The sequence below is a fragment of the Rousettus aegyptiacus genome, unplaced genomic scaffold (genome assembly GCF_014176215.1).
Source record: "Rousettus aegyptiacus isolate mRouAeg1 unplaced genomic scaffold, mRouAeg1.p scaffold_m13_p_12, whole genome shotgun sequence".
Classification (NCBI taxonomy): Eukaryota; Metazoa; Chordata; class Mammalia; order Chiroptera; family Pteropodidae; genus Rousettus; species Rousettus aegyptiacus.
In genome coordinates, this window is record NW_023416287.1 from 87,943,368 (window position 1) to 88,231,725 (window position 288,358).

The window sequence follows — 288,358 nt, forward strand, 5'->3', positions numbered from 1 at the left end:
CCAGAAAATTACACACTTGGATCCAGAAAGGTTACGCAGCTTGACAAAATTCACGCTGTTATTTAGGTAAAAGTGGGCTAATTCAGACTCAGACCTGCGAGGCTCAAGCAGGTGCACTGTGGGAACAGCTATTATCACTAGGGTTTTAGGGACATACCTGTTGCGACCATTAGCCATCGAGGCGCACGTAGAAGCCTGTGAGTTAACTAACAGCGATGCTTACGTGCTTCAGGAGTTAATGTGAAGCTGTGCTATTTTCATAAATATCTGCATCGACTGAGCCTGTATTAATTTTACAAAAATCAGATCTTAATGCCATGTCTTTACTGTAGGACACAGCTGTGTTCTTGCAATATCCATGTGACTAAAAAAAGGTTAAAATAGTTATCAAAATATTGCCAGGTATAATTTCTAGGATATTGCAGCTTCTGTAGTAGACTTATATATAGCATTTTAAGATATAGTTTAAAAGGACACTATCCAGATTAGCCAATATGCAACCTTATACGCTCTTCTCCCATGTATCCTACGATTTACAGTTATTGTTAACTAAATCAGTATTTTAACACATCTGCTTAATGCCAATGGACACAAATATTAAACCCCTTTGATGGGTATACTGCGTCCATGTGCATTTTTATAAGGTGCTCATGCAAACTGCAAAGTTGTTTATGACGTTTTTGTCCACGATAGAACCTTCTGTGTCCCCAAAACATCCTATTTTTTTTTCTAACCTGTTTTCCACGGATTGCTTCATCTGTTGTTTATCATACTTTCATTTTTTGACCAAATATTACATTGCATTCTTTTTAAATTCAAGGAAAAATCCTTAATGGAATAATTTATAAAAATTTTTCTAACTATTCTTTCAATTTTTATGTTAATATCATAGGAATATAAATGTTCTCTCAACTCACTTTTTTATTTTACTTGCAAGTTTTCACCCTTTTAAAATTTTCTTTTGTTTAGTATTTTTGCTCTTCCCTAAAGAAATAATGATGATTTCCTCAGTTTATGTTTGCTCATCTACTTTTAATATCTTCCCAAATTGTATTTCAAATCTGATTTTCTCAGGCTGTTGTAAAGGGATGACATCTGTATTGTCAAAATAATGGTACTGGTGAAACAGCTCTTTCATTACATGGTATGGATGTTTATATTTCAAAGCACGGAGAGAAAATCTAGTAGTTGTTCGACGACTCCAACTTTAGCTCACAATTATTCACAATATTTGATTTAAATATATAAGGCCAATTTAGATCAGCTCACTTTCACATGCTATTAATAAAAAATGAACATATAGATCAATTTTTAGGACACTGCATTCACGACTTTCATTCTGTTCAAATTATAAATTTTGCTACAATGATTTGAATAGAATAAAGATCTCTCTTAAAATTTTGATTAAAATTAAAGTGTTTTATCTTATTATCTTATATTACCATAAAGCTTTATGTCCAGCAGCTTAGCACTTCCCTTCTTAATGTATGATAAAAGTAACTACTGCGCCTAATTTCATATTCTATAATAAAAAAAACACACTGGAGAATACGTTATATCCTAAGCTCTTGATAAAAAAAGAAATGGTGAGAATTTTATCATTTTTTATCCTATGCATAGTAAGAGTCAGTGTAGTTGATCGTAATATTTAGAATGAATATTAATTCAACTTCGAATCTAATACTCCTTTCAATTACCTCTATCATTTTTAGTAGCAATAAAAATTTACTTTTTTTCACAATTTCTACCATTTTTATAAAGTTTAATTTAATGAGGAATAAATATTGATATATATTTTGTAATCTTATTGTGACATGATAAAGATGTATTTTGGTCATACTTGAAAACAATTTATGAAAAATTCCTAAACATGTTTTATGTCCCTTTTCTACACAAAGCTGTAATATCAAAAATAACGCAGATTTATATGAAAACTGATTAACATATGACAATTATCCATCTAAATTTGAAATCATTTTTAAAGTATGGTCGTGACGAAATTTTAAAATGTCAATTTGAAATGAATCACATATCCTAGTAAGAAATTTGCTTATTCATGTAAACTAAAAGTTTTTTCAGGTTTTATGTAATTACCCAGATTCCCCTAGGTGTTGAAATTTATCTCTATAGAATAAGGAGCTTATCGCACATAAAAAATCTTTACTCTTAATTGCTAACTTTGATAAATGCAGAAATGAAATAATACTAAGATACTGTAGGTTTAGTGCCTTTCTCACATTAAATATTCACAAATTTTGAGAGTTTGTATTAAACGATATGAAAAGAAATGCTGGAAGCCTCCGTCAGGGACATGCTCACGCTGGCTTGCCCCGGCTGCCGAGAGCTGATGTTCGGTCCCCCGCCCCTGTGTGCACGCAGTGACATGCAGGCAGGCCGAAATGACCATGGGGTATTTACTCCAAGGAAATCGGAAAATACTGTGTACTGGTCTTTTTCTTTTTTCTTTTCCCAGAGAGTTGAAGCACGCAACTCTTTTAACAGGAGACTACCAGTTTGCCTCCAAACACATTAACATTTGTAAAATTTTAATTAAAAAAGCCCTGATTATTAGGCTGCGTAGCAGAACCAAACATGCACGCTAACCTCTTAAAGCGAGGCCCCAGTTCATTCAGGTAATCGTAATTTTCATCCCGATCAGACAGTGCTGAGCCGATGGAGCTCAGGGATCCAGCCAACGACCCAGTCCCCTCAAAAGCGTAGGTCTGGAGAGAGTCAAAGGGAGGGGCGCAAGGGTCCGTGTTGGCTTCTTCGAGCTTTTCCAGAATGAATTTCCTGAAAACGGCGCTGTCGGGGCCCACCTGCAGGGACTGGCGGTACAGGCTCCGCACCTGGGCCGCGCGTTTCCGAGACCTGGGCTCCCGCAGGACGGCGCCGCTCCTCAGCGTCCCCATGTCAAAGGCCTCCGTGTCTGCCTCGCCTCCCCCCTCCTCGTCGTATCTGAAGACATTTTCCCCGAAATCTTCGCCTTTCTCAGGAAATAGGGTCTGCTTTCTTTGCTGTTTCAGAAGCAGGATCAGAAAAATAAACCCTGACGAAGAAAGCATATCAGAATATTAACACATCAATATATAATGTAATAATATAATATAATATAATATAATAATATAATATAATATAACATGATATAAATATAATGTAATACAATATATAATGTATTACTAAATAGTATGTTATTTCTAATAAACTTTACAATTCTTGTTCTTGTTATAAGCTCAAAACACAAGCTGGGATTTTATGATTTTAAGACAAAGATGTATTTTCTGCTGAAAGTTTACAAAGGGGTTTGCAGAATGACATAGAGAAATATGTAACAATCATTCTGGTTTGTGATTTAGGGTAGAAAAACAAAAATATAGTGAAATGTTTTTGATGATCAATTTAAAACTTAAAATTTTATTTTTTTCTTATATATTGGAAATAGAACAAAGCGGAATAAGGGAACGTTTTCCAACCTATATGCATTCGTCGATTTAGTAATTAATGATACAAGTTAATAAAAGCTAAGCATAATGGACCAGTCTGATAGTCCCCACTGAGGGAAATCCTGTGTCATAATTATTTCCAAAGTTAATATTTATAAACTACACAGCGTGTGCCAGGCATTTTTCTAAAAGCTTCACATGTACTCATTGATTTCATTGTTACGATGCCCACATATTATTATTATTCCTTATTAAAGATGGAGAAACTGAAGGACAGAGGTGTTAAATCACACGCCCAGAGCCACACGGCGAGGAAACGGGAAGCCACCGTTCGAAACTTAGACAGTTGGTCCAGAATCCGCACTCTGGGACAACACGTTATTTTCTGAAATTCTAAGGTGTTAAGTTTTTAAATCACAGCATTGGTATTTCCACACTCAGTCTTTATCAACAAGATAATGTTAACATCAAGTAGAAGAAGGACAATTGCAGAACACTTTATTTTTGCTTTAAAGTGTACATGAGCGTGTGTGTGCGCATGTGTGTCAAGGGCAGTTAACTCTTACTCAACTGTGGATCTTAAGTGGCTGTTCAAAATTTCATACATAGGACTCAAACTAAACTTGGGCAATATCATTAATATTATCGGAAAGATAAATATATTAGGCAATATTTTATATAAAATTTACAATTAAGACATTGAAAAGTGCTCTGGAATTAAATAAAATCATCATGTTTAAATTCAGTACTGTACTTTAAAAGTCATCTGAGATATGTGGTTGAAATGGAAAGGCATCTAATAAATAATTCCTAAATCTATGAACTGGAGAGAACACACATGAAATTTTCAAAGGAAACTACTGAATATTGGCTGCCTCATTCCGCCACCCCAAATGTTCTGTGTCCCTTTGCTGTGGCTGCTCGTGATCTGCTTGCAGGCTTTGAGGGCTTGGTTAGGTCTAAGCCCGTGAGTAACTGCGTACTTGCCCTACCCTCAACACTACACTGTTTGAACTGCTTCTTGATCCTGGTATCTACTAACTATGAATCTCTAAATTCAGTTTTCTCATCAAAGATTATTAAAAATCACTTCAAAACCTGAAGCGAGGTAGAAAAGAATGGTCACGCTGGGTGGTCACAGAGGAATGCACGGGTTTTGAAGCTTTGGGAAAGACGGGGAGAGTGAAGGTGGGGGCAGGCGAAGTCGGGAAACGAACTGCACGCCGGTCTCAGCAGTGAGTTGGGATCCCAGAAGCAACGGCTGATACAGTCGCTCTCAGCACTGAATCAAGTTGGGTCAGTTTTAATACAAAGCTATGAGGTGAGCAAGAGAAGGTTTAGATGATAGGTACTGGTAGATTAAAGGAAAGAAAAGGGTCATGCTAGGTGGATCATCTGTCACCCCGTAAACCCAACTAACTACATGAAACACTTGGGGTTCATTTGCCTCATCTGTAAAATGAGTAGACCTTATCTTGTGAAAATGATAACAACGATAATAAACAGACAAAAAATACCGGAGTTAATTGACTGAGATTTCTTTTGTGTTTACAACTCTGAAGAAGTAAAACTTTCTTTGACATTCCTGCATGCTAATATTTACTCTTTTTAATGCTCCAAAAGCCCTAGTGAGTTGCAGGGTAAGGCTGAACAGCGATGTGCTATAAAACCTCAGCACATCACTTACTAGCTGCATGGCCCTTTGTAAAGCACATAACTCGGAGTTTCACAGGTGATAATAGTTACTATTTCATGAGGTTATTGTAAGGATCATACTGCATAACAGAGAAAAGCACTTAAGGCACTCTCCTGGAGTGTAATAAGCCCTCAACATAAGTGTGCCATTCTTATTACTAATTTTTATATAACTATATGTTGTAATAAATGTGTAAAAACGCTCCTAAACATGTGTACACACACACTCATATAATCATAACATTCAAGGATCATTGATTTTTAGCTTGAAATGCGTAAATGCATATTCACTATTTTTAAAATATACTCAATTTGAGAATTGTAATGCATTCAAAAGAGCAATTAAACACACACACACACACACACACACACACACACACAAAGCCACCTTATACCGCTGTAATGGAATTCACTGTTTTCTATATTTATCGTTATTTTCAATAAGTGAAGATGTGTTCCGTTCGGCACTACTTACCCAATATGATCACAATGCACATCAGCACCGCGATGATGACCTTCGTCCTGAGCCCCATGGAAAGCATAAACCCCTCGCTGCTGCAGGTCCGTGCACTGCTGCTGTCACCACAGTCGCAGACGTGGATGGTGAGGGTGTTGGTACTTGTAAGCGATGGGATCCCATTGTCGGCAATTAAGATGGATACGTAGAGGACAGGCTCTTCTTGAAGGCTAAAACCATTTCTATTAGTCAAAATTACAGCTGTGTTATCTAAAACGAAAATCCATGTGCATCATTTTTTTCGACCATATGAAATAAATTCATACCAGGCATTTGTACTAGAGGCAATAGTATAGAGATATCTACATAACTTTTTTCAGTACAATTTCTTATGCCTCAAATCTGTATTTTCTTTTTCTTTTTTCTTTTTTTTTGTTTCCATTCCCCAAAATACTTTCTGTAGAAATCAGACGAACTTGAGAAGAAACAAACTATAAAATGCAAACGAATGGAAATCTTTTGAAATGTATGCCTATTTATTTTTCCAAATCATCTTTTTAAAACAAATTCTCCACCTTGTTCTTAAAGTCTATAAAACTCTTTTAATTTAAGTTACTAGACAGATTTAAGAGGGATGAGAGTTTATTTTTATATTTTTTAACATATAGTCTATTTAGGACCATAAACACTAAACCAAATCAATTATTTTCTTTGCTTTAATATATTTATTTTGCCTCAGTACCTTATTTTTATATGAATATGAATAAAACTAATCCACATCTTATTTCTTATATTGATATTTCAGTTTTTATCATGAGTTTATCTGATTTCCCTTCACTGGGGAATTTGACAGGGAGAAAGGGGACATGACATGTCTGTGTGTCTTCTCCCAACAAAGAATGTCCTCCGGGAGGTATTAGGTTACAGATGCTTGAGTAATGGACCCAGTGGTGATTCATATCTTTGGAACATAAAGAAAATTAAAAACTGAAATCCACATGATGATAAAAATAATTTACTGAAGTAAAAGAAAAAAGAAGAGTGGCTTTCTGTAAAGCTAAATTCACTTCTATGTGGAAGGAAAAGAAATTCTATCTCCCCATAAGAAATTTTTTGGAACATTTTGTCCTTAGGTTGATATAATCATTAATTTTGAAGGGAGAAAAAAGAATAATATTAAAGCAATTTCATATATTTATACCCATAATGAATGATTCCACATATCTTGAAATCAATCCAGGTTACGTGACTACAACTTAGGGATATATCTTTTTCTTCCCCATAGATTGAAGTCTGAGTTACATGACATAAAAGGAACCATTATTATCAGAACTACAATTATATCTGCAAGGTCATTCAGACTTCACAAGGACTTCTAGCCATTGATTACTTGAAAAAGTGCTTCTAACTTTAACAAATCCTATACAAAATGGGGCTGGTCTTTTCAGTTCTTGAGTTTGGTTTTTGTTTCTCAGTTTCATTTCCACTTCTTGCTCTATATCTCCACATTATTATGTTGCAGGAACAGTATCAAAAGCAATGCTATAAGTTCCCTTAAAATCAACCGCGGTACTCGGATAACGGCTCAAAGTAAATGGAGTTACCTTGATTGTCTGTGATTGTAAAACTAGAGTTCTTTGAGTCTTCCACAGATAAATTAAAGTCAAAATGGTGATCTTCTATGGAGTCATCTCTGTCCACTGCACTGATGGTCTGAATTATCTAGAAAAAAATATAGAAAATGTTTTTTTTTTTGATTTAGGAAAATGATCACTTTTATTATTATTATTATTATTATTATTATTATTATTATATTCTTCTTATTATTTTTTATGGTTAAAATTGCTTCACCAAAACCTTTATGGACATTGCAGAGGATAACTATTAAAATTGATGGAGATATTAACATAGTTTCTCAGATTAGAAATATCTTTACTTGCTCCTTTCAAAAGAATGCTTTAACATTACATAATAATGTTTTGTGGGTAGACCAGATGGTTTCCATAAGCTAAGTTCGTCAGAAGTTCTCAGGACACTGTTGCTGTATATCAAGACTCCCTCCCATCCTTCCTAATTGTCTCTCTTCCTTATTTCCTTCTTCCTTCCTTACCTGAATGCCAGACATAATGATTTACTGAAATTGTATATTTCCTGCTTATAACTGGAGAAAAGTTATTGTCTTACTGAAGTCTTTGCTTAAGTAGAGAGTTTTCAAATTTAAGGAAACAATACATTGAAAGCTTAGGGGCAATGTACATAATTTCCTTTGAATCATAAAGATTATAGGAAAAATATTCCACATCGAAGAAGTTCCTTTATCTCAAATCATAAAAAAGCAAAGTAATTCAGTTATAAACAAATTAGTTCTCAATTAATTCTCTTCTTTCAAGATAGGAATGTGTCAGTCAAGTAGTTCATTATCATCAAAAAAGAGATATGCTGTCAAGACCTCACAGTGAGATGGTGATTAATTCTGGAAATTAAAGTAAATTGATTATACAAGTTATTGTTATGAATTTTCTAGAATTAAAGAGCTTTTAACAATGTGTCAAACAAAAATTATACTTAGTTGCAAGATGACGTACCTAAAATTTATGTTATACTTCAAAGAACAGCTCTCTCTCTATGTGCATAAAGAGCCCATGGAACTCATGCAGTTTACACATTATTTCTCCATATCCATTTATCTTTATCTTTATAACATATTCCTAATTAAATTATAGTCATATAGCATTAATTAAATAAACTAATGAGAAAAATATATTTTCATTCAATCCATGCCAACAATAGTAAGAGAGTACAGTCCCAGTATAACGATTTTCTTCTCATTACCTCAAAATTTTGTAGCCAGGGTGAGGGCAGGGGCTTACAAGTTTGATATTCTGAGTCCTGGCTTCACCACTTACTAGTTTTCTAAGCTTAAAAAGTGGAGATACTAATACTCAACTTTTAGGATTGTGTTCATTGCCAAAGGGCTTGTTGACACTCAGTATGGGTCTGCTGTGTGTTCTCTTCATGAAAATATAGTCACGATCAGTTTTCAAGGGATGATGTCCTGACTATTGTTAGTAATCTCATTAAAGGTATAATTGTTCTATTAAAATTAAAAGCAAATTGCAACAATTCATCTTTGTTTGCTGGTGTACACAGTCTTGATTTTTCAGACAAGGGATAGTTTTATACCTGACTTTCTGTTTTAAACACATGCATCTGACTAAATGTTGAAAACGTCTCCCTTTCACTATGAAGGCTTAGGAACACTAGAGTGTGACTTTATATATATTTTTAAATATGTTTAATTAACCAAACGATTCTATATATGTACATAGGTAAATTGAGAGTTTCAACACTTTGTCCCCTTTTCAATGAGCATTTGCCACTTACATTTGTTTTGTAAATTGCGTTTCCATATGTTTAATTGGATTCCACCACTTTACAAAACTAGGCAGTTACTGACATAGTAGAATCAGTTAATTATTTTACTGAAGTACAAAGGGAAGAAATATAGTCATTTCAATCAATTTCTTTGCACTATGGCTTTTTTTCTAAAAAAAAAGAAAAAAAAGAGGCCCAGGGCCAGCTTACTAAAATGTCCTTCTCAGATTAATCGTCCTGATTAAAAAATATAAGTCTATATTCATTTCTTCACAAACTATAGTTATGGCCTTTATTAAATGCACATTTCTTTTTTTTGATAGCTTGTCAATGAAGCAAATGTTACATCCTGATTTGGAGCAAACAACACATTTGAATTTGTTTCCCAACCTAAATACCAGATATCAATGAAATAATTTTTAATAAGGTTCTCAACTATAAATTGAATAATAAACTAGAAATCAATATATAGGTGTTGAGTATTAATTGACTTAAAGTATCAATTGCTTGAAATGCGCTTAATAAACAATTTCCTTCAATACAAAAATGTTAAAGAGAGAGTGGGAGTTGTAGTAAACAAATATGTGAAAGGATTTTTGTAAAATCTCACCTAAATTGCTTGCTTATCTAGTTATTCTAGGTATTTGCACCTTGCATCAAGATGTAGATGCAAATTCTCTCTCCCACTGTCAAAAAATCATTGTCCACAAATATGAACAAGATCATCACTGTTTATACCACTGCACTGAGAAAATGATTCCACATTAGACCTGTTTTGACAAAATAAATTTATGATTCAAAACATTGTTGAATAGCTGTCTGAAATGTCAAAGTACTAGTTAATAAAATAATAGCATTAGAGCTAACAACAATAACAACAACAAATCTAACCTATGGTCTGTTTTCTTTCTTTGTTTAGCACATTATTAGGAGAAAAATGTTGAGAAGCTCATAATATTCTAATGTTTTGATCCTGGAATAAAGGCAGAGATACTCTATGTTTCCTAAAAAAACCTTTTTATAAAATTATATTACATGTATTTAAATGCCATAGATATTGTAATGTTTTCTCATTAACTGTACAAATCTACCTGCATGCAGTTAAAAATTATACATTCTTAGATTTTTATCTCAATATAAATATATATATCTTGATTTTCTTTTGTTAAATTTAAAAAATATGGCTAATAGAAAATCATGTCATCATATATAAATAAAAAAGATTAAATTATAAAAATATCTGATTAATATCTGATGATACCAAATGTATCCATTTAACAAACATCTTATCGGCATTAGAATATGCAAAGCCATCTCATGACCCTGGTGTCCAATGATGCCTGGGGCCAACAGCGGCTCTGTCATCACTGTTTACATTCTAGCGAGGCAGAGGGACAAGCAGAATTGTGAACTTAGAGTGTCGAGAAGGTATATCGTACCTAAAGCACAGAACCGAAGCATGTCATAAATTACGGTCAGAAGAACACGTGTCAGAAGGGCACGCGTGTTCTTCTGACCGCTGCCTCTCCACTATGTACGCCTAACGTACATAACGACTGCAATAAACTGTGGGGGTCGGGGGACTCGACATCTAAACTGAGACGAAAAGATGATACGCAGGGGTGAGCCGTGACTGACTGCATCACCGCTGTTCCAGGCGTATCACAGAGTTCACACTGCGTACTGAGGGCCACTCGCAAGTGCTAAATTGGAAAAGACATGAGCATTTTATTTTTATTTAGGATTTATTTAGGGTTGTGATGATCCCAAATCAGTAGGAAAGAGCCACATTTGAGAATGCTCATTCTGGAAACACTCAGTGTGGATCCGCAAATAGACAACCTACTTAGCAAGTTGTTTCCATGATCCAGGGAGCAACTGGTTAGCAATCAACACTCCCTGATGTAATATACAAAAAGACAACAACACAGTTACAGGCTCTAAATTATTTTAAATGAAAATTAAATTTATATGAAAATTACCAAAGTGTTTACATAAACTGAAGATGGTACAGCGTGATTCCAAAGGGAGATACAGCTTCGTGGGTCCCAAAGTTTCCTAAGGGTTTGCCAATATAATCGAAATAAGGTCTTTTTTTTACCATTTCCAAGAGGGCACACATGTTCTTCTGACCACTGCCTCTCCGCTAAAATCTGAATGTCATGGAAAGTGTCTACAGGCCCACAGACTTACCTAAAAAAAGACCACTGATCAACAACAATGGGGCACCCCTTCACATCAGCTGTGAGACTGGATAATGGAAAGTTTGATTTTACAGAAACATCCCTTAGCAGGGCTAAGCTTCTCTCCAGAAGAGATGTTAGGTTCCTGCTGTCTTGGAAAGAGTTAGGATAGAGTAAGATCGACATATTACATAGGTATTTAGGAGCTAGAATCAACAGAGCTTAATAACTGGTTAGATATGGAGAATGAAAGACTAGAATGAATTCAGGCTGATGTCCACATGTCTGTCTTGCACAACTTGGTGAGTTACAGTAATTTTGCTGAGGATACTGAAAAAAAAGGGAAGGCTTCGAAGCAAATTTGGTGTAACCATGGGACATGTGAGTAAAAATTTTCTCTAGTTAGCTGGACATATAACCTAAAATAAAGAAATGGCATAAAGGTCTATGAACTTTGAGACATAGAGGAGGATGAAAGCGGAAAGAGTGAGTTCGAAAAAGTAACAAGGACAAGGAAAGTGAGAAGCAAACCAGATTACAATGTGGGCTCGAGAGACATTTTGGCAAGAGGATATTTTTACACAGAGACGATGCAAATGTCTTTACATTAGCCCAAATATTGGTATGAAAGAATCTAAAAATCACTGATATTACACTTCAATTCTGGAAAAAGGTATTTGGCATTAGTCAAGAAAGTAGAAATTATTAAGTTGAAAAATGATACATATTTCTACCAAACAGGAAAGGCAAATTGCTGTAATGTCAGCTCATTTATTATATCCATATTTTGCAAACCACTGAAAACTTCTCTCCCTCTTCTCTTCCTGCCCCATCATTTATACATTAAGAACAAAAACTGAAACCTCTGTTTACACGCAGAAGTCATTAAGAACATGTCTGGTTTCCTCTAGAATAAAATGCAACTATTCTGGCATTTCGATTTTCTATAATGAAAGTATTGTCTAACCAAAGCAAATACATTCTTCACTTGTTATTTTGCCCAGCTATTTGAGCCTGTGGGAAATTAGACAACAATAATCTTTACGGTATGAAAAAATATGTAAAATATTTCCTTAATGATTTTTAATTTATTACATGTGAAAAATCATAATATCTTGAATGTATTGTTTCAAATAAACATGGAGAAATAATTCCATCTGTTTCTTTTTTACGTTTAATTGTGGTAATAGCACTTAACAGGAGACCTATGCTCTTAAATTTTTAAGAGTAAGATTCAGCATTGCTGTGTGTGAGCACAAAGCTATAGCAACTGGTCTCTATACTCGTCTTACTTGACGGAAATGTTATTCCTGTCGAATTAGCAACCCCATTTTTATTATGTTTTAAATGTGGCTTCAAGGAAATTCTAGATTTTATCAATTTATTTGGCAGCATTGTACTAGTCTTATCTTCTTAAGTAAATTTCATTTTTTTCAGTAACTTTATTTCATATGTATTTTCTATATTATTGTACTGACCTAAGCTTCAGAACACCATGAAACGATAGTGTAAAAAATTTTCTTTCTCATTATTGTTTTAAAGTTAAGATACCACATCTTTTAGCATCAAGACTTTACAATGGATTTATGTATTACTTATACCATTTATTTATTGTCTGTTCCAACTTGTTTTATATGTAACCCGGAATTTAAGTTTAATTTTGTCAAAGGGCTTTAATTTTGTCAAAGTTCATGCGTATCTATATATTATTTGTATATCAATGTGTCAAAAATAGTAATAGCTTTTAAAATACTTTAAAATGTTTTCTAAACTAAACATACTTTTTTGGGGTTATCAACTTTTAATACCTTCAGAAATTGCTTTTAATTACAATTTACATATGAGGTTTATTGTCATATGCTGAATAACTTTTTTCTGTTTGAGTTTATGTGTGCAGGTGTTTAATTTTGTCATTTTTTTCCAGGAGTCATTTGAAAAAGAATAATGTCACTTTGCTCTACAGTTCTTATCTAAGAATTTAGTAAAGATAAAATACTAGTACATAAGCAAATAGATAGAATTGCCCTGTTAAAAGTGACCTTGTGATAGTATAGTTATAAGTAGTGTGATGCATACAAGTCATTCATGAGGGGCCCATTCCCTTGTGAAGAGATTCCGAATGATCTGTAATACGTCTGTGTACACTTGACACTGCGCAGAAACAACCCTGCCAATGTGTGTCGACACATTATTTTTCAAAAGAAATTTAAGTTATATAGAACTCACGACAAAAAAAGCATGTAATTAATATAGTTAATAAAATTTATTTTTATCACTTCAATATGGGAGGACTACATAGCAAAAGTTATTATATGTAATACACGGCATTGTTTAGATGTCAGCAATATATCATGAGTTCTTACCTGCCCAGAGCCTGCATTTTCACAAACGTAAGTCTCATAATAGTCAGAGAACTCAGGAGCGTGCTCATTGATATCGAGAACTTGTACATACACAGGAACTGAAGAAATTTGCTGTGCATTGTCTGTAAATTGAATAAACAGAATAAAAATTAAGAATGTTAGTGCTTTCGAGGGGGAGGGTGGGTCATAAAAACTGCGTAGAGGCTATACGATATATTTTATTTTACTTGAATAAAAGCAATCTGAGGACAGGATCTCTGTATAATTATTTTATTTATCAACAATACATCCTAGAAAAAAGATGTTCTCCACACATTCCGCTCAACCAATATTTATCAATTGCCTTGTACCTGATATAGAGCAGAGGAGCTGAAGAGGAAAAAAGATAAAGTAAATCATTAGGTACACAACACTTTTCTAAATCTAGGAACTGTTGAATGTATTTGCATTAATTCATCTAACTCTGATGAAGATGTGTATTATTATCCTCCCCAACTTTACTGATAAAAACACTAACAAACGATTTAGTTTAATAAATTATGGTTAAATGATTTGCCTGAGGTCACAGCTAAAATAGAAAAGGCGGTCAAGATGCCAGCAGTAAGCATTCTTAATGACAGCATTATTCAGTGTAGTTTTTAAAAACAAAAATGGAATTGGAATAACGATCTAAATACATTTTAAAATAAAATAGTTATACCAAACTCTAAGTGAAGTTTAGAGAGAGAGAGAGAAAGAGAGAGAGATTTGGGAGGATTTTCTTAAGCAGACAAAGAAATACAGAAACCATGAAGGAAAGGGAAGAAGACATGGTTAAATACATTTTTTAAATGGCAAAACAATATGTAAAAAAAGCCAAAACAACAAACAAAAGTGATCTATAAAAATGTTTGCATTGCAAGATGAAATATTAACACAATTTTAATTTCAAATCCTGAAAATTGATATGAAAACACAATTCAATGGAAATATTCACAAACTAGAAATTCACAGATGAGAAAATTCAAATAATTCATACCAGGTCTTCTTAACCTCACTGATATTTTGGATGAGATAAGTCCTTGTTTTGGGGGGTTGTCTGAAGATTGTAGGGTGTGTAGCAGTGTACTTGGCCACTACTAACTAAATACCAGAAGCAATCTTCACTCTAGCTGTGAGAATTAAAACTGTCCTCAGACATTGTCAGGTGTCCTAGGAGGCAAAACTGCCCACAACTGAGACAAACTGCTCTATCATATTCACAAAGGCTGTAGTTCACTGGAAATGAGAATGAAGATTTAGTCCATGTGATTTGTGTAACACAAAAAACAGAGCCAGAGATGGCGGAGTGCTAAAAAAAGAATGGGGACGTAAATCCTTCCTAGAACCTAATGTGGCAAAAGATGGTAAAAATTAAATTACACATATCTTTGACCCAGTAATTAGCTTGGGAAATTTATGCTTTGGTCCAAGGCACCAGTATGTAAGAATATGCGATTTAACTTCTTTATTCCAGAATTATCTGCATCACATCCAAATAACTGGAAATGACCCAAATGTGTATCAAAAGAGAATTGGGAAAATAAATTACAACCATACTATGAAATTTTGCGTGCTTATTAAAAATGGATGAGTCAATGTAACAGATGTATTAATATCATGAGCTTTAAAAATAGATTTTAATCTTGGTTCTCAGTTTGAGAAAAATGCTTAAGGACTGTTTGTCTCAGTTGGTTCTCTGCAAAATGGAAATGATACTGGTAATTACACTATAGAACTGTTATAAAGATTAAATGAATTAATAATACATATAAAATATTTAGAAGATTACTTAACATATAAATAGGCAATAAATATTAAATACTATTATTTTATTTACTACTAACAAGAGGTCATATGCATGGTATTTTGTGAAATGATAAAAAAGCAAAAGGCGGCATAATATAGTCCATATTTGTATATTATTTTAAATCTGTAATTTTTTTATTTAACAACACTGTGGAAAAGGTATATACAATTAATGGTTAGAAAAAGGGGGTTCATTTGTTTCTCTTAACATTTCCATTTAGAATCTCTGTCCTCTTTTGTTTATGAAATGGCTTTACATTTCCAGCTGTAATTTTTAAGGGCGAGGACTTTTTTTTAAAGTGGTTTAATTCTCTCTTAAAAACAAGGGAACAGACATTTCCTCCTTCCTCTTTGAACATTTGTAAGATTTTTCTCTGTTTCTTTAAAATGTATGCAGACCTTTTCAAAGTTAAATGAACCTCTTGCCAACGTTACAGCTTAGGTTTGTCCTTCTCAAGTACTGGGCACCAACTCTGAAAAGTAATCATTAAGGAAGACAACATTCCTTTCTTCCAGTTTTGGGGGAAGGTAGGACAAGCTTTAGCAAAGGCCTCGCTTGACCCCAAGCTGCAAAACTATCTCTTGCCCTAAAGGTATGAAAAGCTTAGTTTTTATTTGGATAAAGCCAATTAGCAAATGCAGATGATCATTCCAACTACTCGGTGAATTTAAGATGAACTATGGGTGACAGATACATGGTTAAGCCCTCCCACTTGAAGGCTAGTAAATGTTTATCTTGAGAAAACTCATGGGATAGGTTGTATCTGCCTGGCTCTATGAAAGAGTGAGATTTCCTTTTGTCTTGGCAATATCTTAGTGGATTTCCTGTAATTCACATCAGATTTTGGTTAAATGTTTTTCAATTACAAAATTGTTTTCTCTCATTTCACTGTTAGAGAGAGGTTTTCTGGGCTGAGGTGAAATTTTCCTCGTAACTATTTTTTTCTAGTAAATAACTGTTACGATTATGATAGAAATTGCAATTTTCATTTAATTAAAAATTAAAATTGCCAGCTTTAATAGACAAAAAAAAAATCCATGGTCTTTAGGAAATATATAAACCATTAATTATTTTGAGATTCTTCTTTATTATGTTATATTTAGGATAAAATAGATAAATAAAACATTAATATATGAAAAGATACTCCTAGAGATTTCAAGATGAAATGATTCGAAATTTAATGCTCATTTTTTTAATGGTTAAACATATTTCACCACAGAACAACTTTTGTTTAGATAGTAAAGTGGAAAAAGTAATTCAGGTACATGTAAGTTTAAGAAAAATTAGTAAGAAATTCATTTAAAGTTTTTTTTTTAATCTTTTTTGCTGAAAAATCTGTTTAAAATTAAGTTCAGATTAAACCTTTGCCATGACTATATAAAACATACATATGTCTTCACAGCTTTATTTTAGAGAACTTAGTTTTATTCACTTAGCTGGCATGCTGATAAATAGTTTGTTGCTTAATATGGGAAGTTTTCCAGGAAAAAGATTAAGCAAAGTAACTTCATTTGCTGAAAAAACAAATGTTACAATGGAACATCTCTTTCCTATAATCAGCGTAACTGTTTCCTTGCAAGCTCCTAGGTAATTGACTCTAGTTATTTACCAAGTATCTTTCACCATTTTATTTGAGGCTGTTTTCCACTATTCAGGTGGTTTGTTTATATTACTACTGAGACTTAAATAGTCTAACAATTATTTTTGCTATTGATAACACAGTAATGAGAATTTGGGACCTAAAGATATTTTCTCCAAAATTATTCTAAAATGAGTTTAATTATGAGCACTGAAAAATTCAGAGAGGAAAAATGCATGAAAATTGGATACTCAGTGTTACAAAAGTTCTTTCTAACCAGTTTTCCTTACAACTTTTTTTTTAAATGCATCTTCAAAGATAAATTAAATAAACATTAACTTTGCGGGTTTCTGAAAGTATTTATCTATTGTATTTTAGAATTGCATTTTGCATCCTGTAATTTTTCAGCTATATGATAAAAATAATAATGGGAACGTGAGAGATGATTTGAATGGAGACATATTAAAATAGAGCCAGAGTTCCATTTCAGAGTATCTAGCAGGCATGCTTTGTTTTTTTTAAATCTTCCAAACTGGACCAAACCACTGATATTCTAAGAAATCAATAAGGATACGAATATGCTGTTGCTAAGGACTGATGAAATTAGACTTTGCCTATGACCAAATTGCTAACCAATGAAGTACAAATCTAGTTGTACCTCATCTAGCACCTTATCTTCTTCCTCCCTCTTTCCCATGTAACACCCAGAGCCTCTCTCCTGTGAGGGGTTGGAGGAGAATGGGGGAGGGGGATACTATTTGGGTTTATGCCTGAATCTGTATTCCAGAATTGCAGTTCCTTCAATCCTAAACAAACACTATTAGATCAATTATTGGAGCTTGGGTTTTCAGGTTGACAGGGAAAACAAATCTCTCTTTCTCTAAAAGTACATTTTTATTCTAAGAAAACTGATTTTATATCACCAGGAGCATATCACTGTGAATTGTATAATTCCTGTATGTAGTAACATTCCTAATTACTTATTTCTAAAACAGTGATTAACTTCTAAGTATTAAATTCTATATAAAATAAATATATTCACATATTTATATTTAGTTTGCATTTTGCAGGCATTTACATTTTTTTTTTACTATTTTGAATCTTCTTGTACTTATAAATTGTTTAATACAATATCTTATAATTCACAAACTTTTAAATAAATGTACACACACACACACACACACACACACACACACACACACAAACCCCTTAATACTGTGAAGGCTGTTGATCAGATGACAAGCAGCACCGTTGAAAGCTAAAGTCTCGTCTGATTACTTGTGTTGGGCTGGTCACGAAATATTTGTATGCCTTTTTTGAACAAAATATACTATGACGTAATTACAATATTTACTACATTATGTAATTTTTATTGAATATATGTAAATATACATTCATACATTGAATTAGTAATTTTTATGGACAGCAGCTATGTTACAACACAAATATCAAGTGACTTTTTTTGTTTCATTTGTGATGCTACAATTTATATGCACTATATTTAGAAATAGGCAACAATATAAATGTTTCGATTTTTTTCTAGAGATCTTCATGACATCCCTCTAATAAAAGTAATCAGGTAATTAATGGGATAAGATATAATTAAATTATCTTGCAAACTTTATATACCATTTTATTCATTTGTAATAGATTAGTGTTTGGTGTTTCAGAATACACATAATAAATTTTCAAGATTCACCTTTCTAATAACTTATATTTTAGTATTCCTTATTTAACAAAATTAAGTGATACATTCTTACAAAAAATCCCCTGTATAAATAAGATAAGCTTACAGGGAATAATTCTATAAATTTATTAAAACATGCTCTTTTAAATGGCGAAAACTATTTTATAGAGAAATGCATTTTTATAAAGATGTCCAGTCTTCCCTTGAACTGCTTTGAATTATTTTTCTCAAGGGTTTTGCAAACAGTGACATTATAAATAATCTTTTCTCAGAAATACCCAATAAATAAAAGCTTCTCGATTTTTAGAATAAACTTCTTTATGTTTTGGACACCAAACGACTTGGCATTTCTCCTACTGCAGCAGACAGTCATCCCTTAGAACATCTGCTTCCCAACCTTTTCTAAGTTAACCGGAAAGTTCAAAACCCAGACGTGATCCTCTTGCTGTGTTTCCATAGAGTTATTCAATACATGACAAAAAAAAATATGCAAGAGATGCTTTATAGTCCTCCAAATCACTGGCCGACTGCTCAGTCAAGTGAGGAGTAAGATATTCAAAATCGATCCAGGAAAATAAACAAGATTATTGAAAATCCATGCAAAACCGAGTTATAAAAGAATGCATTCTATAACATTTCATATTTAAAATTTTAATCTGAATTAAATTTTAATTTATTTAATTATTTAATTTAATATAATCTACTATATTAAATCCATCCCTGACTAAAGAAGGGAATGATTCGACAATCTTATATATTGTTATATCTATTCCTTTGAACTTGAATTGGTACGATTGATTTAACACCTGATTAACTGACTGGAAAATCTGAAGACACTATCCAAGTGCTAAATTGGAATATTTTTATCTTACAATCTGAAAATGAAATCTGCCTATCTCTGAAAAATAACTGGCTTGGTCACTATTGATTATTGAAGGTGTGACTATCAGCACAGGTGATGTCATGATTTTAATTTGAAACTATATTCGTTTTGTGATGTACAGATTTCTAATAAATATTTGTTTGAATCCTTCATATTATTTCCCATAATTTCATTGAAAATGATATCATTTTTAAAAGCCTAAGTTTTAAAAAGTTGCCTTAAAGTGCCACCTTGTCCCTAAAGTCCAGGAGTGTTGTTAATATTTTATCCTGCAAGCAGCACGAACACAGGCATGTTCGACTTTGAGAACAGTCAGTGCCCTGTGAACTGAGTCTAACCCGATCACGGTTAAACAATACAATAGTACTAATTGGTTTTAAATTAATTTAAATTAAATTTTTAAATTCTGACTCAATAGTTTTACTAGTATTTATATAGTGGTAAAAAAAAAAAACGTGTAACATTGATTAAAAAGTTCTCAAAATTAGAAATTTTGTTCTAAGGAAAAGAGTCCTATGAAATAATTGTAATTTCTTTCTGCCCATAGCTATTTTTTAAGGACGGATATGTTTTTTGAAATGTACATAAGACTTTTTTTTCATTAAACTCATAACTTCAAAAGAAACTCATATATGATATTACTTAGTTTGAAAACAGCTTGTCAAATTTATATTTAATTGTTATAAATTTATATGAAAATGTATCCATAAAACTATTATAAAGACATGTAACTAAATAATAATGTTTTAGAATTTCAGAAAATTTTTTGTTTTTTTTGTGTGTTTTTCCATGATTCATTTCTTGCATTAAAATCATATATCGTCATAACGCAAAATTAAAGGTATTTTGTGGCAAATATATTAATAAGCTGTGATAAGAGTGAACGGATATTGTTAGTTTAAAATAACAAAGTACACATGTATGAATTGACATACAAAATATCATTTAACTCTAATTCCAATAACAGTTTAAGCTAGCTTTTGTCCCTATATTCAGCGATTATTGAATGGCTTAAAAATTATGGCAAACCAGCATGTTGTTCTCAAACAGGGACTTACATTTTTCTGTGGCTGTAATACTTAGGTTGTACCAAGCAGTGCTCTCTCGATCAAGAGGGGTCGTTGTGACGATTGTGCCATTGTCATCGATAAGGAACACTCTGCTTCCGGTAATAGAATACCTGTACCAAAAAGAGTATGCCTTAATTTTATTTTTCTATGTATAACAGAGATACATAACAGCCTTTTGAAACAATGAGATAAATTGTTAAATGCATAATCCATATAGCAAATTTAATGCTGAACTATTTTCAAAAAGGTCCATTCATATATTTAAAAGTCAACTCAGTGGAAATAGAAAAAAAAAACTAAAATAGCCTCAGATTTAAATTGCTGTATTCTAAATCTAAACACATGCCATTCATTCTTATTCCCAAGAGAGAATTTTAGTAAGTGAATAACATGGCTAAAAAAATATGGCAAAATGTCATTTGTAAAATGAAGAGAAATGCATATGGCAGGGGGTAAAAACTAATGCTTGAAAACCTTTTTTTTTTTTTTCCATTTGAAGCAACATAAAACATATCAGCCTGGACTGCTCTGAGTCTCCTGCACCACATAGTCGTTTGCTAAATCTGTGCATCGTATTATCATTTCTTGATTACCGATATATGAGAATTTTTATTTGTTTAAAGGAAACAATTTGATGCTATTTAGTAAAGCATATATATGCATGTATGTATTTATTTACATACATGCATATACATATATAACGTACATATATATACATTATGCATGTATGTATTTATTTACATACATGCATATGCATGTATGTATTTGCATGTATGTATTTATTTACATACATGCATATACATATATAACGTACATATATATACATTACACACACACACACACACATCTCCAAAGTAAGGACAGTAGATCAAATGTGCTATTCGATCATACATGGAATAAAGCCAGATAATAAAATTCTGTCATGCTAAAGCCTGAGAAATGATCTCCAACTCTGCAGTGAAAGAAGCCTTTGAAGTACTCAGTATGTCTTATTTGCTTGCAAATGATTAATAATAAAAATTGAAGAAGAGTAATAACTAGGGTTCCGTGATGGTTCTCATTGCATAAATATTCCGGAAGACTGAGAGGAGACATCAGTGGGTTCTGCATAATCATGTGGCAAAAGATGAGAAAATTTTAAACTTGAATTGACAGGTCTCTAAAAATATCAATAATTTGTAGCTTGACGTTCCAAGGACAATTAAAATAGAAATCACAGAGGATTAAGCTTTCTATAAGCTTTCTAGAAATTGTTTTTACTCTTATTATTTTTAAAATTGCTTTATAAGCAATTTACTTACATATCCACAAATGGTCACATTTCCTACCTGAGAATTGTCGACACAATGAAACAGTAGTTTAACAGTTAATATTTTGTATTAAACATCTAGAACATCCAGTTTCTATAATACACTCTTCCAAATAAAATCAATCAAAAGTAAGAGATTATTTCCAAATAAAAGTTTCTTTAAATACAATCTGAGTCAGCAGTAACATTTTAAATAATAGTCATTATATACCGTTTAAGAAAGAAAAGATATTTGCAATATATTTTAGAAAGAGCTTGTACTAAAAAGCTTAAACTGTGACATTTTCACGCTTAGAAGTTTAATCTTCTAATCTTTGGTTCGTTTCAAGTTTCTCTTTATGGACTCTTCATTCCCCTAAAAATGCTGAATGAATAAAATGTGACTGTGTAATGTTTTCTCTTGCTAACAGCACTTGCCATAATGATGTAAACAATTGTTTCTTCCATATATGCTCTCCATATATCTTCATGTCTTGCTCTTAATGCTCGTATTACTACAAAAGCATTATTCCCACTTCATGGGAGAAGAAACTGAGACACATAAAAGCCAAATCTAGATACATTTAATTTTGTTTTCATGGTACATTTTGAAATTTGCTAAATCAAACTATACTACATGAGAGAAAAAAATTGCAATCCCAATATATAGAAAGCAATCTTATTCAAAAGGCACTTCTAAATGAAAGGATGCCCAGAAAAGGCATAGAAGGATATTCTTTTGATAGGAACTCATGACCTATTTTTAAATGTAACTAATTTTAGAAGATGAAAATTGTTACTGAGAATATTTTTGGTAGAAAATAAGGTAAGTGGTCCTATAAAACACACATAGCCTCTGTTACTATTTGGGTGTGGCTCAGTTGTCTCATATATACATAATATTTTTACTCATAGTAAATATACAACTCTAATAATTTTTTTAAAGCATGCCATTTTTTATTGATGTTCATAGGCATTGCTGTCAATCATTCATCATTCATTGTCTTATTTATAAATCTACAATTTGATATTGAACTGTTTCCAACACAATATAATTTATAATTATATTGTAAATGATAATATAATAAACAGCTTAATCACTAAAATATTTTAAAATACTATATATTCTTTAGTATTCTAAGAGGTTAATAGATATGCTACTTTAAAAATCTAAACAATTTATTTATTGGGTTATAATTATGTATATATTAGATATGCACTTACACTTATCACTAAAAAGGAACTATATCTATACATTTGGAGGCACTGTATTATGATGAAGAATTACAGTGGAAAAGTGGGAGCTTCCTTCTGTCTCAAAAATTTAAAGAAGCTCCTGCTTTGTACCTGCAGGCTGTCCCAGAGCACAGCAGAGCCGGTATCTTAAAAAATACATGGAAGTTTGTGTAATCCTCTGGACGGTGAAGTGTGGACGACAGATGATTAAAGGAACATGTAACGGATTTTGTTTTTACGTCTAACCAGACTTACAACTTGAATATTTTTTAAAAAGATAAAAATATAGTGTACAAATACAACAGACTCATTTAATAGTGGAAAATATTATTCAACAGTATTTCAGAAATTTATTTCTAACCAATTGGATCTATTTTATTTTTACTGCTTTAAGTGGTGTCCCACAAAAAGCTTTCTCAAATTTTGAATATCATTTTTCTGAAAGAATATTTAAGTGAAGCACATTGTGATCAGCTTCCTTTCTTCTCTGACTTGGCTTCAAGAGTCTCCTTTATCCCTTACCTCCTCAGCCCAAGTCATAGAGGTGGCCACACTGAATCTCACCTGGTGATTGTCTAGTTCTTGCAGGTTTGCAATTGCTTATTTCAATGCTTTTTTAACCAACAGTGAGGCTGCCTATTTTAACTAGTCTAAATTGTTGCCAATTTGGTAAGTAGCATATAAAGAAATACAGATATATCGTAGTTACATCTGCATGAAATTTCGTACGCAAGCTAATTCATTCATTCATTACTGCAAAACTGGCCTTCCTGACATACATACAGGATAGGAGATCTCCTCTGGTCTGGATCTGTGGCCGAGACCACGCCCACCCACGAGCCCTGCGGCTGTCCTTCCAAGATGTCAAATATGTAATCCGGACGCAGGAAGACTGGAGGCTCATCAGCATCTTCCACCTGGACTCGAATCAAAGTGGTGGAAGCTTCAGCGTGATACCCCATGAGCTGTTCATCAACATTGCGGTTTTTTACTTTTGCTCGAATGCGATAGTGGTTCTGGTGTTCAAAATCCACTTTCTACAAAGAAAAACAGTTGTGCACAGAAGAAATGGCTTCAGTAAGCCAAGGCATTATTTAGAAAAAGAAAGTTCTCGCTGTTAAGCCCAGTTTCAGTTGCAAATCCTGATGTGTATTTTGTTGTTTACATCGATTACTAACTAGTCTATGTTTTGGAATAATAATTATATTTTTTATTTAGGTTTAAAACTATACTTTTCTGGGAATAAATATCTTATGGAATGGAGAATTTATTTATTGTCATTTAAGATCCTTTCAAAATATCCGTCCTCTATTCGAATCTTAAAAAAAGAAACAAACCTGTTCTACGTACAATTTAAGAACCTCTGTAATAACAAACTCTCATCTCTAAATGCCTTGTCTCCTTAAACTATAAATCACAGGTTCTCACTTTAATGACTTAAGGAAGCAAAAACTAACTGGTCACATAAAATATTTGCATGCATTTCTGATTCGCTTCTGCATTATTCTGCAGAGCAAATAATTTTAACACGTTTACCTTTTTTAATATAACCGTTCCTTCTTGGGTCTCATTGTTAGTAATGATGTCAAATGTCTGTGAGGCATCTTCAATGCTGTAATCCATTTCTGCGTTCTCTCCTATGTCATTGTCATACGCCTTGATTTTTCCTACCGAAGTACCAGTGGGTGCGGATTCAGAAATGGTCATACGATACAAACCTTAAAAAAAAAATCGAGATACTTTGCATAAATAATCAACTTAAGAATCGACCAATTATAGCATCCTTTATTTGTGGATTGTAGGAAAACCCACACCCACCCTTTCCGCCAGTTACTTGTTCTAAATCTCTCCTCTGTCTCTCTGTCTGTCTGTCTCTCTCTCTCTCCACACACACACACACACACACACACACACACACACACACAGTGATGTATATATACCGTCTGTGTGTGTGTATACACCCTTTATTTTTACAATCTGGACATTTCCCTGATAACCTATTTAAGCATCTACAATTGTCTCTTAAATATATCTTAAGAAGTCCTATCACCAGTAAATATAATTTCCAAATTTCTGTTCATATAAATAGCTCTCAATATTCATGGATTTATTTTTTATTGTGCACTTCTAAAATCCCAACTTAAATTTGATAAAAAAGAGTTCTTCGATTTTACTCAAAGATTCTGATAACTAAAATTACCAATAAATGTAAGTGGGAATTAAAGATGGGAGAAACCGAAAGCCAGAGGGCTAGTGAAGAAGAGAGATGGGATCCAGGGCTCGACATCAGAAATTCACCAGTGGAAGGCAGGGGACTGAAGTAAAGTGGCCGCTGAGACAGAAGAAAGAGCAGATGAGAAAGGCACGTTGCTTCAAGGAGGGATTGATCTCTCAAATCCTGCTGGGAAACCAAACTAGATTAGCTCTGAGATTTGGCTGGGTTCAGTTGCATAAAATTGACTAGATCGATTTAATCAAATAGTGTCGATGGAGCCTGATTGGAGTAGATACCACAGAGTTTAAGGACAGTAATTGAGGACAAGAGTGTTGACGCTGGTACAAATATTTTCTTTGAAGGGGAAGAAAAATAAAAGGAAGCATGATTAGTTGAATGTAGAAGCGAAGAATGTGTTTATTTCCTTTCGTTTTTCAGAAACGTGCGAATGCTATTAGTACTGAACCAGTAGAGAGGAAGACAGAACGCAACGGAAGGGGAGGACCGTCTGAGCGACGCCACTGATTGAGAGGCCAGAGCACACTGTGCACGACAGAGGAGGTGTGAATATTTAAACTGAGAAGAGGGTGATGGGATTTCGATAAGGCAAAGCAGGTTGGGCAGAGTGGGGAGGTCAGCGTGCTTCTGTTCTGTAAGAACAGTCAACACATATGGTTTCATGTGATTATGGAGTGGGAAGGGAAGAGGAAAATCCCTATCGCCTTCAGAATAAGGTAACTTTATGGTGTCAGAATCATGTCCACCCACATTCAGATTTGACCAAAGCTGGTCATACTACCATCGTACTTGAGGATTCTGGGTAACAGGGTTTTTTAAAAGATTATCTCAGTTTGTTAAAAACTGATAAATATATATATCTATATTTAAATCTAAGAAAGGCAGCAAATGTTTCGAGGGCATTCTGTCCCAGCAAGTTTCTCTGGGAGTTCTCCACCTTCTTGTCTTCAGCTTGCTATTCTACCTTCATCTGAATAAAACGCAGACTAGATTTAGTCGAACTGATACACTATTTTTCCATGTTTATTATATGCCAATTATTTTATGCAGTCCTGGGCATTTCAGTTTTAATTAGACATTATCTTCTTGTCTTTAGGGCAAACTAGTGTTGTAGACAGCCATTTACAGAATACGTTTCATAACTCGGAGACCGAAGTCACAGGCTGCCGCCCTGTTGCCTCGATGCCACCCCGAGAGGAGCTGTTTCCTAATCCATAAAGAAAGATGTCGCTCGGAGGGTACAAACTTGCAGTAGGTAAGACGAGTGAGTTCTAGAAATCGAATGTACAGCACAGTGACTACAGTAAATAATACCATTTTCTAGAATGGAAATTTGCTAAAAGAGTAGATCTCAGATGCTCTCACCACACACACACACGCACACACACGTGTGCACGCATGCACGCGGTAACTGTGAAGAGATGGATGTGTTAATTAGTTTGACTACAATAATGATTTCACTCTGTATACGTATATCAACACGTCCTGCTGTACAAATCAAATATGTACAATTTTTATTAAGAGAAACACGGTAGCCACATTTTTAAACTAGCAAAATTTAAAATTGGATGATAGCACAGAAATAAAAATTCAGATTTCTAATATTTTTCAAAAAGTCAGATCTGATAGCACTGAATCAGAAACAAAGTGACTAAACTGAGTGGCGTCTGCATTATTCAGGAGTGTGAGTGTGTGTGTGTGTGTGTGTGTGTGTGTGTGTGTGTATGTGTGTGTTTGATCTACTTCTTTGCTCCATACTCATCAAATTTTCCTTCTATCATGCTAATTGCTAGTGATTTCTGGAAATGCCTGCAAATGTGTTTCTGCAGCCAAGAAAGAATCCCCTGAACAGAAACTCCTTAGACAAAAATCCCTTCTAGGAATTTCCTGAACCACACTGTGTGATTTCACCTGAAGTTACTATTTAAATGTTCAGAGCAGGTGTGACCTCCCTTTGATACAAACATAGAAAATGAGATATATTCCTTTTAAATCATTACCTGTAGCAGGTAGATGAATGGTTCCCCATGATATCTGTGTCCTATGACCCCAGAGCTCATGAGTATGTTACCTAACCTGGCAAAAGGGAATTCCAGTTGCAGATGGGATCGAGATTGCTAATCAGCCAATCCAGAAGTGTGGAGATGTCTCGGTGTATCCAAGTGGGCCCATCTAATCCCACGTGTCCTTAACAGTGGGGAAAGGGGCAAAAGTGTGGGTCAGAGAGATGGCAGCGAGAGAAGGCTCTGAGATCCTTTGCTGCCTCCGAGATGAGGGGGCTACGCACGAAGACCAGAAAGGGGCCTCCGGGAGCTCACCATGTCCTCCAGTTAACAGCCATCAAGGAACCAGAGAGCTTAATCCTACAAACACAAAGAACCAAATTCTGCCCACACTCAAATCCAAGGAACCAGATTCTCCCCTAGAGCCCAGAGAAAAGCATGCAGCCCTGCAGACACGCCTTGCTGGTCTCACTCAAGGCCGGCTGAGGCTGGCACCTGACATCTCTAAGATAATAACTTTATGTTAAGGCAGGAAAGTTTGTGGTGCTTTGTTACAGAAGCAATTGAAAAAATAACACATTAATTACTTTCGTATTTGACTTTTCACACTGATGAAAATAATCACACCTTAGAATGACTGAAAGATTTATTTTCTATAATTTTAGTGCTGTTACAGTGCTTTTAGAATGTGAATTCTAACATCTGCATATATTTGAAATACAATAAGAATTCAAAATGCTTTCTACTTACTTTCTTTAAATATGGGTTTGTTGTCATTAATGTCAGAAAGTTTAATTAACACACTGGTTGTTCCAGACAGCGCTCCAGGCAGGCCGACCATGTCTTTGGCTTGAATAATTACCCAATACTCATCTTGGAGCTCTCTATCCATTACAGAAGATATTCTTATGACTCCTTTAAAAAGGTGATAAACTTTAATTATTTTTTCATTATTCGCCATGGCATGTTCCTAATTAATGTCTTAAAAATTCAACCATATAAACTTTCTTTTGACAAATTTCAAACCAATATAAGGACACTGATCTGGAGAAAAACAATATAATAATAATAAATTAAACAACAACTCTGCCTAGCATTTAGTGTGTTATCACAACATTAAGAACACTAGTAGGCCCTTAATAACATACCATGTTAAGATAACTCAGAGGTAGAGAAGAGGAATGTCTTATTTTTACCTCAATATTAGTGTGCTACAGGTAATGTTTCCGCTTGGAAGAAGTTAGTTTATTATAAGTAAATGCCTAAGTTACAATACCAAATTTACGCAAAATATATTGTCTTCCTATGATGTCTATTTTGTCTATTTTCAGTCACAATGGAGAAACAAGGGTTGGTTGTTAACTTAGTTCTTTATAATCTAATAATGAAATAAATATATACACAGACAGTCAAACTGTCCATTCCTCAGATACCCAACTTTCTATCCTCCTCCTCTGTGCATTTCCACACTGGCCTCTGGTTAAAGAGCCTCAATGCTCTCAAATCTCAGGAATTTCTCATATATTCTTCCCATGACCTTGAATGCTCTTCCACTGTCTTCTCGTTGGCCACAGGCTCAGCTCTGCATGTCGGCATATGGCTGCATAATACCAAGTAGTCCTCACTTTCTTTCTCTTACTGGACCTTGTTTGTTTCACTTAATATGTTGACAAACTGAGTGCATGTATTTATTAATTTTCACATGCTTCATATGTATTTGTAGTTCCAAGAGAGAAAGGTCCATGTATTTTGTTTGTTTGTTATTTTTTTAAAGGTTGCAATGTCATATCGCTCTAAACCCAGGATGCTGTAAAATGCCTGTACCACATACGACACTTCTCAGTCAAGATTGTGTGAGAGAATTAAAACCTCATGTCTTAGCGAATCTGCTGCATGTATTAAAGCAGTTTTCGTGCTGTGCATTCAGAATGATAAAAGCTGGGTACCATCCTGGGGAGAACCAAGAATACAGTAACTGGAGTCACATTTTTCAGCATCTGATTCTCTCAAGAAACCCTGACTGAGAACGGCTGAGACATTTAATATTTGCTAAATGAATGAATCAATAAGAATTGTTTAAAGGTCCAACAAAATGCTCTAATTCTTTTAAGCTTTACACGTCACCAAGATGGAAATAATAATCTGCCTGATACACAGGCATAGAATTTTCCTTCTTTTGACACTTGCCACATTCTTGATGGTTGGTTATGTACTTAAGTAGGTTTTCTTTTTCCATCTTTAGAGTCTATGGCTCTTAAAGGCAAGATTTATATGGGCTCCATCTTCGTTTTGAACATGGCAATCACTATTTGTAAAATGAATTAGTGTAATATTATTCTTATGCATCCGATTGACATATTTAAAAGAAGAAAAAAATGTTTCTCTTATTTATTTTATAAAGTATTCAATTGACTCATGGAAATTGGGGAAGTCAGTTTAGAAAGATCAATTTTTTCTTTATCTAAAAAGTACGTAAAACACAGAACTTCATGTTTTGAAGGCGAAGGCCTCTTATTAGTGCCTAAAGTGAGCCCTAAATCCATGCCCTAGCTCAGTGATTCTGCCTGGATTTGCAGGTGTGTCTCCTTGTGGTTTCAGTTAGCATCTCCATGATGATTAATGAGGTGAGCATTTTTAACATTTGCAGGCTTTTCATATGCCAACTTTCACTCAGTTGCTTCGAAATGTCTTTTCTCCTTATATTTTTAATTGGGTCGTCTCTTTCCAATTGATTCGCAAGAACTGTTACATATTTTTTTGTGTCTCATACACAGACCATTTGTGGTATGGGTGTGTAAAAGTCAATCTCTCAAACTTAGAAAAATCATCTAAAAGACTAAGAAGAATTAAATGTTTAAAATTAAAACCCATTTATTTATTTTTATAACACCGGGTCTGCTGTACAAAATATTTGTAAGCTGAGAATTTTTGCTCTTACGTTTGCCTACTTAGAATCATGTTGAATTGCACTTTGTTCCATTCAGAAATACCTGTTGTTGGTTCGATGGAGAAATATGGTTGGCCTTGTAGTAAGTTGTACAGGAGACGAGCGTTATTGCCACTTGAAGGATCATCAGCATCACTTGCTGTCACCTGGATGACTAATGTTCCTGAAGATAAAATATATAGTTACAAGAAATTACGAGTGTGGTCCTTCTCAACAATGAATTCAGTTCTGTAAAGCATTCTTTCTTTACCAAGTAAGATGATGTACAATGGAAGACCAGTCCATCTCGTTCTGAATTATAAAACTAACTACATAATATCTCTCTGTATAGACAAGAGAATATAACCTCATACAAAATAGCTCTAATCCCCATAGACAATTTAGAATTTTAAACATGTAGGTCTATGATATAATGAAATGTAACCTATTAAACGATCCATTATAATGTGTAGTTGCCAAGTGGGCATAAATATTTTGCCTGCTTAATTCCCTTCTATGAAATAGCCACTATTCAAGAAATTTTTTAAGTGCAAAGCAAAATCTACTAGATATTGATAAGGTAAGCATTCTCATTAAAATTCAGTAAGAATCAATAAAAATAGGAAAAATATGTACTTATACATTAAAAGTTAATGCTCAAATTAAACTATTTCTTAAAGTATGTAGCTTTTAAATTATCTTTATGCAATGTAGCCTTACAGGTCTTGCGGAAAGCCTGCATTTATTGGAACACGACATTCTGTTTCCTTAAGAATAGCAACATGAGTGACAAAATCAGGTACCATGTGTGATTTTCTTTACAACTAGCATCATGAGTTTTTCATTACAATCAAATTTTATAAAGTGAGACACTAAGATAGAGAGACATTTGGGTCTTCGGTAATAAAAATGTTGAAATTGTACCATGACCCTTAACTGTACCTATGTGCTGTTTTGTCTTACCATTTTTATGTTAGTTATTTAACACTTGTTTTATACTGTGCAACCACTCAAAACACCACCACTCGAAATGTAGACACATTAGTTTCAAGTGTTTTAAGACACATTCCGACCATCTGTGATGACGTAGATGGACCTTAACAGCATTATGCTAAGTCAGATAAGTTCAATACTATATATATATACATACACGCACACACACATACACATACACACACACACATATGTGTGTGTATATGTGTGTGTGTGTGTATAGTATTGATTTCAAAATGATTCATTTAATTTAGTATGTAGTTTATTTTCATTTTTATTTATTTTTTTAAAACTTACTGGGGTAACTTTGGTTAATAAAATTACATAGGTTTCAAGTGTACAATTCGAATATCCATCATATATATATATATATATATATATATATATATATATAGTGCTGCATGCTCACCCCCCAAAGTCGAATCTCCTCTGTCCTTATATGTTTGACCCCGTTTACCCTTATCTACCTCCTCCTCTTCCTTTTCTCACTAGCAAAGGAAATCATCAAGAAAAAAAATGGTATGTAATTTTTTTTTTGTTTTAAATTAAGTAGTAAAAATATTAACAGGCTCTTCTTAGAATTAAGATATAAATTGTCTAATAAGAATGCTATTTTTACAGGTCATTTTAGTACAAGTAAACTTTGATTAATCTGAAATGAATTTATTGAGAAGATGCTGAGTTGTATAATGGTCAAATACAAAAGCAGCACAAATTAAATGACATTATTTTGACCTACAGTCTGAATCTGTGATTTTGGTAACAACAAAAACAGATTTAAGATATTAGATAATCTAGTAAAAATATAATTTTCGAAAATCAAATTCATGATGGAACTAATGGTCTAATCAGTTAGTATATCTGCTTATTCCTCACACTGATAACTTATTAGTACAAGGGCTATTATTCATTCACAGGTATTGATTATCCTACTCATCACCTGAAATATCTAAAGTATTCTTCAAATATTTGTGGTTTTCTGTCCACAACCACCTGAAAATTAAGTCATCCTTATTATTCTTTGGTTATAGTTTTGACACCTCTGCTTTTAATAATATGAGAATTTAAGTCAAATAAATCAAACTGTGTTTAAGAAAGTAAAAAATAATATATTCAAAGAAGGTACATAGTGTAATCCATAACAACCTTCATCGCTTTCAATTCATGTATGCAAAAGAATGTTTCATAGAATCTAATTTTCGTATTTGATGTATTTGAAGAAAGATTTTAATTTTTCTGAGAAGCCTCTGCTATATGCTAATATTTGTTACAATCCATAAAATAAAAAACTGAAATATTCTAAATCTGTATGTATTTTACATAAATTGAATTTAATCTCTTTTTTTATAATGGCTCTATATATTTGACATATGACATATTTGTTCCATATTGAAGATAAATAGGTTTAAAGCGAAATTTCTTTTTTTTCCAGCTTTTTAATAATTGGCATGTAACAGTATGTAAGTTCAAGGTGCACAACGTGATGATTGATACACATATATACTGGGAAATTATAACAGCAATAATGTTAGTTAGCAGCTCCAACATCGCACATAATTACAATTTTATTTATTTATATTTTTGGTAAGAATGGTTAGAATTTATTCTCATCAACTTCCAGGTGTATAATAAAGTACTATTAAAAGTATGCTATATGTTACATCTCTAGCATCATTTCTATCTGTTGTCTTCCTTGGAAAAATGCTTGTTCAGGCAGGTCCTCTTACCATTTTTAATTTAATTATATTTTATTTTGTTTATTTGGTTATTGAGTTGTATAAGATCCTTCTACAGTTTGGTTATTAACGCCTTAACTGATAGATGCTTTGGAAATATTTTCTCTCATTTTGTAAGCTGACAAATTTTCTCTTCATTTTGTCAATTGTTTCTTTTGCTGTGCAAAAGATTTTTCAATATTATGTAGCCTAATGTATTTATTTTTGTTTTTTTAATTCTGTTTTGGGGTCATGCCTAAATAATCACTGCCAACACCAACGTCAAGGAAATTTTTCCTTACGTTTTCTTCTAGTAGTTTTACAATTTCAGGTCTTATTTTTAGTCTTGAATTCATCTCAGGTTAATTTCTGTGAGTAGCGCAAGATAGGGGTCCAATTTTATTCTTTTGCATGTGAATATCCAGTTTTCTCAATACCATTAATTGAAAAAAAAAATTATCTTCCCTATTGAGTATTCTTGGCTCCAGATTATCACTCTGGCTAGGACTTCCAGTACCACATTGACTAAAAGTTGTTAGAGTGGGCATCCTTGTCATTCTGATTGAGAAGCTTTTAGCATTTCACAGATGAGTATGATGTTGGCTGTGGGTTTCTCATCTATGGCCTTTATTATGTTCAACTTTGTTACTTCTATATCTGATTTGCCAAGAGCTTTCATGAAAGAATGCTGAATTTTGTCAAGTTTTTTTTTCTGTAACTGTTGAGAGAATCAGATGACCTTTATCCTTTATTCTATTTAAGTGGTGTATCATGTTTGATTTGCTTATGTCAAAACATTCTTGCAGCCCAGGTATAAATCTCACTTGATCATGATGTATGACCCTTTTACTGTGTTGTTGAACTAGGGTTCCTAGAATTTTGTTTAGAATTTTTGCATCTATATTCATTATGGATAATAACCTGTAGTTTTCTTGTGATGACGTCATTTGGTTTGATGTCAGGGAGGGTAACACTGCCTTCATAGCATGAGTCTGAGTGTTCCAACCTCTTCAAATTTTTGGAAAAGTTTGAAAAGTATTGGTATTGATTCTTCTTTAAATGGTTGGTAGAATTCACCAGTAAAGCCATCTGGTTCTGGACTTTGGTTTGTTGTGAAGTGTTTCTTTTTTATTACTGATGCAATCTCCTTACTAGTAGTCATCTGTCTGCTCAGATATTCTATTTCTTCATGATTCATTCTTGGTAGGTTTTATATTTCTAGAAATTTAGGTATGTTTAGGTATGTTTCTAGAAATTGTACACTGAGAAATTTCAGAATTAGGAAATACTCTTTAGTGGCTGCCTGCAGCTCTTTGGGTCACTATGGGTCTCAACCCCATGGTGTCTCCATCAATATTTTCTCTTCATTTCCCAAACCAATCTAATCACTTTGGTAGTATTTTTATCCATCCACACACTCATTTGTTTACTTAATCATTCCAAACCTCAGATACTATGTGATTCCTGGCCTACTAGATCTTATATTTCTGTGCGGAAGAAAGATAATAACTTAGCAAATCCAGACTGACAAATGGGAAAACATAATGTTTATCTCAATTCCACTTGATAGTTCTGGCTTGAAAGTAACTGCATTTCAAATATAAACGTCCTCAGTAACAGCCCATTACTTGTAAATAAATAGTATTTGTTAAACAAACAACAAGTAGTTTGTAGTTTTCTTGGATTTCTCTTTCTTGGATTTATCATTAAATGTAGACTCCTTTTAGTAGTCTATGAAATTCGAAATTCTAAGTTCAAAGTTCAGGTTCCAATGTAATTGGTAGCGGACTCCAATACAATGCAAATATATTTAAGGAAGACAACAGAGAATAAAACACACTGGTTGCCTTTTAAAAAATAAAATAGGTGGGTAGGGAATTCAGAAGTAAAATTAACACTCAAGAACCTATTAAATGGCAATGGATGTAGAAAGAAGATGAATAATTAAAGATATATTCAGGCGAAAGAATCCACATTATTTATTAATTAAATATTGAGATTGAGGGGAAGAGAGAAAATCATATATAATATTAATTGGTTTCTTCAAAGCAAAGTTAGTAACTGTAAGAATGTTTCAGAGGGAAACCACCTACAAAATGGGCAGTGACAGGGATATTCCGTGATTTCCGTATTAGGTAACATTTGTAAGCAGTTGACCGTCATTCTGCTGACCCCTTCTTCTCACTGACAGGTGTAAAAAGTGCTCATTGATTTTAATATGATTCCACACACAGCCTGACCCCTGAGGTGCTTCCGCAGGATGTACTAAATTACACAGACTGACTGGGTTAATATGTACAGCTACCTCTAACGGCAAAGCATAAAGACATCGGTGGGAGCCAAATATGTCATAGACCAATGATTTGGGATCCTTACCAAATTAATCACAGTTGGTGTCATGCTATACTTGGTGCCGTGATACCAATGCCATATTATACACACTACAGTCTCCTCGCGGGTTTGCAAAATGGTTGTTTTGTACCTCTTCTGCTCCAGCTAAAATCCCAGCCCTCTGCTCTCAGTTACTGCCTTTGACTCATAAACCACTGATAAGATGGAAACGACCACTTATTAACTGGTTTATTGTCAACCCATGTGCTGTCCTACCTGAACAGTCCCCTCTACTACTGCCCTGGACTCGATGGCTCTTTCTCTTAGGAACAGCTTTCCAGCAGTTACAGCTCTTTTATTTTGCTTCAAAGATACACGTTTGGATCATTTCCTACAGTATATAACTGCCCTATTAAATTCCCCATCTTAATAAATGATTGAACAATGATTTAAAAAAAAGTCTCCTTTACCTTCATCTCCCTCTACTGAGTGCCTTGCATCTCTATTTTCTCCCCGTAGCATAACATCTTTTAAACCTGGCTAAATTAATTGTCACCTCCTCTTCTTCCATTCATGCAATAGGATAATCTCCAACATACCGCAGTTAGACAGATTCGGCCAAATCGCTGGGGACCCTCGGCTTGCTAAACCGAAAGTCGCTGCTCAGTTTTGACTTTATGCCACCTCAAGCCGTCTCTCCTCTGTGCCCTTCTCTGCTTCCTACATCACCGGCCTACCCCATTCATGCTAATTCGCCAGCCGAGCCCATTTGGTCACCATGCAGGCTTGTCCTTTCTCTACCCTCATTCTCCAGTAAGGAGATGTCATCCACTGCCATGTCCACATGCTTACTATGTGCCAATAACTCCCACATTCATAATGCAACCCTCATCACCCTGCCAGGGGAGTATGTTTCCAGAACATGACATGACGGGCCTCTTTGTATCATTCCCTTCAAATACCACCTCCTAAAATGTTCCCACTTCCCCGAGTCAATTAATCATTATCATACTCTACCATCATTGATACTTTCATGACGTACAGTATCAAATATTACCTTATTTATTAATATAGTTATTTATCATTTGTGTGTTATAACTAAAACGTAAGTTCCATTCTAGAGATTACCTCATATATAACCTTTACAACTGAACCTCTAGTTTCAAAGAAAAGTTCCTAGAACATGTTAGATTCATAATATATGCTTGCTGAAAAAACAGAATGAGGAAGAGAGAAGGAGAAGAAATGGTTCATTGCCTAGCCACACAGAACAATATTAAAGTGTCCCTACATCTAATAATAATTGGTTTTAATATATATTACACAGCTAATTGTTTATGCTGTAAAAACCTATGTTCTGAAGATATGTAGAAAGAGGTCTTTAAACCGCTATCTAGAATGTTAAAAACAAAGTATTGGGAAAATACACAATGAAATATAGATTTTTAGATTCACATGCCAATGAATCACAAGTTTTGGTAAAATAGTTTTTAAGCAGAAGGCAAAATTTTAAGTGATCGTTATCAAATCACATTTATCACATGTAAGTAAATTTTATTAATTAAATTTTGCTACATATTGTTATCAAAATTTTATGACTCGGTGACTGCGTGGACAAATTTTGCATAGACCTACCGTAATTTCCTCTCTCCTGGGAAGATATTTCTGATTCCTAAGGCTGTCAACTCTTATCTTATGGAAAATATTCTCTTCTACATGTATTATATTTAAAATTCTTATAAAAGTAACATTGGGTTTGAAAAAAAACAGTAAAATGTATATAGCTAAACAGAGATATTTAATCAATTTATTTTGTTTTATCTTCATGTTCTATGGTTTTGATGCATAGAGTAGTTTTGTCTTATAAATTGGCTTTTTCTATTTTTACATACATATCTTATGTGCTTTTTTTAGAATAGAAAAGTATACTTTGTCTTCAAAAATAAATTCTTATATCGAAGACATTAGTACGCAAATAAGCTAAAAAATTTTATGGATCACTCAAATTAACATGTTTATCCTTTTCTCTATTGCTTTGAAGACTGAGTATATTTTAATGAGACAAATAATATATTAATATACACTACCATTATTTACAAAATCATAATAATAGTTTAATTTTTCCAAAATTTTACTTAACCTGTTTGTAGAAGTAAAATGCAGAACTTTAAATAATTCACTTAATATGCTCAAAATCTGAAATCTGTTTTCATTGTTCACAGATGTTTGAAGTAAGTTAATATGCAATACCTTCTGGCGACATCTCTGGTACAACGGCCTCATAAGGTCCATCCAGGAATTTTGGTTCATTGTCATTGACATCCGAAACCCTGATGACAAACTCGGACTCAGGTTCCACGGCCTTTCCGGTAGCGGTGTCTATCACCTGGGCTCTTAGAGTATAGAGGGATCGTTCCTCTCTATCAAGCTTCTGTATGGCATAGATGTCACCTGTTCTTTCATCAATGACAAAAACACTTCCGGCTCCAGCTCCCAAAAGCTTGTACTGGAAAGAGGTGTTTCCATTGTCTATATCGGATCTCAGCTAAAGGTGCAAAGGGGGACGATTTAGTTTCCAAACATGTCAAAATGGACAAGTCGATTTCGATAATTTTATTTTCATGTCTGTTTCTCATTCCCCAAGTTAATAATTTCATATCATCCCCTGTTATATTAAATACAGTATCATAATAACTTTAAGATTAAAATCTATACTGGGTATATTCTATTCAATTCTCAAATATACCTTTTCTTCTTGTGCTCTCATTATTTTTATTTTTTAAAAGCAAAGTAAATCTGTTCATCATTCAGAGTGTTGATGTAATTTTGAATTTTATATATATAAAAACAAGGGTTATTATGATAAAAGTAACATTGGTTATATGTTCTTTTCCATATTTAAGTTATTTTTACATAAAGTGAGGGAGCATGCCATAAGTTCCACAGTATCCTTGATTAATCACTTACAAATACGCCCTTCTTCAAAGTAAGGGCTTCTCCAAAAATTTGCAAAGTTAACCAAGAAATACAATCTTAAATTCATAACTTTTCTGATAGTTCAAGGTAAAATGTGTTATTCTAGATTAGTTAATAAATTGCTTTTTGTGATTGGGGAGAATATCTGAATTTATCTATAAACAACCAATTTTAATAATGTGTTGAATATCACTTCAATGCAATAAAAGAAACAAATTGGGATTAATAATAAAAAAAGATGATAAGAGCTATAGCTCCTTTAATTTGCTAATCTTTCATTACTCTTAAAATAAAAAGTCTCTATGACCTAATGATAAGAAATTAAGGAAAACAAATATCCTCTCAAATAAACATGTCAAATGAAAACAAAGTATGGCTTGTGGTTTTCAAATAACATTTCAATGTTGTAAAATTTGTCTCAATAATAAAATGAAGATAGGTCAAATTTAGTAATGAATATGTGTATTTCAAGTGTATTCACAGTGTAATTTTTATAGATCAGTGAGCTTGATCTTTTTAAGAACTCAGATTCAAGTTAAAAAAAGCAATATATATATATATATATTTGAATATCTGCTTCTTAATGACTCAAAATAAATAAGTTATACACATTTCAATTTCATGGATTCTAGTATTATAAAATTTCCTCTATTTCTATTCAAAACTATTCTCTTAATTAAGCAGTTATTATCAATTTGGCAAATCGATGTGACTTTAAATTTTTACCTAATCGTGATTGACAAACTCAACCTCTTTTAACAAATAAGTCAAGAAGAAATTTATCTTGGACACATCTGTTACTCTTTAATTTAACTAGCTATTTAAAGACAAGCACCTAAACATTCATCATTGCTCTCTTTTAAAACAGTTATCTCTATGTTCTTTGAGCCTAAAGAGGTTGTTTAGAGGGAAAATATCTAGTCAAGTATTTTCAGAAATATTTTTACAGAATGAGAAAATATGCAAAGCTATGTGAATGGAAGAAATGGGAGATTTGTGTAGTGAGCAGAAAAACAAAACTAGAAAATGTGAGTTATCCAGGAAGGTAGTCCCCATACTGATTGCACTGACGCGCTTCCCTGCAGAGCCTCATACACCAGAAGTCGCCAGCCCATGTTAGCCTTTCACCCGATCCAGTGATGGAAGAGCACACGGTGCTCTGTGAAGCCCACTGTCCATGTGGCTTAGAGACTCAGTTATGTAGCAGACACTTAACTATGGATCTCGTTTATGGCATTCTGCCCGTGATTCACCTGCCGTCATCTTAGGAAATGAAAAAGGATGAAAACTATTACAGCAGGCACTCACACACACATGCACATACACACACGTGCATACACATGCATGCGTACACACACACACACACACACACACACACACACACACACACACACACTTTTGAAATGTTTGCCTGAGATCCTCCTCTAAGCCTTCAGCTGAATGTACTCATATCCATTTGGATGATGGGAGAGACGCATGCCTATGGAATCAGAACATCAGGCTAACACTGCAGTCCTCCCATAAGGGCTAGAAAAAGGAGTAATGAATTTTGCGTGCGTCACCCTTTGGGCCCAATTAAATATTAGTGTCAGTTAATTAACAGTGAAACTTAGTTCAGTTCATTCGTCTAGAGAAAGCTTTAAAGAAAAGGACATGCTATTATAATTACCTCCATTTAAAGAAAATCAAATAATAATAAAAACCAAAAATGTAAATAGAAAATAGTCTTTCACATTAAGGAAATTTTCTTAAAATATATTCTTATAAAAAAGTGAAAATAATTATTCTTTATACTTCGACTTCACTAATCAAATGAAATGTGTAGGTTCTTGAAACTGCCTAACTGTAAAATGATTTGGTATTAATCTGCTTCATTAAAAATTAATGAGGGGTAAATCAACACCTACTTAGCATAACAGAAAATGAAGCTAACTACTGTTAGTTACGTTATTCTCAGTGTGGTTGCTTTGATCCATTACCAAAAAAAACACTGTCAAATTTCCATATGTCTGTAACGAGGGCGGCATTTTTATATGGGGGACTAAAGTGAAATTTGAAAACAAGGGCTGTCCCTCCTCCTCAAGCTTTTGTGGCTATTTCCGGTGCCTGTGAATCCGAAACAAGTAATTTTGCTGGTATCTGAAGCTTTCTAATGGGTTTCCTGGGAAAACGTAGAATTCATCAAATACCACAACTTCCTCAACTCATTCATTTAGATTTATACAACATTATTTCCTGCAACATTTTCAGAAAATCAGTACCTGGCCAATGTGATGACTACTCTTATTCATTTCCTCTGGTACAAAAAACTGATTCCACACCCAGCCACGCCTCACTCTCGAATGAGACCCCGTTGGGTGCTTAACTTCCTCTGTTTTAGGGTTTTCTATTGCTCTGAAGCAAGGCCATAGGAGAGGAATTCCCAGCATAAAAGGTAGCAATGAGGAACCATTCATTCTTCTCTTTGGATTCTGGCTGATACTCTTCAGAGGAAACGGTGTGCTGCAAACAGAAATCCTAGGTTCCTTTATAATCTATTTAAACTCTTAAGCGTCTTTCATATTCCTAAAGAAAGAGAAACAAAACAAAATTTGACATTTTAAAATATTTTCTCACGTAATTGTTAAAAGAAATGATGCGATTTTTGCATCTATACAAATGAAAGAGAAATATACATTTATCTTTCAGTTAAGCCAGTTAATTGTATTTTGTAGTTTTGCAATAATTTGAATGAAATACTTATAAATTTCTGCCGAGGCGCTGTCCATTTTAATCTGTAGTCAAATCTGTCTGAAGGTGGAAGCTGCTCTGACGATCTCCATGACTGATAACTGACATTGGAATACATTTTTTTAATCCACTTACTTCTTCCATTTTATCTCAGTAAAACAACAACAGCAGCAACAACAACAGAACCCTCCCATTAAAGCAACAGTCAGTCCAGGAGGAGAAAATGTGATATTTCATGTCATTTTAAATAAATGTTTTTTCATACAATTTTCTAAACTATTGTTTTATGTAGTATTAAATAAACAAATGACAATTCAACTCTCACTTAAATGACTGGTAATTCTCACCCTTATATGTCATTGAATAGCTCTGCACTTTTCCACGCCTATCTAGTGCCTCCATAGAACCAAAATGGATTTGTTTGTTCGAGAATCACTAAGAAAAACAATTTTGTCAGATCTACAACGGAATTCAACTCCATAAGCAACAGGAAAGCTATAGTGTCCCTATTTCTGTTAGTAGTTTTCTCTATGATCTTGTTTTGAATCCTCACATATTTTGAATGTTCCCTGAGAGATGTTTTAGGCCTTCGACTCCCAATTGCAAGAGTGTTAAAGCGCACGTTGTCAGAAATGGGGGTTGTACTGTCTTTCACGCTTCTTTCCAGCGGACGCATCCTTTGTGCAAGTATACTTGATGACGGGCAGGGAGAAATTCGGCTGAGGTGAAAATTAAAGACAAATTTCATACATAATGTTGAATATCTGAAATTCTAATATGCCTGTTTAGAAATTGTTAAATATGCATTTTTGATACTTAGTGCATAACAACATCATTTGGAAAAAGTGCAGTTTCCTTTATAAAAAATATTTTGTATAAATTTGGGAAACTATCACTAACAGTGACAAGTACACTTACAGTGTTGTGCAAATAACATTCTTGTTAAATTTATATTATGATATTTACATACATCTAGAAATAGATAAAGTTGTATAAGAAACTATATTCCATTACTCAACTTCAAAACTATCATGGCTTGGACAATCTTGTTTCATCCATGTACATACCCAATTTATGATATTAAAACAATTTTCACATGTCATAACACTTGAACCATTCAATAACAGACACACACACACACACACACACACACACCTACTGAGGCACAGATATTACATATCTGTGTATATGTATCCTTCTAAAAATAAAAATTGAATAGAAAAAATTAAGAATAAATCTTTAATGTAATCAAATATCCAACTAGTGTTCAATTTAAAAACATTTAAACATCTTTGATTCAGAATTCCCCTATATCCAAACGATGCAGGTTGTTAATACATTCCTTAAGTCTCATTTGGTCCATAGGTTTTATCACTCTAAACTTAACTTTTCCTTTTGGTTCACGTATTGGACAAACGAGGTTATTTATCCTATAGAGTTTCCTGCATTATGTATTTTGCTAACTGTATCCCATAGTGTAATTTAATATGTTTCTTTATTTCCTATTAATTATTAGAGTCTTGCTTAGATGCAATTTTAAATGGTTTTCAGAAATCCTCACAGTTAGTGTTCTCTGCTTCCTATTCTATGATATCTGGATGCATAAAATACCTAGTTTTTCACATTTTGTTTTTAGTGTTAAAGTCGTTTTTGTTTCTAAGATTCATTAGTAGATTCATATATTGTCAGTGGATCATGTATTATGTATTTCCTATTCACCCTTTCCTTTAAAAGTTTACTAGTTACTGATGATCACTGATGATCACAAGTTGACTATTTCAGTGACCACATGGTAAAATGCAACAAAGAAATAGAATCTCAAAAATAACAGAATAAAACTCTTGCAATTGAAAATATAATACCTGACATTAAAAACAAAATGACAGTATGGTTTTGTCAAAAGACTGAATGCCGCAAAAGAAAATATATTGGCTTTAAGGATTGTTTAAGATAAATTACCCCAATTAAAGTACAGAGATAAAATAATGCAGCAAAAATATTTTAAAAATAAAGAGAATTTCAGTAAATGTGGGATAATCTCAAGTGGTAAAATAAATGTATAATTGGAGTCCAAAAATAAAGGAAGAGAGAGAGATTGGGTTAAAAAATTATACTAATGGCCAATAGTTTTTCAGATTTGCAGAACAGAATCACACCCCAAAAAACACAAAAACAAAAATCTAAGCATGTAATTGTGAGATTACTAAAAACAAATATAAACAGAAAATATTAAGATTTCATCAGAGGAAAGGAAATAATAAAACTATCCAATAAATGTTCCTTAGAAATAATGTAAGACTGAAGGCAATAAAGTTCTGAAAGAAAAACTTTTAACCTACAACTATATATCCTTCAAAGTAAAGTAGGAAAACTAACAGTGTAACTGCACTATAAGGATATTAAGGAGAAATCTTCATAACAAATGGCATGTGAATCTATATAAGTAATAAAATAAGATGAAAAATGAAATATATAAGTAAATTTGAAAGGCTATTCTTGCACTTTATTAATATATTTTTTAAATTCACTGTTTATGCACTAATAACAATGTTATAAGAAGTAGAAGTAAAATTCATGATGATAATGACACAAATAATGAGATGTGAAAATAAAACTATCTGGTAGTCAACTTCTTGTAAAGTGATATAGCAGTAATTCAAGTAGACTGCTGTGACAAGAAAGCTATTGATGCACACAACGACATCTCAACATAATTATGCTGAAAGAAGCCTGATAAAAAAAAAATTCACATTATATGTTTCCATTTATATATAAGTCCAGGAAATTTAAACTTATCAGAGTGACAGAAAGCCAATGCGTGGTTGAGAGAGAATGGAAATGAGGAAGGAAGAGAACGAAAGGATTAGCCAGGGTCATGAGGGAACTTGTAGAGATAACGGCTATGTTCGTTCTTTTTATGTAATTATTTTTATTTATTATTTTTATTTTTATGATGGCTATGTTCATTATCTTGATTGAGATGATGGCCTCACAGAAGTATAAACGTGTTTAATGTATAAACTAACATCTATTTTTTATTCCCTTGTACATGAAGAAATTTTCAAATTTGTTCACTGGGAGGCAAATGTAAACCAGATTAATTGGAAAAATTACATAAAAAAGTAAGTTCAAATTAGGGTACTATATGATATCAATTATAGAAGTGTTTCCAAATTATAAGATGATGCCCTATGAGACTACTGTCCATAAATAGATTTTATAGTATAAGTCTGGGGAAAGAAAAGTGACATGCAAAATTTTATCATGATAATTACTGTGATGGTAGGGAGAGAAAATGGTTTAAATATGGAAGTTTAGAATCATCTGTCACATTTTTCTCCCTTTAAAATAATCTAAAGTGTATCTGTCAAACAATAATACTCATTAAATCTGGGTGCTTTTTCTATTATATGCTATATTTTTCAAGTTAAGTGATTGAAAATATTTCACAATCAAGTTTAAGATTAGAAGTTCAGATATCATTTTATAATCTTAAATCATAATAAAATGGATATGAGTACTCTTTTATTTGAAGTTTTTTTATATAAAAATACAAGAATAAAATGATAACAGTAAGTATATCTGAATGATGAAATATTGTGGCTTTGTTTATATTATTCTACATTCTAAATTTTCTACAATGGTCTTATATTTCAGGGTGAGAGAAAAGATTTCAAATAATGGCCTACTTGTGATTGAAGACTGTTGGCAGCTGTCAGCAGTGTCTGACTAAGGACTACTCAGGTCTGTGCCCAGGCTAATAAGGAAAAATGCTATCAATTAGTATTCTCAAATGATCTCTAGAGAAACAAGTAGTGATATCTTTGTCCTACATTTACAATTCTAGTTATATTTTCTAATTAGGTGAATAAAAACCTGTATATTATTTAAATATGGGAGAAAAAAGCATGCTAATACTATTCAATGTTAGTGTATTTAGATTTAATCTCATCGCCAGTATGTGGGCATAGTTATAAATATGTATTAAATAAAATGGAAAGTACAGTATATTTCAAAATACATTATGTATAATATAAAATGTCATTGATATTAACGCACTACACAACATCATTACATTAATATCTGAGTAACACTATTTTCGTAAGCACCAACATATTATGTCCAAGCAGAATCATATCACTTTAGTTTTAAAAAGTGTATTTCACCTAACATATTAAAGTCCCATATGAAAGAATTTATAATAAGAAATTTTAAGTGACACGCTCAAATAGTTAATTACTGCGAAGACAGGACTGGAAACCTAATCTTAAGAGCAGAGCATGTACCCTATACATGGAGCATTACTCAACAGAAGATGCATAAGTATCTAACATCACACATGACATCTGCTACCGATAGTTCCTTTTATTTCAAGTGAATAAAGACCTGCAAATTGTATTTTAATGTTTGAATCAGTCTTGAAACTATACATAAGAAAATGCTTTGTTTTATTTCCTTTTAGGACATCTTCCACCACCACTCCAGCTCTATTCTAAAGATTCATGAGGTCAAAAAGAAAAAAAAAGAATAAGTCAGAATGATGGATTTGAATTTGGTGGTTGTGTCGGGGAAGATAAAAGTTGAAGCTAGGGAAATGTGGATGGGATAAATATAGACACAGAATCCTATTTGTGATCTCTTAAGAATCAAAGGAAACTTGGCAGCCTCATAGAGAGTAACACTATCCATAAAGACTTTTAAATGGCTTTCTCAGAACCGCTAATAGGTAATGTGGAAAGAAATGTGAGTGGATATAGCTTGCATAACGTATATAAGTGAGAAGGAAACATTATTTCTGGACTAAAGTTGTAAATAACCCTGGGCCAAGATGGAGAATAAATCTGTCCCATTTACGAGCTCTTATTAACATATGGTGCATTTTTACTGTCAGGAATAACAGTCGTGTGCTACAGATAAAGCAATCTAAAGGTGAAGTTCCTGTTTGGAGCCTTCTCTGGCATGACAGCCTTCTCCGTTCACTATTTGCATACTGTCCTAGGGTCTGGAGCAACAAGTGCCCTTCCAGTCCTGGCTGGCTAATGTGAACTCTATTTTTGAGCAGTGAGGAAGGCAGTGGTTAATGAGCAGCGCACCCGGAGTGCTAAGCATTAACAAGATTGAGCCTGAGCGTGAAAAATATGCTCGAATGAGAAGAGACGGATTGCAGCTGATGAAATACACACTGGCAAGATCTCATTGTTAAAAATCCGGTATCTCTTTCCCCTTTTCTACAAGCTACCAAAACATGACTTGGCCTGATTATTTCAAGGCTAAATCTTCATATGCCTCTGGACCGAAGATTTGCCTAAAAGTTCTTTTAAACTATATTCCTAATTATATGTTGTCAATCTGTCTAAAACTTAACTATGTCTTTGCCGTTTTGTAAGCTGTCCATAGGCTATTACACTTATTTTTCTATGTGATTACAGTCAAACCTGAAAAATACATATTTTTTGAAATCCCTTTTTCGCTGAATGGTCTTTTAAAAATATGTAACATGAACAAACAAAGCAATATTTTATTTCTAATTATGTTAATATCTAAATTATCCTAATATCTAAATTACATTAATACCACTTACATTATTGAAGGAGTTCAACACATGTGTATTTGTCTATATTTTTATTTTCATTGTGTAATTTAAAAACATTGAAAATTCCCTGAATATGCTATATTGATCTATAATTCCATATAGAGCAGTAGCATAGATGATTGGTGGCAGGTTATAGACTATATTTTCAGGTCTATTTTTTTATGTTATAGATACTTCCTCAGCATTTGTTTTAAAGAAGGTACTTTATCTTGTGTGAATCTGTTTACAAGGATCTCTACTCAAACACAGAAGCAAGGCTATCGATAAACTGAAAAATGTTAGGTGTTTGAACTGTTTCAACTGAAATATCTTAGGGAATCTGTATTACCTATTGTCTTACTTTCCATCTCTTTATCTACCTTTATATTTAATTTATATTATTTTTATTTTACCATTTGTTGCAATACCATGCTAGTTTTCAATGAAACTATTTAAATCTTCTATGCTGTGCTTAAAAGCATCAGCGATTGCAGGACATCGAAATGGTGGTTCCCCCATCGACCACTCTGAATCCAGGACAGTTCATTGTCCACTTGAAGGTGAGGGTGCATCACAACACTCAAGACTAATTGTCATCCTCAAAAGGGTAACATGAGTAAGAAAATCAATGAATAATATGGAAACAGAATTTACAAAATTTTATGGCCAAATGGATTTCGAGAGAGACTGAGTGCATAGGGCGTGTCAAAGGTAGATTTGGAAATAGTAAGGCTAAGGAACTTGCAAGAACTATAGGCGAGAATTCTAAGTGGGCTGTTTTGTCATTCCAGACTCAGAGAGAACTGTGATTGTCATCAGAACATCTTTCATTTCACCCTAATACTAAGAAAAGTTTAGCTTTAATTCTGTAGGATTTCATAAACATTCCCTAAACTCTGGATGATTGATTAGTAAGCAGACATGGATGTGACTGGGCTATGAAATAAGAGAGTGAAAAAAAATCTAAAATCTTTCGGTCATTGTGGTAGACACACTATTGTTTACCAATATTTCTCTTACAATTGGGCAGATTTATGTGACTGGTTTTGCTAATGAAATATAAGTAAAAATGTCTATCATTTCAGAACTGAAAGACTTAAGAATAATTCTTTTGTCTTATCTCCCCCTTCTTTGGCAGCCAGATGCTGAAGTTGTGAGATGGTGAAGTGTCAGTCAAGCTTGGGTCGCTGAGCAACTGCGTGGAGCTGAGCACTGCACCCCCATTGCCTCTCGGTGGTCTGAGGTTGCTGCGAATGCGGTAGTTACTTGATTACAAAGCCTAGCACCCTCCTAAAATCACCAGTTGTATTCCTGGCACCAAAATAGGTACTTCATGTATTCTCATGTTAATGTTCCTTGTTTTTCAATTAGATATTAATTATTAACCTCCCTTTAAAAAGAGAAGAAACAAGATCAAAGCGAGCTTATAGAAACTAATGAGAGAAAAGGAGTCACAAAGGCCAGCTATAGATAAGATAAAGACTTGTCAGAGTAACAGGATAGATCAAAATGCCTGACCTGAAAGAATATAGGAAGCTGAATAGGGTCAGAGTTGGGAAGAAATATGACGGGCCCAGGGACAAGAACATTTGCATATTAATTTCAAAAACATGATTTCAGACAGCAGCCCAAGTGAAGCCAATTCCAAGTTAAGATATTAAGGGTAGTTAAATAGGCTACAAATCTCCATAGCCTGCATAATTCAGTTAATTTCTTCACACACACACACAAAATGACAACATTGCTTCATATTTTTACAATAGTTTACATTAAATTTCATATAAATGATTTTGTTAAATACACATTCTATAAAATGACAAAGCATTTTAACAGAAAATTTGTGTTGTCTTAAAATCATCAAATGAGTATATGTGTATATATGTATATATATGAAATTTGTCCATAGACAACTACGTAAACACTTATGCATATATATATATATATATATGTATGTGTGTATGCAAAGGTATTTGCTTATTTATTATTAACCAATACATTTGGTATCAAATCCTGATATACCTATAGAACTGGTATATTCTATAGACATTACATGAAAAAGTAAATAAGCAAACAGAAACCAGTACCTTACAGAGCCCCTAAGAAAGTCCACTGAACATGGCTTCTTTATTTTTCATCTAACCCTAAAAGAAATGAGTTATATTTTGCTTTACTAGTTCAAGAGTAATTGTAAGCTCCATCAAGAAATATTTGCTTAATGACAAACAACAATCCGTATTCTTTCCTGCTTATTGTTTTTAGTGTTTTAATTATATTTCATGTTTGTCTCTGAATTTGGTAGTATTCTCACTTTATTAAAAGAGTCATAGACTCTTTACTAGAGGATTTTAAGAAGAAAATAGACGGCAAAATCAAAATCCAACTTAAAGGCAGAAAAATGGTGTCATTTTTCTTTCTTATGATTTATGTATAACTCGTTCATTTCCATAGGAATGACATTTCTAAATTTTGCACTTAGAGAAAATTACCTAGGTTATTTTAAGTCATAACTGATGTGCCAAAATTATTTCCACTTTAATATACTATCGTGCGAATTTCCAAAGTTCATTTATCATGTAAAGTCTTAGAATGAAGGAACGGAAAAAATGTGGATGTACCGATCCTGTATGCGGATAAGTCACTGTCCTATAATAACGGTTCAAATTTTTATATTATTGAGGTAACGCTGGTTTGCAAAATGATGTAAGTTTCAGTTGAGCGGCATCGTAGTTCAACGTCTGTATATAAAACATCATGCTCACCACCAAAAGCCTAGTTTCCGTCCATCGCCATACGATTGACCCCCTTTATCCCTTTCACCCTACCCCCCACCCTTCCCCTATACCAGTCTGTTGTCTGCCTCTGAGTTTGTTTTGGCTTAACTTGGTATGTCAGAGTAGAGTCTCTAAAACTTGTTATGTTTTGCTTAAATATTAAGACATTCTTTGCTGATTCTGAATGTCTTTTATTGAGTAATAAATACAACAAATTTCTGACAGAACATGTCTGATCTACTAAATCTAAAACAGTTTGGAAAGTGAGACAAGAATTCTCTCACTGGATCGTAGGAGAATCTTCAAGAGCGCATGCGCCAACTCAAAAAGAAATTGATTTGTTGTAATGTATGAAAAGGCAAGTTTTAAAACATTTTAACTGGGTTTTCTCAAGTGAGTGGTGATGCGAGTTGGTAACAAACTAACTTTTTAAAAAAAGTGTCAAACCTCTTTCTGGTCATTTCGGTAACTACAGCTCATGTCTCAAATCTGTGAGCTGTCAGCAACAATCTAAAGAAAGGTATGTGAAAAACCGTGCGTCCTTTTAAATTGTGTAAAACGCATGATGCTCAATAATATGTTAAACAATACTCTATAACACGTGAACTATAACAATATTTAAGTGGTTCATGATAAAAGCATACATGGAAAAATTCAGTATCAATTTATTAATAGTTATAGATTCTCATTTATTAAGTTATAAGTAAATATATTATGACAAATATCTAAAAGAATATTAACAATTCTTCAAAATTCACTGGGAAGCATTTGTGCACTTCATTTTAAAGCATCTTTTATTTATGATTATTTAATTGAATTAATTTTTTTAAAAAAACTATTATAGAGATAAGTACTTTGAAATCATTCTAAAGGGAAAAACAAACAAAACAAAAAATATAAGTAGATAATATATGCTTTAAGACTTCTATAAATTATGTATAAATGTGTATGTGTGAGAGGGAGACAGAATATGAGATTATGCATAAAATGTAAATATTTCATTGTCAGAAGGACTTACTAAAATTGAGAGGGTAAGATGCAGATATAATTTCAATGATGATCTGTTATAAAGACTTGGTAAAGTAGAAAACACATATAAAGAATAAGAGATCAGATAACTTCTAGATTTCATAAGCTGGTTATTTTTAAAATTGAATAATTCTATACTTAATTCTGTACTATTTATTTCTTTTTGGAAATACTTTTTATTTGCAAATTTAGGTAAGTAGAAATATTGATGTTATTTTGAAATTTAAATATTTTCTTTATTTAAATCTTTTTCCAATTTATTTTTAATTATAGTTGACATACACTATTATATTAGTAAGTTTCTATGATATTACTGACTATATTCCCTATGCTGTGTATTACATCCCTATGATTTGTTTTATAACTGGAAATTTGTACTTCTTAATCCCTTTTAGCTTTTTAAAATAAAAAATTTTTAACTATGTATATCTGCATACTTCTCATGCATAAACATCTAAAGTATTTAGAATTTTTAATAATATATGAACAAATATTATTTTATTACATTATTTGATATTGTAAATACATCAAAGTATATTCTTAAATTTATAAATATTTTATTAATGTCTTCTCTACAGATACATTAATTCAGAAACTACATTCTTAAAGCTAAAGTAAAAATTTATATAATCTAAAGAAAACATTTGCTGTTTGATTTAGATATTTTTGTTATTAACATCTTCATATGTGCATTTTATTATTTTTTACATGCCACAGATTTACTGAATTCCTTTGGCAAAATTATATTGAAGTATTTCATTAAAATTAGTAAACCCATTTAAATTATTTGTGACAAATTTAAATTGGAATAATATTAAATGTGTTTCACATTTTGTATTTTCTTACCTTACACTTGTACGCCTTTCATAATTGCTAAATTAGCCTTTTTATTACATGTAACGGATATAACATATTCCAGATTAACGTGTGGACATGTTTGAATATATACGTTCGTATTCATTATAAGCTCAATAGTTTCATTAATCTTATTATTATAAAGTTCTTAGTTACTTAAACTTTTTTGTTTTAAGAGTTTTTCAATGTCAATACAAAGTTTGATAGCCAAAAGAGGAAGAAAATAAAATAGTTACATGTCAACTTTGATTACAGATTATCTTTCAAAGGAACATTTAGTTTTATTCAGATATGTGGAAAGCTCCACACTAAATATTATTGACTAAAAAATAGATGATTTACTATATTAAAATATTTACTTTCTATATAAATATTTTTCTCATATCTTTAAGGCTAACGACTTTATTGTCCATAGTACCTGATAGCGCAGAGGTAAATGCATAATAAATTTAAAAAAAACATAATTCTGGAGAAAGATGCAGTAGTGATGCATTCCTCTGAAGAAACTTAACATTTCGAATGTTCTAGGTATGAGCAATTTTTATTTTCCTCAAACTGAATTGTAGAGATGGCAAATTATTCTCACAAATACTTGTTTTAGAGAAAGTTCAATATACATGTTATAGTTATAAAACTTTTAGGATTTTTTTTTTGTCCCAATAAAGCACAAACTAGTAAAGAGCTTTTCAAGTACTTTTTGGCACTCTATTCATTAAAAGATAATTTATCTAATTCCACATATGCCTGATTATCACGATCTTACCTTTGTATCTTCAACTTCTAGGAGTTCTGTGGAAGTCGAAATTCAAAAATTGTGTCAAACACGTGAGGAATCGTGGGGGAGATGGTTCTTATATTCTCCACCAGCTTCTTATCAAACCTCCATGAGCCACATAGCTGAGTTGCAGACGCTTGTGCTTTCAGCACCAGGACGCTCAGTATGTCGCTGCTCACTGCATGCTATTTTGGGTTCTCTGAGTAAAGCCACGAACACTGAGCCTTTTGTGCAGAATATCATAAGGGCACGCTCATGTCCGCTCATAGTCTGGGCTTAAAATGCAGACAGCTCTAGCAAGAAGCAGGCACAGATTATCTTGTTTTTCATTTTGTTTTGTTTCTTTTTCTTTTTTCCTTTTGTTTTTTATCCTTTTTCTAACAACAAGCAAGAAGAAATTAAAGTACTTATTGGCTGGAGGTGATAAGGGGGAATTCAACTTTTGTACGAAAATTCTGCAGGTGGAAAGGACATGGCCTCTGCTTGGGGATTAGCTGAAGGAACAAATGATCAATTTAAAGCAGATACAAAAGTTACTAAAAAGAGAAGAGCTTCTTCCACTGTGTGTCCATGCCTTCTGGCTGCTTTTTAATTCAGTCTTTCTGCTCAGGAGTCAAGTAAACTACAGAAAGAGGACAATTTCTCAGTTTTAATCCTCTTCTTTTCCTGGGTTTACTTACTACCTAACTATATTCACGTTATTAAATTTATAATTACATTTTGTTATAGTTATTGTTATTTATTGTGAAATACATAATATTAAGTTCTAAGTTTTTTTCCTCAAACTATTTTTAGTTAAAAATAAATTTTAAACCAAATCAGAGAGATGTTGAAAATAATGCCTTGTCTTTTTCAGACATATTTCATTTGTTATATTTTGTATATATGTTATTTTCAATCATAAGAAATCCTGGCATAAATAGTTGTGCAAGCAAACATGTTGGTCCCTTGGAGGCATATATTTGCATGTTTGAGAGCGAAAGTGTGCTCATGAACTAGAAAGTATTGTGGCAGGTTCACGGCGACTTGTTTTGCAGGAAAAAAAAGGGAAAGCTTCGGTTATTCGTTGTATAGTACATATGGAATGACTGTACTGTGACATAAATTATACACACATCATCTAAATAATACTTACAACATTTCTTCCAGATAGTTTGTTGGCCCCCACTTAACATTTGAGTAAACATGAAACAAACAGAAGAGTAGTTTTTGAATAGTCAGAGGTTTTTTTAATGCCAAAACCTATATTGTGCTCACTTATAACACACTCCCTCTTTTCTGAAGAGAATTTATAATCTTTAAAAGAAACATTTCTTTTAAATGTTTCTTTGATCAACATGATCAACAATTTGAGTAGTTTTACAATACCCACCATCTGCAAAGTAATAAAACCAGTGTATAAGCACTTTACGTCCTTCCTTCCCTCTCGATTCCTCTCTATGTCATTCCCAAGAGATTTGTGAGCATCCTCCGTTTTCCAGGTAACTGTCTCTGTGCCGGAGGTACACGCACGGACACTACAGATAAAAGCCCCTATCTCGATGGCACGCGTGTTCTAGCGAACAAAGGCAGTGAATAGCCAAGATAAGTTAGTGAAATATATAGTATACCAGATCGACGAAAGTGCTGAGTAGAAATATAAAGGTTAGTTAGTATTGTCATGGGGTAGAGGATACAAAATTTTACACAGAATGGGCAGCAGAGGCTCGACTGGGAAGGAGGCAGTGAGTGAGGGCATGAATGAGATGAGGGTGTGTGCTCCGAAGCTATCTAGCCAAAGAACAGCTCCGATCACATAAAACTGTTGGCCTAAATGTTCAAGCACCATCAAGGAGTCCACTAAGATGGAAGTGTAGAAAGTTGGGAGATGAGATGTGTGTGCCTGTGTGTGCTCATGCGTGCACATGCTCACTTGAGCACATGGCGGCAGATTTTAGAAGGCCTTGCTGGCAATTTCAGGTTATCTGGCTTTGAAAGAGAGTGAGATGGAGAGCTATTGGGAGCTTTCAACAAAAGTAGATGTGAACTAACTTATGTTATAAAGAACCCATCTAATTTGTGTCTTGAGATTAGAATGTCAGCGACCATGATGGAAAAACGGGGAAAACATAAGATCTATTGCAAAAATCAGCATCCATCTTCTTGATCTCAGAAACCTTACGAAGCAGGTATTGATTGGTCAGGCAATTAGGGTTGCAAAAAAACCCACGAGCTTTTCATTATAGATATGCTCAAGCAGAGTTTCATGGAAATCAAGGAAGAAAAGCATGGCAGGGTCATAAGACGTCTAGTGATGTCTGTGGTGGGAGTTCGTAGTTTTCACTTTTCTCCAGAAGTGATGTGGCTAACCTCTGCCTGTCTGTTCCTTTTCCACTTAATGCTAAATCGTGTCATTATCTTCCCCTTTCTGTGTATGGCTTATCTTTCCCTCAGAGGGTTTGCTTATGTATGATGATCTTATTTATGGCTGATTGTTACACCTACAGATTCTTAGTCACAGAATTCCAATGTCTAATAAATGCTTATTCTCTTCTTATTTTCCTGTTAAAACTTCTAAGGGGACAAAGTAGTCTATGTACATCAGCAATGATTCTACATTCAGTACCTTTCGGATTCCGTCTCTTATCCAATTTCTTGCAGCAGAGGGAGTAGAGGGTGCTGCATGCAGTGAATGGTAACTCCCCAGGGGACCCCTCCCAGCAGCAGTGGGATAAAGGATGCTGAAACCCTTTTAAGTGATTGTCAGACATCATGAAATTGTCAGACATCATGATATATGTTGGTTGCTATTATTTTCATCCTCATGTAAGACACGGGGGGAACTAAAACTCAGAGAATGTTGTACAGTTAGGATGTTTTGCAGCCAGATTTTAAGTTTCTGTCAATCCGATGCCAAAAGTGATACAGTTTCCACTCTATCATGCTGTCTTATTTTTAGGAGTGCAAGTGAATGTACAACATTCATTTATTCATAGACTGTTTATTGAGAGTCGCTATGTGTGATGCACCATGTTATAAGTAGATAGAAACAAACAAATACAAAAAAAAATCCCACTCTGGCCTTTCCCTACAAGAATCAAGCCATCTATAAGTTAAAGGGCCCTGCATTTTTTATTCTCTAGTGAATGCTATAATATATTTATCACAGGGTACTACAAGAACACAGGAGGATGGGGCATAATCTACCGATGACTTGCAGATGGGAAAGGTTCCCCAGAGAGAAGGTGCTCACACTGTTTGATGGACAGCACATCTGCTTACATTTAGAAAGGTGACCTTATGTGCGATGCCATGGCAGAGAAGGGCATCTCAACGGAATGCCTAAAAATTGGTACACTTGGATTTTCATATGGATGTGGAGAAATGTTAGGAATTAAGCATGAAAATATATGCAGAATGAGAACATGGAGGTGCTTGATTTAGTCCTGATTACGGTGATGTCTTTGGGGAAAGGATAATTTGACTAGATCTGAATTTTAGAAAAGTGATTTTGACAGCAGTAAGAAAATGACATCCAAGAGCAGAGGACGGATATCCAGGTATACGTCTATTACGGGAATTCTCAGACAAAATGGATAAAACACAAGATGGAATAAGACAGTGGTAAAGAAGATGAAAATGATATTTATTATTTAGATGTTTATTAGACCCTTCGAGATTTGCTAACTGTAGGCAAATAAGAGGAGAGGAAGAATATTTTTCCGCTGGTTTTTAGATCCGCTAATTGAGAGAAGAGTGACCAAAGGAACTGGAACGGAGTGGGACTGTTGGGAGTAATGTGTTTCGAGTATGGAGAGAGAAGAAGATAAAACAGAAGAGACAGGGAGAAAAGGGAATGATGCTTTAGGCGATGATGTCATAGGCTTTTTAATAAATATGGGAATATTTGAAAATACAACAACACTGAATCTTCTAATCTGGGAAAATGGTACATTCTCCACTTATTTGTACTTCTTTATAATCTATACTAGCCACGTTGTGTAATTTGGTCTTGACTACACTTTATTAAATTTATCTATAATGGTTACGAAGTTCTGACGTCATAGCTTGGAACCTTGCTAAAGTCATGTATTTGGTATAATAAAGAGAGTTTTATTTTTTTCCTTTCAAATCTTTGAAGATGTTATTTCCTTTTCATACCTTATTGCGCTGGGTCAGACGTAGAACACAAATAACGTGGAATACAAATTTTGAGAGTAGAGTTCTTGCCATGTTACTAAGGGGAAAACACTCAGTTTCATGAGAAAGTTGAAAATTTTCCTTTCAATTCCTAGCGTGCTGGGAGTTTTTCCCATGAATGGATGGTGCAGGTTGTCAGATGCTTTTCCTGTACGCACTGAGATTATCAAATGCTTTTCCCCCTTTATTCTTTTAATATAATCAGTTAGATTGATTTTTCAATGTAAAATCAATTTGCAGGCCTATGGAAAACCATATTTGTTCATTATAAATTAAGGCTTTTTTTTTTTTTTATACTGAGAGATTTAGTTTGGTAATATTTTGTTAAGAAATTATGTCTATGTTAATACCACGTGGTTTTTCTTCTCTTGTTAACTATTTTTCATGCTTTGCTATCAAAGTAATGCTGATCTTATCTGATTATTCCTTCTCTATTTTTGTGAGAGTTGATGCCATTTATTCTTAAGTTTTTGATAAAAATCACCAGTCACTTAATGACTGTAAAGGTGTAAGGGTTTTTTTTTTGGGGGGGGGGGCGGTATAAATTTTGAATTAAGAATTAACTTCTGTGAGTAGATATGAAATGATTCATAGTTTGTTTCTTTTTGATTGAATAATTTGTATACTTTTAGGAATCCAACAAGTTAATTTACATTATCAAATTTATTGGCATGCGGTTTTTCATAATATGTTCTTATTATCCACTTACTACCTATAGAATCTCTAATGACATCTTTTTTGTTCCCTAATACTAATATGAATTAAGTTTTTTCCTTTCTTTTCTCCTAAAAATCAGCTGACCACAGCAGGATACATTTCCCATCGAACCCCACTGGTCATTACTCCCTGGCTGGCTTACTTCCCCTGAAGAATATCTGTTAATCTTTGCTTATTCCTTCTTACTCTTTTTTGTTCCTTTTAAAGCTCCCCCCCCCCCCCAATTTGATTTTGAGACAGGGGCATATTCCTGAAATCGGAGCCTTATCCCTACTACGAAAGTCTTACTGCTGAATAAAGTCTCTCCTAGTATAAGTTTTGACTGGTTTTTAATTTGATAACATAAATCTTAGTGGTATCCTATTTGGCATAAGAATTTGAGCATATCATCTGGCTCAAGCTTTGTCCAATAGGCAGATGCCACTGGTTCTCTTTCTAACTTCTGTTTTGAGCATTTCCTTAGATTTTAATATAAACTCCCTCATCAAGCTCAGCCAATGCTTTGTATCTTCTCTTCTTTCAAAGAGAACAAAAACCTTCCTCCTCTCTGCCCCCCCCCCTCTCAGAATAAATCCATCCATTTTTTTGTATTAACCCTCCCTGGAACACTTGTATCTTTATCATGAACTACAAATGTAGAATACAGGAAGTGGAGAGGATACGTTGATTTAAGAGAGTATCTCCAGGTCTTTCAAATAAGGATAGAATATTTGGATACAGGAAAAGATACCATGCTACTTGCTGTAAGTCACTGCAAATGTTGGTTTAAAAAAAGTGAAGGAAAAAACAAAAAACAAACATTGACGCCCTTAAAGTTTAAATCTAAAACTAAGTACAAGAAAAACATAAAACACTTTTTTCCCTAATAACTTTGAAATTAAAATGCTCAATATTCTTGTAAATACAAAAGAAATAAAATCCACCCCCCGAAGAAGAAATAGTTCTCTCTCTTAGAATTTCTTCTAATTCACATTAAGAAAGCAATCAAAATTTTAAGAAATTGAAAAATTTCTGTATAATTCTATAATGATAGATGTATGTAATTATACATTTGTCCAAACCCATAGAACGCCTAACACCAAATGAACCTTGACATAAATTACGGCTTTTGGTGATATGTGTTAATGTAGGTTCATCAGCTGTAACAAATGTACTATGGGCAAGATATTCACAATGAGAAAGGTTATCCATGAGTAGGAGTAGGAGGTACATGGGAAATCTTGGTACCAGTTTTGCTGTGAACCTAAAACTGCTCTATTTAAAAAAAAAAAAGTCATGGAAATTTTATCAAATCATATTTAGAAATGTTGCAAGATGCTAGGAAAAAATGTCACTGTTATTATCCTTCCAAATCTATTCTAATAAAATGCAAGGCTTCTAGGACATGAATTTTTACATGTCATAAAATTTTGTATTGAGGAAAAAACAGGAAAATCATTTGGCCTTTGGCTGTATTTTTATATCTGCATTCTGTCATATACATTTTCAAAGAAAAAAGTTTGTATGATTGAGAAAGAAATGATAAATATCATGACAACCAAAAACAAACAAAAAACTATTGTAAGTATATTTTGAATTAAAATGTAAAAAGAGAACATATGTTAACATAACACTTTTCAATATGGCAATAGCAAATATTTATATTCATAATAATTTTCTCTGCCCAAAACTTACTTCCTCTGAACTGATTTGTTCATTTTACAATTTATATAACCGACCTTATATTTGTTTTTATGATTGATTGAGGACAGATGGAGGAACTCTATGTTCACTTTACCTCAAGTTACATTTTTAAGTTCTTGCATTATTCACACATAATACAATTTGGCATAATAATATCAAAAGAAATGAAAAATGAATAAAATGTAAAAATGTAAATCACAGAATAAACTCTTACAGATATGTATGCTAACCTCTCAACTCTTGCTTTCTTAGTGGAGATGAATGTTGTCTGCAAGGATGCCTAGCCCCACGGATCCATCCCCTAAGGGTAATAATGAAAGCTTTTATCCGAGGCACCAGAGGGTTATTGTTAGGATATCTCACAGAATCAAACTCCCTCTTCTCACCAATCCTGATCTGTTTATAAATGTTTCAAAATTTCCAATTTACAACACGGTTGAGACACTCTACAAGAAACAGTAATGAAATAGATTTTAGTAGTCGGTTTATCAATAAATAACTCAATGCAAAGTTCAAATACACTGATGTTGCAGGTTCTATTTTATATGTGTGGCAAATGTTTTTTCTTTTCTTTCCTTACTTGGGAGTCATGGGTTTCTCCTGCTCCAGGGAGAACATTTATGTACAGATCAGAAACGTTTTCTGTACCAGTAGTAAACATTCACATTTGGACCCTGGTTTGCATGTCGATGGACACGTCTATGCCTAGCGATTTACCAAAGCATTTCTCCCCAACACACCATGATGCGTGGTTCCTATGTGCACACATTGCCATTGAGGCACTCCACCTGAGCATATCGTGTGAGTCACGACACAGGAGGCCCCTTCCATAATCCATCAAGCCTTCAGATGAGGACACAGCCCCAGCTGGCACCTTGATCGAAGCCTCGTGAGAGGTCCTCAAGGAGCACTCCCACGGACATGTGAGAAGAGAGATGGGGGTATTTTTAGCCACCAATTTTTGATGGCAATAAAGATAACTAAGATAATGGAACCCTGTCTCCTGCTTTATCAAGTGACCATATAAAACATTACATTTAATACACGGAAACAGCTGCACTTATGTCACATAGGGATGTATGATCTACACTGCTACTAAACCACGTAAGGTCGATCTGTGAAAAAAATGAGCTTCCTAATTTATTTCAAATGTATCCCTACTCTCTTGACTTTTGAAACCTTTAGTTAACCTTATATGTGTCAGCAGCCCTATATATTATTTTTATTCTAAATACTTATTAAGACCATATTTTTAATGTAAGTTTTTCCCTTCTGGAGGTACTCTGTCTTTTGGGGTCTTGTCGCGCGATGAGTTAGAGCGGCACTGCTCGCAGGAGACGACAGTGAGCTCCAAAGGAGTCTGTGTTCAAGGCTGGCCCCTAAGAGCAGCCAAAAGTGTTTTTGAGGCAGGATTGTATCTTAAAAATTGTTCATAACTTCAGATTTTTGTAGTGCTTCTCAAAATACTGTTAAGAAAAAAATAAAACAACACAGAGTGGGATTAGGGTTTAGGTCCTAAAGGAAAATGTCACTAAGTGCAATGGAGGGTATTTTAATTTAAACATGTAAGTTTATACTTGTAGAAGTTAAAATTTAAAACTTTCACATGATAATGTGTAATGCAAACCTTCGAACACACCTATCTGAGATAACTTACCAAAGGACCTTTCTGTCGTCAGGACACTGATTAAGAGTTGACAAATTAGCACTTTCTGCAAGAAATATTTCATAGAAATCATTTTTGGTAATTCTGTGAAAGTTGGTAACATAACAAATTGTTTCAGGGAACCTCATAATCATTTCTCCTTTTAATAGTTCTCTTTAAGATACTTTCTTCTTTAAAAAAAAAAAAAAAAGCAAGCCATTTACCACTGCCATGTTTGTGATGGAAGAGGGTCAGTGATAGTTTTCAGATACAGAAGGTTGCCCATCGAGTAGCTAAAGCAGTTAAAGGACCTCCACGATATCTTCATGTCTTTTTTGATGACAGAGCTCATACAAGTAGCTTTTTTGTCTATTTAAAGAGTAAGCCACTATGTAGCACTACAGCTGAAGAACTGACTAATGGTAGGTTACCTACCGTAGGCATGGAAAACCATGAAAATAGATTTCACTGTGGCTCTTCCACATTTAAGATATGTAATTACGGGCAACTCATTGTCTTTGCTATCTATGTCAGATGGATACGCCCGTCATGACTGCTTATGTAGGTAACATAAAGTTGTTGCAGGCACCTTGCTTGTGCTTAGAAATTGTCACTGTTTCCTGTGTTGGAAGCAAATATGTCGCTTGCTAATACCAGAAAGATTAGATGGTGCTGCAAATGGACTCAAACCAATACACTTTGAAGCTTGGTGAGAGGAGGAAGATGGGTCACGCGGCCCACTCATTCCCCAGACCGCCGCGAAGGCCGGGGACGGGTTCAGGGTGAAGTGTCCTCCCCTCGCTCCACTGCACCACCGGCAGCGGGGAAGAGGGTATCCCAGACATCCGTGAGGCCTGGAAATTCCTCCGCCCCCTATTTTTCTCCCACCACCCTGACGGCCTCAGCACCGCTACCCACCTGGGGGTCACTGGGTCCGGTCCAGGCTGCTATTTACCCCTGTTTATCATGTAAGAAGCTCAGGCTCCTGGATCATCCTGCCACATGACTTGACCACCACAGAGCTGTACCCATCCACTGTCCTTCCCGGAATAGTCAACCAATGGCAGAATTCCTTCTGACAAGGTTTATAAGCATTTTACCTGGTCTCTTGTAATCAAACTTAGCTCTCCCTGAGCACGCTGCTTCGCAAGCAGCCTTTCAAGTGTCTCTTCCTCTGTCACACCTCTAGAAGTGACAGCCTCATGTGGAGTTGAACCTCGGTCTCAGCTATCTCATGCATAAGCCTTCTTGAATCAATCATCTACAGAACCTGCTCACTTTTCCCCTCATATTTTGAAAATGTTAACTTATTATACTGCTGCTTTCTCCAACAAGACTTCCCAGGCTTCTCCAAGAAGCTCTTGTCATAATTCTTAATGTCTACATAGATGATCACGGTACTTTGAAATCTGCTCCGCGAATGGTCTTCTCGATGGCATGAAGCCTTTCACCATTCTCTGGAATTTGCCATCGTCAATAACTGTTACCTATTTAAAATCTTATTTTGAAACATTACCCAACCTTCATGGCATGAAGCCTTTCACCATTCTCTGGAATTTGCCATCGTCAATAACTGTTACCTATTTAAAATCTTATTTTGAAACATTACCCAACCTTCATTTTATTTTTCCATCTCGCAACTCTCCAGTACCTAATTCTGACAATCGTTGACCAAAGAGGGATCTATGATTCCTTTAAACATGCTATTTCCCCTCATCTGCTACACTCTGGCTTGCTCACGCCACTGCAGCCCTCTTGCTGGTCATCCCAAAGGTCAGCACTCTGCTACCTTAGGGCATTTGAATTTGCTCTTTCATCTCCTTAGAGTGCTTTTCCCCTTTAAAGCCACATAGCAACTTGGAAAGACAGGTTCACATTCAAGCAAACTCAATTATACAGTAATGCAGAAAAAGGGACTATGCTAGAAAAGCGAGGAGAAAATCACCTATTCAGTTGTTGGGCAGTGACAGATGGGACTGGACAGTTTTAGAAGTAGATGCCGTATTCGGAAGGCACTGAGTTTCTGGGCTAACAGGAGTCTTGTAAGGGTCAATGTGCCTATATCCTCCCAGCAAAACTCGTGTACTGAATGTCATTCATGTCCTTCAATTTTACCATACTAATACATGAAACATCTCATGTTGGTTTTGATAGCAATATCTAACGGGCTGTTTGTGGCCACCTCTGGAGTGTGGCTTCTTTTTAGAATGTTTTAGATACTCCCTAAGCATGTCTGAAGCATAGATTTCTGAAGTGGTATTTCAAAATTTAACTAAACAACATTGGAGTGTTGATTAAAGAAACTAACATACACTTAGATCACACCGTGTATACTGTAGCATTTTATAGAGATGAACCAATCATTTCGATCTATGCCAGTTTTATTTGGAATCAACGGTAGCCAATGAGAAGTCTAAAAAAGTGTCACCTATCAGATGTTTACTGAGAATATACATAATTTGTTGGTTTATATCTTCCAAGAAGCAGATAGCAAGATGGGATTAGATGTGCACGTGTTAATTGCGGGAAGTATCTGGGAATGATGGATGTCAGAAGTAGCCAAGGAGAGCTGTCAGACCACAATGCAAGCTTGATGCCTGTGAAGGGAGGAGGGAAGGAAGGAGGCCTGGGTAGGAGAGACTATGACTGCAGCACCATTCCGGTAAAGTTTTGGTTTAGCTCATGGTGGGCCTCTGACATAAAATAGCCCGGTAAGGGAGTCTGACAGAAAAGAGCTTGTGCTAACGGTGTTATAGTTCAAAGTCTATCCTGACACCTTACAAAGCCAAAACGCAAAGTGTCAGAGTTTTGAGTAAGGAAAGGTTTATTGATCAAGTTGGTGCCAACTGAGAAGATGGGAGCCCTAGTGGTACCTGAAATCCATCTAAGGAAAGTACAGAGTTCAGGCTTCTTTCATGTCAAGGGAAGGGGAGAGGGCAGAGGCAAGAGGTGACTAATCACTGTAGACATCTGGGAACCAGTGCAAGTCTGAGGAAGATTGTGCTAGTTGATGTGAGTCTTGTCACGTTTCCTACAGATTGTTGAGAAACACTGCATACTTCCTTTATCTTCTCAAGCCACAAGCAGAATTCCTCTAATATTTAGTGCATTTATATGTAAGACTAAGCACAAACTATTAGCCTGAAGGCCATGGATGTAGAAAAAGTTTGAACAAGATGGAGTCAGAAGGACCGAGCTTTTCACCGTTACAGTAGCTGTACCATGGCCAGTCACTGGCTGCAAGCATCGTTGGGGCATCATGAACACGATACCAATATGGTGGTGAATTCAGACTCCTGAGAGCTAGCAGTGGGGACGGCAGTCACCTATGTTTACCATAGCAAGAAATCCTATGGGAGAACCTCATGGTCGCTACAGTGATTATACATGCTTAAGAGTCTGCACAAAGGTTTTGTTTGTTTGTTTGTTTTTTTACTTATTACTTTTTGTCTTATCAGAAATGCATAGAAACTTATAAAGTAAATATTAAATATTGAGTATTATTTCCTGGTAGATTTTGTAATATCATGTCATTTACTTGATCATCCATCATTTGACTTATATAAGCAGCACAGACCGAAAAAGAATCATCAGAATGTATTCTCATCATTGTCTGTCTTACACATATCTTTACCTCAAACTCTGCCAGGAGGATGGGACATCCTGAAATTATTGTCTTGGCTCCCTGTTCCTGCCGATCGTCAATTCACATCGAAAACTCTGGCGAATTGATTGAGGTCACATTCCTTTTCTGCTGAAGCAAAGGGGGAGCAAGCAGTAAACTCTCTCCACTTAAGCACGCTTAGGGCTAAAACAAGATGTATAAGCTATGAATGTGTCTTTTTTTAAAGGAGAATTTTACTTTAAAGGAGACTAAAACGTAGACATGATAAACTTGAAGAATCTCAAAAGGTTGGGATCTCCCTTGAACCTCAGGAAGACAAGCACTTAAATTTTCCTAAATTCTCAATCCTATGCTTCCGTTTCTGATCCAGCTAGTCCATTTTCAAGGTTTTGCCTATGCCGCGATTGTGCATTTCTTATAATTTCATTAGATAGTAAGTATTGTCAAAGTTCTCTCTCTCCGGTCAATGGTACTTTTATTAACTAACTCTTCAAATTGAAATGATTATAGTGCACTTCACAAAGGTATACAAAACAAAGTTTCTGTATATGAGAATAAACATCTTCTTTTATTAGTCTGGGTGCTTGTGCTTGAACTCCACAACTAAATAAAAGGCATTAGACTTAGTTGGATGGCACAAAGAATTAAATTGCTCTAATGGCATCCAAAATATTCAATAGAGTATCAAAAACATGAAGGCTTATAAGACACGATAAAGGCGGTTCTGTATAACAAGAACACGTCTCGTTTGCAGTTAGTTGTCTACCTGAGCTATGCCAACTCAAAACTGCAGAATAATACAACACAATGTACTCGGAGGCTTTATAACACTCTGGGGTTGGTTTCAAGTATTTTTATATTAAGATTACATCTGATGTAAATAGTCAAGATTAAAAGTAAAATTATTCTCCAGAAAATTATTTCAGTGGTGTGGATGAAAAAATATTGGGTGTTTATTTTATGCAAAAGCTGAAATTTCAGGTATAAATCCATTCATGAGTGAATGTATCTAATGTTATTGAATCACAACCTCATTTACAGGTAACCATTACAAACACATAGTAAATCAAAGGGCAATTGAAGAGTTTTAATGTTAAATATCTGGCCAATTAAATTTATTTGGCATATGATTTTATTGGAGAAACATAACATTATCTTAATTAAAGAGCTGGTAGTCTCTTGATAAACTACATTTAACTTCACTGCTGAAAACTGTTTTGATCTTCGTAAATTTTCGCTTTTGCTAAATATTATTTAAAAAAATCAATTTAGTTCCTAGGAAGCAACTTACTTTTGGAGACTGATTTATGTCCAAGCACTTCCTTTATTTTCTTTCTACTTCAAAACATTTGATAGCAAATCCCAAGAGAATTTTTATGTTAACAAAATCTGTAGCAAAAGTGTCTCTAACCTAAACCAATGAAGTTTTCTCACCCATTACACCGATAAATACAAGGAAGCTAATTTTTTGTACTATGCTCTCTTGGTAGGTATTTCTGCAACATGATAACCATGGCATCACTGGTTGATTCTCCATGGGAAAAAGACTTACGTGGGAAAGGCAGTAGGTTTCTGTGATTTAAAGCAACATTGTCACTAGGAGAAAAAGTATGCAAATTGTGTTTCTTCAACATTTTCGCAGAGTTGCTCCATCATACAAGGGATTGTGGTTGCTGATTTATACTCGAGTTCATAGTACACTCTGTTGTGTCTTTTTGTAATAAAAATTTCCCTTCCCAATGGCTGTATTTTCCTTAATAGAACTACCAAAGAATGAGTCCTATGTGAATAGTTTATTCTACATGTAATAACAATTAAAGAGGTATGTCTGGATAAAAAGTTATTTATTATTAGACTATGACTAATGCTTAAATTAATAAAATGGAAAATAGTGCTGAATAAAAATATGTGATTTCCTCTGTGTTTTGAGCAATGTTCAATAAATGGTTATATCTACCAGGATAGACTAAATCAGGTTGTAGTTTAAAAAAAAATACTGTAAAACTTTAGTGGCTTACAAACAAATGATTCTTTCTTCTAAAACTGCATTTTATGGAGGTTAGCTGGGACTCTGCTCTGCATATACTTTCTCCAGAACTCAAGTGATCAGGGTAGGTTCTTTATTGAATTGCTGCCTGTTGTCAGGGTCGCCTGAAGAAAGACTGATGGCTTGTGTACTGGTTCTTTAATTTTACAAGTGTACCTGACAAATGTCACTTCTGCTCACATTTTATGGGTCTTCAATGGAGCAGCGCAGTGAAATCATATTAGCTTCTCAAAAGGAGAGCCAGCAATATTGGAGGGACAGTCCCGATGATACCACGGGCTGTCTACCTGTGCTCCACACACGAGGTCCTCATTCCTCTAGGGAACAATGCAGAATGCTCACATAGCCACTGTGTTCTGGCCCAAATCCCAGGAACGCTAGTGACATCTATTTTCTTATCTTTTTTTTTTTTTTTTAATTTTCATGTCCAGATAGAAGTTCTCTTGGTCCAGAGACATACATATTTGAAAGACAACTTTTCTCAAAACTCAAACAATGTGTGATGGAAAAATAGGTAGAGAACTCACAATAAATTCTGCACTTGGAAAGGCCACTGAGCGCATGGGGCAGTCACAGGTAGCAGCCACTCCGAACGCCCTCCTGCGAGCATCGCCAGGTCCCTTACAGTGGATGTCGGAAACGCACCAGGGTTAAGCCTAACCCTGCACCCCGGGGGTGCCCTGATCAATGTTTCTCTGCAGATGTTGGTGTTGTATTCTGGTAGTTTCTTTTTGTTCACTATTCTCCCTGATCACGGCTACATCGGGCTGGAGACGATATCTTTATGGAGGTTGTTCAGCTTTCTCAGCTCATTCTCTGCCTCTAGTCACCTGGACCAAAGGGGCATCTTGTCTTAAATGGTCACAGTTTGTGTTGGTTCAGGAGTGGCTGTGACGGATATTCTGGCATTACAACTCGCTCAAGAAACGAGTTGGCCTCATGTTTATTTGATTCCAATCAGGTCCACATGCCAAAAGGGACACTCGTGTTTCTTAATCTTTCTTAAATCTACTTCCTGAATTTGCTGTGTATCTTATATCCTCATTCCCACCCCAACCATGATGCGGTTTGTGGTAGGCAGAATTCTAAAAAGAGATTTTTTTTTTTTAGACAAAGATTAAAATTGAATGCATATGAAAACAGTTGCATTGGGTGACATCAATAACCTTATCTAAATGGGCACTGAAGCATTGACTGTCTATTACCAGACGCCAATACAATACTCTGAAGATTAGTTAGATATTTCAAAAGGTAGCCAAAAGATGTAAATTTTCACAAACCAGAAAGGCTGAATTGCTGACCTTATTTCTTTTTGTTAATATTGTCATAATTATTGTTTCGGGTTGTATAAAAAAATAAGTTTCTGGTATAGAATTTTCTTTAGTTAGTTATTTGAACTTAAACCAGTGATTTACAGTTTTGGATTTTACTATTTTATCTTTAACATTATTGCCACATATTATAATAAAAATTGGAAAGGTAGAAAAATTTTTATCATGTTTTTCACACAGAACTATAATATAGTTGTAAATTAAGCCAGATGCTAAATCTGTAATATCACATACCTTAACACATGAAAATAAGCACGGTAAAAATATAGATCATACGAAACATATTTACTTACATATGTTTTCACCATTTGTTTATTTTTAATATGTTGTTTTAAATTGATTAAATTGTGAGATTAAGGTTGGCAGTTAATATTATTTGGCTCTCTGAAACTTCCTATCTAGATGCTTTCCAATAATTAAATAAGAACCACAAATTTGTTTAAAAGATTAAGACTGCTCTCTAAAAAAAAAAAATTCAAAGATAAATTTTTTAAAATACTGAGAAAATATCCTAAGAAATACAATTGACTTATAGTAATGGCATAATATCAGATGAAATAGGTAGAGACGTGCACTCTACCTCTTCAAAATTCAGCGAAAGATTGTATAAGCTAATACAGCTTACTTCTGTATTAATCGATTATCAGAATGCGCCTGTGAAATTATAAGGTACTAGAATTTTTATTTTATAGATGTAGTTAAACTAAAAATTAAATTTCTATAATTGAGATAGAACAAGTCCCATTATTCATTTTTCTTTAGGTGTTTTCCATAGTTATTGTTATTCAAGGATTTGTTCCTTTTCAACTAAGTATTTAATTTACTGGCATATGGTTTCTCATAATATTTCTTCAGTATAAAAGCCTAAGATAAGATGTACTTCGGAAGGCTAAGATAAATTCACAAATTAATGGACATCAAATGCATTCATTAAACTGTAAATTCCATGTAAATAGTAGTTATCTTAGTGACTTGGTATCATATATCTAACTGATTAGAAACTAAGAATTATTCTTTCTAAGACAGGATTCTGAACCTTGCACAATTGACATTTGGGCCTGGATACTTCTCTACTGTGGGGATTGTCCTGGGCCTTGTCACATGCTTAGCAGCATCTCTGGCTGCCACCCCAGATGCTAGGAGTACTTGCAGGCCAAGACTGACATTTCCGATGTGAGGAGCAGTGTAATTGCAAAGTCACACACATTAATTCTGAGCAGGAAGTGTGAGCAAGAATCTTACTACTTAATCTCTAGGGAATTTTTGACCTTTCGATCTCTAGGTGCATTTACGACCCTAGCAAGAATCACACTGACTCCTTGGGACACCTTAACGCAAATATGCCATTACAAACTCTCTTTACTGAGCTTACACCAGATCTATGTTTAAGCCAACAAGGACCTCCTAAGTTCTCATGTTGCAATATATTAAGGTTTCTAATGCATACGCTATTTAGACTCAGACCAGTAGAGAATCTTAACAGTCCTATGGGAATAGCAGGAAACATGTTATTATTAGGCCTGAAAGCCCAAGTGATAAGTAGTCATCACATCTTTCGCTATCAAAGTATAATAGTCTACTACAGTGCAAAAACTTTCTTAGCCAATGTTCTTTGTTCTTTCTCCTTTTTTAATTATCACAATTTAATAGAAGCACGTTTTATGAAGTTATCATCTAAGTGAGGGCTAATTGACACAACTTATAGAAGACTGTGATAAATACACTGATCATGACGGTATGTTCACAGCGTTTCTTTGCATCCTTCCGCTATTACAGCGGCTTAGCGGTGACGGCTCATTTTCAGTGGTGTAAAACGGATGGATTCAATGTGACCTTCCCCTACACCATGTGTTCGGGAAACACGATACGCTCTGGGGAATTAATGACATATCATCACCATTACCATAGAAAACACATCAGTGCTGTAATTTGTACAAACCATAAACTGGGTGTGGGAAGAATACTGAAATTAAATTGACATTGAGTGAAAGTTAAAATCACAGTCCCCCTCACGGATGCCCATGTGCCTTCCTTCATTTTAATAAGGCATAAGAAAAGAATGTTCTGCTTGATACATGTTTGGTATTTATGGACCATCTAAACAAAATAGACAACCGTTGCAGAAAACTCATTGAGGGTGGTCTTACTAACATTTCATAACTTATATTCAATGATGCACATGTAGAACTTTCCATGTTAGAAGAAACCAAACTAATATACTATGTCAACTCACTGGATGCCACTTGTTTGTACATTTTGTCGGGGACAATGTAAATAAGCTGCATGTTTTTTGTTTGTTTATTTTTTAAAATTCTATCAGTACTAGAAGCTTGGAGGATCGGATACTGTAAATGTATTCACAAATAGATATTAGTTATATGTAAAGAGCATATTCAGTTACTATTACTTGATTTTGTATTTCTACTTAATTTTACTTTGAAATGCAATTGAGGGATAATACTGCTGCTAAGATCTCTCCTAAGAAAACACAGGCAATACTTACTTCAGTCTAATGTAACACTGGCTATGACAGAGTAGCGTGTAACATGTTCATGCTCTTCTGGTGACCATGCTAGAAACTAGATAAATACGTCGACTAAAAATTAATGTGATGGGAGGCATCTAGGACTTGAAGGATGAAGACTCTTGGGAGGAGCTCAGCTCACTGAGGTGAGCCCAGCAGTCTGCACACTTCTTTTTCCTCGGAGAATTTTCTAATACTCGGCACAGGGAGAGAGAGTCTGGAAAGTCAGTGAGATGATGATTTCCATGGAAAAACGTAACCAGTGGGACCCTAAGTAATCTCTTACAAACTGTAGCAATAAACTCTGGTGTTCATGGATTCCAAGACAAGGAGGGCTTGAAAAGACAAGACCATGGAGAGGAGAGAGGTTCAGATAATTGATCTTGGCATCTGACATCCTTGCAACATTTCAAATACCTAAGTTGTGTAGAGAGAAAAACTAAGAAGCGGGCAGAAAAGGAAATGAGAATCAATGGAGAAGTGTTGTTAATGTCACGGTACTGAAAAAATAGCATTCGAATCCAGCATCTTCTAGGGAGTAATCATTATTCTAGAGTCTCAGTCGAAACTCTGAAAGGGCTTTTATTTTGGAGTGAATGCACATCAGAGGCATATTTAGAAATACGAAAACTGCACACTAGCCTGAAATAAATTCAAACCCTGAGTAGATTGAGAAGCTTTGTTCGGGTTCTGGACCCAGTTCCAACATGTGTGAGTTGTGGGGCAGGAAGGTGGTATCCAAACACCACCACCAAGAAATGCTTGGGGAGACCATCTAGGTGTCCTATGATCCAACTCAATTCTGAAGCTATCACCCCAGAGAGATGGCAGACCCCACGTTAGGGTAGGTCCCACAAGATTACTCTGCAGTTCAGATGTCAGTCATAAGTCCACATCATCACCTGGGCTTCTGACCTACCAGCTGCAAGCTGGAGGATCCCATGACCTCTTCCCATAGACTTCAAATGCCAGTCTCAACTCCAGGCTGTCACCCATACTTCTGGCCGGTTTCCAAGACACCTTCTTCGGGTCTGATTAATTTTCTAGAGTGGCTCACAGAACCCAGGCAAACGGTGAGCGTTGATTTACCAGTGCATCATAAAAGGGTAGGATTCAGGAACAGCCAGATGGGAGAGACGCAAGGCACCGGGAAAGGGCACGGAGCTTGTGTGCCCTCTCTGAACACACTGCTCTTCCAGACGTCCGTGCAGTCACCAACCCAGAAGCTCCGAGAGCCCCGCGCCTTTGGGGGTTTATGGAGCTTTGTTATATAGGCACAACTGATGAAATCATCGGCCACTGGTGACCGAACTCAATCTCCAGCCCCTCTCCCCTTTCTGGAGGGCAGAGGTGACGGGGTGGGGGAGGGGGGGGCTAAAAGTTCCAATTCCATGACAGGGTTGGCTCCACTGGAAACCAGCCCCCATCCCTTAGGTGTAGTCCAAAAGTCGCCTTATTAACATGACGAAGGACAACTCTATATCTCTCACCACTTAGAAAATCCCAAAGGGATTTAGGTGCTCAGTGCCAGAAAGGAAGCAAAAATTTAATATATACTCCTTATTGTAAATCACAGTGCCACAGTTCCCCCACTCTAGTTCCCCGCCTGTCACATCTACCCCGAAGGAAGATAACTACATCCAAATGCTTTACAAATTTCCATATAAGTCTGGCATTTAATAGAATATTCTGTAAATACATAATAGACATTTTTAAAAAAAGACAATAGAAACGAACCCAGAATTAACCTGTGCATCGATCAGAAACAGACTTAAAAATTGTATTAATAAATTGAGTAAAATATGACAAGCAGAATTTCATCAAAAAGTTGGAATATATATATTAAAAAAGAATCAATTAGTGAGACATTATGTAATGGAAAAATACCATAATTGAAATTGAGAACTTAGATACGCGAAAATGAATTCGTCACCGCGGAAGGAAATGATCAAAGAGTGAGAAAATAAACCAGAGGAAAACAGCTTCAAGCACAGACAGCAAACAGGGTGGGAAAAACACAAAAAGCAGGTGTGGAATATGACGGTCAGGATGAAAAAAATTGGTCGTGAATTTAAATGGACTCTCAGAAAGGGAGGAGAGAAAAACATTATCTTTTGGCGAGGATGCCTGCGTGGCATAAGTAACGAACCCTCACAGAGACGCTTTAAAAAAAAAAATGAAGTGTTTTCTCCATCTGTGTTTTTGTTTTTAAGGAAGGATAATCTGTATTAGTCAGGGTTCTCTGAAGATGCAGAACTTGAACTTTATCTATGTCTATATCTATATAGATAAATTGATATCAATCTATCATCTATTTGTCTACCTATCTATCTATTGATGTTTATTATGTGACTATGGAAGCTGAGAAGTCCCATAATCTGCCTTCTGTAAACTGGAGACTCAGGAAAGCCATTGGTGTAATGACATTCTGACTCCAAGGGCCTGGGAACTAGAGGATACAATGGTATAAATCCCAGTGCACAGGCAGGAAAACAATATCCCAGTTCAAGAGACAGAGAGTAAAAGGGATCAATCTCTACGTCCACCTTTTGTTCTATTTGGCCCCTCGACCAATTGGATCCTGCCTACCATATAGGGAGGACAATCTCCTACACTGAGTCAACAGATTCAAATGCTAATCTCTTCCAGAAACACAACCCGTTGACACACCTAGAAATACTACGTAATCTGGGCACCCCATGGTACAGACAAATTAATGCACAGAATTAACCATCTCTCAAGGGTTCGCTCTTTTGTTTGCATTTTAAGACAACTTCTTTTTTAAGCTTTTGATCTCTTAACTGTGGGCTCACTTAATTTCCTAGCATCAACTCAAATCTCTTCATGTTATTGCTTTTTTTTTTAGTTTGCTGTCTATTTATTATCTATGACTTAAAAAAAGTCTATTGCATAGCTTGAAATGGTAAACTTACATGTTCAGTGTGAGATGCACTGAACTTCAGTTTACATCACAATTACAGGAGAATGTATACAAAAACGCTACTGCATATACCTAAAATATATATATATATATATATATATATATATATATATATATATATATATATTAGGCTCCAGTAACCATGATAAAATAAATGGTGAGTATTTTGTCAAAGAAACTAGAAAACTGCTCTCTGCATCCAATCTTTTTTTCAATAATACTTCTTTAATACCTAAACTTAGCAGGAAACATTTATCTTAGAGCAATTATCTTTCTAGTGTCTCATAAATTAAAAATATTAAAAGATTCTCAATACTTAAGCTCGTTTAATTAGATGAAATTAAAAATCCTATATAAGAGATTTATGTGTCTACTAATCTGCTAAAAAAAATTACATGACAAAAAGTTTAGAAAAATAACACTTTAATATAAGATTAGATAAGTTAATTATGGCGTGTTAATTTTGACATAACTGGGTGGTTTGCAAACTATTTTTGTAAATTTTAATTGTTTTGTTTTCAATGCATCCATCTGTAGGGTTTCAGAACAAGTCTTCCACAATGTGCCACTTCGGCATGTGAGTCATTTTGAGCTGAAGGCAACCGAGACCCTGGAGATGCAGGAGAAGTTTGCACCTCTCCCTTACAGGATTTAAATTAGGGGCCTGGCCCATAGGAAGAGTTATCACCAGAAATTACTTTTTATGACCTATCTGCACAGCAGGACAAACTTTTAATTATTGAACACCTGCTCTTCTTATCATCCTGCAAATGACCTTCCTCCTCTCTGAAGTCCCAGGGCACCTTTCCTAGCTCAGGTTGTCACATACACCTCATTTTCCCTGTCTCTGAACCTCTGATGTATGTGAACTCTCTAGCGCTCTCATGTACGTGGGGTCCCCGCATGTATATATGTGTTAAATTTGGTTATTTTCTCTTGTTAATCTCTCTCCCATCAATTTAATTATTAGACCAGCTGAAAGAATCATGAGGCGAGAGGATAGTTTCTTCCTCTCAATGCATCCAATGGAATGTTCTGTACTGCCATTTAAGTAAAATCATTATTGTGGGTTTAAAAATATGAATTGATCCAGCTGAAGGACCTGCACAAAAAGGAAAATATTTTAAAATTTAAATGTATGTGTAGTTTTCCAAAACTTTATTTTTTAATCTAAATCATTAGGCTCATATATAAATTAAAAATATGCTTTTTGTTCATAATATAAATTCTGCTTTATCCAAACTCATGGAGATAAATTTGAAGAATGTAAGTAAAAGCTTTTCTAAGATACAGGTCATATCCTTTAATTTCTCTCTCTCACTACCATCTGTACTCAGAAACAAATTAATAAGGGAAGGAACCATGGAGAAACATGAAGATTCTTCCAGAAATGTTCAAACATAATCATAACAGATAGAAATACATTCTAGTCCCCTCAGATATCAATAGGCAAGTTATTCTTAAATGAGAAAACATTGATTTCAATTCTGTTACAGGTAACACAATATCCCAAATACATACATACATACATACATACATACATACATAATGTACATACATACATACATACATTTATCATCAGAACTGACCTGGTTTCCCGTAGGACTTTTTCCAGGTTGGATTTTAGGGTACAATTACACAATGCAACAAAAGCCCTGACACCAGTTATCCATCAGGGTCAGTGCCTGAGACAGTTTTCGTGGTGTTTTGTCTTTTTTTTAATATGCTGTATGGAACACATACACACACACACACACACATATACGCACACACACATATACATATAAAATTCATAATTAAAACTTTCTGAAGAGACTCTTGATAACTTTAGAAAAATTAAGAGTGGTACTAAGTTCTAAAGTTGATGATGACAATTTAAAACTGGCAGTCTGCATGTTTTAGATTTGATTTGTGACAATAGCTTTAGAAATCAATTTTTTCCTCTCTCCCTCCTCTTCCCAGCAACCTGACCTTTCACCTTGATAGTCATCAACTTCCGAGGCAGCAGAAGACAGGAGCCCGACCTGACTAGTGGTCACATGTGGGGACTTCTGGCAGGCTACAGATAACATCTTAGCCCAAATTACTTTTCAGCTCCTGAGCCTCTGGCTACTTTCTCATGAGACAGGACACAGGGACTCTGGACAGACCCCAGGGCTGTCCTCAAGACCAGAGGAAATGGTGCATGGCCCTCACCTCACCTCCGACCAGTCAGCGTCCAGCACGACCCCGAACCCCTAACCCACGGGGTCTTGTGGTTCTGCCCTGCAGAATCTGTAACTTAACTTACACGCCATTGGGGAGTTGGCTTTTTTTGGACATGAGCAAACCCTCACTCCAGGTTGGCCAGTCTCATAATAAACTACTTTATTTCTTCACTGCAAACTTCTGTTCATGCATTTCTTTCAGCCAGTGCGCTCAGACAGACAGACTCAAATACTGGAGTTTGATAATTAATTCAAAGTGAAACCTCCAGCCTCCACTGAGTTCGCACTACAGAAGGAAGATACTCCAGAGTCCTCTTCACAGCCCAGGAAGACCCTGGAGGTCCGCCCTGCCCAATCTACAACCCCAATTCCCACCAAGCGTCCTCGCGCTTGACTCATCACTCGGCCACTCCTTCCTCTTCGCTACTCCTCGAATGAGCCAAGCATCTTTCTGCCTCAGCGTTTGTGGTTTTAAACCTTTGGGATGTTTTTTTTTTTTTTCCCTCTGGATATTCACACAGTTTAATCTCTCAGCTGTCCCAAGTCTTTCCTCAAAGACGAGCTGTCTGATTATCACGGTTGCTATAGGAGCAGGAGACACATAAAACAAAATGTTATGAAGCTGTCCCCTCCATATAAAGTGTTTGATAATGGAATTGTAAATTGGTACCATTTTGTGGAGTAATTCGTCAATTTCTGTCACACACACAAAGTAATTTTTGCTATAAGCAAACACGTGTTCACAATTTTCCTTGCAGCATTGTTTGTGTTAGAAGAAAAACCTGGAAACAAACTTAGTATCCACAAATTAAACCATGGATGGAATACAAAATATTGGACTATTTGGCAGGACTGTGGATATAACAATTTTTTTTTTGCAATGTACAGAATGAGGAATTATCTGCTGCCCCACATAATATATTGAATATCCCAACAGGATACATATGTTTGCAATTTTTGAGTCTTGAACCTTGCTCCTTTTTGCATATAAACACAAGTACATTTTTGCATAATTTCAAACACACTGAGAATACGTGTACTCCAGAAATCCCAATCCTGTGGGAAACTGAGGGAAGATGGTAAGTTATTCTATGTAGAACCTTTTTTTTTTGACATTTTTCCAACAATGTTAATGATGACGATGCTGCACATTTTGTTATTGCAAAAATAACGGTTATTTCTGTCTGAATTTGGAGCCAGTATTCACACTGAGGTTAAGTTCTAGTACGGGATGATTATATGTCTCTTAATGTGGTCATATCTTGAAATTCATATTATTTTATTATAATTAATTTGCATTTCTCCTTATAGTAATTACTATCGGGACACTTTGTTGGCTAATTTAAGTGGGTTTTTTATTACATGTTTTGATAGACTACTATATCAATATATTTTGTTTCAGGATACAAAACGGTATTGGAAAACTTTCGTTTAAATGGTTGAACATCACAGAGAGGAGAACTATTTCTCTTATACGTTGTTGCTCAAATGTCAATGTTTAGCTGTTGGACAAAGAACATCAGCATCATCCGGGATCTTGCGAGAAATACATAATTAAAGGCACACCCCAGATCTGCCCACTCAGAGTCTGTACTTTCATATCTGTAGTTCATTCACAGTCACATTGGTATTTGAGAAGCACTATTTTAATCCATTTGCCTCCTTTTCCACTGCTAATAGTTTAGTCCTTTATATTTTATTAAGTGTTCTGCAAGAGTTTAAGTACTTCCTACTCATGCCCCTCTTCAATCCACTCTTCAAGAAGTAGGAAAAAAATTCTCTTTTTAAAAGAAAAACAACCTAATTTGTCTGATCTCTTCAATGGAGGCCTAGTCCTCGTAGGAAAACTCTCACCCCCGTAACTGTGCACAACCCTTCCTCTTACAAAGAGGCTCTGTGTGGTCCAGTGCCAGCACGCCTCAGCCAGCTCTTCAGGGACAAACCTGAACTGCTGTGAAAAATGACGCTGAGGTTTTTCTGTTCACCCGTGTTCCACGCTGTGTCTTATTTCACAGTCTTTGCAAGAATTATTCCCCTCATTTCAAAAGCTCCTTTCCATCCAAATTTCCTTAATTTTGCTAGGTCTTATCTTCCTTCAAATATGAACTCGAATACATTATCTTCAAGAAAAAACTTTCTTTAAACATTATTATTTGTTATTTGACATTTTTATTTTAAAAGTGGATATGCTTCTAAATTTTGCTGAGAAACCGCATACACTAATGGATACTCTCTAGATCACGCATGATGATAAAACTGTCACCACCACCTCTGCAGCCAGTCATTTGGGAAGACAAACCACCTTAGCAGCGATTGGCCCAGAGGTCAGAATTTCATCAGTGACTGACGGCTGGCATAATATTTGCCCCTGCTTCCAACCAGAGAAAGCCAAACATGTTTTCCCAACCAATCAAAGGGAACGTTCTGCTTCTACTTAGTCCACCTACAGCCCCACCGTCTTCCGATCAGAGCACACCTAGAGCCTTCCCTTTGTTCTATAGTAAAGCGTATCCACAACCCTGCCTGCTTTTGAGTCTCTGCCAAAGGCGAGTAATGGTGGTTGACTTCTTTGCTGTGGCAAGTGCTGACTGAAGAGCTTTTATTTTCTCATTTGGATTAATTTTTGTTTATTTCCACATTATGAACTTAATAATTTAAATATGATTTCTTTATCCTGAATGAAATTCATACGATGTGGTAAAAATAACAATAAACGGGTTACAGGGAGATTCTATTATTCTCTGTGTTTTTCTCTTAAAACTAAGAACTCTTAGTCAAAACTTAGATGACCTGTCCTTAAGTACCAGATAAATTTTGGTGTACATGACCAGAGCACAGATACACTAACATACTCTTATATTAAGAGCATTTAAGAATTATAAAAAGTATCTTTTGCTTTCAACCTTTCAGCATTTTTAAAGTCTGTCCAACTTTTAAAATATTTTGCTTTGTTTATATGGCTGGTTTGCTTAATACTAATAGACACAAGACTATTTCTAACCTGGGGGCAGTCATTTCCAGAAAATTAATTTCAAAATAGCATGCTATTGCACTATATTTGTGTGCAAGTCATATTCATAGAAAACTGTATCCCAGTACATTTGACAGAGTGAAATAATGCAATTATGGAATGCAATAGAAGCAGTAGAAAGAAAAAGATATGGTTTTAGATGGGATTTGAAATGGCAGCTTCAGTAATGCAGAAAGATAGAGAAAGCCTGTTCCAGATGTTAGCGCTGCTGCAGAGAAGATGGGGGGTGATAATTCTGCGTGAAGGAACATGGAAAGATAAATGAATTCCGTGTATTTTGGACACATCAATTTTGATTTTGCGATTTCAAGCTATGAGCTTAAAGTTGTGGAGAAAAAGCACCTTGATATATCTGAAAATATAGCTTGATTTGGAATTAGAGTCAACTTTTATTGAAAACCTACTAAGTGCTAGATAGAAAACTCGAGCTTTAGGTGCTGGAGGCCCCCGTCTAAAGTTATGGGGGGAAAAGCTCTGGATGAATGCAAGCTCACGGTGCCGGGGTGCACAGCGCCAGATACAGCTGCGTTGATCTAAAGGTGAATTTTATTTCCAGATTTGGGAAAAGAACATATTTCTAATTATAAGCATAATATATATTGACTATAAACATTTACCTTAAACAGAAAAATATGGGATTCCCCCCGTATTTGCAGGGCGCACATTCCAAGAGCCCCAGTGGACACCTGCAAAATGTAAATTATACGAACATACCTATGCTAAAGTTTAATTTATAAATTAGGCACAGTGAGAGATAAACAATAACTAATAATAATATGACAACATGCTGTAATAAGTCGTGTGAATGGGGTCTCTCTCTCTACAAGTATCTTGTTGTACTGTACTCACCCGTCTCGTGGTGACGTGAGATGGCACAGTGCCTGCAAGATGACAGGAGGTGAGGTGACTGTCGTGGGCGTTGTGACATCGTGTTAGGCTACTGTCGACCTGCTGGGAAGAGGTCAGAAGGAGGGTGAAAACTAGCACGAATTCCTGTTTCCTTGTGCACAGTCTCACAGAGAGAAGATGTCTTCTTAGCATAGGGTTTCTTTACTTTCCTCACTGAGAACTTCCACCTTTTCACTTAGAGGAAGCACGTGAGGGCTTCCCCTTGGCATATCCCCACTGCCAGCATCGCTAACCTTGCGCTTTGGGGTCATTATTCAGTAAAATCAGGGTGACTGCAACACAAGTACCGTGATACTGAGACACTTCACCTGACGGCCCACGGCTCCACTGGGACCACGGGCGGGGGCCATGCACACAGTGGACGAGGGAGCGAATCACACCGTGGCGGGGCAGGCAGCGCGAGACCCATCATGCCACCAAGAACGGTGCGCAATTTAGAAAGTATGTATTGCTTATTTCTGGACTTTTCCATTTAATATTTTCAGACTGGTTGACTGAGGGTAATTGTAGTTGCGGAAGGCAAGATTTCAGATAAGGGGGGATTACAATATGACGGATACAGTGCTAACAGCCCACAGTCCCAGCACACATACTTTTAATATTTTTATAAAGACTCCCAGATTTTGCCTAAACATTTACATACCTAATATACATATGACATTCTCCTTTTCAAGTAACCTTAATAATTTCCCATCATTTCAGCTTAAATCGAATTTCACACCTTTCATAGGGGATCCTGACTGTCCCAGTATTTTCTCTAATTCCTCTGAATCACCATGGAAATTAATCCCTTTAGCTCTTACAGGAGGACTTATATAGTGATAACTAATCTTTGTAAAACAATCTCTTTAATTAGCACAGGATACCTAGAAGTCTGGCCTTATATTTTATATTTGTTTACTTTTATTTAATGCAAGCATTCAGCATAATTTCTTGTATAGAAATATACTATTCCAGATCTCTTTTGCTTCTGTCTGAAAGCCAACTAGGATAAGGTCAAGTAATCTGTCCATAAAGGAAGGACAGAGGTAAAGGTAGCTTTATTTTGGAAATGGAAGTTAGAATTCTATTTTGACTCTGTTTCTGGGGACCTAGGCCCCATTTTCTTTTGTTCATGTCAATTGTTATGCACATAGGTGTTTGAGAGAGTGAGCAAATCCTGCCACAAACAACCTTCATGTTAATCTTACGATGTCATTGTAAGAAAGTTAAAATGAATTCTTTTCAGGGAACTCAAGCCAGAAAATCCAGAAAAAAGAAAGCAACTCTTATATACCCACTCCTGAATGGACTTCGGTGATGACGGCCGGGGAGGTATTATTAGCCTACCCCATACCGTGTGTCTTATTTTGTACTCATAGGTATAGGTCTATGATTTGCATCTTCCAACAAAACCATGCATTTGTTTTAGAGTCAAAATGTTGCCAAAATGCAATACTGAATTATTTCTTGAAAACAAATAAATACCTTATCCAAGTTTTCCATACAATTATTATTAGAAAAATGTTAATAGATTATCATAACTCTTCATATGAAAATAACACATTAGCACTAAGCCTTCTGAGACAGAAGGGAAAGCTTTACTCCATGCTAGTAACTTCCTCCATCCTTTGCTGCCGTGAAAGAAATTTCCGGACATATGTTAGTTTAAGAGAAAGTCCTCAAATCATAAAAACACTTCTGAGAAAAAAGTTAAAGACAGAAGTAAAACATTCAAGGGCAATGAGAAACAAGGCTTTAAAAAGAAGTATTACTTAAAAAAAAATTTTTAATGTTAAGTGTAAGTCACCTGGGGAAAAATTTTCCTACTATAAATAAAAATATTTTCATTATCCACTGATTATATGTAAGTTTTCCTTATGACATTTAAAATTGTAAATTAGTTGATAATAAATTGCATTATCTCAATCTCACCTACAAATAAAATGTCCCTTTCTATAAAACTACTATTGCTATAGGAATGAAACAAATAATTTTCAAAAGTTTTCTTAAGTTTTGTCATCAGTTATATAATTGGCACTAACAAATTCTGTGAGAAGGGTGGCATGGTTATTAATATTCTCATTTCTCATATGAGGAATCCTTCACCAGAAATTTCAAGTAACGTGTTCGAGAGCATATGCTTAGTGGTTTTTATAGCTGAATCCAGAACCCAAAGCTTGCGGCTTATTTTACTACTCAAGGTTTTGTGTACAAGCAGTTAATTTCAATCACATCATTTACCTGTACCAATGCCTTCTGCTATGTACATTACTAATAAAAGAGAATTCCTGACTCAGACTACTAGACATATAATCTGGTGTATTTTTCAATTTAAATGAGTGATTAGATTTCTGGAAATATTCTAATCTTTTTTTTAGATTCCAAGAACCAATGGTTGCTTTTTCGGGGCTTAACCAGAGGAAGCTGGAGTGGAAGCAGCCGCTGTGTTTTTGTCGGTGTCGTATAGATGTAATTTCACACATTGGCCATTTTTACTGCTCAGGGTCCATTTTGGTCTCTGTTTTTTTCAGTCACCTGAGAGGAAAGGACTATTCAGCACACGGGGATGTGAAACCATGGTTAATATTTTTAATGCAAAGTTTTCATTTCATGATTGCTATTTGAGCTAAATGATACCTGGAGAGTAATGCAGGCAATAAATAAACGTACATTTTTCTAAATGAAGGACCTTCTGCGTCTCCCAAATGCTTCGTTAGCATAATGACCTTATGTCGTTTTAAACCTTACCCAAGTTACTAGCAGATTAAGTTACCATTTTTAGTACCCGTGTGAACCTATGCATCGCATTATGTTTATGCCAGCCCTAAAGATCCATGGCTTCTCTCCAAACGTATTTATTAATTTCTAATAAATTCGTTACATTGAGTCAGTTCTTTCCCGCTGGTTCTCTTGTTCCCAGCAGAAGGGAATGTTAACAGAAAGGAAACATGAGTAAAATAGTAATAGCACATCCAATACATTCTTTTCAGAAAAGCAAACATTAAGGATCACTAGAAGTTGGTTTATTTGCTGCAGTTAGAGAAACACGAGCCAGTAAGGCTGCTGATGGGGAGAGGACGATGACGGTGATTCTCACCTGAGAGTAAAGTCAAACGATGGCTCTGAAATGCCGGGCGCGCAAGCACCGGTTTCACGATCAATAGCCGGTATCGGCGATGCCTGAAAACGCGGGATGGGGTATGGTCAGTCTCCTGTGTGCGGCGGGATTTGAAATGAAAGATGGCGTGTGACTGAGCCGAAGAGTAAGAGTCCAAAAGGGAGCCTGTGAGGATACACCCCAGGGTGACTTTATTCCAGCTCATGTCCCCTTATTGCTAGAATGATTAAAAGTATTTGCATGGAGAAAGCTCTGTCTACTATTAAATTTGAAGGAGTATTATAGTTGCTCTCCCCCAGTTGCATTCTAAAGAGGCCATGTGGCCTCTGGGTGAGGACATTTAAATGTACTTCATTAAATGTGCCTTAAGGGGCATCAAGAAATGGTGTAACGCTGTGTAATTATTAATAAGTAATTGTATACATCACATTTACAGCCTGTAAATAAAGGTTACAAAAGTAATAGTAGAAATCCAGCTAACAGTCTGAGATTGCTAACCTAACGCACTGAGATGCAACAATATATTTTCCATAAAATTGATGAGAGCGCGTCCTCTAGCCCAGCTACTTTCTCAAATAATAACAGAGTGGATATTTACAAAATAGGGAATTTTAGTTCAGTTTTACAGACGAGAAGATGTGTTCCAAAGAGTTTAAGAAAGGTGCCCGGGGCAGGGGAGAACTTGCTGCGGTGAGACCTGTTTTTGTTTCTCTCTCTGGGCTGCTGGGGCCTGTCACCTCTCCATGCCGCCCTGCACAAGAGTCAGCTTGTGACAAAAACAGTGCTGACCAAACTAAAGAAGGTACCGCTGGAAACACTGGGGGCCCCTGGGTAAGCAAGAGAATGACGACGTATATATCACCCCTGTGTAGAATTAGGGATGTCAACACGATCATTGGGTTACCAGAGGCTTTTAGTGACTTACTATAGCTTATTTTTCAAATAAGCTATTTAAAAAAAAAATCATAACTAGAACAAATTACTATTTGAAAAAAAATCATATTAGAAAATTGTGTAAACCCTCAAGAAAAACTAAGATATACTTGAACTTCTGACATTTTTGATGGGGAAAGAGGAGAAAAACAGAAACTGTGATTAGGTTAATTCTAAGGAAGCGTTCAGGGCCAGCACATTATACAGAGAGAGTAGCCTTTGAATAAGCCTCGTAGTTTCTACTCAGCTCGGTTCTACCCTTCCCAGTATATAATTATAATTTTTAAAATAATTTTAGATCTTTATCTGAATTTTCAAATTTTATTAAATGCTTCTTGGATAACGAAGTTGATAAACAGAATAAGCAGTTAATTTCTTTTTTACTATCATTTCCTATTTTTTCTGAGAACAAAATGCATTATTTTTCCCTCGGTAAAAGATGGTATTTCTATACTCCAACTGAACCTTTACGAAAGAAAACAGAGGCGCCTGTTATGGGGACACTACTCAGAAACAGAAATCTCATTTTTATACCAAGAACACAACCACGTGAAAATATTTGGAATATAAAGTTCATTACGAACAGAAAGTGAGTTGCATGGAGCTCTGTGAACCGGTAGGAAATGAGTGAGCAAAAACGAGGTTTAAGCGCTGAGATATGTAAATCCTGTGCCAGGTGACTGACCTTATCACGGGTTTGTACTCTTATCAACGACAGCAGGCATCTGACTATATTCATTTGATTTACTCTGCGGAGCCTTTTTCAGATTCAAACCTATTTCGCCAAGACAAATGGAGTGAGAAATGCAATAAATTCAACATGCATTATAAAAGCAAGGAAACGTTAGCCCTATAGTTACTGAAAAATCAAAGGCAAAGGAAAACAAAACCTCAGACCCATTCTTCATCTTTACTGAGAGGCGACGCCAGGGCCCCAGCTGGGGAGAAAGCGATCTCGGAGGAGTAGCAGTCATGACGTGGGGGGCCATCTGTGCACGTGGATGGAGGTCACGGGCCCTTCTCTTCCCTCCTTCCTCTTTCCACCTCCCCCAGTTCCCAACAAAAAAAAGACAGCTTAGATAACGGTGGCAGATGCCACCTTCCAGGACAGCACTGGGCAGCCATCTCTTGTCCGCTGTGATGGCTTCCACAGGTGGGGACTTGCTTGCCCCACTTTGCTCAGTCTGGTTTTGAATATTTGATTTTCACAGACGACGAAAAAGGGCAAGAGCTGTGGAACTCAACACAAGGTCAGAATGGCGATCTGCTTGGCCGGTCCGACTTGTTTTCATACTCTGACATCTGGCGCCCATTACCAGAACAAATTAGAGCAAATCCACGCAGCGTCTGACGGGGAGGACTTTCTGTCGTCACATTGCACTGGCTGCCGTGAGGACACAGAAACTCAGGCTCAAAACAAGGCAGCCATAGAATTAGATTTGCGACACTTGCTTTGCAGACTTAAAGCGTAGCCTGTGGTAAGTGTAATTAAGGAGAAGATGTATTCTATCACACAGCCGCAATTATATTGATGAGTTTCCGCTAAATTTTCATCTTATTATAATATGAAACATAATTACATAATCAAGTTTTTGTTTGTTTTGTTTTGTTTATCAAGGAAGAAGACAATCAGTCATCAGAAATATTATAAAACCCAACAATTTAACTCATGCTTTTTGAATGCTACAGTGCATTTTGCAGCTCATTCATAAAATTCATCATTCAATATATCTTTCTCCTATGTAATTATTCCCATTTTTTTAATCACACATATTGGCTGTCTGCCCAATGTACTCCTTGGATTTTTCATGCCTAAAAATCTCACTGGAAGTAGTTCAACTCTTTTAATATTCGTTTTTCCTCTTTAATAATATTTATCATCCTTTACAAAATTCTTGTTTATTCAAAAAACCCTAACTCTTGCTGCAATTAGGAAAGAAGCAAGAAACACTGTTCAAACAGAATACAGAAGTTAAATTTCTAGGCAACTCATTCAATGGCCAGGCCAGGTTTTCATCTGAAATCTTGTGATATTAAATATACAGTTCTGAGACACTAAATGGTAGCTTAAGATGGAGTACTGTCTCATAAAGTGATTTTGTGATTTATTTTTAAAAAGTTTAAAGTAAAATATATTTTTAGTCATTGAGTATCTATTTCAATTATATTTTAAACTGTAAAAATAGGTTTTACTCTAATCAGTGAATAGAATGAAATGCATTCTCAGAACTTCAGTTTTTGTTACTAATTTTTTATATGAAACATATATATATGCATATATGTAGATATACATATGCATAGATATACATATACTTGTATATAAGCACCTATATAATATTCCTCATTTATTATCACAATTTCCACTTCTTTTCTACAGTTTTCTTCTTCTCTTTCTTCCTTCTTCCATATCAAATTGTTATTATTTATATAAACTTTTGACAGAATTATTTCATATTTGTATTTTATATAAGGTGAGAATTCATTAAATATTAAATGACAAATTATCTGTCTTGTCGACTGAAATACAAGGATTACCTATGCTTATTTAGTACAAACTCCATGGTCTATCTGGGGGCTATTTACATAGTTTTTAAATTTGCAAGGAGAAATTTCAATACTGACACTATACCTATACCTAAGTGAGAGCCTCGTGACATAAGAGGCAGAAAAAATTTGGTGAGGGCTGAATGTTTTACCAACTTTTGTTCATTAATTTTTAAAATTTTACTTCCCTATATATACTTTCCATGTAGCATGGCTGACATTTTAGCTTAATGGAGAAGCACGATGAACAGTCCGGATGCCACAGTCACTGTGGGTCGCTCAGGCAGTGGTGTTAGGGAGCTCTGCGATGAGCCCACAGATTCAGGAGCTGATGCTTCGACTGCTCTGCATTGTTTCCCAAGAGCCTACTTGTTTCTGGCAGATTTAAAGGATCATTCTGTCTCTTTTTGTTGTTCGTATCTGTCTATGAAATGCTTGACTAGTTGGGTATAAGATAGCAGGAAGATGGAAAATTCATGTTTCTTTACATAATCTACAAAGACAATGAAAATTTACTGTTCCAGAATAAGAAATATACACAGTATTTTGGAAAAAAATATATTTTAAATTGGAAAAGTTATCAGATAGTTCCAATATTTTTCCAAATATTTCATGTTTTCTCATGTGAAGTTTAGATTATTTCATCCAGTTAAAACAATTTAATTAAATTTTAGCTAAATTTATTGTAGGATTTATTAACGTAGTAAGTAAATGTTAAAATCCCTATATTGAGACCAATCTTTGAGGAAAAAAATGTGACTAATTTATATTTTGTTATTCTACTATTTAACTGCATACCACATTTGATCATCGTGTATTATATTTTAATATATTACTGGATTTGACTCGCTAAAATGTATCACTTTCAAGACCTACTATATATAACAGGAATTTTGAAAGTATTTAAAAGTATTTTTAAGGCCTATGCTTTTTTTGGTAGTATGTATCAAATCTATCATTTGTCTAATTACAACCAAACATCAAAACGCTGTGTATTGAATAACCCTTCGTTATCTTAATAATTTCACTCTACCCTTTCTTGTTATAGTGAGTTTTTCTATGTAATAATGTGTTACAGGGCCACTTTGTCCCAACATTCCATCTGTCTTTTCCTTCCTAGTAGCAGATGGTTTTAATTAAAGTTCCATTACAATTTTCATTTTGGAATGTTGATAAATCTCTACCAGTCTGAACACAGGGGAAAAAATGACTAGACAGTCAAAGGAAAGTTATTTATGAAAACACAAAAAATATGGAGCCCGTTGTTGGGTAGCAATCCATACAACTTACAAATTGGTATAATTTGATTTATTATAATCAATTTTCAACTATGCTTAAATCATATGTAGCACCGAATGTGAACACAGTATGACAAGATGCAGTGTGGGAGTTAGGTTTTTTTTTTAAGGGGAAAACTGTTTTGACTCTTTAATATCTTTAATCTGTCTTTTACTTTCCCTGCTACAGCATATACCAGATATTTCCATCACTTTCATGTGACTTATGATGGTTGAGAAGTGATACTATTTAGTATTAAGGTAGACTTAGGCTAACATAATTGAATAAATAAAATTTTGGACCTGAATTAAACTGACATTATTATCCTTTTCCAAGTGTGATGTCGCCTATAAACACAAAGAATAAAAATAACTACATATACTTTCTACTTGCTAACATGCAAACTATAATGACTTAATCTCTATTTACATATGGATCCATGTTTAATCTCTATTTTGCTATGTATCTGAGGTATATGTCTATATATCAAATATAGACACAAGCATATAACTCGTTATAAAAATATAGCTATTCTTCAAATTAATACATTTAATATAAACACACAGGGAGACACAACATACGGCCCACTGGGCGAAATGACAATCCTGATTGTTTTCATAGAGAGAATGCCAGATTTCAGTCAAACCAAGCCTTTGGCAAATCTCATTGCTTTTATTTATATTTTATGAAAGATATTCATTATAAAATGTTAAGGTCTAGCTTCCAAATATCTTAAGGTTAATTAAAAACGAGTAAAGCATTTGTTTTTCTTCTTAAAAAGGAAGAGTGACCTAAAGTAGAGTTAGCACCATATTAAAATCTATTATATTTGTGTTTGATTTAGTGTGTAGATAAAATTATTTTTTTTTGTTAAATTATTACAGACACTAACTAGATGCTTTAACTGTCTTCTACAAATTCTGTAGAATATGAGCATAGTATTTTGGACAATTCATTAAAATGCTCTTTTTCATTTTATTGATTATACTTCCTGAAACATACCAGACAGGCTCCAATAAAAGAGCTGTGAATGAGTGAACAAATAGTGGCTGATTTAAAGATGCACATTTTGCTACAACATTTTTGTATCTCATAAAAATATATCCAGACTTATACATCACCTTCCTAAGTGGTGTGAACAGCATTTATATGAGTGAATCAGCTAATGTCCCAAATTCTAGGTGTTGGCGTAACATGACTCTTAAAGTACACTAGATTTGGAAGTTTACTATGCCATATGAATCATAACAAAGGACATACATTTCTTTTGCAGGTATAATTATCAATTTTTAAAAACGTGTGTCAAAATGGAAAAATATATTGATTTGTTTCATTAACTTTATGGAAGAGCTCATAATTGTTACATATGAAAATAAGTCTATTCTTTGACCAACTAAAAGGGTTTATCTGATAGGTGAAGAATTCCCCCAAATATGCCTCTCTTCAGTGGGGCAAGATGTGTTGGACTGTAGCCACTGGTACACAAAGTTCTTTTTAACATTCTGACAATTCTGGTAGGATCACTGTGGCTCCGTCCAACAGTCTCACCAAAGTAGTTAGATCTGTAATTATATTAATTCCGAGCAAAAGTCAATTTACCTTGTCATCCCTTTGAAAGAAAAAAAAGGAACTTTTGGTCAAGCTCTGTTTTCTCCTTCGATATCCTGTGTGCAAACAAATTTTTAAAAAGTAAAAGAATAGAAAATACTAATAGTATATTTAACACATAGCAAATGGTGTGCGTGTGGCAGGCTGAGAAAAGCAAATGGCTTATTTATTAGCTTTTGTGTGTCACAGAAATCTAGGCTATGAGAGTAGGCAAAACTGATTTTAATGCCTAAAATACTTCTTAGTATTCTCCATAGCTAACACAGAAAATACTTAGTGAATGAATGAGTTAACAGATGGCTGGTCAATCGTATATCTGAGGTCCCTAAACGCACACTGAACAACTTTTAGAGCGGCAAGTGTGGTGGGTGGAGAGTTGTGACACGCCGAAACAGGGTGTGACGTACAACGCGTGCACTGGGGTACTGAAGACGGAACGAATATTTCTCACGTGAATGTGAACCGCTGCGGGGAGCGTTCGAAGCTCCCCTGGGAGATCTTCAACTTAATACCCTTTCATCCAGGGATCTCATTATTGTTAACAAGCTGAAGAGAAATATCACTGAGAGCCATAAGGAAAGACAGGATTCAGGGTTAACATGGAGACGATGGAAGATAATAGAAGAGATTTTTGTTTGAGAAAGAAGATTTCTGTAATACAATAAAGAACAATATATTATCAAGTCAGTGGGATTATTTAAAAAAAGTTTATGCAGATTTAAAATTCCACATTAAGGATATTGTTATTTCTGCTGCTAAATATATCCCTAAAAGAAAACAAAACAAAACAAACTCTCAGACTGAAAACTGAGAAGTAAAAACCACTGGGCAACAGAGTCAGGCAGCTTTTCAGGAGGTTGCATGTTCTGCCGCCTGCTTAGGCACCCAACGATGACATCCTCGCCACCCTGCAGCGTGGTTTGGCCCATCATTTCCATTTCTTTGGGGGGCTCTTTGGGCACTGCCTTCCTTACTAGAGTGTTTCTCTACTGTTACCGAAGACTCTCGGCATACTTCAGGCTCCAGGAAAATTTTATGTCTTTCAGGCGCAGTAGCAATTTCAATAAATGAAAAAAAAAAAAAAAAAGTAATTCAATAATTGCCTCTCAGCTGGCATGGACCACTTTACCTGGAAATTTTCTGGTCAAAAATCCTAAATATCTCTGCTGAGTCTTAAACTCCAATCTATATTAGGATGAGTTGCAAATGCATCACAATCCTTGTATTTGTGTAAATGACAGAGCCCAAAGGCGTTGATTAGTGACCAAGGTTTGTGATTCGAATTGGTAAAGATTTTGCTAACCTTGGTTCAGTCATCTATTCAAATGGAGACGCAGCCGAGAAATCAAAAGAAGCCTCAACTTGAGGGCAGTGATAGAAGACTTAGGAAAGATCACCAAGCACATCAAGGCGTCATTAGAGACCAAGAGTAAGACCATCAACACCCTTGCATTCCAGTTACTGTGTACGGATACACGTTTGACAGTGAAATAGTCTGATAGGAAAAAAATCGATTCATCCAAGTATGGTGCTGGAGGAGGGCTCTGTGGACGCCCTGGACCACGGGAAAGATGATCAAGTGAGACATGGAGCAAATTAAGCCTGGAACATCCCTGGAGGCAAAATGACAACACTGAAGCTGTCCTACTTCGGGAGCATCATGACAAGGCAGGGCTCTCTGGAAAAGACAGTAACGCTGGGGAAACGGGAGGCAGCAGGAAAAGAGGAAGGCCGGATGCGAGATGGACTGGCTCCGGGAAGGCAGCCGCCGGCAGGAGTCTGAAGGAGCCAGCGGGGCTGCTGAGGGAGGACGGGACATTGCGGGGTCACTCATTCCGGGGGTCAAGTCACCAGGAGCCGGAGCCAACCAGGTGGCATGTCACACACACAGTGCTGTTTGTTATTAGGCCACAAAGCTTATGGGGAAAAATGCAACTGGAGTGGAAAACGTGAAACTTTCAAAACTTAAAGAAAAATTTATACCACGACACTACCCAAACCCCAAACTGGTATGTGGGGAAGGAACCTGGACTTCACTAAGGTGACGGCAAATGCTCGAGCAGACACTAAAACTAAACAAAGCCATAGCGTGGAAAAGCAGGTGACACTTTTCTGAGAGCGCTGAGACAAGACAAAGGAATTAAAGCTCTAATGAAGGTAGAAATCCGAAGGCAGCACACACCAGACCCACGAGGCTTGGGCGCCCGATTCTGGGAGGGAGTTCATTTGCAGGTACTTGTGTTATTTATCATAAAAAGGTTCTAAATGTGCTTTTGCGGCCTGTAGTTTCTGTTTGGCTCAATGCTAGAATTCTATTGGCCCAATGCTAATTCGGTAGGGAAAAATCACTTGAAATCAATATGCTTCATTGGTATTCTTATGTAATTCCCATTTTTACCAGTCACATGTAAATTAATTGAATTTGTACCAATCTGACACTAGTAATCTAATAAATGCAGACTATTACGGTGAAAACCTTTATTTTTTTGTCTTTTCTGATGGGCTCCACATTGTTAAGCACGTTCTTTTTAATTTTCAGTCCCGTCTCACTCCTTTAAATACCACTGCAAACTTTCATCGCTTTCCTGCTTCTCCAATTACAACTTTTTATCCAGGCCTCTCTGTTTATAAATAATAAAATAGTAATAATAAGGATAACAAACTGCATCAATAATTGAACACCACTGACGTATTTTCCCTCAGATTTTTATCAGATCTGAGAACTTGAAGACAAAATGTTAGTTTATTACATTCTGAGCCTTACATGGTCACGGACACATAAGTTAGTCTATAATTTTTTTCCTGAATAAACACAATGGATGAGTGGATGTGAGATGCTCAGTATTTAAAACTAGAGGATACAGCTTCAGGGCATACATCGGAAAGAGACAATTGTGAAGTGTGAGATTCATGATAAATTTAGAAAGCAAGATGAAGGGACTAACATTTGTTAAGCATTTAGTACACATTGAACGATCTAGTTTGCAAAATTTTCCAATCAGGGAGTATCATATTATTTCTAAGCTATTCGAAAAGTATTATTTATCTTTTCCATATCACATCCAGCTTTAAATAATTAATTGGAATGATGCTGCTGCATATCCAATTATGTTAAATGATTTCTGTGAGGTATTCAGTACACACATGAGAACGATTGTGATTTAGTAGTCTTTGTTGACACTGAATTATTTCCTGAAGTGGGGGTACTGTGCACCCTAGAGAATAAATGCTTTAATTTGTCTCTAAATGAGCAAGTATGAGTTTTCCTCAACAGGATCTTGTCAAAATACTGTTTCTTTGTTCTTTTCTTTTCTTTTTTTTAATATTACAGACTTGTTTTTCCTTACTGGAGATCTGCCTTATGTTTCTTATTTATAAACAATACTATTTGGCAAACAATTCAAAGTGCACTATACAGAGTAGTGACAGATATTAAGGTCTACTGATGCCACTTATAATTCTGCTAAAGAATAATTTATATGTTTATATTATTCTGTTACAAAATTATTCACATGTAAGACATACTTTAAAAACTATCAATGATGCATTAGCCATTTATGCATATGAAAATGATGGTTAGGTCAAATTTGTAACATGTATCCCTCTGCAATAAATTTTGACTTTATTTCTGAGTGGTAACTCATAAACTTTCTAAACGAATTGCTGAATTTCTGTTAGTCAAGTGAAAGATGTGTGTAGGTTTTGTTTTAGTTTCTTTGCTTGTTTTCTTCTTGCATTAGGATTTTTTTTTTCCTTTCTTTTTTTTTTTTAGAATGCATCACTAAACTTACTTTACAGGCTTGAGAGGCAAAAATCTATGATGAGAACAGAAGTGAAGGTGTCCAATTTTGGTAGGTTAGGCTATGCCAAGTCCTTCATTTTCCAATTTGCCACCCTTTCCTCCCTTATTCTTCCCAAACTCACTAGTTTTAAATTACTGTGGATCACTTTGCTTTATCTTGCCTCCCGGAGAGGGCTGACTTCTTAGTAAGATGCTGAATCAATATCATTGTCATAGGTCTCAAAATAAAAGCAACACTGAAGTATAAATTTAAGTGCAGTAAAAGAAAGATCAATTACTGAAAATGAAAAAGAGACACCTGTTATCTCTTCTATGGCTTCCTGAAACAGTAATATCTGTTTAAAGGCTCACATTTTCTTTCTTTTCTTAGCCAAGATGTATTTTATAAATGACTTATTTTTCAAAAGATATTTAAAATATAAAGTTTCAATTCACATTTGTATTCTTTTATATTTGCTGTCCTCAAATAAATATTAAGCAAAATAATTTTGCTACCATATTTAATTACGCATATTAACAATCTGTGTTGATTTTTATTTCTGCCAACTCCAATTTATCCTGCATCTCTCTGGTTTTGATAGATGTTGTTCACACCTTTTGATTTCCAGTAACAAACCAGTTTTTAATTTCCATACATTTCACCTCTCCACTGACAGTCTTTTATAAGCGTTATCCAAATAACTGTGCATTACCTTTTGAATCTTGAATAGCAAACACATTAAAAACCATAGATAGGATTCAGATGTTTTCATCCTCAAAGATGGTACCATCAGTAATATTCTTTTGTTCCTCATAGAGTTACTGCAGTGATGCCTGTATATCTTAAACACTAAGAGAGGATCCCACATCCCTCTGGCCGAGCGACCCCGGTTTAATATCCCAAGCTGATAAACACACGGTTAAAGGTCAAACTTTCCCAATTACTTATCAGATGGCTATGACATCGCCTAAAATGTCTGCATATTTTTCAAATTAAATTTGGGGCTTAACTGAAGTGATGCCTTAAAATGCATTCTAAATTGGCAGCTCCTTTAATACTTCTGTAAAGTAGTATTTTGCATAACTGATACAAAATGAAATTTTATATGGGGTATTTTCTGTTTATTTGAATTATTTCCCCAATATTTTAAGTAATGTGATTTTTACATTAAATTAAAATCATTTAGACTAAATTCATCAGATATTTTTCGAGTATAAAACTCATGGTCAGTATTAAACTAGGTATAAGGTAGGGTTAAAAACAAATGAAACGTAAAGGTGAGAAAGTTCCTATTGCTAATGTAATGTGTCAATTATACATCAATTAAAAATAAAGTTCCTATGGGTTGGAAGCAAGCAGAGAAGACACAGACAAATACAATATATAAAAAAGGTTGAAAACTGAAGGGCGAAAGTAGACATCACTACTTTTAGAAAGCAAGAATATATACCTTCCTTGCAGAATTTGAGGAAAAATGACAAATGCATATATATATATATATACATATATATATATATACACGAATAATGATACATATATATATGAATAATGCATTTATTCTTAAAATTTTGTAATTTTTTAAGGAATTCTCTCTGGTAATTGGCCTTGGTAACACCTAACTTAATAATAAAGACAAAATTTCTTTGAAAAGGAAAATTATCAATATACTAGAACTGGCTACCATGTTTCTCCAGCCTCCAAGACTGATTTGTTGCTTTTTCTATTAAACATTATCTATAGTCATATCTGTAATTCTACATTTCAATATGTATGCTTAAATTTATTACTGTATCTATCCCAATGTCTTTATATTCACACTTATATCTATAAACTTATATACACATTATTGTTTCCTTAATTAAAACACTTTATTGTGTTTAGCTTCACACAATCAATGCCTAAAAGATTTGTCCCTAGCATCTGATAAGTAATGAATGAACTATTAAATATGAAGTGATAATCATACTTCACTCATTTCAATGCATGTTCTACAGACACAAAGCAGTAAGGGAAATTCTACTTTTCTGTGAAATTAGAATACTTAAATGTATTCATCTGATAAAGAGATATGTAATAAAGATTTTTTTTTTGATAGTTTAAACTCATACTATATGAAACGCAACAATAAAAGTTGTTATCAGCTAACAATGACCTCGAATTAAAAAGAGATGTCCATCCTTTTACAAAACCAATGATTTTATACATTTCCACATAAAGGCTTTACAATTGATGTCCTATGTAATACGAAAATTGGGAGGGACAAATAAAACTTGGTTATAAATAAAAGTAAAAACAAGTATCTGTCATTTTTAAGGAGAGTTATTATTTTTTTAAAGCTCTGCATCTGCAGCTCCATTCAAAAGTGTATTGGGAAAGATACAGCCAGGTATTAAAATATTTTTCAGACTTTCCGGGATGAAAATGTCCTGGTTATCTGAGAGAAAAGCTGTGCTGTGTTTACCTTACACATGATTCACATTAAATAGAAGCCACACACGATTTACGTATGGTCCACTTTTGTCCTCATCGGGCCTTGTTTAGTACAAGTGAAAAATTAGTTAAAGGAAGCCAATTTTAAAGCCTGGAAAACATTATTAGGAAAAAAAAATAAAGAAAACATGCTTTTATCTGAAGGAAACAGCACCTCACTGGGGGATTCAGGACTGTGAAAAATCATCTCTTAACGGGATAGTATAGTATTCTTGCAGGCTTGAAAGAGCTTCTGGCCTTTCCAGGAATTTCAAAGATTGCTGGTATTTAGCAGATAGAAGGTTGTTTCATTTGCAGTTAAAGCTAAGAAACACTTCGGTGCTTTCACCAATTTCAGACCATAAAGTTCTATGATATATAGTATGAATTTAATAGATTCTAAATTCCTGACTCTGTTCCAAGGAGATGACCAAGCACTATCTTAGTGCCTCCTATTATCAAGTGTATATAAGTTCCTCTTAGCTTTATAGAGAGTTAACACAATTCTCTCTTACTCAGCACGGAGTGTGGGCTTGCTCTAGTAATTAACTCTTAGTTGGAAAGGAGATTAAGTTGGTTCAAGGCCTATGGGAGAAGGTATTCAAACATGTTTATTCTTCTCAGAAAATGTGTCTCTATAAAACATTTTCATCACCTTTGGCAGCCAGTGATTATAAAATTAGATTGCCTTGAAACTCATTGCTGAGAGTTGTGCTTGGGCTTGTCACTGTTAACTCTTGTAGTACCCCCATATTTTTAACAGCAGTCATGTTCATATCGCTAAATGCCCTGGTTTTAGTGACAAATTATATATTTTGCCTACTTTAAATCCATCTACCAATGACTAGTTGGTGTGAATTTACCAATAATGAGTCTGCAGAGGAAGCAGAGTAGTAGTGTGAGTCACTGTAGAAAAGTAGAGGTGGGTTTTATTAAGGACTAAACATTTTATTTTTACATGTAGTTTCTCTAAATATTCATGAGAAAAAGCAGCAAGGAACAGATGTTTCATGCCCAACTCTAACGCCCAACTCTAATTTATTCTCTTTTTATGTGTTGGTTTTCCGTTGTACAGTTTGGCTTTGTTTTCTTGCCACATAGTTGTCCATATTGTTAACTATCATCCTTTGTACTTTTGTAAATTTCAGAGTGACGGTGCATCTTTTATTTCTGATTTTAGTAATTTGAGTTCCCGTTTGTGTTTTCTTGGTCAGTCTACCTAAGGGCTGTCAATTTGTTGATTTTTCAATAATTTAACTTTTGGTTTACTTTCTCTATTGTTTTTCTATGATTTGTTTCTTTTATTTCTCCTCTAATCGTCATTATTCTTTCTTCTGCTTTCTTTGATTTTAGTTTTCTCTTCTTTTACTATTTTCTCAAATTAGAAAGCTGTTATTGGTTTGATATCTTTCTTCCCTATGATAACTATTTTGAACATAATGTTTAGAGCTATAAATTTCTCTCAAGGCAAACTCCCTTTATGCCATATGCTTTGGTATGTTATGTTTTAATGTCCATTTGCTTCAACATTTTTTCTTACTTTTTTCATGGTTTCTTCTTTGATGCACTGGGAATTAGATGTGTTTAATATCTACATATATGTGAATTTCCCAAATATTTTTCTTTATTGATTATTTATTTTCATTTTGGTCAGTGAATATATTTTGCAGAATTCAAAGTTTTAAGTTTGTTCATATTTCTTTGAAGTTCTAGCATACGGTCCATATCGGAGAATGCTCGATTGGCCTTTGTGAAGAATGATTATTTTGCTGTTGTTGGGTGGTGAATTCTATAGATATCTTTTAGGTCTTCTTGGCTGAAGGTGTTGTCAAAACTTTTATTTCCTTGTTAATCTCCCGTCATGTTGTCTTATTCATCATGGAAAGCGGTGTACTGATATTTCCCACGATGATTATTGAATTGTCCACTTCTTCAGTTCATTCAGTTTTTATTCCTTGCATTTTGGCTACATGTGTGTTTATGACCGTTGCAACTTCTTGATGGATTGACACACATTTCTCATTATATGTGGGGTTGGTGGAAAAATGGAAAGGCAATCTTTTCAACTACACTTGACTGACATAGAGCTTCGGTAGCATGGGGCTGGGAGGATGAGAAAAGCAGGAAGCCTGTCCTTATAAAGTGAAACACAGTCTCGGAGTGAAAGATGGGAGAAGGCTGAGTCCCCATATTCTTGGCTGCACCTGCTCCAAGCAGAGTGCTGAGGCAAAGCGGGAAATCCTCCCTGTATCCCATGCATCCACTATTATAATATCATACAAATTAGTTTCACTGTAAAAAAAATTCTCTTTGCTCCACCTAGTCATTCCTTCCCTCCCACAACATCTGGCAAACACTGATCTTTTTACTTTCTATAGTTTTTGTCTTTTCCAGAACGTCATATAGTTGAAATCATACAGTATGCAGCCTTCTCAAATCAGCTTCTTTCATTTGGTAATATGCATTTAAGCTTCCTCCATGTTTTTCTTACCCTGTAACATTTTTAATTCTTTCTTCTGCATAACAAGAAATGAAGATTATTCCAAATATGCATTTAAATCTGAGAAGTCAAAACATATTTTTTACAGGATGTTTTCTCTGTTTTGAAAAATAGTCCCTATATACTGTAGTTTAGCAAGATTTCCCACAGTTAATTATGCTTGTGCTTCCAACCATTAGAAACCTCAGACTTTTATTGGATTCACAGAATCCACATCATTCAGTCAGATTTTGGGAAAATTATAGCACATTCCTCTCTCAGCAATGCTGAAGTTACTTCTAAGTGTTTAAGGAATTAGTAACACTTTTCAACCACTGAAGCCATCCAGGACTATACAGACAGTAAATTGCAAATGTTTTAAAGTAATAATTATTTATATGTATACACACACACACACACACACACACACATAAAATCTGACCTATATTATACACTAATGAAGTTTATTCTGTATTATAGTGATCTTAATAATGACCCGAATACAAAAACAGTGAATTTCTTTACGAGAAAGAAGAAATCGTATTATATCAAATCAACTGTTAAAATAAAAATTATACCAATTACTTATCTGTCATGTCTTTCAAGATACTAAATAATACTGCTTCTCTATTAAAAATAAGTTTTCTTCTTTTGCATCTATTATTTTTCTGATAATGCCCTTTTTAGTTTTAAATAGTAAATATGCATCATAATTATCTTGATGGACCACTGATAAGCCTCAAGCATGGTGATAAAATGAGAAGTTAAAATTGCCACTTCTCCTCTCTTTTTTCTTACCAAGAACATTCAGAAAACACCTGATTGCTATAAAAAGCTGACACGACATTAATATCCTTCCTATTGCAAAGTTTGAAAATCTTACCAATTACCCAGGACCCATGCAATGGATACCTACTACCTTAATGGTAGGACATTTTTTTATTTCTATTTAGTCCTTTCTGTTTTTATTTCCTGAATGTGAATTTGGAGTAATTAATTACAAGTTCTTCCTGAGCTAACAACAATCTCTAGGATTAAAAAATAAAACGATCTAAAATAACTAAGCCATGTCACAATATTATTTTACTGCAGCTTGATATTTTTTTCCTGTCATTATGATGAAGACCAGTCTATTTTATGTACAAAAAACTATAATGACATTCAGACAACCAATTATTCTACATTCTTCGCATTTCTGCTCTCGATGGTCTTTGTTTTGTTTTGTTTTGTTTTGTTTTAACAAGGATGTCTTTTCCAATGTTGTATAGCCTACTCTTTGAACATCTAAAAATGTCTTTGCAAGTTTTCATATCAGTGAAATAAGAGACAGTTATGAAATGCCAATTATACACATTGGGATGATTTACATATTGCTAAAAACAAGACTTTAAACTTTCAATAGTATACAAATAACTCTCTCTTTTTTTCTTCCCAAACGTACTGTCACGTGAGCTGTAAGGTGAGGAATAATGTTCTTGATTTTCCTAATTGAGAACGGATAAACAGGAAATACAGTCTCCCGACTCAGATTCCACAGAATAGTCCAAGTGATAGACATAGGAACGAACAATTACGACAACGAGATAACTGAAGTAGGAGTAGCTACAGCACGCCATGCAAACATAAAAGAAGCACCTCAATATTCCTAAGGAAGGAAGGAAGTGACTGCTTCAAAGTGGAAGTTCTAGTTGAGTAGTTGTGAATCCTTTGTGGAACATTTCCAGGAAACTAGCCACTTCAAATGGAGACTGAAAAATAAGTGCTCTCAATCAAAGACAAAAAAAAAAAATCAGTTTTATAAGAAGGCGTATACTAAATCAGAATGTCAGAAAACAGTGTTTATAAATGCTTCAATTTGCTGCAGAAGTTAGTTGTTTCACAGTATGATCCAGGCAGGACTGGAAAAATAAGCAGTCTCTACTCATAACTCCTGAAAAATCATTCTTACACCCAATCTGAAAAAAAAAAAAAATCAACTTATGAACCCCTCGTTGTCATAGATAGAGGCTTCAGGCTATAAAAGAGATAGGAAATGCTGACCATGAATCTTGAACTGGGTTATGAAGGCGTAAGTTTGACATGGTGAGAGATGATATGAGAACCAACCGGGAGTAAATGAGCGAGGCGGCTGTGCCCAGAATCGGGGCGCGAAGGTGAGCTGCATGGCGTCATGTAAGAAGGTGCAGACGCGGGGCTGGTAGTAGGGTGAGGAGAGTGAGAATCGAAGGCGATTCGAAAGGAATGGTAGCGCTCATAGTACACACACAGGCACACGCAAATGAAAGAACCTAAAAATCTAGACGACCCAATAAACGAGACTTTAAACTTTCAATATGAAGTTCTAGGAAAGTTTACTTCCATTAAATATTTCCTTCCATCTTTCTATGCTTTAAAACAATTGCTCAAACGGGATTATTTTTCTGGGTATGCCCCCTGGTCTGTTTTACTTCTTTTCTAAAAAGCAGCTATATCTATGGTACTTATTGGCCTGATTGTCCGCCAGCTACAGCAGGAGAGCCTGGCCACTTGTTGCCAGGTGGTGTTTTCTCTGATGGTTCATGGTTCCATATGGACCTGGATGTGGAACTGATTGTCACTGGTTGGTGTCACTGTCAGCCTATTGTTAAATATTTTTAATATCTCTCCTGTCTCTAAAGGACATTAAACCATGTTAATAATACTATTCGACTTGTTTCATTTAAAATGTTAACAACTGACTTTCTCCCTTTTACAGCATCTACACTCAGTTCTCCAGCCATTTCAGTGACAGAGTAGATCCTTTAAAAAAACCGATGCTTGGGAGTATTCACTTTTGTTTCTTTGTTATAGCTTACAAGAGGGGTACTAAAAAATATAGAACCAACATTTTTCAGATAAGGAAAAATTCACTATGTCATAATTAAAGCCATAAATGCTTAGGCGGAACAATAAATCTATTGATAATAATACATGCAGGCATGTACACATGTAGTCAGAAACACACACACACATATAATAAAATAATTTTGTTTTTTAATTTTTTTCTTTCATCATTTAAACAATTATGGCTTAAAATTTCTTTATATTTTTTACTCTCTAATGTAAGGGGCCTATGTTATTTTTACATGCAATTATAAGGAAGATTTTATTGTTTTTACTTATTACATCAGCTAATATATGATCTGTTAAAAGCTGCCAAGCATACACATATGTTTACACTGTATGAAGTTTGATGTATATTCATCGAACTTGACGATATCCTCCAAACTTAGGCAAAAATTCTACATTATAAAATTAAGTTCTAGATTATAAATTATAATTGTATGTTATTCAATATAGTTAGTATTTGAATTATAATAAAGTGTTATTCATGAGGAAGAAATATGCTATTTCTTTCTCTTTGTATAGAAAATTATATACAATTTTTATAATACCTGACCTTAAAAGAAAAAAAAAAGGATAAATCTATTTTCTCTCTTTATTTTAAAAACAAAATTGCAAAATTCCAAAGGAAGATGACCACAGTCAAATTAGATAAACTAATGACTTGAACTTCATCTACTTAAAACTTAAAAAAAATCATTTAATATTTTTTATCACAATATGTTCTGAACTCTACTTTTGAAGCCATTCAATTTATATGTGTCAGTAAATAACTTTCTCAAAGCAAGTTACAGTTATTTGAAAATAACCCTTCTCCTACAAAGTTCTCCTTTTATTCCTGCTAAGGGCAATTACATCAAAGTAAGGTCTTTGTTGTTTAAGAATGCAAGTGCCTTAGCTACTTAGTCAGCCAGTGTGATCAAAATTTCCATGTCATGAAGTCAGTTAGTCATTTAGAATTATAACAGCACATCTAAATCACGAATATTGGATAAACATGCAGTTGAGAGAAGGAAACTATAATTTGCCCTGATTATCTAACTCTCTCTCTCTTTAATACCCTCAGAACTAATCAAAACTTATATACTTTCAAAAATTCCTGCTCATCTCTGTTGATCCAAGCCCCAAATCATCAACTCTTCAACACCAGTGTAAATTATGATTTTTATCAGCCAATATCCCAGGACACTGCTCTACAGAAGGGTCTTTAGAGTGGAAGTTGCGTATGTCTAGCATTTCTCTGACAATATAGATTCCGGATGGGAGAGATAACTTTCAATGGAAGTCAATCCCAGGAAGATCTAGGTATTAAAATTAGCAGACAAAACCGAGAGTAACATTTTTATGTTTAAATAGTTAAAAATATATATATGGTTTTGGGACAGATGTAGAATTTCAGCAGAGTAAAAAAAATCCCACCAGAACAAACAGACATACTAAAACTGAAATTTACCCTGTATGAACTTTAAAATTCACTGAAAGGGCTTAAGATCAGTCAGAGTATGCCAAAAATTAGGCTCAGTGAACTTCAATATAGAACAATAGAAAATGGTTTGATTTTCAGAAAAAAAAAAAGAGAAAAATAAAAAACTAAAAATAAAAATGAGGAGAGCCTCAGTGAACACTGAAACAATACAAATGGAGGTCCAGGGGGGAAAAAAATGGGGCAAAATTTTTTAAAAGAATGACTAAAAATTCCCCAGATTTGATGAAAACCACAAACTTTCCAACCAAATCTGAAGATAAATAGAAAATAAATTCTCTTAAGAATGTAACAGTAAAACTACTAAAAACCAAAAATAAAGGGGAAAACATCCTTAAATTGGTCAGAGAAAAATGATAGATCACATATAAGAGAAGCATGAGACAAACTACCTCTGACTTCTCATCAGAAATAAAAAAGATCGGAATAGAAGACGATCGAAATATATCTGTAAAGTTCTGGAAAAAAAAGAACACTATCCAGAAGAAATACTATTTAAAAGTAAGAAAAATCCCATTTTAAGATAAAAAATGAGAAGCTTTTTTACCAACAGACCCATACTTCGAGAAACACTAAAACACTGTCTTTAGCAGGAGGTATATTGATCTCAGAAAGAAACTCAGATTGATAGCAAGGAATAAAGAACATCAGAAATGGCAAATACATAGGAAAATATTTTGTAAATATACATTTTTTTCTTCATTTATTTAAATGATATGTACTTGTTTAAATATTATCACTCTATATCACAGTGGTTATGGTATAGTACACTGTATATGTACCCACACATGGTGGGAGAATAGTAACTAGTCTGTTTCAAGTTTATTTATTTTATATAAAATAGTATAGTAGAAACTTCAAGTACACTGTGATAAGTTAAAAACGTATAATACAATCTCCAGAGCAATCACTTAAAAAGTTAATGCAGTCATCTCTAAAAGTCAATAGAAAATTCAATTTGTGAAAATTAAAATGAAATGTTAAATTTAATTCAAATCACAAATTTCTAAAAAAATGATTTGCCCCTACGAGGACTTCTAATCCATTAAGCTGAGCAATTATTTCCTGCCCATCTCCTCCCTCATATTTCCACATTTTTCCATTTTCATGTAGGATTCCAAAGCTTCTAAAATTAATCATTCATTCGCACACATCTTCGACTCCTTTCTCCCTCTCTCTCTTATTTACCTTGAAAGGTTCCTATGTTTGAGTAGGTCAAGGTGGAATGGTAACCATTTTGATTTTTCTCACTATAAATTTATCACTATGACTTCTCAGTATGGGTGCAACAAGCTTCCTAATTCTCTTCGGTTAAAACACTCTCCCATTTTAAAGAAAAAGGATTGTTTCAACTGTTTGCCTCTTTACAGCTCCATCATAGCCTCCTCTTTTCATAGTCATAGAGGATGTCCTTGATTTATCTTTTCCACTAGAGAAAAAGAGCAACCAAAAGGAACGGTTCATCTCGCCAATGGCTCATCTTAAAGGTTCATTAAATTTCCCACTGTCTGGATCCATAAATGCACCTTATTCTTTGTCTTTCTTTTTCTGTATCTATAATGCCAAGCACTCTACTTTTGCAATAAACCTCCAACAATTCTCATTCTATATATATATATATATATATATATATATATATCCAGAAATTAGCCACAATTTTTTCTCTGTTATTTAAGTGAGAACATTCACATTAACATCCGAAGACGCTGCAGTACAATATCATTTACAAATCTTCCCTGACCCCACACATCCCTCCATATACTGCTCGGTTCTGCCCTCTTTACGTCGGAGTGTCCTGGCAGAGCTGCGTTTACTCTCTGCGCACTGTCTTATCCCTCTCTCTGCTGGATGAAATCCAGTCCCTTGTCTCTTTCTCCTACCCTCACCCGCCGCCACTCCCGGCTCCGCCAGTGCCTTCCACGTTGCTACATGCAATGGGCAGTCGGCTGTTTTTGTCTCGTTTGATCTGTCAGCAGAATCTGAGGAAGGTGGAATCTCCACTTTTTGTTTGCTTTTTATTTGACTCTCCATTTTCCCTGATCACTCTTTCTCACACTTCCTAGATTCCTAGATTGCTAGATTCTCTTCCACGTAAATTTATTTCTAAATGTAAACGTCAGCACCTGACGAGTACTTAGACCACCTAGTGTATTTCTCCGAGGGTAAGCACCTTTTAATAACTTAAACAAATTAAATAAACAAGTAGCCAGTGTTTTGAGTTTTAAAAAGATCAAGAGCAAATTGAAATGTTATTTTATTTGAGATCTCATAAGCTTATTTGAATATAGAATTGTACATCCTTTTAGCAGGATATGGAACGAATAGGTGAAATCTCTAAGTCTGAGGGACTAAACCCTTCAACATTTCTATAATGATAAGAAAAAGTAATAATCCTACCATAGGTAAGATTATGGAAATAAAACGAATACAATAAGAAATGTTTCAAATAGAATTATATAAAGATTGTACCTGCGTGAGTAATTTTTCTGAGTCCAATAAATGTCTATGTGGATTTATGTGTGCTTTATAGAAAGAGAAACAGTAGAGAGGAGGAGCTATTTAATTGTGGGAACCAGATTCATAATTTCTCCTCATATCTAAATGTATCTTCTGTATCTCCGAAATGTCAGTAAAGTAGAAAAGAAATTATATTTTTATAAATCCCTGATGTTTTACAGTGAACATCAGGGAATTTCATTTACCTCTATATCACAACACCTTTTAAAATTTTCACTAGTCATCATATAAAATTATTAACACACTGTTTGGTTTCTTTTCAGTATTTTTTTTAATATTGCAAAGTCTTTGTTTTAATAAAACTTTAACATCAGTACTGAGAGTCAATTTTTATATGTATGAAAGGATTACGTGCTCAAAAATGAGGTATGTTTAAAATCTAAGAAGACTAAACTTAGTCCGGCTTTAGAATGTAGAATGGCTTCTTACTGCCTGTCTGTGCAATCTGGACTGTGTTCACGTTTTCTGAGACGCTCCCCAGTTTAGATTCACTCTACTCTGCCTTGCCCTGCCCCGTCTGCTGCTTCCATCAGACACGGTTTCTGAGCCTCCTCACAGGCCATGTGCCAGTTCAGTTTCACAATGTGTAAAAACAGAGAGAGTGAGGGACCCTCCAGTTGAGTGGTCAAAGGCCAGAGCGATGAAAGCAACTGAGGTCAGAAACGGAATTAAAGGGAACAGAATTGGAAACAATGGTGGAAGACAGGAAAATGAGGAAGAATTTGTTAAATGTAAAAGAAAAAAATAGTTTGTTTTTTTTTTTTCCCTTTGAATGACATGTTTGGTGTAATTAATCCTTTGGAACGATCTGTTTAATTTTTGTATTCAGCAAATAGTAGTCATATTCTAAACAAGTACTGTATCGTATGTGAGATATAAAACTGAAAGTAACAAACGAACAAGACAAACAATCAGAGACTCATGGACACGAAAATGGTTTAGTGGTTACCAGAGGTCAGGTGGGGACACGGGTAGATAAGGGTAAAGGGGTCAAATACATGGTGACGGAAGGAAATCTAACTTTGGGTGGCGAGCACACAATGCAATACAGAGATGACTAATTATTGAATTACACACTTGACTCCTATATAATTTGATTAACCAATGGCACCCCAATACATTTAATTAAAAAAGGAATAATTTCAATTGTAAATTATTTTCTTTCTCAGGCTGAGTCAGTAGATATACTTCTCCCTGTCTCTCCCCAAGATGGTCTGAAACAGAGATTTGTGAGTGAGGGAAGAGGTGAGGGAGAGAGCTGACTCCAATCACACTGTCTTCAGGAGACTTTAGTGAGAAAAACATAAACCCATTTATCTTAAACTGAGCTGTAAATGCGCAGGGTGGCAGACATTTCATCTGAGGCAGGATAAATGTTTGCTCCATTAAACAAGGTTTAAAGTAAAATGGGAGACAAATAAATTTGTGTTTATATTATGCTCAAAGTCATATTTGTTCAAAATCAAAAAGAGTTGTGTTCGTTGGCTTTACTAAGTGTCTTTCTTTCAATCTGCCTAATATATCAAATATTAGCATCAGTCAGAGCCCTTTCTGAATTGCAACCCGAGAAAGATCGCTGCCTGCCAACTGCCTTACAGTTTTATGCATCTTAATGGTGACGAAAGTCAATGCTTCAGCTGGCATGGAGGTGGGCTTTCCCTGGTCTCTGGAAGAGCTGGAATTTCAGTTTAAAAGGAAGGTATGCATGGGGGAAAATGGAAAACCATGTTCTGAGGCCTCTAGGAAGTACGGGAGCAGTGGGGAGTGAATCTAGGAGGCTTCGTACTCTCCTATCTCTGAATAGGAGACTATTCTGTCTCTAAATTGAAAAGTGAAATAGAACTTGGAAAGCATTATATATCTGCTACATCCATAATAAATTAGCACAACTAATTAGAAAATGTTAGCTAAGTATTTGCTATATCAATCATTAATTCTCTTCTTATACCATTACTTATTTATTTTCTTCTCAGCGTCAGATTATATTGTCAATAGCTGTTCAGAATCTTTATAAGGGAGCCATCTTTTCCATTGTCATTTTATTAAAAAACACTTTATTTTAACAATACGACAGTATCTTTACTGAAATCCCCCCTTCTCCCTCAAAAAAAATTACCATGTGAGGTATGCAATGTCTTATAGAAAAGATTTTAAACTCACTACAATTGCGTATACATTTTTTTCCAGAATGAATGAGTTCGACGACATTAAAAACCAGGTGAGAAATAAGCACAATTTCAGAAGGCAGAGAACAGAGTAAATGCCCGTACTTCTTGTGAATGAATCTCTGTTTATATCACAGGCAGTCAATTTCAGCATGTACTATCCTGAAGTTTACAAGCTGGACAGAAGACTGAGAAACAAGATCGAGCTATGTGGTATAATTGTTAACTGCTGGGAATCAATAGGAAGAGAGAGCTCATGCTGGCCCATCTCAATCAGAAGTGGAGCGAAGACGCAGCAGGAGTTGTGCCAACAGTCGGCTGCTTTGCAAGCACAGCACAAGCAGCAGCGCGTTCATCGAGGCTCAGAGGTCTGCCCTTTTGAGTAGCTGTTTGTCATCGAACTTGAGGGGTTTCCTGTAGAATGTTTCTTATTGCAGGGCAGAGCTATTGTAGATTTTGGAAATATTGTTTAGAAATACCGGCAAAAACTTAAACTTGAGAGGATCTTCTGAAAAACCAGAGGATCCTCTTATTTCATTGCAAATATAGTTAGTTCAAGCTTTTTTAGGGTACCTGATACATGATAGGTATTGGGTTTGGTGTTAAAATAGCAAAAATGAATGAAACTCGTCTTTGTTCTCAAATAGCTTATTTTCCTAAAGAAAGAAATTCAGGCCAATGAACATTTCGACGTATTTTGGTAAGTGGCACAATTGGCACATACAGTGTCTTGTGGGAAGAACAGAGAGACCTACTATGTGTCACCAATAAGAGAGCTTTGAGGGTCAACCCAGTGTAATGTCTTGCTACATGAGTAGGTTTAGGGAAGGTGCATGTTTTAAGTCATAATAACAAAATTCAGCATTGCTATGGCAAACACATTCAAAAAAATAACTGGGGGGAGGGAGGGTGGGCAGTTGGAGCCCTCGTCAAAGTGTGATAACCTTACGTGATGGGTCTGGAGGTTCCTGGCGCCCAGGCCCTGGTCTGGTTCCTGGACGGCGGTGGCAGACCCTGAGCCACTGTTGGGCAGAGCAGACAGCTACCAACCGAAGGCGCCCGGCAAAGATAGATTACCTAGTGTCCACTAATCAATCAACTTTAGCCTGGTATCTATTACAGGGTGGCGGTTCATAGGCGGAACAAAGTAACACAGATGCCCTTAGGACTCAGTTCACAGCGGGCGCTCGGGAGCCTTGTCTCGAGCACTTCCCGCACACCTGGGTAGCTGCTGCTCCAGCTCCTGCGCCCGGGGATGGGACGTGCCAAGATAACCACGCAGGCACGCAGGGCATGTCACACGTGTCTGAAAAGATATCCAGGGCGAGGGCATGACGAATGAGGCGGGGCGCGGGGGCTCCTTCCCCCTAGGACATGCGCTATTCTTTTCTATTTTTTTTAGTTTTATTCCCTCACCTACTTATCTCTTTGTCTTTTCTTTCCTACTGGATTTGAGCTCCTAGAAGTCAAGGTTCTCTTCTAACCAGTCTGTCTTTTCCTAGAACGAGCAGGTGACGGCGGGACCTGATCTGGAAAATGACAGGCTAAGGCTTCTGTGCCTGATGGAAGTGAAATCCTGGTCACAATGTGACCAGTGCTTTGACATTGCAGGTACATGGGGCGCTCACACATGCAGCACATGGGCTGTGACCACGCGTAGAAGCAACAGGTGTCCACTGTTCCGTCACATTCACACACGCAGCACAGAACCAGAAACTCCGAAGCACATACGTAAACAATAACCGAGGAAAAGCAACAAGACAAAACATTAAAAAGTTAAATTTGGTCTGAATTATAGATTTTTGATCCTCTCAGCAGATGTAAATACCTATACATAGAATGATACAAATTTATACCTGCAAACTGGTGAAAAGTACTAGCTCGAAGTCTAACATGGTTCAGATCCATGCTTTGCCTCTGCTAGCCATGATCTCAAGCCACTTACTTAATCAAAGCCTCACTCATGTCGCCTTCCAACTAGAGATGATAATATCGCTGAGCACACATCCTCACGCAAGTTGAGATTTAACAAATCTCGACTCAGTGTGTGTACGCGTCTTTGGGTTTGTGTATATTGCTCTAAGTGTATTAGAGGGAAAGAGAAAAGGTGATATATGTAGCCAGAAGAATAAAAAGATAACACTAAAATTCAGGAAATATAATGACAATGGAGAAAATCAAAATGAAATTCACCTTGAAAAATGTATAGCGAGCTTTACAAGAATCACAGAATTTATGGTGCCTAGGAAACCAAGAATCATCTGATTTTTCAACCAAGATTGGGGCGACTCAAAACACCACCAAAGTATACTCAGAATTAAACATTCTTGGAGGGAGAAGGAGCTCAGACATTTCCTAGTGTGGATGTCAGGACTCATCTGAAGGGTCCCGTAATGGAAGTAGCTGAAAGGCCACCTACTTGAAGGTATCCTAAAGACAAGGGAGAGGTCTGGTCCCTACGCCCGGGCAGGGATTGAATACAGAAAGTAATGAGTATGGTATGAAAGTACGTGGGCTGAGCAATGAGATTATTAGTCTCTAGTGATTCTTGCCTATGACGACCTTAAGATATACCTCTAACTGAGCTTATAATGAAAGCCCTTCTGTGTTTTTATTATATTCAAGTTTATTTTTCTGTAGCAAGTGTTTTTCACACCTATTTTCTTGAAGGATGTGAATACTATTTGACAGAGAACAACTAATGAACATGAAGTTGGTGTTGACATCTTTATAAATGGACCTGAGTTTCTAAATATAAGATTGTTATCATAAATATTATGTTCAAAGAATGTCCAAACTGGATGTACCTTAAATATTTATCACATTCAAAAATTCAAAGGGTAGCTGATATATGTGAACAGTAGAATTCTGTCTTCAGCTTCACAAATGTTTTAGTGAGTAGTATTCACTTTCCTATGTGTAGTCCTACAATATGATTACTTATGATATTCTCCTCCCAACCAACTCATCAATCTGTATACTTTTTGAGCAAAATCTTAAATTGGGGAAAGGCACGGCACCTGGGTTATTCTTGGATCAGCCTTTCTTAACTCTTTTCTTTATTCCTAGTCTACTTATCTGTCCTCTTTAGGGTCTCTGATCATATCTGATAAAAAAAAAAACAAAAAACAACAAAAAAAAAAACTACTGTCTTAAGAATATAATTTAGATTTCACCTCTGTTTCCTCTTAGCAACATTGAAACAAGAAAAACAGAGACATATCTCTGTTTATCTCATAGTTTATTGTTTTAGACATCTCTTACTATTTTGATTGCAATTTGGACTGTTTATAATATAGATCACTTCAAATCAATGTCACTCCACAGAGTTACTTGAAAACTTTATAATATTTTTTACAAACTGGAAGCTCAGGGACCATAAGTTTAACTCCATCTATTTATAGACAAAAAAAAAAAAAAAAAAAAGGAGGTTGATGGAGGTTATGCAATTTGCCCACTCGTTAGTTGTCATAAGAACATGGAATGAGACCTATACTTTCCGAGTTAATTTATCAATCAGTCAGTAGGTATATAAATGGATAATGTACCAAATTATTTTAGTTTCTTATTTTATTCTCTATGTGATTTGCGTTTTTCTACTTCAGATGCAAATTCATGTTGACTCTTTTCTCCTATATTTGAAACCAGATGTTTGGCACTGATTTAGAGGAGAACAGCAAGGACAACTAATAAGGATGGAGAAGAAAATAAAAGCTATTAGCTAGAAGTGAAAAATGTACAGCTCAGGGATTCCTGAGAACCCTCCCGCTGGTACCTGCCCCTGGTGGATTCTTCCTGCTTCCGCTACATCATTGCCCAGCCATCCGTTTGGCTATATCACTCTCCATAAACCAGCACAGTCATAAATATTTTTCTCTTTGAAATTTTTTCCAATCTATATATTTACATTTTGGACTAATAGAAAAAAAGTAACTATGAAACATGCCCATGAGCAAAGTGGTGATGTTTTCAGGAACATTTTCTTATCATTCCACTCATGATGTATTTTGTTTTTCTCTCTTATGATGAACTCTTCCCTTATTTTGGAATGTTCCTTGGAAAATGATTCATATCCCAAGGCTATGACCAGAGAATATAAAGGCAAATTTGTTTCCAAATGCCATTTTTGTGATCTAAATGTTTTATGTTTCCAAATCAGCGACTTGGGAACACTGGGGCCATTCAGGTCCCGTTCTCGACAGCCGGCGTCCTCAAAGGCTACACTGTGCCCTGCTTTTATGAATGACTTGCCTCGTAGCACTGCTCTCACTGAACTCATAATCTGTAGTCATGTTGTCCACACTGCAGTATCATTCTACTGAATTCTCGTAACAAAAAACAAAACACCATTTTTCTTGCCTGCTCATACAGTAATTAGTAACTTTAACTTAAATAAGAGTCAATATTCCTTACAGAATGACATAACACAAAAGCCAGATTGAGCATATGACTTAAATCCATAACATGTGAAATCTGGACCACTTGATAGGATTCTGATTTCTCAGAAAGGTTGTTATATTTTTACCATTCAACAGTGGTAGGAATCAATTTCATCTTATTGTGAAACATAAAGTTAAATAGGATAATTATAAATTATTTTTCTAAAATAGATAGTTCTCTAGTTGTTATATATGATGACTAAGAGTTCAAAGCTTATCTTTATAACACCCTTGAGCCAGTAAGATAAGACTATCATGTCCGTGAAAGAAAGGCTCAAATTTAATAAAAAGTATGCTTCTTAAACTTAGGGAATCAAGCAGGTTAATTAAAAAAAAAATAGCTATTAATACTGGTATGTATAGTCTTTAGCTACAACGGAATAATAGAGCAAGAGAGAGAGATGTATATTTTAGAGGGGAAAAAAATAGGAATGGAAGTAGTATTTGTCCTGACTACAAACTTTTCAAACATTCCTAATATGGGACCCTGAACTGAGAACAGCGTTGTACTTTGACTAAACAATTTAGCCAAAGAAAGACAACAGAAATAAGCATTCGTTTCTTCACTATCTTATTGTGTTTGCTTTGTACACATTTATTCTGTTTCTCCTGGAAGTGGAACAGGCGTTGGGCTGCCGGTAGGAAGCCTGCGCTTGCCCAGAGAGTCCGTCGGTACTCTGCAACAAGTCTGGGTCCCACGGTATGTCATGTGTCATGTCATATTGCTGTTGATTCAATCTGCCCAGTACAAATTGTGAACAAAAGTATTAAAAGGAACACAAAACTTGCTTCCATTGCAGTTTCACAGACCTAAATTTCAATCTCTATCCACCTTTTCACAAGCTATGTAGCTGATATTTAAGAAACATGTTTATCTTATTCTCTTATTATTAAAATAAGAATACAGCATTCTACATCAAAAGGTGTTTACAACAATAGAAATGACATGCAATATTGACTAACACAATAATAAAAACATTTACTTTTCTTCCATTTTGTAGAAGTGATTCTATAGAGTATGCCTACTTACTGTTGCATTAATGTAGGATTCTATAAATAACAGATTTATTGATTTTTAATATATTTAGCATAGTATTAGGGTTGTAGTTACCTTATGACTCTATAGATGAGTTAAGTATTTCCAAAGTGATCTAACTATCATCTAGAGAATTATGTAGCTGCTGAAAAAAATCAGTTCTCTGTATCTTTAAAAATTGGCTCACCCAGGCATACTTTTATTTAGTTTTAAAGATAATAATCATTCTTCTAAGGGGCTAAGAAACATACTAAAACAAAACTTGGCAAAACAACACCTAGATATGAATATGTTTAGATGGCATTGAAAATCAGACACTGCCACTAAACATATGTTGAAGATTATCACAGATGAAAGATTTCACGAGGTCTTTCATTTGTACATTTGTTGCTTGCATGTCAAAACAAAGCCACAATTCTATTGTTTGTATACAATCTGGGATGCAGTAAATGCTTTGGAAGTAGAAGCATAATAAATCCATTTAACTTGTACAACATCTAAATGTCTGTGTTTTCCACTTTTATACTGATTCAGAAGCCTCTATTAACATTTCTGAAATCTGAGAAAACAAAACAATAAGCCATTTCATTTTTTTACTCTCTATAAATGTCATTACTCATGAATGTCAAGATTAACTCACTTTGAGTGTTATGCGATTGAACATGTCATATATCACTGACATCACAAAATAATAGCATGAGTCACATTTGTAGATGACTAAGCAAACCTTTCTTACGCATGGAACTCTCAGATAGAACAAAGATAAAGCTATTTACCTTTTTTGGCAAGAGTATGCTATGAAAAGTGATATAAAGCATCTTTAACGAAATGGTACATTGAAATTATAATGTCACATCCTTTTGTTTCTTGCTTCTCTACTGAATAAAGACACTGAGAAATTACATGCAGCACAGCACATCATATATTCCTTGTATCTTAAGTATGTGTGTTCGACCATATTTGTCAAGAAACGATCGAAAAACCTATAGCAGATATAGTGTCTTCGGATGGAAATTTATAAAGCATAATTTAAAATATAGAGGTAGAAAATATTTTATTTTTCAGTGATCTAAATATGAATAGTCATTAAAATTTACTTGAAACAAACTGAAAACAATATCTCATTCTTTTTATTATGGACAGAATTATGTTCTCTCAAAAATTCATGTATTGAAATTCTGATCTTGGATGCCACTGTATTTGAAGAGAGGGCCTTTGAAGAAGTAATTAAAGTTAAATAAAGTCTTAAGAGTGGGACTCTAATGTAGTGGGACTTATGTACTTATAAGAGAGATACCTATGTCTTTTTCTACACACGCACACACACACACACACACGCGAGAAAGGCCACATGAGGACACAGCAAGGTAACCATACACAGAACAAAGACAGAGGTCCTGGGAAAAGCGAAACTGCCAATGCCCCGATCTGGGACTTCCTGCCTCCACAACTAAGTAAATTACTGTGGTTAAAAACCAGTCTGTGGCATTTTGTTTTTAGCAGTCCTAGCAAATGGATACACTATTGAATTCTTTTCAATATTTAAGAATTTTAGCTGGGATTAACCCCTGAACTTATTTTGAAAAATCTTTATTCATTGGGATTATAACTACTGATTTATAAATAAAACAGGAGTCAGAATTCTGTGTGAAAATAAGTTCATGTTAGCTTAATTAATGCCACTGGATTAGCACCATTTATTGAATGCCAAGTATTTTTCAGGAATTGTAATGAACTCTAGAAATTCAAAGATTAATTAAGCACGATGCCTGTCCTCAAGTCGCTTATGGTCTAAAGGAGGAAACTGACATTATTTTTGCCTAATGCTGCAGCCAGGAATCAGGGCTGGGAACCAAAGCTTGAATCTCAGCTTTATTCACATGTGACGTTGAGAAATGTCATATGATCTGGTGGACAACCTACATTAGCCCCCTCCTCCCAGACTACAGAATCCTAACAAACCCATCCTAAGAGGAAAAGGAGAAACGTGTCGCACGGGAACAGTCTTCTTTGCCAGAAGCACCGGACACCTCACCAATGAACACTATTATTCCTCGATAATATTACTTCCAGATACTTCCCATGCCCACCCAATATACCAGTCATTATCCGAAAAAACACAGCTTGCAATCCCAGTTGATTTCTCCTAACCGAAGTCAAGTTTGTTGTTAATTTTATTACTCACTCTTTGTATTCTAGCAATTGTGTGTGTGTGTGTGGGGGGGGAGGTGGTGGTAGGGGTGACTTTATCACACGTTCAGGATAAGTGTTTTAAGGGCATTTTGAGTAGCAGCTTCCGAGCTCTATAAAACCAACAACTACTCTCAACGAAGAGATTAATTGGAATAATGGGAGGGAAAGATCCCTGTTCCCTGCATCGCCTCGCCATCGGGATGCTAGCACGGTACTTCCCTCTCCCGAATGCGTGCTGGGTGTTGGACGGGAGACCCCCGCCGAGTCGGAAACGAGGCGAGTGACCTGCCATGGGGGCAACAGGGCTGAGGACGCTGTTCTCTCGGGGGACTACGCTGTCCAGCTGCGCTATTTAAGTCATAGTCTCGGGTTCATTTTTGTTTGCAAAAACCCTATAAAGTAAAAAAATAAAAATAAAAATCATTCTTCATTTGGCTGTGATGATATAGGTCAAATGTTATATTTGGGAAATATTCCCTTTGGTCCTCAAGAATTAGGAGAGGTTATTGCCTTTCAAAAGAAGCATTTATTTGAAGTCTACAAAGCATTAAAATCACTGAGAAATTGCCAGAATGAGAGATTCAGAAGTGGTAAAGTCCAAGCGCCTGCACTGGTTTGTGAGCTAACGTTTATCTCTGACATATGGAACACAGTGACAAGGAAAGGTACGAAGTAAAAAATAACTCGGCTGGCTCCGCGACCCCAAACAAGTTATGTAATCCTTTTCAAACCCGAATTCCTTCCTTCCTTCCTTCCTTCCCTTCCTTCCTTCCTTCCTTCCCTTTTTTCTTCTGAAGGAAGGCACAACTAGCTTTTAATTACCAACAGACATTATGCAACTTGAAAGTTAGGACCTCGTTTGGGATTCTTCTGATTTCTGAGCTGGTGTTTTTGGCATATCTTATGCAACTCCTTACAAACAAAATAAAATCTAAAACAGCAGCAATGGAAAACAAACTGGCTTATGACTCTACCTTTAAATGGAGGCACTTTCAAAACTATGGTGACCTCCAAAAAATATTTGAAATACGTTCATCTTATTTTAAGTAAGACCATAGAGAAAATGATAAACAGAGATTTAATTCTCTGTAGTAGTAAAAAAAAAAAAAGAAACTTCTAAAAGCCCATGTCTGTTGCCAAGTCAGTGGGGAGAGGCACACGAGGCTTAAACCTTAGGTCCAAAATTTAAGTAGGCAAGAAAATCCTCAGTCATAAATAAAGTAATATTTTACCTTACTGCACTACTGAAAAATAATAGTGCAAAAAAAATTAATGATGAAAACTGAAATTTTACATAATACAGGATCCAATCTTCCACTGGCACAAATTAGCTCCCCATATCACCCGACTCTTGGCCTTGTTTGTTTCTCCCAAATCCTCCCTCACACACTGCTGACACCGGCTCCCAATTCTCACTCTTGATGTACATACACTAAGCTACAAATACCACACACACACACACAGTCCACTCGTCTCTCTATTCCACATGAGCTAGTTCTCTCACTACTCTCCTTTCTTTAACCATATTAGCTCTTAGGCATAATACTTTTCCCTCTTGGCGTTCTCGAATTTTCTAAACCTTCTTATTACCTGTGTGATGCACAATAAAGGCGGCCCCAATGACTAACCCAGTGAGAAACTCTCTTGTCCTCATAATTGTGTCTAGGATTTATGAAGAGATGCGAGAAAGAGTAATATAATGATGATGGCAAATGGCCTTACATTCACAGCCGTGTTGAGTTTTTCAGCACTTAAACACATGGTACCCATGTGCTCCTTCCTGTGACTGAAATAGAAAGTATATTATTACTACCCTTACTTTACAAATGAGAAACTGAAGTACAGTGAGAGAAATCACTTTGTTAGCTCACACATTTAAAAATGATCCGTACTTTGTGGATAAGTTGTATAACCTGATTCTTTCCTCACTGTTCTTTGTTTAGAATTTTGCATTTGAAGAAAAGGTTAGACTTTTAGCTCGTAATTGGAAAATTATTATGCATGTGAATGTTTTCTGTGTTACGAGAAATTGGATAATGGAATAGACCAGGTGTCTATACCGCCATGTAACAGCAATTATTCTGACTCTGCCAAAGAAAACAAAAGCACGCAATAGGTTTGTGTCTATGTTTCCAACCGGTTTTGACAATAATGATGGTATGTGCTGTCAAATCAAAAAAAAAAAAAAAAAGCTAGCCCCATCCAAATATATTTTTCTTGTCTTTTGGGCTGAATTGTCTGTCAAGATGATGAACCAATTGTGCGAGGAGAATCAGCATTTAGGGGGGTATCTTTTCTACCTGTCATAGCAATCTGTGCTGCCATAGTACAAAGGTGTGAAGTCTTCTTCCCTTATCAGCCAGCTAAGTCATGATTTTAAAGAAGAAACGCTAGGTGCAGAGCAAGATGATCAGCAAGTATATAATGATGAGCATCCTGAAAATAATGGGAGCAATAACTTCTTGAATCTATATCCATTTACAACAAACCCTGATAATTAAAAGAAAATCAGAGCATTGATGATTACTAGTTACCCATTTCTTCATGGATTCACCCATAATTCATGCCTAACTCCACACCATGGTACTCCCATAAGAATTTAAGCTACAGCCATTAAGTAAAGGGGTCATACCCCTCTGGAATGCGCGCACACACACACACACACACACACACACACACACAAAGTATCAAATTATTTTCTAAAATAGCCCAAAGCAGCTCCAGTAGTTTCAGATTGCTTCAGGCGTTCTTAAATTTCTGACTGACAAGTGTTACAGAATTTAGCTGTAATCATCTTACTCATTCAAGAAAAAGTCAGTAATTGCAAAAAAAAAAAAAATAGAAACCAGCTTCTCATATTTGCACATTCTTAAGTGGAGAACAAAGTATACAATGCCCTCCAGATATTTTTCTTTAACCAAAATTGTTAAATAGTGCAGATTTCTTCAGACAGTTCTGAGTCTAGAGGCATAGCCTTCTTTAACGACAGCACCTGGGAAAAGAACTATAACAGTAATTATTCTTGGGTGAAAGTTATCATACTTTTGTGCAGGTTTTCTGGAAAAAAAAATAAAAAGATATATGTTAACTCACTAAGAGCCAAGCAAATAAAATTTAATGTTGTTTATTGAAGCTACGACATTTGATAACATTAGAAATCATATTAACATCTAGTAGATCGCAGTGTAGCTAGATATTGTTGAAAATAATTTGGCAGATTTTCCATATTCGGTGACAACCGAGGACCCGAGCATGGCGCGTTAATAACTCGGGAACACAACAGCGGATGGCGACGCAAGGCAGTTTTCACCTCATGCTCACTTAGGGGGAGGAGGATGTTAAAAAACTCACGTTTCTTTCAATCTGAGAATATTCCCAAGAAACACCCATTCACATTCTGAACGAACGACTAATCGCAGAGAGAAAGCTCATGAGCCTGCTGTTTTGTCTTAGAGCTACTATTCTTCTTTTTTTTTTTTTTCATTATTTTGAGTCAAAATCTGCCATCTTGTAAGTTCCTCTCATTCTAAGTCTCTCTTATGGATGCTTCTAAACAGTTTTAGTACCTTTTCAAAACAGCACGGCATCACAATCTGGAAGCTGTGTTCAGCACTTTCCTTTGGCTTCTAATTCTTTACCATTTAAACATCTCCAATTTCTTCAACTGTGGCATTTTTTAACATCAAAAATTAAATACCTAACCTTCATCTCAAACCTCAAATTTCTTTCTTAGATACTTCCAAGCTTGCGAAACACAGGCATGATCATTGAAACTCGAATGTATTTATATAAAAATAGACCTGATTTCACAACTAATGCAGAGAACTGAGCTAGAACAGGCATTTTTTCCCATCTCAGATAACAGTGACTCTACCTTAGCTGTTGTTGCTATTTCTCTCTTTCCCTCCCTCCACATTTAATCATGGGAGGACCTTTTTTTCCCACCTTCTAATGTATTCAAATGTTGGCCACCTCTCACGTCCCCCACTGCTGTGACAGAGGCCTGGATTACTGTGAGCAGCCTCCTAACCCGGCTGCCCGCGTCTTCCCTTGGCAGTTGCTCACGTGGTAGCATCGCTCTCGCAGCGTGCTGTGATCCTGTCATGCACGTGTAGGCTCCTGTCACTGCTCTGCTGAAGACTCTTACAGAGCTCGCCTCACTCTCACAGAGGACACGCCAGTCCTTTTGGTAAACTCCAAGGTCCTTCATGCCTCGCTACCTCTTCCCTCCAATGTCCTCACTGAGCTCACTGTCTAAGGCTGAGCCTTCCTGGACCCTCACGCGGATCCCGCCCCTCTAATCTCCTTGCTATGACCGAGAAGAACAGGTGCATCATCTTACAGCAGAATTTCTCATCGCTGGCGTGACTGACGATTCGGGCTGCATTGTTCTTTGTTGTAGGGGGCTGTTCTGTGTACCCCGGGCCTCCACTCCCTAGATGTCAGAGGCAACCCCTGCTCCATCCAAAAATGTACCCAGACACTGCCAAAAGTCCCTTGAGGGTCAAAGTAGCTCTTAGTTTGAGTCACTGTCCTAGTGCCTTTGTGTTCTGTGTTCCTTGTCCCCAGAATGACATTTAACATTGTAAGTATTCTCATTTTCTTCTGAACTTTAACCAAATATCAAGCTTTCTTTGAAAACTTTACTGGTCACAATAACTAAAATTTAACATAAGTCCTTTTATACACATTTTCTGGCCTTTTTCCTCTGTCTCTCTAAGTTTAACCCTAGCTGTTATTCTTTTCTAAAAGACTTTATTTTTCTGAGCGATTTTAGCTTTCCAGGAAAACTGAAGGGCAGACAAGGAGCTTTCCCATGCACCCCTTTGCCCGCACACTCACGGCCTCCCTCACCATCAACATCCCACACCCGAGCGGTGTGTTTGTTACAATTTATGACTCTACAGCGACACATTATTAATACCCAAAGTCCAAAATTTACATCCGGGTTCATTCTTGGTGGTGTACGTTCCGCGCGTTTGGACAGATGTATACGATGAATACCCCATTACGACGCCACGCAGAGCAAGTTCATTGCCAGGAAGGCCCTCTCCGCTCCGCCTGCGCACCCTCCCTCCCGCCACTGGTCCTAACGTCCCCGTAGTTTTCCTGTTCAAAACGCCATACAGTTAGAATCATACAGTGTGTGGTCTTTTCAGATTGGATTCTTTCACTTAGTACTACGACTTTAAGTTTCTTCCATGTTTTTTCTAGACTCGATGGCTCACTTCTGATACAGCCCATTGTTCGGATGTACTGCAGTTTACTTGTCCTACCGAAGGACATTTTGGTTGCTTTCAAGCTTTGGCAATTGAATAAAGCTGCTATAAACACATGCACAGGTTTTTGGGCAGACATCCATTTTCGGCTCCTTTGGATAAATACTAAGGAATGCAATTGCTAGGTCATATGGTAAGAATATGTTTAGTTTTATAAGAAAGCACCAAACTGTTCTTCAAAGTGACTGTACTTTTTACATTTCCACTAGGTTTCCGTTGCTTCATATCTTTGTCAGAATTTGGTGTTGCTGGCATTCCAAGTTTTGGTCATTATAATAGGTGCGGAGAAGAACCTCATTGTTGTTTCAATTTGCAGTTCTCTGACAACATGTGATACGTAGTATAATTCTCTAATTTATCTGCCATCTGTACATCTCCTCTGGTGTGGTGTCTCTTGAGATTTTTGGCACATTTTTTAATCAGGTGATTTGTGTCCTTATTGTTGAGTTTTAAGAGTTCTTTTTAATTTGGATGCCAGATGTGTCTTTTACAAATATTTTCTCCCAGTCTGTCACTTGTCGTCTCTTGAGATTGTCTCTTGCAGGGCAGAAAATTTTTAATTTTAAGGCAGCGCCACTTGTCCAAAGGATCACGGCTGCACCCATAACCTCATCTAGGTTTCCTCCTACGTTACTGTCTTGGAGTTTTAAGACTTCGTGCTTCACATTTAGGTCTGTGCTTCCTATTGAATGTTGGGAGGGCTGTGAGGTCCGTGTCTAAATTCATCTTCTTGCACGCGGGCGTCCGGTTGCTCCCACGTCATTTGTTGAAAAGACCATCTCAACTCCACTGCATTGCATCTGCTCCTTTGTCAAAAATCAGTCAACAGCATTTATGGGGGTCTATATCTGGGCTCTCTATTCTGTTCCATCAACCTATCTGACTATTCTCTCGCCAGCAACACACTGTCTGGATTCCTGTCACTGTACTGTAATTTCTGAAGTTGGGGAGCATAAATCCTCCAACTTTGTTCTCCTTCTACATTGTGTTGACTGTTCTGACTATTTTGGCTGTCCACATAAACCTTAGAATAAGTGTGTTGATATTTACAAAATAACGTGCTCAGAAGGGGGCGGGGGGAGACAGATAATGAAGGCTGAAAGACTTCACCTGTTCTAGCAAAATGAAAGACTGTAATGCTGAAAATTAGCGCATACACCGAATGGCTGCTGAAGTCAGAAAGGCAGGCTCTCGGTAGCGTGCCTGGGCCTTCAGGTCTCTGGTTGAGCCAGATGGACACAGAGGACTTTCAAGAAAGCAGCTCGCTCTGAGGAGCAAAACCAATGACTCTTTTCTTGAAACTTGATTCCTAAAGTCTCTCTGATCCTTCCCAGCAGTAGAGGATGAAGGCCTAACGGGTGTTCAAGGCACGAAGACACATCCACACACACCAAACACCAGTGAGTGGCTGTTGAGGAACACAGACCCAAAAATATTGCAGCAAGGCAAGAGAAAACTCTTACCAAATCCTTATTTAGCATTTAAATAAAATAATAAAAATGTGGCCTTTTAGAAAGCCATGGTCAGATTCCTATAAGACCGATTATGCAGAAATAAAGAAAAGCACAGTACACAGAAATATATAATTGTTGTGCAAAAAGGAAATAAATTAACTAGGACAAGAGATTCTTGAAGATCTGAATCGGCACCTCTAGCAACAGTGCCGATTTTACACATTCTTTTGCTGTTCGAAAGTTTAAGTATTTGTTTCATATTAGTTATTCTAAAGAGATAAGACTAACTTGTGTACTTATTCTAGTTGTTTAAAATAGATACTTAATTGATTTTAAAACATTAATTAATTCAGCATTTCTCAATTTATTTAAAATTCGACTTCATCCTAGAGTTAGACTCCAGGCTAAACAAACTCATAGATTTGTTTGGTAGAGTTTTTAGGGTTTTCTATATAAAGAATCATGTCATCTGTGAAAGTGACAATTTGACTTCTTCATTCCCACTTTGGATGCTTTTTCTTTCTTCCTCTTGCTTGGTTGCTCTAGCTAGGACTTCCAACACTATAATGAACAGAGAAAAGCTTTCAGTTTTTTTACCGTTAAGTAAAATATTGTTTGAGGGATTGTTATATTAAAAGAAATTGAAGAAGACACAAAAAATAGAAAGATATTCCATGTTCATGGATTGGAAGAATCAAACAGAGTTAAAATGGCCATATTACCCAAAGAGATATGTAGATTTAATGCAATCCCCATCAAAATCTCAATGGCATTTATTTTTTAAAGAAATATAACAAAAAACTTGTCAGATTTGTATGGGGTCACAAAAGATGTTGAACAGACAAAGCAATCCTGAGAAAAAGAACAAAGCCAGAGGTATCACAGTGCTCGACTTCAAATTATACTACAAACTACAAAGTGACAGTAATCAAAACAGCACAGTATTGGCAGAAAACCAGACACACAGACTAATGGAACAGAACTGAGAGTCCAGAATTAAAGTCCAGTATACATGGGCAAATAATTTTCAATAAAGGAGCAAAAAACATACAATGGAGGAAAGAAAGTCTCTCCAATAAATGGCCCCAGAAAAATTAAAAAGCCATATGCAAAAATAATAATAATAATAATAATAATAATAATAAAATTAGACTGCTCTCTCTCACCAGACACCAAAATTTACTCCAAAGGCTCAAAAACTTAAATATAAGACCTGAAACGATAAATTGCATAGAAGAAGACAAAAGGACTAAACTCAAGGACCTTGGACTTAAAGAGAATTTTATGAAATTGACCTCAAAGGCAAGAGAAGTAAAAGCAGAAATAAAAGAATGAGACTACATCAAACGAAAAAGCTCTGCACAGCAAAAGAAACCATCAGTGAGGCAAAGAGGCAACCAACGGAATGAGAGAAGATATTGGCCAACAGCACCTCTCATAAGGGGTTAATATCTGAACTATATAAAAACTCGTAAAACTCAACAACAAAAATGTAAATAATCCAATCAGGAAATGGGCAGAGGACCTGGATAGACACTTCTCCTAAGAAGATATGCAAATGGCCAACACACAGATGAAAAGATGCTCAGCGTCACTAGCTATTAGGGAAATGAAAATCAAAACCACAATGAGCTCACATCTCACATCTGTTACAATGGCTATCATCAACAGGACAAGTAATACCAAGTGTTGGAGAGGATGTGGAGAAAAAGGAACCCTCACACACTGCTGGTGGGACTGCAAATTGGTGCAGCCATTGTAGAAAACAGTATGGAGGTTCCTCAAAAAAATTAAGAATAGAATTATCATATGACCCAGAAATCCCTCTTCTGGGTATTTACCCCAATGATGCCAGCAACAGCCATAGCACACTTAGGAATTCACAAAATCAACAATTCATTTTATTTATTTCTTTTTTAGAAACTTCACTTCATAAAAATGAGAAGGAAATAAGGGAAAAGGGATGTATAAAGAAGATACCAGATTTCAGAATTATGACTATTTGAAGAAGTAAATTTAATATTGAGAATTTAAACTACTTTATACATTACAGACACAAATGTGAAAGAATAATGTGCATTTTGCTCCCTTATTGCTTAGTCTCACTTCACATTGTAATCTTTTATATACGACCTTTTCAACATTTTTTTTCTTTATATATTATTCTATTTCTCTCCAGCAATCCAACACATTTTTGTTATTTCTATTTCAAGGCTTTTCTGTGTTCCTTTTAAACGAAATCCTAAAAATGTCTAAAATGGTACTTGTTCCTCTTTAACATTAACCGTTTTTCAAAAATTATTGACAGCAAAGGGAGTATATAGTTGTGCTGAGGGGAAGTGAAATTAACATGAATATCTCTTATTTGAGCAACAGGGAGTTTAGCGGCTGCCAAGGGTAACAGACTAATTTAAGTCAATTTTTATAAACTTCACATAAAAAGAACAGGAATAAATTGGACTGTGTCTATTTGACTCGGCACTAACTTTTGACTTTAGACCCTGTTATGATTTTCAGCTCCTCAACTTTCTGCTTACCACTGCTCAGCTCCATTTGATCTTTGGGAAGTAAGAAACCTGGGGATAATTGTTAGATTGCGCCCATTTTGGTCTAATTTGATCTAGTCTATAGTGGGCATAAAGGGAGCATGCCTACGTTAATTCAAGGGTCCAATATGCAACAGATATATCTATATTCTACTTCTCTATTAAAAGGAGGTATAGGTATTCTCAATTACTAGCACTTAACTAATCCCATGCTTTGAAAGTATATTAATATTTTATCTGTACAACTTAATGAAGAAATCATTTTTCTTCTTAACCATCATATTGGCTTAACCAAGAAGTACTGTCTGGTCCTCAGCTTCCCAATATATCCACTTGGGGATAGTATTACAGTCTCATAAAATAATCCAGTAGTATACTTTCTGTTTAGTTACAATTCAATATAATATGCCATCGATATGAGAAATACGTTTTTAACTTGTTTCAAAAAAATAATATTAAATACTATTCTCGATTCAATATTCTTAAGCATTTCAGAGGTGTGTTTACACTGATGTGATCTAACCATAACATATGCTCTTCATTATTTTAAAAGGTTCCTTAACCAACCATTTCTAATCCCATGAGCATAATAGGACATTGTGGTGCTGTGACTTATAATAAGACACATACACGCGGCCTCCATCTGCTGCTCCCGGTGCAGAGCTCTTGAAATTTCCTCAGTTATGAAAGCACCTGGGGTGAGATGGGGAATGAGAACTGTCCAATAACTCCCCAGCATCCCTGCCCACTGTGGGAGTCAGGACTCTAAGGTTAACATTTTCTTAACATTAAAGTGGAAAACACAGACATTTAGCTGTCGCACAAGCTAACTGGATTTAGCATGCTTCAACTTCCAAAAACATTTACCGCGTCCCAGATTGTGTGCAAACAATAGAACTGTGCTTTATTTTAACACCTTGTATAGTCCCCTCATTTACGTGTGGACAGGACCCGATACTTGCTTTTGGAATGTTGACACTGAAGAGATTTTGAGGCTGTAATTAAGGTCCCAAATCAGTTGTATTTGAGTTACATGTACATCTAAATATGTTGTCAGAAATCAGTAATACTTGAATACTCCTTTTATGAAAGCTCTGATAAATTTGGAATGTAATGAAATAGTTTCATCAGTGTGCCCCCTACTCTTACCCCAGATATTAAAAGGAATTGATGATAGTCCCCACGGGCATTAGGAGGTAGCATTTTACAAGAGAGACAGACCAGTAGAAAGCACTGCAGTATATATACATATGTACACAGACCCACACACACACAGAAACACATACGATGGTCTTAGAGAGGATGGAACTAAGCCATGTGTGATGGACCCGCAACAGTTAGGTCAGTGTTTAGGACTAGTTCTACTCTGGTCTGAGGTGATTTTCTTTTTTAATTACAGACATATAAAGTTCTATTTTTCGCTTTATTTTTTCATGGTTGAAAGTAGAACGTAAGTATACAACCTCTAGACAAATCGTGAGAAAAACTGATTATTTCAATGATGCAGGAAAGGCATTTTGATAAAACTCAACATTTTCTTCTAAATTAACCTAAGTATATAAAGAAATTTCTTTATCATGATGAATGCAATCTTCTTAGTAAATACCATCTAAGAGCACTCTTTTCTAAAACGCTCAAGGGATCTACTGTAAAGAATATGGTTAACAGTGGTTGTAAGGAGAATTAACACCAAAAAGCAAAACAAAACGAAACTATGATCTTGGTAAATGTAGATACATAAGAATAATTACAAAGTTAACTAACTAAAAATGTTTTCTTTCTTTTTATATTAGTATGAATACGTTATTTCCTAAGGGTAGGGGTGAAGAATGTAGACCTTCTTCCAGCCCTATGTGTCTATCATTCTAAATATTTCCTCTCATTAAGTCTCACTGTTTTCTTCATATTTTAAAAAGATAAAATATATATCCTACATTGCAAAGTTTTAAATTCCAAATAAGACATATACATTCTCCACATTTACACTTCATTCGATACAAGCATTTTTTGTTATTATTCACTTTTTCTATTTTTAACTTATTCTTTATTTGAATGCATTTTTCTCTGTAGCACTGCCTTTTAGCATGTCTTAATCAAAAAGTTACTTATTAAATGCCCTCATGTGGATTGTTATTTAAAAAGCATACCAAAAAAGCATATTATAGGAATTTTAAAGAAAGGTGAATTTGCTTTCTGAGAACTCAGATTTTAAATAAAGGGGGGGGGGAATGTATATGGACAACTGAAATACAGTACAGAAAACATGACAAAAAAAGATATATCAAAACGAAATGCCTACCGAAAAGGGCAAATGAGAGGAATGGCTGAAAGGGTGTCGGAGATATTCACTCGAAGCTTCATTATGGAAAAATAATTGTCAGACAGAATAAAGAGAACAATTGAATGTTGGTATTTTGAAAAATGAATGAACTTTAACCATACTGAAAAGTAATGTGGTAATTCAAGCGAAAAGCAAATTTAACAGGATCGTCTCATAATGAAAGGTAGGTGCATATAAAAGGTGGCTCACAGGATTTACAATGGATTTAGAAGTGTTCTTCGCCAAGAGGAATATCACGTTGAGCTGGAGCTCCTAGGGGTCAATGCTGAGCCCACGTATTAGTCAGCTGAAGCCGCTATAACAAAATACTGTAACCTGGGTGGCTTGAACAACAGACATTTATTTCTCATAGTTCTGGAGGCTGCAAAGTCCAAGACCAAGGTGCTGGCCTATTGGGTTCCTGATGAAGGCTCTCTTCCGGGCTTTCAGATGGTGGTCTTCTTGGATGTCCTCACATGGAGGAGAGAGAGAAAGCTAGCCCTATGGTCTCATCTTATGATGGCACTAATCGCATCAGGATGACCCTACACTTAGGACCTCATCTAAACCTAATTACCTTCTAAGGCCCCATCTCCAAATATCATCGTATTAGGGGTTAAGAACTTAAGATACGGATTGGGGTGCGGGGTGGGGGAGGGAACTTTCAGTCCAAAACAGCCCATTATCCTTCTCTGTTTTTTTCTCTCCAGATGCTTTTCAATAACTACCTATGTACCTATGTGTCAATGACTAAAACTCACATCTCCAGACAGGCTTCCTGTGCTCCAGTCCAGCACACCTAGCTTCTCTTTTCAATATATATATTTTTTCCTTGGGTGTGTCAACACAGCCCTCTCAAACCACAGTTAGGCTGGAACTCCTTAACCCTGTTTGCTTCTTCTCACTAAATGAGGCTTCTATTTACCAAGTCGCTTAAACCAGTGTACTAGTTGATAGTATAAACCCTTCTGAATTTTTTATCCTGCCCATTCTTTGTATCACTGTGTTCTGCTCACTTTCACTTCGATATTTTTCTGAAATCAATTTACTTTTTGTCATGGCTATTTCCACTATACAGGCTTAAGTTATCATCATTATAGAAATATCTACCATACTGGATTTCCAACTCCTACTTTTTCTGTAAAGCACAAATTGATTCTTGACACAGCAGCCACATATACCTTTTGAAAAAGAAAATATAATTGTGCTGAAAACCTACTTAAAAGCTTCTTAGTGGATTTCCATTGCCTTCAGGTAAAATTCAGACTCTGGAACAGGGTCATAAAGCTGTGCATTATCAGGCTCCCGGCTTCTAATCCCTAGTCAGTTATTCTGGACATTTCAGTAAACTCAGAACTCACATTTGCTTCCTTAGTTTCTCATATCCTCCAAGCATTTTCTCATCTCGGAACTTTTACATATGTCATTCTTCTGCCTGAAATATTAGACCTATTCTCCAGATGTCTAAATCTAAATGTATTCTTCAGGTCGCAGCCTAAAGTTCACTAACTCAAAAAAGATAATAGTGATGCCCCAATCCAAATTAAGTTGTCTTAAGACAGACTTTTTTTCTATTTTATTAACCAGTGTACCCCTGAAACCTAGAAAAAAAGATGTCTAGGACAGAGTAGCTACTAAATATTTTTAATTGAGCACTGAATTTGTTAAAATTAAAAAAAAAACAACCTACGATTACTTAAAATCATCGCTAAATATGTACATGGAGATCTAAAAAGTTTTAAACTACCAGACTAACAGTGTTGAAATCTGAGGGAAAAAAATAAGCAAATAAAACAGTGCCTTCATTTCATTGCCATAGGCGCTCTGTACATAACAGGAAGGACACAACCCTCTGAGAATGCTGCCCTCTAAATCGGTATTTCTTTCTACTCCAGTCATCACGTATGTGAGGCATGCATTACGTATGTGTCGGTGTGTGTAGGGGAAGGGAGAGATCAATTTAGCGTTAGAGAGAGATTTAGGAGAAAATTAGCATGGCATGAGTTACCTGAAGCAAGTTGGGCGTGCACTAATGACAAGCACATTTCTCTGAGTAACTCAGAGCCCTCTCTGCCCATCTCCTGTCCAGACCCACGAGGTTCCCGCCGGCCTTTGCCTCCGAGCTGTGCTGTACACCCCACGTGCGGTGCTCACGGGCCCATTCGCTCCGCCGACCGCAAGGCCTGCTCCGTGGGCCCGGTTGTGCCAAGACTGACACATGCAAAACTCCAACAGGAGCCGGTGGCAGTTTCGCGTGATTAAAGATGGCAGAATCAGGGCCATACATACATTTCCATGCAAATGTGCGTGAGAAAATAGCATACAATATATTATGTGAGCATATTTAGAATGAATAAACACACTCAGCTAAATTTTCAAACATCTGTTCGAGCGTGTGGCAGCACCCCGAATTTGCATACCTAACTCCTTTTTAAACAGGGCTTAATTTTGCCCTCCACATGATTAGGTCGGAGTAGCCTTTTAACTCCAAAGTGCATAACTTACACGGTACAGACGACGCCAATGAGCATTCATAAAACCCAGCTGTACCCGCTTTCGCTTTTCGGCTTCTTTCTGTGTGCCCGGGAAGAGCGAGGGGCACTGCAGGGTCTGTGGCTGGGAGGGGACTTTCTGTGCATCCTCTCGCTCAACTCACTGTTATGAGGGAAAAAAAAAAAATCGAGACTTGAATTATTTGCATAACTGTGCTTCCAGCCATACACAAATGCAGAAATTCTAACCACAAGATGCATATTATGCCCACTTCATGGCATAAACCTGCCACTGCTTGTAGTTTATGGACCTTAAGAGTTCAAGCAGCAGTGTGGAGCACTGTTCTGTTTTGTTTTCTATTTGCATTGAGCAGGCCCTTCCATTGTCTCTATCAGTTTCTGCCCAAAGTCATGCAAAAATGGAACAGATGACCCTAGGGCTTACTTAAAAAGCCCTGTTACCCCACCGAACAGAGCAAGGAAGCCACAAACAAAGCAAGGATTCATTAGTTTCCTTGGATAAGACCTGTTTAAAGAAATATGATTTGCATAAGTTATTGAGACTACTTTAAAAAAAAAAGCAAAAAACAAAGGAAGAGAAGAAGTAGAATGTGCTGCCCCAAAATATGCCACTTTGGCATTTAAATTATTTTTAGCCAAAGGTAATTAAAAGCAGGAAATGCAGAAAAAGCTCTCTGTACCTCCTTCCTTTTCCGCCTAAAGGCAGGATATGAATTCTCCTTTTACTGAAGAGAGATTCTTATCTTCCTATGGGGGGGGGGGTTGAGGGAGGGGGGTTGAGGGTCGGGGGTAGGGGTGGTGGTATTAACTCACTAGTTTCCTTCCATATATTGACCTTCCCACAGTCTGTCACTCTGGAATCCTACCTCTATCTTCTGTCCTGTCACTGCTCTACAAATGCATTTTCTCGTGGCAGATACGACATGAGTGAGTTCTAGCCACCACTTGGAAACACTCTTCTTTAGAGGTTCCTCTGGTGTGACGTGCACTGCACGCACTGTCAATTATTTGCTTTTTTCTTGTTAATATATCTTTTGCTAAACAGCTCCATCTGAAAACTCAAGATGAGCAGGGGAAAAGTTTTGCCTCTCCTACACAAACATTGCTTCTTACAGACTTTCTTTTCTTGTACTTATTCTTAGAATAAGCTGCATTTCTCACTTTTGAATCTTTAAAATATGGATATTTCCTCTAAAATCTAGTATGTCTTTAAAAAATGAATAATGTAAATATTGTAACCAATTATGGAAAAATTCTAGAATTAATTCCAGGTTAAGTCGAAGTCATTCATTCACTTATTCGTTCACTCAGCACATAATTACTTGGACCTAACACCCCACCCGTTTCTATGGACATATTGTTTAACAAAATTTACAATCTCAGAGGAATACAAACAAGGGTCAATTAAAATATGTTGTAGATAAGGGTAAAGGGGGTCCAATATAAAGGTGGCGGAAGGAAATTTAACTGGATGGTGAAAACATAATGCAATAAGCATACGATGTATTACTGACTTGGACACTTGAAACTTATATAATTTCATTAACCAAAGTCACCTCAGCACATTTAATAATAAAATAGAATGTTGTGGCGGTGCTATGAGAAAATACTAATCCAGGATTCAAAGGTGTTTTGTATTTTATATAAAGTGGTATTGATTAAAGATGGCTGAGTTCCCAAGCGTTGCTGATACAAGATGTGGAAGCAAAGCCCTTAGGCGCCTCCAGCAAGCCAGCTGCTGGGTTCACGCCAAACTGACTCCCATTAACGCCCCTAGAGCCGAAAACCTGCCCGGTTTTACCTTTTAACCAACATATTTTTGAGATCTAATAAAATGACTATTTTTTAAGTCTGTATTTTTTAGAATTCTTTATGACTCGTCAATAGATAACTAAGACAACACATTTTACCTGGAAGTGCAGGGCTGTTTTAACTAACACTAAAGCATAACAAGGCAGTGGCTTTGGGACTACACGGCAAATAAAAGCTAGAAGAGCTGCCAGGCCTCCTAAAATTTTTGGTGAGAATTGAAAAGAATAAGAAAATTGTTACCGGAAGCTAGAGAAATGGGCAGGAAGCTTGGTGACATAGTTGTCTGTACTAACACATAAAATGGAAAATACATCTAATGGCCTATTAGATTTGGCTAAGAAGATTTCTATGCTGAAAATGCTAAGTAGTTATTTAAGGCATATATGAGTAATATGGTAAGAGAAAGGTATGCCAAAAAAAGTAAATATTCAGTTTCAAGCAGAATTTAGAAGAAATATAAAGGAGCCAGGGATTACTGGGGTCAAATGATAACTTTCTCATGCCCGGTTTCTCCCTTAAAATACTCTTCAAGTAAGAAATGGCTTCAAGGTAGAGGTCAAATCCACAGTACTTCCAATTAAACATGAACTGAAGGTTACGATGTTATCTCTATGGCTTGAAGAACATTTACTGAGATTTTGAAAAGATTTAAGCCCAGGCCAAGCTGGGCTTCTGAGAATCTTTAGGACACACTTATTAGACCAATCTTAAACAGACTAAAATGCTTTTAAGAATCCTAAGTGTGTCATCCACACACTAAACTGACTCTGAACACAAAGTGTGAGAGTCTAGACTAAAATGAAATATGAGTGATTTTTGTCTAATGAATTAAATGATATTTCAGTTAACAGAATTTTCACGAAGTGTTTAAAGTAAATTATACCAATTCGCATGACAAAGACGATATACAATGTAAAAAAAAATGCTTTTGCACCCTTTAAATGAGTAAATAGAATACAGGCTGAGAAAGCTACTCAGCTCAAATCCATACGAGAGCACAGTATCAAGACCCTCAGAGGGTATTCTCCAGGCAGTAGAACTTTACCTGATTCAAGAGATTACCAACATGTGTCAGATTTCAAAATTACTATGAACCATTAATGACCATAGGTCCTTACTTTTTTATGTTTTTGGATGGAAACCTCTATAATAGTTACCCTATACCCATCTCATCATAGTATGCCGGATGTATGGGGGATGAGGAGGCAAATAACACGTCTCAAGCTCACAGGTTTCAGTGCAAGAGAAATCGCACTCACAGAACGGACACAAAGAAAACAGACGGAAGGGATCTCGTGCAAACCTAGATGTGTTACAGGTAACACCGTTCAACAACTCGTGCTGCTGCAATTTAAATCCGTGGCTTTGGAGAATGTCTGTAAGTTATGTAATACCGGTATAACAAGTTACAGGCTTTTAAATTGAAATTTATTTTCTGAGTTACTTTAATAGGTAGATCAAGCTGATGAGCACTTGAAGAACTGAACATGAGGAGGCTCATGTGCACCTAGAACAGACTCCAGCCTGACCTTCAAACCAATGATGCAATGGCATGCGGATTGGGGGGACCTCGGAGGCAACTGAGCTTATTTTGCATGTGGGAGGGATGTAAACAATTTCTAGCCAGTGAGCAGACTCTAATATTAAAATGGCCGCAATATTTTTGCTACTTCTCCCATTGAGAAATAAAATTTAATTTTTCTCTCCATGAATCTGTCTGATTCTCTCACCGATTTACAAATAAAACACTATAGATGCGACGTTGCAATTTCCTGGATGAGGCCTTTAGTACGGGCAGCTTTCTTTTATTTTCTTTCGGAATACTAGCTCGATGTTGACATGCTGCCAGTAAAAAGTCCGATTACACCCTGACACTGCCATGTGTGGGGGTCCATGAGTAGCCGCTCCGATCAACAGCTCAGGTTGAGTGGAGCCTTCCAGCCAGCCCTGCCTAGACACCCAAGATGTGAGCAGAGCCAATCCATCAACTAACAGCACCAGTTAGTGACCTCAGCTGATGTCACCAGGAGCAAAAAAAAAAAAAAAAAAGATAGGCCAAGTGGGACATGCTCAAATTTATGATGATGGGTTTTTTGTACTTTTATATTTATTAATAGATAAATTATACATCTAATTTTGAATTGCAATTTTCTTTTCCTTCTCAGTGTAAAGTACATTGATATACTTAACAGTATATAAATAAATTCTCCCTATCTGAACATATAAACAAGTAGATGCAACATACACTATCCCTTTATAAGCTTATTGTTATAGCCTTAGTTATAATTTTCAATTTCTAATCATCTAAAACCACATTAATAACTTTATACCTACATTTTGAATATATAATATGCACAGCGTAATGGATAAAGCATACCAATTACAATAAGAAATATATTTCTCATTATAAGAATTTTATCATAAAGGTCACCTCCAAAAGAATAACATGTATTTAACAGATTTTGCAGAAAGCTAGAAGTAATTAGTGAACTCTGAAAGTAAAGAAGGTAGTGAGAAATATCTGAAGGACAATTTTGGGAAATATTACTCTCCCAAGATTGTATTCTTTCATGTCACATGAAGCTGCCTCTGAATTCAACAAAAATGTGATAGTCTTTAAAAATGGAATTGATATAATCCCATATGAGGTCTTTATAAAATATTGATATGGTAACTAGTCAGATTTTAATCCCAGATAGATTAAAAAAGAAGAAGAAGAAAGAAAGCTCTTCTACAAAGAGCATATTAAAAACAGGTACTTCTAATTATTACAGAGAAAATATTATTTTCATGCAGATAATGTCACCAAGTTCACATGTATCCCATTAGTCCACAAAATGTTAACAATATTATATACATTTGTCCATTAAGTGTGCATGTGATAGTTTTGAGTATTAACATAATGAAATTTAACATTAATTCTATATATTGTGCAATATTAATTTATTGGCCTCAATGTATAATATTAGTTATTAATTTTAATTTTTGCCTTAAGATTATATTAATATTTATATATGAAAAAACTACGGCATCAAAAATCAAAGTCTATTAGCTATCTTGGAATACTTCCAGAATAAATAGAATGCCCTAAATCAGTAGGTATCCATCAATGGAAGCAGTATATTTAGTAGGGAACAAAAATATGCAGTTCTTTTTAAACAAGGTGTTTGACCATCCTGATTGTTCATTCTTTTTGAATTAGTCTTTGTGGGGTAGAGCATGTGTCTTTAATCTTTTAATCATATCTTTCCAAATGACTCATAATATTTTTACGCATTTTCAAGTCAGGGTAGAGGAAAAATTCTGCAGTAAAGTAACTATGGAATGAAAGCTAGCTATGCAGAATGCGAGTCATGACTTTCTTCTCCAAAACTGTGCTTTCCCTGACACTCCCATTCTTCAAGGAAATCACCACTAGTGACCACAGAACACTGATATAAAAAACAAACAAACACTCTTTGAACATTGTGTATTCTAAAATCTACATTCTAATTTATTTAATCCTCACAATTCCCTAATAAAATTGTCTTTATAATCCTTATGTTACTGATGAGGAAACAGAGGCTCAGAAAGGTGAGAAAATTACCCTAAGACTACACAGAGTCATCATTCATTTTGAAAGAAAGTATGTGAACCTAAGATATCAATATTGCTTTGCCATTATGTCTACTTTCTATCAATTTCTCCAAATTGCATCATCTTTAGTCACAACACGTGATATTTACAGATCTGGTGTTTAAATCAACGACACCATATCTAAGATAAAAATATATATATATATATATATATTTTTTTTTAAATCAAATCCATTAGTGTTGTTCATCTTAATTTTTATTGATTGGACCCAAAGCTAGAATTCCCATCATTTATTCCCAAGAACACATTCACACATTTCCAATATTGTATTGTTTGGGAGCTAAAGTCCCTTTCTTCAGATGTCTCCATGGTATCGGGATGGTTTTGTCTATAACATACTATGTCTTTCTTAGTGTAGACAAGAAATTCTGGAGTGTAGTGAAGACAGGACCCTTCAGAGCCTGGCTTCCCTTACCTTTAATAAGTCTATATTACATAACTGCCAAGATTATTAGTAAGTTTAGGACAGTTCCTTGTGTTATGTCAATATTAGTATTGATTTCAAACTTGAATAAGTACAATCGATTGGGAAGGAATAGAAAAATGAATCTAGCTGAGGATAATTACAAAAAGAAATGGTCGTACCTTTGTTTGGCTTGACAGAATCCGCGGTCCTCAGTTAAGCTCGCAGCGGCCACTTCCGAGACGAGCCTTCTGAAGTGCCACCTCCATTCTGGCTGGAGATAAAATATGACAGCACATCTCAGGAGAAGCTGCAGGGTTTTGAGACAAGTTCTTATTCCTTTCGCACTTTATTATCTGAAAATGTTTCTGGCGAGAAGTTTTACTTCCGTTTTTCTTTCTATAATGAGGAGTCATGGGCAATTGCGATAAAATAAATAACATGAAAGACATCCGCTTTCCTGTTGTGTTAAAAAAGAGCCCAAGAGGGCACTGTAACCAGATCACAGTCACCTGATGACTAAGTGACAGTCCTCGGCATCATTAATACTGTCACTCTGGCAACACTTTGTCCCATACCCTTATGTTTATATATTTGCAAGATGATGCTATTTGAGAAGTTATTTTCCATATTTTTGACTAAGTGATAATGTCGGTGCAATGAAAGCTACTGATCATGCTCGGTTTAGCACTCATACTACGATTTGAGGGTGAACTCTGCTTCTTTCACTCTGATGTAAACTTGGGGTAGGTTATTTTGAGTAAGATGAGCAGCCACCAGAATAGTTTATGATCATGAGTTTGAAAAAGACAGCCTCGCTGGCTTAAGTGAAAGAAATGCCTAAACTTGGTTATTAAAGATTTGTTTTTGGTCAAGAAATTAAATGTGCAGATTAAGTAAACCTAGACAAATATTTGTCCCATTTGTCTTCTCTATTTGTACTAAATTTGAGGGGTACAGTTTTTAATCTGTCCCCTCTTCTCCTTTATCTCATAAGAAAAAGTGACCCTCTTGGCAGGTACAAAGCTACTGCTGGTAAAGTGAGGAGGGGAAAGAGAGAGGAGGTTCAAGCAGCAAGGGACTTGGTACACAGTCTCTTTCTGTTCTTTTATTCAGCTGGTAAATTAACCGAGCTCCATAGGAACTAAATTCTTTTTGAGTTCAAACAGCTGGATTACTGAGTGTCTCCCATGCTTTTATTATTGAAAAAGGGAGGAAAAAACAAACAAGAAATGAAATAGAAAAAACCAACCAAACAAAAATGTGATTTTTTCTCCACGAAAATTACTTCTCTAGTCCTGAATACTGGCTCTTTCCTACAACTCTGAATTCCTAGTTTATTTAGCCTTCAATTATATAATTACGCATTATTTCAACAACTCCAGTGTTGTTAATCTTTTTCTCATTAGTTCATGTAACACATATTCATTGAATATATGCAGGCATTGTGCTGGAAAAATTGTCCCTGAGTTAATGAAGAACTAGGCTCTATTATAAAACATACACTTAAATATATTAATAATAGCAAAAATGATAAGTACACATAAAACTGCATGCAAAATATGATACGAGAATGGTTGATTTCAGTATATTGAGCGCCTCCTCTCTTGTGGGCACCATGCCTCTCCCTAGAGATTACATAACTGAATAAATCCATCAGACATGCTCTGTGACATGGAGCCTAGAAATGGGCGTGCCAACATAGCATGCCAGGGCGGTATTACAAATGCACCCACAGCAGCAGGAAAAAAGCCACCTCCAGATGTATCCACGGATCGCACACTGGGAAGAATAATGCCAGACTTGTATCTTCAAAAACGAATAGAATTTCGCTGATGAGAATGGAAAAAGGATCTCTCCAGGTGGAGTAGCGATGAGCTAAGACGCAGTGTGGGAGATGGCTCCGTGCACTCAGGAAACTAGAGCAGTTCTGTGTCCTTAGAATGTCAAGTGCAAAAAGAAGCGTCTGGACATGAGGTGGGGACGGAACCTCGGAGGCCATCGCGCTGTCTGGAGTGGAGCCTCGGTGACTTTAGACTCCAGCCTGAACGGAGAAGGATGATATTGACACTTCTTAACAGGAGTGCGTTTCTTTAGGAGAGATAAAGAGGACGGTACGGCGTGAGGCTGGAGCAGGAAATGACTGAGAGACTAAATCGGTAAGAAGTCTATGCCGAAAGAGACCTATTCTTAAAAAATGTTGGGTTCTAGAACATATATGAGACATACTATCAGCAGTTCATAGTTTATTGGATGTGGCAGGTAGGTAGAGTTAAGAACAAGAATGATGATATAAATTATTTGAAGGAAGAATTGAGTAAATTTTTGCTTTTTATATTGTGTATAATAATATTGTAAAAACATATTTATTGTGCTACTCTCTGGCATATAATTATTAACAAGAAATGGACCAGGAATTATTACAGAATTTTTTGTTGACTACATAACCGAATATATAATATATATCTAATTCTTAGGTATTTAAAGAATATTTTATTACCTTTTATTCTCTGAGAAAAGCTGTCTAAAGTGAGCCAGAAAAGACAGAGCACATTTCAGTACCAAGGTATGGCTCTTCCACTATAAAGCTACTGAATTCATCCCAGTTTTGATTGATTTTATCCGCAAAGGAGACAGAAAATCTTTCAAAGTAAAAAGAGTTTGAGTGCTTGAGTATGTTTCTGATTAGAGACTAATCAAATTAATCAAGTTATCAACCACCGAAACCATTACACTAATCGAGATGTTGGACACACTTAGTAGAAATACAGAACCTGTATCTTTTTTCTCGTCTACATCAGGTATTAGAGAGCTGCAGTGACTGTGTGACACATCAGTTACAGCGACTCCTTCCTGTGCTAGACTTTCAGAAAACCTGAATAATCATGACGAATGATGATTTTTTAATCATACAATCATGCCATCTTTACCCAGGCAGTCAGGGTATAACTTTTATAAATTTTTAATTTTTTCATTACAGAGCCTTGGTTTTTGAAAGTATTTAGACAATTTCACTGTATCGATAAAGGGATTAGTTAGTGTAGCAGGTAGGTACGAAGTAGCCCCCAGAAGCACATGGATGTGGAATGCGCTACCAAAGAGAGTAACGTGTGGGAGGCAAAATTCTGCAGTCTGTACGGACATTGCCAGTTAAAATTGTGGGACATGGAGTTAGTTAATCATTTCTTTTTCTCTAAGACCTTCAGTACCTTGTTTCATAAATGAGGTTTCTAATTAATGAGGTGAAACTAGATCCCGCAGAGAACCCAAGAACAAGAAGTTGTCTTCTGAAAGACCAGGTTCTGATGCTCCCAACGGAATACGCGCGGGGCTCAGAACAAGATACAGACAAGGCTCCCCCAGTTCCACAACAACAGCCAGACAGGCCCTCTCCCCAGTATCTGGATCGTCCAGCCTTCTGCATACACATTAACACACACAGTCACAGACTGCTTCCCCTTCTCGTACTGTTCAATCGAGAACTGGCTCCTGTTTCCTTATTTCCTTCTCAGATTCATCTGCACAAACCCAGATTCCAGCCCAGGTCCGCCCTCCTCCTCCCGAGGCTCCTCCAGGGTTCCTGTTCCTGTCCTGCGGCAAGTTACATAAACCTCACTGGATTTGACTCTGGAATGCAGCGTGCAGGTAATTTTTATATCATACGGTTAGGTTCTGTAGAACGATCACGTAGGAGTGGGCAACCAGGGAAAACTTCATAGGGTTGTGATTATTTAAAACTGACATCAATAAAAGAATGTCAATGTTATAAAGACCTGGAGAAATAAATGCATTCCTGATCGAGAACAGATACAATCGAAGGCCTAAAGATGGAAAAACAAAACAAAACAAAACAATGTTTTTGGGTTTAGCCAGTACGAATCACCTTACCAACTCTGTGTACAAAGTAAATCCACAACTCTTTTATTTTCCCCATTTACCAAAGTCTCACTGCACATGCAACTGTTGTTAGGAAACAGCTAAGTATCTCTGTCTTAAAACCTCCCAGTTCAATAGTGTTCAAGAACCGGCTTATCCAGTCTAATGGGATCCTTTCTGAGTAACTAAAAACCAGAGACAACTACTCCAAGAGCATCCCATAGTCTATTTCTTTACCACTTCCATAGTATCACTGTTCAGCTGAACCGGTATCTGTGAGAAAGAGATGTGATGATGGTCTTCGTTTAGATTCCCATATGCAGCAGAGAGGAGTCACGCCCTCTCAATGCCAAGTTTGCCTAAAGGTGCTTCACTCTTTACCTCTTGGAGTTTCACCTCTTTAGTGTACCCCATTATTGCCAGAGTTTATTCCGCAAAGAACCACCACAGTGTGGGGGGTGTTGGGGAAATGTAATTAAAATCTCCTCCCAACCCACGACACATGTCCGCAAAAGGAGAAGAGAAGGAAAGCACTTTTATGATTGAATGCGCATCAACACAGAACAGGGTGCACGTCACGGGCGATTTGCTAAGAGACGACAAAGGCATCTCACCATATAGAGTCAAGCAGATGCAGCCCATTATGGACATGTTCTCAAGAGAAACAGTAACTGGTCCCTAAGCAAGAGGATTTAACAGCGCCATTAGTCATACATAGTTTATCCTATGTTAACATGGCTATGGGGGTGACCGTATGTGTTGGCTGAATGGCTTTATCTAAAAGAAAAACAAACTTCTCACATCTTAAAAGCAGGAGGTAGTTTTGGAGCAAGATGCTCAGTGAAGGTCAGCTTCTACCTTCCCATGGATACTGGGAGGGAGGGCCTGAATCATCTTCTGTATATTTCAAAGAGATGACTCCCAGGTCTTTAACTGGCAAGAGGCTTATTTAGCTTTTAAAATATTTACATACATTTGAAAGAGATAGAGAGAGCCCTTAAAAGTGTTCTAAAGTAAATACTCTAAGAAATGAGAAAAGGAATTAAGCTCTGTGCTTCAGTGTGATATCAAGTGTTGGCAGCACTACGATTTCAAGGCAAAGGCCATGTTTCTCCTTATAATTATAGGGAGCGGACATAGGAAGGATGAGCTGTGAAGAAAAGGTGTTAAGGAAGAAGATAGTCTGTCAAGAGACCCTTACCTTCTGAAGTCATAAAGCGAGGATGACTGAGGGCAAGCCTAGGTTCTGATTATATGGATTGCAAAGTTTTAATAAAAAGTCAACCTAAGCTGTGTTCAACATGACTGAGTTCTGTGGGCCAAAGATGGTTAGGGATGCTGGGATGAAAGTAGGCTCCCTGACCACAATGGAAATAAAGGCATCTCACAGGTAACGCTAGGTGGTGGCACTAGACATCAGAGACAAAGCTGCCACAATAGGCTCAGTATTGAAAGAGCTACCAGAGCCTTTGGATGCAGAGGGAGCTATTTCTGGCTAGTTCATCTATGGATCACTTAGAAATTCAATTACTGGATAGCCTTTTAAGGCTTCTCATGACATACTTACAGGGACAAATTCTAAGGTTTCTGGGCAAGTGCCTAACGAATACCATTTTAATGGGGCTCTATTACCTTTTACTCAGTTCTTATATATAAGTGCTTTGGAAAATCACTAGATCCTACATTGTTTGGAAGGCTGGGTTCTTTTGGGGGAAGATATAGAACATGAATCTCCTCCAAAGTTTTCAAAAGAGTGACTCTTTCCTAAGAAAAGCGAAATTACATGGTCCTTCTGGGGGTGAGTATACTTAGGTACTGAAACGAGGCTGACCCTCATACTCAGCACTCACAGTAAGGGATAACTAAGAGAGGCAGATAGGTGATAAGGAAGTCAGGGTCTGATTGTGTCTTGCCCTGAAAACAACTAATAGTAGGTATAATGGGACTCTAGAACCATTCTATCATCGTTTGCTTTTGTAGAGAATATATATATTGAGGACTGATACATTTGTAGTGGCCACAATCATATTATTCGTTCCAAGATGAGCTATATTAATATAGAAAGAGCCAAGCGGAAGTCCTAAGCAGAACCTGGCCATTCCTACCAAATAATAAACAAATAAGCAAACAAAAATTCTAAACCCCTGGAATAATTGTGCAGACTACACATCTCCATTTATCTTTTCTCTATTTGGCTGTATGAACTGAAATAGGTTGTGAAAATGACATTAGATTCTTACAAATGTATTCAAGTTGTAAGACCAATCATAGCTTTGATTCCAGATATGGTATTTCTACTGGCGTAAATCAACACAACATCTGAAAACTGGTAGAGTCTTTCTTTCGTTGAGTTATTTTTTTTTTCTATCCCAAACTGTAAGATCACAGACCATTTGCATTTTCTCAATCGAGACAAGAGTATACTTTATAATGTTTTTCTCCGGTGCTAGATGAAACACTGTGCTTATCATCCGGAGATAGTTCACCGAAGCTTTTATCATTCTCAAAGACCATGAAAAATTACACTGCTTCATAACATTGATAACATTATGTCATGCCAACCTGATATGCAAAGAGTAGCAAGCACTTTAAAGGCCTTATCGGCACACGTGTACGCCCAAAGGTTGAAGATAAACACGGTGAAACTCTCAGGAGTCCGCTCGTGTGGCGAATTTGGGGTTACGCCTTTGAAATGAGAGTCAGGTTGTCGCATCTACCCACCATGATGGAAGGCGGCAGTCCTGGTGGATGCCTTTGGATTTTGGAGACAGCATACATCACAACTGAACTTGCTCCTAGAAACCACTCGTGAGATAACCTGTAAGGCTGCCAGTTTTAAATGGGAACCGAAGCATGAATAGTCTCTACAGCAGGTCTAGGCTGGCGTGAGCTTCCTCTGCGCATGGAACTTATGGCCAATAATGTCCAGCAGTATAAGGGCCAGATAAAAACAGAGCATAAAGTACTGACAAGCACTGAAAAAAATCACAAAATATATTCCAAGGTTCCTGAGTAGTCTAACCCCTCCTTTGCTGGTTAATACTCAATTTTAAAGCTTTTCTTGATCTGGTGCTAAACCTCAGTGAAGATGGAACATTTGATCATGGAACAAAAAATAACTATGTAATCTCAACTGTCAATAACATATGGAATATCATCTGATCCACTGAACCGTAAATGGGGACATGCACGGCACCAGAAGTTTTTTGTAAAAGAGAAGCTTTATATAAATGCAGAGGATTGAGTGTATCCATATGGTGGTCACAAATTGCATGAGCAGATGGGTATACTTTTGTTCTACTTTAACTGCTTTCAGCCACACCTATAACCTTATTTTGTGTACTTACAACAAATTAACAGGAAAAACAAAAACAAAAACAAAAACATGCTGCTTCACAGAGGGATCGGCACTGTATGTTGGTAAGGGCTGAATTGTATTTTAATAAGGAGTAGTCTTGAAAAACTGATGGAGGGATATTCTCCCGATGAACAGAACTGTGACAAGGACATCTGATTGTGCACATTATGTGAAAGGACAGTGTAAGTCACAGGTCAGCAGCAGCCTGACTGATGATGAATAGTGACTGATGACCGACAGGGAATTCAGGAGCTTGGAAAACGGGTGAAGGGGACATGGAGATGAGGCGCGTGGATGGACTTCTGAGAACACAGAATGAGAACATAGTCACGTTTCACACATGGAGGGGATCGACAGCAGGGGACGCTCACAACAGTCAGGAACACGATGAACATCTTTGCGGATTTAAGTCAGCGGCTTTGCCAAATATCCCTGACACTTAGACAATGAGTCCACTTACAAAACAGCAATAGCACAGAGATGGAGCCTATTCATGGCTGTGAACGGACTCACTAAAACACGGTCTTCTAGTCTACACTGATCTGTCTCCTACCGGCACTAACAGCTGAGTTATTGCTATTTCATCCTCTAAGTGCATAAACTGGCCATCTGCATGATAGCGAGAACACATTTTGCATATGGATTACCTTCGATGCTACGCCAACTCGACCGTCTATGGATTTATTGGAAGACTGATGTATGTGGCTTGCATCAATAGACGCCCATATCTTCTGGCTTCGGGTTAGATCTGGCTTACAGGGATTCCCAGCCGGATAGAGGAGGGAAGAGTAAATAATGAGCATTGCGTAATTATAATTATATTCTTTTCCCGGTTGCAGAGATTTCCTCAAGTTAGCTATTGTCACTTGACTCAAGATCACTGCCCTTATCCTAAGGCAATCTTCTAGTTCTACTTGTTACTCTCTGCAGAATAAAACCTCATATAATCTTTTGGAGATAATGGCAAAGCTGCTGGTAGTCTCGGGTTTTGGCAGTAGATCTTATTCTTTGGTTCTTCCTACCACACTTTTGTAATTCAATAAGGATAATTTGTGTATGTCGTCTGTATGCAATTTTAAACACAAAAGTCAGAGAGTTGGAAAGAAAAGCAAGATACTTCTGTGATACCGAAACCAGTGGAGTTCAAGGGCATAGAATAAAGATACGCAGATACTGTCAATTGTCGCTAAGAAATTTAGTCATATGGGACTATGAGAAGATGTCCTAAAAAGTAAATCTTGCTTTCCGTGTATCCTCAGAGCCTAACACGGTGCCTTGCATACATCGGTATACAAAAATCTGCTGTTGAATGCACAAATGCAAACTAGAGTGCTCTGTACGCATACAGATGTGCTGGTGATATCATTCTCATCAAAACATCAATTACACTTCTGACGTTTTGATTTCCATATCACTCCAGGTGAAGTTTCTGATATCTCATGCTGAAGGTGACATTTTTTCCCCTTTAGGAGTAATACTTTTTTTATTGGCGGTAACTTCCCGTGAAAATCGTTCTAGTTGAAATATACACATTGTATTTTTTTTTATTTTACTTGGGGTTCAGTGTCCTATGGCATTTATAATGTAGATTTGCAGAGAATAGAAAATAACTTTAAATGCTGCTTGGTTAACAGAGAGTGTTTCACATGTCATTTCATAAATTCAGAGTCAGCACAGTTTCTTCTGCTTGTCTCATTTGACTCATCAAAGTAGAATGAAATCTAATCAATCCACAATCATGCTAATCAATGTACTGTGCTACTTTCATTGCAGCGAAGAATAATGTTGTTATAAACTCAGTTACATTTTAGAATAATGCAAAAATTGAAAGTGCTATTCTTTGTGATATGTAAATGAAGCATTTTATGACCTCAGGCTTTACCATCAAAATTCCATTTTGATCCATCAATTTTTATCAACAAATTAAAAGAACTTGTAACTCAAAAATGGGAAACAATAAATTTAAAGTTGTGGCTTATTATTTCTACAGAATATTACAAAATAGATTACTTGTAACAGCAATATATAAATATACATGGGAATTGTGAAATAAAAAATTCAAATTGTTTCTGTACCACACTGAGATAAATATTATAAAAGGCTGTTATGCTCTAACTGACAGAATACTTTATAAGAATTTTCTCCTTCTGACATGAGAAAACAAAGTAACATACCTTCTTACGCTTCAGAATTTTTAATTCCTCAAGTGTTCCTGCTCTCTAACATATTCTAGGCTCCATATGCTTCTTATCTTTCAGGATTAATTATTTATACCCTGTCGTTATAAACTGGAATACATTATACTCTTTACCCTTTTCTATTTACTACCGTGGTCATGATTTAAGGATAAGATTAGGGGCAACTGATTTTTATTACTCAAGTATTTCCCACAATGTAGACATATAACCAGTGCCAGAATAAGTTTCAATCTATTATGTATATGACACCGATATCTATATCTATGTATATTTCTCTCTATATACATTTTCCACCCCAACTTGCCTCTTTAAGGAGTCATTTTTTTCCTTCATACTGAATGACTGATCCATAAAAACTATTCCTTACATGCATTATTTTTGTCTTTATATATCCTCTGCATAAACCAATCTGCTTATTTCTCCAGTTCACAATTTGTACTAGGAGGCCTCCCCAGTGTGTGCATAGTTTTGTGTAGAGAAATGAGAAAAGCTCTGAGTTCGCACTGTGTGCAGATGAGGTTCTCATAGTGGGGCTTTTATGTCTCAATGAACTGTCCACTCTTTTGCACACATTTGTGAAGAAGCATCCTTGGAGAGGACTTTCCATGTACAGCTCCCCTGGATACATGGAGGATAATTATACATTCAAAATAAATATTTGGTCTCATTTTTCAGTAATTTCCCCCATTCGCATTTTATTTCATCAGAGAAATTATTAGAATAACAGATATTTCAAAGTTAGTTCACTGGTCTTTCATTATGGTGACCATTAAATATTTATGGAATTTCAAATCTTAAACAATAAAGAAAATGAAAAAATCAACATCTGATTGATGACCAGGCTATCATATCAAAATATTCATATTCATATTGAAATACTATACTTGCTACTAGTTAGTGCTGGTTTAGTACACACGGAGGAGAGGTGCTATATGACAGGGGTCCCTTTATCTTCTTCCATATATTTTATCTACCCGAATTGGCTACAAAAGGATATAGAAAAACTGGCAATGGAAGCGAGTGATAATCGGGGACCCTTTATACTCTTTATGAATAGTATCTAATCGATAGTGATTGATTATAACTGTGAGCTATAAGTTCCTTGAGAAAAGGGTGGCACAGACGACCCCTCTGGAAAGGCGGCACACAAGCTGAGCCTTTAATGCTGTGAAGGAATCAGTTTAGGAATGAATGAGGCAAGAGCTTTCTCTGGAAAGAGCATGGCTTGTGTGACTGCTCTCAGGCAAGAATTAATTTGCAGAATTCCCCAAAGAGGAGGCTAAGATGCCATGGAGAGAACAAGTTATTGAGTGTAATACAGGGTCTGAGAGGACGGAAGGGGCCAACCAGTTTATGCTGGGCCCTGTAGGTCATTTGAGAACTTCTGGAATTTTATGCTCAGTGCTATGGAAAACCTGCTCTAATTACTTTAATTGACTGGCCCAACATATGTGTTACAAAAATCAATCTGGCCGATAAGTAGAAAATGGATTACAGCAGCAAGAGCTACACAGGAAAACTAGGCCAGGGGCCCAGGCGCCAGGTCCAACGAAGTGCTGGTAAAGTGAATTAGAGTTTCGGAAGTAGAATTCGAAGGAATCCAGAATGCGCAGGCTGGCGACGCAAGGGCGTGGTTCTGAAGGAACGAAGAGAGACCAAGGGCAACAAAAGAAAAAACTAAACAAATGGGACTACAGTAAACTAAAAAGGTTTTGCACAGCAAAGGGAACCATCAAGAAAATGAAAGGACATTTACTGAATGCGAGAAGATATTTGCCTATGATACATATGAAAAGGGGTTAACATAAAAAACTTAAAAAGAACTCATACAGCTAAATAACAACAACAACAAAAACCCACAAAAAAGTCCAATTAAAAATTGGACAGAAGACCTGAATAGGTATCTCTCCAAAGAGAAATTACAGATGGCCAATAGACATCTGAAAAGATGCTCAAGATCATTAATCTTCAGAGAAATGCAAATATAACCACAATGAGATACCACCTCACACCTGCCATAATTGCTATGATCAATAAATCAAAAAATGGGGAGCATGGGCAAGGCGTGGGGAAAAGAGAATCCTCGTGCCCTGCTGGTGGGGCTGTAAACTGGTATGGCCGCTATGGAAAACAGTTTGGAGATTCCTCAAAAAATTAAAAAACAAAAACAAAAACTACCTTTTGACCCAACAATTGCACTTCTGGATATTTATCCAAAGAAAACCAGAACACTAATTTGTAAAAATCTATACACCCCTATGTTCACTGCAGTGCTATTCACAATAGCCAAAGTATGGAAGCGACCTAAATGCCCATAGCTAGATGCCTGGATAAAGAAGCTATGGTACATAGAGACAATGGAAATATTACTCAGCCGTAAAAAAAAAAATGAAATCTTACCATTTGAAATGACATGGATAGATCTAGGGGGTATGCTGAGGGAAATAAGTCCGAGAAAGATAATTACTATATGATCTCATTTATATACGGAATCTAAGGGACAAAAGAAACAGACTAAACGAAAAGAGACTCACAGATACACAGGACAAACTGTTGACTGTCAGAGGGCAAGGTTGTTGGGGGTTGCTGAAAGGAGAAGGGACGAAGCAGTACAAATTAGTAGTTACTAAAGTGTCACGGGGATGCAGAGTATGGCATTCGAGGCGTAGTTGACAGTATTGTAATGACTATGAGCAGTGCCAGATGGGTACTCGAGTAATCAGGGGGATCGCTTCATCAATTATTTGTCTAACCATTATACTGTTTATCTGAAACCAATATAAAACTTTTTTAAAAAGTTATATAAAAAAAAAATCAAAGGTGTTCAGAATTTACAACTGGAGACACTAAAGCATACATACACCTGTTGTTTTGATTTCGTTTTGGTCATTCTGTGCATTTTCTTTAGCTCTGAAGTGCCTTTTAAAATGCCATTCTCAATGCTCTATCGCCAATTCCTCTGACCTTTTGCCCTACTTACTATGATGGTTAATTCTATCAACATGACTGGTCCTTAGCTCAGATGGTTGGTGCCTGGATATTTGGGTACTCAGATAGTTGGTTAAATATATTTCTAGCTGTGCCTGTGGCGTGTTTTGAGATGAGAGTAACATTTGAATTGGTGAACTGAATAAAGTCGATTGCCCTCCCCAGTGTGTTTGGGCCTTGTCAAATCAATTGAGGACTACATAGAACAAAAAGGCTGTTTAAGAGAGAATTTGCTCTTCATTCTAACTGACTGGGTGAAATATCTAATTTGATTTTTAATAATTCTAAGTTTCTAACAGAGGGTAACTTAAAGATTGTGTAGAACTCGACTAATTATTTGTCTTCTCCTGCTCTTGGAGTTGGATTTGTACTGGAATTTATACCATCGCCTGTCCTAGTGATCAGGGTTTGGACTCACACTGGAACCACACACAGCATTAACACTCCTGAGTCTCCGTCTGTTAACTACAGATATTGGGGTTCCTCAGCCTCTATAACTGTGTGAGCCAATCCCTTATGGTAAATGTGTGTGTGTATGTATCACACTGGCTCCTTTTCTGTGCAGAACTGAGACTGATACACTCATCAGATGATATCCTGTATTATTCTAAAATTTACTCTTGGGGAAAAACCAAAATTCCTTTTTAGGTAGTCGGTTAGTAGAACTAGAGAAATGAGACTTAGATATATTCTCATGGGGATAGAGAACTTTACTTATCCAGGTAAATAATTCAGTTCGACCAGTTGTTTGGTAAAATATTCAACTGATGGTCATAATGGTCAAGGATTTCAACTCAGGTGACCCTTCCTGCTCACAAATTATCCCTTTTTTAGATATGCTTTTAAATTGAAGTATCACATAAAATATGCACAAATTATCATGTACACCCCAATGTTATCACAAACATTACTCATGTAACCACAACCCAGGTAGGAACAGAATATTTTCAAAACCTCATTAACTTTCTTATTGTTCCTAATCAATTACTATTCCTTCCCTGTTATCCATTACCCTAATTCCTAATACTATATAATTATTGCCTGGTTTTGAACTTTACATGAATGAAGTATATTGCATATTCTTTAGTCCAATATGATGTATGTGAAGCCCACCTATGTTTTTTCTTGTAATGGTAGTTATCCTAGTATTTTTTACAATGGGTTTATCATGCTATAATTGGCATATAATAAACTACAAACATTCGTGAGCTTTGGCATATGTATACACCCATGAAATCATCACCACAATCAAGATAATGGACATGGACATGTAAGTTTCTTGACGCTTTTGTGTAGTTCTTTCTGCTCAGCCCTTTCCCAAAATCCCCACTCCCAACCCCAGGAAATTAATGATCAGATCTTTGTTACTATTTAAATTGCAACTATTAATAACAGTTTGTTTCCTTGACTTTTTTATAATTTACATAATTCCTCACATATATAATTCGGGACACAACCTTATAACTTGTGTCAGATTAGAATTAACCAAGAAGAAAACTTGGGTTCAGAGAAGTTATGACATTTGTTTAGCATTGGTACAGAGTGTGGCCTAATTCAGGTCTTCTGATTCCAAGTTCTTTGCTTTTATTACAACTGGAATTCTTAAAATGAACAATGACATTTCTGTCCTTTTTAAAGATGTTCTAGATTGTAAAGCATTTATTTACGAGGTTACCAGCACTTGCGTACTTTGAAATTTTAATATTTCTAAAACAGAAGTGCCCTGCTCCCAGTGGTCTTCCTGCTCCTTAATGAGTGTGGCCGACATTGACGAAGTCGTCATTAGGCAGAACACAGCTCATCACTTACCACATGATTGAAAAATCACCCAGTCGTTTGTGGCTCGAATTTTTTGACAAGGGGGTAAGTTATAGATTATGGAAAACTTGACTATTATAAGCAAAGGAAAATTAAGGGGAAAAAGAAAGAGTAAGACATCACACTCACTCGCATGCTAACTATAATAATGTAGTTAGCTTTGACACATTCTCTCTGTCATCAAAATGATTGTCTATAAATATTGGTTATGCACTTGAACCTATAGCCCAGTGTGACAGATTCCAATAAAATATTCAGTGTGATGCTTTGAGGTCTTCGGAGGAACATGAAGTAGTTCCCAAACTGCACATTACATAGAGTTTTCCATTACACACTGCACAAAATGTCCTTGACATTCAAGAGTGCACCATCATATTTTAGTCTACCTCACTCCAGGGTGTATTTGAGAATACCCTCTATTTGCCTTTAATAATAATGACTTGTCATATGGAATCCAGATCAGCTAATCTAACATAATATATACTCGATGGTTTTTATTAACTGTCAGATGAAACCCAATAGTCGTCGGAAACATTTTCCCGTCTGTCGTGCAGTTGTTCTCAGCATGTTTCATTTCTGACCATTAATGTAAAAGGTTAATAAACGCAACCACTCGATGTTATTAATATTCAAAATGCGTGGCAAGCGAATCGTTTTGCAGACTTATGATTTTTAGAGATGCAGGGCCATTAATGTTACTATTTTGCAGGCTTGTAAAATTGCACCATGCAGCATGCATGCCGTAATATGAATGCTAAAAGGTCTGTGAAGAATTCTTGCTACATTACACTTTACTCACCTTTATTGGAATTCAGATTCTTTCTTTAGCATGTAAAATAATTCTCTTTATCTCGCCGTTTCTGTCTCTCTCTCTCTCCTTAATAATTTATTTTACCGGTTCTTACTCCTTATTAATAACTAGTTACATTTAATCCCATTTTACTTAATTCCTAGCTTTACAGGAATTTCGATTAAAGTAAAATCAAACCCAGATTTTATCTGAGATCTATTTAATGGTCAATGTACATTGTCATATAGATTAGTGGTTAAATATGTTTAACTGAGTCCTGCAGTTGTAAAATCTGTCTGAAATGTGCGAAGCATTTGTTCCAGACTTCAAGTAAAATTCACACACTGTTACTCAGAATCAGTAGAGAGATGTAAGGTTATAAAAATAATGGATTATGAATGGGAACTGAAAGACTTGAGCTTTATCTTCCAAATGGATGTCTTAATTTAATTTTCTTTTTCTTAGTCTACTCATCTACCAGGTACTTTTCTTCCCAGTAAATAAAATTATTTTTCTACAGAGTATTTTATTTTTAAGTAAATTCATAAAAATAAGAAGATATATTAACTGAATCAATCATGTTAAAATAGTCAGATCTAAGCAAACGTTGAATGCTTGCTAAAATAATCATGGAAATTTGTATTGGAATGTTGTAACTGATCATCATTACATAGGAAAAATGTCTTTTCACGGCCATTGACCAAACTAAAGGAAGAAAAAATTTACAAGTGTATCATTCTACTTTTTCTAGGTATCTCTAATCAACTGCCAAAGGAAAATAATTATAAGTGTTAAGGATGCAGAACACAATTAATTAGATATATATTATTCCTAAAAGAATCTGGAAATAAACAAGATATTACTATCTTGGCCAGGTTATTTGTCAAGTTCATAAAAACGAAAATCAAACACATATATACACTCGCATAAGCAGTGCACGATATAAACATGTACACGGAAACACTTTTTTTTCTGTTGTAATTTATAAGTATAGAGCATTTTAAGATTACTGTGAATCTACTGCATAAAGTATGGTGACTACTATTATCAATAAGACATTGCCCTATCAAGCTCTACAGAAACTGAGCTGTTGACTTGGAAAATTTTAACTTTAATTTTCACTATTTTTAGAAAATAAAATATCAAGGAGTTTACAGATGTCTTCCTACAGAAAGATGAAGATAAAATTTACGGTGGAAGATAATTTTTGGTACCAAAAATAATTGTATTGCTGAAGTTAATTTGAGGTTGGTTTGATCCGAGGCTTTTAATAAGCATTTAAAAGTCGGGAACAAAATCCATTGGAAATTTTTAAAATTCAACTGCAGCTTTATAGAAAAGGTATCTGACAGAGGAAAAAATTAAAAAAAAAAAATGGAGGCAAGGGTTTTTGAGAAACTGAAGAGAACACCTCAGATAGCATTTGCTATAGACAAAACTCTTTCATTTCTGCCCCAACAAGAAGATTGTTTATCTCCAGTGTTTTAAAAAGCCGAACTATAGGAGAGCTTTACATTTTAAAATGCCAGCATTTGAATGAATTGTTGTTAAAACAAATAAAAATAGGAAAAAAAGAAGCATTAGACTCTTTTAAAAATATATATATATATATATTGTCCTCTAAGAATTGGCAGAAAAAAAAATGAGAATAATTTTTAAATTTTGATTAAGCCCTGATAAAAGAAAGGCAACAGACTGCTTTGAATTGCTTGGGTCCATGTGGGACAAAGATTAAGAGATACCAATGAGTCTGATCTGATGACAAAGGAAAATCTGGATCCGAATCAGTACAGAGTCATTTCGGGGCCATTACTAGCCATAAAGTTTCTCGATACTTATAAATGCAGATGTTGACCAGAAGCAAATGTAAACAGTTCAAGCCCTGCAATGAGATAATCAGGTAAGCATGCATCTCTCCATGTCTCATAGCTCATTCCTGTCCTTAATGCAATAAGAAATGTCCCTGGTTTTCAAGTGCAGATGATTTCTCTTCTCAACCTTTATACATTTTATATATGCTTCTTTTAAGACAATTACAAAATATATGGTAAATATTGGTTTGGAATTTATAAGACCTCATTGCCTGGGGGGGGCGGGAAATGCTTATAAAATAAATTTAATAAACTGTTCTTAAAATCTGTGAATTACCTGTGTAATTTAAGAGAAATTAATGAAAATTAATATTTTAAGTTTTAAGTTTTTACTTTCAAAGAGCTGATCAAGATAAGAATAAATTTAACTGTTGATAATTCTAATATCGATTGCGAGGATTCTCTAAAAAGTCAAATATCTACATAGAATATTTTAGCTTTTTTCTACTCTGCCTAAAAAATTTAATTCCAAGTACATGTGATATGGTTTCTTTTCAGTTATGCAAACTATTAGAAGGCCGAATAAAGAAGATTTTAAAAGAAGATAATATTTTCACAACACTTTTCACTGATGGTCAATGAAGTAATGAGGAAATGTTTATATCCTTAGCAATGTGTAAATCTGTTTAGAAGCAGAATATTTGATAAAATAAAATTTATAACGTATTTACATAATTCTAAACTAAAATGGCAATAATTAACAATTCACATAGGTAAACTTTGCCAGATACTTTAAAAGAAATAAAGTGACAACTGCCATTGGCTTTTGGCCTAAGACTAGTGTACGCTCATGGAAAACACATCATTCCTGTATGTCTTTCTATGTGGCTCATATATTAAATATTTGATCCCAAATACATATTCGACATTCATAAATATATGGCTGAAAGAGAAAACTGAGTTTCAAAAATATTTGACTTTCATTTGTTTATAGACTAATATATGGAAGAGCAGGGACTCAAACTGAAGTACTTCGTTTGCTTATTTATTCAGGTTTTATTGAGGCATGATTGAGAAAAAAAGTTTGTATATATCTAGGTTGCACAATGTGATATAATTTCCATACAAATTGTGAAATAATTACTACAATCAAGTTCAATCCATCACCTCACTCATAGTTAACCTATTTGTACGAGATGAGAAAACACGAATTACTCTTAGAAAATTTTAAGTATACTGTATGTTATTACTACTTACATTCACCTTGCTGTTCATTAGACCTCTAGAACTTTTTCCCCTTGTAATTGAAAGTTTAAACCCTTTGAAAACCTCTCTATTTCCCTCACTCCCTGGAAAGCACGGTTCAGGGAGTTTGACTTGCTTTAGCGTCCACCTGTGAGATCACATGGTATTTGTCTTTTCCCGTCTGTTCTAGCCCACTTAGCACACAGTCTTCCAGGTTCACGGCTCATCCCTATGGTCACAAACGGCAGGATTTCCTTTTTCATGGCTTAATAACATTCCATTATAGAGATAAAAACCTATATGCCGGCGGCTGCTGGGCACATTCTCACCCCCAACGATGTGCAATCCAACAGGTGCAGTGGGGAGGCTGCGGCCCTGAATTTTGAAAAGACCTCAAATTGGGTCCTCGGCATTCTCTGCCCAAAGCCAAAGTCACACTGAGACCTTCAAACTGCTGGAAAACGCGAGCTTTTTGGTCTGCACATGCGCAGTTCACTCCTCGTTTTGGCCTCAGGAGGTTGCTCCCCTGCGTGGCCTTTGGGGCCAGAGCGCGTCCCCCCTGCATCAGACAGGGCCCCCCGAAATTGGGACTATAGACTATGACTTACAGTAGGGCAGGCAGACACCCTCATGGCTACATGCGGAGGTAAGAGAACAAATTAAAAAGGTCACCCTAAGAGCCTCGCCCCCACGGGACAGAGCGGCACTCTTGGGGATATCTGCAATGCCACGTGCCCGGCCAGGATCTCTCAGGATACACAATGCGACAAACGAGAGACAACAGCTATCCCGGGGAAAAGATCCATAAGCGCAGTTTTCCACCAATTTGAATTTGGGGGGGAAAAGCGACGCCATGCACTTTACCTGCGCCTCGGGCCCCGGCCGCCCGGGCGGAGCTGGGGGCCCGGCTGCAGCGCGAGCGGTCGTCCCTGCGGGCTGCGTCCCGGTCGCCAGAGTCTCACAGGAGGGAAACGACTTCTCGTCCCCTGCGGGCGCCTGCCCGGGGCCCCGTCGCTCCAAGGCGCCCCCCGAAGGCGCGGGGCGACCCAGCGCGGGAGCCCGCCGCGCGGCCGCCGTCGTCCGAGGTCACGGACGGCGAGGCTGCGGCCCGGCTCGTGTAGACCCCGCTGCCCGCCGGGCCCGGTCCGGACTCCACGTCGGCCCCCGGACCCGGACCGGTTTCCGAGTCGGACCCGGGCCGACTCCAGCTGGTTTCCGGTGCGGGAGAAAACGCTGGAAGGCGGTTTGAAAAGCTCGTGAAGCGGGAGCCGCCGAGCTGGATCCGGGGTCCGAGGACGACGTCCCACGACGTCCGGGGGCCAGCGACAGCGGGACAGAACAGGTACCTACTCGCGGATGCGCCTGGGGGCTGCCGGGGTCTCTTTGGGGTCCCTCCTCTGACAGCAGAATCTTTGGAAGTAAACTGAGGCCTATTGAAAAGTGTAAGAGTTGATTTGAGCAAAAATCTCTTCGATTTGAGCAAAAATCTATTCGATGGAGGTGGTTGTGCGCGCATCTGCTGGCAGGTGCCCCGAGAGAAGACTTTGCAGGTGGCAGCGGAATAATGAAATTATTGATTAGCAATAGCTGAGATCGTAGTTGGCTGTTTGAGATTGGCTGTGTTTAGCGGTTTGATTTCCTAACCTCGAGGCGTTTCCGGCCCGGTTTAGGTTTTGCTTACTTAGGCGGCCGAGGCCTTAGGGCCACATGGCTCCTTGTTTAATTGATTTGACAATCGTACGGGTTTTGTGCATTTTGGCAATTAACCCTATATCAGATACATGGTTTGTAAATATTTTTCCACATTACAGGTTGTCTTTTTATTCTGTTTGTTTGTTTGTTTCCTTTGCTGTGCAGACGCTTTTCAGTTTGATATTGTCCCTTGTATTCATTTTTGTTTCGGTTGCCTGTGCTTGATGTTATATCCCCAACAAATCATGGTTAAAGCTAAGGGTTAGGAAGCTTTTCACTTGCGTTTTCTCCTAGGAATTTTACGATCTCAGATCTTAACACTTAAGTCTTAATCCATTTCGAGTGAATTTCGGTGTGCGGTGTAAAATAAGTGTCCACTTTCAGAATGGGGCCCTCTTGTTTTCCCAGTACCGTTTATTGAAGAGACTATCCTTCGCCTACTGTGTATTCTTGATGTTCTCGTCAAAGATCACTTACTGTCCCTGTGTGTTTATTTCTGGGGTCTCTATCCTGTTTCATTGGGCCATGTGTCTGTTTCCATGCCAGTACCAAACTGGTTACTGTAGCATTTGTCTCCATACTAATGTGTGGAGGAATAGGGGCTCAAACTTAAGGTATTTTATTCTTAAATTTTAACATTTATACTAAATACTAAATTTACTATTAAGACATCTTAGATATTTGAATAAGTAAGGTTTTATAGCATTCCGGCAGGATTCTGTATCAATGAAGATTCACCACATGAGATCCTGTATTATTCTTATTTACTATATTTGGATTTAAAAAAAAAAAAAAAAAAACCTTCCAAAGTATAAAACATGAACAATGGATATTGAGTTTGACTTGAGTAACAGAGCATCTCTCTTTTTGTAAAGCAACAATTTCAAACGCTAAAGAATTATTTACAGATCCTGAAGAAGTGTCTGTTCCTGTTCACAAAATGTAAGACACAAAGATTTAGATTAATGTTAGGCTTCACCCACCATGCTCGTTTTCTCTTCTTAATTAACTGGCTGGCAGGTAGATTATTGCTCTATGGTAATGAAGTGAGTTTAGTCAATAGGGGAAGCCAAATGGAGAAATATGAGAAGTTTTGAGAAACATGTAACTTTTATAGCTTCAGTGAGGTACAAACATCGGTAAAACCACTTAAAATATGTTAACTTAAATGGTTAGTCTGCTTTAGGTTTTAATTCAAGCTTTCTGTTACAGAGATTATTTCACCTGTAGATACTGATGGGAGTCAGAATGGTGACATGCAGAGAAACAGTTTTCTAGTAGAGCTGTCATTTTCAACTCCTCGAGTCTTTCAAAAATGTGTTTCTGATTGTTCACCTGGAAAAACTAGAGATTTGGTCTCCATGGGGACAAGCACCTGCTCCTGCTTGGTTGTTTCAATTGGGGCAGTAGTGAAAAATTTGCAGGAGTTATAGGCAGAGAAGCCATGGGTAGAATAAGGTGTAAGAGAATGAAGAATCTGAAGGTGAGGCCCACAGTATAGAACATTCTTTTGCAGGACTCTGGAAGAAATCTGATAATTATGATATTTCATCACCCCATTCATAGATATTTAGAATTAAATATCAAATTTTTTTCTCTTATGACTCTTCGGGAGGACATTTGGAATTTTGGAGCAAGTTGTTTGTTTATTTATATAAAACTGTTACTGCATTAGGGCCAGGAAATTAAGACATAAGCAAAAACAAAACATAATGTACTGTGTCTGTCCTTAAAAGCTTACAGATCTGTGAAAGAAAAAAAAAGGCAAACAATAGCAATATTTTGGCATAAGCGCTTAAATGCAAATCTAAGTAGGGCAATATGTGTTCAATAAATGAAAGTCAACTTCGAATATGTGTGTATCAGTCTCAGGCAAGTGATATAAACCATTCTGTGGATGAAGTTTCTGTTTCAAAAAAGCAGACTTAGTTTCCTAATCAGGTGATTCTATAAAAAGTGTTGGAAAAATGAGGGTGGCTCTACACCTCGGTTTTCTAATTTATAAGGAAAATAATGGATTACATGTCTCCATACCTGAGCCACCGCGTTTGTACTTTGCATATTATATTGTTCTGTCAAGGATGCTTTGGGTAATACTTAATCACAGAATTGCCATTGACTTATTATTTAGAGTTTATTAATGTTAAGTATTTGGGTTCTCTGTTATTTTAGCATCATTATTTCAAAGAAAACAGAACTTAATAAAATATTCATAGATATAAATTACCATGAATATTAAAAAGCCACTAATTCACACAGACGTTCAATCAACTAATTATCCATAAAAACATATTTACTACTTGAATTGCTCTCTACCAAGTGTAATTTTGGCAGATATAGTGAATTTTTCCTGCCAAAAGCAGTATTTCATCTTTTCTTGAGCAAAAAGCGAAATAAAGCACACAAAAGTGGTAACAGTATGTTCTTAACCGGGAGTTACGGAAGCTGCATCCCAGCCACTCCCGTGTTGTGAGTAATTATAGTTCCTAATGCTTTCAGGATGTTTCATTTTTACAAAAACACCGAGTGTCATGCAAATGCACATAACATGAAATACAGTTGACGTTATGTAACCAAAGATGTTAAAAATTCCAGTTCAAATGCCTACATGCTAGAAGCATGTTATAAATTTTTCCGTCATGATAATCAATCAGATCTTTTATTAAATGTGTCTTTGTTATCATCATACATACCCTATTTTCCCTATATTCTTTCTCTTCCCCGCGCCCCGCTACCGTGTATTCAAAATTACTAATATTTTTTTAATATTTTTCATCTTTCGAGCTGTTCTTTCTTTAGGTTAACCGATATTGTAATTGCCTTTGGCAATGGTTTTTACATTCTCTAGTGTACTTATTCTCTCATTTTGCTAGTTTTGCAATAAGGATAAGTTCTTTTTCTTTTTCCAGAATAATTAAAAGGAAATAAATTGAAGAATTTTTTGGGTATTGTGGTTTATATCTTATATTCAGATATAGCTTATTGATATACATATTCATAATGACAGTACTGGCAATTTGAACGCATTTATTCTTTATGATCTTATGGTTTTTTTCTTATTAAAAAACCCCATATTTTATTTTTCTTTAAAGAAATTTGATTCAATGACCGTTTCCTGGTTCTTAGTATCTACTTAATGAGGATTTACTATTTTCCTGGCACCGTAATTATCACCCTGAATGCATTATGTCATATATTCTTTACAATAAATCCATGAAGTGGCTTTTTTATGAGTCTGTTTTCAAATGATACGCATATTAACTCATTTTAAATGATCAGATTGTAATTTAAAGACAATGATTAACATTTCAAGGCCAAATTGCATATAAAAGTAGCAAGAAATTGTATTCTTGCTGTGTTGTCTAAGTCCTTAATGGCAAAGCGTGATGTAAGCGTACCCACATTATCCTCTCTCACTGCTTCTGGAGGTATTTCTGTGTTTCCTCTAGGTCTTATTTTTGATAATGCAGATACATTATAGTAAATACGTTTTTGTAATCAGTTTAAATACAGATCACGGTTTCCCATAGAAGTTACATTCCAGGACTTCAAGTTTTACAATGAAAGTAGAAAAATCTATACAAAAATATCTCACCCATTTATTCATGCAAATATAAATTTTTCTTCACTCAGACACAGGATTAATGGAAGGGCAGCTTATTTTGTCCATGCTCCAAGAGGCCTACTGAGCAGCTACACAGGCAGGAAGAGAAAATATTTTTTGTAAAGAAAAAAAGTGCTTTTTCAGCAAATCTGATGTATTCATTGACAAAAGAAAAGTTACAAATAAAACCTCAATTAACTTGAACATTTGCAGAGTACAAATAGTGATAATCTTGGTTTCATTTTCCATTTATAATATATTTCCCAATCTTGTATGATGATGCTGTTTACTTGAGTAGCTTGTAAAATGCGCATAGCTCTTTCCTCTGATTTTCTGAATCAAAATCTGTAGATGACAAACTTGGTTACACGGATGCGTGCGCGCGCGCGCGCGCACACACACACACACACACACTATCTACAACAAACCCATAAAAATATAAAGAATAAAACCCAACTAGATATTGATAGTTCTTCTAAAAGTTGCGATTGCATTCTTTTTTTAAAAAAAAATTGATGATTATTAATTTTTGATGATTAAGAAGCAAATTCTATGATTCTCATGTATTGCACAGTTTGCATTTGATAAAGTTACATGTCTGCATTGAGTGATGTTGGAGAGAATGTGTTCTGACTTAAAGTGATGTCCTGGAAGTTACGGTAAATAACTTCCTCAGCGTTTAGGCTTATGATTTGATATGGTAATTATAAAAATGTCTTCTTATATTGTTAAATATGTCTTAAGGTTAGAATTGTTCCAGTAAGTACAATTAATTCTAAGTAATACAATTTAATTTGAGGAAAAACAAAGCATAGAATTTAGATTTTATAACATATCTTTGTGCTCACTTTGAAATTAATCAGAATTAATGATGTAAGTTTGGCTACCTATGTGAAACATGTTTTTGGCATATTTTAAAGCTACATTTCATTGAAGGGATCATTTTCCATTTGTGAGATTATAATATAATGGTTTCATTTCGTAATAAATGTAGTTAAAGTGTTTTCTAATTGATGTTAAACACTATTTTTTTAAGTTTTAGGAAGATATCATATTTGTGAAAAGTGAATAGAGAGGTGTACACCATATTGATTTGATACATTTATATTGCAAAATGATCACCATTGTAGCGTTAGCTAACCTCTCATCACATCATGTGACATATCATTTTTTTATACATCAATTGTATCTCAATAAACTGCAAAAGAAAGGTGAATGGAGAAGAATCATGAATGAATTCTTATTCCCATTTACCTATTATTAAACATAGAAGGAAAATTGGAAGATCAAAATGAAAGATTTTGAAGGTAAAGTTTTACAATTCAGATCGTCATGTGTTACTTGGAACACTGGATATATTTGGATTAATTCTCTTAAAAGTGATCCAACTGCTATACAACATTATAATTAATCATAGAATTTTCTTAGCATCTCAACTAGTGTGATCTGAATTGTTATTCTTAAATATCAGATACAGAGATATAATTATCACATTATTATGAAATTTTTAAACCATAGATATTTTAAAAACTTTAAAAATACTTTTTAGAGCATTCTAGAATTTAAGAAGTACTCTTAAAAGCAAAACTTTATCAACCAAATCCAAGTACAGTTGTTTTTTGTCTTTTTTTCTCTGTCACTCATAAAACAAATGAATTAATGTATATTGCATCAAATAAAATCTCAAATATGAAACCATTTATTTTGATGATTAAAAATTCAGTATTTTCTAAAAGCTATTCTAAATATTTTTATATTTCACCTCCTTAGTACTAGTGGAAAATATATTGTTTTTCACTCCTGAAATTCTTACAAAGCCTATTGATGTCAGAAAAATAGTGACTTCTCATTATTCAACGGATGGGGAAAAAACGTGGTTGTCAGACCATGTGTTCTTGGTGAAGCCATTTGCATTTGCTAGAGAATGAAGCTTTATCTAAACACAATGGATTTGATTTGCACTTAATTTGATTTTTTTCAAAACTTTTTTTTTTTTTTATCCTTTGTATATGGAGCTACATGCTGACTATGTTTTTTGACTATCTATTTTACAAAATTTCCAACTAGTTTCCGGAATTGGGAATGCTATAGAGCAGTGGTCCCCAACCATTTTGGCATCCCGGACCGTGAGGCTCTAATGCCTGATGATCTGAGGTGGGGCTGAGGCGGCGATGCCGGTGCTGGGGAGCGGGGGCAGATACAGATGAAGCTTTGCTCACTCGCTGGCCACTCACCTTCTACTCTGAAGCCCGGTTCTTAACAGACCACCGACTGGTATGGGTCCGTGACCTGGCCCAGGGGTTGGGGACCCCTGCTCTAGAGAAAAGAGCAATAGGCTCCCATCAGGAATGCTAGGTTCTTATTCTAATTCTGAAGCTGGAACGTTGATCAAATCATTGCATCTTTGTTTCGATGTCTTTGTTCCAGAGAGGAGATTGCAGGGCCAGGTGGACTTTTAGGGACCTGCCAGTTTGAGCATTCTCTAAAAACAAAGATTTCTTTTCCTTCTTTCAAAGAATCGATGATATCTTTGTTGTATTCATGGAAGGCAATGATTCCTACCTGGTTTGGGGTCGTTTCAGTGCCTTTTGTATGAGTACTGCTCACTAATTCTCCTGAAGCCTTCGACATCTGCCATAACATGATAAGATTAATTACAATGCCAAGATTTCATACTCGGGGAGGAATCATGTCACTCTGCATGGTCTTTATGGATATACCAAGGTCCATTCCAGGTTTCCGGGGGAACGTAGGCCTCCCTCCCCCGCCGCTTCTTGACTTCCTCTTCCCCTGCATCTCTCTCCACGTACCTGCCTCAGTGTCAGGCTCTCGGCTCCACACTCTCCTGCAAATGCTATAGCTTCATCCCAAAAGAATTCTCCTTCTTTCCAACTGGCAATTTTCTATAACTCCTCTAGATCCTCACTTGACTACTGCTTCTCAGGTGAGTTTGTTCTGAACAACCCAACATTATCTCGCTCCCTCCCCACTGAGGAGACCGGATCTATTAGTTTCTTGTCCTTTGTTACAGTGATTCTTTCTTTCTTTCTTTTTTAAAAAGGCAATCAAAACTAACAAATTTGGGTTCCTATTCATAGGTTTGTTTTTTTTTTTTCCGATTCTATTACACAACAAATTTTATATTAACAGTTACTTTATATTAGCAGTATCTTGCTTCTTGCATCAACAAGGCCAGGGCTCTTCACATGTCTTACAATTGTGGAGATTTCATACACTATGTAGAAAGTTTCTTGTTTTATTTTTATAATTGCAAAGTATTCTGTTAGTTGACATGTCATCTTGTCCTGGTATATAGATATTTTTCCTCTCTCCATTTCTCTATTGTGATTTTTCTGTTTTATTTGTTGCAGTGTCTGGTCATTTGAATTTTTAAAAAGACTATAGCAGTAATTCCTGTCTCCACTTTGTCGACATCAAATGCATAAAGAAATAGATTGTGAATATAATGTCAGATATTTTCTCAAATGTGATTAACTGTGATAATAAATGCATAGAGGGTAATGGAACAATTTGATAAAGTAAATTTCTAAAAATCAGATTTGTTATTAGATGGTATCTGAATGATGGTCTAGAAATATTGCTTTATAGGATTAATCAGTTCAATATATCAAATGAATGTCTAAATAAGAATTCCAATCGCCATTTTAGAAGCTCAGATTTTTAATTTTATCTACAGCGCTGCATCTGCCTATAGTTAGGTCCCTGTTTCTCCTGTTATTTTCCAGCTCATTGACTGAAGGCCTAGGAGAAGAGGCGATGGCTATTATTGCCTTTAGACGGCAGATGTAATGTTGATAGCCAGGTTATAGAGAACAACGGCTCTGAAGAATAAAATAGAACCAAGGGCGAACCTGAAAAAATGAGCAGACAATGATGGTCTTATTTCAAATCCTGAAGTTACAAAACGCGATAGACTTTTCTAAGTCCTTGTAACATTTCTACAGAGGTCTCTTTATTATGAAAAATATATAACATCTCTTAAACTTCATAAAACATTTTCATATCTGGTTTCTTCCAAAAACAAATTATTATGGTATTGATACAATTAAGAGCTTTGTTTGTTTCTTTATTTGTATTGCTCTAATTACCCATCGATAAAAGTCCATCAGTGGATAATGCCTGAGGGCATCATCAAAGGTTTGGTAAGGGTTCATGCAGAGCAGTAATGTCTTTCCTGATTTGCCTAATCAGCATCACACTCTTCAGTTTGCCCAGATCATTGCCTCTGGCATGTCTCACAATACTTGTGGACCCAATAACTTAGCTAAAGATTCTAAAACGTAAAGCATCAGTTGCCTGTCACATTGTTCTATCTAAACTACTGGAAAGATTGTTTGAAGTATAAACAATACTTACTGGATGAATTTCTACCAAGAAGTTTCATATCTTCTGTAAATCGGAAATGCTTTAGAAAATGTTTCATAAAATTTGAAATAGAAAATGTTGCTACATTGTATATATATTTACATCTAGGTAGAATAAGTACAAAAAGTCAATTTCTGCAGAATTCTTTATAGTATCTTTATTTACTTGGATTTTTCTTCAATGCTAAGTCTCAAGCAATAATATTTTTGTTTCTTTATTATATGATCTGAAAAATGTTGGTACTATCATAATACAGTAATGTGGGTAAGAAAGCTAAGGTGGTAATAAGTTATATAGGACATGCATTAATAAAAGATTGGCCAGTTTTTAAATTTTTATTTCTAGAATTCTCTTGTTTATATTTTTTTAAGTTATTCTACTAAAATTTAATAGGTTATTAGGTATCTCTTATATGATACATACTGTCTTCCACGGATTAATGACAATTTTTCTTAAGCACTACTATGTGCAGATAATGTGCTAATCATTTTAAGAGGATTACCTCAATATATAATAGTCCTATGATGCGGGTCTCTTTTTAGCTCCATGTCATAGATGAAGAAGCAGAGGTTTTTCCAGGATGAATGAGTTGCCCAGAGGAAATGCTTCTAGGAAGTGGCAGCCTTTGGATTTGAAACTAGTCATTTGGATTACAGCGTTTAAGAACTTAACCACTACTGCAAAGGAATTCACAGAGAAAACTTATTCTGTAGGCACAGGGAAGTTTAACGCGTTGATTCTGTATTCCTCTCCTGATATACAACCTTGGCCACACTTGACAACAGCGAGAGGACATTTGTCTTTTGGACCCAGGGAGCACTACTAACAATAATTTTCTTGATTCCAAGCCAGAAGAATCCCATTATCCTTCATGTCACTCTTTCTTTAATAATTGGTAGGAAGTCAGCTCTGGTGGCCACACGTCTGCAGCTCCCAGGGGCTCGCTGGAGCGGGCGGTCTCAGGCAACTTTTTTACCTAAGTTACACATTTCCCCATGCGAGTTGATCCTGTTGACAACAACCTGGCTGAAATTTCTCCCTAAGCTTCTCTCAAGGTCACCATTGTTGTTTTCTATTCTAATTAATGTTTATTTCACTTCTATTCTTCCCAAATGCACTCACGCTTACCCAGACACCAGCAGGCCAGAACGGGCCATTGCTCCAAGAAGCCGGGTTTCCCTTTATTGGAGTCTGGTGTTTGAAAACCAAGATGTGAGTTTCGGGAGTGCTGTTTCCTACTGGGACTCAGGGCTTCTAAGTGCTCTAGGCAGAAAGACTGTGTAATATGTACATGCACGTAATAAATGCACGCCTGCCAATCCATTCATATGTGCATATTTATAATTGTATTTATGCATGCATATATATTATGTATTCGCGCATACACACACACACACACAGAGGAATGTGAATTCATGCTCATGTTTCCTACTGTAATCCAGCCTCAAAAGGATTGACTGTAGCCTGGGCTCTTGCTTATCTGTAACTTTTCTCTCTGACTGAAAAATCTGGATCTCGCCATCCACCCTCCATTTAATTATTTGTTCAACCTCAGTATATACGAAAAGTAGTTTCAGAATTGTTAACCCATAGTGCCATAGAAAAATAAACTTACCAATTGCATTATTCATGCGTTATTCATGTTGGGTTTACCTTAACATTTGCAGCCCAAACAGCATTTTCCAGAGTTTCCGAGGTCTGTCCCTGTCCCTCCCGCACCCGACTCGGCAGTCTTACATTGTACATTTGCATCACAGTCCCATCCGTGTGTCACAGTCTGCATTCCGTCTTGGGATCCCCAGACATTGGTTTATGATCATTTTTATTTGTTTTCCTTAGTTCGTCCCATGATTTTTATTCGACAACATTAAAATCTCCCCTTTGCGATGCACGGCTCTACGTGTTTTAAAAAGTATGTAGCCGTGTGTTCTAGTACCTTACAAAATAGTTCTGTCACCCTAAAACTTCCCCTCCGTGCCTTCTCTGTAGTCACAGCACCCCATCTCCCAATCTGTCTACCACTCACCTGTTTTTCTAGACCTACAGTGTTAGATTTTCCAAAATGTCAAATACATGAAATCATAAATATGGAGCTTTCTAGACCTGGCTGCTTTCACTTATTTAAATCGATTCATATCATTACTATCGTTCCACATCCTTGCTAACATTCGATACCATTTTTTTTCAATATTAACCATTTTCATGGATGTGCAGTGTTATCTCATTCTGACTGTAATTTGCATTTCCCTAGTAATAAGGATGTAATGCCTCCTTTCAAGTTTTTATTTGCCACCCACATATTTTTAGCAAAGAGTTCTTTTAGGTCTTTAACCTGTTTTATTGGATGTTTTTTTCAGTTACTTGTTTTAATGATCCTTTGTATATTCCGGATAAAGTTCCATATCTTATATGTGGTATCTAAGTATTTTCTCTAAGATCAAGCTTGTCTTTTCATTTGCACAAGTATCACAGAGCAACATACTGAATTTTGATAAAGACCAATCTCTTAATATTTCCAACCCAAGGATGTGTAGATAGTCTATATTTTCTTTCAGAAATATTATAATTTATGAATTTACATCTCTGTCAACGATCAATTTTGAGTTCATTTTTATTTAAGTTGTGAGATATGTGTTGTGGTTTAAGTTTTTAATCAATTTTTAAAATATTTCAAAGAGCCGGTTTTCACTTTTCCTCATCCTACTATTTTCCCGTTTTCAATTTCTTTGTTATCTCCTCTAGTTTTTATTTATTTCACTCCTTCACCTGCCGTTAGGTTTAATATACATTTTTTCTTTTAGTTTTCTAAGTTGGGAGATTATTCATGACAGGTCTTTCTTATTTCTACTGTGCATTTGTGAAAAATAATTCCTTTTAAGAACCGCTTTAGCTGTATCCTATAAATTTTGATAAATTGTGTTTTAATTTAATTCAAAAGTTTTTTAAAATTGACCTGAGACTTCCCCTTTATCTCATAGTTGTTTATAAGTGTATTTTTCAATTTCCAATTATGTGCAGATTTTCCAGATAGCTTTATTAACATATAATTAAATTTCATTATGAGAATGTATATTATATAATTATCTTTATTTATATTTATTGCCTTTTTTTTAAAGATACAGGGTAAATATCTGACTGGGTGGTTTGAGCAGTGACTGCTCGTCCCATTCTGTGGTTTGTACTACCGCAGGAATAAGGGGTGCCTTTCTCCTGGAATTTTGGGGTGCTCCCATTGAGAGCCAGACAGGGTTCCTGGAGGAGAATACATAGAGGTGGGAACTTCACCGTGCCTGGGTGCCCTGGGAGCATTAGACTAGTAGGAAATGGAGAGGCTCAATTTTTGTGTCTTAAATGAAGTCTCCAAATTTTGACATGGCCATCTGTCCTCTGATCTCATTTTTTTTTCCTGAGTTCACAACAATTCTAAAATATGCAGTTTTTCAAAGCCTTTTTTTTTTTTTCTTGTAAGAGTGAGGGTGATATCTTTTCAGCTCTGTCTCTGATTTAAAACATAAATCTGCTCTTAAGTTTTAATATCCTTCAGCATTTTAATAGCTTCCTCTACTAGTTTTTCATTCACACTCTACAGTAATGAGAAAAATGACTTGGAAAATGTTAAGTCATAAAGGTTGAAATTAGATGATTTTCTTGAGTCATCCGGTCTTTAAATCTACACTTTTTGGGAAAGTGGATTAGTCCATCAATTTCATTTCTGAAAAGATGCTTAAGCATGGAAAGATAGCACCAATTAAATGAATTTCCTCAAGTCTGTCTTACTAGTATGAATTAATAATACCCTAATTTTTTTCTGAGCGAAAACATTCAACAATTTCAATGAGCTATCATTTCAGTCAGAAAAGTGTTTTGCTGGTGAACTGACAGATTTTTTTTTTCTCAAATGATACAAATACATTTGTTTCTTTCATTAAATGAAAAACAAAAGGAACAAAAAAGCTCCTGTTACCCCAGAACTAAGATACCGAAAATGACATTGTAAAACAGTCCAGTTATATGAGACAACTGTTGAAATTGCTTTGATTCTAACTTGAGATCATATTCAGTTGTTAATAATTAATAGGTCAATGATGAAGTTTTGACTTTTTGGCTTTTGACTTTTTTCCATTGTTTTTGAGCACAAAGTTACTGTTGGTGAATGATGCCATAAACACCTGCGTTCTATATCCTTGAAAATGATGCTTTTTTTTTTCACTTTGTAGTAAGTCTGATATTAATTGCCCTTCGTATGAAAATTTTTGTCTAAATCATTTAACAGATATGTACAGACACACACACACACACACACACACACAGATTTAGGGATAATTGCCGTTTATTCTTCTATTTCTCAGACTTCCATTGAAAATGTCTTGCTTTTAAATATAGCAATTATTATTATTTTTTATTTTGTTTTTAGGCAAGGCAATCCTTGGTTGACTTCTCAGATTACAAGGACCTTGTCAGTTTACAATCCCCTATTTTTTATTTTTTAAATGCCTACAGCACCTGGTCTTCCTAGGTGGTTTCCCATCCAAGCACTAACCAGGCCCGACCCTGCTTAGCTTCCGAGATCAGACGGGATTGGGCTCGGTTCAGGGTGGCGTGGCTGAAGACAGCAATTCGAATTTTTTTAAAAAGCCGATGACTGTATTTAGATTAAAATCCAGACTGCTTGCAGTGACCTTCACGGCCCTCCGTGTTCAGGCCATTCCTACGGGTGTCACCTCGTGCCCTTTGCACTATTTCTTCTGCTTCTGTAGCACTGTCTCTTCTCCGTTGAACATACCTGCTTATTTCTAACTGAGCATCTTTACACGAGCAAGATGTCCATTCTCTCTAAATAAATAAATATGGTATCTGTTCTGATTATGAAAATGGTCAGGCTTTCAAAAATAATAATAATGGAAATTATATGTATGAACTTTTATTTTAATAGAAAGTAGAAAGACTTCATCAGGGAGCCTCATGTTGGCTGTTCATTTTAAAATGGTTATTTTATAAAAACATTCTCGCATTTTTTATGAGTTAAGAACTTTAATCTGTTAAAGCAAAGTGTCCATTGGTTCAAAAGCAAGTTGCTCTTTGGTGCTTAGAGATCATTGGACCAATAGCAACATTTGTACCCTCCTCCTGACATGCCGAAAACGTGGACTCTCAAACAAGATGACATTATTTCTGTAAGGAAATGTGCTCTAAATTTTAAACATGTCATTATCAGCAAATGTTGGAACATAAAACTTTCACGTAATTTTTTTTTTGGCTTGGATAGTAACCATCAATTGTCAAGGAGAAGCAGAAAATTCCCCAAAACACAAATGTTCCTTCAAAGCATGCCAGTTATTAAAAGGAGTCACCACTTTTTAACAAGATTTATCTTAAGATACTAGCCAGTTGGTTCACAGTGCAGTATTAGATTTTTAAAGTAATAAATCTTAGTTCTAGCAGCACTGGAGATTAGACATCTTAAAGAAAGTGTAAGGATTAGGCATTAGTGAAGGCAGACATAAAGAAGGAAAAATAAAGGACATCTAAAAAATGCCCGTGTAGACGAGCTTCATCTTCCAGGTAGCCTTCTGCATCTCACTCGTCTTGGTTAGTTATTATCTCTGGAGAACTCCAGAAGTGCTGCCTCCATTCGTCAAATGCTTCCCCAGTTATGGAGGAAAATTTTGGTTTCGATGTTACTATTTACTGAGGTAAAGAGACTTTTAAAAGTATAGAAGGTGGAGATTGTATAGAATATGCATAGGCTATATAAATAGCCTATAGAAATAGTTTATTTTCACAAAATTTTGCCTGACTACGGGGGTCCCCCATTATCCTCGGGGAGTACATTCTAAGATGCCCGAAAGCACAGGTGGTAGCAACCCTTGTATATGTGCACACTATTATCCCCACACGTACATACACTTTCCCTCAAAGGAAGCTCTCTGCAGCTGCTCCTCGGCACATCTGAGTTACCAGCATCACTGCTCTTGCATTTTGGGGCGATTATTAAGCAAAATAAGCACTGCAGTACGTCAGCAGTCTATCCTATAAGCAAGAAGCTGTTAAGTGACTAAAAATTGGGAGGCACGTACAGTGTAGAGACACTGGACACAGGGATGATTCATGTCCCATGCAGGATGCAGGATGGAGCGGGGCTGTGGCGGATTTTATCCAGCTACTCAGAACGCGCGCCGCTTACAGGTTACAGATTGTTTATTTCTGGAATTTTCTTATTTGATATTTTCTGACCACTGTTGGCTGGGGGTGACTGAAACCACTTAGGTTCTGGGATATATATATATATATCCCAGACACTGTTTCCTAGTTTAAAATATATATATATATATATATAATTCTCATAACCTTTGCCCACTGTGGCTCCACTGATAACTGAGGTGTAAGTATTTTGAATAATTGCCAGCATTTCTGGTGAGAAGCATTTATAGCAAACATGTTCACTCCTTTCATTAAAGTTTACACCACCATGAGCCTGATATACTATTGACCAGTTTTTCCTGTGGTTGCCCGAAATCTTTCTGCTAGAGCAATTTCCTGTAATTGCACTTGTACAAAAAAGCTAGTGACATTTGGGGGTATGGGTGAGAATGAAGTAAATAGAACATTTTGGAGGCTCTACATATTCCTGGTGATTTAATTATTAGGCTGATAGCATTAAAGAAAGACACTGTTTCCTAGTTTTAAAAAATAAGTCCTTCTATTATGAGCTTGTCTATAGAGGCAGGCTCTACTACTACTACTACGACGATGACGATGATGACTACTACTATTATTAATATTACTGTTGTTATTATTATTATTATTATTATTGTTAAAGGTATTTTGAGTGAACATCAAGATTGATCTACATTTTCTTACCTGCGCTCACAGTACTGGCTCCCTATTGAATCAGCAGCTAAAGTTTTCTGTACATACTGACTAATGAAGAATGATATAGGTGAAAACAAAAAATCGGTTTCTTCATTTTGAATTTTAACAGAGGCTCTTGCAATGGATAAAATAAATACTCTATCTAAAGGGGTTCCAACTGCGAGATCGAATTTTATCAAATATATTTTTTTAATCCCGTGGGCTAAGAATTTTGAAAAATTATACAAAGAAATTCATAATGTAGAAAAAGGCGTAATGCAGAATGATGTAATAAAGAAATCCTATTCTAAAAAAAAAGGATTAAATTTCATCTAGTAGGTAAGAATTGGATGGGACTTAATCTGAACTTAAATGTAGGTATAAAGTTTTTAGCCGCAAGTCAAAGAGGGAAAAAAAGTGAACTTTTGCTGGGAATCCGGAATAGAGGACTTAGAGCCTACTTTCCCAACATAGCCTCTGGGGAGATCCTTTAATGTCCCATGCGGGAACCTGGGCAGGTCCACACGTCCCACACAAGTAGGGGCTGAGCTGAGATTGTACTTAATAGGCCCGAGAAGCCATCGGAATTCCTGGGACCTCCAACAGAAAAATAAACATCTGCGAATGTGCCAGTGGACCTAGGAGAGCTTCGAAAACACAATTAAGAGAAAATCAAGTGAATTCTTGGGCTACATGGCCTGAGAATATGAGGATGTCCGCGTGTTGTAGATACAGTGCGAGAAGTGACTGTTCAAATCGTCGACCGTGTGTGGCAAATTTATAACTTGAAACAGCAGTAGTTATTTTTTCTACCTGTGAATATACAGAGTGCGAAGGGCTCAGGTGACAGTTCTCCTCGCCTCCACGTGGTGACAGCGGAGGGGGCGCAGATGGGGCTGCAGAGTCCACTGTCAGTGCGGCTTACACGTGGGTGCTGGGTGCTGGTCGTTAGTGGTGTAGCTGGGAGTCTCAGCTGGAAGATTTTTTTTCTTTCTTTCTGGAACTTTCCATTGAGCTGCTTGGGCTTCGGATTTTTTAAGTGGATTGATAACTAGGTTTTTAGGATGACTATTCCAAGAGGCCTGGGTGGAAGCTAAACATCTCCTTAGAACTCAGAAGTCCCATATATCGATCTACACCATTTTACTGCTCACATAGTCACTCAGGCTAGCCCAAGTTCACCAAGTTCAAGGTGAGTAGAATTCGATTCCAGCAACTCGATGAGAAGAGTTTTAAAAAAGTGTAGCCATATCGATCTGTCAGCATTTATCCTTTGGTCACAAATTAATCACAGATTAGTTATATTACTTCCACATGTAAAAGATATTAACCCTCTCCGAAGTCTTGAAAAAGACTCATCCCATTATTACATTGGTATGAAGCCCAGTATCTTGTCATGTAAATTAAGTTTACTTGAAGATGAGATTGCAGAGTTACTGATCTTCAAGTACTAGTTCCCATGATTCACTTATTACATTAAATCAAAAATGGGTTTTACTTTTGAAGCTTCTAAATTGTCAGCCTTTAATTGAATACGATATACCTCTCTCAAAAATCAAAGTTTAGTTTGATAAAGTTTAGAAAAAATAAATATATCTCATTATCAGAATCTGTAAAATTAAATATTTCTATTAGGTTTCAATAGTGCATGATTTGTTTGATTGTCTTTTATTTTACCATTTCCATATAAAAATAAAGTACTTTAAACACCATGAGATAAGTGTGTGATATGGTGGTGTGTGTTATATGTTTATTGCATGTGGTTTGTGTGTTTGTGTTGAGTACATGCATACATGTGTGTGCAGTTTTGCTCCTCTGAAGTATCATAATTTGAATATCCATTACTGCATTTCAAACATGTCTAATTATAAAAACTTTTCTTAGCTTAACTTAGGAAATGTTCTCACCATAAATATCTAGATCCCATTAACAAGGGCAGATTTCGACACCAACAAATCTGATCTATTCTTCCTGACACTTTATTGTCACTTCGTAAAGTCTGCCATTTGTGTTCTTGCATTGTTATGGAAATACGTTTCCAGGGCATCCTGACCACATATTTAAATCATGCTTTCAGAGAACTGCCTTCTCCTTTCACACAGCTGTCTCTGGACCTTTAATTCTCTTGCTCTTTGCATTTGCCAGTATCGTGGATTACAATCTTCCACCCAGCCGGACACATTGACCTTTGTATTTGCATCTGTTTGGACTAAAACTTCTGTTAATTAAGAGATTTCTACTAATTAGTTACACTCATATTTAGTCTATCGCTGTGTAATGACTACAGAATTTGGAAGGCTTAGATGAATTTATGCAAATTTAACCTGAGGTTTACCTGGCTTTACTCAAATTTGTTTAATCAGTTAAGTTCTTTCAGAGAAACTATTCATAGTTAACACTCGTAAAATAAAGATGAGATCTAATGTTTCAGAATAACACAAACTTTAGAATTTTATCTTTTAAAAATAAATTTTAAAATGTTTAGCCAAGTCGTAGTACAATTCTTGATATAATAACAAAATTCAGAATTAAATTTTATTTCTGAATTCAGATATCTTAAAACTTTGAATAATAAGTAATTCTATTAGGCACCATAGTCACCATTTCAAAGATACTGTGAGTTGAATTTTCGATTCTGTTGCACCAGACCTCAATTTTTGGAATATAAAGAAAATTATTTCACATGGTACACATATAGGCAGATACAGTCTTTATTAAATTAATGCCTAATGATGCTGTTTTAGTGATGTGGAAATAAATATAAAAATTCCTTTTTTATGAATAAATTCATAGGATTTTCTTATTGGAACATTTCACAGTTACTTCATAATTAAATCAAAATTGATTTAACTGCAATATTCATGAGCAAACTCTGTTTTTATTTCTTTTTTAAGTAACAGCTATCAACTAGTGACTAATACGTACCCTCTTAATATCCAGACACACATATTTTCATATAATGATAAGTAAAAGGGAGTTAAACAAATGTAGACATTTCATATCTTCATAAGTAACGTTATGATGATCCTGTGGATTCAGTCAAACATTTTAGTAGAAGAAATTAAATATCATATATAATAATATTTCAGCTTAATAAAGTACTTTATTATAATTATTAATGAAGTATTTGGATAAACTCAAAGAATACTTAATGCTTGTCTCTAAAAGAAATAGTTGGCCAATTGCTACGTAACTATATGTTACCTTACTTAGGTCAATGTGTTTAATGAAAAAATATACCAGGATACCAGTTTTAAAGGTACTAGAGCTTTATAGCATCTTTCTCATATCTTTTTATTTTATTTTTTATTTTTTTTTATGCCTACAGCACCTGGTCTTCCTAGGTGGTCTCCCATCCAAGTACTAACCAGGCCCGACCCTGCTTAGCTTCTAAGATCAGGCGGGATCAGGTACATTTAGGATTCAGGGTAGCATGGGTGTAGACTCTTTCTCATATCCGTTTCATTAAAATGATCCCTCTTATCAAATATAATTACTGATATTTCACATTTAATTTATTTGTTAATTTTAAAGTTTCTTTGAGAATACATTTATAGAAGTCAAAATGAAGGAGAGTGATAGTGACACAATTTTGATAGGTACCATATTGTAATATATTTAATCTAAGGAGATATATGAAATATATAAAAAGTTTCTTTGCTGAACGATATAACGATGTATGAATAAACTATTGATGAATGTGCAGTTTTCACAGGCATGTCTATGAGAAAGACGTTGCTGCTTCTAACACTGACTTTAATCTATCTGTTCTGTTCTGTGCAACATTAAATGCATCACACCCCGCCGGCCTACCCCTCTGCTCCTTTCTCCCCTGCCGTTCTTCCATCCAGGTACCTGGGGTAATATAATGATTTGCCGTCAGATCCTGTGGAATTAGTTTACATATGTAGAGTCACTGCCTGTGTCTATGGAGGAAGCAAACATTGTAGTCTTCACCTCTGTGTACATGTATGGGTAAAATTTTAATGAAACATGTGCAAAGAGATAGAATACAATGAAAACACTATGTATGACCAAGTTTTACCTAAATACGCTTTAAATTTTCTTGTCAACTTAAATCAGCTACTTTTAGCCATAAAACACAGCTTCCAATTTATTTTATTAAACCTCTGTACCCCTGAATTCAATATTTATTTCCCCCCATAATGCCACATATTTGTATCAGTCTTTAAAACTTACGAAGTGTGTACACATGTAGTTTCGCCTTGCCTTGTCGCCTGTTATTTTCCTACTTTTAAAAAATGTTAATGAAATATTTTTTTATACGTTAAAATATGCCTACTGTAATACATCCATTATAATTTTGCCACCACAGGTGTTTATAATATATTATTAATGTCATTTCTATGTAAATATTATATATATCTGAATGTAGTTGAGACCATAGATTGTGTGTGCTTGTTTATACTCTTACATAAATTATATCAAGGTTATTTTCTAGAAAATAATGCATAAATATTTCATAATTTTATACTTTTTTGGAACATAAATCCATTACTCAGGCATGTCAGTGAGTTGTCCAATTTCATATGATAGTGATATAGTAGAATGAGTATTAATGCTCGGGTCTTTTGATTAGAGCTCAGTGCTCTTTTTATAACGTGATTTTATTTTCCCCAAAGCACAGTCACTTCCAGTCATAAAATGTAGTGAAAACTAAATATATGTGAATAGAGAAAAAGAGAATAACACGGGCATCTATGACATAAAAGTCATTCTATCGATCACTATGAGTAAATTACATATTTAATGAGATCAAAAAAATATATTTTCACTGGAAAATACATAAGAAATGCTTACTTGAGAAAATTTCATCATGGAGAGTTTCATGTGCCGTTAAATCCTGCCCCCTTCTCAATGCGCATTGTCTAGTGGACGGGAAAACGCAAATGCTTGCTCTCAGGAACTTCTAGATATCAGTGGAAACGGTCAGAAAGTGTTTGCCAAGGTAGATTTTAGTGACAGTGTTTCTTGATTAAGCTTTAGCCATTTAATCATAAATCAGACAAATAAGTTTTTAAAAAACATAGTTTTTAAAATATGAATTAAATATGGAGAGGGATGGTAAGAAAAGTATTATTTTTTGGCAGCCTAGCATATTAATAAATTAATGGATCCTTTCTTGCCCTGCCATTTTGAACCTTTCATTAGCAGCTAGGTGGATGGATAAAGCCAGTGAGAATCCACCTTAGAGAACAAAGATGCCTCATCGTAATACTAAGTTCAACAGTTACAACTGGGTTGTCAAACAGGATAAATCAGAAATGGGGACAAATGAAGAATGCGTCTTTCTCTCACCCTTGCTTCTTACCTTCTGCTAGGGTAAATAAACAAAAACAAACAAATAAATAAAACTAAGATGATAGAGTGGTGAGTAGCCTCGACAGTCAGGATGAGGGGACTGCCTAGTAAGTGACCGGAGGCCCTCCCAGGAAACAAACGCATCAGGAATAGGGGGCCAGTGAGGCTGACAGTAGTCAACAGTCTAAGCAAGGCTGCTTACGTCTTGGGGAAAATAAAATATCAAATAATGATCAATAATAACGAGAACAAGAATTAGCTATTCCTGTATCCACCTGCCATCTAGCAACAAGGAATCCGTTGTGTCGAATCTCACTTGGAAGGAACACAATGTGGAGACAAATGGATAAAGGAGTGTGGGGGAAAAAATGACTTAGTGCTTGGCCTGAATTACATGTGAAAATCCTGGATACAGTGATACGGGATATATAAAACCGTGTTTGAGTCCGGTATCACAAGCGATGGGCGGCGTTGGTCTGTGAAGATAGCCTGTAGTTACGCCATAAGGTTTGGAACCAAGGTTGATGCAGAATTCAGTAACTGATTAAAAAGACATGCTTCTCTTTCCGTTTCACTAAATGAGGGAAGGAAAGTTCAAGTTTTTTCAATTCTTCTTTTCTAGTAAAATAAAAACCAAAGTGACTTCTCCAAGGAGATGTTGCAGATAAATGTTGTCATAATATCCTCTAAAAGTGAGGGGCGGATATTTCCATTTACCTCCTTAAAAGTAGCTTACTGGACAGGGAAGATCCATCTAACATCACGACAATGGATAATCGCATTAGGTCTCCAATCATACACGCTCTTCTTAATATACTCTATGAGAGCAAATCAACATGATATTTGGCATCTGCTAAATATCTATTGTTAAGAAAAATGCGAACTCCCTGCCAAGCTTTAGGTCAGGCGTTGGAAGATACCGAGACAAGTAAGCATACAGTTCTATAAAGAAGAACCATTTGGGTTGAGAGTTGATCACTTGACGAATCATAACAAATAGTTCATGTAATAATGTAATCCATACCGCATAATCTTTAAATTAATCCAAGAGGGAACTTGATCTTAATGAAGCTAAGCAACTTCAATAATACAGACAGTAACAGGTATTTATGGCCATGGGGTCTTCACCATCATGATATGGTAGTCAAAGACAACTACAATGTAAACATATTTAGAGTAGAAAGAGAAATTTATGAGCGCTAAACTTTAGCAAAATGCAGACAAAATTAAATATACAGAAAATTGCTAAAGTAGGAATAACACGTTTAGGAAGATTATTCAGGCAATAGTAAGAATTAATAAAGCAAGATGAATTATTTTGTTAAAGGAATCTTCTATACTAAATCTTGGGGTTCTGAGTGAATAGCCTGAAGCTTAGAAGTCTGTCATAAACAAAATAAGACTATCTGTCCTCTCATTTTGTGCCTTAAACTTTTGCCGTCATGCCCCTCCATACCATCTGTGAAACCAGGCAACCTCTGAGAAAGAAAGCTGTATCTGAAATATGCCTCCAATGTGTACAAAGGAAGTTGGAGGTTTGTCTGTGTGCTCTGCATCCTCAAATTTAAACTGAGCCATCATACACATTTAGTCCAAAATTTAAAAATAGAACATTTTAGCATTTGATAATTAAATTGTTTATCTTGTGATAGTCTTAAGATTACATTCGTTCCATGCAGGGAAAAAAAGTTAACCATGTTGCTTATAAACCATCACTTTAAAGTTTTTTTTCTTTCAACTTTTAGTTAGATAATTTTATTTTCATTTATATAATTTCCTTTATCTTTAAGCTTAGGAATTCACAATAATACATGTGTCCTTAATTGGCAGCCGGCAGTTTAATTGTATCAATATAAAAACCATTCCCCAAGGTGTCTTTTTGTTTATATTTGTTCTAAAATATGTATGAGCTCTCAAAGTTAATATTTGGATTAAACCTAACTGATAATTAAACGATCAGAATTAGTAATAATACATGCAATAACATAAACCACTTTGTTCTCTAACTGCGAAGAGATTATGAGACAATTCAAGCTGCATAGATTTTATGAACTATTCAGTATTTTCATCAAGGCATTATAGCTTCTTTTATAACAAACACATTGTTAACTGATGGAAAAAAAGCATCATGAAGTCGGGATTTTATATATGTGTTATAAAATAAAATTTACAATCATCAGTAATGAAGAGTTATAATACCTATCTTCTAAGAATTAGTTGACCTCCTAAGTAAATTATTGCAGAAAGTGTCATTTGTCAAACATTAAATTTTATGGCCACATCTAACATTTATTTTTAGGTACATGTGAGAGTCAGGGAGTTTTCATTTAATCCTCTATTTAGAGAGTTATTTCAAAAAGCACAGAATGTGGTAATATAAGACTTTTTCACTTTTATCGTCAAACTAAGTAGTGGAAAAAATGCGTTTTTGAAATGCAAAATAATTTTGAAAAAGCTGTTATACAAAATGAGAACATTAACTTAACACTTTAAAGCCACATCCACAAGGTTAAACATAAAACAGCCGAAGCCACATACAGATTTTAGAAGCACTTGAAGAAAGGACATTAAAATTCACTGAAAGCCAATAATATGCAAGCCCTGTGTATAGAGCTACTGCCTCTGTGATCTGGTTTAATTCGCATAAACACCCTTCAAAGTAGTTCAATATTCCACTGTTGTAGGCTTAGAAGCTTAGGTAATTTGCTAGGTCCACAAGTACACAGGTGGTGGGCCCGTATACGAACACAGGTAGGTCTGGGTCCGGCGTTCATCATCGCTTCATCGTGCCCAGAGCACTGGTTAAGAGTATCCCTCTGAAGCCGAACTGCCTGCATCCAGGTCTTCTACCTGCTTCCTCCGAGCCCTGTAAACTAGGGTGAATTACTTAACATTCTCTGCCTCAGTTTCTACATCTTTCATTTGGGAAAAATGTACGAATATTAAACAATACATTAACTTAGCAAAATAGCATACACATGATAAATGCTAACTGAACATTAACCACCTTTCCGTTCACGCAAGGTCTAATAGCTAATTATTGGTAAAACAAGAATGAGAATCCTGATTTCTTAGCCCTCAGTCCAGCATTTTGTTCAGTCGCCTGATACTATTTTAAAGAAGAAAGGTTAATTTTTCAAAAATATTGTGTGAGAATGTGGCTTGCTGTGAGGATGTTACCTTGCTTATATAAATTGCACAATGTGGAGGATTCTTAAATCAACACTCAGCAAAATAACTGTATATTCTAATAAGTTAACCCGCCACAGATCCACAGATGCTGCCAAAAGACAAGCAATTCCTGTGTTAGAGATAAAAACTGCGCATTCACAGCATAGCTAGCAGCAGAATCATCAGGATATCCACACTTGACTCCTCTGTCCCGTGGGGCAACGCGTGGAATCGGATGGATGCTACACATGCCCTGGGCAGCGTTGTCACCGAGGAACCCAAAGCCTGAGGAGCCTGTGTTCGATAGCGAGCAGTAAGAGCAATGTTTTCCCCTCCAGGGGGCAACCAGGCAGGAGCTCTACTCCATTTTACACGGTGATCTTATGTTCAAAAAATTCCAGCAACATCATATGATCCTGAGAACTGCTCTGAATGAAAGAGTGATAAAGGCCTTGCAGCTGGTGCATGCTAAGCAAGGTGTGGAGGAGCGTGAGTGGCGCACCTAATGGTCTTAACGTCAGGGTTAAGCACACACCGACCTGTGAAATCTTGACATTACGCCTTTATATTCCGCCTGGTACCTGTCTCTAAGTTATTTTCAAGACAAAATTTGAGTTGACATGCCTCAATCATTCTCTCTATATAGAATGAAGTATTATCCAATAAGTAATACCCATTCTGTAGAAACAATTAGATCTTTGAAATAACTTCAAAGAGATAAAGGCGAAATGGGTTTCTTGTTTTTCTTAAGGAGTCCCTTTCAGCTGCACCTGAGTTTATGTTAATGGAGTCATTTTTGGAAAGCCCCTAGATGACCACAAGATGGGCTGGTTGCCAAGGGAACTGAACATGTGATTAGAGGATTAGAACTCTCCAGTCCACTGGCCTACATTCGGGGCGGGGTGGGGGGGAAGGGGGTAGAAGGGTGGTGGTCGAGTTAATCATTACCTGCCAGTGATCTTAATCAACCTGTCTATGTGATGATGCCTTCATAAAAATCCAGAAAACATCACAAGATTTGGAGAGCTTCTGACGTGGTGAACAAGAATAAATCCTTATTCCGGGAAGGTGGCAAACCTTCAGCTCCCTGGGGAGAGAGGTTTCTGTACTCAGTCCTCTGGACCTCACCCTGTATATTTCTTTATCTGCCTTTTGATTTGTACCGTTTGTAAGAAAACGGTGATCTAGTCAGTAAACTGTTTTACTTAGGTCTGTGAGCTGTTCTAGGAAATGACCAAACCCAAGGAGGAGGTCGTGGGAACCTCTGACTTATCGCTGTTTAGTAGGAAGTGCTGGTGACCACCTGGACTTGTGATTAGCATCTGGAGTAAGCCCTCGTGGGACTGAGCTGGTAACTTATGGCACCTTCAGGAAGGTAGTGTCAGAACTGACTTGAATTGTAGGATGCCCAGCTGTGTGATAAAATATATAATTTGTTAGTAGATGCGCCACTCTCTCCCCTCTGGATCATCATGAAAAGAGTGTACTTCCCATTAACATTGGGCTTGAAATGGCCCTCAGCTCATAACCAGGAATGGCATGGGGCTCTCAGTCCTACAACTATAAGGACTTGAATTCCACCAACAATCCGAAGGATGAAAGTCATACCCTCCCCTAGAGAAACACATCACCTGCCAGCACCTTGATTGTAGTCCCGGAGACCAGTATAAGTCTTCTGATCTCCAGAACTATATGATAATAACTTTGTGTTGTTTATAACCTCTCAGTGTATTGCAATTGTTATGGAAATGATAGAAATGACTACAAAAGATATACATGAGCAGTTCTGAACCAAGTGTGCGGTTTGCAGTCACTTCCAGTCTGAGGTAACACTGTATTGCCATTCTATAGACACGTGAATGAGAAATAACTGCATTTGAGGTATAGCACAATAGTAACATTTTGTGTTTTGTAGCTATTTTATGGAGGTTCACTGATGCAGAGATAAACTGTCATGATTTTAGTATTAATAAAGAAGAAGCCAGGGTAAAAGAGGTTAATCAGCTATATCAGTGCTGCACTTAGAAGGTAGCAGAACTTGAACTTGGAGCCACTTTGCTCTTCCTGACGCTGAAGTTTATGGATGTCAACCCCAAAGCCACAGTGACTCCCACTTCCCCCTTAACACACACTTTCCCCTTTAGAAGACTAATATGGTAACACTGAGTTAGATATTTTTGTGGAAGTAGAGAAGAGAGGACAATATCAAACTCCTGAGGACGTGAATTAGGGTGCTTGCATTGAAATGAAAAAAACAAATATGATAAAACTATTATATATGTGATGCATATTTTAAAGAAGAATTGGACCGTGCAATAAATAAGAAAGATTAAATAAGAGAGGAAGAAGAAAGGATTATATGATTGTAAGATCTAAAGCTCTTGGTATAAATAAGAGAGAGATAATTACAGTTCTGGAAATACTGATTTAACTGATAAGGGGAATGACTCTGAGATGTATGAGACCCATTCATACAGTGAGTCAAAGAGATAAAGTAAACTTCCTATAGGCAAGAACATTTTCTTGCTATTCCTGTAATACTCATGGTTAAACGCAGTTCTTAGGGTTTATAGGGATACTTCTGAGCAATGATTGACATTTTTATTTATATACACACAAACACACACATGCACACATACACACACAGAAATGGAATGCATATATAATATGCATTACTAATGTCAGCACTGTTAGTTCAGACTTATTTTATCTAAGATTGTTGTCTTCCTGCCTCAGTTACCTTTTTTAACCATTTATTTTCTTACCTACTGAAAGTTACAGACTTAAAATAAAGGTTGAGTAACCTCAGTAACCCGTGGTGTTTACCCATTTTCTACAGAATGTAAGTGTCTCTTTAACGTAGCCTTCATACCCCATATTATCTAACACAAATAATCTATTTAGAATTTTTTACAACATCGTTCAAAAAATTATTCACTCATGCATATCGATGACTAATTTCTGAACTCTTTTTTTTTTCTAAATTTACTTCTATACTATTGCTGTATTCTAAAATTTCAATATTTATTTTTATAAACTATTAAAGTACTTTTGCTGCCATATCAACCAAAATGCGCTCTTCACTATGAGAAGTTTTCTTTGATTCTCTAAATAACAGCAAAGCCTGTCCTTTCTCTAGTATGTAGCAATAATATAATATTCTCAACTAGTCAGTTAGGGCTCTACCTCCGTTGATTACGATCCTGCTTCTCCACAGTATTTGCCTCGCAAGTTTCCTTATTAGAGATCTAAATATTATTTGTTTTTTGTCTTTTTTATCTCTAATACCATGGCAGACTTCTTCACACATAGTAGCCTCTCAATATTTGCTTAAGATAACTAAAATGCTAATTCAAAATTTTTTTTTGTATGAAGATGAGGTATATTTTTTGTAGAATCTTCCCAATGGACTGTGTTTGAATGTGCTTGAACTTGTAAAATATATTTTGAAGTTGTTTCCAAAGTGGCTAGAAAATAATGGTTAGCACCGTTTTTAATGAACAGATGGTATGAAACCATCATTGGAGCCAGAGGGAACCAGTTTAGCTAAGATGTTTTGAAAAGATGGCAGCCTCGGATAGTAATAAGCATTTTTTTTTTTTTTTCCATTTGAGAAAAGTCTGCTTTATGGTCTGGTTTCCTGTTAGGCTTTCCAAGCTGCTGCATTTGAAGGATGCTGCAGTGCAACATGTATAGATTATCGGTTTGACAGTTACTAAGACAAGTTTTTGGAGAAACTGTATGAAATGAGAAGTTCACAGCCATGTTCCAGAACTGAATTTTAGGTTTAGTACGCTTTTGTATAAATGAGTTGAATAAATAAGTAATTTAAATGCAGATGTTACCATTTTCTATGCTAGTGGGGATTGGTGAAAAGTTGCAATCTGTCTAAGGAAAGATCTTTGCTGCTTCTAGATAAGTTTATTTCAGGAACAGGACTTTATAGAGAAGGAACAATATAACAGCTGTATTTCTTTTGGGTTAGAAAAACAAGAACACATGGATATGTAATTCAAATATAAATGTTGTTCTCTTCAGAAGTTATATATAAAACTGATATTTAGAAATTTATACATTTCATGATAGCATGATGATTTGTCTTATGATTTTTGAAAAATGGCTTAGCGTTTAGCATTAGTAACCAAAATTAGTTTTTGCTATGTGTTTTATACAGTAGCTGTCAAAAAAAACCACCCTAATAAAAAGGACATTTTAAGTTATTAATTTTAGAGATAGTGAAAGAGATGCCCTTAGCAAAAATTTTATGTAACATAAAAATTGACCTAAAACTGGAAAGAACAAGAAGAAACTTCTCTTTGCTATACTAAAGGCATTTTTATAATTTCCCAATTTTGATTTTTTCATTAAAAAAAATAGAAAATGGACATTTTGAAAAGTAAAATATTCAAACCTTTCAAAAGCTTTTGTCTTTCAGTCAAAATGTCAGATATGAGCTAAGCGATTGGTAACTATGGTACCTATATTATTTTTAAGCTTTGTTTCAAAAGAATAAGAAAAGGATTGGAAAGTTTAGAATGAACCTTCATGTCAAAGAAACTGATGGGATTGAAAGTTATGTGGCTTTATCAAATATAAAGCAGTATAAGGCATCATTGGTCATAGAGAAGCTAGATATTTTATTTTGAACACAATTATTAATTACTTGATATTCACAATAATTTGTTGTAGAGAAATTTTAGTGGGAAATATGTTTACTTGTCACAAACAATGTCGTAGTAGACTTTCAATGAATATGTTAAAAGAATGAGGAAAAATAATGACATTTGACAGAACAGCAAAGATAGGTATCTTGAGTTGTATTGAAAATACACAGATTAATGCTAAATGAAATATTGACGGGAAGACCTGTTACAGGTAAATAGAATTAAAAGTAGGGACATAAGACAGAGTCTTTCCTGCATGAAAAAGAGAAGTGGGAAAATATTATTTAAAAATATCAAATGTGTGAAAATTAACCTATGATCATTGAGAGAGTAGCCACAATATATAACCATTGTGATACATTATACACATGAATGTACAATGTTGAAATGTATTAAATAAAAATCTTTGGAAAGGAAATGTTGGCAGAAATAATGTAGTTCTGAGTGTTTTTATCATTCTTTTTTCAAATAAGTATTTTTCAAATAAGTGCCATAAGTAAAACAGTATATAGTAGATTGATTATCTAAACAAGTTTTCTGATTACATTCTTTATACTAAAAACAATGCCAAGAGTTTGAAACAATAGAGGTGTAATATCTTAATTTAGTTTAACAATAACTGATCTAAATAGTGCCCAATAATCAAAATGTTTAACATAATTTTTCTGCCTAATCTTTATTCTTCCTTCTCCTTTTGTCCTCTAATCTTTCTCCTACTCTCTCTCTTTAAAATACATTGCCTATCACCATTTTAATTAAATACAAATACTTTATAATTTACCCTGTGGTTTCTTCTTGGATTCATCAATTATTTAGAATTGCATTGATCAATTCCAAATATATTGGAATTCACAATATTCGAAAGGCGGCAACAACCTTAATGTTTATCAGCAAGTGAATGGATAGACACAGTGCGATATACACAGTGGGATGTGATGCTGCGATGTGAATGGACCTCAGAGACATTGCGTTACGTGAAAGAAGCCAGATGCTTCTATTCCATTTATATGAAATGACCAGAATATGCAAACGTATGTAGACAGACAGGAGATGAGTGTTTGTCAGGGGCTTCGGCTAGGGGAAATGGGTGGTGGCTGCCGAATCAATATGGGATTTCCATATGATGTGATAAGATTTTTCTGGAACTAGATAGTGTTGAGGGTAGCAGAACATTGTGAATGTGCCAAAAGCCACAGAATCGCATGCATCAAAATGGTTAAATGATGAATTTTATGTTATGTGAAGTTCACTTTAATAAAATGCAATCTTAAAAAAAATCATATACACAGTCACAGACATGAACGAACTACTTATTTAACAATGCAATTTCAAGGGCTATGCACCAAAACTTATAAAATACTGCTGAGAGAACTTACGGAAGAAAACAAATGAAGAAATATTCCATTTACATGAATCAGCACTTTCAATATTGTTAAGACTGTGATTCTTCCTATATTATTTTATAGATTTAGGGCAAGTCTGGTACAATCAAAGTAAATGGCCTAGGGCAGAAAGAATAGTTTGGAAAAAGAACAAAGACAGAGGACCTAATTAGCTGATTCTAATACTTGCTGTAAAGCTGTATAATAATAATAATGGCATGGTATAGATCAATAGGGAAATGTTTGCTGATAAAGTGTCAATTAGGAAAGAAATTTGCAACAATAGACATACTAGGACAAAGGATGATTTCCAGTGGAAAAAAATGACAGTATTCTTTCTCACACCATGTACAAATAAAACTAAGCATATAAACTAAAGTTATAAAATCTAAAAGAATACATAAGTGAGAATCTTCACAAATGGGTAAAGCCTCCTTGGAAAACAAGATTTACAAACGTTAATGGGAAAAACTTGATAAATTAAACTTTGTTGACATGAAATACCCTCCTCTGAGAAAATGTTGAGAAAACGAATAGTCAGAACACAGACTGAGAGAAATAACAATGTATGCACTCTGAAAACGTGAATAACCTTACAATTTAGTAATAAGATAAAACAATTAAAATCACCTATGATTTCAATGGAAATTTCACAGTCATTTTCAGATGTACAATTCAACAGTAAAGCGTATACAGATTGTACTGGGTGTTCACCGCCCATAGTTAGATTTCTTCCTCTCACCACATATCGACCCCCTTTGACCCAGTCTATCTCCTCCCGCCCCCTCACCCCTCTGTTAGCCACTAGTCTATTGTCGATGTCGCTGAGTCTCTGTTTGTTCGTCTTGTTTGTTTGTCGCTTTTAGGTTTATATCCCACATATCAGTGCTATCATGTGGTTTTCAACTTTTTCTGTCTGCAATTTCTTTATCCAGTCATCTGTCGATGGGCATTTAGGGTACTTCGATATCTTGGCTGTTTTAAATAGTGCTGCCAAGAACATAGGGGGGCGTAGATCTTTAGGGATTATTGTTTTGGTTTTCTTTGGATAAATACCCAGAAGTGCAATTGCTGCGTCAAATGGTAGATCCATTTTAAATTTCTTTAGGAACCTCCAAACTGTCTTCCATGGCGGCTGTACCAATTTGCAATCCCACCAGTGAATGAGGGTTCCCTTTTCTCCCTTGCCAACACTTGTCGTTTGTTTTATTTATGATGGCCATTCTGACAGGTGGGGTGATATCTCATTGGGATCAAAACCACTTTTAACACATGCTTACATTTAAAGTAGCAATTCTACTTCTAGAAATTCAAACAAGAAAAATCACGTATCACATAAAGCCTTGTACGTGATGGTCTTAACGCTTTTTATAGGTTGAATTATGTCCCTTTAAAGATCTGTTGAAGCCCTAACCCCTGGTACCTGTGACTGTGACGTAATTTAGAAATAGGGTCTTTGCAGACAAAACAAGTTAAGATAAGGTCCTTAGAGTGAATTCTAATCCAGTATGACTGGTGTCCTTATAAGAGAGAAAATGGCACACGAAGACACAAACACACAGGAAGGATGCCGCGTGAACACAGGCAGAGGTGAGAGCGCCGTGCCTGTAAGCTGAGAACGTGTGATACCAGAAACGAGGAGCTGAGAGAGGGTTCTTTCAGGGCGTCCGAGGGAGCGTGGCCCTGCCCCCACCTTGATTTTAAGCAGTGGGACTCTAATTTTTGTGGTTTTAAGTCCCGCAATTTGTGATAGTTTATTATAGCGACTCTAGTAAATGATGACATCAAACCTGTGCATCAAGCCAAACGCTAGAAACAGTCAAAATGTTCATCCACAACTGAAAAGATACACGTCGTTAAAGCCACTCACTGGAATAGTATTCTGCAAAAACCAGAATGAGCAAATGCTACGTGGAAAACACTGACGGATCTCAAAGTCATTACGTGGAGGGGAAGAGATTTCCTTGTGGGTGACCATCCGGGAATTTTATAAGCTTTTAGGTCCGTAGGTCACTAATCTGAACGCCGGAAGGATTTCAATTAATAATGTGTAAGTTATCTCCAGCTATAATATTCCGTAAATCAAAAGTCATGTCCTTGATAACAACTTTACAGTTTAAAATCAGCCTGTAATTATTGAACGATTGTAGCAACCAGCTATTAAGAGATGAAAAAGGATCATTTTCGTTTTCTTCAGTTGCATTGAGTAAAAAGGAATGAACAGTAGCACATCATAATGAAGAACTATGTCAGAAATAAGACTAAATATAATGAAACAGTTTACTACAACTTAAATTAATTTTTTCAGTTAAGATTAAATTCCCCTTCAAGGAGCACAATTACCATTTCTCCTGCTATCCAAAATCAAGACAAAATAATACTAAATGTTATAATAGTCTAAAAACACATTACATGAAATTGTTGAAGAACAAAAACTGTCAAAGTTAGTATTTGTGATGCCATTACTTTTGTATTGCATTTCTTTTTAAAATATTAGAATGAAAAGTATGCAACTTTGATTTCTCATGGAAGGATTTGATACACTAATTTTCTAAAAAGGCTATCCAAAGTTTTTTATTGCATGGAATATTACATATATTTTGCTTATTTTTAACAAATTTTTATTTTCATCTATTTATACTATTAAAACTTATGGAAGTTAAACTTATTACCCTTTTACTGTGGCATATGCTTGGAGTACTACATGGTAGGTAGTTACACATAATTTGTCAAATTAATGAATCAAATTTTTCATAGTAGAGCTAGAGATGTAATGGCAGATGAGCTTCTATCTCTAAGTACTTCAAAATCAGTGAAGAAGAGACATAGGCATAGTACCTAATACAGTATAATTTAAATTTGAATATTTCCTTGTGTTGTTTGTAATCTTTACCTCATGCCTTTATGTATACAAATGAAAATTGAATGTACTAAGTAGTAAATTTTTATTATTTTTGGTCACAATGTTTGCCACATATTAAGAATTCCAACTCTGTCAATTGTTTGATATATATCGTTTTCACTCCAAATGGGTTGAACTCACTCTATAATTATTCCATCCTTAGACCTCAAAAACTTTTTTTTCCCCTAAAATGAAATCATGATTCACCCACTGTTTTTTCTTAAAAAAATAAAAATAATAATAATGGCACTTTTTATCTTAAGCAAAAGTATATCTGTTAAAAAAGACACTTAGCCTTTAACAGATGGACTTATTTCAAGTCATTGATTTCAGGATGCTAAAGAAAGCAGCAGAAAAGCCTTCCCGATAACTTTTATTGAATAGACTCCTACCGAATATGGAAGGCATGGCAATAAATAACAGTAACCTTTGTGTGGCATAGCTTTAGGCGGAATTAAGGCCAAAAACTTCTCGTGGGATTGAAGACAATTTTGGTGCTAATTACCCTTTTTTCTATATGAAATGTTAACTGTCTAAGAATTAATGGAACAAATCCTTTCAACTAATCTAATGTGTCAGGAGTTATGTCATCCTTACAAGTCTCAGTGGTTCAGCGATAATCCATGCATTTCCTTCCACAGCCTTTTAAGGCCCTGTTGCCTTTTTCTTTTACTCTGAGAATGCGAGGCCTGCATACCGAAATGCAGTTTTCTCTCCCTGGTATTTGATAAGGGGCATTCATCCAAGGGCAAAATCTCACATTAACATGTTCCTGAAGTTTGAGATTTGACTGACACAGCATTATAAAGCAGCTTGATCTTTCCACTCACTTACAGAGCCATCAATCCTCGCACAAATGGACATTGAGATGAAACATCCAGACAGGCGTGGAAAAATGGCACCTTGTCCCTGTCATAGCTGCAGTGAGTAGATAGCCCTGAGAAAGCCTAGAGTCATAGGTTATTCCCCTGAGCCCAAGCGCTTTGCCTCAGGGGCCGACCAAGCCACAGGGGTGTTCAGAATCAGAAAGATCAGGTACTTTTCTTGCCTTCCATTTTTAATACTGGAGGGCTGCTGTTTGCCACCATGATGAATGCTATAATTTGTCGAAAAATCAGTTTAAGCTGTAAGACTAAGTCTTGAGATGCCTTTAGCGATCTGAACTGCACTGAACAAAGCACGTCAGACAATTTCAGAGAATAACAGAATGATTCAACACTGTTACCAGATTTAGGGTAAGCAAGCAATCTCTAAATTTATCAGATTATTCAAAATGTTGTGCCTAAGCATTAAATCTGATTTAAAGAGAAAATCAACCATGCTTTTGTATTATAAAGCAGAGATATAAGTCAAATTATAGGAAAATATGCTTTCTGAGAATTATATAAATGAGAGTTTTAAATCTTAAAAATTGCATTGGCGCTATGAGCTGGAGAATGTAGCTTACTTACAAAATTATCAGGCTTTCTTAGGGCCATGAAAATCCAAAGGCTAGTTCAGAGATTTGCAGGAACAGAAAGCAGAGTTTGTTATTGCATCTGTTATCGATCTGATTTACATATTCAACTCACATTAATGATATTCACAAAAGAATGATATAGAAATTAAAATGTTAACTTATCAAGTTAATACAAAACCTAGACCACTTAATAAAGAAATGCATAGACACTTAGCAGGAAAATTGAGGTGGAAATAAATGATATATATAGTAGTCATTTGGGAGAAAATATAATCTAGGTAGGGAGAATTAGTTGGATACTTTTAACGACCTATGTCATTTCTAGAAGTTGTTGTCCACCAGAGGATGTGCTTGGTCACCGTACTAGAAATGCATGTGAAACCTTCCTCCTCACCACTGATGCAGACAAACGAGCTTTTATCTGATTCATGTTTTCTTCAGCCACACGCAGAATACTCCTTTCTGTATTGTGATTTTTATTAAATACAGTATCGTTATGAAATTACAGTCTGATCTCGAATGTTGATAAAAGACCATCAGATTTCTAAGTTTTGCTCTATCTGCTTCTAGGCTAGGAAATAACTCCCTTCTTACAAGATTTCCACTATTAACCTATCTAATCCTTTTCACATTCTGTGTAATTGACAACCAACAATTCTCAAAAAGCTCATAGTTACATGACAGTTATTTTTTAAGAATCCTCTCATTCCCTCTGTAGGGCTGAAAGTCTTTTTTATGGGACTAGCACGTAGAAAACAGTTTTTCATGAGCATCCTAAACTATCGCTCTGTAGTCTAATGTTTTAGAGCCGCTAGACTAGAGTATGTTTGTAGCCTAAACTTTAAAGGAAGAGAAATATGGTTAGCCTTTCAAACAATGTTAAGTCTCAAATCATATGTAATACATTTAAATAGACTTGTATAATACATATATAATACATTTCATATAACATGTATATAATACCTGTAGGAGCCTGCTCCTAAATGTTTACCATAGAGAATTTTTAAAATGCAATGTTTTATAAAGTTTAAATTGTTATGTGCAGAATTACTATCAAATTTCTTTGTCATTAAGTGCCTTTCAATATCAGATGCATCGCCATGATGACATTAGCATAATGAAAGGCTTAGGGAAATCTTGGCAGATTGCTACAGATGTTAGTGAGGAGAAAGGCCCTTTAAATGTATTTTCAAGGATAGAGAAGAAGTCTTCTTGGCACTGGTTGACAAATGATGTATCACCTCAATTGCCCTATCAGCCACATATCACCTGGGGTTTCTTTCCTTTTTTTTTTTTTTTAATATCTTTCGATGTGTTTTATTTTACATCTAGAGAGAGGAATTCATAGGCAACATACCCAAAGGATACAAAGTAGAGAAATGGTTTGTTTGGTGTTTTCAAATAAGGTGTTACATATGATTAAATAGATATTTCAACAAATATCTATTAAAAACACAATGTCTTAGCTTTTAGTACTATACTAAATTTAACATTAAACGCTTCTTTTGACTTTTCTTCTCCCTGCTTCCATTTACCCTGAACTTGATATAGGAGTGTGTTTCTGCTTCCTTAAGGAAATTTTAGATTTCCTTTATTATTAATATTAGTCCGCCCTTGCAAATGCCCAGGTGGAATGTTCCTCTCTCTCCAGCGCTTCCTGGATACCTTTTATATGACTCTGCATTTATAGGCACTATACTCTTCTATGACGTCAGCGTTTTCTGTGTTATGTAGCCAAATTTTTGTGAAAAACTGCCGCTTTGGAGTCCGACGCCTGTAGGGGATGGGGAGTGGTCTATCCATTCTCACTTCGCGTGATCACCAGTGGCGAACCTAGCACAATTCCTGCTCCTCTTCAAACCCTCACTTAGAATTAACTATCCCCAGTCCTTATGAATACTTTGACTTCAAAGAAAATTAATCGAATTCAATATTTTGATGAGTACGTATAGAGGTACTCTTTTCTTCACCCCTTCTTCCTGGAATGGTTTATCTTCCTCATACTTTGAAACTTACAGTGTAGCGATAGATTTTGTAGACAAAGCAGTATCCTGCTCATTCTTATCACCTACTTTCCTTAGCTTCCATTTAAAAGAGATCTTTATAAAATTTAATATAAACTAGATCCTCGTTGGGTAGTATATCAGGAATATAATCAGGAAATATAATTTCCACATGACTGATATAAAGACTTTGTGTGCACGTGTGTGTATGTGTGGTATCTATAGATCACACTAGATCACAGATTACAATTATCTAATCATATACTTAATTATTGACCTACTGAGTTTTAATCAAAGTTCGGTGATGAATGAAAGGGAAGGTTTATTGCTTTGTGTATTGGTTCTCTCAGTAGGCTTTGCACGTACGTGTGTTCTTTTTCTCACATCTACGTATGACCAGGTCTTTCTGCAGAATTTCACCGTGCTAGTTTCCAGAAGTTCTTTCACCTGAGCTTATTCCACACACTTATTTTCCCTGTCATCTACCCCTCTGTTTGTGACACTGACCTGGCACTTACCTGCTGCTCTGGACAATGTTATTTCACACATGCCTCCAGTCCATCCTGGTCAGGAGCTGATAACCAATCCTAAACTTGGACTCTCTTTCCCCATTATCCAGAGCCCTGTCGCCTTAAAGCAAACACACTACTCCAAGTCCAGTCCTGTCTCACCTGGGGGGGAATCGCACATTAGGGTTATATAAGAATATGAGAATAATATAAGAATAATCTCCCTTAGTTGAGCGTCAGCTATATCTCAGAACTTCTGTAGGCCAAAACTCATAGGAAGATTGTTGTCTTGTAATTTACAGTCTAGTTTGGGAAAAGCAGACAAAAGAACTAACGACTACATAAATATTATTTTTTTATAAATTACCTGGAGAATGTCTAGCAGATCCCAGTGCATAGTGTGGGGAGGGAGCATGATACACATGAACATTCTGAAAGGCCTTATTGATAAAACACTATTTCAGCAGCGAGGGCCAAGTTGATGTCTGAAGAAGGAGGTTCCAGACAGGAGAGACAGCACATTCCGATGACATGAGGCTGAAACAAACTGGCAGAGAGGGAGAGAATGCAGGGGCATTTAACAAAGTCTGCGCCTTGTCTCCGGAGAATCCAGCGTGCTGAGGCAGTTCTGCGTCATTGGCTTGCTGATTTTCACTACTACTCTCTCCACGAGTTTCATGTTAATATTATTTATAAAATCTATAACTACTTTGTAGCATTCGCTATGACTTGAATTATTATTACTCCTGAAAGCATCAAAGTTTGACTCTGACCTTGATGATCTTTGGGAAGATAGAGTGTTCTGACTTGTGAAGATACTAATTGTCGATATTTCTGAGTCCTGTGAAAACACAGTCTGTGAAGAAGCTCTCGTTTATCATCTAGCTATTCGTCAACACGTTCAACAAGAGAGTGTTTAAACCCCCTGTGTAGACTTCTAGGTGACAATATTGTCATAGATGCAGAGCCCCTGCTTCTGGAGACGTTCGCCCCTGTACGCATAAGCCGAGTGTTCATGTTTTGCGTAAATCCCGAAGTCTGTCTGTTTTGCCCTTGGCCTTGTGGTTCCTACTCCAAGGTGCACCAGCCACAGCTAGAGGGACTCTACCAGCAACGCTCATATTTTATAGTTATGTTCACAGACTTGAGTTTATATGCGCACATAAACACATAGATTTAACTAACTCGAGGGCTCTTTCCAGTAATCTATGTCACTAATATCTTTCTTGATTTTAGAGGTTTTGCAATTATAATATATCTGTGTAAATGAAACTATCTATGCCAAAGAGTATAATCAGATTAGATGGAATCAGACAGGTGAGTTGAATTCTGACTTACAAATTATTAATTAGATTTTATATTCAGGTTAGTTAATTGTTAGGCTTCAGCTTCCCAATAAATAAAGCTAAGATAATGTTATTTAACTCACAAGGTTGTTAGAAGGAACAAAACCTACATATGTGACAGTATTTGATGTGGCTGGTAGCAAAATTTAAGTATTCAGTAATGTTAATACCAACTCCTTCATGTATAGCAGATCAAGATATGTCTATGGAAAAAACAAAGAGTTATGTGATCTGATTCCCTGAACCAATGTATATGGAAATAATTTCCTGTAGTTATGACTTTTTGCTTCTTTTTGATTTTTACTTAAATAAGGAGAAAAGGGGTTTAAATATTATAAGACAATTAATGCATTAGAAAACATCGTTATTGTATGCATATCATGAAAAAGTGATGATTTTTTTACGTGCTTCCTAAAATTATGTTAATTTAACAAAGGAATCCAAGAATCAAAACTAGATTTAGAGAATATATTAAGACTTTTTATCTTGTCTTGTGGTTTAAGGTTGGCTTAACTGGATAGCATCATCTAAGTCTTCAGATATGATTGATAGCAACATTAAAGAAGTCTTTCATCTTGAACTTCAAATAAAAATGGCACATGGAAGAGAAGTGGGGGGAGGGGGGAGCTCTGAAGTTATCCCTAGGGAATCCGAAATTCTCCACACTCTGAGGTCTTAACTTCACAAACCATTTAATAAAATCTGTGATACTCTCCTAATATTTGTATAATCACATAACGTCAGCAACGAATTCTCTCTTTAGGAGTGAGATAGACTGATGTGCCTTTAAACACGCCCTAGTTTTGAACATACAATCCTAATGGAGCATGGCCTCAGTGAGTCCATGGCTTTTTCCCCCACCCAGAAGCCTTTATTAATCCAGATGGGAAAGGTAGGAATTCATTGAGTGCCCAAGGGATGCAGTCTTTTGTGTAATCTCTATTTGCTTTGCCTTTGTAAGGCTCATCCAGTGAAAGTGCTCACTGATGGCATTAAATACATCACCCTGCTAGGTAGAGACCACGGCATTTTCCAACATCCTCAGCCCTGGTTAATGGTCTGAAATAAGATGGTTACTTTGACTATTGATTTCTTCATTACTAATACAAATGCAAATCTGCATTAGAAGCAAAACACTATTTGCTGTCAAGCAGAGAGCTCAGTTAAGGGAAAATACAGTTAGCAAATTCTGCCTAGAGGAAGTGACTGCCTTAAACATTTTTCTCACTGGGTTGCATTAACTAACTGGAAAAGAAAACTACTTTATTCTGTGGACAAGTATGATATTGGAAATCTAAATTTTAAGGACATGTAAAACTCCGTCAATGTTATTCGTCCCCTCTTCCTTAAAAATAAAGAGAATTTTCAAAATACATAGAAATTCTAAATATATCTTATAAGAGCAGTACCATTATTGAGTTATACCTTTCTTTTTTTCCAAACTGGGTCATAGGAAGAATGAAGGTGTTCGCGTCTGTATTGCTGACCCCAGAAAGGGGATGTATTGCCATTTAATCAGCTACAGGTGAAACCGCATCTGTTCTTCATATAATACTCACATTAAATATGTCTCAGAATTTGGTGAGACAGTACCAATCGGCCAGAGAATAACAATGCTCATGTGACACTCTGCCATGCGCGTGGAGATTTCTCAGTCGAGATGTGTTAGATGATGAAACCACCAAGCTGAACTCTTAAGAACTTTAGGAATCACCGTAAAGCTCGTGACGCTGGGGACTGCACGGACCTTAGTGGTCCGATGCTGGACGTGGCTCTCCCTCTGGCTGGCTTTGTAACTTTGGTCTACATGAGAAAAATCTGGAAGTTTGTGAAATGCATGGATTCTCTTTTTGTTGTTGTTGGCAGGAAACTCGGAGCAATAAATTGACAAGGTGTAGGAGTCAAGATAAGTTTCAGGTAGCTGTGACCTTAGACTAGATACTTAACATATGTGTGCATATGTATATTCAAAGTATTTATTTCCGGACAATGAGACTATATTTTCTTTGGTTTTGCTAACTGTGAATGTCCATTTTATTATATTTGGGGAGGCATTCTTGCCAGTAGAATGTAGAGTTTTTATGGTTTGGGGTTCTTCTCAGGTTCTTTAGATCGTCTAGTTCAAATTGAACTCCATCATTTAAGTAGTCACCTGGGAATGAGTGAGTACTGAGGCTGGGAACACCCCAAATTCTGTGATTATATGATCTTCAGATTAGAAGACATGGAGTATAATTGCAGAGTCACACAGTGGAGAACTAGAGCATCTAAGGTACAGATTTCCTCTTATAATGATTCTCCAGCATTTATTTTATCAGGGTCCGCTTCATGGATTCTTAGAGTCTTTATAGATTCTCATTGATTGAAAAGCACAGATTTTTAAATGTGCTTTATGATAGGCAGCCCAGAGATTCTGCTGCAGGTAACCAGTAATAGTGAGTCAGGATAGTGCCAGGCTGACATTGATAAACCTATCTGTTCTACTTCATAGCCGTTGACCTTGGGCATGTGATTTAAATTCTTTAAAGTCTAGGTCTCCTCATTGATAAAATTAACAGCATAAGATTGTTGTGAGCACTATATAAGAATATTTTTAAAGTGACTAATGTGTTTAACCAATAAATACTCAGTAAATAACAGTCGCTATTATTGATTCATATATTAATGATTAACAATAATACATTAATAAAATAGCATAGTATTAATATAAATGTCATTAATGCTATATACTAAAAAATTAGCACATATTTATTCAATACTTGTTATATAATATGCACTGTTCTCCTTTCTTGGAATAAAATTGTTAAACATTATCTTATGGTTAAAAAGCTTAGCGACGCCGGACTTACTGAAGCTGTACTCAGGGAAATGAAAAGGTTAAATGACCTTCGAGGAGTGACAACTGAATTAGCAGGTACTGGTAGATAGGAAATGGGTTGTGCGTGGCTTCCGACAAAATCAGGGAAGGGACATTCGTTTCACTACGAATGTTCCAGGGTAACTGGAAATGGTGACATTGTAATTGACGCTATCATGTGATGTTTTTCTGTTAAATTAGGAATGCTTTTTATTCGAGGTAGTATTCTGAATCAGTACATGTAGTAAATTAATGGAAAACATTTAACTTAGGTTTTCCTAGATACTCTTTCTAGGAAATCAGGACCGCTGAATAGACCTCAACGTCCTCATGAAATAATTCTTTCCTACAGAGGCAAGAAATAGTGTGCGAACACTCATGTCATAGACCTACTTTCTCTCCTTCTTGAGTCCTGTGTAACGTGCTGCTCTCCCTTTCTCTTTTCAGGCTGTTCTTAAAAATATTTCTGTTCTGCCATTTAGAAGCCACTTTATGCAAATTTGAATTGACTTTTTTCTACTTGGGTAAAAGGGAATTTTAAAACCCTCATGATTTTGGTTCCTAAGACATTCTTCATATTTTCATTTGGTGATTTCAAGAAATTTATCAGTTTCAGATATTTGAATACTGTTGATTGGTAAATGTATATTTTATATTTAGAACTCGCTCCTGGGTCTCAGAAACGTACAAATTTTTATGCATACGATTTGCTTATTTTTTCCTAAAAGACTCTAGATACATCGTGTCTGAAATCTAACTCATATCGCCTTGTGAACTGTATTTTTAATTAGCTTGATAGTGAAACCCATGTTTCAAAGTCCCTATATCAAATCTATTACAGAGTTTTTCGGCTTCCAACTCTTATTTTTCAAATGTCTCCTGTTCTGCCGTTTCTACTTTTCTGCGTTAGTTTGGAACTTATAATTGCTTAGCTGAACTCTAACAATATGCCCCAAATTTCTTTCTCCTTACAGCGTTTCCTCTCAAAAGTTTCCTCTGAAACTTCTATCCATGATGCTCTACTATGTAAGACGTTTTAATAATTTCGTGACTGTCACTGAAAATGTTTGAAGGACACTTCATCTGGACCCTTCATTCCCCAGGCTTCTCTCAGTCACTGTCTAATTCCTGCTTTGCACTCCAACAACATTTATCATTAAGGTTTTTTTTTTTTTTTTCACATTCTTTTTTATTTCTCTTTTCAGTCATGAGTTGCCTTCTACCATATCTCATGCCTCTGATGTCTTCATTTGACCAACTCTTACTTATTTTTCAAGCCATAGGCTATAAATCACCTCTTCTAGGAAGGTCTTTTTTTTTTTTTTTTTTTTTTTAATTCTACCTAGTACTCACGAGAAAGGTATACCTTCCCTTATGTATCTGGGTACATAACTTTTTTCTCGTGCTCACTAATTAATTGTTCTGTAATTATCAAAACTGACAGAACTGGTTCTGTCACTGAATTCCCTTTAGAAAGACTTGATCAATTCACTTAAATGTTATAGGCTCAATATTCTCTTTTTCCAAATGGATATGTTAAGAATAATCACTGAAAATGTATGTGGTTACTTTGAGGATTCAATAGGCTAATATGTGTAAGACATCACAACGTCTGGCTTATATTACGGAATAAGTAAATGCTTTGGCATGAATGCATGATGAATGAATGAATTCTGAGTAGTCTGTTCACCATTCCTCATTATCGGGCTAAGTTCCTGCCTCACCCCATTTCTGGTGATTAAGAAACCTGTTGAGTTCCTGTTGCCAGAGAATCAGCTCTGTTTCTTCGATGAGGACAGTCTGAGTCCCGGAACAGTGTTTCCAGATTAGATCCACATACTTTACTAGTGATACACAGTAAATTCCTTTTCCCGATATTCATTAGCTGTTTCCAGCCAGAATGATCACCATGGACACAGTGGTTTGATTTCTTTATTCAGTTATTTAGCGTTTCTGTTTCGGATACTGTTGATATATTTTGTAAAAATATCATTTAGTCCTCATAACAATCATGTGGTACATATTAATAGACAAAATATTTTAAAAACCGAGGCTCAGAGAGAGATGATGACTCTCGTAAGATCACTCCATCGGAAGTACAGTAGTGTTTGAACCTCGTGGGAATGCTGGAGCCCATTAAACCACACATTTCATTATTCTTTGTGTTCTTCCTTTCCTGCATTCCTACTGGGGAAGCTTTGGAAATATTTTGAGGAAAAAGGGCTGGACATATTGAAAAAAAATTCACCAGGTGATTGAAATAGTGCCTGAAAACATCCTTCTGACCCAGAGACCATAGCGAAACAGCATTAAGGGAGAATTATATATTTCCAGTTGTTGGTGGAGGGAGATTTCGTTAATCATGTTGGAATTTGTATGAATGAGGCATTCAATTTGTTTCTCTTCTGCACAGACACTTGTTGGTATATTCTTCAAGTAAGGCTCAACATTCGCCAACCTGAAGCGCCCCCTCTTCATAGAGCTGGGGCTCGTATACATGACATGGAACTAGTCAACCAATCTCATTCAGCCAAATGTGATCCTTAGTGGAGTCCATGCCACTGTGACCCTTTTCAACACAACTTTTCGATTGCCATAAATGGTAGACAGGCAGACAATTTCTGTGAAGCATGCAGATTGCTGTTTAAAAACCACTTTTATCAGTAATGCTCAGCCAGCGTGTAATACGCCAACGTGAACTATACAAAACCTAGAAGTGTCTATCTGTCTGTCTATCTATATCATCTATCTACTTACCTATCATCTGTCATCTGTCATCTATATGTCTGTAACTTAGATGTCTCTATACAGTTTAAGAAATAATTTAATGTACATACGTAGTTTAAAATACTTTTGCAATTCATTCCACTTTAGAAATCTACAAATAATGCCAATACAATTATCACCCCTCTAGCACGCATGCTTTACGAAGTAGATTTGTCCAAACGGAGGGACAAAATCATCATGACTGTTTCTCTGAAGTAATGCAGCTATGGGTTAAATGATAAGTGGCTGATGACAAGCAAAATTTACAAGAAATGGAATTAGATATTCATTTAGTAGAACTCTCATTTCCTTTTCTTATTCATTATGTGGCTATGCAGGGAAGCCTGTTCCATTTATGAAAAACGCATTGGTACGGAATATACAGACAGAATCACATTAAAAGTAATGGAATGGGGTTCCTTGTACCATTATTTTCAATGGGATAATTCAGTTTTACTTGATAAATGGTTAGGCCATTTTTGGTAGTTTCTGCTACATGTTTAAAAAATAATTTACTGTACATAGAGCAGAAATTTATGATATGTATGCTGAGATACATGTTCTTTCATCACATTTTTAAAAGTCTAGATCTACAGCTTTTATTTATTTCCTCTTTGCAGTTTTAAATGGGAAAGTAGCAACTCTGTTTACCTCTGGTAATGTATTTTAAATTACCATTTGGAGATATTTCTTACCGTGTTATGGAGCTACGACACTTTATTCTCCTTACACTTTGTAGTGATTTTTTATGATGGGATGCATCCTCCTCCTCGTTAACCTTGCAGGCAGGCCGTCAGACAGCGGCAGCCTCGCGTGTGCTTGGAGCACGCACACCCGGGGCCTGCAGGAGCCTCGCCTCAGCGTTGCACGTTTACTGCCATCTACTGATCAAACGATAAACGTGTCCTGTGAACTTAAATTGCTATTATTTTATTTCATTTTTTTATCATAGTGACACTGAACCATGGAATGACAATAAATGTGAACTTAGAATCATGTAGATAACACAAGAAAAAACCTAGGACCTCGGAGCATAAAATCCCGTTAGCACTGTGTGGTCGAACCAGGATTCTGTCTGCTTTTGTTACATACGTCTTTAGTTCCCCCCACTCACCCGTCTCATCTTCTGATTTAAGTAATTGTGTCATCTTTTCCTTAGCTATTTAATTTCAAGGATTTAGCATGAAAAAATTACAGTCCATGCTGCTGTTCTATATAGCATCCAGGAATTTATGAGACTTTTTCAGTCATTAAGCAACAACCAAAATCACAAGATTTTACTGAGTCAGTTTATATTGAAAATAACCCCAGCAAATACTTCGTATATGTATTATTTTAAAAAGATACATTGCAGTGAGCAAGATGACTATGTCGACCCTCATCGCTACTTAAAAATCTTCAGCTACTAGTCCAATATGATTTTAATTTATTTGATGACTGTTATTGTTATGATGTTTTTGGTGTGAAGTCTTTTTAGAGGTAGCCTGGCTCTCTATATTTTAGTGCTACCTGAAAAAGTCTGATATGTACAGTTTGCCGCAGATGTCATTAATAACATATTTAAAAATAAGTATCTGTGAGAGGATGTTGGTTATATGTATAAAATTAAATTATATTGTTTAGAAGAGGAGAAGTTTTAAAATTTCATTGTCTTTTAAGATTTCATAAACAATGGACTCTTGTCAATAGGTCCTGCTCAAGTGTCTCAAATTTCTTCATCCCTTTCCATGTACTCAAATATACATTTAATATATATTTGAAAATTGCCTGCCCAGAGAATTTATTTAATTGCTCACTCCCAGCCATGCTCCCAATAATCTGATCTGGGCTCTCAAAATGAGGAGAATGTCAGTCAGCATTGGACTATCTGTCCCGTTTGGGAGGAAATGGTATTTTAAGGTAACAGTGATATCTGGCCTTCTTCTCCCTTTTTGCCCCCAAACTAATCATACAACTTTCAGGTGAAGTGGAGCTGATGCCACATCGCGTTAAATTTGTTCAAGGAATGAGCCATAGACAAACCAGTGAAGTAAACATAGCAGCGATTTTCAAAGTTTGTGTAGCTATTAGTAAACCGAAGAGCTCAGTGAATTCAGTGGACCTAAGGTAGACTTCAGTATCCTGGATTTTCAGTAAGCGTCCTTTTTAAATCATTTTTTAAACACTCTCATTGAATTTATTTTCCTGTTCTTCTGTCAGCCGTCCATCACCGTGTTTTCCCAGGCGTTTCACAACCTGGGGGACTCGATCTGCCAACTTCTTACCTCACAGAAAACGGTAGCTGGGACTTACGGGTACACTGTAGTGCTAGGGACTCGGCATTCCAGAAACAATTGCAAAAGCCGAAGCAGAGAAGCTAGATGGGAAAAAATGGCATTCGGGGCCCCCACGGTCTCAGGTCACATCTAACCTCTGAAACTCAGTTGATAGGCGACATTGGGCAAGATGCGTCAAATCTCAGTTTCCTCAAGTGTAAGTGCCTCTCAGAATGGTTTAGAGAATGACATGTGTTAAGGTGTCTAAGCTCTATGACTGCATACTGTTTTATTTACAGTGAAACAGTATTTCAATTAATTAACGTACTTAATGAAGTAATATATTGTTAACATTTAATTTCTTCTCATTGAATTAGCATATGTTTCTGGATGGTTCGTGTGATTGAATATAAACCAACTGGTTTGGCTTTTGATTCTGTAGCGTAAGAGACTACAGTAAACTGTCCGTAGGCCTAAATTCTGGAAGCTTTATGTAGAGGGGACCCCTGTCCATTCTGTCTTGTTTATTCTAAGCTGCTCCAGCCCCTGACTTTACAGATTCCCTAATGGCTGCTCCGTTTGAAGGTGCTTACAGGTGCTAGTGTTGGAAGTTATACTACAGCTGATTTTCTATAAATATATTTGATGTGATCATTGACTTTAAAGCAATGACAAGGTGAGTGAGCATATTTGGAAGTTAACGTTTTTTTTTCTTTTTCAAGTAGTATTTATCTATATTAAGCATACATATAGCATATGCTTATATATAATGCAAAATAATGGCCTCACGAGGCTTACACTAAGATCCTAGATGTTCAGTATCCCAGAGACAACGATTGCCTTGAGTTTTCATGTCTTGCATCACCAAGATAATTGTAGTCCATTTCTTGACTTTATGTCTGAACGCTCGGCCTTACTCAAAGCCATATCCAAATAATTGGGATGTTTTTCCAATAGTTCATTTGTTTTAAAGAGTATAAACCTATTACAAGTGCAAAAATCCATATGCTGCTTTTTCTGTTCTGCTACTTTGCAAAATAAGTTTTTTTTTGGAGAAAAGCCATACAATCCCAATAATTAATTAAGTTTCAATGAAACTGAGTCAATGAACTTAGAAATGCTATAAAGTAAAATCTCAAAACATAATTACCAAATAACTATTGAAACGAAAGGGTTAGTGTATTTTTATTCTTTCCCACTGTCCCACAGTTGTCATAGACACTGCTGGCTGCCACACAGAGCTTCCCCGCCCTTTCTTGCCGACAGACCCAAAACTATGTTCGTATTTATTGTTCTTGCACATGCTCTGTGTCCTGGGAAAGGTGGGCTCAATTCTCAGCTTCACAGCATAAATATTAATCATTCTAAGCTAATGCAGGTAAAAAGTCTCAGAACTAGACTGTGGGTATCGGTGCGTGGAGAGGTGAGGCCCACGCTGCTGTCACCAGCCTGTGACCCGGGCTTCCGCCAGCGAGTCTGGGTCTTCGATGATGAATTAATCCGCTCTGCAAATGGACCTTAAGCTACTTGTTCTGAGAGATCGTCAATATCTTCATTTTTTGAAAAAAAAAAAAGAATAATGATTATACCAGCCACAATTTCTAGTAGAACTCAGGGGCCATTGGTTTTGGTACACATACTTTATTCAATTGAATAATTATTGAAATAAAGTGATATTAGGTAAAATCACAAAAGCATCAGTAACTCATATCCATTCATCACTAATCCACATCAGTGTTAAGTTTAAGTATTTTTAAAAACATACAGAAGACTGTTAGACACAATACTGAGATTATACATGTATCACGTGTTTAGAGAGCGTGCATTGTTTAATCCTGTGAGACCAACATACAGTTTCATCAGTCTTAAGGGTCAGATGTTGATGAATCAAATGCTATGACAAATTTTGAATTTAATTAGTATAACTAATTAAAGTGTGGTATAACTTCCAACACTTGTGCTCATTGCAAAATCATCTGAAAACTAATATCGTTGCTGCCTTTACCCAGTTATTCTTTATTTCAAAGGGTCGCTTTTATATAAACTTCATAGTCATTGTACATATTATTGGGGGGGGGGGGACAGAGAAGCCATGGGGAATGCTTTAGCTGGTAAGGTGCTAGAAAATATGAAAACTCATCGTAATCAAACACTCCATTATGTGATGGGAAAAGGAATAGCCACTTCAAGGATATCCAGAGCCTATGAACATATTAGGTTACGTGGCAAGGAGAACTAAGGGAGCAGATGGAGTTAGGTTATTAACAGCCGACCTTAAAATAGGAACATTGTCCTGGATGATCCGGGTGACTGCATTGCAATCACAAGGGTCCTTGTAAGTTAAAAAAAAAAAAAAACAAGAGGCCGCCAAGGGCGAGGTGGTGGGTTCTCCTGTGAACACCAGAAAGGACAAGCCCGCCAGCTCCTTGATCCTAACCCAGGGAGGCTGGGCCGAACTTCTGGCCTCCAGAACTGTAAGGTAATACATTTACACAAACACTAAGTTCGTAATTATTTTAAATGTGACTCAGGCAAATTCGCACATATTTGGTGAGAAAATTGTTATGGTAACAGTAGCTATGGTGTTTATAAAGTAACTTTTTAAGATTTATCATATGTAACATTTCAGTGAATTGCAAGATTGAAACTGTACACCAAACCATGACAGCAGAAGCTGTTTTCCAGAAAACAGAAGTATCTGTGACACTTATTGATAGATTTAAAAAAAAAGACAGAGGAAATAAGTACTTACGATGACAACGTGCATTATTTTAATAATTTGTAAGGTGTAATCCATGTGTAACAGTGTTCTTATAAAGTTTCCTCCTCTTCAAAACTGTCTAGAAACCACAAATATTTCATTGTAATTTTATTTTATATAGAAAAATAGTTTTTCTTATGCTATTTTGTCATATATTTAATTTTGTAAGTAGTTTTTTAAAGAATGTCTGTGTCATGTAGCTTTCAACAGATTTATATCAATATAGGATATAAATCATTTAAAAAAAAAAAAACTTCGTACAGTGTCATAATAGTTGCCAATAGCCTTTATCTTGGGTACATTTTCTGAGCATATATAAGATACTAGGATATTCTTTCAGTAATCAATTAAATATGTCTATTAACATGCATATTTCCCCAAAGCATTCACTTTGTAATTAGTGTTCAGGTCATATAGAAAACAAGCCATTTCATTTTTGTGACTATTAAGCATGAAAATATTGATAAGATGATATTTAGAGCTATAAATCACATGAATAATTTTCTGTAGAAGAATCAAGAAAGCCAAACGCATTAGAACTGTAACTTTACAATTTAAAAAATCACCCTTGCATTCCATTTACAAAATTGAAAATACCCCAATAATAGGAAGTTAAGCACTATACATTCATCTTTTCCGTCAATTATTGAAAATCATCTTAAAAATGTAAAATCCCCACTTGTTTGAAATTTCAAACCTGACAGATACCACAACAGTTTCAGCATTTCCGATCTTAGTACGAGGGCAATTTCATTAACAATAAAAAGGTGTATAACATGAGGCAAATTGGCAGTTCACGTTTGTGGTTTGGCAGCTTCATCGATGAACATCGGTTTTCTTTTTTCTGAGAAGCTGTAGGAATTAATCGTCTACTTGATAAGTGGTAAGTTATGATATGATACGAAGACATTCAGAAACAGTTTAGGAAAACTATCTCTTGTGCTCTTTTTTTCTAAACAATTAATTATTAAAATCATTCGTTAGCTTCTGGCCAGCATCTTTTCTTCTGTGGGTGCTTATGAGCTCCAACCTGATTAATGTTTTCTGTTTACTGAGCTTTTCTGCAAAATGCATCACAAATATTGCTTTGTTGACACCTCATTAGTTCTTAACTTGGTAAACGAAATCCTTTTTATATGTCAGAAATTAAATATTTGCAATACCATTTTATTTCTGTTTAAATTTTTGCTGTACGTTAATCGATAACAACATACCTTTTTCAATTCTGGATTCTCTAAATACTTCTCTTTCTACTAATAACCAACATCCTTATCTGTATGGTCCTTTTAACAATCAAAAACTTTTCTCTTTAAATTGAAGTCTTGTAACAAAGCTCAAAACATCCAAATGTTATGTGGATATTGGTCCTATGATTTAAATGGGTAGCTGGAATTTCTTTTACAAAAAAAAATCACTGCTGTTCTTTTAGGAAAATTATCTTTGACTAAGATTTGAATTATTGTAGTGAGTTCCTTGTCTTGTGGAAACACAAAATTTCATATTAAGAATTGTCATTTGTCATATAAAAAACAAGTAACCAAAATATTTTGTTTTCTACAGAAAAAAATTTAGTGTAAATTGGAGGTGTCTGAGACTTGTCCATTATCTATATTTTTCTACTTCTGGTGTATTCTAGTCTGGCAAATAACATCCATAGAAAGATTTCCAACATTTTGCTAATAAATGAACAAGTGACTTTCTGTAAACATTTAAAGCAAAATTTTCTGAAATCAACATGACTAGAAAGATGTGTGTTACTTGAAGTGCAAATGGTGAGATACAACAAAAGAACACATCGACAATTACATTTATTTCAGTTTTGCAGAGTTTGTGGGAATATTGGTGTTATTTTGCTTCCCTTAGCTGTTCTCATTTTTTTCCTTCCTCTTTTGTCTGTAGACCTTGACCCTTTTTTTGCAATCAGATGTGTTCACTACTCTCTGTTTAAGAATTCCACGTTTAAATGCTGGTCTCACTTTTAGAACACTTATTGCTGAGTAATTTTTACACCTGTAATGACTTGATTTCTCAAAATTCTGACTAATTGAACACGTTTTTAATGAAAGAAAAATAAATCTTGTTAATTTTTAAGGGAAAATGATTTCTATGACAACCTTAGGTAGCCAGTTTTCACAATTATCCATTACATCATTAGAAAAGTTTACATAAGAAACACCATACGTAAGAAAGTAAATAAATGCAGATTTGCATATAAAAATCAATATAGCAAATGTTTACTGAGTAGCCAAAAGGGGAAGGGGGGGGGGGGAAACCACTTCAGAGTTCATAGAAAAGGTGGGCCGGGTATCATTCTCTGGAAGGTGTGATGGATTTTCAGACAGGCATTCCACATCAGAATCAGTCGAGCTGGGTGATAATCTTTTCATTCAAACTTTGACACTTTGCAAGAGTTCCTACACACAGAAAGCTTTGAGATAATCATAGAAGAATTCTTTGGGTCAAAAAAAAAATAAATGCAAGATGGATTTTTGTTTGTCTTCTCTCAGTGTAAATTAATAGACCTCTTTGAAAGCCATTTTGCATGACAAAATACAATTTCCTAGAATGTGTAACTGATTCTGAACTTGCTCTTCTTTCATTTTGCAAAAGAAAATCACCGATTCAGTAGAGCTAACCCAAGGGATAATTTGATATTATTTATTTTCTATCCTCTTTAATTAAATGTATCTTTCTCTTAATGGGTAAAGCATCCTTACTCTATGTTAGTATTTATGAAATGTTTTTCTTCACGTTGTGGGACTTTTGATTATCTTGTACATGGAGTGCTCTCTCACATCAAGGTGTATATATAATGCAGAAAACAATTTTAGGGCAAAATAGAGTAAATATGAAAATCTGCTTCAAACACAGAAATAGCACACATACAAAACAAGCTGAACAGGTGAAGAAAATGGTATTTCTTCAGCCTCCTTGCATATCATACATATGAAAAGAAAAACGCTTTGGTTCATTCAAACATGGTAAAATATTTGATATATAGTCTCTAAGAATAGTGTTGACATAAATTAATGAGGGTGACTTTGCCTGCAATAAAAATGTTGAAGATATTTAGCAAATTTGTATATATTGTATAATTTGAGGAGAAATAAGCTTTTATACTCATAAAAATACCGTTATCTGAAAAATGAAATATATTTTCAATAGTTGTTACAACTAAAATTTACCTTATTTCCTGTCCTCTCATTTAAACAAAAATATTGAATCCCTTTCATTTGTAGAGCATCCAACTCTACTCAATGCATGCAGGATCATTGGTTACTTTGTAGTGAAGTTTACAAGCCCCGCCCCCTTTTGTAGCAGTGCCTTGTGGTCCCTTACCTAGGTCTGCACCAGGCAGTTAAACACCCTAGGGGTATCTGTTCTGTTGGGTGAGTGGGTGCCTGGTTAGAAGCTGAACTCAAGAATTCACAATCTTTAATAGAATTGCCATAAAAATAGTTCGACATCTTTAAAGAACACATGAAGTCCTCAATAGATTTAAACCTGGATTAAGTTAAAAAAAATTGAAATAAAGAGTTTGAAAATTATCAGAGAAATAAACAATATAACCACCGACTAATTTCAAAACCTGTAGCTAGGCAAGTTAGTTGATACAAGTGAGGAAAAACATCACGGTTGTGTCTCATGCATACTGTCAAAGGTACTCATTTTGTCTCCTGGTTCATATCATAGAAACGACTCAAACATACAGAAATAAAGTTCATTAAAATGAATAATATGCTTTGCTAATCACCATCGTTCTTTGAAAATGATAAAAATAGTCTTGTACATTTCGTCTAGATTTTTAGTTATCACTCCTCTTGGTAAAGTTTTCTATTCCAAATAACATTATTTCATTTAATAGATACGATGGCAAAATTGAGGATAGGAAGTCATCCATCCGTGGCACTGTGTATACAGAGATTTCATCCCTTGACTTGCAAATTAATGTTCTCATTTTCTTTTGCTCTCTCAAAGTACACACTTTCAATCATTACTCATAAATAATTCAGTAACTGTAGTGATGCAAACACCTTTCTAGAAGTTTTTAAAATAGTATCTGGTTAATAAGCATAAACTATATTACCCCACATTCACAGAAATCTTAATTCTAACGCGTGTTAGATTACAGTTTGTTTATATGAATATATATTTGTTGCTTTATATTAGTTTCCAAAATAATAGCTAAATTCTTTGCATTATGCCATCTTCCTTAAGAGCTTTCATTTTAGATGTGTGTTGCAGTTTTGGCATTACTGTAAGAGATCGGGTTTCTGTTCTGATTTTTAAAAAAATTTTGTCTAAAGTCTTTCTTCCATCAGAAATCCCTGTCATAGCAGATGAAGCATATATCTTCACTATCTCACTGATTTTAAATGATATACTGTCACTTAGATAGTTGATGATCGCCTCAGTTTTATAATCTACTATGCATGACATTCAGAATTATTGCATACTTTGTCAGAAAATAAGAGTTGTCACAAAAATTTTTAAATGAAAACTCGTATGCAGAGTTATTTTTATTTTGCATATTTTGTGTGTGTGAGAATAAAAATGCTACTAAGAGTCTCAGCAGAGATCTGAGCTAACCTAATATCCGCCTTACATGTATGGTGTTCTTCATCGCTCCTTTCTTCATTGATGCGGGAGGCAGTGAACTCGCTCTGCCCAGGTCCTCTCTGCAGGCTGGTGTCCCCAGCCCCCGGCGGTGGTGACTGCCAGTGGCTCACACAGCTGTCCCCTTCTCTGGGGATTTGGAAAGACTTATGATTTATATTTCTCTGATACATGTAAAGCAGAAATAGAGACTATGAAAAGTATTCATATTTCATATTCACAGTCAATACTTCTCATAGTCTCTATTTCTCCTTTGGTAGTTTTTGGCAGTTTCTGTCTTTGAAGAAATCGGTCCATTTCCTCTAAATGCCAGGTGCGTAGGCGCAGAGTTTTCATGCTGGCGCTTTAACCTGTTAATGGCATCAGTAGCGATGACTCCTCTTTCATCTCTGATTTCGCCGTTTTCTTATTTTCTTGGTTGGTCTGGTTAGAGTTCAATCAATTTTATCGATACTTTTAAAGAATCAGTTTTGATTTCGGCCAGTGTGTGTGCGTGTGTTTGACGTCGTTCCGCTTAATGTTCTCAGAGCTTTCTAGATGCATTAGTAAATGTCGGTACGTTCTTGACCATCGTACTTTAAATATTTATTCTGTCCCCCCCTGCCTTTTAATACTCCTTATGTGTATGTTATGACTTTTGACACTTTCCAGAGTTCGAACATTTTGTTCTTTATTTCTTTACTTTTTTCCCTTCCACATTTCAGTTTAAGATGCTGCCCCCCTGGCGTGGCTCAAGCTCACTGACCGTTTGGTGGTGTTGTGTCTGCGGATGATGGCGTTGCAGGTCGCAGGCTTCATTTCCCTCACGGTGATCTCTGGCGATTCCTTTTGGTTTTTTTTTTTTTTTTTTTTTCAGGGTTTTTGTCTCTTCTTTAGAGTAGTTAACATATTTTGAAAGTAACCGTTTTAAATTCCCTGTCTGATTGTTCCGAGACCTGTGTCATACCTGAGTCCGGTTCTGATGTTTACTCTGCCCTCGTACTTTTTTTTAACCTTCTGTTATGCCTTGTAATTTTTTGTTGAAGGTCGGATGTGTTGCATCAGCTATAGAAACTGAGAAATAGAACTGCAGTGTGAGGATTTGGGGATCGCTTTGTGTTTACTGTTCGTCGTAGGTGTGTAGACCAGGGCCTCCTGGCCCCTGCAGTGTCCTGCGTCACGGCCTCTCTTGGCCTGGGTGTTCCTACACCTTCCTTCCAGGACAGAGCCTGTGTGCCACAGCTCCTTTCCCTGTTATCCACGGTCATTAGACCGGAGCCTTGGGGTGCGGCAGTGAGGCGCGGGGGTTGGAATACTCCATCGCACGCTGATTAGCTCTCAGTGTTTCGGTGGGTTTGTGTCTCAGTGCTAGGGACTTGACACCTTTTTTTCTGTCCTTTCTTTACTCCAAAAGTTTATGCCCCTCGCATCGCGCTCCTTCATCTGGCTGCAGTCGTCCTCTAGAGTCTCATCCCCTGTTAAAAATGTCGTTGATGTTGCTCCCACCCAGTGCCCTTTGACTTAGAGGAGCCAGGAGGCCTGGAAGAGGCTGCGGTGGGGACATTCTCTTGAACCACCTGGAATGAAGATTCAGAAATACACTTGGGTGAATCTGGTGAATTATTTTCCCTTAGAGACTAAGTCTTTGCTATGGAGAAGGGTCTGGGCATGGTTCACAGTTATTTTCCCTCTTCCCCTGAGAACCTGGTGGGGTACGTAGACGGAAAACGTGGGGGATGTCCTAAGACTGCGACCTATCAGAGTTTCTGAGTTTCATGCTAGTCCACACTCAGCCTCCATCAGTGGCTCAAAATTGCCATCACTGGCTTATTGTTATCAGTATATTAACTAGCATGATGTTGTCTGGAAGCTCAGCACAGTTAAGGCCCTTTTATACCATGTTCTGATGGAGGACAGGACAATTAAAGTGCCTTAGTCCAAACAGCAGAGACTTTCTTGCCACATAGCGGCTGCCATTCTTGAACCGTCCTCCTCATGTGTGCTGAGAAGCAAATGTTTGCTATGACCAAGGTTACATGCCTGGGGTGTGAAGCCATATTCTCTGCTCTGGTAAACATAAAGCATCCAGGACAGAGGCTGCAGTTGAAATATCACCCTTTATGTTTATCGCTGCCCACCAACATTGCCCGTGATCTGTGTTTCTGCACTGTCTATAGGGGTAAATTAAACAGGGCTCCGACTAAATTCTGTGACCTTACTTTTGATTTACTATCACTGGTGTGTGTGTGTGTGTGTGTGTGTGTGTGTGTGTGTGCACGCGTGCACGCGCGTGTGTGGGGGGGGGCAATTTCATGGGCTTTCCCGTGATGTTTTGTAAGATAATGGTGCTTAGTGCACACACCAGGGTATCGGTGGTATCAATGGGAGGCTCCTACCAGCTGCTATCTATTGCATTGTACTTTATAAATGAAATAACTGCAAGGTTGTTCCGTGAGTTTATTTGGGCTGCTATACCTTTATCGATGTCTTAAAACAACAACAAAATTTATGTTACATTTCTCGAGGTCAGACATTCACAGTGGGTCTCACGGGACCAAAATGAAGGTGTTGACATCTGGATGAGTTCCCTCTGGGGCATTAAGAGGAAGACTCTCTCCTTGTTGTCCAGCCTCTAGAAGCTTCCTTCCTTCCATGGCATTCCTGTGGCCCCGCCTGGTTTAATCTCCGCCTCCACTGTACATTTCTCTCAGCTTCATGTTCCACTGATAAGGACCCTTTGGATTACATCTGATCATCTCTCTCTCTCTCAAACTTTTCATTCACATTCCGTAAGACTGTCGCATCACATGTATTGACAGATGCACAGACTCCAGTTTAGGGCATGGATTTGGGGAGTGGGCATTATTCGGCCTGCCAGGGCAGTCATTAAATCCATCAGCTTTACATATTTGTGCCCAAACTGCACTCACCACCTGGCTCCTTCACGTCCTCTCTTGTAAAACCACGTGGAGTTTCAGGTCTGCCAGTACAAGTCCCCATCGGCCTCTGTAGTCGGCAGACCTGAAGAATCTGGGCGTTCTCCTTCCTTCCTGCACGTTTACCTAGATGGGAACCTTCCGAAGCTCCTAGGGAAAGAATGTGTACCGAATGTATTTGTGATGGATTCGCAATATCTCACTTCTAACTGATCTGTCCTGTTTTTTTATTCTGGGTCAGAGAACGGACTTAAATCTGGAACATGAATAGGAGGTCATAATTTTTCATCAGCGTGAGTAACTCATTAACCTTCCGTCGCCAAGTTTCATTTTTGTTTTCTTAAATAAATCAAGCACCGCTGTTATTAGCTATCTCTCCCGACACTTGTGACTTCATGATCTATTGGCCACCACCATAAATCGCTGCAGGTCAGGAGCTCCTGCTTCCCATCAGGCCCTGCTGCTCGTTCTGAAATGATGTTCACCTTGGCCCTCACGTCAAGTGCTGCCAGTTCCTTGCTGTCTTTCTGGGACGGGGGCAGATGACATCTTCCCCTTTATTATGTGAGAGCCTACCTCTGCGGCAGACTGTCTGGCCTCCAGAGAAAAGCGATTCCTGATCTTCTCCGGAATTCCAGTGCACTCTCCGCAGTGTGCTGTTTCTTGCTTTAATAAAAATAGAATCCTCTGGACTGTGCAAATAAATATATCCGATGACAGGTTCTCAGGCGAAATATGTTATCAATCAGGGCAGACCTTCCCGCTTCCTGGAGTTGTATGTGCCTTTACTCGACGCTCTTCTAAGGAAATTCTGGTTCCTCCATTTAGTTTACTAAGGACCATCACTGAGTCCATGTTTTAAGTAGCCATCCAGCAAATATTGGTGCCAGGCGTAGGTGTCTTTGCTCAAATATTTGTGAGTGGCTTTTTTTTTTTTTAATGGATGGTGTATTCCTCATGCAGTCCCTATATTCTGCATTCCCATGTACATATCCCTAGATTATCTCTGTTTATTCTAGGTAGGTCTGGAAATTTTGTTGGTGACTAGGTCATTTCTTCCCAGGGCAAGGTTTACTTTTCTCTGCTTCAGCTTAATGGAGTTCTAAGAGCTGGCGAGGGAAAGAAACTGAGGGATTTTGAGAAGAACAAAGGTCGTTTACAGGGAATCTACTTCAAGTGAGGTTACCGTGTGGTTCGTAGGCAAGGAGGGACTATTCTCCACTGACAGTGGGAAAGGGAGTATTTCAGGAAAATTTGAGAATTCAGTGATTTCAGGCATCAAAGTGTCTTGTTAGCGGTAGAGTTAGGAGAACATTCTGTAAGCTTCCAACTGGATAACGTGTAGAAACAAGAAAGGGCCACATTCTTAGTCTTCTACAAAAATAGATTTTTATATGAATATACAGATTTAAAAATTAAAGTAATTAATATAAAATAAATAGCAGTTAGAGACACATTAAAGTAAAAGAAAAGGTCCCACTGATTAGAGAAGATGAATCCATCTGATGATGCATTATCAGTAATAGACAAATAATATAGAGTTGTTTAGAATAATTTAATCTTAGTGATAAATACTTCAGCATGTGTTTCCTAAAAACAGAAAATTTTTATGTAAATTTTAAGAAAATGAAAGCTCTTGTTTCTAAGGAGGAGAGGCATTAGTGACATGAAAAAAAAAGAGTGAGGTTTAAACGCAATACTGGAGAAGCTCAAATAAAGCTATTGTATAAAATAACTTTAAAAAATAAGTAAATTGTAACAATAAAGTTGAACAACATATCGGATAGCATAAAAAAAAAATTGCCAATGGGAAAATTCAGAAGGATGAAATGGAAGGCAAAGTTGAAAATCTCTCACAGAATAAAGGAAAAGAGAAAGGAGTACATGATTTAAAAGTGAAAAATGAATTTGAAGGATGTAAAGAAAAGTTCATAAATTTCAAGCTTAATTCTGAATTGTCTTAGGTGGACACTTGATGAATTTGAACTGTAACTGAGGTAATTGAAGAACATTTTTTTCTGGAATGGAAATAAGAGGACTATATTGACTGAAAGAATCACCCTTCTCCAAAAGAAAATATTATTTAGAAATAACTCAATTAAAAATTTTTTATTTGGTTAACCAAACTTTTGTAAAGTTCAGCCACAATAGAGAGTTCAGTTATTACATTCGATATCAGTGATTTTCAATTATAGAATGACTACTAGAAATTTAAACAGAGTCACAGAAGTATTTAACAATAAACAAGACAAAACAAAACAAAATAAAGCTACTGCTGGGTAGGCAAACCTTAAGGAGTTATCCGTCAGCGACATCTTGAACAGGCCACAGACTGACTTTTAGCAATCTCGAATGTCAAGAATAAAAAAGGCTCAGTTACTAATTTATTGAACCACGCATTCCTCTTTCTTCACTTTTTTTCTGATTATGTTTTTGTTTTAATTTTCTACCTATCTCAAACTTCTTACATTTTTTGGATTTTATGATATAAACATCGGAATACTTCAGCTGAAATTGTCAATGCATATACTGTACTGTTATATTAAGTAATATATTTATGTATAATTAAATATCTTAATTTAAAAGGTATAGTTTCAAAAACTAGTAGAATAATATGAAAGACAAGAAGGTTATTAGTTACAACTTAACCATTATATAATTATGTCAACATTGTTCAGCTCTGTTCTAATGACTAGATAATGACTAATTTTGGTTATTTTTCTTATCTACTGGAAATAACTGGTAACACCAAAGATCACAAACAAAAAATCAAATGCAATCATCATCAAAATGTCTGCATATCCACAGTGTTAATTTGCATGACCAAGATATTTAATTTGCATTATTGTTAAACTAGGATACCTAAGCTAGAACTGAGTAAATTTGACTGAATCTAATTTAATTCGATTTTAATTTAAAAAATAGTAAAGCTTTAATTAAAATACAGCTAGTAACGGCCAACTACATTTTAAGTCAGATTACTCTCTCCTTTTCAGTCTGTGCTAACAGTATTTTGGTATCTCAAAGTTATCTTGCTTTGTCGTACTTTCAATTGTTGAAAGAGCATGTATTATGTTATGACAATAACTTCTGTAAATTTATTGTCCTCAGAGGACAGTTTTAATGGCTTTAATGATTTGTATTGAGTTACAACTAAGCCTGGTAATTGTATTATCTTTTTGTTCTATACTAATATACTTTTGTAAAGCTGAACAGTAGAGTATAAATTAGGAATGCATATTATGGGCTAAAGGCATAGAGAAATCCTACAATCTAAGGCTTACCAAGATTCTTGGTCTTTAATTAAAAAGGAGTAAGCAAATTATTAGTCTACGTGCTATTAGAAAATATCAGATTTAACACAGGAGACATAAATGCTTAGGATTGCCTTGATTTGTCTTTATCATTTCCTCATTTCTGCTGCCTCTTCTTCCTAAGCATCATTACATTCCAATATTCCGCCTCTGATTTTTGTCTGGTCTTTGCTCAATTTTCATTGTGATAGTTCACATACTCAGAATTTCACTGGCATTTCCTGCATGATGAATTCTACATTAACCCGTCTGGTTCTCTCAAACTCTGAATCCGTGTACCTCCTACCTCAGTAGAAGTTCTCTCCCATGTTTTTGGTTTTCCTTTCTTCTTCCTTTTAGTTCATCCTGCAAAAACAAAAACAACCAAACACACCAGCAGATTAATCTTCCCAAATTTAAGACTCCTCGGCATATCTTTGTGTCCTTATAGTTAAAAAGTTATCAAATCAAAGCATCTAACGACCTCCACAATCCACCCGAAACCCAGCCTCTGAAACTTGTTTCTCATGGTTCTCGCTCATCCTAACCTGCTGCCCAAAATACAAGTATGAATCTGTGACTCAGGTCATGTTACTCCAACTTCATCTTTTTTAGGGCGTTAAAGCTTAATAACCTGACTTTTTAATTTTTACCGCTTCTCATCTGTTTTTAAAGCCACTGCCAATATAAAAAGAAACCACATGTACAGACAGAATGTAACTTCTCACAATTTGGTCTGCTTCATCTTTTTTCTCCTAACACAAAGATAAACAATTGCAGGAGACAGTCTTATTTTGGTGTTCTGTAGAGACTTCATGCTTTTTTGTTAGTAGTAGTAAACTAAGAAAAAATACTAAATCGAACCTGGGTAATTTATATAGTACACTTATGATGACATGGATTTCAGTGTGTGGAGTTCGTGGCGCTGCACATTTGAGTGCGCATACATCTGAAAACAGCAAAAAGCAGAAACACAGCACGTGTCTTTCATTCATCGAACCAGGAGCGTACGTCCGTATGCTCGTTGGCCATGTTTTACTTTTATGTTATCTACTGTTATTATTATGTAAATTAACTTCATATCTTTCTAGCTTTTTCACTTCAATGCTATTTATTTTAAACTTCTAAAATTAAAAATTTCACTATTATTGTTTTCTCACAAATTTTAAGATTTTATCTGTACATCTATCATTGGAGGTCAGATAATTCCAGTCATGTTTTGGACAATGTTCTTGATGAACAATATAGAAAATTTATTCTATAGCAGTAGATTAAAACAACTATTATCTACCCGTTATTTACTCATTTTACAGATTATGTGATCACAGTTTAAAATTATTTGTTTGCATTATGGCCAGTAATTTCTAAAGTTTTCTAATGACTGTCTTATTCAATCCGCACATTTTCATATTTGTTCCCCTAGCTTTTTTGAGGTATAATTAAAATACAACAAAAATCTATTTTCTAAGTATCTAATTTGATTAGTTTGGGCATATGTATTTCCTTGTGAAATCTAATTTTGAAACACTGATGTTCATGTGAGTGTGAGCGCTAAGTGATCGTTGTTGCTAAAATCCAGGGAAGCAGAGCCAGACTCCAGACACCTGAGCACTTGTCCACCACTGTGACAGAGAGGGCACAAGGTGTGCCAATTAGGATCCTTGCTGTTCTGGAACGTATTTTCTGTTCGCTCGCAGCCAAACTCCTGTTGGTCCTGTTCCCTCTGTCAGAATCCTCCTACCTCAATATCCAATTGTCACAACGCTTCCTATTTGTCAATGTCTAAATCAAATCCAGCTAGTCCTTGGAGTCCCTCTTTACGTCCTCATCAAGAAGTTCTGTCATCCATCTTTAAACTCCCACAGCGTGCTAACTCATGATTTTGTTGAAGATTTACCAAATACTGTTTTCCAAGGCAACAGTGGATTCATGGTGCCTTTTTTAATACAACACATTTAGTAATTAGCTATAAAAGAATAATATTTAATTATATTTATATGTAACATTGTTTATGTAAATAAATGCTTAAATTGGTGGATCAGTTAGCTTAGGCTGCCACAGCAAAATACCACAGGCTAGTTGTCTTAAATGGCAAATATTTATTTTCTCACTGTTTTGGAAGCTAGAATTTGATGATCATGCTGCCAGCAAATTGTTTTTTTGTGATCGTTCTCTTCCTGGTTTGTAGATGATGACCTTGCTGTCGCCTCAGGAGGACTCTTCTCTGTGCATACTGAGGAGAGAGAACTCTGGTGGTGTTTTCTCTTCTTAAAAGGAAGCCAGTTCCTTAGGATTAGTGCTTCACACCTCCGACCTCTTCTGACCTTAATTATCTCCATAGAGACCTGATCTACACATATTGTCACTCGGGGTTAATGGTTCAACATTTGAGTTTTAGGTAGGGACAAAATTCAGTCTTTAATAATCAGCAAAAGATTTACCATACCATTTACTTTTTTTTTTTTTTTTGATTCACAGGTGTGTGTGTGTGTGTATGTGTACGTTTTTTAACAATTTAATCTTTTCTAACCAAAGAGTCATCAAACCAGAACAATCTGCCCTTTGTTTATTGCATGATCCATCACATAACGTAACAAATTCTGGTGAATATGCTTTGTAGTGTATCCTGCTGGACCACATGTCACATCTGCTTAATCAGTATCTTAGCTGAGACCACTAGCGATTACAACGTGTCCTGTGGAATCTAGAATGGCAGAAAGTAAGGCAATACTGGTATTCAGGAAATAATTTCTTGACATAAAGAAAATTAATGTCTTAATTTCCCCAGCTTGACTTAATTATATGTGAATTTGAAATTGGCATTATAATAGCCTGAAGCAAGCTGATATATCTTTTATTTTTTATTATATATATCTACCATTTAATTTCATTATATATTTCTGAAGTTATTTTTGCATAATCACAGAAACACTCAGTTTTTTAACAGACATTCTGAGAAAGAAGGAAATAGATATATATCCCTGTCTTCAAATAATTACTTGGAATATTTATGTATAATACAGATCCACTGTTAAATAAATTAAATAATACTTATCTTGGATGTGATAGGTTAGATAAATGTTAATATCTGTAACACTAATGTATTTATTCCTTAATCACCAAATACTGACACCAAAAACATACAGTAGATCTTAGAGTCCATTCAATTCATAGATATCAGTTTTAAGATAAGGTAACTGAGTCTATTCATATGTTTAAATGACATTCAAGCTCATATCACCTGGCCAATGATAGTTCTCTAAGTCAAAGGCAGCCACATTCACACTCTGAATCTTTCATTTATCTTTACAACATTCCTTGCATGTGATTAGTGGATTCTCTCAACTAACTCCTCATTCAAAAATTGCTGATTGAAGATACTCTCTGATATTTCATATTTTTTCTACAGAGAGGTTAAAGGATTCTTAATTTAGTTATGCTTACCCATTTAGATATGTTTGTTTATTTGTTTGTTTGTTTTAATAAGGAGCTATTTTGGCTTCTAGCCAGGATGGAGTAACAGACATGAGTTCTACCTTCCCCATCAAGGATATTGACTCTGAAAGGAGAAAAATGCCCCGTGCCTCATGAGGGGTTTCAAGTCTGCATTTCAGGAAAGGGGAAATCAGAGAGATCCAGGCAGTCTTTCTGATTTGAGAGATGAAGTTGTGTGATCAGGCATGCCACCACGCCTAGACTTTGCTTGTTGGAGCATTGGAGAAGTGAGGGCTGCAGAGAAAGACTCAGAGATCTGCAGGAGGTTCCTGTCAAGTCTTCAGATGAATGCCTATTGGTTTGTGCACTGGAGGGAAATGTTTAAGGCCAGGCAGGGCAAAGAAAATAACCCACCTGCAAGCGGCAGAAGGGGCAGTTCTTAGAGCTCGCCCAGCTCCTGCAAGGTCTTTGTTCTCATCAGCCATAGAAGGAAAATAGTCATTTATGGGGAATTGAGTGGAGTATTCAGAATGAGATTCCCTCAGTAATGGGACAAAATTAGACCTAAATTAAAGCTATTTTTCCCCCCACCAAACAATTTAAACACAGACATTGGAAAAATCAAACCACATCCATGCACTTTAATGGTATACCGAACAAATTTTTCAAATTTTAAGAGAAATACAAAAATGTGAAGGATCAAGCAAGGTAAAATTCACTGTCAGGCATCCAGTCAAAATGGCCAAGCTTACTTTGGTATGTAGATGATATATTTTAGCATGTCTTTTTCCCCTCATTACTGATATGTAGAAATATAATTCTCATTAGTATATCGACTCTTATTTTTTACAGTGGTATTTCTCTAACTAAAAGGGTTCTGCTTCAGGATTCTTGGCCCTCAAGTATTTGTATGCCTCTGTCCTCATTTAATTCTTGTCTCTGTTCCAACGTCATCTGCTAAAATGGCATCTCCTGAAAAATTTTAGTTGAACACATCTGTCATGTCCTTGCTTTTTTACCATAGCACTTATTACCTAACAACAAAGCTTGTTCTTTTTTTTTTTTTCTGTCTCTGTAACCCACTAAAATTTAAGTTCAATAAGGACAGTAACTTAGTTTTATTCTCCATTGTATTCCCAGACTCTACTGCTGGAACACTGTAAGAATTCAAGGATTATTTGAGGATGAAAAAATCTTTCAGTAATTGGATGGCTGTGGTTTCTGTGGTCAGGTATAAAACAGATACAGATTGATCTAATGATTTTCAGATTATTTTAAGGTCAATTCTAAATAGTTTATAGGGTTAAAGAAAGGGGATTTTTTTTTAACATGAATTATGAGAATTGCTTTTATAAAGCAATACTTAGTTCCAAAGGCAACTATTTCTTTGATTCTAAATGTTATAAAAAAGATAATCAAAAAGACGAATAAAGCCTCATTCAAATGAGCAAATAAACACATTATTATAAAGTTATTTCTTTTATAAAATAATAAATATTCTATAAAACACAGTAGCTTTTAAAAATCAACAAATGAAAGATAAAAATTATTAATTGAACAATAATGAATCTATGTTCTATATACATATAGCCCAAGTGGATGTACTTATATTTAAATGTGCGCAAGAGTTGAGATAAAAGTAGTAATTAAATGCAAATGTTCGGTAAGACACCATAAAGTAATATTTGAGAATAATGATCTGTAAAAGTCATGTTCTTAAGAATATTTTATGAGTTCCACTTATAATAATACATCTAGGACACAATAATCGGTTCTTTTATTAAACATAATGACTCTTCATCCATGAAGTTTATAATAGGAACTGAAAGCATTGTGAATGACAATACTCAAGAACTTGAAATGGACTAGTTGTTATAATTAAATAAGTTTTATGAAAAAAAAAACAACCTTTGTACTCAATAATAATGATACACTAGTAAAAATGCAAGTAAATATATGATTAAGTGTGATAGGATAGCAATTGTGTAATGTATGCATGAAGCATGTGGCGAGGAATTTCTATATATTATAAGTGTGTATTTCTGGGTCTTTCTTAGTGGTAATATAGACAAAATGCATGGTTCCCTCTGTGATGCCAGAGATCAGGGTAAAATTCCACCTGCATCAACCGCCCATTTTTAAGAGGTTGACCTATTAGCATAACCATATGTAAGTCTCCCTTAAGTCATTCTTTATAGATATTGTCCTGTAATCATTTAAAAATAGTTAATATTGGTGTACAATCAGAAAAATAGGTACTTTGTTTCTATCCCTTTGACCTCTCGGATTTCTAATCCCACCTCCTCTGAAAAGAAACCAAAAAATAATCCTCACATGCCACCACATTTTATACAATTAGAATCCAATTGTCTTCTTAGTTATTAAAATTAAAATGGCGCTAATATTTATACAGCTATACACGGTCCCAAATAGTAACACTGTTCATTAAAATTTTGTATATAGAATGAAATCCATTTGGAGAAGTTTTCAGGTTTTATTGCTTCTTCATGTTATAGCCAATAAAGCACTGACATTTGTTTTAAATATTTTATAATAATATAGAAAGGACTTCATTTGAGTGCTGGGACATTGAGTATAGAATTTTACTGAAAGCTTTCTCCGCATTTATTGAAACGGCCATGCCATTTTTTCTTTATCCAATAATGGAGAATATTGAGTTAGTAAGTATTTTAATGTTTAATCACTCTGAATTTCCTCAGGTGAAATATTTGTCCAATATATTCATTTCATAAAGAATAAAGGTAGATTGTGAGAATTGTTTAAAGAATTTTTCGGCCTCTTTATAAGTGAAATGAGGACATACATGCATACATGCAATGTACATGTATATGTATATTTCTTAAATGCATTTATTTATATGTATAGCCGTATAACCATCCATGTATATATACATGAGAATGAGATACCTGCTTTTCTACAGCCACAGAAGCTCTTTTTAAATAAGGCATATTTTCTAACAATGTAATTATTGGTCATCAATACTACTTTAAACTCTTTAACCTGAAGCTCTCACTAGCCGATACCTCAATTCTATATATTCAGTAAAATGGAACATACTGTCTCTGTAATCAATAAATAAATTTCTCTGGAATAAAAGAATCAGGTAAATTGCTGAGCTTAATGGCTATAAAAGAACACAGTTTCATGCTTTTAAAATAAGAGAACAGAAAGTCTTAGAAAGTCAAAAGCAATAACAATAGTCAAACATCAACATTCAGAAAATGAGTTTTAGAGAATAATTATGATTACATGTTAAAAAATCTAAATAGCTCTTATTTCCAAACTTTTAGTATATTTTAAAGTAAAAGATACAGACTTATGTTTTTTTAATTAAATTTATTGGGGTGACATTGGTTAATAAAACTACATAGGTTTCAAGTGTAAAATTTAAATAATACATCATCTGTATATTACATTGTATGTTCACCACCCAAAGTCAAATTTCATTCCATCACCGTATATTTGATCCCCTTTGCCCTTATCTAGCTCTCCCCTCCCTCATGTCCCCCTGGTAACCACCGAAGTGTTGTCCATGTCTATGACTTTTTGTCTTATTTGTATGTTGCTTTCAGTTTAGTATACCATATGTGAGTAAAATCATATGGTTTATTTCGTTAGCATGATAATCTCAAGATCCATCCATGTCTCAAATCATGGTTTTGATAGCATTTGTACAAATATATAAAAAGTAACTTACTTTTTACTACCAAATGTAAAATAAAAGAAACATTCTCATGTGCTAGTGTTTGGCTTTAATAAATTTTTTGAAACAATTTTCCAAAGTGATCTTAGCAGTCTACAATGCCATCAGATCTATATCCATGTCAAACTTGGTGTTTTTTAAATGTCTTAGAAAAATAACCATTTTAATAGGTGTGAAGTATCCCACTATCCATCACACTGTGGTTTTAATTTTAGTTTGTAAAGATTTTTTTGAAAATATGGTTAGCATACAATACTGTATTAGTTTCAGCATTTATACACCTAACGAAGTGATCACAATATGTCCAGCAACCATCTGACGCCGTACAGTGCTATTGCGAGATCGTTGGCAATATTCCCTGTGCTTACACCACGTCCTCATGACTTACTTGTTTTATACCTGGTAATTTGAACCTCTTATTCCCCCTTTTTTTAAATTTTTCAATTACATTTAACATACAATATTTCATTGATGTCGCGTGTACAGCATGGTGGTTAGACATTTATATAACTTACAAAGCGATCCTCGTGACTAGGCTAGTACCACCTGGCACTATACATATTATTATCACAATATTCTGTGGTTTTAATTTTAATCTCTCTGATTGCTAATGAAGTTGAGCACATCTCCATATAGTCATTGAAAAGACAAGTCTCTGCCTCCCAAACGAAGCTGTGGGTTTCCTGAAACTAGGACCTATTTCTCATTTATTTTTTATGACCAGTGCCTACAAAGTGTTGGCTCAGCATCCATATTGAATAAAAATTATATGCCTCAATGCCCAAAGAGAATATAAAATAATTTGTGTTGGAGTAAGGAATGTGTATTGGTCCTAGGAAAGTAGGATATCTTGGTATCTGTTAAGTGATACTTCTAAAATTTGGGACAGTGTTTGTCTTATATCAGGGATGCCTTATACAGCTTCACCTTGGTGAGAGTTTCCTTGCCTTGGGATTGGCAGACCTACATTTTTAACTACAGTGTCTTTGTGCATCATATCTCGGCAAGAAAATTGTTTTTTCCTCAAGATTTCCTGCTTATAATACCAATATTTCTCTTATTTATTATTATAGGTGAATATGCTAATTTTGGAAATTTCTATCCTCAATCAAAATATAATTATTTACCCCTGAGTCTGTGCCTTCATTCTTTTTAACTAGATTTTTTTTTATCACCTTTCATGAAAAAGATAATATATCATAACTAATTAAATTTGCCTCTCTAGTGTGAACATCAAAGCTACCACTTTGATCTCAAATAAAACCTGAGGCTTCTGCTCATCCCCAAAGCCTCTATTCTGTCCCTGTACTCAGTTATCTATATCTATGCGTAATTCTTCTGTGTCTGTCTGTCATCTATCCATCTCTTTATCATCTATCTGTCTGTCTGTCTGTCTGTCTGTCTATCTATCTATCTATCTATCTATCTATCTATTTATCTATCATCTATTCATACATTAAGCATCTATCCCTTGTTGAACAAGGTAAATACATATTAATTATTATTTTTAATCTTTTTGTACCATAAGTTTTAGAATGTGAACATTACTTGCCATCCTTCTTTCTGTTGCTTTCTCTTTTGCATCCAAATGATTCCTTTTGTTAAGCTATAGTTAAAGTAACCCAAGGCAATCAGATTACTGGGAAGGTGACCGATACGTAAGTTTCCTGATGGTAGCTGGAGCGATACACTTAAAATAGAATTATTAACCTGTTAATAATAATATATAAAATGAAGTTAGCTGTCTTATATATTTCATTTTTGTTGATCTGGAAATGGCTTTCAATATCTCCAATATTAATCCTGGATAGTTAGTTAGAAGATGCATTTCCAAATCTATCAAACAGGTCACTTTGCCAGATCTGAAAAATGAAACTGCATTCCTCTTTAAGGTGAACTTGTGTTGACCATGAAATGAGATTGAAGAACATCAAAAAATCATATCTGAAAATACTGCTTTTCATGGATAGAAAGACATAAGATTTTAGCACTTTATAGATTTAATGCAATCACAAAAAAATTCCTACCATTTTTGTCAGTATTAAAAAAATGATTCTAAAGTTTTTATGGAGAAGCAAAAGACCCAGAAGACCTAACAAAATACTGAAGAAGAAGACAGTTGGAAGACCAATGCCACTCAACTTCAAGAATGGCTGTGAAGCTGTAGTCATCACGAGGGTGTTGTTTTGGAGAAAGAGTAGACAAAAAGGCCAGTGGGACAGCGCAGAGAGCCCAGAAATAGACCCACATAAAAATATTAAGTGATCTTTGACAAAGAAGCAAAGATAACACAGTGGAACAAAATAATGTTTTTTACAAATGATCCCGGAACAACTGAACTTGCATATGCAAAAAAGGAAAAACTAGGCACAGACCTCACAACTTTCATAAAAAAACAACTCAGGTCTGTGATTCACCATCTAGAACCACTCCTAATATTTACAGGTGTTAAAACCTTCTTGAATATTTGATCGCCACTTAATATGCTAGCTACCATGGAAAATATGTTATCTCAGGTCTCCTCTGGACATTTTAAGATATGACCAACAGAAAGAGAATCGATTTAAAACCTTTAATATTTCAGTTTTCAAAAAAATAGTTTAATATGAGCCATAAAGGCATTCATTCCTGACCATCAGGGATTAAAGATATTAGCACTGAAGGCTGCATGATTTTCTCATAGATAAGTTGCTTATATAATCTAACAAACTGCGATGTCTTTTTTATTTTTTTCCATTTTTGACTTAAATCTAAACCAAACTGGATGGAGTAAAATGTTTTCTTATTGATGATAATGTTCTACTTCATAAAGGAATGGCAATAAATTTTAACCAATAATTACAAGCTGGGGACCATTTTAGAAAACCAAACAGTCTAAATTTTAGAAAATATTCTTTAATATTAACAGCAAAAAATTAAATAAGTAAACGGAGACATACATTTTTTTTTCCTAAAGTTTACCCTGATTTTTTCTGAGAGTACAGCTGAACTTTGTCCTTGAACTTAGCACTGTCTCTGTGTAAATGCGTTTGTGCTGGCTCTGATTTATGAGTCACTGATGAGAGCTATGCACCGTAGCATACAACATCAAGGTAATATCTTTTTGCCCATTTATTTCGTGCAGGGATTTTGATACGTAGCATATGAACTTTAGATCCAAGAGCAGGAAAGACAATAAGGTCAAACGGGAGCCCTGCAGACCCATTTTCCTGTTTCTGGTTCATTCTGAACCCCACTCGTTTTCCCTAGAAAGAATTTATACATAATTGGTCACTCTTTGCTTTTCATTGTCCTAATAATTACCTTATTTCTTCTAATAATAACTGAAATGTTCATCAAAGTTTTATGTTTGTCACTCCTTGCTAGTCATTCTTATGTTCATTTTAGAATGACTCTACACTCCCGGCAGCTTTCGTTCCTTTTTAATAGTATTATCTTCAGCAATCAAAACTACGATCTTCATTCAAACAGGTTTTTATGGATCCAGAATTTCTAAGTACAATAGGATTAGCACTTTAAACTTTAGCGAATGTCAAAAAAACACACATTATGATTACATATGTGATGAAAATATATGACAATATTTGTAAATATGAATTTAATGTTGCACCGCAGATTTTTATTGCTATTTTGCCAATTTCAAAGAAATAGGACTTTTCTATTAAACTCGGTATTGTGATTTTTATTTGATATTTAGAAGACAATTTTCGGGGACTGTGATTTTAGTAATATGAAACATCTTATATTTCTCTGCGTTCTGCTAAGATTATATTTTGGAGCTAGAAAAAAATGTGATTTGTTGCGTGTAGAATATGAGAAGAATAAATATTCCTTTGAGTGTCAGCTCCCTTCAAGTAATCAAAATGTCTTTATCTTTCTTTTTATTCTTCTTTTGCTCCCCCCACCCACACACCTCCCGCCGCCGTGCCCCCCCCGCCACCCCATGTAAATGATAGCTTCCTTGGCGTGGAGTAAGGCTTACTTTGGCAGACACTACTTTTGAAGCTCGGGTATTCAAATTCTTATATTTGTGTCTTTCATCTAACCCTCCCCCCCACCCCCCGCCGCCCCATCCCAAATGTTAGAGTCTCAGCTAGTTCTAAAAAATTGCCACATGTAGCAAGTGTGTCTTTAACTGGTTTGCAACTCAAGGAGTCAAACCAGCAGGTCTTGAGCCCACTCGTGGCACTAGAGTGAGTTACCTCATGTCAGCGCGCGCACACAAACACACATGCACACACACGCTCACACATGCACACATGTACACACATGTACACACATGTACGCATACACACACACACACGCACATACACGGTTGTTTTTCCAGTACTGCTTTGAGTTGAGAGTTTAAGTCTGTGTGTGTGTGTGTGTGTGTGTGTGTGTGTGTGTGCAAGTGAGCTTCTTTTCCTTTCCATGGTCACTTGATCTTCCAATGATCTTCTTGCTAGTGACCTAGTAACATGCCATGCCACCGTCAAGGTAAACGTAGATCATTCTGGTGGCACCATTGGGTACAGATTTCAAATGTCATATTTTTACTCACAATGTCTTCCATGTGCTCATGAAATTCACGAGCAACCCAGCCTAGAAACCAGTCCGCAGGCTCGGCTTCTCGAGGCACGTGCATTCATTGTAGAAACCTTCAGATGGCATCCAGTTCTTGTCATATGCATGCCCAGTTTTTTAATCAGGATCACGCGAGCCACAAGAAAAGGAGTGAAGAAGTGCCCGTTTGTCCTTTTACTGGGGAAGTCTGAGTGCGATTAGAACTGCTTTCTCGGTCGGTAGGCTTCAGCAGTGCAGCCCGCTCAGTCTGCGGGTTGTTTCCGTGGGATGATGTTTTTTACTAAATTCAGGCTCTTCGTAGATCATACAGTATGTTTGAATCTGTCATGGCATTTCTAGTTGTGTGCTTTCCCTACAAAAATATTACACCAAACAATTACATCCTTCGTATGTTTCTATTTTCCAATAAGTAATACACAGTTTTTCTTTTTATCCTAGACCCGAAGTCCATCAATCATTTCATTTCAAAACTCCACCATTTGTGATTTTTAAGTTCTGCTTTATTTTCCACCTGACTGGATTGTATCTTCAAGTACTTTTTCCAAAAGACTTCCTACAGAATGTACATAATTGAGAATGCTTTCTTCTGTCTAGTCATATGAATAACATTTGGTATATTATTCCATTGTCTTCTGACACTTAACATCGCTAAGATTTCTGAAGTTAATATGAGATATTTTATTTTTCCTACGAAACTAGCTTACTTCTTATGCTTGGTTGCTGCGAGTTTATAAATGTTAGTTTTTACATTTCAATCTTGATTATTCTTATTTGTTTTTCCTTGAACATGTGAGTTTTTTGTATCTACAGATGCAGGAGTATATTTACAATGCATTTTTCTCTCATGCTTTGTTTTTCCATTTTATTTATTGCTTCTTCAAAAATACGAATGATTCTCAGGGCGGCTTTCCTTCATTTCCTCCTTGCTCTCCATCGGTTGTGTCTGTGGCAGACAATATCACTACTCTGCTCACATTCTCAGAGATTTTACTATTTTACCATTTTTGCAGTACTTCAATGGCCTTCGGGAAGCCAGCATCTGTAGCCACTTTCTAGGGGACCGGCCCTGGGCCCCCAGAGCCATTTCACCAGTAAGCTCAGAGAGCTAACACACCCGAGTGTTCACATCTCTGTCCCCTGGACAGCAGCTAAACAAGGACCAGGCCATCCTATGAAATCACAGCTCCTTTTCCTTGGAACTGAGTTATGATTTACACTCCACAGCTCCTCTGTCTGCTCAAGGTCAGGCCCGCCCTCTGTAAGGCGTTTTCCAGACACCCCTTTGGGCTTGGTTTCCTACCCTCTCCTTTTCCTGGTTCCCTTTACGATGCTTCCTTAGTAACTCATTTGCAAATAGAAATTGCTCTCAGTGTATGCTCCTGGGCAGTGCAATTTAATGTTTTCTGACATCTGTATATTTGTCCTTTTCCTTGTTCTTCACCTCATGATTCTATGTCATTTTCTCTAGCCAGGCATCCATATTAAGGTATGTGTTAAGTTCTTCCAATTATACTTCTTACTGTTTCTAATGCAGTTCTCTGTTGTACAGTGTTTAACATCAGTCATTCCTTTAGAACTGCTACCTCTGTTTTAATACCCCTCTATTATTTATATCTCTTCTTTGATTTATTCACTAGTTCTTTGTCAAATTCTTGTTTAAAAATTCTGTTATTTAATACAGCAATTGAGAGTGCCTTTTCTCTAAAAAAAAAAATAGGTCAAGTTTACAGGAATAGTTCTTGTACATATCAATTCCGAACACTTTTTATTCCTTTATATTTTAAGGTGGTTGGGTGTATTTTCCTATGCAGGTTGTTTCTTTCTTTTTCTTTTTTTTTTTCCTTGATTATTATTTACTTTTGATTTAGAGTGCTTCTTTTAGGGCTGGTATTTGCTCAGCAAAAAAAAAAAAAAAAGATGAATTCCTGCCTTAGCGTCTTGAGGACGGCCGGAACTCAGAGCGCCCAGCGCTGGACAGAGGAGACCAGCAGGAGTGTGTTAGTCCCCTGTACTCGGCCTGGGGAGAAAAACACCGCGCAGCAGACAGAGCGACACGGGGGTCACATTCAGGAATGGACCGAAGAAGCGGTGGCCACGGGAGGCGGTCCTCGTCACGTCAGGGGGATGGAGTGACACCCGGTTCCTGCAGGGAGATGCAGTTGGCTTGTTCCTTGTCACGTCAGGGGGGTGGAGTGACGCCCGGCTCCCGCGGGGAGATGCACTTGGCCTATCTGAATTACTTCTGGATCCGGCAGGGTAACTGCAAACCCAGTACTTAAGGCTAAGTGATGAGGAGGCGCTGGCTACCGGACTTCATCCACCAGAGCAGAGGAGGAAGGGGAACGTGTGGCGAGGCCATTCCAGCCTCCCCCAGCTTCCCCAGAGGTCAGGGCGGCACATGCTTTCGGGTCTTCACCTGGAGCCTCTCAGCACGTCCCTTTCCTGCTTCCCCGATCCGTGAGCTGTGAGCGCATCACCCGAGCAGTGGACGGTTGGCAGCCACGGCCAAGTGTGGGTGCGTCGCACAGCATCTTCCCTCCCGCCAAAGACAGCGTCCACAGAGAGGTCATGTCCTCAAGTAGGGAGGAAAGCCGGGCTGTGATTCGTGAAGAGCCGAAGTGTGGTAGTCACCAGCCTTGGAAGGTGGATACTTTCCTCCATATTCTTCTTTGTGTCCGAAATGCAGTCCCGTAAAACAGTTCGCTTTTAAATTCTGAGTTTATGTTCCTGTTTTCCACTAACTGTCCTTATCTGTGCCCAGGTTCCACACTTACCTATTTTTTTCTCCCTCTTTAGTAATCTTATCATGACATGAAACATAATTTATCCACTAAGACTTCAAACAAAGATCTTCAATCATTGTCTCTGGTCTGTCTCCTCTCGTGAAATACAGATTCATTGATATCACTCATGTGCCCCATAACTCCACGTGATTCCTCATAGGCATGTCACACTCAACGTGTCCGAAACCTAATAGACTCTTCCACAGATGGCTCCTTCTGCGGTATTTGTCTCAGTAAACAGTCACGGCACCTTTCTTCTTCCTGCGGGGCTGAGGAGGGAGGGGAACTTAGAGGCACCATTGTTTTTCCAATCGTTTTCCTATCAAGACATTACACATCATTCAATCCTATTGGCTCTACTTTTAAATTACACCTGGAATCTAAGCATCTCCTCCCGCCTCCTCTACTACCACGCTAACAAGGTACCATAATCGTTTACCTCTGTTTCGGTAATTGCATTGTGAGCGTTTACCCTGCTGTATACAGTGAGGCCACAGTGGCTGGAGTAGTTATTATAATGTGCACTTCTGATGGTATCATTCTTTTGCTCCAAACTCTCATTTCACTCAGAATAAAACCAAGTTCTTTCTTACTGTGCTCCACAGGGGTCTGAAGTAGCTAGCCTGGGATGACGTGTCCCACTTATTTACCAAGCTAAAGCCACTGGAGCCACACTGGCTTCCTTTCTCTTCTTCAGATATTCCCCAAATGATCCATTTCAGTGGCTTTGAACTTCCTTTCCTCCTGCCTAGGAATCCCAACCTGCAGTTATATTTTTTTAGTTCCTCCCACACTTTATGCTGGTCTCGGGCTGACTAGCACCTCATTAGAGAGTCGTTTGCATTCCACCCATCTGAAATAGTGCCTGTCACTTCCGATCATTTTTCTCTGCCTTATTTTTCTCATTGCCTTTATTGCCACCAGACACATTGTACACGTTTATTTGTTTATTTTTAATGACCGAGTAACACTAAATAATACTAAGTGAATGTGAGTTCTAAGGGAGTCAAGAAATCTGATTATTTTGATCACCTCTTTTGTTCACCAATAATAGCACATAATAGTGGCTTAGTTCAGTTGTTAAATAAATGGATGAATGAAAAAATAAATGTATAATTACAACTAATTACACTTTGATGCTTGTGCTTAGAGATGCATTTTTTTTTTAAGTACCTTGAGAATACACTGCATTTCATATTTACGCCTTTGCTTAAAAGCAAATGCTTTTTAAATGTAGAGCACACTAAAAAAATTCATCTTAGGAACACTTTGAATCACCATAATTCCTAGCTGAACAGAGGTCACACTGTTGAGGTGTTCTCAGTCTCATTCCATTTGTGCTCATTCTTGGTCGCATTAGTTGACTCTTTACCTTAAAGAGTTGCTCATAGTCCTGTCCTAAGCGGGTGCCTGTGGATGACGTGGGAGAAATAGCAGAGTCTGCCTATGAGCATGTCCCCTGCATTGACATATTCAGTAGTTCACGTGGTTTAATCTCCTTTAACCAAATAAACCATATTGCTCTGTATTGGTCTACTTTGCTTTTATAACAGATTATATTAAAAATATGATACTAAATTTTAAGTCCGATCTTTCTGTGTTTTCTTTCCAAAATAAAGATCATCTGTATTTCACATCTTTACCATTTTCCTCATAATAGATTTTTAAACAATACTTAATTTCTTTTTGATATCATATGAAAGTCCCCTTTAGCATTTCTTAAATTATTGACAACTCGGAGGTTAACTGGGCACACCTCCTGCTCAGATGTTTTTAAAGTCAGTTTAAAGCCTGGCACAACACTGACCCAGTTTCATTACCATTTACCTTACGTACTTTGCTGAAGATATTCTCCAAAACACAATGAAACAAATGAAAAGGAAATGCACTTCTTATTTTAGGAAATAAAAACGTATCACATGCTGAAACACGGCTTTCGAAGCCCTCCTCTCATGGCGTTGGGGTTTTGTTCTCAGGGAATGTTCCATCTGCCCCGCTGGTGATGTAGACTGTTTAAAATAAATATAATAGAATTTTTATTCTGTATTTGTACATAGCAATGTTTCTATTGTTCATAGAAATCATCTTTGAATCCCTCACCTCCTCACATGAAGAATACTTTACACTCACCTAAAACAACATAAAAATATCACATTTTCTTTCTTAGATCTTGCATGCACAAAGCAAAAAAGAAGTCCAACAATAAGATAAAAAGCATTTTCCAAATACTCTTTTTTTCTTATTAGTATTTTTTCATTTATTTAATACACATTTGTTATAGAGAAGTTAGATGATTTGCTCAAGTTAGACAGCTAGTAAACAGGGTGGTTGGAATTGGAAACTTGACTTATTCACCAGTCTCTTCATGGCTGCAGTGTGTTTCTTAGAAGTTCTGAGGCATCTTTTTGTCTTCCTGGAGCAGCGTGTGACACGCATCTATTCTCACTGGCAGGTCGATAGTTCTGGGATGGTCAGAAAATGTGTGTGCTGAGGCTAAACGATGGGCGGTGGTTGGAAATAGGGGTGGAGGGCGCTGTTAGCGTCATTCCAGAGACAGGGCCTCGCCGTGAGCTAGGGCGTGGAAGCCGGAGAGTCAGGATGCCAGGCACCCTGGGTACGTGAGAGCAGGTGGGGCTGTTGAGATAGGAAACCTCAAGGCACCACAACTGAGCTCCTGTCTGCAGGTGGCACTCACCTTCCTCATGCTGTCTGTGAACAGCTAATGTTCTTCTCAAACATCAGATGTCTGTCTGTTTGGTGGCTAGCTAAATGCATCTGTTTCTTTTTATTTGTACCAGACATCTGGTCCCTCACAACCCTTGGGCCCAGCTTTAGTGTTGGCCCTCTGTATTTTCTCACTAAATAGTAAGGTCTGAAAACACAAATCAAAGAGGAGAAAATGAGCTTAAATGGTCAACTTATGGCCTTTTCTCCGATGGCTCCCTGTCCTGCTAGACTTGCCAGATGCTTGGACTAGCTCCTCAGGAGCGAAAGACACCTTTGCAGTCTTACTATCCTATCCAGCTAGTAGAGATGCCTGTGAGAGTTAATCGAATGGCGAGAAAATAACACGTGGAAAAGAATCAATTTATTTTTCTTCCCCAAGGAATCTCCATTCTTTATTACCCGTCCTAATCCATATGAGAGACCTTGTCTTAAAGTCAGTAGTGAGACAGGGAGACTAGAGAGAATGTGAATTAATTGACACAAATGTTCAACTTTCATAACAAAGTTAGTGAAATATAATTCTTAAACCAAATCTTTGCCTAATGAGCTTGCACTGAGCTACTGGAACTAATCGAAAATTTCAGTTGTCCATTATCACACGTATAGCACTCATTCTTTTTCCCAGTGTTCCTGGAATGTCAGTGCTTTTATCCGTGATGTTATGAAGATTGATAGGACAATAAGTATGTAATACCTTGAGTTCCTAGGGAGACATTTAAGCAGAAAGTAGTAGTATTAGTTGTCATCTCAATACTTATTTTTTCCCTCCTTTTTAGAATGAGATGGATGCAGAAAGCTAACAGACAGAAAGTAAAATTACACACGAGCTGCTTCGTTAGAGTGCGGGCTGTTTCGTAGCCCTCCCAGATCCTTGCTACTTCTTTGTTCTCTGAAGTGCAAAGTGCCGTACACTCTTCCTGATTTGTTTTCCTCTCGTCACAGGAAACGGAAACTATCCTAATATTAAGAAATCAACACAACCCCCAACCTCATTCATTGAGAATTTTGGGTTCTGAATCGATTTACCTCTTTACTTCTTGTCTTCTTCTAAACTGTATCTATGTTCTCGTTAATCCTCACTATCCTCACCTACTCCAAAATGCCACTTCCTTTTTTTTTTCTTATTTTTAATTTATTGGGGGGACATTGGTTACTAAAATTATATAGGTTTCAAGTGTACAATTCAGTAATACATCATCTGTATATCGCCTTGTGTGTTCACAACCCAAAGTCAAATCTCCTTCCGTCACCAGATGTTTAACCTCCTCTACCCTTACCTACTGAATTAGGCTTTTAACAAACTGTTGAGACACAGCACATGTACACACACACACACACACACACACACACACACACACACACTCTTTCTGCTTCAAACACCTTCATTCTAGAGAACTCTCTCACCTACCATTTGTACCAGCCCCTTTACATCTTGACACTTTAATTTTCCCATATTAACTCTGAGCATTCCTTCCGGTATCAATTCGATCATCTCTTCCTTGAGAACCGATCTCTTACTTCTTGGCTTTTTCAATTTATTCTATTGTATTATTTCATGGATCATGTATTTTTCCTTCATAGAAGATAATATAAAGTTATTAATACATTCATGTGATAATTTGATTAATGTCAGCCTTACCCCACACCTATAAGATGCATAAGAAAAAGAACTAATTATTTTTAAATTGTTCGTCTTCATCAATTAGCTCAGGATTTTTTTGGCCAGATATCCTTCATTCCTGTAAGATAAACGCCCAGAAGTGTGATTGATCAGCCATAAGTTCTGTGCATATTTAAATTTCAAAGAAATTGACAAATTATTTTCCAGAGTGGCTGTACTGTTTTACATTCCCATAATAATATCATGGTTTTGATTTTTATTCTCCTAAGTAAGAGTCAAACTGAACATCTTTTCACATATGTTTTTGCCATGCATATAATCTCTTTGGTGAAATGTTCCTTCATGGTTTTTGCCCATTTTCTAGATGTTTTCAATATTGACTTTGGAGGGATATATATTCTGGATATGAGTCCAGTCTCAGTATATGATTTGCAAATATTATTTCCTCCTCTGTAACTTGTTTTACTTCGTTCCGTTTTAATAGAGTTTCAGAGCAAACCTTTCAAAGACAATGAAGTCCGTTTTATTTTTCTTTGGTGGATTGTGCTTTTGGTGTACTGTCAGAACTCTTCAACTAGTAGTTCTTGAACATTTTTTCCTATGTTTCTTTCTAAATCTTTTGTAGTTGTCATCTACAAACAGGAACACTTTTATTTGTTTTCTCCTTCGATCTATATGCTCTTACTTCCTTTTCTTACCTTATTGTCTAGGTAGGACTTCTAGTACTGTGTTGAATTTCGGTGATGAAGATGATATCTTTACCTCAGTCCCAATGTTAGGGGGAAGCATTCAGTCTCACCAGTAAGTGCAATAACAGCAGTAGGTTTTGACGAGGAGACATTTGGTCCCGTCAGAAACGTCCACACTTAATAAATGTCCCTGGGTTCAAATAACCTATAACATTTATTTATACTTTTGGTTTACAGGATTAATGCATAAAAATACTATCGTCATTTTTGTCTAACGACTGTGTTGTGGTGTTATTGCTGGTAATGACCCTTCTTGCCTCAGTAGCTTGACTGGTAATGGGTTAGGTAGTTCGGGCCTGGATTTATAGTAAGTATGTAGACTGAATGTCTCAGTGATGTTTTGGACAGGACCAAATATCCTGCAAGGCGGGTTTTATGTAGATGTTATTTAACAAGTTGAGAAAGTTTCCTTCTAATCCTAGTTTTCTGAGCGTTTTTAACATGAATTAGTTTTGAATTTTATCAGTTATTTTTCTGCATCAATTGATAGAATGATAGTATTTTTTTTCTTCTTTAGCCTGTTATGGTGGATTACTCTGATTGATTGACTTTTTAATATTGAACCAGTCTTGCATCTCTGGAATAAATCCCAAAAGGTCATGGTGAATAGTTTTTTTTTTTTAATATTACAGAATTTGATTTGCTCATATTTTATTAAAGTTTTCCTGTATATATTCATGAAGTATATTGTTCTATAGATTTCTTCCCCCCCGCCCCCGCCCTTTGTCTGGTTATGAAATCAGAATAACATTAGCCACACACCATGATTTAAGAAGCATCTCCTTTTTTTATATTTTCTGGAAGAGAGAGTGCAATTTCATTAGCAATTCTACTATAAACATTTAGTAGAATTCTCCAGCGTAACCATATGGACTTGGGTATTTCTTTTTGAGTTTTAAAAAAGTTTTTCAAATTCAATTTGTTTAATAGTTATGGAGCTATTCAAAGTACTGAGTGAGTTGTAGTAGCTTGTACTTTGTGAGGAATCGATGCATTTTATTTAAATCATCAAATGTATTTCAATACTTTGGTCAAAGTAGTCTCTTACTAACCATTTGATATCTTCAGGGTCTGTGATGATATACACTGTTTCATTCATGATGTTAGTGATGTATTTCATCTCTCCTTTTTTTTTTCTATGTTAATCTTGCTAGATTTTTGTCACTTTTATTGACCTTTTCATAGAACTAGCTTTGTGTTTCATTTATATTCTCTATTGTTTCCTTTTATCTTTTTTTTTTTCATTGATTTCTGCTCTTACCTTTATTATTTACTTTCTTCTGCTTGCATTGGGTTTATTTTGCTCTTTTTCTGGTTTTCTAAGATGTGATCTTATGTTATTATTTCGTGACTTTTCCTTTTTATTAATGTATATATTTAGTGCTATTATCTCTTCAGAACTGCATTAGCTATACCTAATACATTTCAATATAATGCATCATTTTTATTGAATTTAGTATATATTTTAATTTCCTTTGAGACCTCCTCATTGACAATGTATTATTAGCAGTGTGCTGTTTAGTTTCCAGTAGATTTTTCTGTCATATTTTGTTATTGATTTCTAATTTTTTTTTCCATTATGATCCAGAAACACTCTCTGCATGATTTCAGTTGTTTTATGTTTGTTGATATTTGTTCTAAGACACAAAATAGAGACTGTCTTAACAAATGTTTCTTGACAACTTGAAAAGAATGTATGTTCTGCTATCGTTAGGTAGAGTACTATTATTGAGAACTAGATGCTGTTAATAATGTTGTTGACTTTTTCTATTCCTTGATGATTTTTATCTGTATACTATCAATTGTCTAATCATTCTATCAATTGTTGAGAACAGGCTAAATTTTTTTCCAATTATAATGTTGGAATTATTTGTTTATTTTTTTCATTTCTAGAAATGTGTTCCTGCATATAGTAGTTATATTGTTTGATGCATATACTTTTAGGATTATTATTGTCTTCTTACTGGATTTTAATCATTACATAATGTCCCTCTTTATGGTAATTTTTTTGCTCTGAAAGTTATTTGCTGTGAATGTGGCTACTCCTGCTTTTCTGATTAATATATTCATGTTAAATCTTTCAATTCTTTTACCCACCCTAACACTATTATAATATTTGAAATGAGTTTCTTATAGACAGCATTTAAGTGGGACAGGTTTTTCTTTTCTCTACTTTGCCAAATTCTGTCTCATAAAAAGTATGTTTAAAATGTTCATATTTAATGTTTTAAGGATATGTTAAGGCTTAAGTCTAGCTAGAATTTTGTTTTATCTCTCTTTTTTCTTTGTAATCTCTTTTTTGTTTGTTTTTGCTTACTTTTTTTCTGCCTTCCTGTGGGCCATTAAACATTTTTAGAATTCTGTTTCGGAGAGCGATTGATTTCTTGTTGTTTCGGGTTGGTTGTAAAAGTCAGGATTCTCCAGTGTTGTCCAGTGACCCTGGGTGTGTGGAGGAGCCTTGTTAATACCAGGCAGGGAAGCCACTTGCACCTCCCATTTGGACCTGTTCGATGCCACACCAGCCAGGTATGCCTCATTATAGCCAGGTGACATGGCACTCCAGGTTCTCCACCCAGCCTTTGTTCCTGAGGATAGAGGCACAGCACATTTTTTTCATGGTTTGGCTGCAGTAAGACAGTTATTGTCGAAAAGTTTTCTGCCTTATTAGACTTCATCTTTTTCATCAGTTGGCTATAGAGAACAGGCTTTTATTTTAATTTTCTTTTATTTATTTTTTGTCTGTACTCAATGGCATTTCTGGGTCGCTGGCATCTTCGACTCTAAGTCTGGGACTTATGAAGCATATAGAGAGTGCCTAGAAGAACTGCCCTGCTGTATTTTGGTTGCCAATTTTCCAAGCCAAGATGGCTTTTTTCTTTTGAACTTACAGAGCATTCTCATGTTTCTGTGTTATACAGTGTTTATATATAACATTATGTGCAGGAATTTTAGCTGCACTTAGCAGGAAGAATAGAAAGAAATTTATCTAATGCCTAATTTTTTGCATGGAACCAGAAACAACAATTTAATTTTTCTACATGAAAGAGTGAATCATTCGAATTGGCTTTTACTAAGCTTCTTGTATCTGCGAGTTCCAGTTTTCATTCAATTGGAATAATCTTCATATGATATTCAAACTGTTTTTCTTATTCTCTTCTGTCTCATTCTAGAATTCCAAATACAAATACTTTAGACTGTTTGATATTGCACACAAATCCTGAGATACAGCTTTTTCTTGGCAGTCAGCTCATCCATAGAACAGTAAGGATTTTTTCCACTTTTGTGCTTTTTTGTATTATTTTCTTTTTCTCACACTGTCCTCATTGGGGGAGATCTAACTCCCTCTTGGCCCCAGTGGTGCTGGGGGTCTTGGTCCTTTCCGCCAACACAGTAAAGAATTACAGATCAGCGAATATTAGGAAAAGTAAGATTTATTAAAGTGTTTCAAGAAACGGACTACAGCAGAGAGGGCTGTATGTAGCCTAGCAGAGATAGGGAGATCTGTCTTACATTTGGGCTGTGATGCGTTACAAGATTGGTGCTAGCTGATTGACATGTGAGGTCATTTGATTGACAGTTGGCTGTTATATAAACTATTGTTAACTGCGCATGTTTTTTCCCAGAATTCAGTCTATTATAATTAGATTCCTGAACTTTCGGGCGTGTGCATGATATTATAATGATGCTACAATGAGGCCGAGGTGAAAAGAAAGTCTGTGGACTCCTTACTGTGCACCTGGTCACTATGCCGTGGTCATTTATTTTCTTGTACTTCAGAAAGTAGGTGTATTGTCACTTGAAAATGAGTTTTTCTCTGGGAGGACATCGAAGGGTGGGGAGGGCTCTTGGGTTGGGCTATCAGTGTTGTCATTTCTATGGTTCAGAGCTGGGCTTTCACACCCAGTGCTCATGGCCACCTACCTACCTGACAACATGTATATTTACAATAGAAAAGGCAGTTGGCTGAAATGAACGTCTTCTATATACAAAATTTTGGCATGTAAATAGTCGAAAAAATGGGAAGAAAAAAAGAGCAAATGCTTTTTATCCAGTAATATAGTAAAATATATAAAGGCCTATTTCTGTCAGATTAAATAAATAGCAGACATATAGAACACGATAGCTCAAAAAATTCTCTTTATATTTGAAAACATATAGATTTCATAGTAGAAGTTATTGGATCAAAATTACTGTTCAGTTAATTATGTTAAAGTAATTGGTTGGTTATTTAGAAAATGTGTATGAAGATTAGCTTTTGCTTCAGAACTAAATATTCTTGGTGTAAATAATTTTAACCATGAATATTAAAAAGTAGTAAACAATTGAGATGATACTTGCATGGTCTTAAAGGATAATTGGTAATTTTTCCAAATAAAAATTTAATTTTTTGATGTGAAGAAGATTCCAAAATAAAATTTCTATTGAAAGGATATATTCAGATTAAATGCCTACAGCAAACATAACAGGAAAAAATAGAAATCTATTTTATGAGTAACTCCTGAAAGACTTTTAAAAATCTATGCATGTAGTATATGATAAAGCAATAAGTATTAAGTAGTTTTTTTTTCTCTAAAACAAATATAAAAGCAACTGGTTGAACTAAAAACATATTAAAATCCTTCAAATTTTTTAAAAATATATTTTTTCAACTTTCTTTTTATTGGTTACACACAATACACAGTTTTACAATCTCTTTGCCTGGTTCAGCAATTTCTATATCTTCGCCTAATTATACAGCCTTATTCGAGATATATTGTAGCAGAGTTGGGAAAACTGGCTGTGGATAGAGACTCCCACCATCTAACTATGTAGCACTGTGTAAGTTATTCTTCTGGTTTTGTCATCTGTAAAGTCAAGATAATACTTTTGCCTACGTCATTGAGTTATTTGGGAGATTACAGTGTTGCGCTACCAAAAATATATAGCGTTTAACTGTTAAACTACATTTTTCAACACTAGATGATATGATTTAGCAAATATTAACAGTATAAAATTCTATATTAAAAGTTCCAAATTTATGATAAATCTATACAAATGAGTTCTATGTAATACACAGACGAGGCACACAAACACAGACACATGCATGCGCTCACAGTACGTTCTATATTGTATGGTGAGAAGTCGCTTTTTTCCTCTTTTAGGTCTACTATGTTTCCAAAAATTCCAAATGTTTTCATTTTCTAAAATATTCCATGTAAGCATGTGTTATTAACTGAATCAAGAACAATCAATAAGAGCCATCAATTAACTTTCTCAAAGTTTCTTTTTGTTCCCATCTGTGTTTGCTGTTTAACAGTTATGTAGTATGCCAAAACTAAAATTGCCTTGTGTTTTTTACTTTTTTGTTGTTTTTATCATGAGGAGTCCATATTTATGTCTGCCATCTGGAAATGTGGTTTACCTATGCCATAGAGAGTAGTAGGTCACAATACTCTGAACTACCATATGTGACAGAATTTAGTTTTGTTATAAAATATTGTATAGTAAAACTTTGATTGTCTGCAATATTGTACCACCTGCATTGTCACAAAGAGGTAATTAATTACTTTAGTTTTATAACAATTAGACTGTTCATTTTTTACTTTTTCTTTTCCCATGGATACTAACAGTGTAATTCATATATTATCTGGTTGATGGAACCGACATGCATTAAAATTAGTCTAAGATAATCACTTCCCCCTCCTCCTACACAAAGGAGCAATGTCATTACATGCCACAGAAATTGTATTCCTTAAAGCAATGGGATTCACTTCAGATTTGACTTTCTATTGTGTAAGTACACTATCACCAAAGGAAATAAATAAAAAAAAAAAAATTTTTAGAGCTGGGAACATATTATCAGATATCAGATTTGGACAGTTTATTTGGAAAAATTATCACACGATGTCAAAATCTTCAAGTTGCATTGAATTCAGAAAATCTTAATAACTATTTTCTCTTGTGCCTTAACTATTAAATTGTATTTCTTCATTTTAAGGTGAATAATTACTTAAGATTTTTAAAAAGTTCTCTTTTCTGATATTATAGGTTGAACAATCCCTCCTCTTCTACATCACAATTGATTTTCTCTTCTTTTCACCACTTCTTTCTTTTCTGATGGGAGCATGGCAGCTTCTCATCATCTCCATGACCACCTTTGGTTAACTATTGGTAGGCATGCTTGGCAGATGCATTAAGAAGATAAAAATAGGAATCTCATAGACCCTGCATCACAAGTGTAAGTAAATAAGGGGAGCTAACCCCAATGCTGGCAATACATTTTTTCTAATAATAAACTTAAGGTTTGGAGAACAGATATTGATTAGGTAGGTGCTGTAGCTTCCGGAAAAGCATCACTATTTCCTCTGTTTCAGTTCAAGTGCATCATTGGATACCTCTGCATTGGAAAAAGGGGACTTGGTGAAGCTTGTCATGCACACACTTGCATCTTCACAGTGCACGCATTTTGCATCCGTTATTAGCAGTTTCAAGAAGAAAACAAAAGTAAAACAATCTCAAACTCAGACCAAACTTGTACTGGGCTGTCAATAACCACAGCCATTGCTGTTCATAACCGGTCTTCACTTACCTTTGGGGTGTTTTTGGTTTTGTTTATCTTGCTCTTTTTTTTCTTCTCTTGAAGTGTGGTGGTTTCAAAAGTATTTCATAGAGCGATCAATCTGTTGAGTATATTTTAATTCTTCAGATGGGACCAAAAAATCATCATGAACCAGACATAAATTTTAGCTTTCTGGGTCTTCTCAGCTCCAAACCTTTCCTAGGGGATATTTAGCCTGACCTTTTATCATTTTTTAATAGACAGTGCTTTCTCTATATTTGCTAAGTCATTTATAACTGATTTTAAACCCCAAAGAGCAACCAGGCTTATGCTAGGGAAAGAACCTAATAATTTACATCAAAGACAGAATGCTCTTTCAGATAGAGTAAAGAATTGGCAATCAATTGTGTCCTTTTTTTTTTTTTTTTTTTTTTTTTTTTTTGGTAATATGCCTGTTTACTTATCTGTTACCTTTGTGTGATCTTTTGAGTTGATATAAAAACACAACTTATTTTGTAGTTTTCCTCTCCAAAAAGGATATATTCTCAGCTCTAATATTTTTCAGACTTTTATAATTTTGAATTATAGTTTCAGGACCATATTCCTTTCTTATCAGTCACATAAGAGACATAATGAATTACCCCGTAACTCTGAAATCTCCATAATATATAATTTGACTGATTTCTAATGAGGTTATTAGCCTTTTCGATAGAGCAAATGAAAGATTACTTTAAGGCAATTATGTTGATCTATGCATGAAGTTCAGAAATAAAGATAGACATTTGTGGCCAGTTGATTTTTGACCAAGGTATCAAGAAAACTCAACTTCTTGGTTTGCTTACGTGGTCCAAGAAATGAGAAAGTATGGAAAATGTAACAAACACACACACAGTCCAGCCAGCTGCTGATTCGTGCCCTATTTCAGCTCCGCCTGGCACACTTTCTATGTACAAGAGAAAACTGGGGACCATCTCACATGTTCGTGGGCCGTGGCGCCCACATCGCTGGCTGGGGGTTCCTCCACGTTGCTGTCACTTACTTCTACATTGCTTTTTTTATCACTGATCTTGGCTCAAATCTTTACTCCTATTTAGTAGTTCTTGAATTTTTCAAGATGTTATTAGATGGATAAAGAAGCTGTGACATATACATACAAGGAAATATTACTCATCTCTGAGAAAAAGGAAAACCTGTCATTTGCAACAACATGGATGGACCTTGAGGTCATCACACTAAGTGAGAAAAGTCAGACAGAGAAGGACAATTCCTGCATGATGTCGCTTATACAGGAAGTCTAAAAAAGCCAAACTCATATAAAGAGAGAAAAATGGTTGTTACCAGAGGTTGGGGGTTAGGGTAATTGGGGAAATGGTGTTTAAAAGTTTAAACTTAGAACTAGTAGAAAAACAAATCCTGATTATAGACAATGCGATTATAGATAATGATGCTGTATTATAAACGTCAAAGTTTTAAGAGACTAGATTTTAATTGTCCCCCCCCCCCAGAGAAAAGAAACAATAATTCTGTGATGTGATAGAGGTTCTAACTAATGCTGTGTGGTGATAACATTGCAATATAGAGATTAGCAAATTGCCATGTTGTGTAGATATCGATAATATCTCAATATAAAATATTTTAAAAGATGTTGTTATAATGCACCTCCAGGATGCTACTGGAGTTTTCTCGTGTGCTCAGTCCTGGTGATCACAGCACTCTGCCCTGCAGCCTTCTCCTTGGTCCAGGCTCTTTACTTACTTTCTTTTCTCCATCAAAATAGAAACGTTAAGCTGAGGAGGCATCCTGCTCAATTCTGGTATAGATGAAGAATTAAGCATTATGATATAAATATTTTTTCCCAGTGAAAACTTAATCTTAAATGTAACCCCACCTAACTCAGAAACATACTCTTTTTTTTTTTTTTCCTCCAGGGGCTAGAATATGAAATACCCCTGCTCTCGCACTACACACATTTAACACAAAGCTAGTCAGCCTCGAGCATGGAGTCCTCCTGCTAACTGTGCAGAGGACAACTGAATCTGCGGCATGAGGTGCGACACTGTGCAAATGGGAGGACCACCTCCGCCAGTTAAATATCCCATGACAGGCACTTTTCAGAGCAGAGAAGAGGCAACTCTTAGGTATTACAGTTAGTGAAGATTTGGCATTTGATTGAAGAGATGGGTGACAAAGGCGAAGGGAATAAGAAGTGCACATTGGTAGTTCCAAAACAGTCACGGGGATGTAAAGCACGCAGAGGGAATGTAGTCGATGATACTGGAATAACTGTGTATGGCGCCAGGTGGGGAGTATATTTATGGGGAGATCAGTTCGTAAATTTCATAAATGTCTAACCATTGTGCTGTACACCTGAAGCTAATATAGAATAATATTAAATGTCAAAAAGAAAGTGAATATGAACAAACTCAAAGAGAAATGTTAAGAAAGGGGCATCCTGCTCACACACACAGAGGACAAGGATGTGCGACAGCTCACTCAGCGCCGATTCCCTGGACACAGCATTGGAAGCCATACCAGGCGAAAACAAAGACAATTACCTTGGCCACATATGGCTAAGTGTTTTTGCCAATTGCTCAGCATTGAACGGATGTGACTATTATGAATTTGCCAAGTTTCAGTTATAGAATCTACTTCATCTAGTTTGAACCGAAATGGCCTTATTATAGGCTGTTTGTTGGCTGACAGTTTTTGAAAGATCGGGAAATCAAACTCCGTGATACACAGCCAGGACTTACTTGTGTCCAAACTTAGCACAATTTTTTTTTAACAGAAATAATTTGATCCACTGCATAACCATAGATACTCTAAAAGCCAGGGGCCAGATCCCGGGCAGCTAGCATCTCTGCCAAAGATGCCAGAAGAGCCATAACCTCCACAATGGATGTGGCCAAGAGCGCCCCGAGCACGGTCTGTCTTCATATCAACTTTTAAATCTTTGGAAGTAGGTAGTGCTGTTTGTCCTTTTCTTGTAACAAGATATCCTGGGAAATATCAGTGTTTGATTCTACCCAGGGAATGTATGATTCAAATGTGGAGAAATACCAAAACGAGGTTTTGGGCAGGCACATTTAACAGATGGTAATTATAATATAATTTCTCGTTTCTTGCATATGATTATGCCTAACCGAGTGTTGGAAAAAAAATACATATTGTTCTCATTCTAGATAACAAAACTTTCTTAATTAATTTAAATGTAATCTTTATAAAGTCTAATGTTCTCTGCATATACGCTATAGATAAATGGACTTGGTATATGTAACTTTAATTTTGCCTTCTAATTCAGCCATGCTGACTGAGAAAAACAAAATAAACTGTCTCAAACCCAGAGATTATCAGAGAAGGTACAGTTAACAAGGCTGTTTCTATATAAATGAGCTAATTTTTATGGTAGCAGAATTTCACCTTATGAAATTTCAGAAGGAGTACTTCTATTTGAAAGTGAAAGCAAGCAAGTCTTAAGAATTAGTCTACCATGTTGTAACTAAAACACACATACACATGAAATATAAAAATTGGACCAATAATACCAAAATGAAGACTTGCGGTCTCCAGAGGTCTGTCTCATGAAAAGAGATTTCATCCAGCCCGAATGACAACAAAAATACACTTTATTGTTCTTTTATTCTTTGAGCATCCATCGTTCTTTTCGAAGAGTCACATAATTAGGATCTGATTATCATTCGAAGTTTCTTGTGTCTTACTCAGGACCCATGCAATTAGAGTCTCGAATATCCAGGCTATGCGGCAAGCAAGTAAACAAAAAAATGGTAGCAGGTTCTTTATTGCTCGGTATTGTTTTCACATCCCCTCCACTGATACACGTGTTTCCTTTCCATTCCACTCACCTTGCAAAACCAAGCTCTGGTGAACCCAGCGCTTTCTCTGCGCTGCACGTGGATAAGTGTAGCTGAAGGTGAATACTGTTGCACGTACCTTCCCACTCTCGTAGGAAACATTGCCGTATGAGTGAGTCCATCCAATGCCATGGCATGCCGATGACTCCGGGAAGAAAAAGTTAGCAACGGGTCTGTGACTGGTTCCCTCTGTCCTGAGCATACAGGAGGCAATGCTGAGCTCAACAAAATCTCCTGGTAAACTTCTCGATGGACTTTATAGCAGCAAGATATCTGCGGAAGTTCTTACCTAAGAATATTTGTTTAAGCAGGATATATCATTTATTGCTTATTGAAAATGAACCTATAATGCACAGATTTATGAGACAATGCTAGCTGAAGAATGAAAGCTGCGTAGACCACCTGTGTGACTAATGAAGTCTTTCCCCATCAATAGCGAAATTTGATATTGAGTTACATCTATTGTCTGCATGCATCTTCTTCGACACGTTAGCCTTCCGTCATACCACGACTACCAAAAAACACCACCCTAGACTCAATCCTCAAATTATAGTGCTCTCTGCATGTGTGATACCCAGCTCACCACCTCTGTGTGGGTATATTCTGAGCCTCTGAAACTCAGACTCCTAAAATTGATTCCTTTCCACACAGTTCAGTGTGTTCTTCCCTAGAGTTTTCTTATCTCGAGCCGTCCGCAACACTCAGGCAGCTGCCCAGACTCCAACGACGTCCCTGACTCTTACGTCTTCAGATAAAAACTTTTTGCAAGGGGTTGACTACACTGCAGAAATCTACCCAGTTCCTGTGTCTTTGCTCTATTTTCTCCCATGACAATTCTAATCCAAGCCATCATTATCTTTGAACAGATTATAGCAATTGCCTCTTAAAATCTCTTTTAAGGAAATGAGAGCATGACATATTTTTATTCATTATTTCAATTATGATTTATTCAAATCTCATTAATAGATTCCTTCCTTACAATAAAATCTAAACACGCAACAAGATCCAGCCCTTGGCCATTGCATTTTCTGCTTCTGTAAGTTTGACTGTTTGATACCTCTTCTAAGTGAAATCGTGCAGTATTGATCCTCTGTGACTGGCTTATTTCACTTTGTAGAATGTTTTCAGGTCTGTCCATGTTGTCACAGATGGGAGAATTTCTTTCTTTTTTTAAGAATTAATAGTATTCCATTGTATGTATATTCCACATTTTTAAAATCTATTCATCTGCTTATGGACATTTGCGTTGTTTGCACATCTTCTTTATTGTGAATAATGCTGCAATAATTTTGAGAGTGTAGCTATCTTCAAAATCCTGATTTCATGTCTTTTGAGCATATACCCAAATGTGGCATTGCTAGATAATTGGTAGTTCTATTTTTAAGTTTTCGAAAAATTATTTTTTCATATCTTTTCATAACAGCTGTACTATTTTACGTTCCTACCAACAGTGTGGAAGTGTTCCAGTTTTTTTGAAACCTTATGGGCAAGTGTTGGTGAGGTGTGGAGAAACTCAGTGGTTAAATACAACTACCATGTGATCCAGTATTTTAACTCTATGGTTTATACCCAGACAAATTGAAAATTTATTGTCTTTTGACTGATAAATAGATAAAGAAAACATAGTATAGTCATGCAATGGAATTTTATTCAATTATAAAAAAAAGAATGGTGTACTTAAACACATCATAACATCAACGAACCATAAAAAACAAAACAAACAAAAAAATACCATTACGCTAAGTTAAAGAAGCGAGTCACAAATGGACAGATGTTTCATTTATGTGAAATGTTCGTATTAGATAAAAATGTACACACAGAGTGCATTAGTTTTTTCCAGAATCTGATGAATGGGCATGTAGAACATTTTAAACTTAGTTCAAATATCCATACAACATGAAAATAACATTTACAAGCTCAGTATTACAAAGCCCCAGACTCAAAATTCAAGACTCAAATATGTGTTGAGAGGATTATGTTAGGCTCAAAGTTTTATCACTCTAGGATGGTATTTTAAATACCTTTGCCACTTTTATTTTATTTTCGATGTGCCTTTGACGATGTTCAGTAGGTCATTGAGGATATTAAGTAGGTCGTTAGAGATTCACTGTGTTTTTTTTTTTTAAAGTTGGAATGGCAAATATAGTCACTAAAGTACCTGCTCTATTCTAATAGGCATTTTTTTAACATCCTCTAAGATTTTAAGAAATACTCTGATAAGTATTGAAAATTCAAATTTACTGAATAATGTATTTAGCCACTACCTTCAAATGAACATTTAACAGGAAGATAGTGAGTTGTTAGATTTTGATGGTAATACAATATTTTAAACAAACACACACACACACACAGAATTGAATCATATTATTTCTTCCAAGCTTTTTCATCAATATTTAATGAAATTTGTATGAGACTTCAGGGAAGCCATTATCATATATATTTTTTTATTTTCAAATATTTACATGTATAAATTCTTATATTGTGATACTTCTTAACAAAGAAAACAAAGAAATAAATTGATTATGATATAAGTCATGACATTCACAATTCCTCATTTCAGATACTACATTTGTGATAATCATTTGGCTTTTGAATATAGAATTTACAGTAGACAAATGTTATCTTCTTACAATTATTAAATATTTATTTAAGAAAATATTTATATAGAGAATGTAAATTTTTATTTTAAACAAGTAATTCTGCTACTAATTAGGTTTGCTAACTAGTGGCCTAGATGGCAGATGACTTTCATATTTTATAAGTAAATGATAATTTGGAGTATTGATTAAAATATTGAAGTTTTTGGTATTAAAAAGCATGTATAAGTTGGATAAATACTAGAATAAAAAATGCTAGCCAAAAATTGACAATATATATTTAGGTACTATGCTAATGTATAGTTACAAATAAAAAACACATGGTCTTTGACTTCAAAAAGATATAACTTATTCATCTATCATTACTAGTGTGTTTATATGAGTTTAAGAGCTATATAACTGAGTTTTATATAGGTTAATAAGAAATTAAAACATATATATAATTGTAATGTTCTTAATCAGAGAAGAGAACTATGTAATGTGTTTAGGTTAGTTAATCAACTGTGAACCCTGAGGACAGAAAGCTGGGATTTCAAATGTCTTTGGCTTTTCTCCATACCCTTTTCTTATCTTTAGATTAATTATCTGCATAACGGAGATGACTAAAATATTTAAGAAAGCATTTAGTACATTGAGTACATTTGTTCTTGGTCACTTCCTGGTGATAGAACACAAACTTGAATGAATTCGAGGTCAAAGGATGATGATTTTTATGCTATGGGATGCTCAAATAAAAAAGCATGGATTATATAATATTTTCCAAATTGAGATTCAAGATCAAGATTATTGGAAAAAGTTAATATGAAAAAAATATCTGTTTCTAAGATAAACTTTGTCATCACTACTGACTGTATGATTTATGAGAAATGCTATACTTCATTTTATCGTCTAATTTTCAAGGAAAAATGTAACATAATTTGGGTATGGCTTTTAGTTTAAGATTTGATGATAAGCATAGCTTTGACTGCCCCCCCACCCCCGTTCATGTGACTTATGTTTGACAGTCAAAATAAATTTAGTTTGATAGATTTATGAGTTTACAGTAGAAGTTTACCTGGTTTTGGAATAACTGGGAAATGCCTGTTTCATACTTTTAAAAAGTACATGTCTCCAGAGAACCTGCCTGTTATAGGTGAAGAATATATTTGAAGCTTTGAATACAATGAGCTGGAAACTTCTGGAGAGAAACACTTACATCATTCTTCTGTATGATATGCTTCAAGTATTTATAGCCAACCCCAGTTATTGATGTTGCAAATTGGTTCTGAAAATGTCTCTTCACTCTTTCAAATTGATGAAGCACTCAAGCCCCAGGTTCTTGAAAATTATTTGAAGGAAAACTCAGCTCTCATCTATTTTGTCTGCGGGATAAATTAAGGCAATGTTTCCTTTCTGTCATGATTGAAAATCCCATTTGTAGGCTCGTGCTATTATGTCTTTGTGAAAAGACTTCATAGAAGAGATTTAAGAATTCCTTTGATTTACTCTTCAAGGATAACTTCTAGAAAAGTACTTTGGAAAATTATAATGTATACTATCTCTTTGCTTACTTCAAAATGGTGAGTATATTATGTGGATCATTATCTCTTCAATTCCATCCACAAACAATGATAGAGCTCATTTCTCCATGTCTAGCTATGAAGACAAAACGCTTCAGAAAGCCCAGGGGCTCAATTTGCCTTATTGTCACATTATTATATTGACAAGCAAATGGCAAGCAACTTGGCATTTACAAAGACTGACGTCAAATGCCCAAAGAATTAAATATATTAAAAATGTGTAAAATATAAATAGCTTTTACTTTAGCTGAATTTTCATGGTAATATGTAATATGTTTGTAAATTTAAATGTCATAAAGGAGATGAGATGATACAGAGGGAACACAACTCATTTAGTTTTTAACAGAGAAAGTCGGTCACAAAATTCGCATTAGTAATGAGTTTTTTCCTCAACATCGAGAGGCAATTTTCATCTAAATTTATCTTCCATCTCCCTGTCCTTGGCACAATTCTTGCTACTTGCCTTCTCTCTAATTACCCAGTCTTCCTTAATTTTTGATTTCTCTTCAGGTCTATTTCTCTTTAATTTCCTCTGTAGTCACCTAACATTTTCTATTATCCTTCACATTCATTCAGTGGTCCTTTAATTTCCATTCATTATAGGCCTGTCAGGAAGTTGAGGAAACTAGTAATTTTTATGGCCTAGAAAAGCTTTTGGACTTACTGAGTTACATCTGAGATGAAATTTCTCTTGTTATGTGAGTGACTATAACTTGTCTCTCTTGTTGAAAGTACTTCTCTTAAAAAGAGATTAATTTTACCTTGATACAAGCTAACATTTTGAAAATGAAATATGTTTCTATCTATTTTGAAATTTGGAATATATAAATAAAATTAATTTAGGAATAGGGAGTATATGTTTGTGTATATATGTATATGATATTTTATTTGCACATTTGTGGGTGTATAAACCAAGTGTTTACAACAGTGTAGGCTCTCTTTGTACAGTATGTTTCTTATTCGTTTACTCCCTCTATATTATAATCTGTCCAGAAAGATGAGAAATAATTATGAATTACTGATAAAAAAAAAAAGTAGAATTCCTCAAAAGAAATATATGGATTATTCATTGTGAATGGGAGTGTGACTATTTGATTAAGTTCAAATTTAATTCATCATATACCTTTATGCACAAGCTAAGAACTAATTTGTTATAATGAAGTATAAATACAGACTGTGTTTATAAAGTACAAAGCTTTATAAAATATGTTGGTCCTTTGCCAAATGTGCACATTAAAATCAGCTGAAGACTTAAAACAAAATGAATGTCTTTCATCTTGACTAAGTTTAATTCCATTTGAATCCGTCTCAGAGTTCGAGCATTATGTTTTACAGACTTTCTCAGGGAATTGGTTGTATTTCACTAGAGAGTTACTATTCACTTTAAGAAAAACCAGGAACTCAAACATGCAACACCAAGATTTCCATTTCTACTCCCCGCATACCTCAGTCTCGTCCATAAACGAAAGCAATTGATACCTGTTGTGCTGATTATCACTGATTTTTAAAACATATAATATCTGAAGTGGAAAAAAAAAACTATATGAACTGAGGAAATCCATTTTTTTTTTTCCTTGTAACCTGTGTAAAGACAGATATTTGAATTAATATTTCACCATTTTGTCTACAGTAGACACAGATCCTTTAGCTGATAGAGTTTGAACAATGAGGGATTCGGAACTGACTCAGGCTCTAACCAGCTGGCGTGGCTTTTTTGATGCAATCCAGGTGAATCACCAATCCTGAATACAAAGATAATACTTGTGTTCAGAAGCAGTGAACGTTACACTTTTTACATTCTTAAATTCAAATCAAAATTACATGTTAAAATATATCATCGCAAATACTCTCTGACATTATTATTACATGAAGACTATGCATGACTGTAAAATAAAAAAAAAAATAGGAAAAGTGTCATATATTCTGTACCTGTCAACACCTTTAAATGTTATAATATGCAAAAGCTAAGAAACTAACAACACAACTTTTAAGAACTTCAGAAATTACTTGACGCTCAGTTCAGATCATTTCCCTAAGTTTTCTCCTATCACATATTTTTACCATTTCTTATGTAGTACCTCTACCTTTCTGACTTTTGAAAATGTGCATTTTGGCCCACTTATTACTTTATAATCTGACATAAGGTCATACATTTTTGTTGCCATGTGGGAGCCTATATTAGCCTCTCCCTGGTAAGTGACCATGAGTTCCCGGCAGAGCGTTAACGTCCCAAAGTTCATCTTTGAGCCCGAACGTGCTGACTTGCTCTAAGGTGTTCTGCCCTGTGTCATACACGTTTCACACAGTTTGGCCACTTTTGTGGATTGTGATATTAAATTCATAAGGAAAAATACAATGAATTTTATGGTTGATACTATTCAAAATATATGGTTTTCCTAATTAATAAATTTAAAATTTGATCTCTAGTCAGAACACAAATATACATACTGGATATATACCAAGATACACTTTTGCTTTTTACAATTCTAACACTCACTTCCTGCAGTTGCACAATTTTCACCAAACATCTAATATTGAAAATAGAAAAATAGAATAATAAGAGATTTGAAGCACTGCAAATGTTATATACTTATGTGTAAAATTATATAGATAAAGGCTTCTCAAGAGTCTTAAAGAACCACTTTTAAACACTCAAAATTGAGACACTTTTATTGAAACTCAGAAGTATTTTATTTATTTATTTATTTTTATTGGCAAGGCAACCGTTGGTTGACCTCACATACTGGAAAGACCTTGCCAGTTTACAATCCCTTATTATTTTTTTTTATTTCTTATGCCTGCAGGTCTTCCTAGATGGTCTCCCATCCAAATACTAACCAGGCCCAACCCTCCTTAGCTTCCAAGATCAGACCGGATGAGGCTTGTTCAGGATAGCATGGCTGTAGACAATTCAGAAGTATTTTAAAGTTGCCATTTAGCTTAATCGTATCTTTAGCTAATTTCTCCAAAACAGTAGAGTAATTTATGCATTGGTCCTTTGCTCATGAACATAATCTTTTTATATTGAGGGCATTTATCACAAAAAAATAAAAACACTAAATAAATAAACAAATAAATAAATAAAGATATAGCTGCGTATGTTATTTTATTTACATATAAGTATATACTTTACAATGTATTCATAATAAGTTTTAAAAATAGTTTAATCATATAACATTTACTTTTATAGGTATAATTTCTGCTAGTTTGTAGCTATCCATTATGAGACCAAATATATGGCATGAACTTTTGAAAATAAATAAGGAGAGTCATTCTTTCTAATATTGTTTCATAGCATGTAAATATAAGTAAATCGCCTTTTGATTTTACTACAAGGTGAGAAATAGGAAGAACTCAGTATACAAGAGAAACATATCTAGAAATAGATATCTATATATCTCAGTATCTATACATCTAGATAGATATATACATACATACATCTAGATACGGATACATATGTCTGTACACCTATATATTTATATCTCTGTATCAGTTTGTATGTCAAAATTTACATTTAAGTTTTTGCTCTATTATTCTTTTTGTGACCTGCAGCAAATTTTCCAGCTCTGAAAGTTGCAGGATTTCAAATGGTCAATAAGAGCATCCTCTTAATAGCATGATAATAGAAATTACGTGAATAATCTATAATTGCCTAAGCACAGCGAATGGAACCCAGTAATTAGAATTATTTAATAGAAATAGCTTTCTTAATGTGATTATAATTATTGACATATGACTCCACTTTTGAGCTTAGACATTTTCTCTTATTGAATGATTTTAATAAACTTAAAAATTATATTTCCATTCTTTTATTATTTTAATATGATAATTTCTGAGTATGAATTTGACATTACATTCAGTCTTATTACTAAAATTTTAAAGAAATATTTAACAAGAAAACACCTCTTGGACACAGTATTGTTTCTATTAATAAGTCTGTTTCAATAATAGAACGAAAATCAGTTTTCAAAAAAATCATTTTTCAAAAAAAATAAAATATCAATAAATCATAAATTACCTTGGTTTTTTGGAGGACTTTGTTCTTGGAACATAAGAAGTTATTTTGGGAGGGAGGGGAGGATTTTCTTTCAGAGAAGCTAATTGTACCTAGTACTGTTTTACTTGGGTATATTGCTATATATATATATATATTGCTGTCAGCTGCAAATTTTTCTAACTTTTTATCTCTGAAATCAATGATCACTTATAGTATTATTTATATATAATTTCTTGATAATGAAAGCAGTTCAAATATACAAAATCTTATCTCAAATTTTGCATTTTAAATTGTGATGTAGAAAACATAATTCCTGTTTAATCCAGGAAGAAATGCTTTGTGTATTAACTTTATAATGTGTAAACTTATTTAAGTGCCCTTATAAGTATGATTATATTATATAAATGCATTTTGTTCATGAGCATATTTCATCTATTTCTCTAAAGTTATTTTAGAAATAGTAATCATATATTGGATAAAAACTATCTTTTCTTTGGGTATTTACAGAGATTTCTTCTCACAGTCTATATCCCTTATTTCTCCCATTTCTTACCTGGTTCTGGGCTTTTTTTCTTCCTTTCCCTACATTTTAAAATGTGATTTACTGTATCTTTAGGACAGAATTGTTTCTGGAACAAAATACCTCTGGTTTTATAATGAAAATCAATTTGAAAATATAATACACTATGTTATAATTTCCTCCAAAGTTTTTTTCCTTTTTTTTCCCAATTCTTTATTTCCTAAATTTCAAAAATGTTTGACATTTATACAGTTAACGAAGCGATCCCTCCAATGCCGTAGCGCCCTCCAGCACTACATACACGCATTAAATAATACTGACAATGTACCCTGTGCTGCCCTATAAATACCTGTCCTACATAGTTTTTTGAAGAATATTTCTACTAATGTTTTCATGATACTGAAAGGGTATTGTTACTAAGACACTTCTCTGAAATGCAATTATAAAAATGTAGTCATTCTACACTTTTGTTAACTGTTGAAAAACAATCTAATGCACAGGGATAAGGAAAAAGTGGTCATATTGGTCTTTACTTGCCTATCGATGTAATTACTACACAGGCTTTCTAGGGCTGCCAAAACAAAACACCGCAGACTCAGTGGCTTACACAACAGGAAGTTATTTTCTCACATTTCTGGAGGCCCAAAGGCCAAGGTCAAGGTATCTGCAGGTTTGGTTTCTTCCGAGGCCTCTCTGCTTGGCTTGCAGATCGCTTCCCTCTCACTACTACGTCCTCACGTTTTCCATGTGCCGGCTGTGCCCCGATCCCTTCTCCTTACGAGGACACCAGTCACTCTGGGTGAGACGTAAACACTTGAGTTTCGGTGAGGGTGGAGGGCACAGTTAAGCCTGCATCTACGTTCATAAATACAGGAATTGACAGACTTTAGCTATTAATTTTTAAAATATATATTAATTGTTTAAACCTGTGAGTACTTTCAGGTAGTAAAAAAACATATTACCTTAATAATAGTAATCATCTCTTGAAGACATAGATTGTGTTTTTCCCCCCTAATTTGTCACTAACATCTTTCAGTTTTTCTGACGTATAACGGTGTTCAATAAATAGTGGTTGAATGTATGGCCGAGTGTTAGGATGGATGGACGGATGGATGGATGGATGGATGGATGGATGGATGGATGGATGGATGGATGGGTGGGTGGATGAATGGATGGGTGGGTGGATGGGTGGTTGGGTGGATGGATGGGTGGATGGATGGGTGGATAGATGGATGGATGGGTGGGTGGATGGATAGATGGGTGGATGGATAGATGGGTGGATGGATGCATAGGTGGATGATCAAATAAGAAAACAAATGAAAAATACTGAAATTGTACCAATTTCTTACTGTTATTATAATAAATGTACTGATAAGTATACTTATGTGTGTATTAATAAATCTGCCAATAAGTGTTAGGGGATTTTAACCCTTCTACCGATAAAAACCTGGTTGAAAATAACTTCCTCCAGGAATGTAAGTTAGCACTGCTCTAATTATTCTGTTCTCGTTGCACTAACTCAGCACTTGCGAATTGAGCCTGCACCTGAGCTCATGTGCTGGTATGCTGCTTAAAAGGAAATGCTGAAATCTGGATGTGAATATGTTTTGTCTGTGCAAATTAATTTGTGTGACCGTCAAGGACAGAAGCTGCATGTTTATTTTCCCCATATAAAACCTAAATAGGTTTTCTGTGAGCAGCGATGATCCCATAAATTTCATGCTAACTAATGCATCACCCATTCATGAGACCCTAGTTGATATTTTTTTGTCTTCGGCTGCCTACGAATCGAAGTGTACATTTCAATTAGAGCTCCACTTACCGAAAAGACAGATTTGTCACAGAAACCAGAGTAAGCAATTTGTCATGTTGTTTTCGTGGAGCCATAAAATAGTGTTTCAGACTCAAAGTGATATTTGGGGATTACCATGCCATATTCTGAATTTCATAAAATGCAATATACGTATGCATAACGGATGAAGTGCATTCCAAAAATGAAAATGATTGCAGTCCACAGAGTTTGTAAATCAATTTGTGAAACACTGCAGAATGAAAGGAGCTACACAATAAATACAGGTTGTGCAAAGAGGCATATGTGTCGTATAAATGCAGTCTCTTCTGCCTGGAAGTTTTTAACCCCATAACAATCTGCGAGACAAGTGGTAAGCCCCTTTTGTGATGCCGTTCAAACATACTTTGTGATAGAAAATAATTCTTTAGGTGAGAGATGCTGATTTCCTGACGGTTGCTTCTGGTTCCACGTCACATAATCATGACTGAACTGCTTTCCTTGTCTTCGGTCTCTTTTTATCAAGTATCGATTCTTATTTCCTGACTTGGAATTTCAACCCTCATGGTCTGACCTCACATCAAACAGTATCTTTTATTATTCCAGTTTTACACATAAACAAGTTAAATAGAATTACACATATATATTCACGATGTGTGTACACACATACACACACATGAACACACACATGTATGTCACAAAACCTAAAAAGTAAGAGTAACTTATGTGTAGAATTTACCATTTATATTTCAAAGTGCAAACATTCCTCAGCAAAGATTTCCCTAGAATTGACTTGGACATGTATTCGTAAAGAACTGAGTGAGGTAATGTGCAGTATTCCAAACAGCGTAAACAGAGCTAACTCGTTGAGAATGCCCTACTAGAGTGCTAGGAGACGACTAACAGAGTAAGTATGTCCAAGATAGTGTGGGGTGCAGTTATAATGATCTGGCAAGTATACATATTTGGTTATGTTTTTTAATGAAACTCACCAAGTATTTACAAAAGTAAAAATAAAAATGTGACAAACACCCATATACACATTGATTTGATAACTCATTTTTTTAAATATTTTGCTGTAATTTTCCCTGTACCATATATTTATCATCAGAATATTTGTCATAAACTATATAAGTGTAAATCATCTGAAAATAACATTGTCAAAACCACACTTAACAATTTAAAAATAACTTCCAAACATTATTCATTGCCCAGTGAATATGTGAATGTCCTCAATCATCTTCAAAATATAGTTCGCCTTCTTCTGGTTTCAAAGACTTGATTATCTGTTAAACTTTATACAAAATGCAATACCCACTTATGCCAAAAACTCTTAGAAAATAGTAATAGAAGAAAACTTCCTCAATCTCACAGTATACCAGCAAAATATCTACAACTAACATTCTACTTAATGGTAAGTATATGGGATAAGACAAAAGGTCCTGTTACACTACTCTCATGTGACGTCATAATGAAAATCACAGCTGGCACAGTAAAGCACAAATAAATAAATTGACTGTAGATTGGAAAGGAATAAATAAAATAAATAAAACTGTCTTTATTTCAAAATGACACAATTGCCTATATAGAAAATGCCAAAGAATCTACGAAACAACAACAAATTCCTGGGACACATAAATGAGTTTAATTAGGTCAGAGAATAAAATGTCAATATAAAGAATTGAATTGTACTCTTACAAGCCATTAATAAACAATTGGAATCTGAAATTTAAAAAGAACAACGATCACACCAAAACAAGTGATCATAGATCTACTAACAATGTGCCCATCCTAGAAACCCAGAGCTCAGATAAAGGTGGTATTGAAGATCTGTAGAAGTTCAAAACATAGTAAACATCGGTGCTTAAATGAGGAAATAAACAAGGCGATGTTTTAAAACGATGATCCCGGAGTGCAGTGGAGGAAGGGGACCAGGTAAACTATGGAAAGCGAAACCTGTAAAGAAACTTGAAGGTCATGGTACTGATTCAGATTTTCTCAATAAAATTGAAAAGTCATCTGTAGACTTTAGGCCTGGTTAAACTTGCATTTTCTTAAGATCTCATTTATTAAAGAATGCATCGAGAGGGGATAAGGCTAGATATAGGGGGGTGAAATACAGATTTCAAACTATTGTGGCATTCCACAAGAAACTAGTCATGTTTCTGCTATAAGTAGAGGAAAATGGACAGTTTCAAGAGATAATTACTTCCAAGATCTTATAAATTTTGCCTTATATTAGCTATTGGAGGCAAAGAGTGGATAGTGAGAGTTAAAAAAATTACCAAGGCAAATTCCTTCGTATTACTGGATTTTCACAACTATGTATTTTGATACTTCTTAATAAAATAATGTGGGAGTAAGACCATATCTAGGGTTCAGTGTGGAATTTTTTTTTAATTTAAAATGTACGCATGCCATTTATGAGATTCGAATCATCAAATTACATATGTTGGAAGAACACAGGCAAAGCACAGCCTAACATCATCTGGGTATAGATAAATGACCATTAAAATGATGAGCGTTTATGAGGGAAAGAGTAAAATGAGAAAAATGAGAATTGAAATATGAAGGCCTAAAAAAATTCTAGCAAAGACTGAAAATAACTGAGCAACGACTTGCTTTTGAAGTAACGAGAAGAGGCTTTTGAGAAAGATTGATCACATATCAGATACTACTGAGAGGCCACTAAACTAAGATCTGTAAAGTGACTCTTCCATTCAAAGAGAGAGAGGACTGGATGTACTCCAAGATGTAAATTTACATCAAATCTTGTGAAAACCCTGAATGTGTTTAATGTTCGATTCCTCCTTTTTTACATCTAATTGCTATTTCTGACACCACAATATATTTCTCGCTTAGGGATAAATTATACAAGTGACAAGCATAAAAATTATTTTATTATCGCAAAAATGTTTCTTCTTTGTTAGAACTCTAAATCACTATAACAACTACCAAAATCTCAGCCCAACATCAACAAAACCAGAAAGGCAAACTAATTAAAACAAGAAATATTAAATCCCAGTTCCCATTTTTATTCTTACTAAGTATGAATATGATTATTTTAAGGACCAGATTAATGTGAAAATGCATACATAAAGCAGGTATGTGGGATGCCTTGTGAATATCTAAAGAGAGCCATTACCTCTATATGAAGTGATTATGGAAATATCAAGAATGAGGTAGCATTTAAAATAGCTCATGAAAAATTAGTAAGAATGTCATACATAGAAGTGGGAGTGAGGAAAATCATCCTCAGGGAAGAACCAATGAGCAGAAAACTGTGATGTCAAATATGGGAAGATATGGTTTTTCTACATTACATACTCCATTTTGAGTGTAACCTATTTAAGGAGAGGTATAAGACAAAAGTATAGAATACAGTCATGCCTGAGTGCGGAAGACCATGCATGCTAGGCTGAAGAGGGATGGCTGTTACGCCAAATGGCAGTGGGTCTGGAAAACACATGTCACATGGGCCTGATAAAGGAGCCGCAGGAATGTGGGAAGAGCTGTGAGAGAAATTTGCAAAGGGATATGTCATAGAGTTATCAGAGAAACAATCACTAAGCATTCTAGCCTCAGAGACAAGTACAAAAGCCGGAAAGTACAGGAAACTCTGAGCTTGTGGTTCCATTTGGCAAAGGCACCAGGACAGCACGGTAAACCCTGGGGAGGTTTTGTGAAATCTGCCTTGAAAGTGAAAGTAGTGAATGGAGACCACCCTGTCTGAGTAAGACCCTGTGTAATTACCAAGGTCATTCAAGAATCTTCTTCACATCTGCCTTGCAAATTGCTTCTCTCATTGGCCAACCACAGGGGGATAGGATTTCAGAAACCATGGTAACCAGCCCTATACATGAGTGCCAGGGCCACACTGACCAAAATTAGGAATTGTTCAGCACAGGCCTGCTTTTAGTCCTCAAACCAATCATACTGTACATGAGAAACTTTGGAAGGTTACGTGCATAGGAGTGAAATGAATAACAGAGCCGTAGGGCCGTTAATGTGGCAGCGTATTGTCAGCTTTATTTGGAATGTAGGACATAGAATAAGAAATGATTTTCACTTTTAAAAAGGCAAAAGGAGACGGGGGATAAAATAGGAAAAATGGAACAGTATTCAAAGACCACTACTAGGAAGTGTTGGGAACGTATATCACATATAGATTTTCTTTCACATAACATCTCTTATGAGATGTTTCATTTCTGCAAAGTTTATAAGATACATATATATGTGTGTTTGTGTGCTCATGCATATATATGTGTGTATATATATGGCTATAAAATTATGCTACCAATAGGACAAGTTTTTAAAGTACATTTGGGACATAATTTAGTGCAGCAGTCATCAGTACTATTTAACAAATATTTACAGCTCTGTTTTTCCAGGCTAATGGAAAAATTGAACTCTCCAGCACTCTTCCGAGTTTGTGGTAACCAGGGGAATTGCTTTGGTCAATGTCACATAAACACAAACTGTGCTCCTTACATTCCAAAACTTGAAGGACCAGAATGCCTTTCACCGTGGTCTCCGCCTGCGGCAGAGACTGTGGCACTGCAGGAATTCTGTCACGCTGCCTCTCGGGGTCCTCTGTTGACCCACGTGGTGAAAGGACATGGTCACCACAATTAGGTGAACGTGTTCAAACCCCTTCCCCATTTATGTGTGTGACGATGGAAAATTGTATATTCTGAGCCCGTTTTCTAGTCATTCTTCTTCTTAGAGATAATGCGTACAAAACACCTAATATGGCAGGCATTCGATGAATTATATCTACTATTAGTAGAAATTGGTCTACGGTATAGCATCAAATGCGTTCATTCAGTAAAACGCTAGAGTGTGGAAGCAATGGATCATGTTAGGAATGGAAACACACTTCTGCCAACAGTGATAGATCCTTGAGAAACGTGAAATAGGTCTAAGTTTAAAAAAAAAAATCTATTGTTTCCCTGAAGATTTGGCATGTTTTGTTTTTCATAAACAAAGATTAACATTCTCTTCATTCACATTCACTTTTCAAGTAAAGTATGGAAATTAAATAAAACAAAATGTAATAACTGTTTTCTCGGCTCCAGTTGATACCAACAGTCCTGGGTGAGTGACATTTCATGAATAACACATGGGATCATTAGCATATCAAAGCAGCTTTCTTTTTTCTGCCTTTCACCAAATGTCTGAGGTCTTCGATTTGAACTAAAGGACAGTTGGGCATGCTGTTCCTTCACAAAGGATTAGCTAATGCAGAGAACCTAATCTCCTATCATTCTAGACATTTTGTATTAATTAAAATACTTAGAAAACAAGTTCAGAAGTGAACGCTATGCAAGAAATGCTACAGTTTCAATCTGCTTCTTTCATCCTTAAAATCCTGAGTTTTATTATGACCCACTTTAGATGAGAGATTTTTTTGTCACAAACAATTTCATGGTTAGGTACACATTTTATTCAAAATTACATGGAAAATCAAGAAGGAAACACACGTTCCATGAAGAAAATTCTGCCAAACATAATTCTGGAAGGACATCAGCCTAATTCATTAACATCCAGGGAAGTATTCTTTCTTTAATTCAGCCAACACTGCATTCCAGCACCTAGACATGCCAATGAAAGGAATGCCACACTTTCTTGTTATCTTATACTCTCTTAGTAATGACCATCAGGTGAATAAATTACTGTAACTTAACATTAGACAGGTAGTGTATGACATGGGAGTGCAGACTAAAGTGGCAAACTGAGTTAAGTAAAGATGGCTTCACAGCTAATTTAATGCTTTGGATCTTACATTAAGGGAGAGAAGAAAAGAGAGAGAAAGAGAGAGACAGAAAGAGAAGAGAGAGTATGTTGGCTAAAGAAACAGCAAATAAAATGTAAACATATGCAATGTAGAAAATAGGATATGCTAAAAACTGAAAAAAAAATTATTTTAGTTAGAAAGTTAGGTGCATTTGTTAGTCTGAGATTCAGAACAACAAAACGCTTAGTTTGAAGTCCAGACCAAAAGTTATCTTGGATGCAATGTCGAGAATGGACTTTTTTCTGTGAGCATTAAGGTAACAATAGAAGTTATTAAAAGTTTAAAAGTAATTAAAGTTAGATACAATTTTTAGAAAGATCATCTTGTATAAAAGCTAGCAAGATGATATGTAGCAACTCAAGTAGTTTCTAATATACTCTACACAAAGAAGCACAAATATGTATACTTTTCTAATAAGCACAAACATTTATCTTAAATTAGTAACTTATGTATGCATGAATAAATATTCATAACAAAGACCTTAGAATTGGTATGTCTAAAATTTAACTTAATATTTTCAGTGAGAAGAATTTTTTAAAAGTGTTTCCTATATTTCTAGAACTTGAAAGGAAACAAAATTTTGCTAATAATACAAAATTAGCAAATTGCTGATGGTTAAAATAAGATTAAAATTAAATGAAAGTGTAATATAAAAAATTAATCTTGAGTATAAACTTTAGATGCTTTTTCTAAATAATCAATACTTCATTTAAATCATTAAGAGTTAAAAACATTTTTATCACTATGCAATAATTTATTTTAATATGTCTGCAATTTTAAAAATTATTAAAAAATACAAGAGAAATGTTTTGTATCTCAATTGTGTTAACATGGATATGAAATACAAATCCATCAAGTTTTATAGTTTAGATTTGAATATTTTGTGTAAATCATGTCAATAAACATTAAAAATACCCATAAAGAAAAACATAAATGCAATGAAATATAAAAAAACAAAAACACTGGAGTAATGACATATAAGTAAAGAATTCTCTATTAAGTCTGAAACACTCATAAACTTTGCAATCAGTCATTTCTGCTATATTTTACATATATATCAATTTTGTTTTTTATTTCAAATAAATCAGTGTTTTCCATTCAGTATATAAAAAGTTGCAAAATATTATAAAGATACTAGAATTTTTTTAAAAGATAGTTAGCAATTAATCTACTTACTACTTGTCCAAGAAAAAAAAAAAACAGGAAGACAATATAAGTAAGCAAAATTGAGTCTTCCGTATTTGATGGATAAAACCCTGCCCCTAGCATAACAGATGACATACAGTCAGATGAAAGAATAAATTCAAAGAAGAAGAATTTAGATGGGGAAATAACGTAATTTAAAAAATCATGTGACTGAGAGTGTACTGTATGGGAGAGAAAGGAATAAAAATGATGTAGCACTCTGCCAGAAATAGAAAAGGAGGATCCAGAGAACAGCCCCTGAGCGATGATGGTGTAGTTAGGCATTATGCAAAGTTGCACAAAGGAAGGCTGTAGAGGGAGGGAGGGAGGGAGAAAGGAAGAAAGAGAAAAAACAAAAAAGAGAGGGAGCACTTTATTTGGTAATAAGAGAGTTTCACATAGGTATTTTGACAAGCAGAATATATAATGCTGCTCAAACTTAATGAGACTGATATAGATGATCAACACAGCCAATAAAAAGTGGGAATTAGAAGAAGATTGTTAGTTTTTTATGACCGTTAGCAAGGAAATAAGAATGTGCTATAAACTATATCCGTTCCTTTCCATCCTGCACAGTCTATATGTGAGGCAGGTTATAAACTTGCAGATTAAAGGTCTTTCATTTTCAATGTATGCAAGAGGATGTGTAGAAGATGAACTATCTCAAACTACGTAATTCATCCAACTCATCGTGGAATAATGAAAATGAGCATCATTATAATAATGACAATAAAAATGACTGCTACTGTGGACAGCTCCTAGGAGCTCGGATGCACACTGACAGTTTCCTTCTTCAGAACAAACTAGGTGTCTTCGAGCTTAGCAGGATTTAATAAACGAAGGTAGCAGATCCGGTAGATACATTCTCAGCTTCACACTGCACAGAGGGACAGTTCTAGGCCTCGCCAGCTCCTCAGAAGTCTTGTGAGTTTAACTCTCTCTGCTTGTGACATGCTCTACTGCTAGTTTCTCGCTCTGCGTTTCACTCTCCTCACTCCCTCATGCTTGTTTTCTGTAATCTCCTCCTACATAAAACTTTTTCACCAAAATCCTTCTTAAGATTTTTTTGGGGTGGGGAACCCAAATTAAGACGTAATTGTCATTGAGTTTTACATATAGAGAACACAAAGTTCAGGTAGATTCAGTTAGTAAATTTGCACAGTTGAATAATGTCAATATAGTCTTGACGGATAGAGTATCTAACCACGACTCCGGACAAGCAATGAGAGGCGTGAGATATCGAATGCAGCATGTGCCAAAGCAGAGATTTCTGTGTCCGTTGGCTGAATGACTAGTGCCAGCATTTTTGTATCTAATCCAAAGTCTAGGTTCCCGTAGACAAGAATGTACCATGTGGAAAACACACTGGGAGTTATTTGTAAACGCTTGTTTCCAATGCGTTCTCAACAGAAAAAGTCATCAGAGCCAATATTTGAAACCAGATATTTTTGACAATAATCTATGATCTCGATCAATAAACCTCCTCATTCTCTCTACTGGAATGGCTGTGACTTAATCTGTGTCATAAACTCTGTAAACTCCCATTTATCTATACAACTCTGGAACTTGCCCTCAGTGACGTGTGTTATCATAAAGAGTTAAAGTTAAACAGCATTTTGCAAAACTATGAAAGACAGCTGTTTTGAAAAACATATTTATTATCAAATATTAAAGAAACTCAACATATTCTACACAGATCATAGTGCAACTGTGATTATAAGTGTGTTTCTGCTTTGACATCAGTGAACAGAGCTTATTTCTGAGTGTGTATGTTAGATGTTTTCTATAGTGGTTACCATTATGTAGATAAATGTTAAGAAAATAACTTTTGTCATACAGTTTATTCTATACCAATGCAGTTCGAGATCTCTGCTTAAGAAGGCCTTTAATCGTTTTACGAAATACTGTGCAAGAGAAAGCTGAAACCAACAGTTCCCATTCCTTTAATTACAGTTCTGTTCATTTAATCACCTCAGTAGAGGATGTGTTACTTGGTGGGTGATATTTTCTTCACACCATGAGATGCTCATTTACAGTGCTTGTCTCTTCAGTTAATTAAGAAATTACAATTAGAAAAGTAGCTATGCATCGAATGTTTATTTGAACACATGGAGAAAGTAATGCGAAGCAGGCATGTGTGGTGAAAAACTATTGTCTAGGTAAACTTTTCTAGATTATGAAATCAGTAGCTGGAATTTTAGCTATTGTGCAAGGACCTTACATTCTTTTGCATTCTGTGCACATGACCAAAAAACAATTGAAAGATATTTTTTTTAATCTCTTTGCATAAATGTACTGTCGCTTTAAATATTTTAAAGGAATATGAAATATGTATGTAGAAAAAACTTTCCACATTTCTTTGTTCTTAAAAGGAATTGATTGAGACTGTTTAATGAATGAGTGACATCTGCCTAATTCCACTGTGCCCTGATTTGTTTCTCTGTTTGGCGAAAACAAAATCTTATGTTTTCTTCCAAATGAGAAAATGTATGTTTATTCTCATATCGGCGATTCCGATATCCATCTCTGAAAGCAAATTTGCAATAGTATCTGGTCCAACTCTAACCCAAAATGTTCACGCTACAGAGTACATCAAATCAGAAGAGGGGAAATACTTGTTTTGATTTTTATGCCAACTCTTAGAATAAAAGTTATACTTGGGGACAGGAAAAGTTAACTTACACATTTAAAGAGCAGATCTCTCTGAACACAGAGGTAAAATACAAGTTATTTAACATGACAGGTAGGGCCCACCATCGACCTACCCGCAGGTGTGATTGTCCCCTCAACACGATGGCTGGTGCCGGCTCGAATTCTCTTTCATCACTCTTTGTGCCGTCCTGATTTATTTTCTGGAGCACCTTTTCCTCCCTTCTGCATCTAAAAAGTTACTACATATTTTCACGTTTCAAATCAGGAACCATCTCCTGCTGAAGGCTCTTTGTCCTCCAGAAGCTGGGCTCAGTTTCCCTCTCTCACTTTAATTGCAACGTTAGCGTAAGACCTCGCATGGTTCCTGAAGTTTTAACAAAATTTCTTTTAATGTCTAATTTTTCTATATCATGAATTTCTATATCATGAGGCGAGAGTGGAGACTTTATCAGCATTTTTTACACTATGTCAAATAAACTATGCTAGGCTTCAAGTAGATGAAAGGAAGACTTTACTTTGTAATGTAATAAAAAGCATGTTATATCAAGAAATTAGTCCAAGTTTGTATTGATTTTAGGAAATTGCTCAACCTATAATAATACAGCTTCTACTTGAAAATTTTTGGTATTGGGGAACTACAGAGTACAGTACAGTGTTGTTGTTGTTGGGTTTTTTTAAAGTAGCTTTTATTTTTCAGCCATTTCAGATTTACAGAAAAATTGAGAACTATTCCTATCCCTCACACCCAGTTTTCCCCATCGCTAACATCATTCATCATCGTGGTACAATCGTTACACTTAATGAAGCGATGATGGCACGGTGTTATTAAATAAGTCCAGAGTTTATTCCAGCCTCCTTGAGTTACATCCTAATGTTCTTTTTCTGCTGAGGATCTGGTGTAGAAAACTATGTCACTCATAGTTGTCACGTCTCTCCAGCTCCTCTTGGCTATAATGATTTCTCAGACTTTCTTTATCTTTGATGACCTTGACAGCTTGAAGAGTGCTGATGAGATGTGTTTTGTAGGATGCCAACCACTTGGGATTTGCTTGACATTTTTCTTATGATTAGAAAGGGATATTATGTGGTTTTTGAGGAAGACTGTAGAAGCAAATGCCATTTTCATCACACTGTATCAAGGATCCATTCTGTGGATTTATCACTGTTGATGTTGATCTCGATTATCCGTCTCAGTGGCATTTGTCAGGCATCTCCACTGTGAAGTGTTCTTTCCTATCTCTTCCTACTCTGTACTCCGGAAGGAAGTTGCCTTGTGCAGGCCAGACTTGACGCGGATATTGCATTCCTGCCATTTGAAGGTTGAGTGTCCTACGCGCTACTCAGAATTCTGCATAAAAGATTTGTCTATTGTCCTTCACTTACTCATTTTTCTACTCAATCATTTATTTACATCAATGTGGACTAATGAATATTTATTTGGGGCTTTGTATATTTTCAGTGTATATCCTTATTCAGATATGTATTTTATAAATTTTTTCTCAATCTGTGGCTTGTCCTTAACAGTGTTACTTGTAGAGCAGAAGTTGTTCGTTTTAATAAGCTTAAAAAATATCCATTCTTTTTTTAGGGCTTGCTCATTTGATGCCGTATCACCAAACCCAAAGTTCTTTAGATTTTGTCACATATTTTCTTCTGGAAGCTTTATAATTTTGCATTTTACAATTAGGTCTTTGATCCATTTTGAATTCTTTTTTTTATGAAACTGCAAGATCTGTGTCTAGATTCTTTTTTTCCCCCACATAAAGACATTCAGTTTTCCCGCCACCGTTTGTTCAGAAGGATATCTAGTATCCATCAAATTGCCTTTGATATTTTTGTCAAAGCTCAGTTACTGATATTTATCCGGGGGCTCAGTTGCTGATATTTATCCGGGGAACTTTCTGTGCTTCTATCATGTTCCATTAAAATATATGTCTAGTCTTTCTCCAATAAAATTCTTTGCTGATCACAGTAATTTTTAGAGAAAGTCTTGAAATCAAGTAATGTGAGTCCTCCAGTCTTCTTTGGTGTTGTGTTGGCTATTCTAGGGCTTATGACTTTCCTTATACAATGTAAAATCAGTTTATCAATAACTATAAAATTGCTGGAAAATGCTGAAATTTTGATAGGAATTACATTGAATTTATAGATCAAGTTGGAATGAATTGACTGCTTGACAGTATTGAATCTTTCGATTCATGAACATGGAAGATCTCTCCGTGTGTGTGTGTGTGTGTGTGTGTGTGTGTGTGTGTGTGTCTGTGTGTACCTATTTGTTAGATTCATATTTAAAGATGACGTTTGTCTTGGTACTATTGAAAATGACATTTTTTAAAAACTTTTCTAATTCCAATTGTTTGTTGTTCATGTTTAGGAAATCAATTAATGTTTATATTAACTTTGTGTCATGTGACCTTGCTATTAGCTCCAGCAGTTATCAGTCAATTCTTTGAAATTTTCTATATAGACAATAATGTCATTGATAGTTTTCTTAAGAATTTTATATCTTTCTTTCAATCTGTATACCTTCCTTGTTTTTCCTGTCTTCTTACACTAGATAGGACTTACAGTATTATGCTGAATGAGACTGGTGAGAGGGACATCTTCTTATTTTTCTTTCTCTTAGGGGAAAAGTACTTAGTTTCTCTTCATTAGGCATGACGTTAATTGTGAGTTTTCATAAATTTACATAATTCATGAGATTATGAAATAATTTATGAAATTATCACATTTAGAGGATTACTACCTATTTATAGTTTCTCAAGAGAGTTTATTTTGAAAGGATGCTATAGATTTTGTCAAAAAAAATTTATACCAATTGATATTATCATATTTATTTTCAACTTTAGCCTGTTAATGTGGTGGATTACATTGATCAAATTCTGAATATTGAACCAGCCTTGCATTCCTGGAATAAATCCCACTTGGTCATGCTATAAAATTCTCTTTACACGTTGTTGGATTTGAAGTTCATGTTACACCTTTGGACATTGTCCCATAATTATTGAGTGTACCAGGATTTTAATATTTTTTCCCTTGTCTTTTAGTTTGGGAGTTTCTACTGTCCTCTCATCAAGCTCAGTGATTTTTTCGTTGACCAGCTGCAGTACCGGTAAGCTTATCAAAAGACTTTTCATTCTTTTGCAGAGTTTTCTATTTCTAGCATTTTCTTATGCTTCTTTACGTGTCTGTGCTTATAGTATCCATTTATTATTACATGTGGTCAACATGCACTGAAACCCTTAAGATATTTATCACAGTTATTTTAAATTCCCTGTTTAACACTTTAACACCTGTGCTGGCTTTGTCTATTCAGAGTGTTTTTTCTTACCTTTTACCACGATTTCTAATTTTGAGTTGAAAGCATGTATCAGGTAATAGGGAATGAATTAAATTTTCCTTAGCGCGCGGTTTTATGTTAATCTGGATAAGCATTTGGCTTTTTGAATATCTACTGTTACTGATATCGCCATAGACTTCAAATAGTCCTCCGTGTTCTTGTCCTCCCTCCCCTCCCGTCTCTGGGCTTCCCTCAGCATTTGTCCTCAGAAACAGGCTGTGCCGTTCAGTAGCTATTATACCAAAGCCCCGTCGACAAGATGGTAAATTGTGGGGGAGTCGCGCAATTTATCATCTGATGATTAGATCTCAGCCTTTTAATGGATCTGTGTCTCTGGGTTGTTAACTTCCTAAGTTTTTTTTTTTTTTTTTCCTAGTCATACGGCTTCTACCTTCCACCCTCCTCCCCCTTACATGAAATAGGAAGACGAGACTGTGCTGGGGTGTGAGGGTGCATCCCGCAGCTGGCGTAAGGCTCTGGTCTTTTCCTTGGAGAGCAGGCTTTTGTTACGGGGACAGCTCTGGTTTCGTCTCCTTCTCGCTGCCAGAGGCACAGGGGATGGTCTCTTTGTTGTCGTTTGTGAGAACCTGGTGGGTTCATGGAGGAAAACCCACCCCACCAACATGTGGGAGTCCTTCCATGACTGCAGCCATCAGAGGTCACTTGCTTTTATTTTTATCCACAACATCACCATTTAAGCATCTTACCACTTTAGGGCTCCAGTGATTTCTGCACCAGGTAAGAAGAGGTACTGCAATTATATGGATTCCTCTGGGTTTGTGGATTTTGTCGTGGTGGTTTATTGCATGAATTTGGTCCTTTGATGTAGCCGAGAAAAGGTGCCAATTTTAAATCTGTTCGTTTTTGGTGTTGTTGGACATACCAGAGTGACAAATTTCAAACTCTCCACATTTCACAGCTAAAACTAGTTGTCCACAATACATTTGTGAGGATTAACATCTTTTTTAGTTGGTTCTTATATTAAACTGAAGATAATCTCTCTTAAATTGCAACCTGCATTGTTGATTGAATTACAGATTCCTAGACTCAGAACCAGGAGTTTCTTTTCCACACGAACTCTTTCAAATATTTAAAAATAGTATTTTCTCCTCAGTCTTACCCACACCGCACGACATCACACCACAGTTACCATTTCTAGTTATTCAGGATGTGTTTATGTTTCTCTTCATCTTCATTCTCTTCAGTAGTGTGCCAAAGCTAGCTTGTACAAGTCTGGGAAGGTCAATGATAAAATTTTCAGGAATTTTTGTGAGCTGGTATTAAACACAGTCATTATTGGAAGTTAAATATTATAAATTTATAATTGAATAAGGTATGTTAAAATGTAAATACTCATCACTTCTTAATTGTTTTGCTGCATTTCAATGTTATTTATGCTCTCGATGCGATTGTCATCTTTTGAATCCGCATGGTAGACAACTAAAAAATGATGCATTAATGTGTATTTCTTCTTAACTTCACATTCAGTAATATCGATTGGGTATCTAGATATCAACAACGATGTCGGCATATATATCTCAAAACTGACAAATACTATAAATCTGACTTGCCTTATTATTTTGCTAATTATCTACACTTAAAATATGATGGAGAAAATGTTAAGAAGCTGTGTTTAATTAAGCTTAAACTTCAAAATATGTGTATCTATAGCTGTCATATTATGAATAACACAAATAATTAAGGAAATATTCTTCCAGTGTTTGAAAGTTGTTCACATTATTAACAAGTGAGATAGATTTAGACACCTGTATTTATTTTTCTTTTTCGTATTACTCCTGAGTGAAGGAAACTACCAAACAATATTTGCGTCACTACCACACTCATATACTTGTTTGGACCTGGAAACAAGTATTCAACAAATCTCAATGAAAATATTCTCTGGAACCAAATGACATAAATTTATAATAAAGCTTAACAAATATTTTATTATCATTTAAAAATTTTATAATAAATTTTCTTTACATCAGTAAAATTTATAATAAAATAATGTGTTCATAGACATATACATACTCTTCCCATCGGAGAGCCAGTTGTTATTTATTTGCACACTTGTAATTCTCATTACTATACATGCATTCAATTTAATAGTGTCCTTATTTATATGAAATCTAACAAGAATAGTGAAACAATTAGCACCTCTTATAGCTAAATAAATCAGCAATTATAATTTTTATAAATGTAAACCCTCTGAAGAAAGGCTTAAATAAGTTCAGTGGGTGTGGAATTCCACTAGATTTATTTCTCTAACGCGTTGTTTGTATGTTTATGTTTTCTCTCTGTGTCTCCTCCTTGTCTCTCTCACAAATGACACAGAATTGGCCTAACACATCCAGGGGGACCCACTGTGACCCTGTTAGAGAAGCGAAATGCACTCGTGGTCTTCTTGGTGGTGTGAAAGGATTTCCCCAAAGTATAGTTTTCTGAGTCTTTAATACATGTTCAAATATAGTGATTAGACTGCCAAGCTTAACCTCTAACTTCTTGAGAATTAAATATCTGGGGAGAGCAATAAATAAAAACGTGATAAATTTATTTATTAGTAAATATTCTTTTGGACCCAATTGGTTTCACTAAGGTAAACTTTCTGTCAATTAATCATTTTAAAATTCAATTTTAGAAGTTTTTTATAATTTTTCATTTATTATTTATTTGTCCTAACACAATCTAAGGCCAACCAGGTAGATATAACTTCCTGTGTGACAGCCGATCCAAAGGGGCGTAGGGATTAGTTTTAGCCCATCCGTGCTGCTGTAACGAAATGCCGCAGACTGGATGGCATTATTGCTTTCTTTGTGCCCAAGAATCCTGTAAAATATGCATTGTTAGCTTTATTTCACTGATGGAAAAGAAGTTGCACAGCCTGACAATGGCCCGTGATGTGCACTTTGTTCGGCTTTGTTCCAAAGCTTCTACTCCTTTCCCTAAACCACTGTATGTCCCTTGATTTGTATGGATGGTGCACAAAAGTTCCATTGTGTAGAGAACAGGCAGAGACGTAATTCATTGCAACAATGAAAGCCTGTCTTTGCTTTTAAATAACATTTTACACTACTTATTTTTGGCTCCTTGGATTTTCCTGCTTTTATATAATCACAGGTCACATATAAATGAGTAAGAATGCAAGTGTAACGAAGAATACTGTTTGCCTCCGTGTATTCAAAATATGGAGATTGAATTGGTGGCAAGTCTGTTCCCTCATCCAGGTTCCTATGATTCTTTGAAATTCGTAGGGAGGCAAACGGCAATATTTCGCATCCGAGTGCAGTTCAGACAACATGCTGAACGAACGAGGATGCTGTTCACTGCATTTCCCAAGTTGTTCTTTCAGGGTAGAACTCCTCTAGGCTCTGCGCCTCCATCCCTCGTACCCTTTAATTCTGCAAATGGCGTATGGCCAGCTTTCCTTTCTTCCTCCGTAAAGTCATTGTTTTATCCTGTACTGTGTTTTCCTGTTCTTTGCGTCATTGGTTGATGCCGAAAATGCTGCCGGTCACAGGTGACAACACTTTTGCTGTTGACACTAATGATTAAGAATGGATGCTACACGTCCTCATATTTGTCATTAGAAAAACTTTCTATTGTCTAGCGCAGCAGCACAGAACCTACTTTACTCCACTGAACCAACCCGAAAGTATCTTGATAAACACAGTTTTGTGAGACCGACAAACACTGATGTTATATGCTGGGCTGCAGATATAGTGGTCTGTTGTTCTCTCTGGAATAGCATCTGTGATTGAAAATGACTAGTATTTCTCATTTTAGAATTGTCTTAAATGGGTTGTATTGGCATCAGGTGAATGAGAATATATAAAGAATTATGTGTCATTAGCGTAATAATTGCTTGGCTGTTGACATCTTGGTTGGAATATTACATGATAGAAGTACTATGTGTCCACCAAATATAAATAAAAAAGCTGATTTCAGCTAACAACTAACTTTTGAGTTTGTCCCTTTGACAGTTTTTATTGGTAATTGAAAAAAAATGGCAAAGCAATTTTATGACTGTGCTCAGAGGAAAGAGCACAGCCCAAAACACGAAGTCAGCCAGCAAAGCATTTTCACCATGATTACTCCAAATCCCAAGGCGGTAGGACAATGCATTTTATAAAGTTTCCTTGTTACTTATTTACTTTTTAAAAATCACTGGAAAACATCGCAGTTTACAGAAAGAAAGATTCTGGTAGCACATCCATAACCAATTATTTAAGTAACTTAAAAAAGAAGAAGAAGAACAATCAAGGCTACACACCAGTGTCCAATACTTTAAAAAAAACACATTATACTGTCTGGGGGGACAGGGGAGAGAGAGAGAGAGAGAAAGAGAGAGAATGAGGGAGAGAGGGAGATTTGTCTGGTAGAGGACAAGAAAATTGAGTTGTGTGTGTTTTTTTTTCTCCCAAGCATAATAGAAAGTGTGTGATTATAGAGATTACTATGTAAAAAATAAAATAAATATAATAAAATAAAATATTATGGAATAAGAATAAGAGCATGTACAAAAATATATATTTGTATGCAACTGAAAAATTTGCATTAATTTAATATTTGTGATACAACTTCCAAATTTATGTTTTAGACTTAAAGGGAGAAAATTTTGGCATCTTTATGGATTTGGCATAGGATTTTATAAATTCTAAGTGCTCTAAAAATTTAATTATACCAGTCTTGTTTCAACATAATTTTTCTATATTTTAAAATGTCATTAAATGAATTTATTCAACCCCAAATTCGTAGTATGTTCGCTAATATTGATCATCGTTCCCCTCCACCTTTCTTATTACACTTTCTTTTCCCCCACACCCTCTTTTCCACCTTGTCCATGCTTCTTTCTCTCATCAAATGACCTTCACACTCTAGATACCATTTACCTTAAACCATCTGGTTCCTTATATTTCAACCATTTTTTTATAATTTTCTACTTCCTCCTTTTTATGTTTTTCTTCATTGATTCTCAGCCTTTTCTCACACTTCTATACAATAACGATTTTTTATGTTGACGAATAGCAAGAGGATGTTTACAATAGGTTCAACTATCTTGTCTTGTTTTTTTTTTTTTTTTTCCTGAAATAAGGGTTAGCATTGACTGAATAACAAACCATCCCAAAATCCAGTGGTTTAGGAATCTCCGATTGCCAAGGGGCTCACTTGCCTGGGCCTGTCTGATGCTGTTGACCCTTTTAGGTTTCTCCTTCACAGCATCTTACTTCCAGATATTGATTTCTGTATTCACTCTATCTGTGTAACACACCAAATCAAAATTCTGTGACTTTAGACACATCGTTTATCACTCATGAAACTTTGGATTGCCTGGGTCGGATGATCCAGGATAAGCTCAGTTAGGAGACTCTGCTTCAAGCTATGGACCCATCTGGATTTAACCTCTTCTCTTAATCTGGGCTCAAGTCTACTCCAAATACATGTAATCTGAGTTCCAACTAGAGTCAGGGGACCATCTCTGTAGAAAGGTATTTGTAGCAAAGACAGGAAGTGGAAATACAGAAGAGTTCATAAAGTCTAGCTTCTTAACTAACTCATTTTCACTATAAGGTACAGGGGACCAGGAGCACCTTGGATAACTCATGTCAAGGGTACAGCTGTCAGGAAGGTGACACATTGTTTGGGAGGGTTAACTGCAACTGATCACTAATTATGCATAGGACTGCTGTTACACGTTGGGGACAGAATATGCTGGGGACCATTTGGTCCACTTGGATGTTCTTGATCCTCAGTTGTCCAAATTTGATGGTAATTGACAAGTAATCCCGGCCTGGGAATGCCCTGTCGTGAAGTTCAGGGTCATAACACCAGTTAAGCCACTGAGACCGGGAGAGGTGTTTGTTCAGGGTGTGGAGACTCTAGAATGGAGAGCATAGACCAGAAGTGAGGAACAAACCCAAGAACATATCTGAGGACATGAACAAGACACGGGCTGCAGGAAATATAATATGCTATTCTAATCTTCCGTGTGTTACTAAACTTGTATGTTTTTAAGCTTATATTTCAGGAGGTTTCTTCCCATGTATTTTTACCTCACGATGATTTTCTCCTTTTGGGAACCAGGTCACATAAAGCTGCAGAGTGTTGCATAAAATATACCTAATTCTCCAGAATGTATCATTCACTAATTTTACGCCGTCAAAATTATGTTCATTCTCACTTGGCTTTCACTTGCTAATTTTAGGCTTGGTCAAAAGCAGATTTATTCAGAAATGAGACCATAGTAAAATACGACCTTGTATAATGACAGGAGCTTACAACTTGCCTTCCAGTTTCAATGCACAATAAAATGTGCATTTGTACATATGTGTGATTAAAAAGTTAAAGTATTATTATATAAATGAACTGTGTTTATATATTTTATACGTTTTATAACTTCAGCTGCAGTGTGACTTAAATTCTTAATATAAATCTGGTTAAAATTGTAAAAATTGATAATGCAGGCAACTCAACAGCATAATAAATTTGTCTCGGTGTGGAAATCAATTCTTAAATTAAAATTTTACCTATTTCCCTAGCAACAGTGCTCGGTGCCAGCAGATGCATTAAGCCACCAAATACTAAATGAAAATATGCATTCTCCATTCCATCTCTGTCACGTGTGGTTTATTTTTAAAAATAGTACCATACATGCTCGGTGCCCTTGGATTAGTATGATAACTGAATCTTAGAATATAAAAAATGGAGATAGAAAAATATCACTTTTTATAATTTTTCCATATACCTTCAATAAATACTTTAAGTTAGGTTGCTTAGGAGTGTTCCTTTTGAAAAAGCATGGCAAACGGATGTTTCTATAACTAAAAAAAGATAAAAAAGAAAATAATCTATGAGTAAGACAATATTTTTAGGTTCCTATCTAAAAAGCACACAAATGCTTCCACCTGTCCTATTTGAAACCGGGTATGAGATTCTTAAGCCTGTCTAATCAATATTAGAATAGAAAATTAAGTCTTTGCTTTGAAGAATTCCTGGAATCTCTGAGTAATTCTAGAATCCAACATGGAGCAACATTAGGGTGAAAATTTAAAACTGTGCTTCTCATTTTCTCCTTTCAGAGTTCCAGGTTAGTTACAATGCATTTTTCCTCGTTTGTTCTGTAGACATTTCATTTCCATTTTGTCATAGATATGTATTAACCATATATTCAGTTTAGTTTAATAATTTTAAATTATTTTAGTGGTATCTCGGCATAAGAGTCCTCTTGGATTTATGCCATATTCTCTTGATATTTCAAAAAGATTTTCCCTAAATGTTGTTGTTATACTTTACTTTAAAACCCTCAATTTTCAAACTCTTAGTTTTTTTTGATATTTTTTAGATTATTTTCTTTTTATCTAAAATTCAGATGTGAACTATGTTTGAACACAGGCTCTTGGTGACCGGAAGACTAGCTTAAGCTTCCCCTCCGTCGTTCAGGTACCAGACAAGCCGGAGGTTCGCTCCATAAACTCCCAGCCCCGCAGACTCCGCGTAGAACGTAGCAGAGCGTTTTCACCTTGCGCGCTTCTCCTCACCTGTCTGCCTGAAGAATTCGGTGATGATTTTTCTCTGTGTAAATAGTCCCAATTATTTGGACTAATAGCACCGCATCACTCATCTTTTCTCACATTTCATCTTGCCTCAGTTTTAAAAATCTGTCATTTTAGGATTTATTTTGCCCCCTGTTAGAAAATGTCATCTCTTCATTTGTGCATCTTTTATACATATATTGGATATTAAAAAGGATTTCACAAGGTTTGTACAAATTACACACACACACACACACACACACACACACTCCACAACTGCGACTTTCATACTGCAAAACCTTAATTTGATTCCGCTTGTGAGGAGAGCGTGATTTAATTTTTATTGTAAAAATATAACAATATGCTTAAAAATGTTTAGTTTATTAGAAAATATTACACCCTATGTACTTTTCCCATATATATGAAATGTATTTACATATAAAATATATATGTTGCTTTCTTCTGTAATGAATTGAGAAGTTGGTTCCATACTAACAACTTGTGGAGCTGAAACCTGATTCTTGGTAACAGAGATAAACATCCAATTTTAAACTATGTTACCCTAGAATTTTTTCATAGATTGGAATTTTACATTTTAACTACAAACTATTCTGGCCAGTTCTGGCTGTGATATAAGTATCTTGCCACTTAATGCATGTATGATTTCATGCGTTCTTGCATTATCATTATTGTGCAGTCTTTATCTGAAACACAGTATATGCTTGCAGCCACACAGGGAGATAGGTCATAATCAGCAAGGCCCAAATATTATAATAGTCTTACATTGACTATAATATTCTATTTTGCAAAACATACTAAAGTGATGCTTCTCCAGAAGTTTCGATGCTTACTTTTCAAATTTAATTCATTAACTAAAAACAAGAGGCATTTTATACCATGAGACTTAATTTAAATCTACAAACACAAAAGCAAAAACTCTGTTTAAAAAATGACCATATATATAGTTTTAAATTTCTTTATGAGAAAAAAATGTTGGTGGATTTTTTTGTCACTGTGTTCTAATCAATGTAATGTCAACAGTTTATGTGTAATGCATATTTCTAATTGAAAATGTGAGGAATGAACCAAAACTCTGAACTTTAGTTTTAAACTCTTCTTAACTTTGAAGCATAGTCCCATTATTCCAATGAGGATTGATTCATATTAACATTCTAGCCCGTTTTAGTCCTCGTAATGAGCCTGAAATCACTGCCAGCTTGCAGTTCTGGAATTAATGATAATTAAATGTAACACAAAATGTATTTCCATATTTTGTATTGCTCAAATGATTTCATCTCAGATGTAGTATGATTCTTTTTTAGAGATGACTACTTCTATTTAATCTCTTTTTCAATTTTAATTTGAATTTCATATTGTTCCTAACTGTTTAATGAATATTTTGGGAGATGGCCATAGTGTTGTTAATTATACTGGGGACTGAGTATAATTAATTCTTTTGGACCCAAAGTCAGCTAGTTAATCGATTTCTGATGAAACTCTAAATTAAACACAGATAGTTCACCTTTTCCTTCATTCATTTTAATTCTTCTCTCTTTCAATTCAATCGGATTACTTTGGGAAGTCACTGCTGGAAAATCGATTTGTGAAGCTGTTCTGGACTTGATCCAGATGGTAATAGATGGGTGATCTTCTCTGTCAAGGTAGCTAGAAACTGATTTCTGAAAATTAAGAATTTTTACTTTCAGTTATTGAGATGTAAAAGCCACCATTATTATTTATAATTTATATTTAAGTAATTTATAATTGTCTTTTAACAACAGGTTCATGTAATCACACATTCAAAAAGTCGTTGGCATGACATTCCTACTAATCTTAAAAAAGTAAAGAGGCCAAAGTTCACTGTATTGCCAAATACATTTCCTTTTGTATAGTCTTTTCAGTAACTGAGGTAGTAACTCCTGAGGACAAAACCAATTTCTTAAACAGTTCAGTTCTCTTAGTATTGTTTGAAAAATACAGTAGCATATATCACAGTTTATCATTTTCAATCCCATATATATTGATTTATTATATTTTGATATTACAAATGCCTAATTTTTTAAAGAACGTGAGATATAGTAAGTTAACACCTTTCCTTTTAATCAAGGAATAAAATTTTAAGGATCTTCCCATTTTTTTAATATTATTAGAGATATCCTCAAATAATATTGACTATAGGTACTATTTATTAATATTTCATACTAAATAAAGTCATGTTACTTAAGCTTTATTAGTAAAATATAAGATTCCTCCTAATATATTTCCCACACATTGGGAAATAGATTTTTCTGAATACCTTTAATTTTGCAATTTTTAGAATGTGCCAGAGAATTCTGGAAAACTTCAATAATCATATAATCTAACCTTGGATGTACAGATGTAATTCTTTGTAATCTGACTACTGTACTTGTATTGTGCTACTAGACACCATATTGACAAGATAAAACTATACTTATATTCTAAGATTCTGTTAAGTATTGATAGACCATTGGGTGATGTTTCTCCTGAAGCAAATCACTGTAGTTTGAATTTCACAGCTGCTTTTGAATGAATAAAAACATCTCAGTACTCAGCACATAACACCAGGCAAGGAAGTCTTTTCATCTTCATAAGAAAGTGAAGTACATTCTAGACATCAAAGAATTTGAAGAGGAGTCAAAAAATGTGATGGGAATTTCATCATTTAAGTATATACTTAAAAAGCAAAGCAACATTAGACTCCTCATTATACTGAATAAGTTTTAAATAGGATTTGATTTGCATAAGCACAATAACATGATTTAATATTCAAATCTCATCTCTATATATTTTTCAACTAAAATGCAAATGCGCTGTGTCTTCTTATGTGTATTTTATAATATGATTAAAATAGTTGTACTTATATTCTTGGTTATTTTTTTCAGGTGATTATACTTCGACTTCCTGAGATAGTTTATGTTAACATATTAATTCATTTGATGTAACTTAGAAGCATTTACAAACTTCCCAATAGCATTACATTTCACCCATTAATTTGCATTTGTCAGCACTGACTTCGCCTAGGATCTGTTATTGTACATAAACAATATCTCTCAGACACTTTCCACAATCTACTTTTCTTGCCAAAATATTAGGAGGAAGGCAAAAAGTCTTTCTAGTAATTCTAAAAGCAGAAACAGGACGTTTAGCTAGGAGAAACCAGACGAATCACTGTACCATCAGTTTGAGCAGATCTGATAAGTAGAGTGAAAATGAAACGCCCGGGGAGGCTGCAGGTCGCTTTATGTAAAAGGGCGACAGTTAGGAACAGAGAAAAGTTGTAAAATGTGAGGTAGTTGACTCTAACGCCATGAAGAGCTCCTCTTCAACCCAAAGGCTTCAGGTGTCCTTGACTTTTGGCGTCAGCCACTTCCCTTCAGGTTACCTGTCAGCTGTGGCATTGCAGCGGTCCTGCCTTCGAACTACAAGTCTTTTTTTGCAGATTTTAGAAAAAAAGTTAACTAGTCTCAGGGCAGAGGGAAATAGGGCAGCTGGAAATAAGCGATGATTCCTACGGCGTCTGCTGGGACGTGGGGAACGTCACATTTGCTCACATCCCGTTGACCCCGAGGGTCCCCTGGCTGTGGGCAAGAATCTGTTTAATCTTCTCACACAGAGAAAGGAGTGGGTCATGGGAACAATAACATAGTCGCCCACGGTGTCAGCCGCTCTCTCCGGGTCATTGACGACCGGAGGGAAAGGGACGTCTGCTCAGCACGCCCGTATCATTCCTTACTAGCTTACGCGATCCCACACTTCTGGAAAATGGCACAGCCCAGATTTGAACCCAGAAATTCGGGCTCAAAAACCATTCCTTTTAACCACTAGGTCATGCTTCTTCTAGTGGTGGGCAGAGTTTCTAGTCTGTCTGATTTCAAAGTCCATACTCTTTCTACTCTACAGTAGTTTCCTATAAAAATGTATTACTATGAGAGGCTGTCACCCAGCAGACCCATATCGAAACCATGCACATCCCAGTCTGTCTACTCAGGCTCATGTTCTGCCACTTTTCATAATGCTTAATACCACTCGCTGTTTCCAAGGAACATAGCATATTCTGGATGATGAAAAATATTGCCTTATGCATCCTCTCCATACTCCCTCCTTATTTTCCTTGAAATATTATTTCTTTACAAGTGTCTTCTTTCAGTCATTTCCGTTTGAAATTTCTTGGACCTCTACAAGCTGACAAAGTCTCTTCCTCCTCTGTGATCCCACAATATCTCGAAAGATACCTCTATACAATTTATATCATATTGTATCATCTTGCTTAGTTTATAGATTGCTTAGTTTAGGATTCCATGAATTTTCCAGGTAGTGAGACTGATTTATTATTCATCTTTATCTATACCGACCTGATATATTACCGGTCAGATAGTCAGAATTAATTATATATTTGTTGAATGAATGGACTCACCTCAGGAGAATGTAAAAAAGAAGTTGTAGATGATTATTTCATAAATATATGAATTATTGGTCTGATGATTGTATATATATTTACTATCAAAAATAGTGAATCTGTGAAAATGAAATGAAATTTCACTGTATCTTGGAAAAGGCAATAATCTGGAATCCCATCCAGTTTGCGTCTTTGTATAGAGTATCTGCTTTCTAACTTAGTTGGAGTTGTTAACCTGACTTCTAATAATTTATGCCATACACGACCATGGCATGCATCAGGTAAAATGCTTCCATTCATTCGGACTGCTTTTACAGCAAACTGTTTGCAGTAGTTCTCTTGTAAGCATAATAAGGGCGTAGACATTTTAATTGAGGACATTACTAAGATTTATTGACCCGCATGTGCTAATGTTGGAATTTAAAAGTCAAGAAGCCACAACACTGACACAAAAATGTCGGTTTTATGGATTTGCTGTCAGACATTTAGTCATTTTAAAAAGCACCTGATTTTCCAAAATGTTTTAGTATATTCACCAGGAATTGTCTTCATCTGACCATTATAAAGATATCAATGTCTCATTTCGCTTCACTGTTTTATGAGATTGGAAAACACAATAGGATAACACTCTGAGTGGATTCAGACTTCTTTTTTATGGTTGATATTTCACAAAAACCTCCCACCAATTGATCGTAGCCGATATTCAATATGAGCAACAAGCAACATATTGAAGTCGACAGGTGCTTGTATATGTTTAGGCAAGTCTATGTTTGTGGTTCGCTTAGTTACTAAACAGCTAAACTGACTTGACTGACACTCTGTTTTCAAACAAATGGATTTGAGCTTTTACTTTGCATGAAAAATATCAAGAAGGAAAAATGAGTTTAAGGACATTAAAGATATTTTATGAGTAAAATAATAAATAATCTGTATAAATTATGTGTGTTATAAATAATGCTGGTTAGGAAGCATTCAGAGGTATAGAGGACAAATATTTCCATTTTTTTGTTTGTTTTATTTCAGGATTTCTCCTCATTTTTTGTGTTAGTTTGTTTTTTTTTCTTTTAAGTGGAAACCTTCTTGATTCCTAAATCAAACCCTCAGGCTTAAACTTTCATTTCCTGCCTTCTAGCCCCAAATCCTAATATTTTGATGTTGCTTTAAACTTATGGCAACATATAATCTCATAATTAATGTATTATTTTAGTAATTTGTTGTTCTCATAAAAAACACAAAAATGAATAGGATTGCTATAAAAATGCCTATAGTTCATTGAGAAAGATGTTCAATCTTCTCATTAATAGTTACATAACTTCATTCAAGAAATATTTACTTGGTACCAATATGTGCCAGAACTTTAAAAGAAGAAACAGGTCTATCCTTAAGTAGTTGACAGTGTAGTGTAAAAAAATTAAACAATTACATAATATCCTATTAGTGTAATACATATTTCTATTATGACTGAAAACATAAGGCAAATTAAGAGATTTTATAATGTCTTCTTAACCTAACTGACATCTGGAAAGCAGACATTAGATAGAACATAATCCAAGGATTACTTCCGTCACATTTAGTTATTGTCTGTTCTGTGCCAAACTCCTTGATATGTATGGGGAATACATAGTTGCAAAGAGCATCTTCCAAATGCCTACATCTAACAGACAGAGATAATCATTAACTGATATTTTTTTATTTAATGCAGCGAATTGTAACTAGCATTTGGCACTCAATTCTAAAGAAACAGGGAGTGTATAGGCATTTAGCCAAACCTGCACAAGGTGTCTTGGAGGAGATATCTGGATTAAAGTTTAAGGTAATATATAATTAGCTATGATACAAATGACATCAAAATATATTTTAAATAAAGTTAGGGTATGGCCTTTTAGATATTGGAAATTTTGCCACTTCAGAGATGTTACAGATAGGATGACTTTTAAACGAGGCCTTGAAAGTTCAAAGGAGTCTCATAATCAGTGCTGTCACTTACATTTTTAGGAGGAATCATATTTTATGCTAATCTCCAATAGAATGCCACTCAAATAATTGACTAAGTGCCGAGAGAAATTATTACTCCACTTTATCATGTTTTGATGCTTTCCAAAAAAAAAAAAAAAAAACAGCACACATAAAGACACAAGTTATGATATGATTCTGGAAAAACTTATAAGAACAATAAAAAGCAGTGTGAAATGCAGTAGGGTTATAAAACCATAATTAAATAACACTTGCCCTTTGTACTATAAATCATGGATAATTAATCATTTACTTAAACCAACCAACTTTATTGATTAAGAATTAAATGTGTGCTCACGCATGTGTGTGTGCGCACACATGTGATCTCAATATTTTCATCCTGAGGTTTACTATCTTTAAATGGAATATGAAACTTTAAAAGGTAAAAACATAGTGTGGAAAAATTTATACTGAATATTTAAAAAGTATTATTTTCACAATTTTTTTTTTTGTAATTTCATTGTAGATAGTTTTTTTATATGCAGGAAAAAAGTTGAGGAGAGTCAGGAGACAGAAAATAAATGTTCTGACAATAAAAGCAATAAGTAGATTATTGCATCAGAAATGTAGTTTCTGTGGATTTACAAAGAGCAATAAGGCTGAAAAGTGACTGGACAACATCTCCAAAAATAAACAGAAGAAAATATTTCCTAAAGTTTTTTGTAACGTTTGAGATCAGTTAAATGGAATATGCATGAGGAAACTTGCAAGGAACCAAATGATAGAGGAATAAAAATAAATTTCAAAAATAATAACAAACAAACAAAAAACAAAAAAAAACCATGTTGCTTAGTTAAACAACTTGATCCAACACTACATCAGCTCCATGCAGGGCCTGTAATCATCGTGATAATATCAGTGCATAGTGCCTTGCCTAGCCCATACTAGGTACTCAAAACGTTCATTGAATGGATTAAATAGTTATTAAGCAACTATGTATGCAAAAATAAGACAATGGATAAATCAGCTGATGTGATATACCTCATAAATTTGAAGAAAACATGGTCTAGATTTAATCATATGAAAGGATGAAAGGAGAAAAAAAGAGATGAAATAATTCCAAGAACAAAGACTGAATTATTCAAAGAAAGTGATTCAGTTAATAGACAGAGATGATCATTTCTTTTGAAACAATATCATTGCTAAGTCTATGACTCAGGTATACTGAGACACCCAATGAGAAATTGAAGTGTCAACTTGGTAAAATGTTCCAGAGGCAAAAGTTAAGGTGAATTGTTATAATATTCTACAAAGTAGTCTTGGTAGAACCGTTATTAAATTCTGGGTTCATGTGTCTGATGCTTCACAAAGCCAAATCCGAAACCTCAGAGTTTGGAGCAAAAAAAATATTTATTGATTGAGAAGGCACCAATGAGAGGATGAGAGACTTGGTAATACCTCAGATGCATCTTGCTCATTGGACTGAGGAAGGGGTTTTCAGCTTGAAAAGTGGAATGGGAAGGGGGAGTTAGGGTAAGTTTCTATGGTTTTCAGTTTCTTGATAAGATCTCAACGTGTAGACTTGGAGATGCCATCAGATGCTCACACGCATCCTGGATGATCTCCCTTCTTTTCTACAAAGCAAACCTTCAAATCATTGCATCATGAGCTTTATCTCTTTACCTTCCCCCCCCCCCCCATGAGGAAGAACAAAAACATGTTAAGTTGTTATCTAAAATTTCCCTAAGACTGTTGAGTGACAGATAAGGTCGTAGGTAAACTTATTGAGTATTATGGCCAGAGTTGTAAGCAACTTATTGTGAGGACAGAATAAACAGATTCAGGAAGCTAAGGTTCAAAGAGCGCTGAGTGGGAGGAGGCAGTGGCTGTCACAGGAGAGGGCTTGCAGTTACAGAACTCTTAAAAATTAGATTATCTTCGATTACCTTGGTTTCTGGCAGCTGTCTAAGGATAATTACATCTTTTCTTCATTTTTCACATATAAATATACTTCTCTGCTTACTCCGAACATAAGTAACCTTACTCCACTTTCCATTTTCATGATGCCTTATCTTGTATAATACTCACCCCTGCCAGGCTCTGCTCTGCGGATGCACTCTATATTCTTAAATTCTCCTCCTTACTAAAACTGTAATTTTCTACATAACTCCTATTTCTTTAAAGGCTTTATGATTATGCTCACTGATTTATTCCTGTAATCCAACATGTAAGTCACAATTGTAAAGATTACTTTTTGTTAAAACCTTAACGGAGATGAGATGAACAGCAGGAGAGAGGTTTTTGCTGTTTTGGTTATGACTTTGTTTTGTTTTTTAAGTAGGGCAGCCATCAAATCACATATACAGAAAGAGTGGGACCTAGTTGTGATTATTCACTTTCAGAACCTGGATTTAGGATATCTCTTCTTCCTGATAGGATTTGCCATTCCTGAAACAAACTCCTGCTTTGAAGTTAGAGTTATCTTTCAGAAAGTAATCTCGTTTTATTTTATTTCTCAATGTTATTGTCAAAATTAAAATAATTCTTTTGCGTTATTTTCTTTCTTTTTCTCCTTTCTTCTTACTTCTTTCCTATTCTTTTAAATAACCAGTGTGTATCTAATAATAGTTGTGTAAAAGCAAGTCATGTAATAACTTGGAAAAAGTCTTGCTACTGCACTTAATTCAATTGATGCTAGCTAAGTCTCTCATATAGATGATAGATAGATAGATAGATAGATATAGAGTCATCACGAAGGCATATTTTGTTATATGTTTGATGAACATTCAATTATCTTTGAGTAAAGCTAATTTTAAAACATCCAGAGTTTAAAAGTGTTTATGCTCTATAATTTTCTACTCATTGTTCTGTTATTTTAGGGACATTATCAGAATCCACATGAAACATACTTTACTTCTGAATCATGTTACATATTTACCGTATTCAAAATTGAAAAACAAAGTGTAACATGTCAGAAAGTTTCCATGTTTTTCAGCATTTTAGAAGATACTCTGTTTCATAATAAGCATTTAAATAAACTAGAATTCGTAATAAAGAAAGCAAAAGCCTTTATTTGTTAAGTAAGACTTTTATTAGGTGCCTAACAATGTCCTAGAAAAAAGAAACTGACTAAAAATTTAAGAGAAAAATTTCTAAGGGAAGACAGAGTTAAAATACTGTGAATGTTTGAAATCATTGCTAATTAGTAACGAGTCATGAAAAATAGCTTTATTAACAGACATGGATCAAAATACTGAATTATTAGTTTGGACCTTCAACAATTTACCATGTATTGGGTGATCCTTTTAACATGCATTTAGACATCTATCATCATTGCAATTCCTCTAATAAGAAGAAAAGAAAATTCTTAATATCGGTCAAATAAAACTGGTTTACATCAGATTTTATGTTTTTGATACATATATTTTGTATTCTGTTTTTTCTGCGTGGCTGATGGCGATATTTGAAGGATATGTTTTTAAACTGCCATTAAAGTGGCCAACATTATGTTCTTTGTGGGAGACATGAAGCTTTTATAAAACATTTAACTGGAATGCTGCTGTATTGATCTTATATATGCACGTTTTAGTTTGCTTGGTGTCGAGTATCACTTGGAGACTTTCTGCTGAAAGTCTAATATGCCTCATTGTTTTCTAAAATATGATAGTACTGATTTGAAAATCATATTCTCCCTTATGTAAGGCACTCGGAAATAATTTTAATGGAATTAACATCAGTGATAATTAAAATTCATAAATTTCAAAGTATGAGCCAATTGGGAGAATCCATTGATTTTTATGCTAATAACAGTAGACAATGTGGATGACTCCTTAATGTCTGTTATCTTTTAAATTGTACTTATTCACTTACTAATCCATGTAAAACTGATTTCAAGATATCATATTCTTTATAAATTCTCTTTGTCTAAGAGAGAATTAATTACTTTGTGTTATTATTAAACAAAGCTCTCCCATCTACTTTCAGAAAGATAGATATCTGTATAATAGTTCTATTTGATCTTGTTGTTAAAATTTCCTAAAATAAAATTTAACCAGGGAGCTATTACATTATCATAATTAACACCTATATCAAGTTTCCTTGACCTTCTATCTTTCTTCTCCATCCTGCATTATTTAGTGTGTGTGCAAAAGTTTGCATTCAAATATAACTTTACAATAATAAACTGTGCACAGTCAAAATAACTTGAAAATAGGCATATTACATATCTAATTGGCCTCTAAGTGATATAGCCTATATCGAAGGTTAATTTGTCACCCAGATAAATATTCATTCAAATCACCTTTTCCACTAGATTATTTCTAAAGTATGGATCCTTATTATCTTTTGCCAGGTAATATGAACACTGATAAAAGAAAGTTAAGCATTTTACTGAAAATATCTTCAACCAAATTAAAGGCTACATACTTGTCCTCTGGTGTTATTTATTGTGTTATACAAAAACATCTGTCACTAACTTACAGAAATTTTAACTGGGAAAAATAACCTTATCTGAATTTGATTTTGTAAACTAACTTCCAAAAATTACAGAAGTTTAACATACTAAATATGTTCCATGAAAACTTAATATAAAATATTAGCTACTTTGTATCTTAAAATCCCCAGAACTTTGCATAGATGATTTTACCTGCATATAGTTGAGAGCATAATGCAAATGGTCAACTCTATTGCACTGAGTGTCATATTGTAATGATTATAGGGATGAAATGTGTTTCCTCAAAAACATGCATAATGCTCCAAGTTCTAGTGTTTTCATATTAAATTATGCAACTATCATTTTAAATTATGCAACTATCAGTACATTTATCAAGGTTGAAGTATGTCTTCTATAATTACAAATGCCAAAAGACCAATAATTTTGTTTCTTGGAACTGGGAATTTTATTCCAGAAGAAGAATAAGTGGATACAAAACTATAGTTTTGTTATTTTGATTTGTACTCAGCTATACTGACAATATAAACAAACATAATATTATAATAAAAAGTCTCAAAATTGAATTATTTAGCCTTGAAAAATCAGAATCCCGTTATGATAAATCTAGGTAAAACATATTAATATTTATTTGGCATGATGTATGTATAACACTGAGGGCTTATGCAAAACATTAAGATTTAAACCCAAGTTTTACATGTGAGGATAGATATTAAAATGACACAGAATAAAAATGATTATGATTGAGCTTTTTAGTAAGACATAAGTATACTGAAATATCACACCATAGCCTTTTAAACTAAGGATTAACCTTCCATGAGAACTGCTCTCTGGAAGAAAGAAAATAATAAAAATTTTAGATGCATGCAGCACTGCCAAAAGTCCTGTTTTAATTCACATTATCAGTAACGCGGCAGCCCTTTCTCTTACAGCTAATGTATTCTGTATTTCATAAAATTGGACAAGGAGTGCAATTTATCGAACTAGAACTCAATACTTCACACACTATTGAAATAGTACAGTAGTTCACTCATAGAAACATCACTATTATTATTATACATTGTGACATTTTAGACAACAAAAAATACTGCTTTTGTCTCCACAGACGCAGAGTGCTTTCACTGCAGAAAAACACCACTTAGGAAGGATGCCATTGCATGCATGTGTATATATAAATATATATAAATATAAATATATATATATATATATATATATTTGTTCGGTGCACTAACAATTTCAGTTACAGTGTAAGAATAAAAAGCAAGTGTTTACCTTTTCTCCATTGCCATGGAGTGTCTTCCAAAGGATCCTGAAATAATTTAGAGGCCATTTTCAGTTTTGTTCTACTTACTTTTTTCTCTTATGTTTCTAATAATAAGAAAACATGATGGAAATAGCCATTTTTACCCCCTTTATATAGTGCATGGCGTAATGTGTGCTTTCTAAAGAAAATATTTGAACATTTATGTATCTTAAATAATGTTTCAACATCATAGTTTTCAATACAGCATAGAGAAAAAATTATCCTCAATCAAAGTTATATTTTACCAACAGCTTAATATAATATTTAAATATCCTTAAGGCAACCCAAAAATATTCTTCCAACTGTAAATCTTCCAACAGGCCACTCACTGTTTCTTTTTTATTGATTTAAGCAGCAATCTTTTTTAGTAATCAAGTTGTCTTGTGAAAATACTGCCAAGAATTATATTTTTATTCATCCAAAAATGTGCCAAAGGCTTGTTCTATGAAAACCCACCCTCAGAAACGGCAACTAATAATGGTTAATAGAATAAAATATGTCATGGTCGATGTTTTCCAATCATTTCAAAAATGGTAGATAAGATACGATTATAATTTATTTCAATATTTATCATTTTGCAACTAATTTACAGTTATATTAAAAATTACTACACTAGGGTTAATAGTGAGTAGATAGAGAAGAGAGAAGAAATGATTGAAGAAAAATATATGAAAATATATCATTTATATGGAATACAAAATCTAAATTATGTGCCACTATTTAGGAACATATGCAGATTAGATTTAGAAAATTTTTCACCTTTAATTATGATTACAAGATGACCCAACATGTTAGGACTTGTGCTCAAGATAATTAAAGAGGACGCTGTCTAATACAGGCATAATTGACATAAGCAGGCCAAAGTCACTTAATAACTATTAAGTTTCAAATTAGAACCAACTGACCTTGTATGCGAAGCTCAAACCAATGATGTTTGTAGGATGCACATATTCTTCTCAATATTTTTCTTAGACTGTCATATAACTTGATAGTTTTTTGTCAATTCACTATTTATATTAAAAATTTGACATACTGATTCAGAAGAAACGATAGAAAAAGGAATTATTGTGAAAAACTTCACTTGCTCAATAGTAAGATGAACAGCCCAATAAAAATATGGATAAGTAATGCAAATAAGCAATTAAAGTAATTTGAGAGTAGTAGTCATCAGAGAAATTCAAATTTAAAACACAGGAAGATACCTCTACATAACTATTACAAAGGCTAAAAATTTGAATCGATCATCAAGTTTTGATGAGGACATGGCGGGAAGAGAATTCTCATCGTTTCTTTGTGGGACTATCAAGTGGTACAATTTTAGAAAACAGCTTGGCAATTTCTTTAAAAAAGTTAAACATACGTTTTTATGTATGATTGAGCCATTATTTTCCGAAGTGTTACCCAAGAGAAAGAAAAGCATATATCACTTTAAAGTTATACATAATTTTTATGGCTTTTTTTTTTTTTTTTTTTTTTTTTGTAAAATCCCGAAGTGAAAATAACCTGAATACCCATCAACGGGCAAATGGCTAAACAATTATTATGCCTCCATACAACAGCATATTGCTCAGCAGATGTGTCTTTTGCAAATGTTTTCTTCCAGTCTGTGACTTGTCTTCTGATTCTCTTGACGTTGTTTTTGCAGAGCAGTTTTTTCAAATTATTTTTAAAAGAAATTACCTTATCAATTATTTCTATATGGAATGTATCTTTGGTATTGTATCTAAAAAGTCATCATCATAGTCATCTAGGGTGTTTGCAATGTTATGGTCTGGAAGTTTTATATTTTTGTGTTTTACTTTCCAAGATCCATTTTGAGTTAATCTTTGTGAAAAATGTAAGGTTTATGTCTAGATTCATTTTTCTCTTTTTACATAAGGACGTCCCGTTGTTCCAGCACCATTCATCGAAGAGACCATCTTTGCCCCATTGTATTGCCTTTGACCGTCGTTCTGGGGATATACTTCTGAGCTTTCTATTTTATTCCACTGTTTTTTTTTTTTTCCTGTGTTTTCGCTTGTACCACACTGTCCTAATTAATGTAGCTTCAGAGTAAGTCTTGAAGTTGTGTAGTATTAGTCCTCTAACTTTGCTCTTCAATTCTATTTCAGGTTTGCTGAGAGTTTGTATTATAAATGGGTGTTGGGTTTTGTTAAATGCTTTTTCTACATCTCTTAATATAACTATGAGATTTTTCTCTTGTGGATATGATATATAACATGGATTTATTTTTAAATGTTGAACCAGCCTTGCATACTTGCAAAAAAATCACACTCGGCTGTAATGTATAACACTTTTTTATGTATTGTTGGATTCTACTTGCTGATATTTTGTTCAGGATTTTGCATCTCTGTTTGAGTCTTGTTTTTTGATTCATTCTGACAATCTCTGTTTCAATTGTTGCATTTAGACCATTGCCATTCAATGATTATTGGTAAAATTGGATTAATATCTATTATTTTGTTGCTGTTTCCTATTTGTTGCCCTTGTTCTTTGTTCCTATTTTTTTCTTCTACTCTTTTTCTGCCTTTTGTGGTTTTAATTGAATGTTTTGTACTATTGTCAAACAGGCCTTTGGTAACGTGGTGGGGAGATATGGGAGGAGGGATTCGTTCTCTAGTCCTAGGATTAAGTGTCAGACTTGTAGTGAGCTTTTGACTCTGGACTGTGAACCTCAGGCGTATTTATCATCTCCCTCACCTTACCGCCCCCCCCCCGCCCTGCCCCCC

General features: G+C 35.5%; 1 protein-coding gene and 2 pseudogenes across 6 annotated transcripts; all 3 read right to left on the reverse strand.

Annotated features, from left to right (window-relative positions):
* Positions 1–908: 908 nt before the first annotated feature.
* CDH19 (cadherin 19) lies at positions 909–152,715 on the reverse strand. 6 transcript variants are annotated; one of them, XM_036230112.1, is made up of 15 exons: positions 152,635–152,715; positions 133,869–133,960; positions 127,828–127,977; positions 78,776–78,874; positions 40,526–40,829; positions 37,539–37,833; positions 30,314–30,433; positions 28,074–28,238; positions 24,624–24,805; positions 23,871–24,124; positions 20,552–20,673; positions 13,517–13,638; positions 7,200–7,317; positions 5,614–5,865; positions 909–3,049 (listed from the first exon to the last, which is right to left on the reverse strand). In XM_036230112.1, exons 5-15 carry the CDS (start codon positions 40,718–40,720, stop codon positions 2,547–2,549), a joined length of 2,328 nt encoding a protein of 775 aa, XP_036086005.1. In that variant the 5' UTR covers positions 40,721–40,829; positions 78,776–78,874; positions 127,828–127,977; positions 133,869–133,960; positions 152,635–152,715; the 3' UTR covers positions 909–2,546. The 6 variants fall into 6 exon arrangements, with proteins under 6 accessions (XP_036086005.1, XP_036086007.1, XP_036086006.1 ...); XM_036230114.1 differs by having other exon boundaries at positions 78,776–78,877; XM_036230113.1 differs by lacking the exon at positions 152,635–152,715 and adding an exon at positions 141,568–141,653.
* Positions 152,716–165,943: 13,228 nt separating this feature from the next.
* LOC118610338 lies at positions 165,944–166,063 on the reverse strand (annotated as a pseudogene).
* A 5,560-nt stretch (positions 166,064–171,623) lies between these two features.
* LOC118610265 lies at positions 171,624–171,749 on the reverse strand (annotated as a pseudogene).
* Positions 171,750–288,358: the final 116,609 nt, after the last annotated feature.

Bases quoted from the DNA above. Each gene is read 5' to 3' on its own strand.
- CDH19 (XM_036230112.1), bottom strand. From the start codon at position 40,720: ATGAATGGTTCCTCATTGCTACCTTTTATGCTGGGAATTCCTCTCCTA. The intron at 20,674-23,870 runs GTATGTATGTCA...TTTTTGGTACAG, and splicing joins CAGAGGAGATCTCCTATCCT to GTATTCTATTACCGGAAGCA. The intron at 7,318-13,516 runs GTAAGAACTCAT...ATTTTTTTCTAG, and splicing joins AAAATGCAGGCTCTGGGCAG to ATAATTCAGACCATCAGTGC.